General features: G+C 44.2%; 11 protein-coding genes, 3 long non-coding RNA genes and 1 pseudogene across 45 annotated transcripts; 6 read left to right on the forward strand and 9 right to left on the reverse strand.

Annotated features, from left to right (window-relative positions):
- Nucleotides 1-2,086: 2,086 nt before the first annotated feature.
- LOC148641114 (complement receptor type 1) lies at nt 2,087-6,739 on the reverse strand. The gene is made up of 5 exons (XM_088619249.1): nt 5,321-6,739; nt 4,968-5,114; nt 4,340-4,507; nt 3,713-3,913; nt 2,087-2,862 (listed from the first exon to the last, which is right to left on the reverse strand). Exons 1-5 carry the CDS (start codon nt 5,418-5,420, stop codon nt 2,849-2,851), a joined length of 630 nt encoding a protein of 209 aa, XP_088475375.1. The 5' UTR covers nt 5,421-6,739; the 3' UTR covers nt 2,087-2,848.
- A 150-nt stretch (nt 6,740-6,889) lies between these two features.
- hinfp (histone H4 transcription factor) lies at nt 6,890-16,777 on the reverse strand. 4 transcript variants are annotated; one of them, XM_088619248.1, is made up of 10 exons: nt 16,705-16,777; nt 14,927-15,095; nt 14,155-14,381; nt 13,375-13,489; nt 13,111-13,263; nt 12,601-12,678; nt 11,703-11,823; nt 10,985-11,123; nt 10,560-10,684; nt 6,890-10,043 (listed from the first exon to the last, which is right to left on the reverse strand). In XM_088619248.1, exons 2-10 carry the CDS (start codon nt 15,081-15,083, stop codon nt 9,554-9,556), a joined length of 1,605 nt encoding a protein of 534 aa, XP_088475374.1. In that variant the 5' UTR covers nt 15,084-15,095; nt 16,705-16,777; the 3' UTR covers nt 6,890-9,553. The 4 variants fall into 4 exon arrangements, with proteins under 4 accessions (XP_088475374.1, XP_088475372.1, XP_088475371.1 ...); XM_088619246.1 differs by lacking the exon at nt 16,705-16,777 and adding an exon at nt 16,397-16,683 and having other exon boundaries at nt 13,375-13,486; XM_088619245.1 differs by lacking the exon at nt 16,705-16,777 and adding an exon at nt 16,397-16,682.
- A 2,979-nt stretch (nt 16,778-19,756) lies between these two features.
- Nucleotides 19,757-28,305, reverse strand: dpagt1 (dolichyl-phosphate (UDP-N-acetylglucosamine) N-acetylglucosaminephosphotransferase 1 (GlcNAc-1-P transferase)). The gene is made up of 9 exons (XM_088619567.1): nt 27,294-28,305; nt 26,523-26,643; nt 25,692-25,905; nt 24,913-25,059; nt 23,948-24,032; nt 23,066-23,254; nt 22,858-22,945; nt 21,263-21,418; nt 19,757-20,547 (listed from the first exon to the last, which is right to left on the reverse strand). The coding sequence occupies exons 1-9, from the start codon at nt 27,446-27,448 to the stop codon at nt 20,482-20,484; spliced, it is 1,221 nt and encodes a 406-aa protein (XP_088475693.1). The 5' UTR covers nt 27,449-28,305; the 3' UTR covers nt 19,757-20,481.
- Nucleotides 25,605-25,680, reverse strand: LOC148641117 (U6 spliceosomal RNA; annotated as a pseudogene).
- Nucleotides 28,306-29,488: 1,183 nt separating the features above from the next.
- Nucleotides 29,489-54,622, forward strand: c2cd2l (c2cd2 like). 2 transcript variants are annotated; one of them, XM_088619564.1, is made up of 14 exons: nt 29,489-31,374; nt 40,988-41,083; nt 41,565-41,684; nt 42,358-42,468; nt 42,849-42,962; nt 43,520-43,637; nt 44,039-44,156; nt 45,484-45,554; nt 46,011-46,132; nt 46,489-46,660; nt 47,723-47,821; nt 48,777-48,910; nt 49,198-49,444; nt 49,632-54,622. In XM_088619564.1, exons 1-14 carry the CDS (start codon nt 31,000-31,002, stop codon nt 50,009-50,011), a joined length of 2,277 nt encoding a protein of 758 aa, XP_088475690.1. In that variant the 5' UTR covers nt 29,489-30,999; the 3' UTR covers nt 50,012-54,622. The 2 variants fall into 2 exon arrangements, with proteins under 2 accessions (XP_088475690.1, XP_088475691.1); XM_088619565.1 differs by having other exon boundaries at nt 29,500-31,374; nt 49,592-49,967.
- Nucleotides 54,623-57,979: 3,357 nt separating this feature from the next.
- Nucleotides 57,980-59,889, forward strand: h2ax (H2A.X variant histone). Its single transcript, XM_088619571.1, has one exon. It carries the CDS (start codon nt 58,073-58,075, stop codon nt 58,499-58,501), a length of 429 nt encoding a protein of 142 aa, XP_088475697.1. The 5' UTR covers nt 57,980-58,072; the 3' UTR covers nt 58,502-59,889.
- A 256-nt stretch (nt 59,890-60,145) lies between these two features.
- Nucleotides 60,146-75,770, reverse strand: hmbsa (hydroxymethylbilane synthase a). 3 transcript variants are annotated; one of them, XM_088619570.1, is made up of 14 exons: nt 75,566-75,770; nt 73,696-73,749; nt 71,771-71,843; nt 69,850-69,899; nt 69,024-69,079; nt 68,256-68,333; nt 67,643-67,720; nt 66,777-66,852; nt 66,326-66,439; nt 65,152-65,190; nt 64,423-64,542; nt 63,611-63,664; nt 63,185-63,271; nt 60,146-62,085 (listed from the first exon to the last, which is right to left on the reverse strand). In XM_088619570.1, exons 1-14 carry the CDS (start codon nt 75,587-75,589, stop codon nt 61,912-61,914), a joined length of 1,077 nt encoding a protein of 358 aa, XP_088475696.1. In that variant the 5' UTR covers nt 75,590-75,770; the 3' UTR covers nt 60,146-61,911. The 3 variants fall into 3 exon arrangements, with proteins under 3 accessions (XP_088475696.1, XP_088475695.1, XP_088475694.1); XM_088619569.1 differs by lacking the exon at nt 75,566-75,770 and adding an exon at nt 74,065-74,224 and having other exon boundaries at nt 60,146-62,082; XM_088619568.1 differs by lacking the exon at nt 75,566-75,770 and adding an exon at nt 74,065-74,224.
- LOC148641121 (uncharacterized) lies at nt 75,699-77,258 on the forward strand. The gene is made up of 2 exons (XR_015930243.1): nt 75,699-75,829; nt 76,622-77,258. It is a non-coding gene; the product is annotated as an uncharacterized LOC148641121 (long non-coding RNA).
- LOC148641122 (uncharacterized) lies at nt 77,259-80,915 on the reverse strand. Its single transcript, XR_015930242.1, has 2 exons — nt 80,517-80,915; nt 77,259-78,844 (listed from the first exon to the last, which is right to left on the reverse strand). It is a non-coding gene; the product is annotated as an uncharacterized LOC148641122 (long non-coding RNA).
- LOC148641123 (coatomer subunit delta) lies at nt 79,643-93,458 on the forward strand. The gene is made up of 10 exons (XM_088619566.1): nt 79,643-79,808; nt 83,353-83,616; nt 85,229-85,408; nt 86,097-86,299; nt 87,069-87,233; nt 87,616-87,781; nt 88,044-88,191; nt 89,823-89,931; nt 90,364-90,568; nt 91,101-93,458. Exons 1-10 carry the CDS (start codon nt 79,806-79,808, stop codon nt 91,188-91,190), a joined length of 1,533 nt encoding a protein of 510 aa, XP_088475692.1. The 5' UTR covers nt 79,643-79,805; the 3' UTR covers nt 91,191-93,458.
- A 1,884-nt stretch (nt 93,459-95,342) lies between these two features.
- Nucleotides 95,343-200,665, forward strand: LOC148641124 (pleckstrin homology-like domain family B member 1). 24 transcript variants are annotated; one of them, XM_088619184.1, is made up of 28 exons: nt 95,343-95,645; nt 126,628-126,729; nt 132,080-132,203; nt 134,461-134,631; nt 154,283-154,408; nt 161,114-162,693; nt 174,891-175,121; nt 176,102-176,248; nt 176,637-176,774; nt 181,589-181,717; nt 185,161-185,316; nt 185,660-185,770; nt 186,055-186,144; nt 186,775-186,900; nt 188,920-189,033; nt 189,602-189,760; nt 190,669-190,827; nt 192,103-192,219; nt 192,642-192,744; nt 193,208-193,258; nt 194,159-194,447; nt 194,838-194,928; nt 195,550-195,696; nt 196,617-196,836; nt 197,071-197,156; nt 197,531-197,560; nt 199,446-199,571; nt 200,347-200,665. In XM_088619184.1, the coding sequence occupies exons 2-28, from the start codon at nt 126,670-126,672 to the stop codon at nt 200,485-200,487; spliced, it is 5,022 nt and encodes a 1,673-aa protein (XP_088475310.1). In that variant the 5' UTR covers nt 95,343-95,645; nt 126,628-126,669; the 3' UTR covers nt 200,488-200,665. The 24 variants fall into 24 exon arrangements, with proteins under 24 accessions (XP_088475310.1, XP_088475309.1, XP_088475301.1 ...); XM_088619183.1 differs by lacking the exon at nt 95,343-95,645 and adding an exon at nt 106,645-107,742; XM_088619175.1 differs by lacking the exon at nt 95,343-95,645 and adding an exon at nt 112,354-113,315.
- Nucleotides 200,666-205,142: 4,477 nt separating this feature from the next.
- a2m1 (alpha-2-macroglobulin 1) lies at nt 205,143-238,249 on the reverse strand. 2 transcript variants are annotated; one of them, XM_088619200.1, is made up of 37 exons: nt 238,187-238,249; nt 237,424-237,569; nt 235,091-235,274; nt 232,634-232,790; nt 231,186-231,238; nt 230,730-230,750; nt 229,895-230,063; nt 229,553-229,637; nt 228,848-228,968; nt 228,187-228,301; nt 227,051-227,160; nt 225,651-225,818; nt 225,080-225,313; nt 224,921-224,984; nt 223,962-224,107; nt 222,609-222,758; nt 222,289-222,465; nt 221,875-221,986; nt 219,571-219,718; nt 218,506-218,731; nt 216,892-217,018; nt 216,286-216,407; nt 215,698-215,749; nt 214,783-214,866; nt 214,313-214,489; nt 213,851-213,932; nt 212,271-212,427; nt 211,469-211,543; nt 210,937-211,099; nt 210,359-210,552; nt 209,693-209,908; nt 209,093-209,214; nt 208,600-208,690; nt 207,472-207,540; nt 206,891-206,996; nt 206,412-206,453; nt 205,143-205,487 (listed from the first exon to the last, which is right to left on the reverse strand). In XM_088619200.1, exons 1-37 carry the CDS (start codon nt 238,232-238,234, stop codon nt 205,465-205,467), a joined length of 4,536 nt encoding a protein of 1,511 aa, XP_088475326.1. In that variant the 5' UTR covers nt 238,235-238,249; the 3' UTR covers nt 205,143-205,464. The 2 variants fall into 2 exon arrangements, with proteins under 2 accessions (XP_088475326.1, XP_088475327.1); XM_088619201.1 differs by having other exon boundaries at nt 219,571-219,724; nt 238,187-238,238.
- Nucleotides 238,250-244,188: 5,939 nt separating this feature from the next.
- On the reverse strand, nt 244,189-253,865 carry LOC148641126 (uncharacterized). The gene is made up of 5 exons (XR_015930011.1): nt 253,464-253,865; nt 249,905-249,984; nt 246,562-246,622; nt 245,452-245,558; nt 244,189-244,497 (listed from the first exon to the last, which is right to left on the reverse strand). It is a non-coding gene; the product is annotated as an uncharacterized LOC148641126 (long non-coding RNA).
- A 1,003-nt stretch (nt 253,866-254,868) lies between these two features.
- Nucleotides 254,869-261,012, forward strand: atf5a (activating transcription factor 5a). Its single transcript, XM_088619202.1, has 4 exons — nt 254,869-255,224; nt 256,973-257,212; nt 257,532-258,750; nt 259,037-261,012. Exons 2-4 carry the CDS (start codon nt 257,068-257,070, stop codon nt 259,221-259,223), a joined length of 1,551 nt encoding a protein of 516 aa, XP_088475328.1. The 5' UTR covers nt 254,869-255,224; nt 256,973-257,067; the 3' UTR covers nt 259,224-261,012.
- Nucleotides 261,013-263,915: 2,903 nt separating this feature from the next.
- Nucleotides 263,916-280,377, reverse strand: stk36 (serine/threonine kinase 36 (fused homolog, Drosophila)). 2 transcript variants are annotated; one of them, XM_088619335.1, is made up of 21 exons: nt 280,254-280,377; nt 279,723-279,830; nt 278,665-278,805; nt 278,414-278,491; nt 277,373-277,503; nt 276,222-276,471; nt 275,567-275,660; nt 274,236-274,399; nt 273,088-273,248; nt 272,246-272,369; nt 271,039-271,167; nt 270,772-270,951; nt 270,380-270,468; nt 269,351-269,414; nt 268,184-268,294; nt 267,807-267,881; nt 267,146-267,263; nt 266,801-266,930; nt 266,335-266,530; nt 264,694-265,764; nt 263,916-264,227 (listed from the first exon to the last, which is right to left on the reverse strand). In XM_088619335.1, the coding sequence occupies exons 2-21, from the start codon at nt 279,804-279,806 to the stop codon at nt 264,114-264,116; spliced, it is 3,504 nt and encodes a 1,167-aa protein (XP_088475461.1). In that variant the 5' UTR covers nt 279,807-279,830; nt 280,254-280,377; the 3' UTR covers nt 263,916-264,113. The 2 variants fall into 2 exon arrangements, with proteins under 2 accessions (XP_088475461.1, XP_088475460.1); XM_088619334.1 differs by having other exon boundaries at nt 270,380-270,471.
- Nucleotides 280,378-284,998: the final 4,621 nt, after the last annotated feature.

The following is a 284,998-nucleotide window of genomic DNA, read 5'->3' on the forward strand; positions in this document are numbered from 1 at the left end:
TTCAGGAGGAAGAGAATCGTAATTTCCAGTCTAAAACCTTTAGCTACCAGACATCTGCAGCAGTGATAAGTTATTCATAAACCATCATACGGCATGAATTCAAAACTTCTTACACAGTTAAAAGTCACAAGCCTAAACTCTTTTTGTGTACTGTTTTGAAATTAAACAAACATGCATCTTACTGCCTAACCCATCATGCCGTAACTGTGAGATGAAAACAGTTCTCTAGCATTCAGTCCAGAAACGAGGAGGCAAAAACTAGAGGAAATACTGGGCTATTTTGGTTTTTCTCAGAATTGCATTAATCTCTGCTACATCTGCTCCTTGCAGTGTGAATGAACCCGGGCCTTCCTTCATTCCCAATCCCACAGACATTCCAGGGTAATCTCATCTGATCAGGACAGGATGTGATGGGTTAAGGGGAATAATCACAGCCCCAGATTTCCCTGCATGGCATAAAACAAAGTGAAAAGCTTTCAAGGGTAACTACCTTGACGTAGATCGTCAAAGGTTTATCACCGTGTCTGCCGAAAGCTCTGTAGAAAAGCAGAGACACTACTCTGAGTAACAGACATTCCTTGCTTAGCTGATCCCTGCAGATTTGAACCTCTGTACATCACATGACCGTGTGGTTTGGTTATATTCTCTAAATTTAGCTTTCAGTACACTGTGGAAGACTCTACCTGCAGAGTGTGAACGGATTGCAGGCCAACACATCCAGTCACACCTACTGGGAGCTGCTGAAGGCTCCGAACAAGCCTCTCACTGTGGGTAAGAGAATCAACTCCCCAAGTACTCAGGCTTCATGCATCCTTACCAACACGCGCACAAACAGTGGAATATCTGGAACATCCAGGAGAGTCTCCACTTTGAACAGCACCATACACATCCTACATGCACATCAGAGAACCAGCTCCAACAACCTTTTTTTATTTCATCAGCTCCTACAAATGAGCTTTTAATCAACATAGTTTCACCCAGTACTGTGACTTTATCAGTATTATACAAACAAACCATCTGTACACTTTTAATGCTAGCTTAAAACATTTTAAAAGATAGAATGTCATTTAACACTTGCTTTTCATCTGTTTAGAGGTTTAGGTGGGTAGACGCCTATTTTATATGTGTAATGAATGCTAAAGGATTTGTTCCTATACTGCTATCTCTGGTTTGGTCTGCGGGGATAGGCTGCTATGTTGTACAAAATAATGACCACATTATTCTGAGGTTCACCTCGTACTAACTCCCGGAAAACCCAGAGGGATGCAATACCAGAACTGGCCACAAGAAGCTTTCTCTCATCCTTCTGATGGCTGCTGCACGTGTAGGATTCTCATGACAGTGCCTGTCACGACTTAGAAAACACCCTTGAAATAAATCGTTTAAATGCATTGCAAAGTTTGGACTTTATTCTTCTTCTAAACATCTGACAGAAAACATTCACAGCCAGGCAAATTTAAAAAGAGGATCCGTAACAGGGAGACAACTGTGACAAAACACTAAGCACACTATTTAAGCAGATGCAGACCCATCTACCTGGTAGTATGGTTTTGGATAATGGAGGGTCTGATGTAAAAGGAAGTTGATATTGATACCAAGTGAGTGGAAGTATTGTGAAAAAAGTAGAAAAAGGGAGTGCTCACTACAGTATAATATAGGAGGGCTGCCTACTGTATATATAACCAAGACATTAAGAGGTAATTGAGAAGGGTTCGAATACAGAAAAGGCTTCTTTATGGTCAGTAATAACATCTAACCACATGCCATCAAAGAAAGCATTTGGCAGGATAGCAAAACAATCTACAGCTGCACTTTTGTTAAGGAATCAAGACCACATTTGAACACGAAACACAGCAATATTTTTCAACCCCGCTACTCCAGTCCATCCCAGGAGACTGATGCAGAAAACACACACATTTTAGTTCTTCCATGGAGGTACAAATAATGTCTTCTATCCCCTATTAAACATGCAGATATCCGGAGCTTGGAGAAGAAAAAAAAAAGCAGCGTCCCACACTGTCCCATGTCTTTACGACATCCCCTGAAGCCCCCAGTAACGGAACGGGATGAGTCAGTCGTAGGTGGGGCGAAGGACATCGGACCGACTTAGCCAACCCCCCACCACTCGCTGAGAAATACCGAGTAATAATGCGATTAGGACCTGAGCTCCTCACACTGCTCGTCTGGAGCAGACGGAGGCAACAGGTGGGCTGAAAGCAGATCCCTAATCCGGTCGAGATCGGACAGACAAGGCTCCGCTCTCTTCCCTCCCTGGCGCGCCAAACCTTCTGCTTCCCAGTCACTTTGAGGCTTCCAGGAGACATGCTTTCATGTTGCGTTCCACTTCCGAGGAGTGCTGTGCAAAGACGAAACCCCTCCCCGCTATTCTGTCAGACGAGGTCTTTACATTCCAGCAGCAAACCTGCAAACGTGGTTTGGAAAGATGCCGCAGTCCTGCGTGAGTCCAGAGCTGTTGACAATCCAGGGGGGTGTTCAGCAAGGTCCAGGACACGTGTCAAGAGTTTTTTTTGTTTTGCTCCCGCGTCTCCCCCCTGCAGTGCCACAGTGTGATCTCAACTCTATCTCTGCGCGTGGCTCCGGCCTCTCCTCACTCAAGCAGAGACGAGCGGGCCTGCAAGCTGGTCCTGGCTGCTAAAAAACCACCCCAAAAAACCCTTTGCTCTTAAAGAGGGGCAACGTGAACCTGAGCCGATGGAGGAAACTGGTGTCTAGCGAGGAAGCCCTGGTCGATCCAACTGTCCGCTGTCGTGCTTGATGAGGGTGAAGGTTCTCTGCAATTCCGTCATTAAAAGACACTTGTCCTGGAGGGAGGAGTGAGGCTCTTGTCTTAACCAGACAAAGCTAGGGGAGAGAAAGACAGTGTTGATTTTTGCAAAAAACAAAGGGGGGGTGGAGGAGACAGCTTCTGCCTGATGGTAGTTCATTAAAGCCATTGATGTAAGACGGAAGCTTGACATGAGCCCATGTGAATTCAAACTACTGTACAACAGATAAACTCCAGGTACCTACAACAAAGGTCTCCTTTCTTATATACCCGCCATACAGACAAAATGAGGCAGCTTTGTGGTTAAGACCAGGAGCAAATCAGATTTTTCTGATCAAACATCGCTATGTGGGAAAAGATTAATGTGGTATACCGAGGTGAAAGGCAGCATGAAATGACAGGTAAACCATGGAAAAACACAGGAAGGTAACCAGACGGACCCTGGAAGGCCATGGAGAGCAAACCAATCGGATCATAAAATTAATACCACTTAATGCCATGACGTGCAAGTTTACACAGTTGTTTTCCAACCATAACGTCTTTCTCCAAGCAAGGGGCGCGAGGCAGAATACACCCTAGATGGGTTAGCAGTCTATCACAGGACACACACACACTCACACCAAGGCCAGTTTTCCCAGAAGCCAATTAGCCCACCAGTATGTCTCTCGGTTGTGGGAGTAAACTGGAGCACCCACAGGAAACCCACAGAAACGCGGGGAGAACATGCAAACTCCACACAGACAGCACCCCGGGTCCAGGACTGAACCCAGGTCCGCAGCACTGGGAGGCAGCCATGCCCACGACCGCGCCCCCTCCCAGTTCTATGGGTCAAGGGTAATGGCTTCGGCTGCCTCAGATGTCTGTGCAACGCGGGAGCCGGGGCGCGAGCCGTCTGGGTCCGGGGCAGGCGGGGTCCGGCTGGCTCACCGCAGGGCGTGAAGCAGTCGCACTCGCAGTAGTCGCAGCGCACGAACCAGCGCTTCCAGCCCGACTGCTTGGTGACGCAGTTGTCGATCTTGACGCAGCCGTGGTGGAGCGGGCCGAGGTGCGTCTTGGCCGAGCAGGTGGAGGAGCAGCTGCCGTCGATGTCCTTCTCGTTGATCTCCAGCCGCCCCCGGAGACAGACCCCTGCGGGGAGAGGGAGCAGAATGGCCACAGTACCAAAAGGGGGGCGGGGGGGGGGGGGAGAGCGAGAGGATGGGGTAACAGGCTTGTGGGTGTCTGAAAGAAAGGCCAGGGCACAGGGACACCTTGAAAGTACATATCCTGCTGTGTTGGGCCATGTCTGTTTAATAACAATGTTTTAATAAAAGTCAAACCCCGACTTTCCCATATTGAAAAACGTTTTTCTAGCTGCAAACGTTAGAATGTAGGTTTATGAACGTGACCTACTGGTAGAGCTGCTGGTGAGTTATCTCTGTGTGGAAAAGAAAAAACAAACAGTTAGGCTAGACAAGCATGAATTTTGAAGCTCAGGAGGTAGAAACAGTGCGGTCACCATGGCGACCGTGCGCTAGGCCTCTGTGAGCAGTGGGCCCAGTTGTTGCCACTCACGCATGCAAGCTGGCTTGGGGGTCCACTTCCCGTCCGACTGGCAGGCGCGGGCATGGTCTCCGACCAGCAGGAACCCGGGCCGGCAGGCGTACCTCACCACGGAGCCCACCCACCAGTCGTTCCCGAACACCAGCGCGTTGAAGTCGGCGTCGGGTTTCCCACAGTTCACTGGGGGGTGGGGAGCGCAAGTATAGCAGTCACAAGAACACAACAGCCTCTTCTCCGTTCTTCCTAATATATCGTTTCGATGAACTGCTTTATCATGGAACTACAAAACAAAAAAACCCTTTACAGGAGCCTCCTTGCAATAGATCACAGCAAAAGTACAAGTCTGATTTAAAGTACAGTGAACTGGTCAAGAGGTTTTTAGAAAACGACTCAATTGTCAGCCTCCTGTGAAAAGTCATAAATAACACACACACACACACACACACACACACACACACACACACACACACACACGATGAATTCCTCTATTTACCTCACTGAACCTTAAAGCACTACTAAGCACTGGGACCTTGGCAAGAACACATACAGTTGCAACTCTACTGCAGGAGTGAATTCTACATGACAGGTGAAGCACTGCAGGGTTGGGGTGAGGATGAGGGTCAGTGCGTCACTCTTTTACCTCGGCACAGGGACTTGGACCCCAGCCAGCAGCAGCTGCCGTCCCCGCAGCGGTCTCTCTTCAGCTCCTTGTGCTTCCCCCGGCAGCCCCCCAGGCACAGGGGGGCTGTGCCCGACCAGTAGGTGTCGGGCTCCAACAGCGCCAGGCCTGCAGATCGCAGAGCAGGGCGTCAACATGGACGGCGGAGCTCACCAGTCCGTACAGGGCAGCCAGCAGGGCGCCTTTCCAGAATAGAGATGAATCACAATAGTTTTGCACTAAAACGGATCACCGAAATGAGAAAACCTCCGGGTTTTCAGCTCTAAAAATCACATACTTTTTTTAATCCCAAAAACAAGAGGCTCCTGCCTTACCACTGCTCCCTTCCTCCTCCTCCTCTGCCTCCTGCTCTGGCACCTGCACGAACACCCCCGGCAAGGACCCCAGTAGCAGCAGGAGTGGCCCCATCCTCATGGCGAATATCCGTCGGGCTGCGGTTTCAGTTCATCGTTGGCTGCCAATCTAACAGCAGAGCCTTCTTTAATCGTTCCCCTCTCCCTTACTTGACTCATTAACTTCCGTTCTCACCTTGAGCCACAAGATCACAAAGAGCAGGCACCACTTGTGATTCACCATTGACTTGCCAACCAATCTTCTCTGAACTAGGTCCCCTCTGTGGATGTATCCACCCAAACATAAACAGGCAAAGGAAATGATGACTGAAACTGAGACTTTACCTCTCTCCCAGCTCCTTCATATTAATCGGAAGATCGTCATTTGGTGCTAGCAAGCAACCTTGAGCTAAACATATGCCAAGGAAGCTGGCATTTCTTATGATCCTTCACTTTCCAACTGCAGAGACACGAATATACTGACAAATAAACACAGGCTTTGTTTCCATCTCCCTTTAAGTGTGTCCCAATCCCAAGCTCGTGCAGAGGCTCTCCCGTTTAAACCACCGAGTTCCCACCCGACACAAGTCCCTGGTTAACAGACAGCAAGTCATGTGCTTGGTGCCCTAAGCCCCTGAGTAATCCTTTAAACGCGGATAAACAGCAGAAATCGCCTGGGGAGAGGGTAGAAGAGGAAGGCAGGGAAAATCAACTGGATGAAACCAGACCAATTCCAAGCTGTAAAACCTGGTTTCGTTAGATATCATGTCACACAAGCAAACGAACGACTCAGACCCAGCCTTTCCTGTGTGCTTAAACAGTGCGGAGCCCAGACAAACCACAGCTGATCCTCACTGTGCCCACAAATGGAAAGATTAAGCACATTCAGCCCTTTGCCTCATTGGGCTCATGGTAGAATTTGAAAAGACAGTGTTTTTTCCGCTGAGACGCGATTTCTTTTCCCAGGATAATGTGGGTTTGTTGACCAGGTGGGTCCACTAAGCAGATTAGCTTATGTTGGTATTAAAGGGTCCTGCTGTCCTGGTTGGGGGTGAATACCAGAGGAGAGTACAAAATGCAGGCTATAAACTTTGACATGTTAACAAAACCGGTCCATTCCAGGATATTTGCTCAATATTTGTTCTAAAACACTTACACTGCACTTGTATGGGAGCGCATCTGCTTCATATTTTAACCCGCTTAATTTAATCTAATCAGGGATTTTAATTCCTTCTCAGTCACGCAGGTTGTGGTGAACTATGAAGTCGATTATTCCTCAGCCTAAACACTACAGTAAATATAATGAGCTCCACCCAAAGTGTTGGGCCTTAAAAAGACGAGAAGGGAGAGCTTTCCTTTACAGCATGAACCTAGTTTCCTAAAAATCAGAATGAACCGAGTTCAAGTTAAAATGACCTTGTTGATTTTGCTTTTCTTAGGATTTAACTGACAACAAATACCCTGAGAACTCATTAAAGATCACGCTGCATATATATAAAAACCAGAAAAATAAAATACAGGCACGAGGAAGGAAAACAAAAAACCCAGGGATACACCGACCAATTTTATATATAGCAATACTGCGTTGCAAAACAACATTTTACATTGCAAAGAAAAGAAAACAGAAGCTCCTGGCCCAGGTGTCATGTGTAGCTCAACCACTGCTCACTTGCGGGGCTCTCCGAGGATCAGAGCTGCTGTTTTTACAGGTCCGCTTCTCCTGCTGGCTGCAGCTCCTCGCCCCTAGACTTACAAACACCCGCCTAGAGCGCACTGCGACGCCCGTTTGGTGCAGCTGCAAAGAGAATTTGTGCTACAACAACGGCACGTCCATCACAGCCAAATGGAAGACACTATACCCTCAGAGCGAGACCTCCCCCGCCACATGTCCTCAATGCATCTGTGTGCTTAGACAGTGGAGACATTTCTCTTGCCTACTGTATTAGGGCAAACAGGACAAACGAGCACTAACAATAGTGTTCTTGCAGTACTTTGACAATTCAGTGCTGTTAGGATAAAAATAATACTGGACGACTGTCTAGGCCACTGGAAAGAATCAGTAAGCTGTGCATGAAAACTAATAGGAATTGCATTTTTGGTTTACAAATTTGCACCTTCATGTCCGAGGGACTGACTATGTTAATAAGTCAAGACATGGGTATAAGACCATTAAAACTAAAGGAATCATTGCCCACCCATAATCCACTCTAAACCTCTTGGGGAAGCACACTGAAGCATTTTAGCAATCCTTGACCCAGACAGAAGAAATCTCCATCTTTTCAGCAACCTGACTACCACTGCATACTGAATTCAGCCAGTGACCTGGCTTTACTAAAGTACTCATGAGAGGGTACAGTGCTGCAGCACAATAATACCCTCTAGTGGTTCGCAGGATGTCATGCAGTCTGGAATGCAAGCCATAGTGCAGATCATTGGGCTTTCCATTAGTGCAAAACTCAATTAGAAATTTCATAGGAAATTTACAAGAGACTGTCAGAAAGACAACAATTAATACGTATTCAGGTTAATAAGATGTATTTTTGAATTAAAAACCAAGGGTAATATAACCTATACAAATTTCATCTTAAGCTTTTCACATTTCTAAACTCATGTGGCATAAAATATATTTTTTTTCCGAAACACTAATGGCATGCAAAAATAAATCAGTAAGGAAACTTCATGAAAATGCAGCTGTTTCACCCACCACTAATCAGGATTCACAGGGATGCAGAGTACGAAGGACACAGCTGCCTTAGTGTGTAGCCGATGTTAAACTGCCATGCAGACTTCAAGTTCAATGACAATGTGCAGGTTTAAGTCAAAAGAGACGTAAAAAAAATATATCATTCTCCTTCCCTGAAGAAGCACAGGCAGTACAGTAGAAAGCACATTAAAAAAAAATTGTTTACATAAACACAGCAACTTCCAAAGTCCAAAACTCCTTCTATTCAACAGGAACATCATTCTACACCAGTGTATGGCCAGCGGTATAATGGCAGTTGTCATTGTTCTATATTTACTGGGCTGATGCCAACTTACATTTGTCGTCATTTATACAGCTGGGTATGTTCCTGGAGCAATCTGGGTGAAGGATCTCGCTCAAGGATACAACAGCAGTGTCTTACCTGGGATTTGAACCCACCACCTTGAGTCCTAACTGTTCAACACTGCAACACCACTTCCCTAACTACTTCCACTAACAGTAACTCATTCAATGGATTTAATGGATAGTTGCTTAATACTCCAAATCGCTTTTATCAAAAAAAGTTCTTTGGGGCTTCCCGAGGGGCTGGTCCCAGGTCAGGTTGGGCTCTACGATCGCGGGGTTACGACCTGGGACGTGTCACTAGGTGGTGCCTACCGGGATCAGCCGAGTGTCAAAGCCAGGGTGGGATTACTCAGCTTTTGGTGACACTGCCCCCTGTGGCCACCTGGGAGCTTGCAGGCATGCAGAGCCATCAGTCAAGTGATGATTCCCCAGTAGGGGGCTGTACTGAGCAGCCTGCGAGGTGTTAAGACAAGTGACTTGCATGAGGCTGGGAGGGGTCTGCCTACACTTTCCCCCCCGTGTGCGGTCACAGGGTCCTCAGCTGTGAGACATGAGCAGGGCTGCTTTGGTCCCAGTGACAGACTGTCTGGAGACCAAGACTAACTCTACCAGCCAACACTGGGGCTGATTAAGTCAGAGTACCAACAAGTGGTCCCGAGCAATATGGTACCGATATGGACACACATCCTGCTCACCCTTGTGTGTCAGGATGTTCACATTCAAGACCTTAATTTAAAAAAAAAAAACAAACAGCTTTATATAACCGAAAAACAAAATCAAAATTAACATCCAGTCCAAGTAAAAAGTAAAAAAAATAAAATAAAAAGCTCATAACTCATACAACTTACAAGAAAACCCAGAACAAGCATGCAGCTTCACTTTAAAACAATGCACTTCTGCATCGTCCTGTATATTCCTTGCCTGAAAATGTGCCCCCAGCATCACTGAAAGGCGAATCTCTTCCTGGAAAGCCTACAAACGAAAGCGAATAAACCGGCCAGAGACATGGCCTGTGCATCACGGCGGACAAGCGAGATGCCTCCTGTTCTCCCCCCCCCCGTCCCCGTCTTGTCCGAGTCCGGTGGGAGCGCCACGGCGCAGCGCGTGACGGCTCTTCTCCGTGCCGGAGGTTTGACGCGAAGCCTGTTCCCATCCACCCGGGCCCGCTACACCACCTCCATGCCCAGATGCTGCGCCGTGTCCTGCAGCTGCAGCATCACGCTGCCCCCGTCCTCCTCGCCCTGTCGCCCCGCCCCCTCCGCCTCGGGGGCCTGCGAGGGGCTGCGGCTGCTGCTGGTCAGCACGTAATAGACCGTTTCACTCTCGCCCATCTCGTTGGTCCTGTTCTCCACCCGGATGACGGTACTCAACGCCTCCCCCTGTGCCCCTCCGTCATCTGGTCTTCCTCCTGCTCCGTTCTCCAGCACCATCCCTCTCGCACCTGCCACCTTCACCCCCGCCGCTTCCCCGCCCTCAGATCCCTTGTTGGACCCATCCGGGGCGCCGGCATCCCCCGGCTCCGGCCCCAGCTCCAGGCAGTCCGCGCGCGCGCCCTCCCCCGCCGCCAGCCTCTCCTTCATCAGCTGCTCGGTCAGCTCCACGCTCTCGTAGCGGATCAGCTGCAGGCGCATGAAGCCGTCCTCGTGCTCCTTGTACCTGAGACAAGAGGAGGGGCGGAACGCTTAAACCTGAACGTTTGTTTTTTTTTTTTACTCAAATCTCACGATCTGGCCCACCTAGATTCGAAAAACGCCTCCTTGTTTGTTATTTTTTTGCTGCTGTGTATTCAACGAGCTCACTGTCCTCCAGAGCTGCTTTCAAAAGAATCTGGAAGAACAATTATTTCTTTCAGCTCGAACGGACGATAGTGTACGGGTGCTTTTGCATCTATATGCCTGCACTGGTGCTTGAGCCCTGATGCACTTGACATTTGTGTCTGTAACAAGAATGTGCACACAACCTTGTGCACCCAGGACTTTTTCCCAAGTTCCTCAGAGGAAATGGAACTCAAATTTGCGTGTCTTAGTACAGGCAGCTAATATCCTGGACTGCACCTTTTTATTACTTTTTGCTGAACGGAGGCATCTCTCACCCTCGCATGTACACCCGTGTCTGCTTTGCACGTCTCTTGCATTTCGGCGGTGTGCAGGCGGCTCCCGCCTGCGACCGTACCTGAATCTGGGATGCCCCGATGGCCATTTGAACTGGTGTTTCTTCCGGAGGTGGGAGGTGAGGTTGTTCCCCCTGGTGAAGCACTTCTCGCACACGTGGCACTTGTACCGCGGCGTCAGATCTCCCTGCGGGGACAGGAGTTCAGACGCAGCCTGCAAACCTGCCCGGGCTTCCGACATGACGGTGTTTGTGAAATATGACAGGACTGAGCCTTGCCCATTCATCCCCTAACCCACAACCCCCCGAACAGATTCACGTCCAGGGCCAACAGCAGCAACCAGTAAATCCAATACTTGATTGCAACTTTCTAGCAGGTGGTGTGAAGAAAGATACAGGAGCAGGAAGCCACTAAAAGCGAAACGGTCCAGGGTCACGCGTTCGAGTGGAGAGGACGGGTTCGGGTTCGGGTTTTCATTCGTTCTCACCTCATGCACTCTCCGGTAGTGCGACTTGATGGAGTGCAGAGAGCGCGTGGCGAAGCTGCAGTCCAGGAACTCGCAGCGGTAGGCCGGGTCGCTACTGTGGGTGTCCAGGTGCCTCCGCAGGTCGATCAGGTTCTTACAGCTGCAGGGCACAAACGCAGGGCATGGGGTTCAGGGCGTAAGACTGCACTGCTGCGGAGCAGCTGAAGCCATTTCAGGTTAGGGTTTGGCTTATCTCCCGTCACGCCCGACAGCGAAAAACTGAAGCGGATGAAACCGCTTTGCGAAGAGAGGCTGTCTTCATAGGAACGACACCAATACACAAACTGTAGGTAACATTTACCTTAAGCAAAACACGCAACATTCTACATATTGCAGAAACACACAGCAACGCTATTAACAGACTACCAGGGCTAGCACCTGCAGGAAACAAACAAAAACCCACATGTATATACCTCAAACACAAAACATAAGCCCACACACCCTGTGCTGTTAAGACAGCAAACTTGAATATGGAAAGCAATTTGCAGAGCACCCAGGAAACACCATGGTGAAGTAATGCTGACAGAAAGATTTCTTACATTCAAAACTCAAGATGGTCTCAAGACTTCTTTCTAAGAATGATAGCAACAATTCAGTTCCTCCAAACAGATGCTTTTAACTGACCGAAGCCTGAATTGTCCACCCCGGGTTGCCCAGAGAGGGGGACAGCTCCCCCTACCTGTACTCGCAGTACTCGCAGCTGTAGGGCTTCTCGTTGCTGTGCCTGAACTTGATGTGGTTTCTGAGGGAAGAGGGGGACGGGCAGGTCATCTCACACAAGGGACACTTGTAATGGTTCACTGGCAGGACGAGAAGGGACAATCAGACCATGGACATTATGCTGTAACAGAAGTTCAAGTAGGTGGCTGCGTCAGCATGCGTAGGCTGCAAAGGAACAACTAAAGGTTTATTCCAGGCTGAAAAGAAAAGAATCACAACGTTTCAGCTGTGGAGCCTTCTTCAGGTGTTCCATTATTCTGTAGTGTCAGGCATGTTTGCATGACTCATGAAAAACAAAAACTGTAAAAACAAGGAATAAGCAGCGATCACGACTGATCAGGGAGCTTTTCACTTTTCACTTGGGGGCGAGTTAGTGGAGCGTCTCTTTGTGACCAATTCATTCTTCCAGGGGTTGGAATCGTGAAGGGTAACAATTTCGTTAACAATTCTCTTAACATGTGCTTTTTGTACAAGGCAAAGCTTAATGCATGAAAGTGCACTGTCCCCTTAATTGAACACCCTAAATGACCACAAAGGCGCAGACAAGTGTTCTTACACCAGAGATATTATGCACTGGTCTAGCAGATTTTCTCCCACTTCAAACATGATAATAATTTAAGAGATAACTTGGTGTAATTAAGGCTTGACTGGACCAGACATTTCCATTCCATATGGATCTTTTGGCTCTTGCCCAAAGGTAAAAAACATATTCTGAGAAAACAGAGCCTAACTGTTGAGTGACTAACAGACCAATACCCTGCTTGGCGTTGCTCTGTGCGAGAATGGAACAGCGTGTTCAGGTACAAGACCAGGGCCAAAAACAAACAAAAGCTGGCAAATACGACACAGATACACACCGTGGTTCCTCATGTGGTCCCGAAGGAGCCTCTCTGTGGCAAAGCGCTTGGAGCAGTGAGAGCACTGAAACCGCTGGCCTGGAGACCACAGAGAAAGCAAGGAGCGTAATAAGGTGATGAATGGAGAATTGGGGAAGGAGAAAGACACAGGAAAAAAAGGGGATAAACAGTGAGAAAAAGTGCAAGGATCTTCAGCAATCAAGACAAAGAACACCAGAGTTCTCCTACAGAACTCTGAATACGGACATCGATTGCCCAAAAGCAACAAATATTTATATACATGATACAAGAAACATGTCAACTGAATATAATCAGGAATAAGGTTCAAATTTGATCATTTAAAACAAGATGAGCTGTGTCTCAGAATTAACCTTTTATTTTACAATTTACTGAAAGATCGACTGCATTGGGTTCAGACAATCCACATCAGACAACTGCCAACCCCACCCCCCCACATTGCTTGTTCGACACTACCCGTCTCCCCCCCGCGGTCCCTTCCCCTTCGCTCACCCTCGATGGTGGTCTGCCGGCGGATGTGGTCGAAGAACTTGGTGTTGTTGGCGAACATGCCCCCGCAGGTCGGGCAGGCCACCACCTTCTCCTGGGTGTGGCTGCGCAGGTGCTCTCGCAGTTTGAACCGGCCCTTGAAGGTCGCCTCGCACTCTGGGAGGACAGACAGACCACCATCAGGCGCGCAGGCCGGCAAAGAGAGAAAAGCAGAGAAACTGAGCGCCAGCGAACGCACAGGAAAGCCTCAGGGAATCGCACCCTCACCTTTCCACCCACAGCGCAGCACAGGCTCCTCCTTGCTGGTGGACTTGAGCTCCATACACAGGCCGTGCATTTCCACATGGCGGTAGAACCATTCAGGGTTCTCAAAGGAGGCCTGCTAGAGAAAAGTAAAAACAGTTCGTATGATTCACGCTGTGGGCAGCCTCACTTAACTCTGTACGGCAGGGTCTCAAAATCTGCGAGGGTTCAGTGCAGAGAACATTAGCAAACAGCCACGTTCACATATAACAGTTACCAAGTCCACTCCTATACTGCCAAATTATGTACTACAAGATATAGTTTGTAAGGTTAAAAGACATAAGTTACCCTTCCTTATACAGTACTGGCTTTAAGTTAAAGTTAACTCTGATGAACTAAAGCAAACAACAGTAATCACAAAATTATAGTAATCCACTAACATAAGCAACATGAATCCCTCCTCTGCATTCAGTGGATGCCTGCGCTTTCTCTCTCTACCCGTGTCAAGAAAAGGGCAATAAAACTATCAGTGAGCTTGTCATCTCCAGCCTGTCATTCCCCGCGCTGCATACAAGACCTCGTCGGCCAGACCGAATCGTGAGCTAGCGAATTTGCAAATGTTAAATTTGCAGGTGCCGAGACCCTACCATACGATCCCTCTTCTCTCATGCTGCAGGCCAAGTCCCACCATCCCACAATCTGCTAGGCTGCACACACTGTACTCCTCCCCCCTCCCACAGCCCCTTAGTCCCTGCTCCCCCAATCCCTCGGGACAGAGGGATACATCCCACCTCCCCTCCTCACCTCACAGTGCTCCCACTGGCACAGGAATTTATCCAGGATCTCGGGGACGATGTTGCGGTTCTGCAGGTCCAGGGTGCAGGTGCCCAGGTCGGGCTGGCTCTTCAGGATGCTCTGGCCCCACTGCTTCAGCTTGGTGTGGTAGCAGTGGAAATAGATGTGCCTCACCAGCTCCGTGGGGTTTTCCAGCGAGCAGAATCCACAGTCCCGCCACAGACAGCTGCGCTCCTCTGGAACAGGAACACCAGCAAACACGCCCCGCGTGGGACTGTGAAACTCTCTACCGAGCATTGAAACCCCAGCTCCACTGGAACTGTTTTCCTTTCACCTGCACACTCCGGCGAGAGATCAGCCTTATTTTAGTGAATTCTATACCCAGATCTCATCAATTTAGATTTCATAAAACATTCACTATTTTAACTCTGCATTACAAGCCTTTTATTCAGACATCAAGTTCGCAACAGACAAAACTGTAAAAATACAGTTAACCGGTTAAACGCAAATGTTAAAACCTATGGAAGCTTTTTAGCACCACAAGAGAAAAATATACTAGTTTAAACGCAAAATTGTTTCTCATTTTAAAGCAATGTTATCTCATTTAAATGCATTTTTTTTCCCTGTGGCACAAACAAGCTTCTGTAAAAAATCTTCTTTAAATCTAGATGCTGCTATGAGATTTACAATCTTCTCCACTGATTACAATGCCTTTACAGATCACCCAGTAAAAGAAGCACCTGGTATGAGACACTCCCCCTTCCCAATCCCAAAATCTCACCCAGCATCTCGCTCTCCTCGGCCTCCAGCTGCAGAGATTCCAGATGTTCCCCCACATGCTGACAGAATTCCTCCATCCTGGTGAAAGTGGCCTGGCACGGTCCCCACTCACAGCCCAACTGCACCTCTTCCTTCCTCGCACGCTTTCCAGGAGCCATCACATCTGGGCCCTGGGAAGAGCAGAACCACCAGCCCATCAGAACCGAGCTCTGCCGGCAGAGGGTCGCACGCAGCTCGTAATCGTGGTGCCCATATACGTTCACTAAAACATTAGAAACTTTCCACGACGATGTCAGATTAAGTTAATTGCACATTACTTTGCAGTTTTAATAATAATAATAATAATTGCTTACACTTATATAGCGCTTTTCTGGACACTCCACTCAAAGCGCTTTACAGGTAATGGGGACTCCCTTCCACCACCACCAATGTGCAGCATCCACCTGGATGATGCGACGGCAGCCATAGTGCGCCAGAACGCTCACCACACATCAGCTATCAGTGGGGAGGAGAGCAGAGTAATGTAGCCAATTCATAGAGGGGGATTATTAGGAGGCCATGATGGGGTAAAGGCCAGGGGGGAAATTTGGCCAGGACACCGGGGTTACACCCCTACTCTTTTCGAGAAGCGCCCTGGGATTTTTAATGACCACAGAGAGTCAGGACCTCGGTTTTACGTCTCATCCGAAGGACGGCGCCTGTTTACAGTATAGTGTCCCCGTCACTATACTGGGGCATTAGGACCCACATGGACCGCAGGGTGAGCGCCCCCTGCTGGCCCCACTAACACCTCTTCCAGCAGCAACCTTAGTTTTTCCCAGGAGGTCTCCCATCCAGGTACTGACCAGGCTCACACCTGCTTAGCTTCAGTGGGTTGCCAGTTGTGAGTTGCAGGGTGATATGGCTGCTGGTTTAAGGTGTTTATATGCTATACTTCAGCACTTTAAACATTAGTCGTCCGGATTAAGCGCATATATTTTTTAAAATATATATATACACAGTATTTCTTTTCTAATAGACGAAAAGAACAAGTCTTTTAATAACTTCAACAAACCCTCACTTAAAATAGATATCGACGGGAAAGTATATTTCCTTGCTGTATTCATTTGTATTGGAATGTCACACAATTCACGAGTTCTTGGGATTAGGGGTGAAAATGATTAAAATCCCACATTACACAGTTGGTTCCACACCAGAGACCGCCTGATTTTGTCAAATGCAGCACGATTTCTTAATAAGGAAGTGACGAGCCGTACTGTATTGATGTTTTACGGAAAAATAAACAATAATATTTCTACATTCTACATACCATTTTAGGCATGCTTTCCTTAAATTTCCATGCTTAATGCAAATGCATCCAAACCCTGATACACGCGATTCTAAGCTACTGTACAACATCGCATTATGGGCAGAAGTATCAAATATTGTCAGCTGCAGAAAACCTGATTTGAAAATCCGGTTCCTTCCTTACGGCATGAATGACTAATTTCAACACGGCGATATGCACGTTTGCATTCAACAATCGAGAAACCCTTCCCTTAATGTTAATAAACATTATTTTATACAACAGAAGGAACTTTAACTTATAAACCGTGTCAGACCCTCGCCAGAGTTATAAGTAACTCAATATTATCGTGAGGGCATTTAGATACAACGGAAAGCACTTTTGACCACTATACAATCTCTCAGACAAACGTTTACGTGATATAAAATAACATAATTGAAAGGGAAAGCCAAACTAAATATCAGATGCTAAAAAACAACATTTCCAGTTCCTACCTCCACATCACTTCAAGTGTCCACCCCCTTCTCCCGCACAATTCAACATTGACCGACTCCCACTTTCAGCTGTAACCAATCGTGTTTGAAAGCTTATCGTAACTGGCAAACGCCCTGTCCAATGGGAAGGTGTATTTAACTGCTGATGTAGCTAATTGGATAAACCGGATACATGCTCAGGACCAATAGAAGTCTTAGGAAGGAAAACAGTACGTCTGCTAGATTTCCCCCCCGAGAAACTAGGGTCAATGAATGTGATTGAATTAGGTTCCCAACAGCTTTATTATTATTATTATTATTATTATTATTATTATTATTATTATTATTATTATTATTATTATTATTCGAATTAACATCATAAGTGAAGAACATATTCAAGAAAATGGGGGTTGTACTGTGTGTGTTGTCCCACACATGAAGTCATGAATTGGGCGAGAAATATCGGGATTGATTAAATCTTTTCACGAAAAAACTAATACGCGCTAGCAAGTGGTTAACTTGTGCAATGCACTGCCTTTCCAAGCGTATCGAGCACGGGTTTCAGGAGAATCTTTAAAATGGAAACCCTCACGGGCAACATATGCCTGCTTTTTAGGCTGCCAAGAGAAACTGGAAAGTGCATCAACAGTGAAAAGCAATAGAATGACAGCTAACTTGGTCATTTAAAACGTTACAATATGGACACGTGTTAAAAAAATCTTCAAACTGATAAGATAATTGTATTGACAAAATTGAAAATATGCACTGATGTTACTTAAGTAGTGTCAGATATGTTGAAAAGCCAGTTTCACACTGTACTATATTCTGCTCCTTTGCCTGGGTTCTACCAGGTTTCACGGGTTATCTTAGTGAGTAAAAACCTACAAACGGTGCTAATACAGATCATTTCTTAGTTTCAGCTGATTTGAAGAAGGCCATTAAGATTCCAGGGTGGAATGAAAAGCAGAAGACACGTTTCCCCTCCAGGACAAGGAATGCATTTCAGCACTGTAGGGGTCTGGTTTTTAGTGTGCCTGAACTACATGCAGTACAGTTAATGCTCCATGTGACCACTTTATTCTAGGTTGGTGATCTGTTGGTAGTCAGGGAAATGCATATATTACTCAGGAAGACTTTTTAACTGCAAAAGTGATATTCTGGCATTCGAGAAGTGGCTGGATACGATTTTCAGATCCCTTTGCTGCAAACAATCAGGTCTGCACGGTGGATCTTTTGCTTGTAAGCTTTCCTGCGATACAGCTGCCAGAGCCAACCAATTCATAATGCCTGTGAAGTCTGGCTTTCTGGAATGGTTTTACACCTTGGGACCTTAAACTACTTGTGAGCTGGGAGGTGCCGAAAGCCTGCAGTTCCCTTATCCTGTAAAACCTGGAGGCTCCTGGATTGCCAGTTAGATAATTGTTCTGGTTGTACTTATAATGATCTAATGAAACAAACTGGATCAACAGAACACTTTTCACAGGTCTGCAGCTGTTGATAACTGCTTGATTCAGGTCCTTGATGATGATGATGACGATGATAATAATTGCTTACACTTATATAGTGCTTTTTCTGGACACTCCACTCAAAGCACTTTATAGGTAATGGGGACTCCCTTTCTCCACCACCAGTGTGCAGCATCCACCTGCATGATGTGACTGCAGCCATAGTGCGCCAGTACGCTCACCACACACCAGCTCTCAGTGGGGAGGAGAGCAGAGTGATGAAGCCAGTTCATATATGGGGATTATTAGGAGGCCATGATTGCTAAAGGCCAGAAGGAAATTTGGCCAGGACACCGGAGTAAGACCCCTAATCTTTTTGTGAAACACCCTGGATTTTTAATGAGCACAGAGTCAGGACCTCGGTCTTGCGCCTTATCCGAAGGACAGCGCCCTTTTCTTTTGACATCCAGGGTTGAAAACCTATGGAACATGCACTGCTCAGATCTTATATCAGTGTGTCAGAAGTACACCCCATATTAAGATTTTAGATCAATGTTATCTACTTCCATGGTTCACTACCATGCACTTTTAAGGATAATTATGTATAAACTCAACACAACATTTAACTAATACTTTTATTGATCCGTTTCTTGATTCTTACTTACAGTCATTCAATGGGGTCAAATGGACTGCATATTCATATTCAGTGTTGTTTGCGACTCAGGACGGCGCAATGCTCAGTAAGATGTTGGAGACTCATGATTGTACATGCTTAGACAGAAGCCTGTATTCCAAGGATGTCCAACACCTGGTCCTGGATGGTCACTATGCTTAGGTTTTCTGGATCTCTTTAAAGAAGCAGCACCTACAGTATAAAGCTGAAAGAAGCTGTTAAATTGGGCCGCCTTACTAAGAAACTAGCTGATTGAGCACTTTAAGACCTGAGCTGGAGTGAACACCAGCAGATGCTGAACCTCCGGGATCAGGATAGAACAGACCTGCAACAGTCACTGGGCTGGTGAAGCTGCAGTCAATTCTACACGTAGAAGTGACCCAGATCCTCAAGGGTTAACTGGAAGGGATACTTACAGTAGCACAGAAACCATACAGTACATCATGGGGGCGAAGCATTTCATTAATTTCTTCATGAGCTAAATATTCAAGGTGGAAAAGGTCAAAAACACAAACCACTTTAAGGTGATTTGATGATGCCTTCGTTATTTCTAACATCTGTAATGTTTTTTGTTTACATACCACAGCATTGTCGATTTGTGGCAGAGCAGGAGAAGGCCAGTGCAGCTATAGGTTTTAATTCCAGCAGCTCTCACCCATGTACAGCCCCTGATTATTGACTTAAGTGGACTAATGCCAAGGACTCTCCCAGTTCCACAGGTCATGCCTAAGTGTGTTAGAGAGCCAGCGGCCACACAGACCCTCCAGGAGCTGCACTGGTCTAACAGAAGAGATGAATGCCCCAGGTCTGACCACTTTTCTGTATATCTTAAAAAGATACAAACTGGAATCCAGCTGTAAAAACTTTAAGATCTGGGCTGGCAATGCATTGACATTAGCAAAGGACACAGAAGATGAAGACAACATACTCAAAGCACATAAAGGGGATGAATTCATAAGGGGATGAATGTGCAGAGCACATTAGAAAAATATTTTAATCCAAAATTAGTATGATACATTTTCTAAACTCATAATTTTATGGCATGTCGAGTTTGAAAATCTGTGAATACATGCTGCATGGTTCCCATAACTAACATTTACTGTTTTTATCCCTAGCCGTGGCCACCCATCTGGATACGAGATGGAAAAGGGCTGTTAGTAGGCCACGCTGTCATGTTTTCACTCAGGCGTGTGACTGACTCAGTCACTCATTCCTGGACTGCTGGGGGCTCATCTCGGACGACAGCAGTCAACAGAGACAGACCTGGGACGAAGATGGCACAGACCCAAGTGTAGGGTGGGGGGTCTAGATTAAGCCAGACAAAAACAAAACCCTTCAGGACTCACTTTTATTCCAGCGGTTTGATAGGCAGGTTTCTGACTTCCTTCTTTAAGCTGCAGGCGCCAAAGTCCAAATCATCTCATGACATCGAAGTTCAGCTATGAGCAAATTGACTTGTGAGGACAGAGAGTGGCTAAGAACATTGCAACGACGTCAGAAACGTACACCACACTAACACCCGATCAGGAACAAAGATACAAGGAGTAAATTAAAAAAAAAACATCAACAACATTCAGGATTTTCACAGTAGTAGACAGTTAAGTTTTTCAAACAAAAAAAAAAGACAAACATGGATTTTTCTCTTCGCAACCCTTTCCCAGGGGTCCCTCTGTGTGGCGTCTAGACGTCGTAGAAGAGGCGCACCAGGTGGTACCGGATCCCGAAGGCCACGGCGCTCCCCAACACCTGCATGGGTCAGAGGTCATCCAGAGGTCAGGGGTCAGAATGACCAATTGGGGGAATCACGCTTCCTCATTAAGACTGGGCTAACACACTTAAGAAGCGAATATGGGGGCAATTAGTATTTAAACCGGGGTGATGAACTCGGATCGTTAGGGGCTGCAGGTTTTAATTGGAATCTCTTAATCAGCAGCTGGTTAAAGCTGGGAGCAACAGTTATTGTGAAAAATTAAGCACTCAGATCAAGTAATTTAAATGTGGATTCTAATTTAAACGGTGAGGAGGCCTACAAACAGGTGTTACAGATGATAAGATTTAGCCGTTTTACTTTTAACTTCACCGTTAGGTAGCCCTGGGAAAAACATACCAGCTGAGGCAGCTGCTTACTTATTTCAATCCACAGTTTTTTCCTATCATCACCTCAATGCCATCTCAGGTGTGCTGGCTCAATCACTGTATTAATTATACAGCTTGCAGGCTTCCGTCAGAGAACACCTAATGACATAAATGCCCAGAGTTTGAAAGGGATTGTAATCAGGCTACCCAAAATGTCCGTAAATGTATATACCGTAGAAAAAAAATATGGAGTTAATATTAAGGAGTGAGGAAGATGCATTTAACTTACAAGTAGGAAGACAGCTGAATGAAAGGAAGGTTAAATAGGACACAATCAGAGAGATGAACCTTGAATGAGTGACACTGTCCCCAGCCCCTAGGTCACCTGTATGAGCAGCATGATGACAGTGAGCGTCCTCTCATGCAGGGGGCCCAGCACCTTGATCACCAGGTTGATGAGAGTCATGTTGTTACACTCAATGAACTCGTCCTCCCCATCCTCACCTCTGTGCACCTCCACCAGCCACACCGCCTCCGCTCCCTGCAGGACAGAAAGGGGAAACTGCTGGAGACCAGGAAACAAGGTACACGCTACAGAAGGTCTGGAGAACTGCTAGCCCTTGGGGGGCCCTCGTGAAATGATGGGCCCTCAGTCCCCAGGGCTAACGAGTGTCTGCACACGATCTCCCTGCTTCTTGAACACTTTTGCGGCACTTCCCCAAAATACCCTTATTAAAATCCATCGTTTTCAATTTTATGCTGTCCTCATTAAGAAACCGCTCCTTTGCTTCCGACTAGAAAAGCTCTTAATTGGCAATGAATTTATGGTGAAGAGACGCAGTTGGGTATGCTTGTGTGTGGTTCATAATGAGCGGTTTTTCCTCCTGCCGAAGTGGAATCAGTTACGTTTCAGCTGCCACCCCTGAAACCTAACTCAAGAAATGGCAGAAATAGGGTTGATGCACGTTATACACCAATTACACACTATACCTTGTCAAAACCTTTCAAGAGCTGAAAGATACTTTCAAAGCACACATAAACCACAAAAAAATATATACTTAAGCCCATTTGCCTGCAATAAGAACACAGCTGGAGGAGAAACTATAAGAGACAATGTCCTCCCAGCAATAGGACTGAGAACCACTGGGCTAGAGCCGGGAAACAAAGACGACATCCAAGGTCAAGACGCTGAAGCTTTAAAAAAAATTATACCCTCCCCAAGGATATTCAGTCAGAACACGTTTAATTATATAAGTGGTACTGTACATCTGCAATATCTATGTTAAATCCAATACCCTGAAAAAAGTACAAGGCTGTAGCTATTGTACACATGTATGGCTTAGTTAAGCCCTTTAGAAAAATCAGTAAACAGAGTACTTTCATCCCAATTAATTACATAACTTCATGTAACTATATAAAATATCCAAGGGAGTAACAGAGCACATACTGTCCTACTCTGTCACAATATGGCTGCAGATCACAGTGTTTCAAATTAATAATAATAATAATAATAATAATAATAATTAATAATTGCTTACACTTATATAGCGCTTTTCTGGACACTCCACTCAAAGCGCTTTACAGGCAATGGGGACTCCCCTCCACCACTACCAGTGTGCAGCCCCACCTGGATGATGTGACGGCAGCCATAGTGCGCCAGTACACTCACCACACATCAGCTATCAGTGGGGAGGAGAACAGAGTGATGAAGCCAATTCATAGATGGGGATTATTAGGAGGCCACGAGTGATAAGTGCAAATGGGAAATTTGGCCAGGACGCTGAGGTTACACCCCTACTCTTTTCGAGAAACACCCTGGGATTTTTAATGAACACAGAGAGTCAGGGTCTAAAATTGTTCATTCTTCCACAGTACACATCCTAGATGCAGCTGCTGAAGAGAACTAAGATCTCAAACTCACAAGACATTAACAGAGATACGTTTCAGATAGATTTTGATCAATACGCATGAGAGACATACCTTCAGAATCAGTTCTCCTAGCCTGGACAGGTCCTTGCTTTTAAACTTGGAATAGCTCATTTCTAGCTTCCCAGTGACAGGATTCAGCCTTGACGTGACAGGAAGTGAAAAGGATAAAGTACAAGAGATGAGGTGTGAGCTTCTGTGAACTGTTTCGCTGTCATCTTCCTTACGTTTAACAACGCCCACTTGTGGCGTGCTGCTTTACCTGGGCAGGCGGTGTCGAGGACAGGGCACCACGTGGAAGAGCTGGGGCAGGGAGTACAGGAAGTTGAGAACCTGGGGGATGAAGAACAGCAGCATGGTCTTGCTGAAGTGGCCCAGGATCCCCACCACAGCAAAGGTCATCCCCGCAAAGTAACAGAAGGTATCTCCCACGAAGGCAGAGGATGGGTACCTGGAGCAAACCATGCAGAGGAAAGGGGGGGGGAGGAAACAATATTCAAGTAAATTTATTTCTAAGCAGTGCTCTTTAAGCCTGAGCACCCCAGCCCGCTACTAAAGAAAAAGTGTCGACTTCGACTTAAAAGAACTCATGCTGCCTGTCTATTGTTCTCTAATGTCTAGCGGAATGGAATTCTAGAATTCCAGCTCTGGCTGCACACAAGCCTTTTTTATGGTTCACCCAGAAAGCCTGAATGCAAGAATTTAGACCAGGAGTAATATCTCTAGTTGCATTTTCAGCAAGCAGATAACTCCTGATTTTAAGAGAGGGAAGACCAGAACAATGGTAATTGTAAAAGTTGTGAATTTTAATTTGCATGTACCGGCATATCTAGGTATCAAGCTGAGAGGTAGAGACAAATAAACAGCATAGTCACAGTGTGCTTCATACAAGAATCTTATCAACCTCAATTTATGGTAGTTGTCCCGACTTTGTGATTCATTTTAAAGTGTTCATTCAATAGCTTTTTTAATTAAATGTTTGGAAAAACCTCATCTGTTTCTCAACTTGCTAGGTTTTGCCTTTAAATGTGCTTTCACGGCCTTCTCGTTTCACTCTTGGTCTTGTGCGGTTCTGTTTGGAGAAAAAAACTGTTCCGCTTGGGTTTCACATTCCAGTGCTTAAGGTGAATAAGCAGGGCCTCACCAGTTGTGGTACAAGAGAGCCAGCGTGGTGAAGAAGAAAGGGATCATGAAGTAAAGGGAGAAAACATGGTCGTCTTTGTAGTCCCCTGTAAGAGACAGCGGCAAACGGTTGATTCATTACAGGTCAGATCAAGAAGGTGCATGTGGGAGATGAATAGATAAGCAAGCCTTTAATTCTTTTACATTTCCCAGTGGTACAGACTGACACAAACAACCAGATTTTCTGTTTGGATCTCTGTGATAACATTGATCACAAATACATGGCCCTTCACCTGAACTATATAATAGCATAGAAGCAACTCTGTAGAAACAGCAGATGACTTTCAAATAGATTTAGATAACGTTCACAAATGGGCAAACACCTGGCAGATGACTTTCAATGTATACAAGTGCAGGGTACTGCATGCAGTTGGCAAACACAAACACTATCAATACGAAATGGGAAATGCTGAGCTAGAAGAGGCTGCTTTTGAAGAAGACTTAGGAGATTATGTGGTGACATTATTTGCATCTTCTATACAATGTGGGGAAGCAGTTCAAGACAAAGCAAAGACAAACAAAATGCTAGTGTATACAGTTGTATGCAGAAGTCTGGGCACCTCTGGACAAATTAAATGTTTTGTTGATTTTCTAAATGAAAACAGTTAACACTTAAACAAACTTAAACTTGACATATGTCTGCAACTTTTAATGCACAGTTACTATTTATTTGCTGAATTTAACAGATTGAAAAAAAATAGTAAATTCTTAGGACATTTTAACACCACAGGTGGTACTTTTCTATAAAGTGGCATATTATATCATAATATGACCTAATACATACTGCATAGTGGTCATCAAAACGGGGGAAAAAATGATGTGATCTATAATTGTAATGGCAATAAAAATTCAAGAGGGTGTACAGAATGAGCAAAAGTTCTTTGTCTGTGGCTTTAAGAGTCTCGGATGGCTCCTTCAGCCCCTCACCGTTCAGCTCCAGCAGGTTGAAGAGGATGATGGAGCCAGAGATGAACAGGGCTTGGCCAGACTCAATGCCATTGATCCCGGCCAGAATATTGATGGCGTTGGTACAGAACACGGCCAGCATGCCCATGTACACATAGTAGAGGATACCTGCAACAATCAGAAACCTTTAATTTAACCAGATGAGCCAACTGAGAATAAATGAGCATTTCCTATGACAATATAGAATGTTAGCCCCATTTATAAAGCAGCATATAGCATTTATATATTTACAATAGCAATCTGAATAAAGGGCCCTGCTATATGAACACTGAACAACACTGAACATCCCACCTGGGATTTGAATCCACAGCCTTCAAGTTACAGATCCAGACACCTAAGCACTACTCTATTGTGTCAGTCAAGATGGATCTGCATTTACAGTCACGAAGGCTTTGATTCTTCAGATTGAAGAATAAAGTGATGAATCAAGGCAACAGAAGCAATAATGAATGCATGTATCTACTCTCCATGTTATTTACACCAGTTCTTAAAAACAGGAACCTGAAGTCCGTGAGTGCGAAAGAGACATGTTCTTTTCTCAGTTGTACAGATGGTATTTGAATCACGTCCACAAAGCACAGAACAGGAGAATGAGGGCTTGGAGACGAGAGGGGTGCGGGCACCTCCTGGCTTGTCTTCCGAACTCACCCAGCTGTCATCCTTGCCCAGGGGCCATGCTGATCTGCTCTGTATTGCTCCAAGTTTAGTGGACATGTGCTGCCGAAGCAAGGCGAACTCACCCATGTCCAGGTGCAGGCCCAGCAGGCTGCGGAAGGGCTTGGGCACCACGATGACGGTGTTCCCAAAGTTGGTGAAGTAGACCATGAGCAGGGGCAGGGAGGCCATGGTGGGCAGGAGCAGCTTGTGGCGCCAGCGCAGGTTGAGCACGTCGTCGGCAAAGCCCAGGAAGATCATGCAGCAGATCGCCAGGAGCGCGCCGATCAGCTGCACAAACTGAGGGGAGAGAAAGCTCAGTCCAGTTCACTCGTGCTCCGGCCCAGCGTTCCTGCGGACCTGACATACCACTCACTCCAGTTTACTCGTGCTCCGGCCCAGCGTTCCTGCGGACCTGACGTACCACTCACTCCGGTTCACTCGTGCTCCGGCCCAGCGTTCCTGCGGACCTGACGTACCACTCACTCCAGTTCACTCCTGCTCTGGTCCAGTGTTCCTGCGGACCTGACGTACCACTCACTCCAGTTCACTCGTGCTCCGGCCCAGCGTTCCTGCGGACCTGACGTACCAAACGCCAGCACCAGCTCGAGCCTTAAACGTGTGAGCTCACTACCCTTGTTTTCACAATCAACCTGGGAAGACGTGAAAGAGTGCTGGAATTTACCCACGTGGGGCGCGTTCTTGACGATAAAGTGCCACCAAGCAAAATACAGTACGGAGGGCAAACCCAACGTACATTAAAATAACTAAACTCAAATGCACTTTTTTAAAAAACACCGGAACACTAGATACAATGTTTTTGTTTTGTGGATATGGACGTTTTTTCAAATTAAGACAAAATCTCCAGATTTAAATCGTGTCTTGTTGTGAAGAGTGCGGTCTGTGGCCCCTCTCACCTCATTATGGGGGAAGCGCTGACACTGCTCCTCCACAAAGCAGCTGAGGAAGGGCACGGGGATGAAGCAGAAGAGGATGATGAGGAACACCGTGCCACTGATCACTCCCTGAGACTCGGGGCTGGGGAAGACAAACCGCCAGGCGGCCATATTCTGATTTAACGGGAACATTTTTCGTGCTGAGAACCACAACGGCACTAGAGCAAATCATCAGACAGTGTCACTGGGCCGTCACCAAGTTTAAAAATCATAACATGAAGCTACCGAAGCTTGTGTCCCGAAGCCACATTTGCATAAACTCAATTCTTAGTCTTTTCATTTTTTAAGCCTTTAAACAAAGTTGAAGAGTTTGGGGGGAATTATGTTGTTAGGAAGGTTCCGGTACACAAAGCAGAAGGTAACAAATACCCCTGGCAGAGAAAGTCTCTGCTAAAAAGAAAAACATAATTCAGTGGATGTAAAAAGTCCAGACTCAAGTAGAAATGCAAGGAAATGCCAAGATAGATTAAATTTAAATCGTCAGAGTGCGGATTTCAGCCCCTCTAACAGTGATTAGCAACGTGACTCGTGGTTCTGGTGTAATTTGAAGTTGATTCCCCTGGAATCTCAAAGCATGTGCTTAAATGCATTACTTAGCATCTGCTACAGTAAAACGACAACATCTATTTCAGCTAACCGTGCTACTGGACCAGGGGCGATGTTACTGTAATACTTCTAATACTTGCATCAAAGACTGTTTTAGTTTAATGGGAGTAACAGCAACGCACTCACATCTCCTTCTTGGTGGTCTTGTTCAGGTCCACGCCGTACAGCCTGGCCGAGATGAAATGTTCCCTGAAAGCGGGGATCAGTTTTAAGGTAGCATAGAACCCCACAGCCGACATGCAGGTGTTAATGAGAAGAGGGAAGGTGGGTAGGGGTGACATTTTTGCAGAACACGTCGGCTGATCTTTATAAACACTGATATTAGGCTCCAGGTGAAACCGTCAAAAACAGAAAGCTAACGCAAAACGGAATTGTCTTTTTTTTCACTCCTAGGTGTCCTACGTCTGCTGTTAGCAAGGCTCATCTGAACTTGTACAAATGTTGTCCGTTATCTAGCGGTTGACATCGTGTTAGTCTGCATTACGTAGCCCTAGGGTCGTCCAACTTTGAACTAGTTTTAGCTACCACGTATCTTAATCTAGCCCACGTAGACAGTTTTCTGTCATTTATTCCTAAAGACTGAAGGTCATTTGACACCATTTATAAAGCCTTTTCTAAATGTACATGTTACAATTTACAACCATCCACTTATATTTCCATGTTGTGCATTTTTTCATTCAGTCCACTTTTTCTCCGGATACTTATTCCCACATTGACGAGAACTCCTGTCGTGACCCTCTTCCAAATTCATACGCAGCTCATCCAAAAATCATAAAAAGTGATGACCAGCGCTAGCATTAATGGCATGATCGAGTGTCATTCAGACAGACGGGAGAAATTATTCCACAGTAAATTGCAACTTGACAGCTAATACAAAGGTTCTCGATCTCCGCCCTTGTTCCTAGTCGAGCCCTGGGACCGCTTCCCTAGTTACACGTCTACTTCCGATAATATTTTTGCTTTCATTAAAAAGCTGTATGGTTGTTCCAAACTGTTATTTTAACGCATTATATATGGAAACGAGGCTATATTGCGGCCATGTTTGTTTGGACTCTCACATTCTGCTTAAAATCTTGTAATTCCCATGAAAACGTCGCATTGCCCTCGCCGGACACATTTGGTGGTTGCACCGTGAAGGAAGTCGTTGTGTTGTCCTGTCACTCTGCTGGCACCTGCTGTTCTACGGCGAGAAATACTGCAGTTTTTGAATTACGCGTTAGGAAGTGCGAAACAACTGCTTTCTGACCATTTTTGAAGTCTTAGTCGAGAAAGAAATTGTAATCTGTGGTCTTCTTTGTGATTTACATCAGAAGCTGCATTAAATTTGCATTTAGGACTGAGATATTGCCTTTACTTTTTTTTGTTAATTCTGCGAAAGACATTTCTAATGTGTAGCATCCCCCCATTTTCCATGTAGGGGAATTGTGCAGCAACACACCCTACTTTTTAACGATATCAGTAAAGAAAACAAATCGGCACACATCAAGTTTCATGTTATGCTTGAGTACAGTTTTCTCTGGCTTCTGTGCCTTTTGCCAGTCAGGAAGAGAGGAAATGAACGTCGTGGAAATCTACCGAGTCAGAGAGCAAATCTTGTTAAAGGAGAACCCATCTCTCTTGTCATTGATCCGTATACAGATAGCTAAATTAACCCCTTCCAAGTATAGTGTACCATTTATTGAACAGCCTGCACACATTGTTTTCTTAAGCCTCGGTACCTTGTTCATTATTTTAGAAGAGACCAATTTGAACTGCTGAAATTACCGACTTAATGAGAGGCAGATTTGCTTGTACAGTGTAGACTGTTAATCGCATTGACCTTGACTCGTTATAGACAGTTTTGAATATATTAACTACCAGGCCAATTATGCGCTATGTCTCTGGGGTTAACTGAAATGGGGGGTGAAATGAGATAATTCATTTCTCATAAAGTACTACACATTTTCATTATGTTTTTTTTAATAACCTGGACCAGCGGGCTCCATAACTCGTAGCTGTTGCTAAAAGACGCCCGAAAGGTGCTTCCAGAATTGAAAGTGCACTGAAAATGTTTAATGCCAAGACCTAAATTGCATTGAATTGCGGCTGTCCTTGAAAGCACTACTCCTCAAAGCGCATTGTCGTTACTGCACGATTGGTAAAGTTGCTCAAAAGCATTCATTACCCTTCTAGAAAATGAGTACCATTTGGTTTCTCAGTACTGTAATTATTTGGGCGGGTATCTTTTTTTTTTAACACCTACACGGTTTGCAAGTGTCCTACTAATGCCTACGCGAGTAGCTGCCACTATGGACGTGGTTGAAAAAGTGTGCCTGCCCCTTTAACTGTGTGCTGTGCGCTCTCTGTTGTGCTGCGATTTGACAGCTCTGCGTCCTGCGCATTCCCGATTATGGCCCTCTGACTACGAGAGGGCTCCAGTCGCTATTCCGGGAGCGCTGTTCACAGGGACTAGCAGCCTCTGAGGATACCAACCGTATCGTTTTCGGCTGAAGTGGAAACCGTAACTATACAAGAAAACAAGGAGTTAAGATTACAGCTTCCTCGCTGGGTGTTCGGCACTGTGGGCACAGACCGGAGACGAAGAGGAAGGGGGGAGAATTTAAAAAGGAAGATATATACAAAATAATGTATCTAAATTATTACTAGTGTCGTGCTTGCTCTACAGACGCTGGCATTACTGCGTATTAAACCTTGACAATGATTTTTTTTTGTTAAAAAAGGAAAACTGGTTGCATAGGTTGCCGTTTAGATGTAGCGTTCGTAAATAATCCTAACCCACTAGCTATTAATGATACTGTAACTACTGACGCGATTATATTTGATGGACATTTGTGGTTATTATTTGAACACGGCTACAACAACAAAAAAACATCCAGGGGTGACAATATCGATATAACCCACGTTGCAGCTAATACTATCAAATCAACTACGCAAATTCCGTGCATCAATGGAATATTACACAAGACCGAGGGAGCGGGTCTGAATGTGGATTCTGAAATAATGTGGGACGTTAACCGGAGCAATGTAAGGCGACATAAGCTGGGCGGACTGAAACACCTGCGCTGGTAAATTCTCATGACTAAAAGTGGTCAGTGGGGAAACTGGTTTTCACACACACAAAAAAAAAAAACACGAGCGAGACAACGAAACGAAGGGTAGACACAGAAGACGGATTTTTTTCATTCTTTCATTATTTTTTTGTGCACTTTGCATACCTCAGCCATGCATCTTTCTCGACGTCAAGAACATGACGCCAGGACCCCAGTTATCTAAACACACGCGAAACTCTCGACAGGAGAGGAAGACTTTATTTCACTCTTGGTCACAAATAACCAGGGCGACCCCAGAAAGCGCCCTGCAGCTGAAAGTGTGCCGGAGACCACCGAATATGCGAATATTAAACACAGAGACATTTAATGACATTGTTGCATTAACGTAAGCCTGTGAGAATATTTGTGTATTAACGCACGTTTATCTATCGTACATCATAAATGATATGAATATACATAATGTTTACATAATGTTTACCGTACTGTTCATACATTGAATGCTGTATATTATTTAACTCACGCTCAGCTATAGGTTCATTTCGGATGCCCTTTTCAAACATCGGATGTCTAATTCAAACATCCTTTGCCATTCCTATAATTTGTGACTGCGCCCCAGATGACTGACATATTTCATTGTATCATCATCCTAAGGACATAGAGAAGAACAGAAGGAAAAAGAAGCAGGCGTTCTCCTTTTTTTTGTTTTGGCTTTTGCTGAATTCGCACTCGGACTGCACGTCAAGCATCAGCTCCCAGTACTTGGATAAGGGTGGATATTAAGCATGGCACTAGTACGGCTTCAGGATGTCAGCTGGTTCCTTTTAGTTGCGCTCTTCTTCGCCTCCGTCCTGACTGTACTCTCGTGGCTGGTGCAGTATTCGAGGGGAGTATTGCGACGGCGGACCGGCCGCCTGGGCTACCAGCGCGGCGGCTCGGTCTCTGTGCCCGGGACCGCACCTCGCCAGATCCGCGCCGGGGGCGTGTGGGGCTCCCTACTGAAGCTGGGGTTCGGGCTGGACGGAGGAAGCGGGGTCAGCGGCGAAAGCGAGGCAGGGGTGACGGGCCTGTTGTCATCCCTGTTCGCCTTCAAGTCGTTTCGGGAGAACTGGCAGCGGACCTGGGTTCGAGCCCTCAACGAGCAAGCGTGTCGGAATGGGGTGAGTGTCGTGACATTCCCAAAGCGGGCGGGGGATCTTGGTGTGATGCCTGATGAAGACGCAATGTCCTTCAAATGGACATCATTATTGAATAGGTAGATATTTCGGACTGCCTGTCAAAATGAATGCATTTCTATTCATATGTCAGCTTCAAATGTTTTCTTTGGGAAAATGAATTAAATGTCCAGCATCGCTGGATTCCGCAAATTAAAGCCGCCCTTTACAGTGACAAGCGAAAACGTCTCACTTTTAAACTTCTATCATGCTCTAATATTGTTTTCAGTATGCTCTACCGTGAATCTTTGTGCTTAGACTTTGGGTGGTAGTTTGCAATATCATTTGTAAGTAAGGGCCAATGCCAATGTCTGTCGATAAGTGTTGATTTACAGCAGCTTACTTTTCGTCAGCACAAGAGATGCCCAGTGCTGTCTGTGTGGGCGCAGGGATATTGATGGGTGGTGGGAGTTTTAGGACATGATATGTGGGCATGTTGCTTATCTGTAAACTGTGCTCTTGTGCTCATCTGTTTTACAGATGAAGGAGATGACGACAATAAAGAGGGAAAATAGTCATTTTTAAAATGAACCACGGAGCTAACATTTTAATCTCCTCTTGTTAGTGCTTCTGAAATGTAATTACATATAAGTGGCACAGACTATTGTTAATTTACTGTAAATCAAAACCTGGACTGTTTTAGGCCATGCAAAGGTTCATTTTTGTATTGCAATACAAAATGCAATAAAGAGAAGACAAATGTTGAATAACACAAGCAGACAAACTTAGCTACACAAAGGGCAGACCCCCAGACCCACAGAAACATGACTTGGGCAAGAGCTGGAACCCATTTCTCATCTCTTCACAAACCAGTAAGAAGAGATATAGTGAGGCACACACAAGCCAGAACTGACAAATACACTAGCCATTGCAGCCTGTACCATGTTTCTACTCGGGGGGACAGGCATTTACAGAGTCACCTCAAAAATAGCGACACGAGCAATCAAAGCACTGGTTGTGCAAGGGATCACTTTCTAACGTCTTTGAGCCGCTTTCAAGATCAAGAAATGGACCAAAGTCAATGCAAACTTAGTCAGACATGCACAAGTAGCAGCCCCAGAAGTGACACCACCCTCCTGTGATATCTAGACAGTGTAATACTCAGCCACAGTAGGGGACTGGCCTTTTGGCATAGGGGAATTAACCACTGTCTAGAGAGCGGTGCTGTGCTAGGTCAGAGCCTGCGAGAGATCAGGGTAGGGGCAAGATCCCAGCAGGGGCAAGGGGAGCTGTACACAAGAGCGCCAATGGTGACCACAGTTACTGTCCCCACCAGAAAATACAGTCACCCCCCCGCTCCCCCCCCTTCTCCCTCTCCCCTGCACCCACTGGCTGTGGCAGAAGCATCTACTCTTCAGAGGTCCTTTTGTTTTGTTTTTCCTCCCCTGCACTTGATCTCTCCATATAAAAGGCGGGACGAGATGCCCCATGGACATGAAATAAAATCGGCAGGCTACCCTTTCCGCCACCCATGTGTGAGGCAATAGAACTCGCTGGGATCAGAGCAGACGTTTGTGCAGGAGGGCTCTCACACCACAGCAGGGCTCTGATGATGTGTCACACACCCTTGACCTGTGATAGTTTATTTGCCATTTATGAACATGTACCTATATTAACATTAACTATGGAATCTTCTTTTGGTGACTTGCTTTGAAGTTAGAAAACGTGACTTCATCTCCGAAAAGTCACTGAAATCCACAAAGCAAACCAGACTTTTCACAATGCTGAATCTACATGATCAAAATCATGAGTGTGTTTTTGACTTCTGTGGATTTTGTACACTTTCCAACCTATTCTACAAGATCCACTTTGCAGTGGTTATTATAGGTACTTCGGATATTTGGTGCTTCAGGCAGATGCAACGCAGCTTTAAATGGAATTCTACCAGGAGATCAGTCTAAAAAAATTCTCACTGGCCAAAGGTGTCAGATTGCCTTCATAAAAACAATGCGATTTATTTTTATAGAGGTTTTGAAATGACGTTTACTGCACAGGCAGGGTGAGATTAATCATCAATTAAATTCATGTCATTTCCAGGATTCCCAACTCTTTCCGGTTACAGCTATTCTATCCGAAAAGTCTTACAATCCAAGAAACATTTTTTGGTTCAGCACTATTTGATATCAGTTTTTTTTTTCAGTTTAATACTGATGTTAAATCTGATTAACCGATTAAATCAAATTTGAAGAGCAGCTGATAGAGAACAGGGGCTGGATATGACGGTTCTCATAGGCCACAGGGCTTGTGGCTTTTGATCGACCTCAAAGCTCCAAATGAAGTCAAAAGCGTTCAAATTAGAGGCTCACCTGGACAGATTTAACGTTTTCGTGAGGTGGTTTAGAGCTTGCTATTTTAAAAGCCAAACCAGACCTGTGCGTTTGTGTAAGACAGCCAGCGCTGTGGAAGAGTGCTGATTGTGTGCAGTGACTCGAACGATCCCACCTGACAGGCTGAGGGAGCTGGGGAGAGTCCACACAGGTTACAAACCTCTGGCCCCCTGGGAAGAGCTGTAACAGGGGAATATAAAACGTAACACCTAGTGAGAGGTGCAGTAATAAATGCCAGGTATTTACCTGCTGCTCGGGGAGGAATGCTGTTGGGCCAGAAGCTCAGTCAGCCCTGGCCTTGCCCGACATGTTCAGAACACAGAACAGTCACCATGAGTATGCTCATCAGCAGGGCCCAGGGCTGGCTTTTGTTTTGATACAAGCGGCTGTATTTTGAGAATTCAGCTTTGCGATAGAGGGAGACATTCCTGAAAACCTCTTCGCCGGGCTAATCACTGCCAGATTCAAATGCCATTGATCACTTAGGCATCAGGTTAGTCTTGTCTTTTAGGGAAGGTATTAATTCCAATGGTACTAAGAGTCCCTTTGTTTTGTTGTCCATGTCACGTGAGCCTGTCACTGGCTGCAGAACAGAGACTGGTCTGGCCTATCCCCCATAACCACAAGATCTCATTCACTCGCAGCACAGTGTGTGTAAATACCTTGGACCTGAAAACCAGACTTGCAAGTTTGTACGGAATGACACACTTGAGCTGAGGGCAATATCGGAGGTTTCGGCACATTCAAAAGTAATTCCAGTGACACCAGCCTGTCAAATAATGTCTCATCTTTTGACCAGTTTTGTTGCTTCTTGCTTACTAGACAGCTCTGCATCCACCAACAAAAAACTGAATACAGTTGATTAGCACTGTCGAAAGAATGCAGAGACAGCAGAAGTTCCTCTGTGTCTTATGTACTGTATAACAACCCGGATACCTGCTTCGTTTACTGTTTGGCGTTCCCACATTTTCACTCGTTTCGGAAGACTGGACTTGCCATAATCCTGTCACCTAAACAATGGAGATAGCCTAGTTTGGAGCATAGTTTTGTGAGCCTGTTTGAGAAACGATGAGGAAGGTCTGTTTAAAAAAAGGGGGGGATTTGTGCTTGAGCAATAAACATTTACACTTCAGTGTTTCAATTAAAATATTCTCAAATTGGAAGTATATTTCTATAGTCCTAAACAAATCGCAGGGTCATTTAAATACATTGTGTGCATACAGGCAATGCATTTAGAATTTGTTTGTTTTTTTTTGCTTTAGAGGTTTTTAAAGCAAGGCGCAAATCTAATACAGCCCAAGTAGTTCATTTTGTCTGGATCCACATTGTCGAATTTGAAGCAGCCCGGTTCTTGAGTTAATTCAGGCTCTGAATTCAAAGCTTTTACACCTTTTCACCCCTACATCACCACCCCTCCTTTCTGTGCAGTAACATACCCAGCTGATTCCCCTTCTCTCTCTCCCTCATTGCTCAGAGGCAGGCCTGAGCGCCTGTGATGACAGCTTCCTTGAACAGCCTCCCCTGCATTAGTGCAGCTCTCCCCTGCTCTCTCCCAAGCTCTTGACACTTTTAAACAGCGCTTGCTAGCCACTGAGATTCGCAAACACATTCACAGCCTGCAGGCCTTCACTGTACCCACTGTGCCGCTGAACACACTGCAGATCCACACTTCCGGGCTGAGCTAGGGGCACACTGCAGATCAGCACTCCTAACATTGAGATACTGAACATCGTGCAGCTGAGCTCTCTCACGCTTAGCTACTTATTGCACAGCAGCCCACTGCTGAATCCTCTGAACTACTGAACACACTGCAAATCAACACTCTTGCACAGAGCCTAAAAACACCTGCAACACTAACCATCGATCTGCCACAGTGTGGTTCAGTACTCTTAACACTGTAGACTCACACTCATTCATTGAGCTGCTCAACACCTTCTGCTATAGGCTATAGGCACATCTAATTACTACAACGCATTCTGTTTTCTTAAAGCCGTGATTTACCTACACATCTCTTCAAACACAATACTTCCTAGAGTCACCTTGGGATCACAGATGAGTAATCAAAATGGACTGCGAAGAAAGTGTTATGAAAACGTTTTTCCTACTTTGTCGTGTCATCTGGACTGAATTATGGTCTGTTCACCAATGGAGTCGCAAGATGGCTGACAAGGTTTGACCATCTGTCTGTTTCTTGGGAAGCTGTAGCATAGACACAATGAAAAGGTTGCTTAGTTAAGCCTGAGAACTGTGGGACAGAAAATGGCCACATTTTAAAACCTATTATACTGTATATGGCCAAGGAAATAATTCCACATGACTTCATCAGAAATACAAAGTTCCTTATTCTGGCTGTCTGTGCAGAAACTGCATTGTTCTACATCATATCATATAACAACACAGCAGGAGGTGGAAGACATACTGTATTTGTGGGTGGTATTTATCACTGACCCTCAAGACTGTGTTGATCAAGACCAAAAAAGTTAGCTGCATCAACACCGCTGTACAAAAGCACATTGTCTCTGAGCATTCAACTGCCCATTTAACAAGTTTTGTTTGGCCCAAGAGGCTAACAGGCACCTTACTGTTGTTACCTGGCTGCCCTGTTCATTCAACTGGCTGCACTTCAAATTACATGCTGAGGAGGGTAGTCAGGCAACTGAGCACTGCTGTGTGGTGTGGTATAGTGTTACAACTCAGAAGAAAGACATTATGAGCAATACCTATTATCTTGAGAACCAACAGGGGGGTAACATGACTTGAAATCAGGAGAAAAGTGCTGCTTCATTCAGTGTGTACCTTCACATGATCAGAAGTAGCGGAATGAATCTGAGGCCTGAGTCAAATTACTGGTGCAGAAGAGGTTTCTAGCTGTATGCCTGATGTATGTTGTTGTTTTCGTTGCAATAATAGAATAAACACAGATTCATTCAACATTTTTGAGTTGGGGTCTTCAAAGGATTCAGCTAAACTAAGCTCACAATATTACAATTAAAACAGTTTTGGGCGCAACAAAAAGAAAGCACTGCAATTGAAAGCAAAACTCCTTACACGCGTCTTGCATGGGGTGACTTTTGAATCCTAAATATTGAGCTGTAAAATAAAATGGCAAAAAGAGTCAAATCTTTGCCTAATGTGTAATATGTTTTGGGAGATGTCAGACCATCTTCCCTTCTTAATCAGCACTTACAGTGCCCTCCAGAATTATTGCGGCCCTTGGTAAAGATGAGCAAAAAAGGCTATGAAAAAATGATTATTTTGTTTTTTCTTTGAATAATTGTACCTCACTGAAAGGTTAGATTTTTCTCATATTTTCAGTGTAAGATCAAGCCGATAAACAACAAAGACATTTTTTCATAGCCTTTTTTGCTCATCTTTACCAAGGGTGCCCATAATTCTGGAGGGCACTGTACTGATTGAGATGTAAGTGCCGATGATGACTGGTGTAAATACAGTGATCCTGGTGAGCTTTTCCCCTTCGACCATCTTGATTGTTGGTAATATGGTAACCGTAGCAGGGGGGGGGGGGGGTTTCACTGTTTCGGAACAGTTTCGAACCTGCGCCACGCTGAAGAGCAGGAGCAGTGCAGCTGTTGACTCCCACGCTGTGACAGCGCACAGCTCCGCCTTCAAAGCCCGGCTGTGCAAAAAACCCCACAGAAGCGCTAAGGAGCTTTCTACCTCTGTAATCCTGGGATTTGGCAGACGGCCATGGCACAGCTGGCCAATGTGTGGTGTTACGGACAGGACGCCCTCTCAGGGCACACAGCACCACGCAAGCTGAGCTGCATCCCTATCACTACACACAAGCTCTCATAGACAAGCAGCCTATAGGTGACAGTTTAGACTCAGGCCAACATCTGTCTTTATTCAGTCCTTGCAGATCAGTCCTTTCAGATGATCCATTTCATACCAGGGAATTACCAATGGCTTTTCCTCCAGCAATTTTTTAGAGCAGTGATTAGGATACAGGGACGTAAAAGCCCTACAGCTATTTTGCACACATTTATCATGCTCGTATCATTGATTCAGCCTCGTTTCAAGAATAACAGCTGATTTAGCCTGCATTCTAGGCATCCAAACCAGACAGGGGGAAATCTTTTGCCAGACTTTTACTCCTTCGTTGCCTGTATGGATACTTGGCTTTAAAGTTGGGATTTTGGTCTTGTGTTGCATTTGCTGCACAGAGAGGCAGGATGGGAATGGGTCTGGAAGATGCATTTGTGCTTCTCAGTTTCCCCCTGCAGACACTCGTTTAGGGACACTGCTTTAACAGGGGGGTTCAGACCAATCCACTGCATCTTTGCCCAGTGTGCCCCACGGCATTATTGACATAAGGAGCACATGGGCATGTGTGAGTGCCGAATGAGACACGATGCTTTTGCTCCCTTGTGAAAAGAGGCTTGAAGAGCTGTGTCCTGCATGTGCCTGTTGTGCAGGATTAATAAAAAAGAGGTCCCGTTTTGTCCACAGTTTGGTCCCGTTTGACTTTCTACTTGCGTACACTTGCAAACAATATCCCAAGGTTGCGAATGTACTAGTCTCATTTCCTAATAATAACAGAGTCTAAAACACGTATGAGCGGGTGAAGCATTTTTATACGGGTGGTCCTGTGCCTCTCAACACACTTTTGCTGTGCTAGACTTAATGCAAACCTGATTTTTTTATACAAATCTCTTCATCTACGAACCCAGCTACGCCTCCTCAGCCAGTTAACATGAGGACCTAGGAGTGCAGGAACATTTCTAGAACAGAAAAAAGGGAAAAGGGGTTGAGAAATGCCATACAGGTACTTCAGTTGCCCACATCAGTGCCATAGCCACTATATTTAAAACAGATGACCAAATTTAGACTTTAGACAGGTGAACTGGATGGCTTTTGGACTGTACGCGTCTCATCTTAAAAGGCCTACTGTTACTGGAAATGTCATACTCTTGTTTTCCATGCACTACTGTACCATGCTGCTTCTAATAGGAATGTCATATTACATGCTTGTGGAGAAACACAGTGCACATTATTCATGGAAACACAGGACTGTAATTATGTGCTGGAAATGTCCAGAATTTTAAGACATTAAAGATTAAGAGCTCTGCAGGTGACTGTTCAATTGTACCTTTTGCCTGGGGGCTTCTAAAGGGTTTTGGAGCTGCAGGACAACTGCACTTTTTTAAAAAAACCAAGTGCTTCACCCTCTGAGTGTAGCAGGTCCTTGAGGAGACTAAGAAAAGTGAATTCATTTAGCATCAGAAAAACAGATCGAGCTGGGTGCTCATATCTCACTATTTTTGTGCAGGGGAACACCTTTTGTGCAGGAGAATCTCTGTTGCTATGCACGAGTCTGTGTGTTTGAAACGTTTCCCTAAGATAGGCTGTATTTTGAAGACATCAGCTGGTGTCACTTTGGGGTTTAGGACAAGGCACATATTTATTTTTGCCTTCCTGGCATCGACACATAAAAGTCAGCCTGTGCGATCAGAAACGCAGGCCTGCGCGCTCACTCCTGAAGAAAACACTGTGGTGCTGTGCTGGATGGGTCGAGCTCTGCCTTCAGGGGGTTGATATTTTTGGTGTGCCCCGAGGCCTCTTGCAGCAGGGCGGGGCTGTGGACAGCACGCTGCTCCTGAGCCCTGGGTGACCCCGAAATCCAAACACCCCCTCTTAGCCTCCTACTGCAAAATGATACTCTCTTTCCAGGTGGCTGTTTTCAATCCCTGCCGGTTGGCCACTCTTGCAAATGTGCGACTCTGTATGGAAATTGGCAACCCACGGACACTTCAAAGCTGAGCACACTTTGTGCAGCCTTCCCAGCTTCCCCTGCTGCGCTGACAGGATCAGCGCTTAAACCATTTTATTAAGCACCTCTGTGCTCTGACTCGGCCAGTGCGTTGTTCCCCACGTGGTTCTTAAGCATCTGCATTAAGGTGCCTGAAACACATTCCTTGAAGTCTGCAGAAGGCGTGTTCATTTTTCTTCCCACTGCCGTTCGTGAAAGGAGTGCTGCGATTTGCAAAGTGAAAATGCTCTGGGCTCATGCAAATATATCTGAAGGGCCTTGTTTGCATTTAGCTTAGTCAGAGCTTGGATTTACTGTGTATTGCAAGACAAGATGATGAAATCTTTTTCTCCTACAGTACCTACTGCAAAAGCAGCATGCATACATGTACTGTATATATGTGATAAACAGTGACGAAGATAAGGAAGGACCAGAATAATGAAATTAGCATAGATGATTCATTCACAGTTATTTAAACAAAGCAATGAGATCTGAAAGGAAAACACTACCTTTCATTAGTTTATCGTAAATGGAGGCATTGTAATACATCCTAATTTATTGTTGAGTCAAGGCCATAAATTGGTTTAAAATAGCACACGTGGATGTACCGGTAATTTGTGTGTATATATAGACAGACTCGCTGTATATTAAGGGATAACCTTTATTTTTCTTTTCTTTGGTCTATGAAAGAAAGTTCGGGAGTGAAGGAGGGGGATGGCGAGTGTAATTCGTGACAATGGGATTTGATAAGCCCTCCTGAGCCGGTTGTATTACCTGATTAAAGCTGCCGAATGAGCTCTTTGAACGGTGCGGCTAATCTGGTGGTTGAGGGACACTGAGAAGGCAGGAGAGACACCCTTGTGAACGGCAGGACATCCTGCTCCTGGTGTCCTGTCCCACCCCACAGCCCTGATGGCCCCACCGGGTTGTACAGCCACGTCAGCTAACCTCACTTCTGAAGTCCACCGTCCTATTTTATTCTGAATCCTTTTTGCGTGCTGCACGAAATCATGCCGGAAGAGGTAGGAAAAGGTGACTTCATGTTATACAGCCACTCGGTTTGGATCTTTCTGGGTCAGTACTTGTACAGGGTCGTGATTCGGCAGGGCTGGGGCTGTGGTAGGTTGCTGGGCAACATGTTTGTTTTGATGTGAAGCAAACTATAGATCTGAGACTGGGGAGGTGACTGCATCTAAACTGCATGGGCTAGGATCTCCTATGGTTCCTCTGCAGGTCCAGGCCTGTATTAATGCTTCTTTAAGTGGAATACCATCAGATTAATTGTTCATCTCCTTTTGTGCGCTCTGGTGTTTTGGTCAGTGCTGAGTTATACATCTATGCAGTCTAATGTCAATGGTCCTCACTTTGAATATGTTAGAGGAGATATCAGAACATCAGATAGGTCATTTGGAAACAATGTTTTACCTCATAATGATACGGGCCCTCCCTCTCCTCTCCTCAGAGCTCCATCCAGATCACCTTTGAGAACAGCCTCCAGCTCCCTTCCTCGGCCTCCATCAGTCATGTGACCTGCACGGACCAATCAGAGCAGAGCATGGTGAGCTCCCTGCCTTGCCCACCATGCCTGGGTGGTCACAGGAACATCAGAACAAAAGGAAGGTTACGAATAAGAGGAGGCCATTTGGCCCATCTTGCCTGATTGTTAGGTAGTTGACCTGAGGATTGATTCATCTCATCGACTCAATTTGAAGAAGCCAGGGTCTGAGTTTTAAGACCATAATTGGGTAGCTTTTTATGTACTACAACCCTTTGTGTAAAGACGTTTGGGTGTCTGTCGGTGCCTCCATTGACTTTTGAAGAGGCTTGTACCATGGTTAAAGTCTCAAAGTCTTTAAACAAGGCACTGAGCATCTAAAAACAAATTGTAGCCCAACTCTTAACTTGTGCCTTCCTCCTAAACGTGTCCCCAGAGCCAGAGAGCACTTTGAGCTCGGATTGGAAAGGTTACTGGACACCCCTTCTATAACCTGACACTTTTTCTGGTTTTCTCTCTCCGTCTCTGGTTTTCTCCCTCACAGGTGTTGCAGTGCCACTGCGCGGTGGACACAGTGGCCTTCCCAGTGACGGTCACCCAGCAGTCACCCGCTGCCGTCTCCTTGGATACTTATCAGGTCGCCATGGCGCCCATGGAAGCTCAGGTAAGAGGGATGTGCAGGGTTTGCATTTGTGGGTAAGAGTGCGTGTGTGAAAACGAGCCTGTGTGAAGTGCAGAGCAGATGGATTAAGGTGCTGCCCAGTTTCTGTGCTTCGTCTTTCGCAACACGATCGCTCAGTTGTCCTCTTCCCGTCTCTGTACGTCTAACTGGGAGACAATGTCCCGAAACCCTGGCATTTTTTTATCGAATGAAAGGAAATGAGATGACTTCCATTGCAGTAATCAAAATCTGTTGCAGAATCCGAATTCCATCACCCTGTTTTCCTTGAAAACAAGAATGAAATTGCCTGGGCTGGGCTAAAATATTGAGCTAAACTTCTTTCTCTTGAGAAAAGGTCATTCAAAGACGTGTCATACCCCACTAGAGACTCAAACCAGCACAAACGGTGCACTCAATCAGACACAAAATGGCAGCGCCGCTGGCTTTGTTTACATAAAAATAGTTTGCATCCTGGGTGCTGTGTAAGACTTGTGGACTACTCCCCCTGTGGATAGACCTCAGGCAGCTCCAGCACCTGGGTTCCTGGACTGACGTGAATTCAGCTGACAGCTTGAAGAAACAGGTTCAATTGGCCCGCACAAGGTTACACAATACCAGTGTAACCTGAACACCACATACTGAACTCTGTGTTTCTCTCCGTCTTCACCTATTTCAGTTGGTCATCTGCCTGGAGGAGGTGGAGGAAGAGGGCCTGCTGGTGTCCTGGACTTTCTCCCAGCAACCCCTGCTGTCCCTCACCGTCACCCCACGCAGGATCCAGAAAGACGTAAGAGCCAGGAACCCCAGAAGCCTGCAGTGCTGTGGAAACACCCCAGCGCTTGTCCACTCAGACCAGGGCTTATCTGCAAAAAAGCAAAAAAAACACAGTCTGATCGTTTTCCAAGCTTTTGTCTCCCTCGCGTTCTAAAAAGAAATTAAATTTCTGAGCAGAGGTACATGAGGAATTGATGGATTCAGACTACTTCAGACGCCTTTAGTGAACAGTGAATATGTTACAGCTTGCACACTGCTTTAGAATGAGAGGAAGTTTTTGAAATAGTTATATGGAGATCAAAAACACTGAACCTTGGGTTCACCAACCTTCTGGAAGGGACGGTGTATACATGATGTCTTACTGTTCGTGTCCGTGTGGTTTATGCTGCCCAGGTGAATGATGGGAGGGTGGATCTCGGCACTATTGGGGAGCTGGTGAGGGACACCATCGTCAGCACACAGCCAGCCATGATCATCAACCTTAGGGCCTGCATCTCCAGCCCTGCGGTGAGACACGTTTCCCAGCACGCTTTTCTAATCACTATGTCGTTACACAAAACTGCAGAAATGGTAAAGGAAAGGGGAATTGCAATGCTATTTGGGGGGGAGGGGGGTTTAGAAAAAATCAGCATTGATGAGTGCATTTCAAAGCACAACAAAAGTAAAATGTACACAGTAACTTGTAAAACCTCCGATTTACACTACAAAATAGACAATTTCCAGGTCTGAGCAGCGCCAAGTTCTACCATTCAGAATGAGGCAACAAAACTTTCAGTGACGTAAAGCGGCCCTATGACATTGCAAACAAGCAGACTTGTGAATTCATCTCTTGTAATCCAATAGAAACATTTTTCTGGACTTCGAGACGGTCTTGCCGACGAATCCTACTTGTTAACCGCGCGTGCAGACCACGTTGGCACATTCCTATGGTGAAAAATGCCTGCTGCACATTTAATTCCGCGCGCTGAGTTAATAACCGGCTGCAGTTCCCCTTTAAAATGTCTTTTCCCGTGGCGTGCAGGCGTTCGTGACCCGAACTCTTTTTCTCTCGCCCGAACCCCCAGGCGCCGGGCGAGCGGCTCGTCAGGCCCGTGCGCTCCCCCTCCCGCGCGGTCTCTGCGCGCAGGCTGCTGGTGCAGCAGCTCCGGGCGGCCGGCCTGAGCAGCGGGGCAGGACCAGGAGGTGAGACCGCACGCCCGCCGGGGCTCCAGCGCACAGCACTCGACTCCCACCCGTTTTGTTTAAATAAAACCGTCCAGTTGCAACAACCTCCCTGCAAGTCTCACATTGCGAAAACTTCATAACGAAACTAGGGACGATTGAGATCGCTGAGAAGCTAAAAATCCTACAAGTCTATCATTCAGATAGAATGCACGTGGGAGAAAATGCATGAGATTGATTATTTGTGTTGTAGAATTTGTGAGCCAATGTATTATTATTCTCAAGGAGCATTTGTTACGCCTACCGCAACACAATGTTGTAGTCCCGAGGTCTCCTGCTTCAACAAAACAGGCAATAAACCTTATTAAAACGTTCGGGAGCAGTGCGGTGCTCAGCGCAGTGTTTGACGGCTCCCCCAACAGGCCAGGGTGAGCTGTGCTGCGTTCTGGACCTGGATCCGCCCACACACCAGGGAAGGACCCACTTCCTGTCTTCCTCGGGACCGGACTGGGAGCTGGACTGGAACGAGGACATCACTCTGTAAGACACCAGTCACGTTAGAAGGTTCAGGGTGCCGTTGGCCCCACCTAACCTGTTTGTGTTGCTAGCATCAGCCTGGCCCACATGGCTGGGGAGCTTGTTCCAGACTCCCACATCCCTTTGCTATAAAGAAGTGCCCCCTGTTCTCAGCTGAAAGCCTGTCAGCCTAATTTCTTGTTCCGTCTTCTGGGTCAGTGGGTCCCCAAGCAGTCTATTGGGTTAACTCTGTGGCCCTTGAGGGGTTGGAGTACACCAGTGGTTCTCAACCTTTTTGGCCGAGTTACCCCCTGGGGAGTCGTCTCGATCCCCAGGAACCCCCTAAGATTATCGTAGGCATAGAACGCTACGAAAGGTTTTTTTTTACATGTACACTATGTATGTGCTCTATCATAGCGGAATGAAAAAACGAATCGCTACTCTTAAAATTTGAAACAAACAAAAAACAATGTGCATATTATTAAGACCCCAATATGAAAAAAAAATGAAAAAATAGACTTGCTGGGTGAATGTAATGAGAAACCCCCTCCCCGCTGCGATGTGAAATAAAAATAAAAAATAGTTACCCAGCAAAAAAAAAACAACAACCACCACGTCGCTCCAGCACCAGATCACACCTCAGAGCGTTTCTGCGGCTGCGTACAGATTTCAGCGGATAGAGGACACGCTCTGCAAATCGCGCTGACACCCCCTTTATCCTCATGACAACAGAAACGGGAATATCGTAAATATGCATAGATCATTTAGAATCTAAACGATTTCAGATGTAGCTGATAAATATCTTACTAAAACCTAAGCCCATGAAAAACCTGAAAAACCTGGATGCGACGCCCGAGGTACCCCTGGTGCATCTCGAGGTACCCCCAGGGTTGAGAACCACTGGAGTACATAACTTAGGCCCCTTGTGATCCTATCTGTTCAAAACTAAAAAAAAACCACCAAACATTTGTCCCCCAAAACAAGTGTTTCTCTTTCCAAGGAGGAGGAGTCTCAGGAGAGACGTTCGTACAGTAGTGCTCGGTGATGGTGAATTAGCAGAAGACCAGCAGTCTTGCTGAGCAGTCACTTTTGCACTCATTAGTGGAAATGCCTAATATCAGCATGTTTACAGTACTCACATTAGCAAATAAAGCATGGAATTGCTACAGGGTAACACTGTAACGTAGCCAAAGTGGAATCAGTCTTAGCATGTATGTGTTTTATGCAATGAGTGAGAGGGACAAAAAAGGGCTGTGCAGATTTGTAAACAGTGGTGACGCTGGAAAAGACCATAGCGTTTGAAACCGTTTGAGAGATTCCTGCAAAGCGATGTGCTGTTGTGTCTTTACAGGGATCTGGGCCTGAACACCAGGGAGCTGAGAGTGAGGCTACTGGAGAGGAACAGAACGAGCGGAGGAGAACGTATGGCTCTTTAAATGCAAAGTAACACCGCAAAATGCAAATTAAGCTCTAGTACTTTCCAGTGCTCAGTTTAAAACAATTATCCTTCGCTTACTACCCTTTTTCTCTGATGCCACCAAATCTATAAATCCTTAATCTACATGTAAATGAGAGATAGTGGTCAATCGGACCGTGCCTTGAGATTTTAGGTTTACTTATCTTCACTACCTGCATTTAAAACCGTAAGTATTCTTAAACGAATGTTTTTTTAAAAAAAAATACACGTGCACGGACTGTGACAGGTGCAACTGCGAGGATGTGGCGACCTCTTGTGGACAGATGTTTTAAGCAAATTGCTAAAGGAAGGATTCCGCCGTGAGCGACTCACCCCGTTCGCAATATTTGTATCGTGGAAGCAGTGCGATTACACTCAGCTATTCTGAGCCCGAAAGGGGACCCGTTTTCTCTTTCCTGCAGAGTTCCTGCCCGGCCAGGCCACTATCCCACTGGACATCGGTCAGAAGGCTCCCACTGGCCGACAGGTCCTTCTAATCAGTCCAGGCCCGGGACTGCCCTCGAGTGGCACCGTCTCTCTGGAGGTCTGGAACCTATAACATTCAATTCAAAATGCTTTATTTGTTCCCTTGGGGAGGTATACAACGCATAACAATCAAAAAACAACATTTCTGAGCAAAAAAAGTATATCCATACATGAAAACAGCAAACGGACCATAAAAGTTAGGTATTAAGGAAGGTATTAGAGTACATGCTCACTTGTAGAAGGATTTTAATTCAACGATCAGGGAGCTGGTCGCAGGAGAATCGTGTGATCTGGTCGCAGGCCGATCAGCCCAGATAGAACGGTTTTTGACTCGAGCTAGTGTCCGAGGCTGCCGATGTGTGGCACCACGCCCGGTGTCTGTCTGCTGACGGGAAAGGGGCGATTCTCCTGCAGCTGGTGTATCTGGAGCCCGGAGACCCCCACACCTGGCCGACGGCCACTCCCCTCCGCACCTCCCTCACCCCCACGAAGAAGGTGGAGATGGACCGCACCATCATGCCCGACGGCACCATCGTCACCACGGTTACCACTATCCAGTCACGACCCAAGCTGGACTGCAAGCTGGGTAAGGCCGCTGGTGGGATGGAGACCAGTCTCTCGGCACTGGTCACGGGGTCGTGGCAGCGATTCTCAGCCCTGGTCCTAGAACGGGGTGAGATCTTAATTAGGCTAACTGATCTCTAGGCGTCTGAAAGTCTTAAGATGTTGGTTCAGGTTAGTAATGGCCATCAACCCTGAACCAACTTCAGAGTTTCACACCTATGCTCATTAAGAGTGTTTCAGTAACTGGACATCTGGAGATCAGTCACTGTTCACAGCCATGGCGGTGTCTAGACACCATTAATTGGCCACCTGTTAAGAGCTATTTCAACAGAAATAAGGCATTTGGGAAGCAAGTGGAGGAGAGAATGGGTGGAGTTCTGTGTGTTACGCTTCTATGAACATTTTCTAAGCAAGAAGTTAGGAATATCTAATTAAGGAAATTAAACATAACTGATTAAGTCTCAGTGATTAAAGCCAAATTAAAAGCCAAGGGGAAATCTTCTCGGCCCAGAGCTGAAAATGTTGTGTAAAGCAGGGTTCGCACACTCATCTTCCAGAGGGTCCAGTGTCTTCTGATTTATTTTCACCCATGTTCTCAGTTATGTCGTTGAAAAAATCATTTAATTAGCTGTGTAATTGCAACACTTCTAAGCAGGCTGACTTATTCCCTTCATAAGGGGTACCGTTAACTACAGTATGTCTTGTGTAATAAACCATAAAAGACACGTCTAATTAAGACTATCGTGAGGTTAATTGTCGACGACTCACGTTGGGCCAAAAGCTAGAAAAGACGAGACCCTCCAGGATCAGAGTCAGAGAATTATCACAAAAGAAATGTCGTAAATACATGGCTTTGTTAATTGTGCGTCATCTATCAGGTCAAAGCTGCACAAATACATTTAAAAGATGGAAGCAGAGTTGTCTGCAGTTTCTTGAAGGGGAATTTAAACTTCCTGTTGATCTTTGCATTTGAGAAATAAGCTGGGTTTGATTTGCTTTGGGAAAGTGGCCTTCAGTGGAAGGCAGGTGGGACTGTCTCTGTCCTGGGTGGATCTCCTAACCCCCAGCATGCATTTCCCTCCAGACTCCCCCTCTTGCTCTCCCTCCAAGGTGGAAGTAACGGAGAAGAAACCCACCGTGCTTGCAGAGGAACTCCAGGAAGGGGTCTCCGCTACCACCAGCAGTAAGTCCCACGCATAGACAACGCTTCTTGTAGGGGAAAAAAAGCCCCTAAAGACACCACTAGCAATATGGGCCACACCAGCATTCAGACAAGTGATGCAGGCCGGGACAGAACAGAGCACCATCTGCCTCCAGCGCAGAGGGCTTACTGATTACATTCTCACAGGGGGCAAGGGGTGGGGTGGGGGCTGTGGTTAAATTTGAGTGCAATCGAGCAGGGGGAATTTGCACGGTTGAAGTGTGTAGAGCAATATAACGGGTTAAGTGTTATTTGGGGCACATACAAATGTGTGCTCTTAAAGGGGAACTGCAACGCTATTTTCATATTGAAGGGTTAGGAAGAATCAGCATAGATACGTGAATTTCAAACCACAATGAAAGTAAAAACATTCACAGTAACCTGTAAAACTTCCAAAACATGTCAGCGCCATATTCCGCCATTCAGAACGAGGCAACAAAACCTCCGGTGGCATGAAGCAGCCCTATTACATTGTAAACAAGCAGGCCTGTGAATACATCTCTTTTAATCCAATAGAAATCTTGCTCTTGACTTCGAGATGGTTTTGCCGATGAATGGAATTAACTTTTTAATTCTGTGTGCAGGTCACGTTGGAACATTTCTGCGGTGAAATGTCTGCTGCGCAACCCATACTTATTCTCTCGTTCGTCGCATTACAGTAGTCTTTACAGTGACTAGCGAGCAGGAAGGGCCGCTTCATGTCACAGTTCGTGGGAGCTCTCGCTCTTTACCCATGGCGAGACCAGCAGTTTGCGGCAACATGGTGATTCACTGTACTTTCACAAAGCTCACGGCTAATTCGAGATTTGTAAACAGGACGGGGATCAACCCTCTGTAGAGCTCTCCAGACAGTGCAACCGGGAGGCTCCCTTCCCCCTCGCAACAGCCGCCGGCCCTCGTCCGCTAAAGCTAAACTCGGTTTCCTTCCGTCGGGCAGCGGAGAGCCACCTCTCGAACGGGCTGGACCCCGTGGCCGAGACCGCCATCCGCCAGCTGACGGAATCGGCCAGCAAGGCGGCGAAGAAAACGCCCACCAAGAGGAGCACGCTCATCATCTCGGGGGTGTCGAAGGTCAGGCCATACGCCGCTGGGAGGGAAAACAATCTCGAGCAACGCTTTCGAAAACGGATTAGCCCAGCTGCCAGCACGCTCACCAGATTAATATAGCAGAGTATAGGCTTGTTTAAGAGCTCAAAGAATGTAACACTTCCTTTCAGCACTGTGAAGCATCTCATCGATCCTATCTGTAACAGTGTCAAACCTGAATGGTAGTGTGGCTTTCCATTGGTCAGTCCCGTTGTGCCGGCGAGCGCTTGAAGTTGTCACCGCCAACATGACGCCTCCCCTCTGCCTCCCAGGTTCCAATCATGGAGGATGAGGCAGCCCTGTCAATCAACTACGCTGCAGCGATGGACGCCGCCCTGCAGGGGGAGCCTGTCCCTGGGGCCGCCAACCACAGCGGGGCCTCCTCCCAGGGTGCCGTGCAGCAAGAGCCCGACGAGACCACTCGCTCGGACATCTCCGAGCGGCCCTCCGTGGACGACGTAGAATCCGAGACTGGCTCAACTGGAGCCCTGGAAACGCGTAGCCTGAAAGATCATAAAGGTACCCCTGTCCGATTTCTTATCCCTTTCTCTCCCTCCAGCACTGCCACTGAGTAGCCCATACCTCCTGCCACAGCTTGACATGTTTTTCTAACCCTCTCCAATTCGTCCTCTTCTCCCTCGTCTCTGCCGCCCGGTCCCGGTCCAGTGGGCTTCCTGCGCAGTGGTACCAAGCTCCTCTTCCGCAGGCGGCACCGGCAGAAGGACCCCAGCCTCAGCCAATCGCACGAGGACGTCTCCAATCTGGGCAACGGCTCGGCGGTGCGCAAGAAGTCGGGCAGCTTCTCTCGCCGCCTCATCAAGCGCTTCTCCTTCCGCACCAAATCCAAGAGCAAGACCAGTGCCAACGGTGGGATGGGCGGCGCAGAGGACTGAGCTGTTGGGGGGGCTGGGGAGGGGGGCGGGGGAAGGCAGACAAAGGCATGCAACGCAGTTTAATTCAGGAACCTGGGATAGATCCCTGGTGAACGCCTCTCGTACCAACAACCACTTAATCCTGGATTCCACGGAGCGCTGTGAGCCAATTCCTCTGGGAACGGGGCTTTTTAAATGTTCAATTCCAGACTGATGCCTACCTGGGATACCTGCAGGAGAATGGCACTGTTTGTGGCATTTTGACTTCCTCTACAGTAATAAGTCCTTATCCCCCACCCCCCCTCCCCCCACCAAACTAGCCTCACTGAATGCATCCAAAGTGTAAAGAGTTTTAAATACCCGGACGGCGAGTGGCCTGTACTGTTCATTTGTTAGAAGAAAGGGCCAGGTTTATTTTGATTGCACTATGAAAATGAGCAGAGAAAATACTCTATTTTTTAAAGGACTTTTTAAATCCTGCAGGGAAGGCATATTCTATCAATCTCACCACACGCTAATGGCCTCTTTATTTGATTAGAATTGTTCAGTTTTGACTACACTGCAATCAAACTGAAACTGCACATCACAACGAGTTCTTTACTTACAATTGCAATTCAGGTCTAACAGTGGCTAAAAAATTTATGAAGGAACTACATATTTAAAGGGTCAGTGCAATTGATGTACACAGGAGGTTACACTAGTCTGAGATAACTCAGGTATTCTTTAAACTACAGGTCCCATTGCTTGCAGTAGGAGAGGGGGAGACAGGTGTTGGGAAGGGTCACATCTTGGGGTGACAGATTTTGTATTTTTTTAAAAAAAGAAGAAATGATACTTCTCCACAGGTCTTCATTGACATGTAGGGTGCAGGAGAAAATACCCACTCTCTTTCACAGAGGGGTGTCTGATACTTTTTACAAAAATACACCACTGGAGGCATCCCAGTGCCTACACACACAGCCGCCACTCTACGAGCAGAGATCCAAGAGCCTTGTCCCAGATTCTGGGTCCAGTCTATCCGCATGCGAGGCTCGGAGTTCCTCCTTCTTTCTTGGGATCTCTGGTCATGGGTCTGGCTAAAAATGAAGCTAGGAACACAAGATAAAGCAAAGGGGGCAGAGTGGACAACTACGGGTTAGCAAGAAGGACTCATCTGTAACTGCAGTCGTGGAGATTTGGGACTCTTAAGCCTTCCTTTTTAGGAAGAAGGACGTGTGTAAAAATAGTGCCATTTACGGAGCACATTATTTTTGGGAAGTTTTGAAAGGAACCCTTGGATCCGCATCAAACACAGAACTGTTCTGACAGCAGTTGGGTCTCCTCTAGAGCTCTCTGCCTCCTTTCTCCTTTTTTTCCCCCAATTGGATTAAGATCAAATTCCTCAAATACCAGCCCCTGCCTTGTGAAACCTAAAAATGCCATGAAGAAGATGGGAGAAACGTGACCATCCATCATTCCCCACTCTATACAAGCGCCAGAAGTGAAAGATTGTAGGCCACTGAAGCTTGTCAGTATAAACCACATCTGAGAACACGGAAAAAGCTTCAGATGACCAAACAGTTACTGTATTAAGTGAGGAACACTCCACTACGCCGTGCTACGGTAAAAGGTAGTCTTATGGGGCATTTCAATAGCTACATTTCCATTTATCAGGGCCATCGGTAAGGAACACTAGCTACTAAAGCACATTCCAACATTCAGCATTTCTCAAAAATGAAACAAGGAAAAAATACAACTAGCGCTGAATGAACTCAGTTGAAAACAGACCAAGTGTCAGAGCTGCAGTCCATGTATATGTAGGGGCTGTGGCTCCCTTACTAAAGTACTAAAATCATTCAAACGAAAAGGAGAGGGAAGTATAATGAATTCCATGCAGTTCTAGAATATATGGAATTTATCACACAGTTGTGAGTGGGGACACACATCTATCATCCCTCCACTCCAAGCTCTTGGTTTCCGGCAAGCTGTGATAACTCACAACAAGACAATGCCTCAGATCTCGCAATCCTGCTTAGAGACTATTTTTCGTTAAAGTATAAACTGAAAACACTCAAATGTAACTACTGAGACGTGTAAACGTTTCGGATTACAATTCAAATTTTACAGAACTGGAAACCTACATTTACCATGACTTTGAAGCTTCTATACTGTAGAAACCAAGAGATTCGAGCCTGAAGCGTTCGTCCGTCCAGCCAAGCTTTATTGTAGGCATACAAGGAACTACAATAAGGACCATAATAGTTATAGTATCTATCGTAGTTCAAAGGGGATATGGCTCTACACAGCTTATATATACATTTCTCTACACACTCCCCCTCCTGTCTTTGAGGTAACTTTCTCACAACACTCCAGGACTCAGAAAGCACTTAAACCTTCCTTTCTCATCAGGAGTTTTGTGTAAAACTCAACATTTGGGCTTTAGTAAGGGGGGGGGGGTGCGGGGGGGTGGAGCATCTGTGCTTAAGCAAGCGTGACGATCAGAGTTTAGCATGTGAATTCAGGAGTTCAGGAGTTCACAGCTCCTACCACTATATGGGTACAGAGTAACATACAGATTCTGCTAGCAGACTCCATCACACTGTTCTCCTATGCCAGTGGGAGCATAAATCGTTGTCATTTTAAACTTCTCCTCAAAGGTGTTTCCTGAAAGAGGAAACAGAGAACCTTGCTGTAATTCTGCTGGGAGGTAGATTTACTGGATTTTTTTTTTAAAGAAGAAATGTTTAACTCCAATTCCGGAGAGGTGCAGAACAAGCAGGTTGCTTCCCAGAAGCAGTGAACATCAAAACAAAAAGACGCCGGTGCTGTAATGTTTACGATTGAGACAGACTGTGCAGGTGCACTGCAGGCACAGGCAGAGAAGAATCAATGAAGAGACAATACTGTTCAAGTACCTTCCTGTCAGCTGTGGCTTCTTAACGTTCATCACACACTGCAGAAACAGGGCCTTGCACTTGGGCTCCATTTACCACTGTCAAGACCTCAGACTGCTCTACTGTTGCATAACGGGCTCATTCTGAGCCTGTTACAAGGCAACGCAAACCCCTAGGAAACCAGACTGTGTAAAAGTCTCCTGCTGTAGCAGGCCAGTCTTTTGGCAGAGATGAATTCAAAACTCTTTGGCATGCTATACCTCAAGCCTGGGAGGTGTGAAATCTAAGATGAGCTAAATACCCCGCAGTAGTTTGGATTCTAGGACAGGTTGGAAACGATTCCAGAAAGCACTAGTTTATACCATGTCTCTCCGATTAGACTCTCTCGGAGTACCAAAAGTGCAAACCTGCTCCTGTTACAATTCAGTTTGCCTTTCATCGCTGTCCCCTGCTTCAGCTGAAAAACCCTGAAGGAACGCTGCTTCCTTTCAGCTGTGCTCCAAATCTCCAGTGCTAAGGGTTTACTCAATTCACCTCCTTGCTTGTTTAGACTTAACTAGTATGTTCTGCAAAGCTGGGGGTGTCAATAATACTCAAGAGTATGCTCTCCGACACAGAAAATGACACAGCTTTTTCTTGAATTGCTTGCCATTGTTTTATTTGGGCTTAAACAGCTTTTACTGTTGATCAATGTGAGGATGAATTTACACAGTTGAGAATGACATGCCCGCAATGAGCATTTTTGTCTTTCTATCTGACTGGTTACATTTCATTCAACATCTGTGTGAGGGACACTCTGATACTGATCCAGGGTTGATGCCAGGTACAAATCCCAGTTCCCCTTTTAAGAGCGGGGGACAAATTGACAAATACACCCCTAAAATAGGAAACTGAAATCAGTTAGACTCCAATTAAGAACTCAGCTAGAGTAAATTCCAGAAGGCAGTGTTTATCTGGTCCAGGGCTGGGTACAACTGCACTGTGTTGCAGTGACACACATCTCCAATCTTTTCCTTTCTTGCGACAGGGACCTTCATTAGCTAACCGAATTCCTAATGTGCTTAATTGGACAAGTTGAAGCCCTTCCTTGCTGTTGGAAATTTAACAAGCTTATAAAACCTACTGGACAGTGGCTGTGAGGGCTGGACTTGGTCACCTCTGCTGCGCAGCCTAAGCACTTGCTCAAACTCAGGCCAGGAATACAATTCTTGTTTATCTCCCCAATGGATGCCTGAGTTTATTACCCTACAACATCCCTGCCAAGTCCCTCACAATACACAGGCCTTGGAAATTAATAGAATGTGCACCCATCAGTAGCAAATGATATGCCCAGCACTAGACGACCACAGCTCTCTTGCTGCTATACACTGGGAACACACCATTCCATATATTACTGGGTTTGTAATTTGCAGTTGGAAGACAGGTTGAGGTTTGAGGTGTAGCCTGCTCACCCAGATAACATTACCCATTTTCAGGGTTTTAGGTTTCTGCAATCATGGTGGACAGAGCTGTGAGATCTGTGCTTTTGGTCTCCGATGGCATATAACCACTGTAAAAGTACAAACAGGTCCCCCCCCAGCTCTCCACTATCCCTTTTGAGCTACTCAGTTTCCTTCCCCCTGTGTCTCCTAACCTCAGTGTCCTGGTCAAGAATCCAGCAGGCTTGGCCTGTACTTGTGGCTGGTTCCCCTGTGCTGTGGTTCTCCCCTGCACTCTTCTGTCTCCAGTTCCTGTGTGCTGCTACGACAGTCCCTCACCTGCTGTTGAGAGCTGCTTTCCTGGATATTGTAGTAGTACTTCAGTTTAGGGAATCCTGTTTCTTTTACAATGCTGAATATAACAATGATACAAAAACAAAGCTTTTTTTTTTCTTTTTAAATGTTTGGAATCTGGTTTACATTACTGTAATGGATTTAATTTAACTTATAAATAAAGAATCAAACTGATATAAAGCATGCTTTTAATTGTGGGCTGGTATTTAGTGGGGTGGATGAAGTGTCCATTACTGCAACTAACAGCAGCGTCAAAACCTTCCAGCCTGACATAACTCTACAAATACCAGAAGCTGAACAGTACTGGGACAGGAGACCTCTAAGGAAAATCAGACTACTGCTGTTGCCGCAAGTGGTGTTGAGGACCAGCAGGTGGCGCTCTCAGAATTAAGAATTAATCTATTTTCTACCAAACAAGAACACTGTGCTTCTGGAGGGGTGGATCTTTAGGTGAGATGGTAACTAGAGGTTCTGACTACTTACTCATTAAAGATCCAATGGAATTATTGGGCGTTGTGGTGGCTAAGGACCTGCCACCTGCCGTTACACCCAAACACCATGAGGTCCGAGTGTGACAGTCTAGCTGCTGTCAAACGCCTCTTCTAGTGCTTGATGTCACCCTGGCTGCACGGTGCTACACTGCCCATGTCCTGGGTCCTCACTACCTGGCCTTCATGCAGACTCATCTCGAAGAGACAACGTTCCAGCAGGACAGTGTATGTTCTCCTGCTGCTCCTGGAAAACCAGCTGGTGTGCAGGATGAGAACGAGACAGTCCAAGCAATGAAGGCCCCACTCACCTGACTGAAGTCCCACTGAATGTATAGCTGTCAGTGACCAGGGAACAGGCTGTCCAGGTTCCGGGAGAGAGAAATCAGGCCAAATCCCACAAGAGAGCAACCTGGTGCAAGACAGGCACTGCAGATATGCAATAAAATGTCACTGCACCTGCTACACAGATTACCATTTTCCTGATAAAGACCTGCAGCAAAGTGAGAGTTAAGCGACGTTTCTTTTGATGCTCAGTATACTTAAAATTCTTAAGCTTTTTTTGTGCAATGTTGTAAATATAATCTAGTTTGTCCTCATAAGCAGTGCCAGAGCAGCCATTTCGGGTTTTCTCGAAAACCAAGATTTACCACGTCTACAGGTCTAATGAAAAACACCACGCCTCAATCTATACTGGATTCAGATTAGAAAGAAAAAACGTCAAACAAGTACGGCACAAAAAAGAACACTGACTCTCGAAATCACTAACTCTGGGTCTTCGCGAAACACGAAAAAGTTCTGTTTGAATTATTTGTGTGTGGGACTAGAAAAATCAATACGAACAATGTGGAACAAGTTTTAAAAAAATCATCATTAATTGGTTTCAGCAGTGTCAGGTCACGGATCCTGCGACTGAACCAGATATTCTGCAAAATAATACCAATAAAAGAGACATAAATATTCACCAAGGTTCGGCTAAATAAAAAGGTTTCAGCCCCTTTCCTTGCCAAGGCAAACTGAACCAGATTACAACGATTTCAGACTTAGAACTTTAAAATATTTTTAACATAAAGGGCATTCGCCCTTTTATTCCACAAACGTTAGTCAACCTAGTAAAGTATATTTAATGAAGTTTTTTATTATTTAAATTTTACTTAATATCATACCACCACCAAACACACGCCGAAAACTCAGTCACACCTGTAAAAATACTGTCAATGACTACAGGCCTCCCCCCACGTTCAAGTAAAGTTTTCTCTAAAATGCAACAGTTAACTCACGGTTAATTGAGTGCATTACGCATTGAGTGGCTTTTAGTACACCCCGAAGCACGAACATACATTGTATCGCACTTTTCAGGGAAAGGTTTAAATGTTTCAAAGCAATATAAGCTTCGTTATATTATTGTATTTTATAAAGTAAATCGCCCCCTTAAACGTTTTAGTTTAGACGTAAAGTTGTTTGCAGTTTTAAACAAAGCGAGTGCTTCACTCAATGTTTGAATGAGGTCCTTGCGGAGATTAAGAAAAGAGGATTCACTCAGCATCGGTAAGAGAAACTGAAATATTGAGCTAGGTGCTCATTGTTTGTGGAAGGGGTGTTAGTAGGGGCAGTAGGGGGCGCTCAGTCTGCAGTCTGTGGGGGTCCTTATGCCCCAGTATAGTGACGGGGACACCATACTGTAAAAAAGGACTGTTCTTTGGATCTGACGTAAAACCAAGGTCTTGACTCATTAAAAATCCCAGGGTGTTTCCCGAAATGATTAAGAGTGTTAACCCCGGTGCCTGGCCAAATTTTCCCCTGGTCTTTACAATCATGGCCTCCTAATAATCTCCATATATGAACTGGCTTCATCACTCTGTTCTCCTCCCCACTGATAGCTGGTGTGTGTTGAGCGTACTGGTGCACTATGGCTGCCGTCGCATCATCCAGGTGGGGCTGCACATTGGTGGAGGAGGAGGAGAGTCCCCATTACCTGTAAAGCGCTTTGAGTGGAGTGTCCAGAAAGCGTTATACAAGTGTAAGCAATAATAATAATAATAATAATAATAATAATAATAATAATAATAATAATAATAATAATAATAATAATAATTGCTTACACTTATATAGCGCTTTTCTTTTATTATTATTATATCATATATCTGTATGTATATACCCGTTTGTTGTATTTTAAAAAATAATAAAAACCTTAAAAAAGCATACGCGAGAATCTGTCTTGCCATGTTTCTGTGTCTGCAACGTTTCACTAAGAAAGGCTGTATTTTGATCCTGCATCACTGGGATTTAGAACAAGGCACATATGCATTTTATTTTTATCTTCGCCTCCTTGGCATCGACACGTCTGTCTGTGAGATCAGAACACGCGTGCACACTCACTCCTAAACAAAAACAAAAAGAAAATATTAAGAGAGCGTTTTAATGTTAAGTTTTTACTGCTTTAATTTTATCCTCCCCGAACTTTAGGGAACAATGGATAAAGCAGTTAAAACTGGTAATTCGTTTGCAACTTTGTTTGGCGATATTACTAGTTTTCAACGCTGGACACAGTAGTACTTAAAAATAAGAAAACGTTAAAGATTGTTTTATATCGCATAGTGCGTGTTTCCTTATGAAGCGTAATTAATAGGATTATTAAATTCAATATATAACACGAAACTCTGTTATTTTGTAAATACAACCTACAAATTCTCAATGCGAGCTATTTTATAGCACAATAAAACACGTATTCTCTGGCGCCACAATCTTTCTTTCTCGTTTGCATTTCAAGGGAACGGTCCTTATTCGCTGAAAGTGGCGCACTGAGGTTTGAAATTGATAGACGGCAGTTTAGCCCAATCACAGACGAGCTTCTTCAAAGCCATCCAATCCGTGACCTTTCTGGATCGTTCCTTGTCTGATTGTTACGCCTCTATGGACTTGTCACACCTAATGTCGATCAACCAATTGCCGCCCAGCAGGTACAGCCCCCTACGTCTTTGAACCAATCAGAGGCTCACCTTGAAACCTCAATCCAATCGAATTGAAGTGTGAATTCATGGGGGCGGCGGTTAACGCCAGGGATAAAATAGTCAGCATCGAAAGCATTTCGTTCAGTTTACGCTTAGATTTTCAGGTACGTTTGAGTTGTGAATCTCCAATTATGTCCGGCAGAGGCAAAACTGGCGGAAAAGCCCGCGCTAAGGCGAAGTCTCGCAGCTCCAGAGCTGGCTTGCAGTTCCCAGTCGGCCGTGTCCACCGGCTGCTCAGGAAAGGAAACTATGCCGAGCGGGTCGGCGCCGGAGCCCCGGTGTATCTGGCCGCGGTGCTGGAGTACCTGACCGCCGAGATCCTGGAGCTGGCCGGCAACGCCGCCCGGGACAACAAGAAGACCCGCATCATCCCCCGGCACCTGCAGCTGGCCGTCCGCAACGACGAGGAGCTGAACAAGCTGCTGGGCGGCGTGACCATCGCGCAGGGCGGCGTGCTGCCCAACATCCAGGCCGTGCTGCTGCCCAAGAAGACCGGGCAGGCCGCCCCCAGCACCGGTAAATCCGGCAAGAAGGCCTCCCAGCAGTCCCAGGAGTACTAGACTACCGACTGACCGATACCATCCACCCCTTCAACACAAAGGCCCTTTTAAGGGCCGCCCAGATGGTCGCAGAAAAGAGCTGAAATTCATTCTGATGGGGGGGGGGGGTTTGTTGTGTGTCTTGACTGTATTGGGGTTGAGCTCGAGTCCCGCGGAGCGCTGACTTTAAAAAGGCTGGCGCTGCCGTGGGCGTACACCACTCGTGCTAAACAGGTTTAAATCTGTCCCTTACAAATTATTAAGTAGGGCGGTCCTTTATATTAAAAGCTGCTATAAGCTGTTTTTTTTTTTTTACTTAAAGGTGGTTGTTTCCCTGCACGAAGTTTAGCAGTCGGTGTTGGGGGGGGGGTTAATGTCACTTCCGGTGAAGACTATATTCACCCACGTGTCTGCCTGGGCGCCAGATTTGAAAATGTGGCGATTAAGAAGCGGCGGGTTTTGTTTAATATCCGCCAATGCGGGTGGGGTGGTTGACGTATATTCCTTTTTTTTGTCCTCAAAAGTACTAGTAGTCCTAGGCCTTTGCTGCAGCAACCTTTTTTTCTGGGGCAGAGTACAGGTCTATAGTGCATAGCGGAATTTGGTAGGGGTTTCAGGCGACTGTTGGATTGGTGGTGGTATCATTGTCCGAAGTAAATCGTCCTTTTCATCACCAAAACAACCCCAGCGAACAATAGAGTGGGACCCTGTATCGTTAGCAGTGATCTGCCACAACGTTAAATGTTGCTCGCACTAAATTGCCAAAGAACAGCAAATTGCAAAGCAACCTGTAGGTGTTGGCAAACAGGCGATTTCAGAACGGGTGGCTTGTAAAAAAATGACTGATCGTGATCGGACTGTGGAGTCTTCTACATCCGTAGTGCGTAGCCGAAAATCTGTTTTTTATTCCTTCTATTTAGCATGTAGCGTCTTATTCGTGAAAACCGGCTATCAATACGTGTTTACTCATCGCGTTTATTCCATTTTGAAAAGTTAGCTATTAACATACAATGTTTAAATTGTCGCACGCGGTTTAAGTTAAATCGCTACGCCTAGGGAAACGCAACGGCCAATTCATTTCATTTTTATTATAACTTCCAAAACCAGACAATTCTAGCAAATGTTCTGAATATTTACTCTGTAAAAAGCAGTTGGTATGGTTTAGATCTCAAAATGGTCTAATCTTCACTCTAGATGGGTTAAAATTACCCCAACAGTGAGCATGACGTGTTGCCGCCACTACCCCCTGTCCTGGTTTTGGGGGTGAAGAGTGGGATATAACAGTTAAAACAATTTACCAACAGGTGCTTCCTCTCTGTGCTCATTTCAAAATGAGCACATGCTTTCCAAAGGCAGCTGCTTCAGATGTGGGGTTTTTCAAGGCACATCTGCAAACGGTTGCGATCTTTTTTTTAAAAAAAAAACACGCTTATTCTTTGCATTTGAAGTATCAATTCAGAATGCCATCTGAAATACAGTAACGCTTTCTGCTAATACAGACATCTTGTTGTGCATCTACTGTTACTACTCACTATGAGGCCACATGCACTGCTTTAGAAACAAGCCTGTGCCCTCTGAACTGGTGTGAAGTAGGGGGAGGTTACTGATCAAAAAGTTCCAGCTCAAGAAGAAGGTAAAAATGAGAAAAATACATCTTTCAAAAAGTTTGGACAAAACCTTTTTATTTTGTTTCCACAGATGAGTCAGTGCCAGATTATATTTAATACCAGTTACATTTCTAACAGTTGACATTGACACAGGTCTTTAAGGCTGTTTACCTTTAACTATGAATTCTGGGTATATGTAAAAGGCACATAGTATCTGGTGATGTTCAGGAAATCCTTCCTTAACTTTGCATATTGAAGAGTAGAGATCTATATTTTTAAAAATAAGTTTTTATACACATATATTAACAACCACCCATGTATAAAAAAACATACAAGTACAATGCAAGACATTTAACGAACTGAAAGCAGCTTGTAACAGCATTTCAAGAGCATTGTGGCTGAAAGTATAGAGACATAATACATGCTGTATTGTAACACAAATACTGTCTATTCCAGTAAATCCTGTTACATTTGTGATCATGTATTAAGTAAAAAAGCTTTTTACAGGCAAAGTATAATTTGCCTATTTTTCTGTCTCGGATGTATTCACCTACTGCTCAAGGCTCAGTAGAATTACAAGCCAAGAGCTCTTTAAATACAGCATGCTGAGATGTTAACGCTAAAGTATCACTTGCATTGTCTTGTGCTTAAGAAAAAAATCCAGTGTTGTAAACTTACAGAAAGTTTGAATCCCCCCCACATTAGTCAGCTAATCTTGAAATCTTTATCTGACAAATTTGACAATCCTGTCTGTTCTGCAACATTAACTAGTGTACCTCAAACATTCCAAGTCATCATTGCTAGCAAACACTGCTAGTGTACATAATCTGTCATGCTCCAATCGAGAGAATGGAAAACAGAACTATACGTCTTTGGGAAACATGTCGTATATATATATAGGGTTGCATACATTCTGTATATATCAACAACTTTATAACACTATTATCCAATTTCTTTTTGGATAGAGGGAAGTGATGGTATAAATGAAGAGACAGTTTGGTCAAAGTACATATGTGCAATTCACAAAGGCAAAACCTTAAAAAGAAAATGGGGGTTTGAGGTTCCCCTGTTTACGAAATCTTATTGAACATCAATTCCAACCGCCTGCCGATTTCACAGCACCTGATGCATCTTTTAAAATCCTAGGGAACAAAGGGAGGTTCGAAGGTATGATGATGAGATTAGAGTATCTATTAAAGCTGAGATTGAGTCACACTTGTTGGAGCAGCAGTGAGACTCGACTCAGTTAATGCTCACAGTGCAAAAGTGTTGCAATTTTAAAAAACATCTGAGTGTTGATTCTGTAGGGGATATGTCAGGGCTGGAGAGCCACCATACTCCCAACGACTTCTATCGCTGCCAGCACATGGCAAGTCACAGGAGGCAAAGCCAATTTGAGTAACGTCTGCCCAATCGGCCCGTTGTGCCCCCTGGTTCTTGGGCAACCCTGGCAAATGTTGGCTAGTGACACGGTCCCGGGCTCGAACCCGCAACATCTGGGCCTAACGGCATGACTGGTGCTCCAAGAAAGGGTCTGTACAGCTAAAGCCACTACAGAGCCCCTTGGGTAATAAAAACCAAACACCTGAGTTTATTCAGTTTTCCAGGACGCCAACAAACCACAGCGGCTTGTTTCAGGTGTTCACAGGGAGAAGTTGACGTGTGCTGCAAGTCGAGACAGGGAGGGTGTCACTGGGAGTATGGGGGGGGGGGGGATTGGTCAGAGTCACCTCTAGCATGAAGGATCTATTCTGATGAGCCTCCTGGTGGGGTGGAAACTTTCTGCTCGGCCCCTCGGGGGTGGGGTGATGCGGAGAGCAAGGGTTACTTGGCGTCATTGAGCTGCCTGGCCACAGTCAAGATCTCCTTGGCACCTTTGCTCAGCAGGAGCTTGGCCAAGTCCACCCCCAGCTTCTCTGCCGCTCCCTGTGCCAGGTGGGGCACGTTCCCCGCCGTGATGCCCACCCGCTGGGCGCCGTCGTCCACCCCGTCCTCCTCCTGCGCCAGGACCAGAGAGAAAGGCACCGTCAGGCCCGTTGCACTGCAGCAAACTGGAGTGACCGACCTGAGCCCAACAGGCACCCCTCACAGTGAAGGGCTGGGAATGTGTCTGTGCCTCAGCAAAGAAACACAACTGCTTTATAAAATCATAGATGCAGGAGCGGGAGGAACTATAAGGTTGGGTTTTTTTTGGAGAAGTTTGTCCTGGTTTCTTCACACATATTAGTGTATTCTATAGCATAGTATTCCATCATTCTATGATCTCTCCACACTTCTTCCTGTACCCACAATGACTACTCCTACATCACTACATACACGACAACTGAATGTAAGCTGAAATTGTACTTAAAACTGTACTAGTTGTACTATTTAATAATCGCCGTATTATTTTCGCACTGTTCGCCGTATTAAGTTAGCACTGATTTTGTCCTGTTTGTATACTTTTCTGTTTGTGTATTTGCAGTTTTTGACAATTTTGCACTGGCACCATACTGTTGTTTACACTGTTATTGTATTTCTGGATATTGTCTTGTCTGCTGTTCTATTTATATACCGTACCTGAGAGACTCATGAGAAACACTTTTCACTATACTACGCACCCGTGTAAGTATAATGACAAATAAAGTTGAATTGAACATCATGAATTAAAATCAGGTCTCTGAGTTTGAAAGAAAATAAACAGGTACTCTTTGACTAAGGAAACCCACATCTATAAAAAGCTCTAGTTGTCAGTAATTTTCCAGTTCCTTTCTATGTTTCTCAAGAAAAGGAAATTTGCAAAGATGCCCCACAGACAAAATCAGTAACAACAAGCTACTTTTCACTCACTTTCACTTATTGGCTCCAGTGTTCATCTCAGCAAAGCAAATGACATTTCACTTATTCATTTCAGTTTAAGGGCAATATTAAAATCCCATCTTTTGGCCTAGTGTCCCATGGGACAGAATTCCTACAGCGTGACCAGTCTTTGGACTTCAGTCCCACCAACGGCCCTAAGCTGCAGTTTGCTGCAGAACCAGGACTGGGCCGCCACTGTTCCGAGACGCGGCGAGAGACCAGCATGCCGAGCTCCGAGAGGAGCACGAGCGGGCCTCACCTGCTTGTCCGAGGCGACGCTGGTCTGCATGGTCTCCTTCAGGCTGTCCGAGCCGTCCAGACTGTACACAGCACCCGTCAGGTAGAGCTGAAACAGAACGTCCGACAAAAACAGAGCTGAGACCGCGGCCGGGACACGGAGTTCTGCTCCCCCCAACAAGCCACACTGTCTCACTCCCGCGCCCCAGCAATCAATTCAAACGTTGAAAAAAAGACGCCCTCTTTCTTCAAGTTCCATCCAAACTAAACAGGATTTTTTTTGCGTTTGTGTGAGCCACACTGCAAAGTGTGGAACGTGCCGGAATGATCTGCAGTTTGAATGAGTCGGGCTACAATTCTGTGCCGAAGCACGGCAAGGGTCAGATTTGGGCCCCTGGTTTTACTTCCGGAAGCACATGTTCCCTCCTGCCCGGTCAGTTTTCATTACCTGGGAGTCCTTGATCTCGGTGTGCACCGCCACTGGCACGCTACAGCCGCCCTCCTGGGAGACGGAGAAGGACACGGTGAGGGCGTCGAAAGAAAGCGTGTGAGCACCATATCGCTACACAGTAATAGACTCCAAATATTAAACATATAAGACTTTCTACATATGTATTTAAAAAGAAAATAATGTGTAATCGGAAGCATAGTGACGCAGTGGTTAGCACTGCGGCCTTGACGCGCTGGGACCCCAGATTCAGTTTTTGGGGTGCTGTCTGCGTGGAGTTTGTATGTTCTCCCTGTGGTCGCGTGGATTCCCCCCCCCCCACAGTCCAAAAACGTGCTGGTAGGTTAATGAGTTTCTGGGAAAGTGGTCTCTGGTGGGACTGTGTCTGTGTTTGTCCTGCGACGGACTGGTGTCCCATCCAGGGTGTACCCTGCCTTGCTCCCGTTGCTTGCTGGGATAGGCTCCAGCTCCCCCACGACCTGTAAAGCTGTTAGAAAATGAATGTATTAATGGATAAATACTGTATAGATTGTGTTTTTATGCCTACTGTCAGCATAAATGTGCTGCTGCCTCACAACTCTTGGTTCTCTCTCTGATCCTGGGGGTTTCCTTGCAACGGCATGCTGGCTATGCGAGGCGGGGTCTCTTAAGTGTCCCCATGTGCGCCGATGTGGTCTGGTGTCCCACAATAGGAAGGATTTCTGCCCAAAATCCAGGCCAGAGCAGGAGGTGAAAAGTGAAAAGGGCCCCGTTTCGGGATATACAGCCCGCCCTGCTGCGTGTGCCGTCCGGGTGTCGCGTGGAGAACTTACCAGGTACTTGAGGAAGGCTCTCTCGGCGATACAGCGCAGCACGGTGTCGGGGTCGTGCAGCACGGACACCATGTCCAGGATGTCTTTGTCACAGGCACGCACCTCCACTGCCAGAGCACCCTGAAAACAGGACACGGGGGTGGATGTTCTGAGCGGGCAAACACAACAACATTGCCTCCCCCCCCAGATATTTCCATGGTAACTGGGGCACTCAAAACAGCAGCTGAAATACTGGAACAAAGCACTGCCTGCGGACTGATGAACAGCAAAATTGTTTGACTATGGGAAGGATTAACCACACAAATTACAGGTTTGTTTTTTTTTTTACAAATTTTACTAAGCACAGAAAAATAAGGGGAACAACAGCTGAAACACATTAAAAGGAGCAACAATGACTGCCGGTTTGTGTTGTGTTACATTTGCCAACGTAACACAACAGCATGTTAAGACTGGGGGGGACAAGGTGATTCCATCACTCTGTGTACGCCATTCTTGATTTTATACTCAATAGCGCTGGAAGTTATTTAAAAATCTTCATCCGTGCAAAAACAATGCAGGAATTGCAGGACTAACACAGAAGGATACGACTCATTCTTTAATTGGGGGAAAAAAATAGATTCTCTTTTTACTTTTTAAATCCCAAAAGCTTGAAATGGCTAACTAACAAACTGGCATTTTACATTTTGGTGCCGGCCTTCATTTCATGAGAACAGAAACAAATGTACCAACCTGGCCAACGGCGTACATACAGTCTTCAGGACCCAGGACCTGCAGACGAGACAGAAACAGAGAGCCATTCGCTATTGTAGAAATCTGACTCCGGCCTGGGGTCATTACCCACGACCTGGCCGGGGTGATGTTTGAACAGACACCTGCTGCTGTACATGTTCATCTCAGAAACAGCTGATAACATCACCACCAAGAACCCCTGGGCCAGAAGGGAAAGGGTCATTTATAAACCTCTATTCATGGTTATAACATGGGTTGACCATGGCTGGATCCTTGACTATAAAACTCTCCATAATACTGTTGTAATTCGGGGCACAATGGGAAATACACCCAGTGTGTTTCTCCTTCAGTGATCTCCGGAAGTGGCCATTTTCATCACAAAACGTGACCCCTTGCATCTCTACACGATGTGCTTTCCCCCCTCCCCACTCCGAGTTTAGCATGCTTTCTTATAAAGGGAACAATCCCCCTAATGAAACAAAGTAATTGTTTAAGTAATTCCCTTCACATTTCCTTTGCTTTCAAGAAAGAGAAACAAGTGCTGTAGAGTCACACCGGTAGTTGACATCACACTGAGCGTGGTTCCATTCACCCCCCATCACGCCCCTTTAGGATCCCTTACACGCACTCTCCTCCGAGAGTGGTGATCACACTGGCCCCCTCATCGGGGTAGGAGGGTACATAAGTGCATATTCTGTTACTTCTGGGCCCTTTGCCTTCAGAGGCTCAGGTTCACCAAGTTGTCCTCAGTGCTAGGAACCTCCTGCTCCCAGACACCAACACGGTGCCTCCTGCTCCTACTCCATCAGGCCACCGTCTCGCACACAGCCAGCGCCCCGGACTCCCAGGTCCGCCTCCAGCCCCGACGTCCCCTCCCGACGCCGCCAGGTTGGGTCGCACAAACACACACTCCCTACATCACTGCACACCGTGCCGAGACCCAGCACCCTGTCCGTCTTCAACACACCCTCGCGACCTCTCTGGCGCCTCACTCTCACGCCCTTAGGTGGTGAGCTCCCAGCTGCCAGCGCACCCCACATTGTGCCCCTGTGTTAGATCTACACCTGCAAGGCTTTAAAACAGCAGAACGGCTGGGACCAGTACGGCAGACCAGCGCGAGAGCGGCTCCAGTTAGTGAACACGAACGGTACTGGTTCTGCGAGGAGCCTCTCACCTGGCCCACGCGGTTCTCCCAGCCCATCCTGCGGAGCCCGGCGGCCGCCAGGATGATCGCCGCAAAGTCCTCCTTCTCGTCCAGCTTCTTCAGGCGGGTGTTCAGGTTCCCTCGCTGGCGGGGCAGGGGTCAAGGAAGCACACAACCCCCCCCCCCCAAGCGGAGCTCGGAAGCCCACAAATGGAAAGAGAGGGAGCACCAGATCTTTCTGGCAAGAGGCAAAAGGCCTCTGTGGCCGGGTTAAAAAAAAAGAGAAAACGATAACCTTAACATGGTCTGAGGAAGTACTTTGAGATGGCCACGGTATAGATTCAAATGTAAGTAAGCAAGGCTTGCAGAGCGTGGGATTGTTTTGTATGTTGCGGTAGATGAGCTGTGTGTTTCACAGGACACAGGAAGCCTCGGTCTTTGGCTCAGGAGCCTTGAGGAGGGGGTGTTCTGGGAAGGATACGATATCTTTGAACTCCAGGTGAGGAAACCTCTTCTTCAGCTGGGCAGCTCGCCGCAATGAGCTGGTGCCGACGACGCTGTGCAGAAAGAGAGTGCATATGGACAATCTTTTTAACCTGGCTGCTCCGCGAGAACATCTGATGTCTAATGCAGTGATGCGGGGTGCCTTTAACCTTAACCTGCAGTGCCCTCTGGGGGTGAGTTTTTAGGAGGTCAAATCTTTGAAAGCACAAATTAAGCAGACACATAAGTGCAACTGTTTTGTCAAATCAAGCTTTGGTATTTTAAGGTACGCTTGAAAAGGAGTGTGTAATTTTTCATGTATTCTAAATTTGACCGCAAAACTAAAATAAAAGTATAATTCCATTTCTTTCATTCTATAGTTATGATATATCTTAGGTTTAAGGAACTGACCTACTGCAATGAGTTTTGATAAGGGGTGCAGAGAAACAGAGTGGTGCAGGCTGCAGTAAAGGTTAAGACCACTGGCGTAACGCGAAACATATCCTGCCACCTCCCCCTAAGAACATAAAGTTCACAAACGAAGAGGATGCTGTTTGTCCCGCCTAGCACATTTTGTAGCAAGTATTTAATAGTTTCAAGGGTCTCCAGTTGTTTTGTGAAAGAAGCCAGGTCATTGACTTCAGGAACATGGTTAGGCAGCTCGTTCCCACAACCCTTTCGTAAAGAAGGCTTTCGATTTTTAAATGCACTTCAACCAAGTTTTCACTTCTGCCCTCTAGTTCCCGTTTCACTGTTGAATCTGAAAAGGTCCCTGCCTTCATTCATGCGCTTTGCTGGTATTTCATTCCTGCTCTATGAATGAGAGGGTCTGAAGTTCGCCCTGATCTCCAGCCCGTTCCTTACCTCTTCTCTGGGAGAGTGCCCAGGGTTTTCCCAGCATTCTTCGGGTGAAGAACCACTGCATCATGGGGATTTTCACGCCTGAAAGCAGTTATCCATCAGGGTGAGGGTTCAATGGGACAGGGCGTGCCAGAAATAAAAATCACAAAATGGTCTACAGTGAAAGGAAGTGAAACTGTTACTTAACTTCTTTTACTTGAAAAGCCTCGCATTTAGAAGTTAACCTCTTCGTTTTACATAATGCAGCTCCTTATTTTCAGAGTAATAGAGCCTCAGATAAGGTATATTCGCTAGTACCTCTTCACTGTTACTGTGAGATGAGTGCGATTTGCCAAAAATATTCACATTTGTGTCTCATTTCATAAACTGGTCCAAAAAGAATTCTCACTTCAAATCACATTCAATGACTTTTTAAAAAAACAACTGACCGGGCACGATTCTTGATTTACAGCCCAGTTCAAGATCTCGCAGTTTGGGATACTGCCCAACTTCTAGTGAGAACCTAACTCCTCAAGTCTTCTGGGACAAAGATGCGGTTTTGCAAGGACGTTTATATCAGGCTCCATAATGCCCCACTCTTCTGTCTGAGGTCGTCCATGTCGATCTAGTTACTCACTTGAGCACAGCTCCGATGGTGAAGCCAGGAGGCAGAGAGGTGGGCAGGTCCTTAAGGGAGTGCACAACCAGGTCCACCCTGTGAGCAACACACATGGAGGAAGAGGCTTAACAGAATCAGAGAGTCACACAGCAGCCCAGACGAACCTTCTGCACTTTACTCTCCATGTTGTGCAAAAACACTTGTTGCAAAAAAGATCAGAAAGCACACAGGCACGCATTGAAGCCTTATTCTAAAATAACTGGCTGCCATTGTATAGTACTAAACATCCCAAAGGAACACACAAAAATCCCATTTCACCCACTGAAATGCACCTGCAACTGGGTGCCGACTGCCATACTGCCCCAGCAGTACACAGCCGATCAAGTGGGAAGTAATTACATCACCAAGTTGAATTAAGGAAGAAATTACAGGGCCCAGACAGCCAGGACCCCCAGATTTACACACTGCCACCAGATCTGTAAAAATCAAGCAGTTAAGACTTCTGTATAACTTATCTGAAGGACGCCACCTTCTCCAGTGCAGTGTCCCAGGTCACCATATTGGGCCAATGGGTTGGAACTTCTGGTTCAGGGGTGTGAAGAACCCCCTACTGGTCCAGCAGCATAATGGTTTTCTAAGATCTCCCATCCCTGAACTGACCGGTACTTGGTTAGGTTCCGAGATCTTGATAACACTGCTATCAGTCTTGGTAACGAGAGGATCATTTTGAAATTCAAGGTTTTAAATGGTCTTAAGCATACAGGCCCTGTACATAAGGAGCCTTACTCGTTCCTCTCCAAGGCGTTCTCCAGTTCCTTGGTGAAGAGGCTTTTCTCTCCAATCTGAAACACACAAACCAACAACTCCATATCAACGGGTCATAGTTAAACTGAAATCCTGACACTCGTATACAGAACGCCATTCCAGACTTTTATGAATTCCAAAAAGATCTGATGATCATTACCTCTTCAAAATCTATGAATGCTGGCTGAAGACCAAAACTAAGGTTACAATTTGATTTTTCCCCAATATCATACTGTTACACTATCTGAGATTCTGTAAACATTTTCCTGGTTAAATTGTACAGATAAAGGAAAGGCCCAGGGAGAGCTCCTGTCCAGTAGGTCACTATTAAATCAATCTTTTTCTAAAGATATGGAATGATCCCACTGAGGTCAGCTGTTACACCAAGTAATTTAAGAGATAATTTCAGGCTCAAATCAAGGTCCTCTTCAGCTCTCGAGGACCAGAGTTCTGTTAATTGAACAGATTACTGGTTTGATTCATCAATAGCTTACAGGCGTTGCCAATTTTTCCCAAAACAGACAAACAGTCCTTAAGAATTCGACTAAGTGGATTGAGGCTCTCCATGACCAGGGTTAGACAGCCCTGCAATAGAGGCAGCAAAACAGGACTTGTATTAATGTACTCACACTGACAGAGAACCATTTCCAAGCAGGTGTTCAAACAACAATCTTACATTTGTTATTAGGTACTGTAGCAATTATTACCCAAAGGGCTACTTCGTAACCAAGTCACGTGGCAGATATCCAGTATGAAATCGAAATTGCTTGTGTACTGTAGTGCTGGGGCAGTGACAAAAAAAGCTCACCTTTGACAAAGCCGTATCCAGGATTTTGTCCCCAGTCGTTGACATGGCAACTGGCACAGGAAAAAAAAACAAGGTGAACACAGCAACGATACACCAGGAAACCAAACCCTGAGACACCAGGACAGTCAGCAGATGGCCGATTTCCTGAGCGTTTAAAGATCAAGGCTTAACGTTTTAATGTCAAGGTACTGCCCCAAGAAAATGTACAAGCAGCAGATGGAAAGAGTTTTAAGTTTGAGCCCTGTCTGAGTAACAAGTGTCTGAAAATTAAATATGCTAAAGATGCTTTTGTGGCTCAAAAGTAAGGATATGTTACTCAGCTGTAAGTGCATTATATTGAGTCTGAATTGTACACTGCATTTGTAACTATATGTGGATAAAATGTCTAAATTGCACATTAATGAAAAGACTGTTCTTTCAGTCCTTCCTTTCTTTTTCTGTCTAAGGAATGATACCTCTTCCTCGCACTTGCAGTAACATAGGAACTGTGGGATGACGCAGGCAGTCACAGCGAAAGAAAAGATAGGAAACTGAACTGCGCCCGATTCTTCGCAGCACAATCAGCTTTCTTGTGAATCACACAGACTTCCCCTTATTAACTGGAAGTGAGACAGTTTGCTGGTGGAAATCCAGAACATCTGAGTCAGCTCTCTTTGCAGGGGGCTGACCAATCGGAGGCGCTGAAGATCACACTGACAGAAGGGAGATGTCTCTTGTGGTTGAAGTAACCAGTTGCATCATTTACTGCTGTTCCAGAACCAGATGCATACTCTTCCAGTTTGTGACAGTCAAGTGACCCTCATGTTGGAAAAAACACTCCCGCCCACAGCAAAATATGGCAGGAGCATTTGATCAGCTTGAGCTCTTTTTATGCCCAAGGTAAAGCTGATGAGCACGTACAAAAAGCTCACTTTTTCACTACACCTACTTTGGTCAATATGACAATAGTTAACTGAAAATAAAAGGCCTCAACTACCCGTCTGAACTTGCAGACCTCAATCCAATTGAACAGGTGCGATTCAAACCCAAGAATGCCTTCACAAACTGAACCGAGAGCAATTCTGCCTGGAAGAATAGAGCCGAGTAGCACACGTACATTGGTATTCTTAATCGCGCTGATCTCTCGGGACATACACAGCACAACAGACAACACCACACAATGCAAACAACAGGAGCACTAAATATGTTGTGGAACAATAAATGTAAATAAATATGTAGAAGTGAGACAAATAAAAACATGGCAGACCATGCAAGAAGTGCATAGGGCAGATGTGTGTATAGGCACTGTCGTTAGCTGTCGAGAATGTGTACTGCAGTGGGATAGAAGCTGTTCTTGAGTCTAACGGGTCCCTGCTTTAATAGTGCAGTACCACTTGCCAGAGCGCCAGGGCCAGTCCGTGGCCGGGAGTTTTGGGATCACGAATGATGGATTGGGCTGTTGCGCCAGCAGTTGGTGTGGATCTCACCGATTGGAGGTTAATCACATCCTATAATCGCCGGTCCCGTTGCCACAACCCTTTGTAGCAACTGAGAGCTGTTTTCAGACTAGTCAAATTAGTCCACATTTGACAGAATAGTCCAAAATCTCTCTTCAGAAGAGCCACAGTCTCGAAGTGCACTACAGGAGGGGTCTAAGACATGCAATCCCTGCTGGGGAGGATTTAGAAGATACTACAAGGGTGCCAATCAATGTGAACCTCATGTTCCCTGGGCTTTTTAGACTCTCTATGAAGCTTATAACTTTGCTCTGTGCCATAAAGATAACTGTATAACATGTGCAGATTTTTTTTATGCAAGGCATTATCCAATCTGTCAACCGTCTTGTTCGACGATCTTATTAGTTCCTATTTGGGGTTTAGAACACATCTGGGAGAGCCTGTACTGGGGATGCTGTCTCTCTCAGGGTGTGGCCTGCCCTCACCGATCTCGAGTTGCACCTCAGGGTAGAGTTCCTTCAGCTTCTCTGCCACACTGTCGGTCTGAATCCGAGCCAGCTGAAAAACAGCAGCACACACATAAACATGAGCCAAACAAAGAGGTCAGTGTCGCCCATTCACAGGATGTCCAGTCTAAATCCAGGCAGTGCAAACCCACTCCAGCATCCCAGATCGTGTGTTCTTCACCGAGTTAGTACCTGGGCGATAGCAAACACCCTGTTACAGTGAATAGGGTGGATGGATCTTTTTATGACTACAAATGTATTATTGAACAGAAACAAAACCATGCTTTAATCTGCTTATATAGAGCAAAACCATTTTTTGAGAACTATCTAAAAATGATACAAGGAACTAAATTCTGCAAAGGATAGCTTTTAAAATAATCTTCTGTTTTTCAAATTCCCTGCTCCGTCACATATGGCCATATCCTACTCCTTGCACGCAAACACTGAAAATATATTAACTGTAGACAATTAAAAGTTGTTGCTCAAGTTGCAAAAAAACTATTGCATTAACATCTGTCTTTTATCCAACTTTTTTCATCTCAAAGGATACCAAGCAGGGCTTTACACACACAGAAGACCGACTTTGTGCCAACTAAAATCCAGCCCTCACTACACAGCAGGCAGAGATGTGAGAAATTAATTGGGAAGCTAACACCCTTAATTAATTAAGATGGCCAGATTGTGTAAAATGAAGCCAGGACTCTGGGGTTACACCACTAGAACCCTTATGAACAAGGCCACAGGATCTTAATAACCAAGAAGATCTCTTTCTGAACATAACTGGACCACCAACCCAATGTTTTCTGAAGACATTCCCTTCCCTTGGCTACTGCCGAGATCAGGCTTGAAGTTGATAAAGCTGTAAAAAGCATTACTCCTGTGATATTCAAGCCCCTGATATACAGTTTTTATATAGCAGTAAAAAACTGATCCTGTACAAAGGAATGGTGTCAGATAACACCTCTATCTCACTCTCTGGAGTTTTAGTCAAACCATTTGTGCATTGAAGAGACTCCATGTTATCTGCAAAGACAGAGTGGCATGGCTTCATATCTGATTGCACAGCCCTGTCCCTCCCTCTCTCTGAAGAAAAAAGCGCTAAAATTTGACAGAAAAGTCCATTTTTGCTTGAATTCCACTGATCACTCCATTTCAACTGCTTTCCAATTCTAAAACTTTAGCCCGGGTTAAGGATTTTTGTAGGTAAAATAACACCTCCACCAGTGTTCCCCCAACTGAAAACAACTCAAACAACTCACTATCTTGGGAAGATACTAGTTCAGTGTGGGGCAATATTAAATAATCAGGAGCTCGTCGGGAAACAATATTGGGGTCACAAGGATATGAACTGAAGATTCCTGTTGCAGGAGTGTCCCCAATATAGTTCACTACAAATAAATTACAACCACAGCATGAGGAGAATATGCTCATCAACCTTGGTCTCTTCTGGTTTTTGTTACAGCTGTGCTTTTAAATAGCAAAGCCAACTGATCCATGGAACTGATCTTCTGACTTACCGATCATTGTAAACAACTTCCACCCTCAATCTTTGGATTTACAAAGACTTCTGCTGGTTGTTACAGGACAAATTGATCTAACAAATCCATCCATGTTGTTTATTTGTAATAAACGCTCTTCCATTTCTGGCTAAACAACTTTATAAGACGTTTATAAGACCAATGGTGATAATCACTCACAGGTGTATCTGACACTTCCTACCACTAAGGCTAAACAGTTCTCAACAGACGGGGAAAAATAAATATCTTAACTAGAGAACAATTTGCCTCAGGTGATTGCTGGTCACGAAAATCAGAAGACTGGTGATCTTCCAGGAAAAGAGAGAAAATGATACGTTTTTCAAAGAAACAAAAAAAGACGATAACATCTAAAGATCTATACTGTACCTGGCTCTTCCTGGTTCCCATCCGTATGACTTGGCTGGCTTTTCCGTTCCCATCCTGCAAAGGAAGGGAAAGACAAGATCCCTCTGAGGTGCTGAACTCAGATGGCGAACGCAGTGCCACTGACAGAACACAACCCTTCCCTCGCGATGAATTAAAACATGTGGGGGGGCACTGATAATTCAAACGCACTGGTAAAACAGAAGCATTTTCAACCTCAATCCACATTTAAGAAGCCTGCTAATATTTCCAACCCACTAAAGAGATGGAGCCCGTTTGCTGAAGCAATGAATAAGCAGCTCTTGCAGTAAGTATTCTGCCTCACATTCCTTAACATCGAGAGACCCTCTCATCGCAGCTTATTTTACTTACCCTTGTGGATTTAGGAACCCCGTTCTCCATTGTTCCCGAGAGCAAATCGCCGTTTTATTAACAGGAATGAAGGAACGACAATTTCCCCCGTCTCTAGCAGAGAGCAGTGCTGAAAAGAGGGGAGCTGACTGGAGAGAACAGTGTCTAGCCCTGTGTGCCTGTGGGTTCTTCACCGCCCACCCCTGGCTTCTGCTGATAAGACAGTACTGTCGATTCATGGCAGCCGTTGGAGAGGGTAGGGAGGAGCACCTGGACCTTCTACAGATCAGTACATTGTAGCAAAAGGACTTGGGGGGGGGGGGGGGGGGGGGGGGGGGATTCATAGAGAGGTGAATAACTTAAAAAATACAAGCCCATTACACACTACCCTTGTGTTTTCCAAACTGCCCTCACGTTCTCTCTACCAGATCAAGGTCTCTCCAGCACTGCGGTACAAGTGTTCAGCACCACAGCTGTGAAATGCTGCTCGGATGCACTACATTTGCATGGCACCTAAAATACTTTGCATATCCGCTCAGTGGTGATCTTGACTGTTCTGACAAGTGTTTAAGATTAACCCGAAGAAAATGCAGTAGAGATATGAGATCCCAGAGAGACATAACATTGCACAATATGGAGGTGAATTGGTTAATGAAAGCGAAACAGAGTTCTGCTTCATTCAATATGACGTTTTTTTTTACATTCCTGCTCTCTATGGCTTTGTTAATCTTCCCCTTAAGTTAATTGGACCAATTGAACATTTTTCAAAGATCTTCAGCTGTCGACGATTTAACGAGCCCTAAAAAACCTTCTGGATTCTAGTCTTTAGGTATAGGAGATGTGCTCCGTTCTAACCGTTGTGTCCTACGTGTTCTCTCTCTCTATGCCAGGAGCTGGTCTGACTGCTGTCAAGAATGGGTTTAAAAATGTCACGTATGCTTCCTTGGAACCACGTGTGTGTTCTCATGACTTCCAAGTAATCCTCTCAATCCGTATTAGGACGTGCCATTTACGTAAAAGACTTTAAGATTTACTTTCGGCACATATGGTTACGAGGTATACACATTTAATTTCAGCGCACCTTATTCACAGTTTTACATCAGTAAATGTGATGTAATGTAATGTAATGTGATGAAATTAATGTGATCGCATGATTTATTAGACGTTTTCGGTTTATTTCTTTCACCTACAGATATAAAGCCCAGTTATCAGCACCATTAACCAAATGGTGCATACTCCATACTTTACACTCATAACAATCATTCAACTGAGTCATCTCTAATTGAACTTTTACAGTGTTTCTGAACAGGTCCTCTGTCTTCTTAAGAATAACTTTTCCTCTTTTATTCCCCCCACTTTGAAAGTTCTTGTTCATTTCAGCCGCCTACCAACAAACAGGTCTCCTCGGTTTTAACCAATGGCAGCGCTCAGACACACAGATTGACATTTACAACAGCCAATCGCAGCTCTCCGAATTCAGCTCCAGGAACTTCAGGTTTCCGCGTGTCTACCGTAAACCCACCTGGGCGCCGGGCTCCCGTGACATCCCTGTCCCTTCGACACCGTCAGCGTGGGAGAGAGAGGAGATCGGCTGTGCCGTGAAGGTTGTCCTGCTCTGTACGCGCTGAACAGGAAACTGCAGCAATCCCGGCTACAACGCGCCAAGCTGTCAGAGAGGACAAGAGCGAAGCTCTAAATGAAAAATATTCCGTCCTCCTTCCCGTGTCCTCCAAAGAATGTCATTTCCGGGGGGGAAGGTCACGCATGCGTGTTGCGCCCATTGAAAGTGAGGACAAAATATTAGGAATAATTCCAATATTATAATAATAATAATAATAATTGCTTACAGTTATATAGCGCTTTTCTGGACACTCCACTCAAAGCGCTTAACAGGTAATGGGGACTCCCCTTCACCACCACCAATAATATACTGTCGTTTTTATAGCTTTTTCATAATTCAATTATAGAGACGGATTTTGTCATTATAATAGGTTAGCTATTTCGCTTGAGTTACTTCTAAAAGTAACACATTAAATATTACACATTGGTGGTGGTGGAGGGGATCCCCATTACCTGAAAAGCGCTATATAAGTGTAAGCAATTATTAATTATTATATTCCTTTAAATTTTTGTGTTGTTCCTCTAGAGTGAAGAATTTATTATCACCGGCTTTTGTGGGTTTTTAGGAAACACTACTGTATATTTTGGAAAAGCGGTTACTTCACGCGCCCGTGGGGCATTAAGATTATACGCAGCTAAGATGGTCGTTCTTCATGGTTCAGTCTTCAGTCACTTTATTTTAAATATACTCTTCTGCGAATAGCAGGTACTCCTGCAAACCGTGCCGTACAGTCTGCGATGTCTGTGCTAGGTGCTGTTTTCCGTCTTTAAAAAGGTTAGAGAAAATCTGACATTTGTCTACCACGAGACTGAGAGTATCGTTCCCTACCATCATGTTTAGTACAATATTTCACTTAAATGACGAAGCATTAGGATAACAATGTTGCAATTCCACTGCATCATTCAACTTTTAAGTTTTTGAATTTGTCAAACACCCTTTTTTTTATTTCTGCTACAGACCCAAAAGAGGACAAACGCATTGGGATATGCCTGGATTAACACGATTTGGAGTGTTATTGTATTGCACAATGTAACGTCCCAATTCAAGGCATTTTAAATCAGCTGTCAATCAGGTCAGCGAGCCCGCCTCCAGAATGACGGTGAGCAGACACGCCCCGCCCCTCTGCGCGTCAGGTGCGCTGCGGCCGGCAAGATGGCCGCGGGTCTGGTTTCCGTTTATCTGGAATTTTGCAAAATTGTTCGGTTTCAATTTTGTTTTGATATTACTATTTGAGTTATTTTCCGCGCAGGTAAAGCTAAAATATCAATTGTTTTATTTGACGTTATAATGCTGCTGTCTCCTCTCATTGTGCTCCCCCCCCACTGTAAAGCACTTTGAGAAGCCAATTTTAAAGGCGCTATATAAAAAGTGTACTATCATTTAAACCTGGAAAGGCATCTTAAAGTACAGCACATAGGATTCTGCTTTGAGACTAGGGGAAGAAAATCAACTGTGTTCGGTATTAGTCATAGATGACAAGTCATCTGAAATTGTTCAAGATATTAACTGCCAGTGTCTGTACATAAATGTACATTATCATTCAAATGAACTGGATATGACTAATAAATGTGTTTTATTAAATATTTAGACACACTTGCCTATCAATTGTCTTTATTTTATTTTTAAAACTAAAGTGGCGATTTAACATTATTTGTACACAGGCCTAAGGAGAATGATTTGTAGAAATTCGACATGCTGTTCATCTTTCTTCAGTTATGCAGCTCCAATCCCTCAGTGTTCTGCTGACCAGTCCCCAGTGTCAGCTCAGTTGCTGGGCGGGTCTTGTACTGGTGAGGTATTCATTGCAGTTCAATACTGACCAGCATTTCCATCTGCAATCTGGCTCTCAAGTGGTGTAACTCGTGTTTAATTATAAAACACTTAAAGTGCCCCACCCCACCCTTTTTCGTACAGATCGTTAGTAAGTGTTTTGCGTTTCTGTAATAAAAGGTGTTTGCTTGGTTTGGGAATTGTCTTTTATTTTTTTATGTATAATGAGAATTTATTTGGCTGGAGAATCTATACTAGGAACTCAGAACAGCCAGTTGCTATAGTTACAAAGTTGTCTTCTAATAAGGACTTCAGCCTTGAAAAGGAGAACCCAATTTATTTATGTTTTTCTTAGAAACTGGTTGAGCTACTTCCGTTTTAAATTCATACACATTTTCCTGGTATTAGACGATGTGGGATTCACGTCTACCCATATATTAAAACTAACCCGTCTGCTCCAAAGGAGGAAATAAAAAAAAAAAACCAGGCAAGGTATGAAGACTGACCACTGATCAAAGCAAGCTGGAGACAGAGTTTGGGAGCTACAGCGATATGGCCTGTCTACAATGCAGCCATTTTGTCAGTCACAAGCACTGATAGACCTATGTAGCTCACCAAAGGATGTGCTCACTGTCTGGATCACAAAACAGATAAGTAGAAACCGTTCGTTCTGGACCATGTCTGGCCACCTAGTAGTTTGGGGAAAATGCCCACAGAGAAGTTGTACCAGTTCCGAAGCGAAGGGGCCTCAACAGTTTGTAATGGCACTGGTCTGCATGGTGCTCTTCAGGCTATCCGAACTGTATACGGCGCCCATCCGGCGAAGCTGCAACAGAAACGCAGAGCAGCGTCATGGTCACAGCTTGGTGCAACCAGATACTCGGTTTATTCCTCAAGAACCTTGCAGTTAGCAACGCAGTGTGAGCTCATAATTATACTCACTATCTCGGTTGTTATTAAGTCTTTCACCGTTGGAAAGGTTAGATTTAGAGACGCAAACTATACGACTCGACGCATGTGCAACAGAAATAAAAATGTCAACAATTTAGTCTTTGTTCTACGGCATGAATAAAAGGGGCTTGTTGTTTACATTGACAAATTTAAAGCCCGCACCTCAAGTTCAGTCTTTAAATTTTAACATTCGTCAATCAGATCTGATCGCACCTTTATAGGTTTACGGCAGGCCTTTAAGGATATTAGCTCGGTTTTCGACTTGACGGTGCTTACTTTTCCCCCCTCGACTTCACCTACGTAACTATCATGCCTTTAAACCAACAGTTAAGAACAGATGCATCGGTGGCTCTCCAAAGGAAGGTGCTTGGAAGTTTCCGCTTGTCTGGCATTTTGTGGTCTTGGCAAGATGGTTTTTGACATCAGAAGAGAGGTCACCGGTGAAGACCCTCGCAATGGCTGGCAAAAAGAAAGACTGAAATCAATACAGACGTGCTCTTACTGCTGTTCGGGAGGTTTCACAAGACGGATGTGGCTTAAATGGGAATTTTAATCAGGGATGAATCATAAGATCTTAAATCAAACGTGATTCTGGCACATTTTGATTCACCGTGTGCCCGATTACAAACATCGGCACTGCCCTCTATCGGCAGGATTTTAAAAAGTCATTCAGAGTGGTGAAAGCAAGGTCACTCGCGCAGCATAAGAAGAGTAATTCATATAATTATACCCGATACACAAGTTGTCCAAAAGAAGAAAATATTCGACGTCCCTCCTTGCCAGCACAAGGGGTTCCTAACCATGGATCCAGTTATTCCTTGATCGGGAATACAGTGCCATTTACAAATCGGTCCTTCCAGCTCCTCGGATCATGTAAACTTTTTCCAAAGCATGCAGGGAACCAGCTTTAGTAACATAGAGGGGTTGCATTAAATGCTTTGATTCTAAGCCGTGTTTAAAAATCCGTCCATAATCATCGCATATGCGGACTTTGCGGAGATGTGCTTTAAAATTTCGTAGCAAGTAGTATTACTAGGTTAGGCTGGTGTTTAAGTTGTGGGTGTTGGCGGTTTCTTAAAGCTAGGGATTTCTGGAAAAAAAGGCTTGAACCCACCCCGCAGGGCTTACAAACGCTAACGGGAAAGATATGTTTAATTAGCAATTAAGCTACGCTACTGATGCTGATGTTGAATCTTCCACATGTTCGAATGCTACCTAACGCCGTGCACTTTGACCCCGTGACAAGCTGCTTCCGGTTGGAGACGTGGCTCTGTGCTGCCATATTGGAGCCGTAGGCTGGGAGACGCCAGTGGAAAGCAGCGGATCGACTCTTGAATAATTTGCAGAGAAAGCGTCTGGAAATTGGGAGGATCCCCTATCATTAGGAACGTAATATCTTTTGCAAGCACAAGGAGCGAAAATGGTAAGCCTTACAGTCTTCTAATCGGTTACCGAACAGTGCGTTTTAACCGAAAGATGATCGAGACCAGTCCTTGTTCCGGCTTGGTCAGTGGACGAGAGTCGGAAAGGAAATATAAAGTCTTGATTGAGACAAGGACCGTTAACGGTCCGATTCGCCAGCTGTTAAGAGGTCGTTTTATTTTTATAAAGAGTTGTCGGACTTCACGCAGACCGTATCCTCAGCGGACAGAGGTTTATAGCGATCAAACCGCTGCTGTCGTAGGCCCCGCTGGAAATAATGCACTTGGCAGTGAATACAGTAGCTGCTGGCTCGGGTAAAATACCCATTTTTCCTCCCATCCAAGTCATGGTATAAAAAGAGACCTTAACTAGGTGAATGGAATAACTCTCTGTCCTATAGCGTAAAACACGGCTCGAGTGACGTGGCTGGCACGTTTAGTGGAGATCGGTAAGAATTTCAGCTTGGGTGTCTCGTACAGCCATGCAATATGGTAAACACTAACAATCAATTATACTGTGCCTTTTCGTAGACCTCGCCATGATCAAGCTAGCCGATTGCTTTAGGAAAATGCAAGCTTGCAGCATTTTTATTTACTGACATACTGACATTACACTAAAGAACCGTCGTTACAAAATAACGAAACCTGTCAAACAAGTTACTTTAAAAATCTTAATACAGCATTATAAAAACAAGCAACGGGCCTCGTACCTACAGCGTTGGAGTAGCACCGACGTCCGAAGGCAATACGTACTTGAATGAACAACTTCATCAGCTCGGGTCTTGAAATAAATACTACTGCCCAGTTGGGGACTTGGACACCAGCACACGATCTCGTTGTATTCCAGAAAAGGAATCGCACAGATAGCTGTTGGTCTAAGACCAGGTGATTACGCGCAAGATCGCTTATCGGAGTGCTTCTTAAGCTGGTATTGATGGTGATAGTGTCGCCTTCTGATTTTTATAGCCGAGTATTTAATCGCAGGCTAAGTGTTTTCAGTTGGCTTTGAGGCGTTCTATAAAATGCTTTGGGTTCACAAAACTAATTAGTGTCGGCCGCGTACTAATTTTCGAGATTCACAACTCCCCTGATTCAGGTGTTAGCTGAATTTGTTTACAATTAAGTCACTGGAGGGGAGAGGCAGGAGACACTCTATGGAGTTTGACAATCACCCACAAGCCCTTTAGCCAAAATTAAGGGAGCCCAGGAAAAACTACTTAAAGTTCTGCATGTTGAAGTGGTAAAAAAAAACATGAAATGCAATGGTATGTCTGAAACCAAGGACGCTGATCAATTCAAGGCATCAATTAGCACCAGGAATTTAAGAGAGCGGGTGAAACAAAAACTAGCAAAGTCCGCAGGCTGATGTACTGCTTTTCTGTTCCATGTCATATTTTGGAAATCACAGTACAGATTGAAACGGTTTATAAAACCGGAACACCTGTTTTACTGACCAGGTCACAAGGCGGTGAAATCTACACTGCTGCGTGTATGAACTGCATCCATCACAGTCTACCTCGCAGGTCCTTTAGGTGTTTTTCAGTGACTCTGTCTGTTCCCCAATATAAAACAGTTTACATGTCTAGGTTATAGGTGTAGTCATGGTAGACTAGACCTCACAGATGTTTACGTTTACCAGAAAAGCCCAACTATTTGTTGGTCATTTATAGATCTAGCAGCGCTACAATCTGACTATATTTAAGGTCTTTTCAAAATATTATGATCTGTGTAGCAAACTTTCTCCCTGATTCTTTCTATGTGTGATGGTTAAAATCAGGTCTCAGGTCAAATGTCATAGGACTACTTTCTAATAATAATAACAATATGTTTTGGAGTCTTGAGGTTGCTATTTGTGTGTGTGTGTGTACTTTTTAAAGGGCAGGAAGTAGGAAGGAGCGGGCCTTTTCCACAAAAAATGCATCATCACTTTAAAGTATTACGTGCTAATCAGGATGCTGTTTGAGAAACAGCTCATCTGATTCAGTTGTTGGATTGGTGTAAAATTTCACCATCCTTCCCCATGTGTTTGCTCAGCTTCCAGTACAAAAAGGGGAAAGTACTCTGTTCATTTTCTCCGATGCAGGTTTATTCTACTTATCTAATTCTGCATTTTGCTCCTTGAACACCATGGTGAACACGTAACCGGAAAGTGACGTTGCCGTGCAGAAATGCTGTTTACCTTATGGATTTTGGGTTAAAAACAACAACAAATGCCTATAGGTTCTTTCTGTGCAAGTTAAGCCTGAGGACGATCGGCATGAAACCAGTGCTTGAAGGTGGCTGTCAGTTTGCCACGTGTCAGAAGACCATTGTGACCACTGTGCTGCCGTTGGCTTCAGTCTGACCCCCAGTGCTTAGAAGCATGAGAAAGTGTCCCATCTTCCTTCCTGGTTACAGCAGACAAGTATATTGGTAGCACCTGGGAACGTTTGGCAGTGTTCATCCTTTGTGCACTTTGGGCATGATTTAAATCGGATCATTTCAGGTGTCTTGGTGTATTCCTTTTAAATGTAAGGTCCCTTTGCTGCCTTCTTAAATTAGATTATTTCAGTCCTCCGAAATTGGTTTTCGAATTATTAAACCACGAAAGAGATGTACATGAAATGAAAGCTATTTATTTTTTTATTTGCTTTGTTCAACACAGGCCCCGGCCTTGTTGTATGAAAGCTGTGATTAGAATCCTCCGCGGTGCGGAGCTGGTTCTGTCTTTCCAAGATATGTTCTTTGAAAGGTCTGCTGCCTGCCTCTGTAAACAGCACCGTCGCCCTGCATTTCTTAACATTTTTCAGGATACAAAGTAAAAAAAAACAGTATTTAAAATTAAAATAAAGTCTTTGTCCGTTTCCATGGCGAATTTGGATTTTATTACTTCACAGCAGTATGGTAGCAAAAATACTCGTTTTCTGAAATGAACGGCCCGCGCTACGGTTTATTCTGGACCTTCGGAACGGGAGAAAAATTGAGGACGCAGAAAACGGGCCGAGAACCTTCAGAACCTTTTGCCAAGCGTCTGTGCGTGTATTCCTGAGTGCTCATCGGTCCCTTGGAAGACTCCTGCTTGGCAAGGCGGAGAGAAGCACACAGAGTAAACCAAAATGAGGGGAAGAAAGAAAAGAATCCGAAATCCTCTCCCTGCCATTCCAGGTTAACGCGGTGTTTTTGTGTTTGATAACGGAAGAGCAGCTTTCCATCTTTGTAGGAGTCACCCTTCTCGTCTTAGCCATCTAAATGGGGAAAACGTTTCATGAGTACACGATTTAATTACCTGTCTTGTCAGTATTTTTAATATGGCTTGTAAGTTTAGGGGGAGGAAAATCTATCCTAAAGTTTAATTGCACAAGAGTGCAAAAAAAACTTTCTCCCGTCCCCAGAGTGAACAAAACCCGTCGGGCTTGTGAGACTGAACTTGCGGGAGGTCCCCACGCGTGTCGGTTTTCTTCACCGCGCTACAAATCTCTTGTTCCACCCGTGGGCCAGAGAGGGCGCTAGCGTGGCTTCAGCACGGCTTGACAGCTGACACCCCCGTTTTCCCTTCTCTTCCCCGAGGTGCTGTTGGCAGCGGCAGTGTGCACCAAGGCGGGCAAGGCCATCGTGTCGCGCCAGTTTGTGGAAATGACCCGCACGCGCATCGAGGGCCTGCTGGCGGCCTTCCCCAAGCTCATGAACACGGGCAAGCAGCACACCTTCGTGGAGACGGAGAGCGTGCGCTACGTGTACCAGCCCCTGGAGAAGCTCTACATGGTGCTCATCACCACCAAGAACAGCAACATCCTGGAGGACCTGGAGACCCTGCGCCTCTTCTCCCGTGTGGTAAGACCCCCCCCCCCCCCCCTTCCTGCCTCACCAGGCGTCAGGCCTGACGCAGGAAGTCATCCCTGGTCACGATAAGACTGCCCGCTCTTAACTTTCCTACAGGTTTGTTTTAGTCGTTTGGGCCACCACCTAGAGTGGGACAAACCCAGCCAGGGGAAGTCCATTTCTACGTGGGTCAGAATGTTTTTTGCTGGGTAGCAGTAGTTGTAGCCAGTAACCTGCCTTTCCTTACCCTTAAATGGCGAAGTGGCATCATTGAGACAAGTTCCAGTCCTCTGGATAGTGCTAACCATCCTTTCAGCTTAAACAAATGTAAATTACCCCTTCTTTGGTTAATTAATGACCAGTTACATTCTGGGGCTTAAGAGGGTGTCCTGTTCTGATAGGCTACAGGAGCAGAACCAAAATTCATTGCATTGATCAAGTCAAACCAGCAGACTTCCGAATGAAGAACCACAAATCAGAGGACACTAAGAGGAAAATATGCTGAAGTCCATTTAAAACTGAGAACAGGAGGCACTTCTTACCCAAAGGGTTGTGGGGAGCCTGGAACAAAATGCACATCCATGAAAGATCCGTGCCAATGCCCTGGCTTCTTTCAGGAGACAAGTGATCATTAGATGAGCTAACTATTAAACCAGCTAAATGGGCTTAATAGTCTCCTCTTGTTCGTAACGTTTCTTATGTCCTAACACAAACCCACCTAATTCATAATATAAACACAACATATGGATTCCCAAATGTCTCTGAAAGCTGGCTGAGCTCCATTATTCAGACATCACTAGTTGAAGCCAGGGTTACTAAAAGTGTCACCCTGCTGTGGCTGGGATTTACAGACATCGCTAACTGAAGTGTGGGTTACTAACTGTGTAATTTGCTATAGCTGGGATTCCCAGACATCACTGAAGCCTGGGCTAGTAACCGTGTCACCTACTACACCCGGGATTCCCCCGGCTCTGGTGCACTGGGTAGGGCTGGGATTAGCCAGAGCTCTTGCATCTTTCTAGGAATCAGCTACTCCTGTGACTAGCTGGATCCCTCTTAGGCTTGCAGTGGCGTCAGTGAGACAAGTGTCAATCCTCCAGACAGCGCTAACTGTCCTTTTGGGTAACGTGGAGCGTGCAGCACCTCGGTTAACGAGTGTCTCTGCGGGAGGGTGTGTCCGGGGAGCATCTCTTTGTGTCTTTTTGTCCTCAGCGGGTGTGTGGGATTTTTTCCACCAGAGAACTGAGTCTTCAAACAATTGAAAATTGTTTTAAGGTAATAAAAATGAATTTGCGAGTACAAGTTAAAGGACATTTTAAGTCATCCAGGAGAGATAACTTTAGGGTTTTCTTCCTTAGGCCTGCATTGTAATAGCTTTAGATATTTACCTAAGATGTAGTCTTAACCTGAATTGCTCATTCTAAGGATGGCTTAATTGCTTTCAAGTCTTACATCGAAATGAGGTAAACAATTGTGATTCAGTAAGGACCAGTAACCGGCTTCAGACCAGTAACCTTGATCTGAGCTTGTACATCGTGATTGCAGAGATATCCCGATGCTTGTGCAGAGGTGACGTGAAAGCCGGGACGCAAATGCACTGTTCACGGCTCGCTCCTCCCTGCAGATTCCCGAGTACTGTCGCGTGCTGGAGGAGAGCGAGATCTCGGAGCACTGCTTCGACCTGATCTTCGCCTTCGATGAGATCGTGGCGCTGGGCTACCGCGAGAACGTCAACCTGGCGCAGATCCGCACCTTCACGGAGATGGATTCACACGAGGAGAAGGTGTTCCGCGCTGTGAGAGAGGTGAGGAGCCACGGTCTTCTGCTTTTGTGAACCCATCACAAGATCAATCAGTTACTCAGGTGTCCCTTACCTAATGAAATCGTGAGCTTTGTTTTGGAACTATTGTGGCTTTTTAAGCTACGCAGATGAAATGATTTCAGGAAGATCTACACCAACCTCTGGGGTGTAGACTGTTCTACAAACTAAAGCACACAGTAATCAGTAATCACCAATCAGTAAAACAAGCAAGCAGTCGAATTCAGATGCATTGATCTGCTGTTTTTTAATTGTTCTTTTTGCAAAGCAGGATGCCCCACTGCACATGTGTTTCATATTTGTTAATATAGGTGATGTTGGCATTCCAAAACAAGTTGCATATTTATGCACTTACGCAGCTGGGCATTTTAATAAAACCACCTGAGCGAAACCCCTTGCTGTAGGGTACAAAATGACAACCCAGTTTCTGAAACTGCATCCTGTCATTTGCAAGTCCAGAACACTGACCACTACTCCACATTGCTCTTTCTGTGGTATAATTCTAAAGTACAGGGATTGCGTAGGAGTTTCATGTGTATAGTACTGCAGTGAAGTTGTTTTAAGTGGCTCAAGCATAAGAATAAATACAAATGTTCTCGCGTTGGGAAGATGTGAGCCTGCAAAGGTTTGGTCCAGACTCCGGATCTCACGGTCTCCCACTCCCTTCCCTCAGACCCAGGAGCGCGAGGCCAAGGCCGAGATGCGCCGGAAGGCCAAGGAGCTGCAGCAGGCCCGCCGCGACGCCGAGCGCTCGGGGAAGAAAGCCCCCGGCTTCGGTGGCTTTGGCAGCTCAGGCATGTCGGGCAGCAGTCCCATCACCATCACCGACACGCTCATCGAACCCGAGAAGCCCAAGGCGACACCAGCACCCAGCAGGTACCCGCGATCACAGCCTGCCTGGCTGAAATGTAGACGCATTGCTTGAGTGATCATTCAGACAAGAACTGATAGTCATGACGCAGCTCTGCTCTAGAGATCATTCAGACAAGAACTGATAGTCATGACGCAGCTCTGCTCTAGAGATCATTCAGACAAGAACTGATAGTCATGACGCAGATCTGCTCTAGAGATCACTCAGACAAGAACTGATAGTCATGATGCAGCTCTGCTCTAGAGATCATTCAGACAAGAACTGATAGTCATGACGCAGATCTGCTCTAGAGATCACTCAGACAAGAACTGATAGTCATGACGCAGCTCTGCTCTAGAGATCATTCAGACAAGAACTGATAGTCATGACGCAGCTCTGCTCTAGAGATCATTCAGACAAGAACTGATAGTCATGACGCAGCTCTGCTCTAGAGATCATTCAGACAAGAACTGATAGTCATGACGCAGCATTGCTCCCGTGACCCATCAAACGGAACGGACGGTCGTGACGCAGGATTGCTCTAACACTCTTCAAACGGAACGGATAGCCTTGAGAGACCGAGAACCCCACATTTCCCTTCTTCTTTGGGAGGAGTACCAGGGTTTTTCTCCACAGCTGAGTTTTCTTTCTACCTGCAAAGCTCTGGGGCACACCTGTTGCCTGTACCTTGCTTGCCAGTGTTCAGTGGTAAAAATGGGATCAGTTTCACCTGTGGTTAGAATTGTGCTCTAACGTCTTACAATAACGTTTTCGTTGGATGTTTTGCTGTGGCAGGTCGAGCGGCCCCAGTAAGGCCCTGAAGCTGGGGGCGAGGGGGAAGGAGGTGGATAACTTTGTGGACAAGCTGAAATCGGAGGGCGAGAACATCATCCTACCCAGTTCGGGGAAGAGACCCTCAGAGGTGTCCAAAGTGCTGCCCCCTCCTGTCAACATGGAGAGGTAACGGGCAGCTCATGTGGCGGAAGCCACCTTTTCTTGGGTCGGTAGAGGGTGCACCAGTGAAAACATCAAGAGTGGAAGCACTTGCACGTTCTGATACATCAGTTTTTATGGTGTTTCTTTCTCAAGGAATTGTGCTCAGTCCTGCCTGTCCAAAGAAATGTTAAAGCTTCTAAACGTGCATGTGCTGTCATAGGGGCGGTTGGTTTTTCCCGTGCACGGATCCAAACGGGCTCAAAGCCAGTTCTCCAGGTGATCTGGATGCTTGCAAAAAAACAAGCCACAGCAGTCCAAGATAGAGACTTTCTAAGAATGGACGGCAGAAATGAGATCACCCTCCCCCACCCCTGACTGCACCTGTCTCTGACCCCTCTCCCTGCAGCGTGCACTTGCGGGTGGAGGAAAAGATCTCCTTGACCTGCGGGCGGGACGGGGGGCTGCAGAACATGGAGGTACTGGGGATGATCACCCTGCGTGTCTCGGAGGACAAGAGCGGGCGCATTCGCCTGCACGTCCACAACGACGACAAGAAGGGCCTGCAGCTGCAGGTGAGAGTCCGCCGAGCGGTTAGGGCCATTTCATTTTCCCCCCCAAGCGTCTTGCAGCTCGTATTTGCATGCATGGTAGTTGCATCAGAGCAGGTGTGAAGAAGCTCATGTTTATGTTCTTATTCAGATTGATCTGGACATCAGTTTAGTTCGACCAGATTTTTTTCCCTAATAAGAGGGGCAGATCCCCTTTGCTGTGTGAAGCAGTGCTCGTTCTTTTTTTCCTGCATCCCTCCCTGATTTCTATGACTGCTTTGCACAGACCCACCCCAACGTGGACAAGAAGCTGTTCACAGCGGAGTCTCTGATTGGCCTGAAAAACCCAGAGAAGTCCTTTCCCCTCAACAACGACGTTGGTGTGCTGAAGTGGAGGCTACAGACCACAGACGAGTCCTTCATACCTCTCACCAGTGAGTAGTGCCCTGGCGCTGGGGGCTTTCCAGATACTCCTGAAAGGAGCTTGTGAATCTCTCGGGATACTGGGCTGCTGTGCTATTGTTATCAGCTGGGTCCCACGCGAATCCTAACCTCCCAGGATCTGGGAATGAAAGCAGCATTTAGTGCCAGCCAGTGCAGCGCTTGTTGACCTTTTTCTTCCTACAGGACACTTCTGTAAATAGAAAATGTGTGCCCCACACCCACACAAATTACTGGCTTGAGCACATTGTTATTACTGTTCCAAACAACGCGTGAACGCAACACAAAACTAATGAAATTAAGCAATATTGGATTTTGTTTTTCCTTTTTTCTTTCCTAAATTCTGCGCCACACCTGTTAATGTCTCACTGTGCCGCGCTTGAGTGTATTTCAATAGAGCAGTTGCTTGACAAATCCCGAATTTCCGGTCGGCTACCGAAATGCAATCACTACACGCAGTCGATATGCCAGTTGACGGGGTTTAAAATGGGCAGTGATTCCAATTGTAACGGGCTCTTTTTGGCTGTGTTTCGCCTGAAAAGTCTCGAAAGATTCTGACAAGCTGCTGGTCGTGATCCAAGCTAAAATGTGCATCGGCTGGGAAGAAATATTCTGAAAACAAAGGGAACTTCGGGCACCGTATCCTTCAGAGTTTGTGGAAGACCTGAAATCATAGTAAAGGGGACATTTCAGCAGAGCCCAGTGGTCATGCTTGATTGAGTCCAGTGCCTAGTTCCTGAGATAATCCAGGCAGCCAGGCGTGCACTGACGCTGGGTGAGCAGCGAGGGGTTGCAGTGGTTTCAACTTGCTACAGGCTGGCAAAAAGGTGGATGAGCAGAAAACGAAAAAAACAAGCAAACCCTCATCGATGCAGCCATTGAAGGGGTGGTGTTTTTGCATTCATTGCACCTTGTGGTAGAATTCTGCTGCGTGCCTCCGTGATGAAAGACTTGAATTGTCTTTCAGATCGTCAGCCTCTTTGTCCAGTTCTAACCGGCTCTGATAATTTGGCTCAGCGCGGTTCCCCTTGGGGCACGGGGCCTGGTGGCTTAGAGTCCGCCGTTGGCAAGAGGAAGCGCTAATCGCTGTAATCGTCACTGAGCTCGCCGCTCAGCGGCACCAGGGGTTAAGCCACTGACCGTGAAGTGGAAATAATATTTACAGCATTCCCTGTCGTCGTCGTCCCCCCCCCGTCTCTCTCCTGCGAGCTAAGTGAAGCCGATTGAGATTGGAGTAGCGTTTCTCCAGTTCAGCAACCATTAGAAGTCTCAAAGGCACTTACTTACTCAAAGTGCTGTACTAAGGGAATGTAGCGCAGATGAGGGGAAAGTACAACAGTATAGCAACACAGAAGGTAGAGGCGAGCTAGGCTGAGACCCGTGCATGACAACATGGCTTCAGTTCTCCGATCTTCAGCTCTTTTGGTCTCTCCGGCTGTTTATTTTTCCTTAATGTACTTAACTTTACATTGCAAACTGTTTTCATCTGTGTTGGTGTAACCTATTGTTATCCAAGGTCAATTTTGTGGGGGGTCATCTCAGTTCTTGATGTGCTCTTTTGTGGTACGATGGCTGTGTGATTTGACTAGCAGACGTCACCTGCCCCTCCTCTGTCCCCCTGCAGTTAACTGCTGGCCTTCGGAGAGTGGGAGCGGCTGCGATGTGAACATTGAGTATGAGCTGCAGGAGGAGGGGCTGGAGCTCAACGATGTCGTCATCTCTATCCCAGTCCCGTGAGTATGCCCGGCCCCCACGTGACGCACACGCGTTCAGCATGAGCGTGAGGTGCCCACAGACTCAACACGTCCACCCTGTTTTCCCATCAGATGAGACCTGAGCCAGATCTAACGTGCAGCTTTCTTCTTTACCGTTCCACTCGCATCTTCTGCCTTCCCTCGTGCAGCCATCAGTAAATGCATGCCTGACACTTTTTGGAGGCTGTAGAGAGCAGAAGCTGCTGTGCATCTCTGCACCAGCCACACAGTGTGTAAGAAGCTCTTGAGTCACAGCGCTGGGTTTGCGTCATTTACTCATTCTTACTCAGATGTAGTTTTCCAGGATGTCCCTAAGCTAAGACGTTAGGAACAGCCCGCGCATTTTGACGTAGTGGCTTTTCAATCATGAGCCGACGCGTGAGTGTGGCCCCTGCCTCCCCCCCGCTGCAGCTCGGGAGTGGGCGCCCCCGTGATCGGCGACCTGGACGGCGAGTACCGGCACGACAGCCGCAGGAACGTGCTCGAGTGGTGCCTGCCCGTCATCGACGCCAAGAACAAGACGGGCAGCCTGGAGTTCAGCATCGCGGGCCAGCCCAACGACTTCTTCCCCGTGCACGTCTCCTTCGTCTCCAAGCGCAACTACTGCGACATACAGGTGAGCCTCCGCGCCCCCCCCCCCCCCCCCGCGTGCGCTGGCGAGAGTTGCCACGATTGGTCTGTTTGTGGTCACATGGTCGCAGTGTTCTGATTGGCTGTTGTGTGCGGCCAAGATTTCTCGAGCCTACCTCGAGGAAAAAAAGTGGTCTGAAAAAAGGGTAAAGACTGCAGTTAAACTTTAGAGAACTTAAGATTGAAGGGGAGTGTAGAATCAGTTTGGTGTAGGCAATAAGGTTTTGTAGTAAAGAAAAACTATTTTATTGGAAAAGTCGTGGAGAATTGTCGTGGAGTGACTGTGGGATCCCCGGTGTGAATATATACATGTGCTATGAGGTACACTCATCAATACCGATTCTTTCTAACCCTGAAATATAAAATTAGCGTAGTAGTTCCCCCTTTAAATAAGGTCCAGCAGGGGGAGCTTTGCTTATTGGAGGAAGAGGCGGGGCGAATGTTCCGTGCGGAGTTTGACTTTCCGGATTCCTGCTCTTTCCTTATTCTTTGCGCTTGGTTTCCTTCCTCCCCCCCAGATTTCCAAAGTCACCCTGGTGGACAGCGACAGCCCCGTGAGGTTCTCCTTGGAAACGTCGTTCGTCGTCGACAAGTACGAGATACTGTAAGCGCGCGGGCGCCTCGCGATCTCTGATGGCCGCCGTCAACCGCGAGAAGACGAGAGAAGAAGAAAAGAAAAGGAGAAACCGATAGTAGCCTGTCCGCTGTGTACCAGATTGAATACAACACATCAACGGGACGCAATCCTGCTAAGCCCTTACCGCCATGGCGTGCAGTATTTGGTGTATTTATACCTTTATATGTAAAAAAAAGAAACAGAAATGCTATATATATAAATAAAACCGAACAGGACGCAGTTGTGCTGCATCAGCAAAGGAGAATCGTAATACACAAAGCAAGGTAACAGGAGGGCTGTGGGGGAGAGGAGGGACGAGTGGTGTTTAAAGGGGGCTGGGGGGGGGGGGGCTAGGGGTTGTGCTTCAGGTGTGATCCAAAAATTGAATACCTAAATAAAAAGAACGTCCTGATAACCTGAGGAGCATGACGTTTCCCCGGACGTCCAAAGACAGGCGTGGAAAGATCCCAGGCTCGTGGACAGCCTTTGTAACGAGGGTGTGTGTGTGGGGGGGGTCAGATGAGCCGATTTCCTGCGACTGCAGTCAGAGGAAGAGTACGGAGTGTGGCTTGAGCAGCTATGTTGCTTTCTGGGCAAAAAAAAAGAAAAAACACTAAACGAGTTGCTAGATGATTGCCTCACGTCCAGCTTTAACCTGCACCTCTTGCGCAGCCTCTTCGGATTGACTGGGAGTCGTGTGAACCCGGCTTGTTATGTATCCCAGTGTGGGAACAGCCCAAAGGAGCTGGACGTTCGGCTAAATCTTATCAGGGGAGAATGCGAGTACAGCTGGGCACCTTGACATGTTATTAAAATATCAGCAGAGCTGCGGGGGGGGTAAAAATCGAAACCTTGACCTTATTATTGCTGCACTCCCTTCAGTCCATGTAAGATCCCAGCTGCACTGTGATTGGAAATATTAAGTAACAGCTTCAAATTCAGACAAAAGGGCGTGTTCTATATATATGGCATTTTGGCTGAATGTGGCCTCCAGTACATATCGTTTGAAAATTAAGATTTTCAGTACATTTTAAAATCCAATTAATTCGTGCATAGGCAGTGATTTTCCGCAGCTTTGCTTTGCTTCTGATACAAGATTGCAAGATAAAAACAGATAAACTACATTGTCCCTGTGGGGCAGTAGCATCTAAGCGGGTAGTACTGTATATCAGCCAGATTGCGATTGATCAGACTGTTAGGTGGTGCTTGGTAAGCTCCTGCTCCTGTTTTTTTGATGTGGCCAATCTTCCTTGGGCTCGTTTGTCCTTTTGCCACTGTTCCAATTCCACTTAAAATGTGGCTTTTGTGAAATAGCACTGGAAGCCTGGGTTTCTCTGTTGTTTGGCCTTCTAAAGAAATTCCAGAAGATCAGGCTGGTGCAGAATATTACCAAGCTCCTGGATGTTGAAACCTCTCAACATGATTCAATATCCAGCAGTAGTCTATTGTCGGGATCAAGTGATAAGGACTTCCTTTTAAGCACCTTTGGCCTAAACAGTTCCGGCGAGTGGTCAGATGGTGTCGTTTTTGCTGTTCTGGCGGGAAACCAGGAAAACGTCATGCAGGTTCTTCAGTCTTGTGGTCCGTGGAGTGACTCCTGCGCAAAGTGGTTCAGGGATCAGGATGGACCTACATCTGAGCTGCCTTTATCTTCCAGACCTAACAGAACCTTCTGATGTTGAGGTTTATTGGGTAGAAAAACAAGGGACGCTCAAAATTCATCAGGCTTTGGGAAATGTAGGATGAAGTACGGATGCCTGCCGTGTGGTTGGATTTCTGAGACGTCTCGGTTGTGATTTAGGATCTGTATATATTAGTGTAGGATATCGTGTACAAAAACTGGAGGCTCCCCTGAGGTTGAGGGGAACCGGTACCCCCCCCCAACACTATCCCATTTCCTCCCCACAGCCCACGTCATGTCAAACAAATGTTGCTACTCTATGGTCCTGACTCCAGTGACGTTACTTGTTACGTACTGACTTCTTTTAGCCCTGATTGTCAATCTAGTTGGAAGACAAAAGAAAGGAATATTTGTTTTGTTTTTGTTTGTATTCTTTGAATTTTCGGGGAGGGGAGGGAGGGCTGGGGGGGGTTTCTGAGTGAGGTTAGGGGAGGTGGAAGGTTAAAGCTGAAACCGTTTTGTAACCCTGTAAAAAATAAAAAAAACTAGAAGAGGGAATTGCAAATAACATTCCAGTGTAAAAAATAAATAAAAAGGCAAAAAAATCTTTAATCAATTAAAGTGTATTATAAAATGTGACTTAACCGTGTGCAGTTTGTTCCGGTAGTCTGCTCGGGAGGCTTTATTTGGAGGATAAAATGATCAATGTATATGATCCTGAGACTGGGGAAGAAGGTTCATGCAAAATGTTTATTATGGCCATTTTGTACTGCCTGTTTGATCGTGTATCTCATGCTCTTAATCCCACTTTCAACTTGGCTGAGGCTGGAAGGTGTGTTAATTCCCCATCCTTCCTAGAGAGGGCTCCTGGGATCGTCGCACTGTTGCGTGGAGACGGAGGAATAATGATACGGAAGGCGGAAAACCGGGAGAAGAGAATTGAAATTCAGTTCTGGGTTTTTATTAGAACAGCAGGCCTACCTCTGCCCCTGCCTTCACTGCTGCATGATGCGTCTCAGGTTAGAGGAAAGGGACCTGGAAGAGCTCAAAGCCACTTTCCCACACTGCGTTTACTTGCACTCCTGTATGGCAGTTGTCTACTTCAAGACGCACTTCTGTCAGAGGAACTGAAAAAATGAAAGCTTTGAAGGCTGGAGGAAAGGGTCTTTTTTTTTACATCACAATGTTCTGAACTCTTCACGCTTAAGAAACTTCAGGATTGTGAAGCGTAAGGACATTTTCTAACTTTAGACTGGGCGGGCGTGCATCTTTAAAAAACAAAACAAAACATTTCCATTGCTGGAAAGTGAAACCGCCTGAAAATGTGTTTGAGAACGTCCTCAGCCACCACGACTGGTGAGAGGTTTTAAATAAGAATAAACATTTGCAAGCAAGCTTTTCCACACTCCGGTATGTTTAATCACCGCTATTTTAATCAGAGATTCTCATCGAGCTGTTTCGTGAAAGAAATTAGGTTGGTTATCAAGAAATGACAAGGTGGCTGGGTAGCCCTGGTCCAGACCCCCATAACCCTCTGTCCCCAGTGTTCGTTGCACTTGTACTTAATTTCCACTCCTGTCTTTATTTCTGCCTTTTTCTTCCTGCAGAGTTCCATTTCAGCCAACAACCCTGCTCTCTTTTGAGTTCTGGGAATTGAATATGGGTACAGAGTTGATCCCATCTACACAACCCTTTGAAGGCTTTAAGAGCTGAAAGCAATTAACCCACCTTAATTGGGTTTTGACTAAGTGCCCCAACAAACTCAGTATAAAAGCCAACGAGTGGCTCCCTATGCTAAGGTTTGGGAACTGCTGCTACAGGAGATGACCAGAGCATGTGGTTTCCTTAAACACTGACCTCGAAGGTTATCTGAAAGAAGAAATTAACACATACCCCTAAACCAGCCAGTAATTCTCTCAATGGTTCCCCTGCTGGGAAGGTTTTTTAGTAACACTTTTTTTTTAAGTAACCCCGAAAGCATGTGCCAAATGAAGACAAATGTCCACCAGTAACTGAGCAAATAATAGGTTCATTCCGAGGTCCGAAATAGGAGAGACTGTCTTGGCAGAACAGTGGGAAACTGGGATCGCATTCCTTGCAGAAGTGTGAGTTAGGAAAGGCAGAGCAAGACAGAGATGTGTTTGTCTGCTTGGACATCTGTCTCCCCCCCCTCACTTTGCCAACATTGTCAATAAGAGGGGAAGAGAAACAGGGTCAGGGGTCAGGGGTCAGGTCAGAGTTCGCTGTATTTGGGTATGAGGCAGGCAGGAAGGGGATTCTTGGGCCGGACCTCAGCGCTGCTTGTGTTGGCAAACGAGGCAGAGGTACATCCTGCTAAAACACAGTCAGTGGCCTGTGTGTGAGTATAACAAAGAGTTCCTTCTTCTGATCCTGTCCACAGAGCAAGTGACGCTCAGGAAACGTGCCATTTCATTGTGGAGGGGCTTTTTTCCTCTTGCCTCTGAGACAAGGGGGCGGACGAGCACAATTCCACTAAGAGCCCCACTGGCCGCCCTCAGATACAGTTGCTATCTGGATTATTAGTTCCTTCCAGAAAAGGGGATTTTTCTTTTCTGGTACAGAGCTGTTTTTGTTGACCGGACTGGGCTCTTCACGCCTGAATGATAAAAGCAGAGTGACAGTGGCAGACAGACACTCTTGTACCGCTGAGCCCTGATTGGATGAGCCAGCCAGTGCTGGAATAGTGCCTGCTCACCGAACGTCCCAAACTGCTGCCCTTGCGCTTAGGATCAAGCCGGAGAGGGGAAACAGAGGAAGACGGGCCTTCAGGAGAGAAAACGGACTGTTTATTCCAGGAAACCACAGGTAAGACGTTCAACCGATCAGACTGGCAGTGTTCTTCCTGAAGACGTTTCAGCGATGAAAAGGCTGGCTTGTACCGTTTCAGACGCTGCTGGCTGAACACTACCCCTGTAATCACCCACCATGTCGTACAGGCAATGTAACCTGAGCAAATTTGTGTAAGTGAACTGGATTCACACCTTCACAGCAGGAAAACTCCCCGAGCCAGGCGTAAACATGGGATTACTGCTGCTGCTGTGAGGGTCATCTATGGGTTTTGTGTTGATTTTAAATTTTTGACCGCTTTCGAAAACCTTCAAATGTAGTGTGTGCTTTTCCAGAAATATAATCCTTCAGTTCTCGTTAAATATTCCTGTTCTGTTGATGACAGGCTACTGCTTTCACAGTCTGCCTACGATACGACACATCCACTGACAGTGGCACTATTTAGGCCACGGCACAGCAGGACTAATCTGTTTTTGCTACACGAGACACATTTCAGCCCTGATTGAACTCAGAAGATATTTTCTTTTTATTTGTAAGAGCATTTTTTATTCCGTACCCAGGATGCTGGGTGGGAGATGCCTTACTGGTGTCTGGGAGTGAGTTGGTGTGTGTATAAGAGAGGGTAGATGACTTCCTTGGCGACCTCTTTTAAACTTTAATTGCAGTGGAGTGGAAGGGCGGGGAGGCGGGGTGGGAGTGGGGAGTGTCTGTCTCTAATTGCAGATATAGACAAAAAGACTCTGCTGTGACACGGAGGCAGAAGGGAGAGGGGGCACGGGGACAGTGGGTGTGGATGAATCCTCATTCAGGCTCCCTACTCCAGTAGCTCCTGATTTGGGGTTGGAATATGGATGACAGGGGGGAGGAGTGTCCCTACTGTCTGGTGCCCTTTCCCTCAGGGGTGTGTCTAATGAGTGCATGGGTAACTCCTGAGGCTTTGTGAGGTGCCTCTGTAAGTGAGACAGTCCACTGAACACAGACAACAGCTACAACAGAGCCTTCCTGCTCCTGTATCATTTCTGGACTATGGTCATTCCTTTCAGTCAGGCCTCCAGGTCTAGATTTAAAGACGGTGGTCCTGAATGACACTCCTTCTTTACAATTTTACAGATAATTAAAAGATTCTTCGGGCAGCACTTTCAAAATCAGCGCTAGGCTGTTTTTTTTTGCCAAGTCTCCTTTTTTCATCTGATAATTTTTACTGTCTTTCCAAGACAACGTTTTGTTTTGTTTTTTTTCCGGCTGTTGAGTAACAGACCCCTTTGGGTCCTGCCTCCAGGGCCCCCGGCGTGTGGAAAAGGAAAGATTTCACCTCACCAGTGGGGTGAAGATGATGACTAAGAAAGTGAGATTTAAGGTATGTCCTCCAAGGCACAGCTGTGCTGTAGTTTTCACCACTAGATCAATTGTTTTATCCGATTCTAAGAATATGTTTTTCAAATGCCATTGTTTCGTGGCTCCGAGTTTTTTCTTTGCTACTGAAAGAACCCCACAAAATATATTCAGGTGCAGGACAGATGTTGAAGAAATATCTCCTCTCCAGGATGTGCGGTTTTCAAAGGGAGATTAACCTAGTGGCTGTTTTACTGCTATCATCTCGTTTGGCTTGTTATTATACCCATTAGGCAAATATTTTGATTCTTGTTTCTCACAATGCAAATGAAAAAGCAATCCAATTTTTTTTTTCTTAAGGAATTGTGACAGAACAATCATGCTGGTCTGTGGTTCATTCCACACGTACAGTGCTTTTAAAAGGAATGATAACCCCCCTCTTTGAAGCAAAAACATTTCAGTCCTGTAGAAGCATTCAGATCCAGCAATTTCTTTTTTTTTTTCAATGTGTGACAAAGACGTCTTTAACTGAAAGGTCTCACTGAGTGCTCTGTTTAGATGGCCCAGGTTAAAATTGGCAACTTAAGCTTTGCTTTTCTAAATGTATGGCTCACGTTTGAATGGTCTTATTGTAAGCTATAAAATAACCTTGAACTCTGACTTCCCCCTTGCATAGTCTTGACTCTTTAGTGCAAATGTGTTGGTTTTTCTTAATAAATCACATTATGCTTGGAATTCAGAAAGCTTTTACAAGAAACAGCCATTATGGATTATCAATCCGGGGAGCAGTGGGGAAGGGGAGTTATTGAATTATCCCATCTAAGTGTACAAATGATTAGTACATTTAGAGAACTTGTGATTTAAAGCCTTGAATCAGACCAGCACTCTCTCTACTGCTCAGAAGAGCTGTGCTGTTTCCACATGCTCATTCTGTGAAAGTTCTAAGTCACAGGTTCCCAATTCTGGTGCTGGTGACCCACATACACCTGCTGGTTTTCCTTCCAGCCTGCCTTCATTAGATCTTCAAAGTCTTACTTGATCTAAGAAGCTGCTTCAATTGAATATTTGCATTTTGCTTCTAGTCACGAGTTTGGGATTGTATTTCACTTGCAAAACACAATGGTTAAAAGCTGCAACATGTTTAAGAGCTAGGAACAGACAATCCAAATGAATCTTAATAATATTATTATTATTATACAGTCACTGAAGGGTTTGATTGTGTCACTGAGGGCTCAACTGGAACAAAACCCCACAGTTGTGTGAGTCAACAGGACTTGATTGGGAAACACTGATGTAAATCTTGGTGCTCCTCGCCAATGGTGTGCAACTTTCAGTTACAGGAGTTTACAGCTACAGGAGTTACTGTCTTGGAGGGCAGGCTGGTGTTTCACTGTATATGATCAGTGGGCCAGGAGGGGAGGTGTGACTGTGCTATGAAACGATCAGCCATTTGCTTGAGCAAATCAGTAAAAACCAAGAACCTCAGACAGAACGGATTTAAATCTCTTACTGCAGAGCAATGTGTTCCATCTCAAGATTGTTTGCGAGCGGAGGGCTTTTTAATTTTTTTACAAACTGTACCGATAAACTGGAGAAGCAAATATGCACGAGCCCAGCCATTTCACGTTGGATATGCCACAGCAGCCCTGATACTGGCTGTGCCAGCCATCATTTCCGCTTAGAATTATTTTTCATTAATATTATTCTCAGTTTCAAACCGATTTTGCATTTAAAACACTTTGAGTTGTGCAACAGGATTCTATTTTTCTAATCAGCATAACGTAATGTCACAGTCCTTGTCTGTATGAGCAGCCATCTGGGACTGATGCGAGTTTCACCTTAGTCTGGAGTGAAGGAGTAGGTTTAGCTAAAAAACTGTTTAGCAACCAATTCTCAATGACCTTTTCTAACTTTCTGAACAAACTGCCAACATTGCAGCTCCACAAGGGAAAACAGAGACAGAAAACAAACATCTTCAAAGAGAATGTCACTTTTACAACAACCTGCCTTTTTTTTAACCAAGACCTGCTAAATGAGAACATGGGGAAATATCCCCCCCCCCCTTGTATAATCCCTATCCAGCCAGCGAGCAGAGCCTGCCCTGACCTCTCAGGTCAACGCTGTTCTGTGGTTCAGCAGGAAATTGGACATTCGAAGAGTTCCTGTGGAATGTCTTTCCATGACCCAGCAAACAAAGCGCTCCCTGTGATGTATGAGACTCCAGGACCTAACAGACACTTTGCAGTGCTTATTGCTTTCCTCTAGAGCTACAGTAGATCTGCACACATGCACTGTGCTACAGGTTGACTCAGTTCCTTTATCCCTGACTCAGTTCCTGCTGATTCCTGGCTGCAGGAAGCCCAGGGTCACAGGCAGTGACACTTTGTGGGAAATAGAGCTTGGCTCTTCCCCCTGTTCCCAAATTGTCACTCTGGAGCAATAGTGAGGAGTGGGAATTAGGGTTCTGGATCCAAGTGAGACACTGCTGTGGTAACCTGCAGCAAGATGCTTCACCTGAACTGTTCAGGTCCAATACTGAGCTGTGTAAATGGTGGCAATTTTAAGTCACTTTAAATAAAATCATCAGTCAAATAAAATAGTTAGACGGTGAAGAAGCTTTTATTGGTTAAGTTTCTGTTATGGCACATTTTGGGATTTCTTGACACTCCCGTCAAAGTTCTTTACACTCCACCACCAGTGTGTAGCCCCCACCTGGAGTGTCCAGAAAAGCCCTATATACTGTTAGTGTAAGCCTTCTGTGTTGTGATATTTTTTTCCTTCAGGGATGATGTCATAGTTATTTCATCATAATTCAGCAGAGGGCAGTAGAGCATTATTCCATTAGAACTTCCCTCAAAATATCCATCTTAGACTGAGAGCGCCCTTATACCTACTGAGGCTGATGCACAGGTGGAAAGCAAATGGATCTGAATGAAATCCATCCAAACTGTGTTTAAAAAATGATGAATAACGTAGATCAGGTGCTTTAAATTATGTTTAAAGGTACTTAGCCTGAAATGTATTAAAAAGAAGTAAAGGTGAATTCCATTCTGAAAATAGAAAAGAAGAATCAATGTCTTGTCCTTCTTCAGGTGGTGTTTTTATAAATGAAGTATTAATTGGGACATTAATCTCCTAGTAACCGAAGTAACCAAAGCATTTTAGATAGATCAGGGGTCTCCAACCCTGGTAATGGAGAGCCCCATTGAAGTTATTCTTGTAGGTTGCTCTAAACTGCCTGTTTTTTAAAGGTTAGGAATGCTTATTTAAGCAATTGTTCAATTAAGCAAGTGATGTTTCAATGAAATGAACACTAGTCCTTGAGGGCTGAATAATATTCTGATTTGTGATCAAACTACTTCTAGAATTACACAATTGAATCACCCGTTCAATTGATCATCAGTGAACTGTTTCAGGCCTTTAGAAATGGATGGTTTTTGGTGGCTCTACAGGACCAGAGACCCCTGATATACAATAGCCCAGGTCATGAGACGTACAGCACACAGTTTGTAAATAAAGTATTCACACATCAACTTCTAAACTAAATGCTCCCAAAAAAGAGTGTTTAATGATTCTAAAAGGATTCATAATCAGAAATTAAACACTGTGATCTGAGTAATACTGAGTTAACAATCAAAGTAAACAATTTTCACTACATTCTAATGAAATACAAGAAATACTAACATCAGGCCTGATAATAAAGACGCGTTGTTTGTCTGTTGCTGGCTTTTGAGTGCTGAAATGCTATTACTACACTTCCAAAATAAGATCTGAACGCATAGCTTGTTCTCTGTTTCACACTCTGGCCCAGAACAGCTGGCGGAAAACAGCCAGTAGGGTCTGACAGACCTGCAGTGTTTGCCTGGGACTTTTTGCCAGCGTGACAGTGCAGTGATCACAGTGAGCTCTTATTTTGCTGACAGCAATGGTTCACAGCACTTCACAGCCAAAAAGGGCATGGTCCTAACACAAGCAGTTTAATACTGGCACCTATTTCGTATATCAATGTTTTCCACTATACTGTATGACACACATTGTTATAGTGTAGCTATAGCACTAATGCATGACATTAAGAACAAAAGACTAAAAGATGAGGAGAATACAGAAGAGTACAAAGGAAAGGAGATTTTTTTACTAATTGTGCTCATTTAGTTATAACTAACTTAGATCTGAGGGGCCTATGAGTCTTGAAGATTCTAAGGATTCAGCTGCAATAATATGGTTTAGAAGCTTGCTCCAGACCTTTTGTGTAAAAAAAGTGCCTATTGTTCTAAGGTTCCATATGTACTTCCATTTTCCAGTTGTGCCCAAACGGTTTTGTTTCACTGCCGATATTGATGATTTGTTAGAGCTCAGGACCTTGAATACTCATATCAAGTCCCCTTCTGATCTCTCCTGTTCAGTACTAAGTGAGAATCATGTCCTTTGACCTGTCTGAGTAGGGCATTCCCCATAGAATAGGAATTTTCTCCAATAAACAGCATGGTGGCCAGAATTCTACACAGCAACCAGGATGACACCAGCACAGTCAGTATCAAACAACTGGACACTTCCAGCACACCACTTTTGCTTTTTACATTTGAATGGTCAGTCTTTGTCTCCTAGATCCCTTCCAGGATCCTAGATCTAACAGTGACATCTTCATACATTCAACTGATCTTCACTTGGTTATAAGCACTCAACTCACTATAGTTTCTCATTTTAACTCTTCAGTAATGCGTAACTGAAGTCAACAGGCCCTGTAGAACTCCGCTAAGGTTTGTCACACCACCCATTTGCAATATTCCCTCAGTTGTCAGTTTTACTCAGAAACACTGGCACAGTGGAGTTGGCCTCTCCTTTAACACCCAGTTTTCCATCTTCATCATAGTAACCACAATTCTTGGGGCTTTGAACTCAAGCCAACACCACTGCTCCATATTCATGTTAATAAACCCCACAGTTTTTCCATCTTGCTCCTCACCAAATCACTTGATTTTTAACTATCTCTACTAGCTGATCCTATTTGGCCAGGGAAAACGGTCCTACAGGATACAGAAAGTTAACTTCAGACTGGCTGCCCCTTTGTCAGGGGTGTTTCTCCCCATTTATAACCTATGACTGCTTGTCTATCTGTTGTTCCTAAAGCCAAGAAGTACTTGGGGAGTTCCTACACCTCCTTTCATACTAGACTCCAGACACAAACTGGTGTCTTTTGTCCTGGCTGCTCTTATAAGTCTCACAATTAGCCCAGAGGGGTGATCAGTCACACACAGACCCAATCTCACTAGCTGCTTTCCTCATGTGGAATGTCACTCACTCTGAGTGCAAATTGCTAATTAAGAGCAGCTGTGAGTCATTCAACAGGCTCTTCCAATGAACAGTCAGACATCCTAGCAGTATCCTAAGTCAGGTCTAACAAGCACATTGTGGAAATCATGACATGTTTTCCTTAGATTTCAAGTCCCCACTTTGCTCTACATAAAACAGAATTCTGTAGGCTTTTTTCAATTGCTTCTGCACATTGTCTCAAAGATAATCAGTTACCACCAGGTGATAACCAGCAGGTGTGGGAGTCTTTCTTTTCCAAGATGGACAGCTGGATCTTGCATCTTAGTGGTCAGGGGTTCTGTTTGCCACATCAGTGTGGTGGAAAAGCAATGCAGCACTTCACTAACATTTGTGGGCCAGATGGCCATCATTCTGGTATTTTTAAGGGGATAAACAGAAGGAAATAAAAAACAACAAAACCCCAAAATGTTCTTAATTACAGACCAAATGTAAAAGCCCTTTTAGTCCAAACCCACAACCCCACTGTGTCAGGTAATGTTTTGCTTGTAAAAATGTCCTTGAACACAACTGGAGTTAAAAGAAAAAGAAGTGTCAGTTTGAAAACCGTAGTGAGGAGCAGTTTGATCTCATTCCCAACTAGAGATTTCTAAGTTGTAACTGGCTGCAAATGGCCTGAAATGCCATTTATTGGTATGAACTGGTTTAAACTGCTCACCAGTTCAATCCTACTGGTCATAAACCAATTTAATAGTAGAATGTAAACTGACTCTTGAAAAGTGGTGCTGTGATAAACTGGTCTGTACTGGGTTGTGAACCATTCTGAACTGGAAGGAGCTGGTCACCAGTAGCTACAAGCTGAATCTTGTCCACTTAGGTTCCTTCTGTTTGTAAGTGGATTTTAAGTTCTCTTCCCCTTCTCCCTCCCTGCCTGCCTGCCTCCCTGTCTTCTGCTGATTTTCCAAGAGTGTCGTCCTCTGCTTCCTGAAAACTGTCATCCTTTCCAAAAGCCGATCGGTCGCCATAGCAACCCCCTACACACAACACAGCCAGAGCTGGCGTTCCGCGCGGCGGGCCGAGAGCCAGGCCTCAGAGCTGAATACAGGGGTCGCCCAGTCTGTGCGCTGGGGTAGGCTCACCCCAGCCTCACACACTCCGTCCCTGACCTCGCACAGCTCCGACGGCCACGGCGCCAAAGCTGCCAAACTTCACTCTGGCTTCACTTCTGTTGTCATTGCTCGTGTTTGTTTGTTTTCCTCTTCTTCTCTCCCCCCTTTGGAAGGAGATCAAACAAGCTGCGATCCGTTAAGCACAAAGCGAATCGTTTCGCTCTTTGGAGTCGGGGTGACGGTTTGACTTTTTACTCTGCGTTTCAGAAATATTGCATTTCTCGGGGCGACAGCACCAACATCTGCAGGAATATAAGGATCTATTTTCCAGCAGATGGAGAGAAATGGATCTGTACTAATCGGCTTCAAGAGTCCAACCGCACATCACACAGGGCTCTCAGGTTCTAATGAATTTTTTCGTTCAATTAATTTGCCCAGCTTAGAATCTGTACCAAAAGCCCACAACAGCTGGGGGGGGGGGGAATGTGTTTCCCATTACACATGAAAGCCAAGCCGTTGTTGCCTTTTGCTGGCAGAAAGCATTTTCTTTATTTAAACAACGCCAGACAATGTAAAGTAGTATTAGCAACATTTACTGACAGTCATTGGAAACAAGAGACTGTGCAGGCTGGCTACCAGGAGCCGCTGGTTGGGTTTAATGGTTGTTTTAGTCAGGAAAGGCAGCAGCTACTACTCAGGTCTATCAGATTACTCTCGCCCTCAAGGCTTACCTGACTGTCAGGCTTGTCAGGTCCAATTTTGTTCGAGTCAGAGCTTAGGACTGGGCCAAAATGGAAAGACAAATGCTCCCTCTCTCTTTTTTTCAATTCACTCTTTCCAGTCGGTTTCTCTGTGCACCAGGATGGGTTTTTCATTTCTCTCCGTCGGTCTGGTTACCCCTTCCCACTCTTGGCTCGTGTGGTTTGGATATCAGAGTGTGGCGCTGAAATGTCTGGAGGGAATGGTAATTGCACTTAATAGACACTGGAAGCAGAGAGGCACGTTGACCACACCGGCTCTCCACGAACTCGCATCCTCTGCCTGCTTTGTAAGCAAATATTTCGGTGCGGCTTCTAATTTGACGTTTAATAGAGCTCATGCGTGTCTCTACATGTTGGCTGCTAATTCAGAAGAATTTACTTTCCCTTTTTGAGTTGCAATGAGGAAAAATCTCCATCTAAGATAGAGGAGACACTCTGCAGGAGTGTATGCGTGTTTTAACACTGAATGCCCAGAGACCTGCTTTAAGAACGTTTTCTGTTTTAAAGTTTCCATGTGAAAAGGGCCTTTCAGCCCAATTTAGAGGCCTACTTGCTTGTAGTTCATTGAAGCCAGAATCTTATTCAACTGTCTCTCCCAATTTAGCTTTTTTGCACTGGTTCTGCGATTGCTGTCCATCTTTACGGACTCCCGGCTATGTCATTGATCTCCCTGTCCATCTACACATTGTTTGTACTCGATGGGCAACGGCTTCCATTCAGGTCCCAAGGCTTGGCTCTGAACCTGCAATTATTGTTCTGCTGTTCGAGGCCTGTGGAAGTGTCTCTCAGCCCATATTAGATCTTGCAGGTCAGTCAGCACTGTTGCATCCTGCGTCAAGACTCACTTTTCTGAAGTAGGTTTTCATTCAGCTTTTGTGTTGTTTTACCGTGCAGCTCCTTACTCTATTGTGTCATTCAAAGGAGCTAAATGACACAATCATTTTGTCATTAAAGAGGCTTGAGCAGCTTGGCTGGGGGGCTTTGGAGCACTGCCAGCATTCATTCCTCCTCATGACCTCATGTCTACACACCTTGAGTGTCTCCTTATACTCCCACATCTTGCGTGGTCTGCGTCTGCTTTCCAAAGCTATTTGATTTCCCAGCAGGATCCCAGCTATCTTCCTTCATTCCCCTTCCAGTGGCCTGTCTACAGGTTGGGATGTACCCAGCTTGATCAATTGGTACATCCTATGCTCTCTGCAGGTTCTCCCCTGTCCTGTTTTCTCACATCATTCTCTTGCTACTCTTCACACTCTCCTAGTCTTTTCATTAACTCTCTTCACTACATATGGTAGTACCCTCACTGCATGGCAGCCAGCTTCCTCTCGTCTCATCTTCTTAGTCTTCTTACTAATGGCCAGTTCTCAACCCTTCACTCTCTCCCATTTCCTCATTCTCTCCAGCTGACACTGTTTGGCCAGAGATGCTTTTCTATAGTAAACCAAGCATCCCTGACATGGAGGCAACCGTTTCTGTTGTTTCTTTTCTTCACTACCTGCCCAGGTGTTGATACCATGCGACTTGCCAGTCTAGTACTCGTGTCCGAGATTAAGACAGCCTTTGCTGTATCGTCTTAAGGTCTTCCTGCTTCTGGGTCCTACAGGCCTGTTTACCCAATTCAGAGATCCAGCAAGAACGCCTACCTGCAAAGCGCTTACTCTCTTTCCTTTCCAGCTGAAACCTAGATGCAGACTAAATCCTTTTCTTCTCAACCAGTTTTCTAGGCCTTTAATTACCCTTAGGGATTCCACACAGAGCCTATCCTGTGATCTCTTTTCCCTCACACAGCATTCCAATCACACTAAGGGCTCAAGACTTACTTTGGCCAGATGCGTCTGATTCTCCATCTTTTCTAAATATACCGGTGGCCTTCTTGGCTAAAGGCCACACCACTGGGCCTGGGTTGGAGCAAATATGGTGTCTTCCTCCTGGAGCCTCTTTCTCACTACACCAGCTGCTGCCCAGACCCACAAGACTCGTTGAGAGAAGAAGTTCTCTCCTTTTCAAGTCTTTAAATTCCAATTCCTTCTTTTGTTGTCGCTTATGCTGACGAAATTTCTTGGGCCACCCTTCAAGGTTTTGATACCTCGAAGCATTCGAAGCCCTTCAAACACAATTCCTCTTCTGTCTGGGAAAATAATGTGGTCGGTGGTGCCAGCACTGTTGATGTCAAATTTACTCTGTGCCTCTCGTGGCGAACAAAGAAGATAGGAGAGAATAACTTTCCAGACGCCGAAAAAAGTTTGCCTTTTTGTGCTTTCCCAGGAGGAGACTATGACATTTCCACCCAGCTGGATCACTTGGTACATCCTACGCTCTCCCCACCAGAGCTGCAGTGGGATGGAAATGAATGTTCCTTAGACAGGGGGCGGGGTTTTTTATGAAGAACTGTCAGAGTGTTCTGCCAAACTGGACCAAACCTCTGGCAGCTTGAACCAATTATAACAGCTCAGACTGCACATCCAAAAACAACAGCAGCCGGCAGTTTCTGTGTTTTTTTTAAAGAAAAAAAATACACCTCCGTTTTTGCTACGTCAGACTTGAAATTATTTTTGTTTGTTTGTTTGTTTTGTTTTTCGGCTCAGCCACGAAATGTCACTGGGTCTCAATTTATTTCGATTTCTGTGTCCTTCTCCTGCCTAGGCTGGGGCTTTGGGTTCCTAAGAGGTACAGACGCGGATTGAAATAGAGAGTGGCCATTTCACCTGCCGACTAAGAGCACAAGGTGGAGAGAGAGAGACAGAGAGACACATGTGGAGAGAGACACTCCAAAGCGGGCCTGCGTTTGGATTTTGTCTGCATCGAATAACAGGAGGACTGGATAAGGATAGTAAACGCTACAGCTCGGAAGAATCATCGATTGCAAAACCAGAGAGACCCTGTAAAACATACACACGAGAAAAACAGCTTTTGGGATCGTACTGAAGGAAAGAGACAGAAATAGACAAGAAAAACAGAGGCGAAAACTGTCAAATAAAGGCTCTTCTGAGTGACTCTGTGGGACAGTTCTGATATCTGGTCGGCAGTGGCGCCGTTCCAAGTGTCTTTGTGTGACACGTTGTGAATGAAGAAAAGAGTCCTTTTTAAAAAAAGGTCTGCGCTCTTAGCCAAGGGGAGCTGCTGATATTTCAGACATTTAAGAGGACTCTTTTCCCCTGTCCAAACCCACTGGCGTGCTGGCTCAGAATGAGCTCGTGTTTCTGCGGGGTGGAGGAACAAGCGAGGGTTTCTTCAGCTTGAAATAAAGGCGGCCTTGTGTACGGTGAGGAGGGGCAGTCTGACAGAGGGAGGGATTGAGGTCTTTGGGACCCTCCGCCTCACAGGGCGAGAACGAGAGGCCCCAGGGCTCCAGCGACCCGGGTCTGTCGCTGTGTCTCCTCGGCTGGCTCCAGGGGTCTTCTTCTCAGTGCTGTGCGAGAACCCGTGCAACTCACAAGCGTTGGCAAGACCACAGGGTACACGACACTGGGAGCTCATCGGGCAGGATTGCATGACTTTCTGCTTTGTCTCTTATTAATTAAAGAGTGGGAACAGTGAGTGCACCCTTGAAGCCCGTGGATAGTCTGGGATTACTCGTTTTCTGTGTGCTGTTTCACCTCTCCCAGTCTAACCTGCAGTTGAAGAGGGCTGTACTAGTGACATCAGGTAACATGTGATTGTGATTTTTTTAGATTTGTTCATTTTGATGTTAACTCTTCATCTCGTTCTTTTCCCTTTCTTTTTCACCAAAAGATGTTCTTTTGTTAAAGATTTCCCCTCTGTTGTGGAGCTCTTGTGCACCTCCTGTGTGCTTCTGTTACACAAACTGCAGCCTAGCGTGGCAGCCAGCTCTCACCATGTGCCAGAAATTGTTAGTACCCTAACAATTACTAATTAACAATTAGTTAGTGTGGGGTGAGGTTAGAGTATGAGAATTGAAAAATGTGTTGCTTTTATTGAAGAACATAAATGAAACAGTGTGAACCAGAAGAAACCTATGTGTTTCTGTGAGGTTGCAAATAGCTTATTTGAACTTGAACTTGAACTTGAACTTTATTGCCTTATGTAACCTGTACTGGTACAATGGAATTCTTACAGAAAGTCTCTCGATTGTAAAACAAGTGTTAAAAGTGCAAACAGTGCATCAAGACAATATACAAACAAACAGTAGACAATGTGCAAGTAAACATGTAGACAGTTTGAATGTAAACAATACAGACGTGTAAACAATAACTGGAGATGTGCAATAGATAAGAAATCATAAAGAGGTAGATGGTGATGGTGTAGGTATGGTCCGAGGGGGATGGCTAAATGTGTTCCCCAATCTCACTGCTTGTGGATAGAAGCTATTGAAGAATCTAGTGGTAAGTGTCCGTATGCTCTTATATCTCTTGCCTGTATATTTTGTCTGTATGCAAAGACATGAAGCAGATTTTCAGAAAAATCCTTCTCTTTCATTTTAAATTTTAAAACTTTTCTAAATTTTGCCCTTTTTCTGTCCTAAGGTCTTATACCGATCCCTATTTCCTGATTTAGACTGAGCTCCTATGCTTCTTTCTCTTTCTGACTTTCATCCTTACGTGAAACACTTACATCCCTTCAAAAAACAGGAGGACAGACTGCCAATGGGTGCCCTCTGAACCTGCTGTGGGCATGACCTTCTTGTCTTACCCTATCAGCAGGTAAGAATGAGGGAGTCTCTTCATGCAGACAGAGTTCAGGACGGCCTGTGGAGAGGACAGAGTGGGTTGCTCTTGTGTAATGGTTAAATACAGTGATCTGCAGATGCAGTATTTAACCTCCCCCTTGTCTCAGGGAAAACACAACAGCTAGTGTAGCCTCCTCCTTGGATGCCAACCAAAACTATCAACCTGGTGACTCTGGGATCTCCCACTTGAGGCCACACCTGGTACTCCACTCACATTGATTGTCCATTTCTGCACCACGCCTGGGGTGGGATCCAGGCTATCTGGACAAAATGCAAACCCTTGTCACATTTACTTAGACTCTGCATAATGCACGAGGTAGACCAACCGAATGACAATGCTCCTTTAAAACCCTGGTCACCTGCCTGCAACTTGTAGCCTGCTGTCAGATTTGTACAAAAGGCAGATCACTGAGCCAGACAAAGGACTAGAAATCTTGAAGAGGGTTAAGAGAACATCCCTCGGGCTGTGACTGGCTGCACTGGTTTCTGGTTGGTGCAGAAGAATACATCTTTTGGATGCAGACAGAGCCCTGGTAGCCTGTCACTGCAGGACAGAGCAGGCTATCAGGAGGGAGAGAGACTGAGATTGGCAATCAGCACTTGAGTTAATGTCACTCTGCACCACGATGCAGCTCTTTGTCAGGAGAGTGATGTTGGCAAAACCAGAATGTTTCATGTCTTCCCTTGTACAATACAAAGGATCCTGTTTTCCTTAATGACCAGACACAGACAATGCATAGATTATTTCCCAGCTGCTGCAAGCACCCCTTGATTTAGTTTTCGGACTAAAAGTGCGCCAAGTTCCGAACAATTCAAGAGCCAGCCTTGCATGGCCTTTTTTAATTGAGCTGTTTACGTCTCTGAAATTCATTTAAATGTTGGACTCTGCAGCTATTTTTCTTAAATTTCTTTGAACACCTCACATTTTAGACTGTCCATTTGTAAATCAGCTTGGTTGAGTGCTACGTCCACCACGACAGCCCAGGAGGGCGAGGGAGCCTGTAGGAAATGAAGTGTGGTCAGTGTCTACAGGAGACTGGGCATCAGCTGGTGAAGAGACCGGTTCTCATTGATAACAGGCTCTGGGGTCTCTGACAATACCAGGGGAACTCTTGGGCTACTTTTTGCTTTCCAGGGAGCAATGGAGGCTCTCCATCATTTTCTTCATTTCTTCTTCCCCCTTACTCATTTCAAAGCTCTCTTTCTTTTGGAGGAACCTTGCACAGTCTTGGCGTGGTGTCAGATGAGTGTACATTGGGGTGTGTAGCCCCTCAGTGTGGAGCCCGATTCCCCAACTGACTCAACCACCCTTATCCCCTCTGACTCTCAGCCCATTGTGCCGGTCTTCATAGAGAGTCCCTGTAACGATCAGTTAATGAATGAACTGGCAAATCAGACATACTGTACTGTATGCACCTTATTGGGCTTAAACCGAGCTCCAAATTACATTTCAGGGCCCTCAAGAACACCCTAATGTCTGCCTACATGAGATAAAGTGTCCATCATGATTGCTTTCGGTCATTAAAATTTGTTGTCCACTACAGCAAAAGGAAGTAAATGTGTACAGTTACACCCTTGGCATCTGTTCGGCGCTTCTTATTATACATGAGAATACTGTTCTTGGACCCGATGACTGTTCCCTTTCAAACACAGTTACACGTTTGAGTGGAAGAAGCTGTCAGCTGTAGCCTAGTGTTAAGTGTGGCCTATGTCGTAACTATGACAGTGCAGTGTTAATTATAACCAGATTTGTTTCGTGAGTTAATGTATTGTTTCCCTGACACCAGTGTGGAACGAAGATGTTCCCACACAGCTGCAGGGTCCTGTCTATAAAAAGTGCTGGGAAATCAGGGCAGAAAGTAGAGAGGCAACAGACGCAACATCTGGACAGAGAACAGTATGTGTCTGTTTGCACAACACCGGATGAGATTATTTATTCGAATTCCCTTTTACTTTATTTCCACATCCCTATTGCTTTTAACTTCCAGACAGAGAGGAAAAAAAAACAATGTCCAGATTCTGAATTCCAAACTGGACAGCATACTGCAGTCTTACTATAGGACTTTCTGTCCTTGTTTTGTGAAATCTTTTGTCTACTTACTCATAAAGCCCTTGAAAGTCAATTTCCCCTGTCTAATTTTTGGAGTTGACAGACTGTGAACAAGATGGTGGTTTTCTCTCTCAATATCAGAGCTCGTTAGGAGGTGCGATTATTGTTCCTGTACGCGGGGGGGCCTGTCTCTTCCAGATGTGTTGCTATGAGAGCCGACGGTTGGGGGCTGGAAGCTGGAGTGACATCACTTTCTGACATGGGCCTCACGTGGGAATGAGAAAAACTGTCACCTGCTCAAACCCGCAACGCAGCTGGCAAATCACTTCACTGACTGCACGAGCAGAAGCCTAGAACAGAGAAACTATGCTTGTATCCGTAATAACATGGGCTTCAAAGGCTTTCTGTTCAAGAAGCTGGATCGCGTCTAATAACAATACCCAAGGGTCAGAGCTGGGCAAGTTAAGGGAGACCAACAAGGGGAGTCAGGGAGGGAGAGGGAGAATGATGTGGTAGGGAGTGGGTGAAAAATGGAATGAGTCCAATTTGCAAATGATACAAAAATGTGGGGAGAGGAAAACTGAAAAAATAGCAAGTGAACTGCCGAGAGACCTAGACGAATTCAAGGCGTGGGCAGACCAATTACACATTTAACAACAGCAATAAGAGCTCCACACTGGGTGGTAAACTCAGAGCAGCGACAGTCACACACACACACACACACGCACACAAGAAATCTGGATGTTTATAGAGCTTCTTCTACGTGCTCATCAAGATAATAACAGAGAACAACATAACAGCCAGCAGAATGCTTGGGTACTGTATATTGCAAAAATGTGGAATTTGAAACCAGAGCTGATTTGTCTTATAAGCTTTATAACATGTTAGTAAGGGCTCAGTTAGACTTCTGTGATCAGCTTTGGTCACCTCATGACCAAAAGGATTGTAGCCTTACAATGATGTCCGACAAAAACAATTCCTTGGAAATATACATGTATACAGACAGGTTAAGGGAGCTGAAAGCCTTCAGCTTAGAACAAAGGACATTGAGAGAATATCAAACATATAAGATCCTAAGGGGCAGAAATGATGCAGAGTCAACCCAGGGAGCTATTTTGTGCTCTCTGGAATCAAACAAGGACAAGAGAGCACAACTGGAGACTGAAGGGGAATCGATTTAGATGGAGAATAGGAAACTCCTCTTGCATAAAGAGTTGTGGGGAACAGACGGGCTGAGGATGCCCAGTGGGGATGCTTAAGAAGTTCTAGTTTCGCTTAGCTGCTATAATCCCAGACGAGCAAGATGTGCTTCTCATCTGTGTCCTTTTTCCTTGTGCTCTAAAAGCTGTGAGGCAGGGCAGGAGGGAGGGAGGAAGGAGGCTGTTTGGAAGAGATTCCGCCAGGCAAAAAGGATTTCCATCAGTGTTTCCTCCCATTTACCCCCACCTCCGACTTCCCTCGCCACCCCCACCTTAACCGTTCCAACCTCCTCCCAGTCACGGGCTGAACCAGAATGAGCACACCTCACTCTCTCCAGTCTGTCCCGAGCACAGCCCTCGGTCAGAACCCAGCCTGTTTGCGCAAGAACTCTGGGCCAGCTTTCAGGACTGATTAACCCCACTGGGGCAGAGGGCTGATCGCGGCGCCTTAAATTCGAGCTGGGTGCTGAGAAAACACTTGTGCAGCATTTTGAGAGAGAAAGCTGACCTGCAGGGGGCCTTGTGTTCCCAAGTGGTGGACTGCAATAAAAGACCTTTATTTGTTTCCACGCGTAATTCCAGGATTTAGTAAGTAAATGAATTTGTAAATCTTGTTTCCAGTGACAAGTAGGGCAGTGCTCCGACTCCGGCTCACTGCCTAGCTCCCTCCTGCTGTACTGCTCGCTGTCTGGATCTGAAAACTTGGCTCTCCTATTCCTCACTTCCTCTCTGAATGGGATCATGAAAGCAGTCTGGAGCTTAGTACACTGCCCGCATTAAGGATGGCTGAAGATTAAGATTGGTACAGTGGCCTTTTTTCAGGGTTTCAGTTGTCACGGACTGGCACTAACCAAAGTTTGGCCTTGATATTGTACAGCCTGGCAAGAATCCCTGGCATCACCTGGTTTGGATGTAAACACAGTAACCCGGGTGACTGCTCCTGTGGCACCACTTTGTCCTTTAATGCTGTACGGAACTGGCTGGTGTTTAACAATCTTGGGCTCAGGCTGAACATCTCTTTGACAGAAGGGGAAGGTATCCTTTGTTGCTTTTTTGGTTTGCTCTGAAAACAAAAAAAGAGCAGGAGTTTGGGACATCTGGACGGTGTGGCCTGAACCAGTTAGAAGAGAAAAAATCACAGCCTTCTTGTTCTCCATGGCTGTTCTATGCTCACATGGAAGGGCAGAAAACTGAAATGGACCAGTCCTATCACTCGGTCACCCCCAGCGTGAGAGTGCTGCTGGCTTCGATGCTGAAAACCAAAATCCAGATCATGCGAGAGGTAAAGATGATAGAGAGAAAGGCTCTGTGTGCGACTGTCTTACTGTCTGTGTTGATTGTTTACGATCAGCAAATTAGGAAAGTAAGGGGAAAAAAACAAGTCAGAAACCACAGAAACCAAGGATGGTTGGCTCTAATGATGAAAGACTAATTTTCTTGTGTTTTCTTTATACAGTTTTACCATTTTAGTATTTGAAGTTGAGTAAGAGTCTGCTTGTCTGCACTGCTGCTTTCTGTTGGGTGTTTTGTTTTGATAGATTTTAGATAAAGCCTTTAAGAGCTTTCTTTCAAAAAGTCTGAATTCAGCTCCCAGCTTCACAGAGCAGACGTGAACCTGTCTGCATAGGGAACAGTACTTGTATCTCTTTTCTTGAAACGTACTGCATGCTTTGAACCTGAATGTCTTGAGTTTAAGGTGAGGACACATTTCAGGGAGTAAATAAGATATGTGAGAGGTGACTAAGGTCAGATAGTGTGTTTTGAGCTTAGAGAGGAAAATACGTCATCGAGAGCTGTATTAGACGTGTATGTACCATCTCACAAAGCTTCAAGTCAAACACCTCAGCTGTGCCTAGAGAATGTAACTAGATTTCTGGATTCTTCTTTTCTGGAACCAAAAATGCTGGCATTTTTTAGAAAAAAAGCTGTATAACTCCATCTTGACTACAACTCACCACAGAGTAGAGCCCCAGTAGTCCTGAAAGCCTAGGGTTGGGGTTAGTGTGTAAGGGCTGATCTCACTGATGCAAATACAAAATAAGTGTGCATTTTCACTGTTAAATCAAGGAACGTTTCATCATATTTGGCAGCCAAGGTCACTGTTACAAACACAGTGCACATCTTCCCAAGGGTCATTCTTTTGTTGTTTTAAGATGTAAGACAGAAACTGCACACTTCACAGGTCTGTCCCCCATCTTCTCCCCTCTCTCTGAATGGCATTGCTCCCCCATGTGGAGGTGAGTTGAATGCAGGACCAGTTTTCCACCCTAGAGGGTCTGCCGAGCAGTTGAAAAAAAGCCATTTGTGCTCCTGTGGCTGGAAGTCTTGTTGGGGTGTTTTTTTTTACCATGGAAACAAACAGCCAAAGTTGATGGAACATTTTAGCCAGCAGAAAATGTACTGGAAAGTCTTAATCACAGTGGGGGGGGGGGGGGTTCTTCCTCTTTTGCCAGGCAGACAATTAACGCCTGTGACGAAAAAGGAAAAATTAGGGCAAGAGAAGAAATGATTCACTCTCCCACTGGGACAGTTATTGCTATATCTTGCAGAGAACAGAGAGCTTGTGATTTTAGAGATGGACCCTAAAAGTGACACACGAGTTTTGGAGATGCCAGAGATACGGTGGAGAGATGTTGTCAGGGTGTCTTAAAAGGGGGGCACCTTCGTATTTAAATGTGGGAAACTAACCAGGAGAGTCGAGACTGGGCAGGGCCTGTTAGTGAAGTAGAAACCAGAGACTGATAGAAAGACTCACAGCTCAGCTCAGACCAGCTGAGAAAGATATAGACAGCCAGTTTAGCAGAATAGTTCTTTTCTTAAATGGCGGTACTGATCATTTTGCAACAGAGGCAGCTCAAGTTAAAAGTGCACAACATCTGTGTGGATGATTATCCCTAAACTTGATTTTTTTCAGTTAAAAACACTGTTATAAAAAAAGAACACATCAGGAGCATGACCTTGCCATGCTGTAATGCTGATTTGCACAATTTCAGTGAGTGTGATACTGTTACACAGCTCTCCGTCAGTGTTCCAGTGTGCTTGCGGTTGTTTCCCTCTATGTAGGCTGGCAGGGTCTTTTGGCTTCGTTTCCTGGACCGGAGGCAGAGATCTCGGAAGTGCTTCCAGCAGGGAGGAGCACTGGAGATCTTCCCCACACTCCAGGGACCTGCCCTTGGCTGGGCCTCATCCCACAGGAAACAGCCCTGCTCTTGAGCCCACATATAGAAGTGAAAGTCACTTCTGTCCCACCCCTTGGTTACTGTCCTCGTTTCTCTCTTCCCTCTGTGTCCTGCTTGCGGGTTACAGCTGCACAGTCGCTTGTGTTCAACTTTTCAGGCCGACAGTGAATACTGACATGCTCGTTTCCTCATGATAGTCGCATACTGTACATAAATACATAATGAAATGTCCAGGCTTTTCACACATAACACTAATAACAAATAGTAACTTCTTTGTCAAATGATCATAAATGGAGATACGGCCCAGGGACTGTAATAGTGCACATCATTGTGGAATTATTGAAAGTTACAGAGAACCTGCAGTCTGGTCTGAACAACCAAAACACATTTCACTTCTTGGCGCAGAAAATACAGTCCTTTATTGCAGACTCTATTGTTTGTGCCTCCTGATCAGCCCTATATATAGCTCCCATTGTCCAAAATGACCAAAGAGTACCATGTTGTACCACAGGCTGTTATAAATAGCACAGCATGCCACGTCAAATCCAGATTTCAGATAGGAAAAGCCCTTTTGTTTCGCTACAATGCCAACTCTGAGCAGGAAGTCACCCACCGGAATTCCCTGAGTTACTAATAGTCCACACCTCAGAAATTACAGCACCTCTACCTCTGAAAACACATCTGTTCGTGCCTCAAAAGCTAAAACAGTTTCTTCTCATTTCGAAACACTAAAAGAATAGCTCAGTTCACATGCGTGATAGATAGGAATCACCTTCTACATCTTGTGCAGTGAAACACTCCAGTCCCACAATCAGCACTACAGTGTTGCAATCTTCTTTCTTCAGTAATGTCATCAGAATTGAATTAAACTTTATTCCCCCAGGGGAATCTGTCTTGCACATCGAGAGCTCATAAAAATGAAACACATAATACAATAAAACAAAATGACCTTTAACATCATTCAATTGGAGCTCTTTACAATAAAACAAAATGACATTTAACATCATTCAATTGGAGCTCTTCCAGTACAATAAAATTTAAGAAACATGCAATTCGCTTGTAAAGTGTGTGCAACAACAGAAAATATTATTATTATTATAATTAATAATAACAACAATAATTTATTAGCATGCGCATGCTAATAACCTACGCATGCTGACGCAGCTACCCACCTGAACAATAATTTATGTTCTGTTAGTCTTTATAGAGGAAACCTGATACTTCCTCAGATCATAAGATTTTAGGTGCAAGATTAATAAAATGTCACTCCGTTTGACATGATATTGAGTTCAAGGATGCGCCAGTACTCTTACCAGCAAACCTGATCACTTTGCTCAATTTGTTTTTTGGTCTGCAAAGAGAAGGCACCTCCCCAGCTCTGAATACAAAAGGTTAGAATGCTCTGAATATAAAATAACAATGCTATGGTCGTGTGTGATTTTGTTAGACAGTACTCCCCCTTTTCTTAAGGCTGCATCTGTCCTGTAATAAAAGTTTTTTTATTAAAGCTTTATAATGTCAAACGAATGAGGTAGCCTGTCATTCAGCTGTTTGACTCCTTATCTTTGCCCATCTTGCTCTTTCTTGCTTTTGTGTCCTATCTGCAGGGACTGGAGCTTCCCACATCTCCCAGTAATTAGTTTAATTATAATACTCAGTGACTGGAAGCACTGTAATCAGCAGGTGATGGAGTAGAGGAATCCAGGTGGCAGGGTGTCACTGCCGAGGGACTGGAATCAGATTTAAGGATTATACTCAATTCCCTTATTCCCTCCACAACCTTTTTACGTGTTCCGACGACAAACAACGTTTTTCAATATAACATTGAGGTTTCTGGCATCCTGGCTTGGCTGTGGCTGCGGGTTTATTTTTAGAGTTCCTGTCGCTCATTATAATAGGAGCAGGACATTTAAAGGACGAACACTTCTGGATTCTGGAACTCCCTGCGTTTAAGAGAAGTTCCTCAATACACTAGCACTGTCTGGCTGAAATCCACAACAGGCTGAACAGTTCCAGTCCAGGTGGGTTCCCTGGTCTTCTGCTTTTTGCTCATGCTGAGCTCTTGATGACCCAATTGAGTTAACCCTATACCTATTTGGTCAGCTGCAGGTCTTTGTCAGTTAGGGATTGAGACACAGCTAATTTTATTGGCCTATTAACAGAACAGGCACAAGGAATTCACACTGATCTTCAAACAACCATTTCGAGTAGATTCTTCACAAACACTTCATTTACCATGACATGACAAAATCTATCCCCAAACTGACTAGCTTTTGTCTTCAATGGGTCATCAAATTGAAGAGACGCCAACAGACTTGAGTGGGGATGTGTTCAGTATTCACTGAGGCAGAAATGATAGGCAGTACATCACCGCCAATGAGCTTTGCTACTGCCTTCACTTGTTGACATTGATCACTTTGTGCTACACATTCAGTCCATGGTGAGAAGCGCACTGGAAATGGATCATGACAAAGTTTGCTTGCATTCACTGTGTTCTTCAAGATGACAACAGTGGTTGTCATGAACTGACTAAACGAAGACACACAGGAGTGCTGGAGATGCTCGTGCTGAGAAATTCAGTAACAGTCATTTAAAACCTAGCCCCTTGATAGCTTGTTTAAAAGGAAGGACAGGACTGGGTAAAATAACTCCCACCACACCATTCCCAAGTGCCTGGGAGAGCCTAGAGAAGGTTGAGGATATAGTGGTGTGTTTGGCTTGCAAGTTGGAGAAGAGGATTTTATTAAGGAGCAGGGGGGAATTTCGCCAAACAAAGTGTTGAACACATTCCCTTTTTGTTTGGATTCACCCAGTTGCTGCTGTGGATTATGTTTGCTCTCTGCCGTCTTTCAATTCAGTAGCTCTTCTCAGTCTTCCTTTTGAGGTCCAGGTCAGGTGTCTGTGTGGCTTTTATCACTGCCCTCAAAACTCTGTGCTGTTGCTAGTTTGCTACAGGAAGTGTTCCATTATAAACACATATTTTCACAAGGCAAAAATACATCCAAGAATCAGATACTTTGTGAATGTTTGTTGAGTATTTATTTGCAACTTAATTTGTTTGCTTTCTTTCCATTCGCAAGCCCACCCACAAAAAACAACAACTTACCAAGGTTTCTAAAACATTCTTGTGTACATATACAGTACTTGACATCTCACATTCAATTCTCATGCATGTACAATAGACACAAATAATATCATATCTCACCATTCATATTACAATCAAAACTACAGATCAAAACAAACAAAAAAAACCACATATACTTATAAGATATACAAGGGAGCTTGTTAACTTTCAGAGAAATTCTTCACCTACAATCTCAACAAAAAGGTAATCTTGTCCATCACATACATTTCTTTTATTACTGACAACCACTGCACTCAGGTTGGAGGGCTCTTTTTAAGCCAATTTAGTGTAATTGTCTTTTTTGCAGCTGCTAGTAGTTTATTGAGTTTATTAGTCAGAATAGTTTTGACTATGTTAAGGGGCAGCCCCCTGGCTGTAGGAAGAGGAGGCTCAATCCCCTATTCAGAGAGAGGAGCAGTTGAAATGGGATGGGGGACAGGAGAGATGTGTGAGTCAAAGAGAGAAAAAGAGATGTGCTTGTTCTCCTTCCCGAACTTCCACCTTGAAGCCTCGAGATCCTCCTTTAATAACTGAGACCTAACACAAATGTTCAGATTTGCTGTCTGAAATAAATGAAACCCAAATGTGAAGGAAACAGCTCTTTTCAGACGAACCCCCACTTAATCGCCTCTCGTGTGATAAAAACTTTTGGATCATAAATCCTGAATCTGCCACGACAATAGCTTAAATGTTTCGGGGTCATGCAGCTGGAAATGTCTATCAGCACATCAGTTACAGGACTCAACAGGATCACAATAGGAGGTGGCATGTTGCTGTTGGGAGACATTTTGCCACAGGATAATTGTCACAAGATTACGAAGGTAACTCCTGTGGTAAAATGTCTTAAAATTCTGCTTGTGCATGGTATTCTTGTGGTAGAAACATCAGGCGTTCCCTAACAGTTGGCATCTTTTTCTGTCACTGACATTTGACCCAGAACTAATGATGCAGTGCGGCAGCATTTCTAGAGCAGGAAAGCTGTTTCGTAGGGTATACTTGATGTGATAATCATATGTTGAGGAGGAATGTGAAGTATTTATCTGTGTCCTCTTCATTTCCTGCTCGGAGGTTGTGCCATCGGCGGTTCAGAGCTGCTGTGCGGAGGGAGCTCTACTGGAACTAATCTGTTTCTTGCATAGAGCCAGCTAGTGCCTTTAAAAAATAATCAGTGCATTTTCTTCATCACAGGATGAGAAGCAAGAACTTTATTGAGAAACATTTTAAAGATAAGCGGCACTAAGGCAGAGATGTACAGCATTAACCACAAAATGACAAGTTAAACCGCAGTCTTAACAAAATAAATGCAAACGGTGAAGTCCAGGATTTTACATGAATTGCCTTTTTATAGCTGTGTCCCAATTCCTTTGATTTAACCATAGATGAGTACAGGAAAAAGGTTTTCAAAGTAAAATGGGGAGTAAAATTTGAACATGTAGAGATGGAAGTGCACATTGAATCCCCATTTTCGATGAAGTCCTTAAGGAATATTTTTTGGTATGGTGTTAAGCCCTTACTTTACTCTGGAAACTTCACTGACGTTTAAAAAAATAGCCTTTTCCCCTTCATCTCTCTCAGGTGACCTCTAGTGGAATACGTAGCACAGAGGAGAGATGGGCAAATTACACATAAGATAAGATCACTTAATTTGCCATTTACAATTTCTTGTATGAGGAATTTGTCTTTTCGCATACCCCAGCTTGCTCTCCACGAGACACACAGGCGGGGAGAGAAGCTTGGGGTCACAGCGCAGGGTCAGCCATTTATATGGCGCCCCTGGAGCAGTTGGGGTTAAGGGCCCTATACAGCACTGTGCTGTGCATTTGTTAACTGCACAACCCCTCACGTTGGCTGTCTGCTTTCCTTCCTTGTTGCTCCTCCTCCCCTTCGAAGGGCAAATTCTGTCTTCTAACGAAACGTCAGAGCCAAACTCTGATTAAAAGCAAAACCTCTGCGCCTGTCCAGTGCCGGGTGATTTATACTTCATTACAAAGGAGAATTGCTTGGTTTACAAGAGTTCTAAAAGTAATAACGACACTGACAATGACAGGGGAGTGGGTGAGAGTGTTGGAGGGGGTCATGAGAATTAAACGTTACCCTTGGGATCAGAAGAAGGCAATTAGATCTGGTGCCACAACACAGACGACTCCATTGGAGGAATAGTGGGGAGGGGACGGGGGTTGATCAAATTATCTGAACTGGAAGAAGCAGACTAGCTGGAGAACCATAAGATGAAAGACACTCATCTACGTGTATCTGTTCTCTTTTCTGGCACCTTCTACTTGTCCATCACTCCTTCATGTGCCGTGTGAGGCAGTGGGATCTCACAGCGGTGCAAAAAGGCAGCTATCTGAGGTTCATTCCACACTTTTCACCAGCACTCTGACCAAGCACCGCAGCAGAGAACTCCTGTATGGACTGGCAATGCCTTTTAGGATGAGCTGATCCAGTATGTTCTCCTGAAAATGATGACGTTCTTCAGGAATTCGGTTCTTTTGCATTTGTTTGTGTCGGACTATGTAGATTAACATTTTGCAGATGCAGAATATGATGGTTCATGGGTCAGGGAGTTTGAAACGAAATGTGGAACCCTCAGTTAGGATTAAAGAAAATCTAACCTAATTCTCATTTTGTACTAAACTTCCCTAAGGTAACCAAAAACACTTTGTTCAATGATGGTTGTTTCCAAGGCTTCAGATTATCAGGTGCCGATTAGAGGACATCTAAGTGTCTGGAGTTGTTTTTGCAGGCAGACACTGGGTAACCAGTTGTTCTGCCTGGAGCTCAGCATTGCAGGAGGAAATAGTACACATCACAGCTATAAGAGCATTCAGATGTTGCCAAGAGAGAGAAGTAATTTTTTCCACCCAGTTTGCATGCATTTACATGGCTCTAGACTGTCTTAATTCCCCCCCAGAACCACCACAGATAAATTGCAGGGCATGAAAAATAACTGAGACATAAGTGTTGAAATACTCCCCCTCTCATGAGTTGTGCTGACACTGGGAAGGTGTGAAGTGGACTGGGAAGAAGCAGGGGCATAGCCTTGTAGGTGTATTTCATAGTTAAAGCACAGAAAAGAATAATGAGAAGAGAGCAAAAGCTAGGTGCAAAATGTAAGGCTCTTGAATTCAGTGTACAATCTCTATAACCTCTTGGTGAACACAGAGCGAGAGGTTGGTAGGAGAAAAGGTGACACTGTAAGAAAATTACAAAATGAGCTCACCAGAGTTCAAAGTCTATGTGCTACCATCCCCTTATGGTTGAAAAAAACATCAGACAACACACCAGCCTGTTATTTATCTTCTGTTCAAAGCATGCCATGCCCCAACCTGTATTTCTTTTAATGCTTTAACGTAACCAAAATAAGGAGACATTTAGCGCTGACGAAAAGTACAAGGGCCGCTAAATATTATATTCATCCAGCGTTTTGTCATTTTCTGCCAAGGAAAAGCTCTCGAGCCCTTGCCAAATATCTCAGCCGTCATAACCTGGGAAGAGATGCCCGAGAGACCAGTGCACTCATCACACTCTCCGTGATTGAAACCCGGCAATGCGTGTAGATGATTTGCCTTGTTTTCTGTGCCGGGCAGCTGGAAGGAGTTGTCCTCTCAGTGGGATCCCCCTGTCTTTCTCGCGGAGGTGCCCACCCTTTTCTCTCCACTCTTCCATCCCGTCTAGACTGTCTTAATCTCCCCCACAGAACCACAAGCGAGAACAAAGTTCCCCTTTTGCCCAACAGGAACAATGCTCTCTTTATTCCAAGCAAGCGGCATGCTTCTCTCTGCATTGTTTCCCTGTAATCTGTGCGTTCTGCATTTGCATGTGGGAGCAGGATTCATGCCTTTCATATTTTCCTTCTTTCCTTCCTCACACTCGGAGTGCGAGACTGGCCCTGCGAGACTCCCTGCCCAAGCTTCTAATGTTTTCATTTTCCCTGTGTCCCTTTTCAGTGATGACAAAATTGTGCAATGCCACTAGCGATGCCTTCTGTACAATATATTGAGCAATTTCGGTCGCTGTGTTACAAAAGAGATATCTCCGCTCTGTGGACATCTGGAAGAAACTACACAGCCATGTTGTGTCATAGCTCATTGCTTTTTGAAATAAATGGCTGATCAATTAGCTATTAGCAATCAAACGAAGGCCTGAATGCTTTCTTGTTTTATAGATTTCTTGTGTCTATTAGTGTATAATGGTAGTGAACAGACATATTCTCTGTTATTAGGTCTCTAAATAAAGCAAGGAGGCCATGTTGAGATAACAGATTAACCTTAATAACCTTAATATCTGCACCTGAACTTGTGAAAACAGCTGAATATCTAGAACTGGAACTGGCAAGAATGCACGTTTAATTTGAGAAGTAAACAGTCAATTTATGTTTGTTTACAAACAGGATCCTTTACATTATTAATTAGTTCAAGCACCTCATATTCAGTTTGACATTGCAGTCTGTAAAGCTACATTTTGGACAGGTTGCGAGCTCTGTTTTATAACCACTGTGAAATACAAGGTGCAGTTCACGATTTCAAATCTATTGTGTGTTGCACTGGGTTGAAGATTCAGTTTAAGCTGAATCGCAGCACTTAGCCTCCAGTCTAAACAGCAATATCTCAGTGCATCTGGATACCAGCAAATGGATAAAATCCATAACTGTAATCCTTTTTTTGGGGGAAAAAAAAAGATTCAAGTTTTCTCTTTCTTTCCTTCCTCTTTTCAGACTCTCCCAGCTGCATCCCCCACCACTACCCCTACCCCTACCCCTCTTTTCCCTCCCTCCATCTCTCCCCTGCTCTCTGGCTGTGTTATCAGGGGCATAGCTTCAGGGCAGGAATGTGAGGATTAGCTGATTTGAGCAAGACGAGGCAGGTCCCCCAGCTGCAGTGCAGCAGGTATCCAGATCTGAACCGCCAGAGAGCGGAGGAGTCTCTTCTCAGAGCTGTGGCTATGCACTGCATGTGGATATTGGCTTATGGGACAGTGAGCTACTGTATTTGTCATCTGCGTCACCTCTGGCTTGGTCACCACTGAGAAGTAAACTATGGAGGCGTCGTCAATGCAGGACAAGAGCAGACAGGTAATTTTGAGCGACAATCTCTAGGCTCTCCACATGTTTGAACTTTTTGAGTCATTTGGGACAAGAGTCTGAAAATACAGTTTGCAAAAAAAAAATTGGGTTTTGGAAAGATAGAGGTTTTGACTTTCAGACTAAAGCTATAGGATTCTTGTGAACTTGAAATGAACAAACCATTTACTCTGAATGCAATTCAGTGTCTTTGCAGCCTGTGTTACTATTCCCATAAAAGAACAGAATATGGCTCTCCACCACTGTCAAAAACACTCAGTGTTTGATGGAGCAGAAACATCTTCCTCTAAAAACTCATGTTGTGGGGCCCTGGTTCCAGCATGCAATGGTCTATTTGTGTATAAAACAGATACAAAAAAGTATAGATGGCTACTTCAGGGCCCCTGTCTAGGCAGAGCTAGTGAGTGCTTATTATGACATTGTATAGTGAGCAATTGAACAAAGAAAAGAAATGAGGGAAATGGGCTTTGAACTAGCCTGGCTTTTGGACTTGAAAAGTTAACTAATTGAGACCCAAAGTTCCACAATCGGTTTTAAAAATGTAACTTTGTAAAGCAGGCTCTTAACTGTATAGTTCTAGCTGTATAGACAATTCCTGACATGAAAAACATGACTGGAAAATGCTATGCAATCCAAATTCAGTACTTTGTCTACATATTTAAAATAGTCTGTTTTTCTTCTTTTTTATTTGGGCTACTAATTATCAATCAGCTCAGCTCACTACTACTACCAATGAAAGAAGGCAAATTGTTTTCAGCACAAGACTATATATTGTGACAATAGGATGCAGTTCACCTTAGCAATGCTTGTTGCCTGGTGTATGAGAGACAAAGCACTCCAGTGATACTAATATTGGAGTTATCAAAGTGTTTATTTCTTAGTAGTAGGTTCCAGGAACCCACATCCTTCAGTACTTGGGGAAAAAAGTAAAACCAACAACTTTTCCCAGGTTTCAAAACACAAGCCTATCACAGAGGTTAAGTGGCTAATCTTCTCCTCCTTTCAAAAGTCCTAATCTTTTCCATCTTTCCTATTTGGTAACTAGACTCTACTAAACCAGCCTCCACCTAGCAGCTTGATCTCCAAAAGACACTCAATGAGCCTTTGCACACCCTTTTATATCATTGACGAGGCTAACGAGATGCTGCCTTGAGTTAACTGAGCACAGGTGTTGTCAATAAAGGCCTGTGCTCAGTTAACTCAAGGCAGCATCTCGTTAGCCTCGTCAATGTAATCAAGTGTGGCCAATTGGGATGTAGTTTCCCACCCTTATGCGTTTCTTGAACTACAAAATGTAAATGGGGGAATGTTATAGACAGTAAAGAGTGTGCCATAGCCCGGATCCATAATAACACCTTTCATTACTTCAGCCTGTATTTTGTTTTACAAATAATATTTTGCTTCAAGTTTTAAATGCAGTGCGAAAGCCCTGATGCACAATAAAGTACAACACGACAGAATACTAAGCAGAAATCCAGAGAATTTTGTTTTTAAAAATCCAATTATTGTATCCATGTTTTTTTTTTCAAAATATTTTGAAATTCTGGGGGGGAAAACATCAAGCAACAGACAACAAGCACAACAAAATGAGTCATTTTACTTAGGAATTCACTCCAGTTAAACTGTTTTACTGCTTCTGTTTATATCTTTCACTGAGCACACTGTTATTATAGATCTCACCTGTGTACAGTACAAATATAGTATAGGGAGTGTCTAAAGCTAGTGATTTGCTTTGATCCACCTAAGCTGTTATCAAAACCACTGAATTAGAGAAAAGGAATTGGAATTTGAAATGTGAAAGGAGGCTCTGATGAAAGGCCAAGACAGGGGTCAGGTAAAGCACACGCATGATGTTTTGTGTAGCTGAGTCAGTGACTATCTTGGCTGTAAGTGAGAAGGTTGTGCCACTGGGTTGGGGGTCCTGGCTGTCATCCACTGAACAAGCTTACAGACTTGAGCACTGTCTGCCAGCTGTGTGCACACAGGGGCTGAGTCAGGGAGTGAGTCACGTGGAGAAATGCCAGCAGTGCAGATGGACGGGATCTTAGTAGCGAAAGGAGACACTCTAATGAGGAAAAATCTAGAGGGGAGAGGATGCTCTGTTCTCAAATAATTCGAAGAGTTTTGCTGAGCAGAGGTAATTCAGAATCTAAGTTGACAATCGGTGCGATGAAACATTTCCTTTCTCCTGTGGGCCTTCTGTGACTATACCTCTACAAGGCTTGAACTAATCCCCAGGAATTGTCTGCAACTCCAGCACACAAACACCAGTTTGTGCTATTTTGGTGAAAACGGGAAAAGTCCCATTGCCTCTTGCGAGATTGTCAAGGGGAAGAAGAGAGCCACCTGCAGAGAAACAAGCCATCCTGTTCTTAAACTGATCCAGCTCTGTAAACACAGACAGTACATGCCCCAATCTGTTTATTCCTGCTCTAACAGCTGCTATAAACTTCCTGAAACCCTGAAAGTGGATGACTTCCTCTGGGTGTTCTGTGACTAAATATTTGGGTACAAACTAGTAGATGTGTTATTAGTTTCATATTTCTGCATTTGTACCCCTTTTACCATGGTATCTGTTTCTCAAAAACATCAGCTGCTTTTCAGGTATTCAACCACTAGAATCAAAGAAAGAAAGACATCCTCTCAGAAGCTGAACATTGATAAACATTTGGAGTAACCTCCCAGTCAGGAAGATACAAAAGCAAGCAAGTAAAAAAATACTGAAGACAACTAAATAAAATACAACTGGTAACACTGCAAATCATTTGGATCCTCACTAAAGTGATGAGAGCCATTAATGTGAAATGATTCCCCAAAAGTGAGCAATTTAGTGCTGACTTTAAAACTTAGCGGCTAGTTTCTTATACTATCAACAGTATTGTGTCATAGTTTTTACAAATCTCTTGCTTCATGTTTTAAATGCTGTGTGAAAACTGTGGTACACAATAAGGTACAGCATGACAAAATACTAAACAGTAATCCCTACAATCTTCTTTTTTAAAAAGCCAATTATAATTGTATCCGTGCTTTTTAAAAAAAAATATTTGGGAAAACATCAAGCAAAAAACAACAATTATTAGACCTGTTAGACATTATTATCTATTAGACCCGAGGAAGTCCTCTTTATTCTCAGATGGACAGCTTGTATTTACCAGCTGACAAAAAGGCGACTGGACTGCTGGACTACAGTTGTGTTTGTCTCTCACAGGAGTCTTACGAACCGGATGGAGTGATACACAACGCCATCGCCATGGACAACCTAAACCGAAACCAACCCAAACGCACGCGACAGACCCATCAAGTTTTACAGGTAGGCCTCAAGTGGCAGTCAGCGAGTTAACAGGGTTGCACAAGTCTTACACAGACTTTTAAAACCCCTCAGTGGAGGAAATACCCAGCCCTGCCAAACCTATTTTGATTCTGCAGAAGACGTGATTCAATTTCCTTTTAATACATCTTGAACTAGTGCCTCCTCGGGGGTAAATGTAAGTTTATGTAAGGTTTGGAGTATGAGGGAATTTAAAACAGATATATCAGCTTTGTTCTCGGAGGGCTGGCAGATCCTCCAGGGTTCATTCTGCCTCAGTTCAAAATTACTTAATCAAGACGGCCGAGTTGATTATTGATTTAACTGGTTGAGATTACCACCTTTCCAGGTCTTGGGTCACTGAGGAGTTTCTGTGAAGCCTTGCAGGATAAGGGGTGAATATCTTTGATACAATCGGGGGGGTCGGCTCTGGGTTTTTGAGAGCCCTAGGCAAAATTTTGGAAAACGGCCCTTCCGGATCACAATTTCCACATGCGCTGCTATTATTACCACCCGAAACGTATTTGACTATTTAGAACTAATTAAATAAAGACGTTATATAACTAGAACCATTTTTATTAACCAGCTTTCAAGAACACGTGATAAATAACTTACAAACACGGACAAGAATTTTACAACGACGACAGGTATTTTGAACAGCAGAAGTGAAAACCTGAAACGTGAATCTGTTAGCTTCTATTAAAACACTTCAAGTAGTCTACGTGTCTGGGAAATGTGGCTCATCTACCGTTCGCTAGTTACGTGGATCTGACAGACTCAAAACCAAATTAAATCTACATGCATGATTACAACGACTTAATTAGTGTACCTCTGTCTCGAGGTCACTTATCCTGCTCTTTTCTGTGCTTCCTTTTCACAGCGCCCTATGGATATGTCCTTTTGGAGGCCATAGCGCATTTGCCAGTAGCAACTACAGGATTTTAATTCTAATCCGTTACAGCACGTACATGGTTTGCGACACAAGTAAAAGGTCATTTGTAATGTTTCATTACATGTTATAGGGAATGAAAGACCAGGTACCAACGCTGATTTACTACTTTAAACAAACAGCATTCGGTGTAGCAGCTGCTGAAGCCTCTCTGATACCGTCATCTTAAGGCGAAGACAAGATGCAGTTTGTTTTACTGTGCAACCGACACTGAAACGAACTACTACACTGACAGTCACAACTAATACTATTTCATAGTTATTATACTGGAACTATTTAGGGAGGGAGGTTTTGGCCTACAAGTGAAATTGCCTATCAAAAAGCTATGTTGTGTTGCAAACATATTTTGGTGGCCTTGGGGCCCGAGGCCATCGCCCAGTTCGCCTCAGCCCAGGGCCCGCCCTGTACAACAGGGAGCAATCCTGCTCAGCTCCTCAGATACATCATACATCAGGATACATGGCTGTATCCTTCTCTTCCTTTTGGGTCTTTTTTTATAATAGATTAGAATATATATTGTATTATAATCTATATATGAAAGACATATTGTACTGGGCAGCACATTGACATTATCAGGATAGACTGGAGCCTCACTTCTCCCCTCTAAGGATGAACTGGTGTTAAAAAAGGGCTGGAGAGTCCCAAGTGATGTTTTGGTTGTTTACTAACTGAAATGCCATCGGGCACACATTTGATCCTAAGACTCTTTGTGTCCTAGTTTATCTCTCCTCTACCCTCTTCTTTCTTTTTCTCTGTTCTTTCTTCTTTCTTTGCCCCCTCACCACTCCTTATTGGTACATTTTCAAAGGCCAGATTGACCGATTGGCCAGAATGACACAAATGTATCGCACTATGACAAAGACAAGAAAACAGCTGGAGCTCAGAGGTAATAAAGTAACCAGGCTGTACTTGTGACCAGTGGCAGTTCTGAAGTCATAAAAGGTGTCACTCTGACTTGACATGGACTCTAAGCTCAATGGTTTTGAATGTCAAAGGGAAAAGCGCACATTGAGGCACAAAATACAGCAAAATGATAAACATAGGGTGAAATAATGAAGGTTAACACCAGTATTAAAGCTTATTGAATGCACAATGCAAATGTCACAAGATGCAGGGCAGCGATAAGAAAGAGTAAGATAGAAAACACACACACGCACACAATGGCATTTGAGTCTAAATGGATTTGTGGGAGAGCTTACAAGGTTCAATCAAACAGGACTTTTTAAATGGCATGCTTCTGAAAGTGCAGCACAATTGCAGCTGTTTGTCTGCCATAAATGTATTGCAAAGTGCCAACAACAGATATCCTGGACCAGGAAGGAGATGATCTCTCCGGCGGCTTTGTTGTCTGTAGGTGTCAGTGTGACAGAGCGGGCTCTGTAACCATTGCCTGTGATTCCACTGTAAGCTCTGTGCTCCAACAACGCTCTACAGCACAATGTACCTGGATCTGCAGGAGAGATGATGGAGGACCAGCCCCCAAAACCCTAATGTGCTAAGTAGCACATGACTCAGGAAAAAGAGAAATGCTGGGAAATGAAGCACAACTTTGGCAAAGAACAGAAAGTTTAAAGATGTAGACTTCTATATCCATTTCCAACACACTCCACATAGAAGGCACCCCAGTCCTGAATTAAACCCAGAACACAAGATTTGAGAGGCAGCAATGCTAAATTCCATGCTACTGTTTCACCATTAGATTATTGTATTGCTTCCTAAACCCAATAAGAAGTTGAATTCATGTGGGCAGAAACAAAAACCACATTCATAAATCTCTCAGTGTAGCATTGGTTGGTATCTTGGTTTTAGTGATCTGGCAGTGTGCATAGAACCATATTACAGGATTTCCAAAAGGTGGTTTCAATACAACTTTGATACAGACTGATACCACTTCTTGAATTCTAGTCTTTTCATGCAGGATAGAATATCAGTTGTGTCTAACTGGAAACAAAATGCAGCAAGGCGTGACAGCCAGGAGATGGAATCAATCAACAAAGAGCTGGAGGCAGACTGTTTCCACTTTGTAAGAAAGATCAAGGGCATCATCTTGGGAAACAGAGGCCTTTTTTTAGTAATATTCAGAATGGAGAATTCTGTCATCACCAAAACCTCATATCAATTCTCAACTTCGGATTGTTATCTCAAGGTCAATACAAATGGCGTTATCATTAATCTACAGTAAATCCTGTTATCTGTTCCTGGGTTAAACTGATTTGCCTAATTGAATCCAGATAATCCTATTTCAGGAGTCATGGACAGTCTCCCGAAAAGGAGTGTGGCTTAATGACCTGGCTAGACTTCAGAGAGCTATGGGTAGTTTTTGTGAGTCCGCTGAGGAAGCCAGCAGATGCTGGAGCTGAGGATCCAGGTGTACTGATGGTGTGGCATACACATCCGAGCTGCTGAGGGGTGAGGGAATGTGGACTTGCACTCAGAGTTGAAGGTCTAGTGGAGAACAAGGCTTCTTGGCAGAAACTAAGATAGCCGATGTGACCTTCAGGTATCCCAGACCTCCCCTGCATGACATAATTCAGGACCATCGAAGGAAGGTGGTATACTCTCTCAGCCCTTATGGTCTATGCCTGGTTAACACCCTGTGGCCGCTATGGATCCAGTGGTCACTGTGGTGTTGTGATGCTTGAGGAAAGAACCGATAAACTAGAAGGTCATAGTGAAAGAACCCTACAAGATGAGAGACTGGGATGCAGTTTGCATTTTGAACTTACTGCCACTGATAAAGAAAGCTGCTCTTTCCATTGTTTGTTTTTACACACTGTACAAAATCAGAGGTAGGAAATACTGGAGAGCAGAGGGGAATTTGTGACTTTACTAGGCTTCTAGAGTGAACTGCTTGTTTGGTGTTGGCTCCAACAGCAGTCTTCCACTCTTTACAGAAACACAGGCATGAGACATTCCCATATTCAGTTCAGATTTAAGCTTCCCAGTGAATTCAGTTGCCATGACGACTCTTCCCAGCTTCCTCTTATTATCTGCAGGAGGGAAGTCAGATTTGGCTCAGCTGCTCTACTGTCCTTTTAGTGTTAGGAAATACTGTACATAAACATCCTAAACACCAGGGCACTGTCAGGGATCTGGCAGGTAGTTTTCCGAGGATCCTGTGCATAGCTGTGTATTCTATGAGATGCAGAGGGAAACAATCCAAAATCGCAATCCAGAAGCAAGGTTGATAGGAGAAGCTAGAGATCAGTTAACCAGAAAAGCCGAGACAAACCGAGAAGACAATCCAAAGGGCCAAATCCAAGAGACCAGATCAAAAGGGAAAAGTTAAGTCCAAAAACCGGGAAATCCAACAAGACAGAAACTCGCACTAAAAAACTCTAAAGGAGGCTTTTCAATAGTGAGCCAGGTTTGGTGCGTGAGGGAACTTTAAATAGTGAAGGAAGAAGGACGTGGTGTGATAATTGGTTCAGGAGTGAGAATCTGTGGAATCTGGCGCCTGTGAGAATGTGATGGGTTCAGTTAGGAATGGGAGCGTGAAACAGTGGGTTTGGGAATATAATGGCATTTGCGAGGGGGAGTGCGGGGCGTGACAGACACAGGTGGAATGTTTTCCCACAGCTCTATGTTCTCTGGCCGGAGAATGCCACCAGCCGAAGTGCCCGGGCAGTAAGGAGGATGTTACAAGCACAGCTGGCACCAATCAACTCTCATTATTCAATCTCCTCGTCCCTCACTATTTAAACCCTCCGTTGACTCCCAGTCCTCGCTCGGTGTTAGGAATCTATCCGCCATCTGAGCTCGCATCATCCTCGAACCTCTGGCTACCGACACACAGACCTTTCTAGCTTTGGACCTTTTGACCACTCTTTCCTCTCGCCCCCTTTTTTGGAGTTGTTTACCTCGCTGCCTTCTCTAACCGGACTCCGACTTCTAGCCTGGGACTACTGACCACTCTGCTGCCTCGCTTCCCTCGGACTCATAAGCCATCGGACTCTCTCAGTGACCTGCACGGGGTTCAGAACTACTCACCGTAACAGAAGAGGCTGGTACATGGGGGTAATGGGGCATATGAGGGGCTCGGTTCTGGAGCAACAAGGAGGAAATGGCAATGAGCACCCTGTGGAGATGAGTGGCCCCTGCCCAAACAAGACCCTGGTGAACGATGGGCTGACCAGAAAGTGAAATTCATCTAGTATAAGAGTCTATCTTGTGTTTTTTTCTAACTCTTTTCTAGGACAGGCAATATTCTCAATTTTACCTCCAAGGGAAGCACAGTAGAAGTCAAAACATAGAAGTCTGTCCGCTAATATTTTTATTTCCCATAAAGTAACTTTCCTGATGCTCATGATAGGTGCACAAGTCCACTGGCCAACTCGCCAACAAACAGGGGAGACTTAAACCATGGTGGGTTTTTCAGGTGTGTGTGTGTCCTCTCCCTCACAGAGCACCCCTCTGGACCTCATTGAGACCGGGAAGGGGCTGAAAGTTCAGGCAGAGCGCCCCCATCTGGTCAGCCTGGGAAGTGGGCGCCTTAGTACTGCCATCACATTGCTGCCACTGCCGGAAGGTAAGACCACTGCCGAAACATTCACCAGCGTAATAAAAGGCGAAAGCACTGAAACTGGGACAGCGTCAGCTTGCAGGCTGGATTTCAAGGTGTTTTGAAGACTAATTGGGAGATTTCGCCTCTTGAAAAAGAGCTGAAGTCGAAACACTAGTTCAGAGCGGCAGCAATAATAATAATAATAAACTTTATTATATATATATAGAAGGTGGCTTCTCAAAGCGCTTTACAGAATGACAACAACGATAAATAAAAAGAATGCACAAGATAAAACACAATTACAATATACAGAGGAGACTGTGGATGGTGGTACTAAGTAAAGGCTTTTCTAAAGAAGAAGGTTTTGAGTCTGGATTTGAAGGAGTTTAGAGAAGGTGACTCTCTGATATCCTTGGGCAGAGAGTTCCAGAATGTGAAATTAAAGTTACACCCCCCAAAACTCTGAAAGGATAACGGCTGTGCGGTGGAGTGATTTAAAACGAGTCAAATAAGTTCACGTCAAACCACATCTCCTCATCCAGAGTACGACAGATAGAGGGCCGTCTCGTAGTTAATAATACTGAAAACGGTGCGTCAGGCAGGGCCAGCTGCATACAAAGTGGCACTTAACTCGGAGCAGAAGCCATTACATCAGCCTGCTGCTCCGCACACTACCCCCACTCTGAGGGCTGTCGGCGCTGGCTCAGAGTGCCGCAGCAAGGACAGGATTCTCAAACCGAGGCTTCTGCCCTGGCCTGATGAGAACAGCACACGCCCACAAGCACGCACACACAGACCGCCTCGATTGGGGAGCGTTTATGACCTCTGGGTGGTGAATTAAAGGGTGACGACCTGACCCTCTTTTTTGTCACCCTCTCTTTGTAGTTTGTATGTGTTTGGTGGGGGTGGGAGTTTAAGTGTCAAATATGTAGCTCATCTCAAAACCTCCAACCCACCTTAACTGCCAGGGCATCGTTCCTCACTGGGCCCCGGCTCAGTTCCCAGTCCTCTTCGGTTTGTCAGACTGGCAGAGGAATCTGGGAGGAATTTTGCTTTTGATGTTTTGTTAAGACCTGCAATGAGGCGGGGGGAGTGTCTGTTAACATCCCGGCGTGACATTCCAAGTGCTTTCTCCCTTATCTCGGATTTCAATGGAAATGAGGGCAAGGATTTTGAAGGGGTTTGGGGGTGGGGAGAGTGTGTGACAGGCTTTTACTGAAAGTTACTGAAAGCACGACTTTAGTTCTGTGATCTGTTGCTCTGAGATTAAATCAGTTTTGTTATTTCCCTTGCTAAACCCACTTACGTGACCCACAATATTAGACACCTGTTTCCTCTTAGTCTCTTAGTTTCTCTTTGTTTCCACTATGCCTCCTCAGTAATCCCTCCTAGACTCAACAGAAAATGATTCAACTTTGGAAGAAATGTACAAATCAAGCAATTCAACTAATGTTCTATTATTGAAATACTCCCACAGAACTCAAATGAAATAATAACGTATGTATAAGCCACATTTCTGTTTAAAAATCTCTTGCAGGAGTTTCATAATTGGAGGGGTGATATTAACTGTCAATATACAGCTTCATTTTAGATCATTTGCATAAAATGAAAGACAGAAAGTAACAGACCACCTGATAACAAAGCATTACAAGATTCTTTAACAATGACAGACACTACAGGTACAGTAGCATAGCTATAGTTTCTTGACGTGTTACATGTGATAGATAAACCTTTTCCTGCTCTAAAAGAGAGGACTATTATTTTCTTAGCCACCCCTTGAGGGAATGTGTTGAATTGGGAGGTGCATTAAACATCAGTACTACAATCTGTAATAGATTAGGAATAATTGTGAACATGAACCACAAGTATGTAAGTATTGGAGTAACCTTACTGATGGCATTATGGCAGAATTTTGGAATATGAGGCTCATGCCCTCCACTGTGAACTTGCACCACTCCCAGTGGGGGGTACCTCTGTTCCCCATAGGGTAACAGAAATAGACTTAGGAAATTGTTCATCGCCTCTGCAATCTCACTATTAAGTAATGCTTAAGTAACTATTAAGCATTCTAACATGTCCTGAAACATCTTTGCCCCTACATTTGTGATCATGAGGTTTGTTTGTTTGTTTGTTTGTTTGTTTGTTTGTTTGTTTGTTTGTTTCAATCATTCAATTAATCAACCAACCAATTCATTTATTCTTTCTGGTGCCTTCACAGCAGTAATAGCTGTCAAATGTTCCCCTGGGGGATAAGAAAGCACTAATTGATTTGATATTCCAGGCAGAACCACGGTTGGGCATTCGGCAAAGGACATCAATATCCAGGGCCCAGGGATCGTGGCACAGCATTGCTACCTCGAGAATAATGGAGGAGTTATCATCCTGCACCCCTGTGGAAACCCCTGCTCCATCGACGGCCTCCCAGTCACTAGGCCTGTCCGCCTCACACAAGGTACTGTGTGCCTTTCCAGCTATAGCTGCTCCTGTACTACTCCTTGACTGATTTTCTGGCCCTCACGCAGAGAAATGCTGCGTGTCGCCCATATGGGCTTCATTTTCTGATCCATTTGCTTTGTAACAAGACAGCCGTTGGCTGAGACTTCCCTTGGACTGTGTCTACGGTAGCCCTATCACAGAGACAACAAACAAGTAGGGAAAACAAGCTTCTGCACTCACAATGAAAGGCCCAGCCAATCAAGTTTCTTTCTTGTGGAGGTCAAGGTTCAAATGTAGGTCGGTGTCAGAGTGGGATTAGAAACGTGCCGGTCTCGTTTTAGTTAATCCTCAGCATGAGACCACAAGCCGAAGCAGTTTTTCTCAGTACATCATCTTCCTAACATGCTACCCAAGGGATAAAAAGAAACAGATGTTTTCAAAGGAGTCTGAAAAGGTAATGCTGTTGTCAGCTGGGTTTTGAAAAAGCCATCTCCACTATAATCTGTCCCATGCACCCTACAGGGTGTTGAAGGAGTCACGTGTCTGAAGTCACAAGGGGAGTGTTTCTGTCCAGCAGCCACTGTCTCAGGAATGTGGGTCATTGTCTATGAATAGTCAGCCCAGACAGAGGGTGCCATGCCAGTCCTGGCAGTGAGCTCCGCTCTGCCACTCTGTTCCAGCCATCCTGCACACCCTGGTATTACTGTGACTGAGCTGCCTGAGAGAGGAGTAGTACAGGAACTGTAGACATAACATTAAGGGCTTCCTTGTCTCCTTCCTCGGATTTCATTTATGCTTGTACCTAAAAGTTAGCCTTCAAAGAAAATAATATACAAACTGTGAACCGACCCTGAAGAAATTGCTGATCTGAATCTATTTCACACACTGTAAATACTGATTTCTCCTTAAGAACATGGACAAAACGCGGGTGCTGCAGGTGTCTTTAGGAATTCAGCCATAGTGTCTGCGGTCAGTAGCCACCCTATGGGTGCTAATACTATTGTTTCTCATTCTGACTTCTTCTGAAACATGGTCTTCGAGATCATTGCCTGCATTGATTAGTCATGAGATGATCGAGACGTAGTGTTTCTCTTTGCACTATCTATAAAAGGCAGGCTGAATGGTGGACACATGACTACTTTTAATTTGCAGTGTTTTATTTTTCACTTGAATTTGATGTCCTCTCTTGGCTGGACTAGGAGAACTTGTCTCATTAGGAGATCAGAGCTACAGCTGGCCATGTGGAGCTTACACTGCTCTTAAACATTGCAGGAAGCATATTTCATCCACAATATTAAGAGATGTGAAACAAGAAGAAGCTCCTAATGTTGAGCAAAATACATAAGAAATGGAAAAAGAAAATTTAAGAAACGGAGTGTGCAATGCTACTGTACGTTGATAATGTTGAATTTGCTAAGATTGAGTGTGCCCCTTTTCCAGAACTGTTAAAGGTCATTTCAAATACATCCAAAGCACAGTAAAAGTTCAAGAAAACTGGGGAAAATAGCGATGAATATGAGGACACCAGTTTTCACTGGTCCAAGTACTGTTCATAGCAACCTATCGATCTCCAAGGATGTTCTCAACCTCTCTGTTCGGAGATCTCCAAGAAATTGATGTGCAGCCACGTCCGCTGCTAATTTTGAACAACTGATTGTGATTGTGTTACTCTTTTTTAAAACAATATGCTGGCACTGTGCAGGAACAAACCTGGGTTTTCGAACCACGGATGCATCTGCAATCAGACCTCTACATTATACTGTCCCTGTAGCTGGAAGCATGCAGAATATCATTCTGAAGCTGTACAGGAAAGACATACTTGCTCAGCTGGGGGACCCTTACAGGCAAGGTTTGGAGATGCTCAGCTGAAGGTTAAGGACTGCAGCTAGGATGCAGGATCGATAGTAACTACTGCATGCCAAGTTCAGCATTGTACTGTATACCATCGAGTGCATTACCTTTAAATCAATGAGCTTCTTTGGCTGTGACCATGGGTTCTGTGACCAAAACTATTGATGTTGCATTATCAATGCTTCTTTTACCCAGCTAGACTCCACCCTGAAGCTATGTAGTGACACACTGGTGCTTTATTACGAGTGTTTCCTGGATACTGGGAGGCACGCCTCACAGAGCCCCAGGCTTGGAGTTTCACAGACTTGGGCTTGGCTGCCCGGATTCCATCAGAAATCTGAGAATGTTCACTGCTATTTTTAATCACTTTCAGTCTGCACTCCCCTCACTGTAAATATCGCCTCTACTTTCCTGGCCCCTCTAATGTTAATGGTTTGTGGAGCTGGACTCTCGAGTGCGAAGTGATGCTTCTAGATGGACGTGCAGTAGCAGCTGGCTTGATGTGCTTTTAAAAACCTTCGCTGTTCTCATCTCTGGCGTCACTTTATACCATCAATGCATCTAGTGAAATGCTCTTGCTGTTAGCTGAGATGGATCGTTATCACCAACTGTTACATGACAAATACAGGAGTCAGTTAAACAGACCTCTCCTTGGACAGCTCAACATGAATTCTGGATTCTAGGCCTCTGCCTCTCTGAAGCCACTCTTCAACCAGAGTGCTTCTCCTTGTCCTCTTTCTCTCTTAGCCCCACACTTAACTCCTATCAGAAAAGTGGTCTTGTTTCCAAAAATGACAATATTCCTAACTTTCACGCTGCTCTAATCTGGACAGGAACCATATGGGGAACAAGAAAGCTCCTTCGGAGCTCTTCCGATGGCTAATCAGTAAAACACCAAGGCACAGGCCACATTTATTAAAATGCACAACCTTGTCAACATCGTAGAATTCGATCCAGCGATGTCTTGCCTCAGTTGCAAACTGTTCCCACAAGGCGAATGCACTGTAACTCCCATTGCATATAGACTGAGAGATCAGTTTGATGGGACATTGTCCAAATTGCTCCAGACAGCTAATCAATGTTATTCTCTGGAGAGGGCAAGGAGAGACCAACTACCAGTCCCAGTATAACTCAAGAGATTGATTTGCAAGCTACCACAGAGTCTGTTTCCATGGTGAATCTTTGCTGGGGTCAGAGGTAGAGAGCAAAACGATGTAAAGAGAAACAGATCTCCTTTAACAAAACCTTCAGTGTGCATGTCACTTCTTCTTTAACTGTGACAGGTTGTCTGTCAATTTATATCAAAGAACCTATACTGTCCTATTTGCTTGGCCTTACTGGGCTCTAAGTGAAATTCACTTAGTGGAAATAATCATAATCTCCTTTAGATCTAAAGGGGTGTCCGAAGTCAAGACAGTTGGTCTGCCCTGGCAAGAACCCTGAATGTACTGGTGTGAGATCTCACAGAATGGAAGGCAGGCTTGGACAAAGATTGGCACAAACCTGCTTCTGTGCGGAAATTATCCTCTGTACCCAGAATCTGGGAAAGAGAAGTCAACATTTCTTGTGTGTTGCATTTTAATTTTAGTGGCAAACCCTTTAAGTGCACTGATACTTGTTTAACTTAAGGATTTAAATTGTGAAACAATATCATAAGCTGTTTAACTTATTTGTAGCTTGGTGGTATCCTGTTTTTCTGCACATTGTTGTGTATATAGAACTGCTCACATGTCACCGTTTTCCTGTATTCAGCAGATCATGCTGAAACTAGCTTTAAATTCCCTGGGTGTTTGCTGCGATACGTGAAAGAAATCCGGTCTTCAAAATGTTATTAAATGCAGTTTGTGGCCTGTTTTTGTATTATCTTTATTTTAAAGACCCAGCACAGAATCTGACCACAGGTTACTGAGGACTCATTGTAGTGTCCCTCTGCCTGCTTGACCCCCCATCTGCAACCAAAAATGAGCTTCCATGGCAACCAGGAATGCTGTCTGAACTTCTAGGAGGGTGTTCCATTTCCCTGTGGCTTCTTCCTATTGGCTCATGGTTTATGAGGGAGCTGTAGCTGTGATTGGTTCAGTGACGCAGTGGAGAAAATTAACTCTTCTGGGTTTGTGCTGGCGTGTTGTTGACTCCACGTGTTCAATAATTATTACTCACATTCTGTAGGTTCTTGTCTTGGAGTAAACATCGGCCTTTTTTTTTTTCAAACCGCCACAGCCGTCCAAAATAATGTTTAGAAATCTTAAACGCTGGCTCAAAGACTTGCAAACAGCAGCTCTCAAACGGGTTGTGTGAATGAAATTGCGGTGTTGCTGGCCCTCAAAACCCAGTCCCATTAAGCAACCATCAACCGCTGTCGTGCAAGATTATGATGAGCCTGATGTTTCCGTTATTCTTTCACACTCAAAACCTGTAGTGAACACCAAGTGAAAGCAGTCAGCGCCTCGGACAGATGTACAGTACTTCACCATCAAGAATGCGCAATTCTGTGTATGGTTAAGTCAGTCACCTATGCAAGAGGTGATAGGTGTTTTAAGTGAAATTTTAACTTTGTGCAATGAGTCATGAACGAATAAATCATAAGGTGTAGGGTATTGGGTACTGTGTAATATGGTCTAAAACATTGCTTCAGTATCATTAACGACGGAGGAATATAGGTCAGCGCTCAATGAAATAAGCAATGAAAAAGAAACGCACACGCAGTTCTGTTACCGTTACGCTATCGCTATCATTGGTGGTGGTGGAGGGGAGTCCCCATTACCTGTAAAGCGCTTTGAGTGGAGTGTCCAGAAAAAGCGCTATATAAGTGTAAGCAATTATTATTATTATTATTATTATTATCGTTCTGCGAAACTGCTTAAATCCTGCAGGTCTCGCAGGGCAGATTACAGATACAGAGGCTCTAGGAGGATGCCAAGGCAGGCGGAGAGACTGGCGGCTGTCTTGTAACAGTATCCAGTTCCCACCTCTCTCTCCTGCTTCCCGCACCCGGATTGCTCGCTGGATCTGTGAGTCAGGAGGTAGCGGCCGCCCAGCCCCATCCAATCCCCGGCTCCCAGTTTCTATCTCTTGGTGAGAAATCAGTCGGAGCAGGAGAGTGTGCACTGTACAGCTGTTCGGGATTTAGTTATAGAATACGCAGTAGGCTGGGGGCGCCGGTAAAAAGCGATGACTTTCCCTTTTTCTTGTTTTGATGCAGACGTTTGTTAGCGGTGTTAATAATAATAAATAATAATAATTATGGCACGTGAGACCTAATAAAAAGCCAGCCCTTACTTTATTTGGATTTTAGACTCACCTTTTCCCCCCCACAAATGTATACATCTGAGCATTTTTTTTAAATATCTCTTCTCAAACAGAGTTTGCGGAACAGATCTTGGATTCGCGTTAACAAAGGAGCGCTGCACCCGGGATTATACTAGCGGCAAGGGTCTGCTGCGATAACGTGGAATATCCCCATTGCTGACCAACTCCGACGTTGTTTTCCGCGAGTTGGTTGCTTGAGGTCTTTTCTGTCCGGGTACATGTGTCCTTTTCTTGCAAACGCAGATGGTCCGAAAGCTGGACATGGCTGAAGACTGACTGAATTACCCCCACAAAGGCACTGCCAGCGCATTCGCAGCCCGCAGTAGCGGCCTGTGGAGCAGTTATCGATTACTAACTAATAAGAATATACATGTGGGTGCTTATACAAAGAGGTTGTACAACGCTGCGTTGACAAAGGTGGATTCGAGGCACACAGCTCACTGGATCTGATTAAAGTAAGTGAATGGAACAGCATGGTTCTCTGTGTAAAATAGCGATTCATGGGTGAACGTTTCAAATCACACAAGATTCTACGTATCATTCTGCATTACGAAGCTTCAACTTTTTTTTTTGCTTGCTGGTAACAGTTGGAAATATAATGTGCTGTAGATAGCCTTTAGTGGGAGCCTATTTCTGTGAAAGTTAAAATCACGGTGTTACAACACGTGTATCATTTAAAACTGTATTGCTTTGTTGTTGTTATATAAACCTGTTTGTGTGGCTGATAAAAACTAGGCTACGTTTTAAGACATCAAGTCGAGCTTTGAACCGCCTGAAGTCAAATTCGAATTAGTAAAACTATCTGGCTTGGCGTGAATCATGAAATACCATAAATGTTTTAGGTAGGTTTTAGGATAAGGGTGTGAACATCAGATTACTTATGATACAGCGGTTTTATTATTCTCTAGTAAGGACCACAAAGCGAACAGTTGTCATAACGTGGCTTCCAAAATAGTTTACTATGTTGCAAGCAGGACGTAATAAGCAACACGAATTTAATTGACAAAACTGACTTAATTTCTTTACTGTAACTACCTGTTCAAATGTTATTATATTAACCATATTTTCACTGGTTTCTGTTATGACGTGTTATACAAAGACGACACGTTTTTTTTTATTATCATAGCCCCAAACTATCATTACACTTTGTAGAAAAAATATCGTTTAACACTGTTAAAATATCGTTTAACAATGTAAAGATTACATCGATTTAACGGATTTCAAGTCAGTGGTCGCATTGAGAATAAAGCGGCACATTCTATACCTTACCTGAAACATTACCTGCATGTTTATTTCACTGAACGGATCAATGAGTATTCAGTATATGGCCTTCTGGGTTTCAGCTCTGTCTGATTTCAAGAACTGTCCCTCTGCGCGCTTACTGTAACATCTCTTGCTCCAGCCACGGGTACAATTCTTCCGATATATCTGCACTGTACAGAAAGGGACTCAGGACTCCCTGACTGCCTGATATCTTCTGGTATTTGCTCCACTAAATCTGCCATCTGCATAGTTTGACTAGTTATTTAATAAACTAGTTATTTAATTAGCTGTATAAGTCTAGTACTTCTAACTTGTCCCCAGGGTGTTTTGTAGGTACAGTAAATAAGCAAGTGTTTTGCATAATGAACTATAGTAGGAGAAGACATTGGACCTCTATTTGACATCTCAGCTATACAGGAATGAGAACCAATCCAATACATATGGATCTCTTACTGTCTCAGAACCCTGGGGCACAGGACTGCCAGGACAGTTGGGTGAGTTGCCATTTTGACAGTGTCATAGGCTGGCTGGCAGTATAAGATTACACTGCTATTCCTGTCCAGTGTGAGCCTGGAGCTTGTCCTTTAGGTTAACCCTTTGCTCTCGTTCTTGGTTTCTCTTTTTTCCTCAAGGATCAGACAGTGAAGACCTTATTACCAACAGAAAAATAAGGTGTCGTTTGGTGTGCATTTTACTCCATGCACCTTCAGGCTTCTGGTTAAATAAAAGTGTCTTGTAGCTGGTGTGTTTTTGCTCTCCTGCTTGCAGAATACATAACTGACCTGTTCTTGTTTGACATGGGCCTGCTGTCCATACAGCCACATCTGAATTTAGAGACTTGGCAATATGTGCTCCAGTCATGTGCACAAGCAGCAGACACAGGTTGTGTGAAGCTATTTGTTAAAGAAACCCTGTTTAAAGCTACAGTTTTCAGTTGGAAAAACAACTTGAGAAACATCTCTTTAATTCATCATATGGTCTGGATTTGAACAATAACTTAGTGTAAGTAATCAAAGATTCCGGGTTCCGTTTTCTCTTGGGTGAAAAGTTTAAATGTGTCTGTTTCCCACAATGTACTGAAGTTCTACACCATACGTGACTAACAAAGAGGAATGCCCTTAACTTAGAATTATTGCAAAGCTCAGTTGTGATACTGTATCTCTCAGTTGGTGCAATTTTGAGAAGAAGTTTATATGAGGAAAACACTGAATGAAGTTTAACAGAGACTGAAACAGTAGAGCATTTGGAATCAAACAGGAGTGTAATACTCAATATGTAAAAGTCCCATTGAGAGCTGTCTTTTCTGTTTGTTCATACAGGATCTAGATACACTTCATTTACAAGGAGAGTTTCTGCTTTTGACTTTGGTGGTTGAAATCTTGTGCATCTCCTGCCTTTAAAAATATGAATTTGCTTAGCATAATGCCTGCTGTGTTTCTCCTTAGTCACCTCTTTGATTGGCAGAAGCTTGGAGGTTGCAATATTTCGGACCAGATGAGCAGGCTTTCTGTCATCTTTAATATCGGATGTTCCAGATAGCAGACGAGCAGGATATTGCTAAAAGAAGCAGAAACAGGCAAAATCTGATGTGACGATGAGACAGGCACCATTATTGAGCCCTATCACTGCAAACTTAATTTCCTCTGCCATATGAAAACTAGACAGATAAAGCATTTCACCTTCGAGAGCTGTAAAAGCTTGGGGGGCAAAGCCATATCATAACTGTTGAAACTCAAATTTAAATTCAACATTGAAAAGTGTTTTATTTTTTAGTCTTTCACAGTATTTCATCATTTTATTGTACCTGTCAGCTGGAATACTTTTGTATCTTGTAATGACAGGTAATGCAGGTTATGACTTGGTTTAAGTATCAAATGTAAATTGGACAGGTGTTTTAAAGTGTGCCTTGGTTCTTTGTACAACAAGTTCAGAATTGAAAGTCTGCCTGTGTTTCTCTTGGTTTTCTGCAGTATTGTGCCTCCTAGTTCAGGGACAAGTGATTTACTGGTGAGCTCTAGTGTCTGGCCTGTTTCCCTCTAGTAAAACTGGCAGTGCCTTGGCAACTGGTGGAAAGGTGGAAGAATCCCTTTGTTTTAGGGGTTGGCTGCTTTAAAGAGAGTTAACGGTCTCAGTGTTACCAGGAAAAACTTACAGCAACATGTCCGCCTGCCTTCTGTGGGAAAGTACAAGGAGCTAGAGCCAGTACAAGGGTATGTTGTATCAAAACAATCCTAGTTTCACCCTTTTTTTATTATCTCAAGGTTTAAATTTGTTTTCTGTTTTAGTGTGGACTGATAATCCCAAACATAGATCCACATAGTTAGGGGGAGAGAGAGGGGAGTACACAGGCACAATTCAGTACTGAATTGGACTAAGGCATTACTTTCTCCTCGTTTCACCCAACACCAGAGACTGTGGTAGCTCAGCTGGAACCCACTGGTGGTTTTGGCAAATAGCACAAGGCTGGGAGCTTAAAGCAGTGCTTTGCTTACTCATCTAAATATGCTCCCTGCCTCTCCTGAGATTCCTAGCCAGCTCATCAGTAGGGGTGTCTGGTCTGCTGCAGTGAGCCCCCCTCCCCAAAGCTGAGGACCAGAGAGAAGTCTCAATAGGCTGGAGACCCTCAGGTTGGCAGGGCTGGCAGGGCTGGTGCGAATGAGCTCTGAGGTGAGGTGGCACATATCCTCAGTGCTGGCAGGCAAGAGAGACAGAGACACGAGACAGAAAGAGAGAGGTGAAGGAGCGTTTGGACAGTGTCGTTGTTTCAGTCTAGCAGTCACCATGTGTGGTTAAGCTGTCCGGGATAGAATAGTTTAGAGACCTACGCTACTGGTGCTTCATGACACGTGTTGTTAGTCTTGACCACATCAGGAATGCGGTTTATATCCTGTGCTATACACATTGGTGAAATTTGAACTTACCACTAGGTTCTGCCATTGAGGGAGATACTGTGGTATTTGTTTTCTGGCCTCATATAACCGCTTCTTTCATTAGACAATGGGGTGCAGGTTTGGAATTTCCCTTTAAAACTCCAGAGCCAAGGAGATAAAGGGAGATTCGGAATTTAGGGGTCATGTGCTTTGTTCCCTCTCCCACTCCTATCAGCTACAGTGACAATGACAAGCATGCATATTCATGAGGTGGCTCCTTCTGTGTTTCCATGGGGGATGGGGAGAGAGTGAGGAAGGGGGTGGGTGTGCTTTCTCTCTGAGGTGGTGAAATTGGGCATTTATTCCTTTGCTGCGAAGAAAATTAAACACCCCCAGTCCCTTTGTGTCCTGTAAGGAAGAAGTTAATGGAAATAAACATCATTTACCGTTAGGCTGCCAGAACTGCTGGGTGTGTACAGCAATTCTTTCTCCATATGGAAAAATATTCCATGTGCCTCCGTCATTTTCCATATCCCATCCCATTTAGGTGAAGCTGTGATGACATTGATTGATGCCACAGTATTATTTTCCAAAGCCAGGTATTCCAGCCAGAAAGATACGCTACCACCCCGTTTACATCTGCTCTTTTCTCCCTTTCTCTTGATTTCCAAGGATTTGAAGCTCTCTTTCATCCTGTCGCGATTTTTGTAGTTATCTGGATTGGAATTAATCCAGGGAATCTGAGCCTTTTCTCCTCTTGTATTCAGGTACCTCAGGACATTTAATGTCTACGCTGCCTCTGATAAAATAAAAGATACAGTAACCTGAAGTCACCTCTTGATATCCAGAGTGATTCAGTCTTGCTGGACTAGTGACATCATTGTATCAAAATAAACTGATTTTCATTTTCAGTTTGTTTCACCTTAGAGCATTGTATTAAGCCGGTATATCTCATGGTTTGGAATGTACATGTACTTAAAAAAACATGGGATGTTTAGCTGTTCTCTTTCATGGTCATTATATTGTTTGATTTACATTATTTTGTATATGCACCCAAAGTGTGAAAAGACTTGAGATAAGAACATTCCAAAACAAATCTACGCGTTTTTTTAAATTTCTGGTATCTTTCTGTAGGCGGGTTTCAGCAACAAAACACTAGCATGACTACGAAAACACAAATGTTTTATTTATGCTGGAAAAAAAGAATACGTTTTTCCAATCTCGTATGTGATGGCCGCTTTAGACCACTTCAGGTTTTTGCTTAAACCAAATCATGTTGCTCAGCCAGTTCAAAGTCAAGGGGCGCCTTCCAGTTTCTCCTTCCAAATATCTGTTTCCCGGAAAAATATCATTCCTTCTTAGGATCTTTGTATTCCTAACATTCTCCTTGACTCTTGCTCGTTGGTCTAAAACACAAACTCTGGTATCCCCATACTTAACCTGCACATGAGGCAGGTGCTATCCTCCAGCTGTGTCAGATCACCTAATATCCTCTTCTTCTCTAGAGTCCCAGGGGTCTCTGGGAGTTGTAGTTTTATGGCCTTCAAGCTGGCTCGCCATTATTTCTATTTCCTCTACCTTTAAATTGGAGATATGCTTGTGTTCTATCATCCAGCTCCTTTGGGAAATTACTGCCACGGATTTGAAAACTGGCACAAGCCACTAGCTGTCTTTGACAACTGTGATTCTGTTCTTCATCAATGATAAAACCCAAAGATTGCCACAGCTGGATCCTGATGTAAAAGAAAATTCCTTTGCTGCTGAATAACTCAAATCGTAGACAATCTGCTCTGCCTGTCTCTGCATGAAGTATCAGTTAAGACAGCACATCTGTTTCAATACTCCAAGAGTGCAAACCAAGTATTATGCCTCTACATGTAGATGATCTATACAGTATGTGTGCTGGCATAATTTCTCCAAATGTAAGTGCTAGGATTACGAGAAGGACAAAAATGCAGTTTCGCAAAGCTGAGCATCTGCACCTAGATTTCTAGTTTAGCCTGTGGAGATTGAGAGAGTGTTTAGTAGTGAAGGCAAAGAGAAGTACAGTAGTTAGTTCCTGTGAGGCCGCATTCTGTAGTGATGATTGTGATCACCAATGAGAGAGGTCCGTAGAATGATAATTGTGTTGCATTAAGAGGTGCTCCCTTAGGTGGGTTAGTGCTCTTTGTCCCTGCTAGAACAATGCCCGATTATTTGCAGGTAGAAGGTAACTACAGATCTTGTCTTTAAATAAGCAATTTTCTACCTTCTTGTGATGAGTGAGAGTGTTTTAAAATGTGCAGTGTTTTATGGATTTCCAGAATACTGACATTTATATGCTTTCCTTAAGGTAAACTTGGCATGTTTTCAAAGCAGGCTTTAAAAACTGTCAGGGCAGTGTTTACTTCTTCTTATTCAGACCCAAAGGTCTATATTTGTACTTATATCTCCTTTAAGGGTTACTCATGTTGTGAGTTGCAAAGCAAACATCTGACACACAATTTGGAAGTCTTAGCTCAGCAAAGTCACAGTGGAGAAACTCTTCTGTTGAGTTATTACAGAAAAAATGTGAACAAAAAAATGAATCTCTAGGATTTCTTTCTTACTAGAAAGAAATCATAATGGCTACTTAACAGATATACTTTAATGTTTTTTTGTTGATTAGTTTTTTTGTTAATTAATGCTGCTAGTGTGTGAATTCTGGTATGCCTCATTGGCTTAAAATGTAAAGGTCTGTAGGTGTACCTTGGTCTCATTAATCAATTCCTTGGTTGATTCAGAGCTCTTGGTTGCTCTGAATTTCCTTATCTCATTACACTCTCTCTTTTAAGTGTAAAATGGCAATGTCTTTCTTTTCTTAACTCTTTTATCCTTTTCAATTACGGCTGTCCTTTTAGGGTAATTGTTGGCTTGTGGAGTTTAATTTTCAGATTGCACTGGTTCCATCTTACAGGTTATATTTTAATCTTTATGGCTTCTTCTGAGTGGTGTGGTGTTGATTAAACTGGGCGTTTCTCCAGGAGAAGAAGAAACTAACTCCAATGAATAATAGGGCTTCAGTAATAAGCTACAAAAATTGCAAGCCTTTTCCTGGTAATAGATAAAAGCCATGCCAAAAATATGGACATTTATTTTATTGTTTAGGATTGTTTCTCTAAGCACACGTTTGTTTCCATACTTTATAATTATTGTTATGGGTTAGGATTATATTACTAGTCTGATTTATTTATGCAGAATCAGCAGTTATTTCTGCAATGATCTATTACTATAAAGTCTAACCCTAAATTATAATCTCCCCACGAAATCAGGACAGCAGAAATTAACATATACACATCCTTATCAAAACAATATGTCGTGTGGAACAATCTTTCAGGCTTTGGACCTGTCACTGGAAAGTTGTGTTTCTGTTTTAGAGTAAGATACTTCACTCAGATTTGTCCAATAAAGTGCTCAGTTGTATAAATCTGTACTTGCTAAATTGTCAATATGAATGTTAATAATCTGTTTTTTTTAAATATCTGTGTTATCAACCCTTTGAATGACACACCCTGTAATACAAACAGCAGAATGTGCATGCCTGGCAGAGGACTGATGCAGCAGTCACTGAAAACAGGACAGGACTCACTGGTGCCCAGGTCGTGCTGGTGCTAATGTCAGGTAACTAGTTGGTCTTGAACCCGGCCGGTGTCCCCCCACCACATGCCTGCCATCCTCTTTTGGAAATCCGATGGTGGTTAGGTATTAGCACAGCCTGTGTTTGTGCAAGTGGAAAGCTGTGTCAGAGCTCAATGACTGAAAAGGAACAAGTAAAGCTAATTCTATGGCGATGGCTGTGCTGGGAAAAATGATAGTGGAAGCCATCCCTTCCCTCTCTCTTAAAACACTTCCTGCAGTTGACTGTCTGAACCCCTCAGCCTTTTTATCTTCTGAGATATGAAAGTGGTCAGCGTTCTCCTGAGACAGGGTGGGCATCTAAAGCCTGTGTCTAAGGCGGGGTGGGTGTGGGGCATAACAACATTCCACAGGCCTGTAAGTTGCCAGCAGCAAAGCTACCCTGAGATTAGAGTCAGTGGCACAATCACGGCTCCGCTCCACAGCTGCAGCCTCAGCTTGTGTGTTATCTACAGGATTTGCAGGAAGGGAAATGATTACTCTGCACAGGGGAGGAGGGGTGTGGTGACTTGTATGTCTAAACCTTTGTGAAGGGACGTCCTGGCTGCCCTTAGCGCCATCTTTAATTTGGGCTCTTTCAAAGGGACAGGAACTGAAACTACTGGCATTGCTACCATCTAGAAGAGCTATTAAGTCATTAAGTTCCCTCTGTTGACGTGAGGTGTGACGTTCATCATGCTCACAGCGATAACGGGAATATTCCTTTTGACACCTACAGGAGAACGATCGGTTTTGAGTACAGCAAGTTGTAATGAGGACGAGCTGTAGTTCGATGCCTGCAGGTGTAGCAGGTGTCTCCCACTGCGAGAGACCCTCGGGCTGGTTTATTGCAAGCTATTGCTTGTGTCAGATTTTCACAACCCTAGCACAACCCTAGATTTCATTATTTATACTTGTGGCCTGTTGCATTTCCCAACCTTTTCAGCGATGATGCATTAGTATAGTGTGCTTTGCCATTTCTCTGGGACACCTGTGAGCGCGCAGCAGTGCTTGCCATGCTGTGCTCTTTAAATCCGTGGGCCTTCCAGCACTTAAGCCCCAGGACATCCATCATGCACAGAAACTCCCCTAAATCAATGTGTCCTGATTGGCTGCCGTTGAGGATTGCGTCACCTGGGTGGGTGAGGAAAGGAGACCTGTGAACATCGACAAATCACTCATCCGTGAGCCAGGGTTCCAGTGAAACAGATTTGATCTTCCCTTGGCAGGTCATTTCCGCTCCGCTAAGAAGATTCTCTTTGTGCCAAGATTTTATGCTGGACTGCAGAACTCATCCCCTGGCCCCTTGAGTTTCACAGATCTCTGTCTCTGGTTTCATGTTCTCCTGATACCATCTCACTGAACCCCTCCCTGCTTCTTAGTCCCTGACCTCTCAGCTGCTTTAACTCTCTGCCTCTCTCAGCCCTTTTGCTCTTATCACTACAAATAAACAAAGATACCTGATATTCAGCCTTATTTCCCTAATGTCTGATAAAGCTTAAGGTCGCAGAGCTCTTCTCTGACTGTTTTGCACAGCCAGTGAGTAAATGTTGGTTAACCATTGGCTTTCCTAGATTAAAACTCAAGGTGCAGAGCTGGGCACCTGAAAAAGATCAACTCTTTTAGTTTTGAAAGTAATTAAAGTCTACAGGGAAATGCTGAAGCTTTGCAATAATTACTATATAAGAAGCTATTCATATATTCCATAAGTTATGGTGTCTTCTACTTGCTCTGTACACACACCCTGGATTGGAATTGAATTTCTTATAATTACCATATAAAAATAGGTTTGCTTGGCTGGGAAAATAATTACACTTTAAAAAGTGCGCTTGACCTTAGCTAAAAGACTGAGAAGCAATTTTTGTGAAGTTGATATTAGTGTTGTGTAAATTGTTGCCGTGTTAGAAGATGCATCCCCAAAGCATTGGGAGATCTATTTTCCAACTCTACATCCATGCCAATATCAATAAAACCATATCATCCACTTCAAGGTTATTAGCAACAGAACCTACTCGATGTTCAAAGCGATGCTGGCCCAGACAGAAAAGACTGTAGTGCTGAGAAACAGTTTGTGAACCCCTTAGGTGGGTCTGTTTCTCATGAAGTTTTAGACCTGAAATGCAATTGGTTGGCCATGAACATTTTAACGGATGAAGATAACCTTATTAAACACGTACCATAAGATAATTTTGGATTATTTAAGCACAAATTATCCAACAGTAGATATCCTTGCATGAGTAAGTTTGGGAAACTTTTGATACAGTAACAGTGGCACCTTCCTGAGTAGAAATGACTTCAACTGGACATCTCCTCTTGTTTATCAGACTCTCATTGGCCCAGTTTTGGCCCGTTCTTTCTTCAGTGTTTGCCTGGCCTCAGCCCTGAGGGTAGCGCACGGATCTTGTCCTTTATTGTGTGGCCGGGGTCCATCTCCAATCGCCGGAGGCCCAAACCATTAGAAAGCACCTGAGCTCCACTGCCATCGCAATCCGCAAATCATGCCGAAGAAAGTGGAAAGGGAAGTTTGTAGCTTAACACACTACAACGGCTGTTGAAATTAAAGATTGGAGAAATAAATGTTTCAGGAGCCAACAGGACATCCACTGATGTCAGAGTGCAGACAGCGGAAAAATTCAGCTTTGATTCATCTCTTTATCCCCTTCCTTGGAATTTTAACGGAGTGCAAGCTGGCAGCTATAAAACCTGGCTTTTAGCTTTGATCATCTCCTTGGGCTTCCGACTTCCCAGTTCCTGCTGTCTTCAGTGTTTCAACACTGAAAACAGCATTTCAGCTCCGGGGTAATGATCTTCTTCGTCCTCGATTTTCCATATAGGTTTCCAGCGATTGTGTGATTGCTAGATGGCAATGATATTTATACTAAACAACACTGGTGCCACCAATCAAGCAAAGATGTTGAGGGGATTGTTACTTCTCTTCTCGTTTTTTATTAAGAAGAATAACCTGCTCACAAATACAGTCTCTTACTCTCTAGTTACAAGCACATATGCCTGTATCCCTCTGCCTTGATCCCTTCAAAACCCTTAGTTCAGACTGCATTAGTCTGTCCTGCCCTCACCTGTCCCAGTCAGTACAGTCAGCTCTGCACATTGAACCACAGCACCACGTGAGAGAGGCGTTCACCAGGTTCGTGTGCGTCTTTTTCTCCTTTAACCCTTATCTGCTGTCAATCCCTCTCTGGAAGAAGCAGCATGTTCCCTACGGATGTATGTAATGGCCAGGGAATCGTGCCGGACTGACCATTCAGATAGAACTACCTGCTAGGTCTGGGCTCTGCTAAACACAGAGATTATTTACAAAGGTGAGTAATATATATATATTTCCCTCCTGCAGTCTGTAGCAACCCTAAACTGCTGCACCCAGCATGGTTTCTGTTTGTTCTGGGTACTTGAGCTAGTCTTGCAAAAAAAAATCATTAATGCTTTAACTCCTCAACCTTTTTAAATCGCACAACTGCATTTGAGCTGTAAAAAACAACGTGAGTCAGAGCTCAAACACTTAAGACAGACTGATCCTGCATAATCCTGCAAGGTCCACAAAGCAAACTAGATCAAAGCCACCTTCAGATAACTTGGTGTTTGTTGTAGAGAAACTCACAGTTAGATACAAGATACCTAATGAAGTATATTTCCATTCGAACATCTTGGCGCTGCCAGCTTCTACAATTTATTTTACAATTATTTCTTTAGGTCGCATCCTTATTTGGGTTTGAAGAAAGAACATCAAAACAGTAACAAAATAAACAAGAACATTGTAAAAAGTCCCAAGGTTCTACATTTTCGAAGATGGTTATTCGAACACGTTTTATTCTATTGGGTAACATGGTACAATAAAGCAACTCCAGCTACCATACGATTTTAATGAGAGAAATGAAGCATGAGAAAGTGCAATTAAGTCAAGTTTCAGGTCAAACAAACTACAGATAAAGAACTTAATAAGAAAGCTTTAAATTCCAGCCTTTTATTGGAAGTTTTCAACACCAGAAGGTGAACGTTTCAAACAATGTTATTATCCAAGAAAAAAAAAGAATGACTGTGGACCAGCAAGTATGTTGGTAGGACAAATTGTGCAACTCTGTTAAGCAAGGCTGGAAGCTAATGGAAAACGCACAGGAAACAGATGTGTCTTCAGTGTGATAATGAACAAGGAGAAGGTAGAGGCCTGTGCAGTGTCCCTCAGATGCAATCTTTTTCAGACACTGTCATTACAAGGCCAAGTGCTCATTAAGCCCTGTACTGAGTTCAAACCCACTTTGCTCCCTCACAGACAGGGCACTTTAACCCTGCGGCCTTCCTAGTGTTTTTGTTCCACACCGCTGCCGCCATTTCATGTTTGTTAATTTAATGGTCATTTTTCAACCTTTTGAAAATTGCAGATTACAGCACATTGCTGTAGTGTGCAACTGTGGTCTCAGGAGATTTTTTATAAGATAAGACCACTTTATTGGCCATAGACAATTTCTTGCATTAGGAATTTGTCTTTTTGCATACCCCAGCTTGCTCTCCATGAGATACACAGACAGGGAGAGAAGCTTGGGGTCAGAGCACAGGGCCAGCCATTTATATGGCACCCCTGGAGCAGTTGGGGTTAAGGGCCTTGCTCAGGGGCCCAACGGAGTAGGATTCCTCTGCCGGCTGTGGGATAAAAACCGGCAACCTTCCAGTCACAGGCGCAGATCCTCAGCCACAGAGCCACCACACTGCCCGAATTATAACTGATCTAAGAAGAAGACTTCAGCTAGAAGAAAGCAGATATCAAGGGGACTCTTTTGCTGAATCGGTACTTTCTTGAGTCAGTGAATTGGAGCTAATTATTTAGTAGTTTGGCACTGCTGTGTATTCTAAATAAGCACCATTTCTGTCAAAACACAATTTGTCCAGTGTGTCTTAACTGATTCCTTTTTAAATATACTGAGAGGGGAATTTAAAAATGCATGCTGTTGGTTATGTTTTTAATGCAACCAGTATAATAGTATGTGTTTTAAGTGTCAGGGTAGCGCACGGATCTTGTCCTTTATTGTGTGGCCGGGGTCCGTCTCCAATCGCCGGAGGCCCAAACCATTAGAAAGCACCTAGAAGAAGAAAGCAGATATCAAGGGGACTCTTTTGCTGAATCGGTACTTTCTTGAGTCAGTGAATTGGAGCTAATTATTTAGTAGTTTGGCACTGCTGTGTATTCTAAATAAGCACCATTTCTGTCAATACACAATTTGTCCAGTGTGTCTTAACTGATTCCTTTTTAAATATACTGAGAGGGGAATTTAAAAATGCATGCTGTTGGTTATGTTTTTAATGCAACCAGTATAATAGTCTGTGTTTTAAGTGTCTGGGGGCTTGCTTAGAGATTTGTAGAGTTGATCAGTTCGGAGTATAAACGCGAGGTGAAAATAAATGCGGTTGAAGATATTTCCGATGGGTGCTGGGTGTTACCCTCCACTTGGGTAAAACATTCAGCTAAAAAAGCTCTGTTATCACATCATTACAGCACTACTTGTCATATCCAGCCTTTCTGTCTGAGGTTTTGCGTAGCAATGAAGAAAGGCTTTGTGTAGATGATATTCTCTCACTGTTGTACATTCAACCTCCTGTTAGGGATCCGGGGAAAAAAAAAACAGGTTTTACTTTTTTGACTTTACTGCAAGGAAAAAAATGTTTCCATATAGCCTTTGTGAGAAGATAAATAGTATATCATGACTCTATCTGCAAGGCATTGCAGAAAGTACAGAAGGAAAGTGGAGATTGAAGTAAAACTGGATTTTCGATTGATCTGGTGTCCTTCTTCACTTAAGAGAGTAAATGAACTCCTGAGGCCTCACAGACAAGAGGAGAAAAGAAAATCTGTCTTGCACTGAAAATAAACACAGATGTTTGGCAACAAGTTGCACAACCATTCTTAGGATGAAAGGAAGGGTGTGTTGCCACTGCCTAAAGCTACTTTTTTTTCCGCCTCAGAAAACCAAGCTGTTATTTAGTGAGCTGACAACGTGCTGAACGATTCTCCTGCCCGTTCATGTCTCTCTCTGCGCCCCTTAGATGTTTGCGTTTTCTGGTCCCATTGAAAAACATGAAAAAACGTGTTTATTTTGGCTCATGAGGAAACGAAACGGCATGCCTCCCTCCTCATTGTGATGATGTGCCCTCACAAGACCTCACCAACAAGCCATGCAAACAAACAGGCGTTTCTTAGAAGAAAGCTCCCCCTTCTCTTAGTTGTGTTCATTTATCGTTTGGGATTATATTGGGAGTCTACAGGGATCTGGAGAATTAGGGCAGGCAGGTGTTTCCTTTGAAGTTTTTGGATTGAATTCTGATGGGTTGCATTTTGTTGGCCTGTTAAAAAAGGAAGAACATAACTAATTCCTTCTCACTTTACACCAGCACACGTGTCAGTCAGGTTTTTACAAGTCACCCAGCTTGTTAATTGGTGCCTTTCAGATGTACAGGATTAGTAAAACAAAACTGACTGGGATGTTGTTTTGGACATCGGTGTATACTTTGCTAAAGTTTTGCTCAAATGGTTGCAATCTGCTAATTGTTCCTGAAATCTCAATTCAGCGGCTTCTTTGTCAGCAAAGTTGCTTTTATTTATTTGACATTTGGCAATGATGTTGAAAAGTTTACAATAAATATTACTCCCCTCCATAACCCCTCAGCTAGTGGTGAGAACTGTTAAAGGAATGGGGCTTGTGCTCAGAGACCTGTCTGTGCTCCTTTTCCCTGCAGGGTGTATGCTGTGTTTTGGCCAGTCGGCCTTTTTCCGATTCAACCACCCAGAAGAGGCCTTCAGAATGAAGAGTATGATGCCAGGAAGTGGACAGGGCCCCGCTGGACCCTGCAGAGCCAACACAGGTAACCGTGGCCATGGCGACCAAGAATGGTAGCGTAAAATCCAGGGTTCGGTTTAGGGTTTTAGGCATTCGTGTGTAGGAAAACGGAGCTTCCACTGGCCGACTATCAAACTTTGTTGAGAAAAAAAAAAACAGACCCAAAAGAAGAAGAAAAAAACAGATTAACGGACACAGCGCGAGCCTTCGTTCTCACCTCAACCGTTCACACCACACGTTTGGGTCAGAGATTAAACCAGACAACCCACGCTAAACAAATCACCACATACAAAATGCTGAATATGTTAACCCAAATATGTCTCACAGTAATTTTGTTTTTGTGCCAGTTCTCAAAAGTAAAAGACACTGAGAATATGCTCTCCATCAGTAATCACAAAAGTGAATCAAGCAAAGCCATTGAAACCATGACAGTTGCAAGTGTAGTGAACAGCATCCTGCACAAACATTACAGGCTATAAAAATCCACAACCCTCAACAAACTCCAAAACTCTCTGCCACTAGAATCAAAGGTAGGGGTTCTAGGACAGACTCAGGCCTTACTCACAGGGAAGAAACCCAGAGTATTTGGTTGTGTTTCTGTTCAGCACTCAAGCATAGATACACTTGGTAGATACAGTACAAGCATAGATGAAACTTGGGTCGTGCAAGTTTATTCTACACTAAAAAAAGAAGAAAGGTGTCATTTCAATTTGCAAGTGGTAGTGAAAAGGAGGGCTCATTACTGTGGCAGAAGAACAGGATATTTTAAGCAATATGCATTAAGTCTTATTTCTTTAACACCATTTATTAATACTCTAAAAGCAGCAAAGCAAATCCTGCTCATTATACTGTATGGCATATTCTTTCAAAGGCACTTTATTTACTGCTATTGTCCAAAGAATGATGCATATTTTAGTTGTATTAGTGACAGAGCTATAATGGGATTCATTATACAGATGTACAGACTTGTTTTAGTCCAAAAATAGCCCTGTTTGTTTCTGGGTTTTATTAGAGAGCCCCAGAGGAAGGCATTGCATCATCGGAGGGGTTTCAAATGACAGGAGGCCATTTAGCCCATTAGCCTGATTGGTTAGCTAGTAGCTAATTGAAGCAGGGATCTCTACCAGTTAGTTCTTGAAAGAACCCAGGGTACGAGCTTCAACAGCATGGCTGGGTAGCTTGTGGCAGACCCCAACAACCATTTGTGTGAAAAAGTGCCCCTGTTCTTGGTTTTAAATGGAGTTTCACACATAGTCCACTTGTGCCCTGTGGATCATGGGCCACTGTTCTGCAATATGTCCACCACCGGGTTAACGTGGGAAATGCTTATGACGATTGTGAGTACTTGATCATTTCCCATTTCCCAAAGCCGTGTTCTCTGCTGTCTTCAATAAGGCTCAGTTGCTTTAGACTTGTCGGTATAGGATATTCCTTTAAGCTCAGAAATATAACTGGTTGTTCTTTGACGAATTGATTCAGAGTAGTAATATCTATTGTACCTTTTTGACCAAAAGAGTATACAATATTCTAAACGAGCTCTTACAATTGCATTGGCATATCTTAACATAACTTTTGGTTAAAATTTAAGTTAAGCTTTTAACTATGAATCCTAATATTTTGTTGGCTATTCTTATTATCTTATTATTACTTTCCCACATTGTCTAGATTAGAAGATGTCATTCTTATGTCAAATTAAGCCCTTTATAAGACCTTTGAGGAACTCGCCTTTATACAGCACTTTAATTTGAAAAGTCAGCTATGAGAATTACTTTATTTACTGAAATACTGAAAGAATTTCTGTTGTTTTTGTTCACAGAAAGGCACAGTTAAAAGAACATCATTGGGGAGCACTGTGATAGGAAAGATGTAGTACTGCAGTGAGTGGGTATTTGTGAGACTGATCCAATAAAATCAGTAAAGGTGCCTGTTTTCTGTGTGGGCTATGCAGACTTAGACAATATGCAAAATTAAATGCAGAACAGTGACTTAACAACAGTAACAGGTTAGGTAGGGAGATGTTATATACACTTGCATTTCCTTATGCACATAAGTTGACCTTGCTGTTTCAGCCTTGAAATGAATGTATATGTACTGCTTATACTGCTCAATTCAAAACTCTCGCCTTCCCCTATAACTCATTCCATGAGTCCGACACCAATAAAGCACAGAACACAGCCCTGGCCTAAAACCATCTCTCTGCTTATAAATGGAAATGAAAGGCAAACACCCCGATGACGTCATTGACTGACATGGTAATTAAAGGGTATCCTGGCGTCTACCGCTGTTGCTGGTAATTATAAGGCAGTGTGTTTCCACGTGGCAGGGAGAGAGAGAGAGAGGACAGCTGTTCATTAAAATGCAGGGATTAGGTGTAGGAGACAAAGATGGGAGAGAAAGAAGATAGTATTCAGTAGGAGAGCGCATGACAGAGAGGTGTGTATAAGAGAGGTAAGTGCACATGAATGGAGGACAGGGAGAGAAGTATAGTTGTGCACATTCTTTTCAAACCAGTTCGATTTTGGACAGGACCATGGAAATATGAGATCTGTGCATCTCATTCACCATGCTTTCCTCTTCTTGTTTTCTTGTGACTTTCACAAAAATTGGCCTTGTGTGCGCTGCCATAGCTGACCTCATATTAAGAGTGCTTTTGTAATTTTTTATCTAGAGGTCACGCAAATCATATCAACCCAAACACATCAAAGCTTTCTGTTTCCTGCCATATTTTCACCTTTGCTATCTGCATGTAACGCACTTGTCTACGGTTCCATCATTTCGCACGAGCCCAAAATGCACGTTTGTTGGTGATGATACCGTGTTTTTCAAGACTGCAGGCCATGCAGTTATTTTCTCTCTGAAATTAAGTTGTCTCACCCATTCATCCCTTCTCTGTAGCTCAATGAAAACAAAATGGAAGTGTACCATTAGTCTTAGTTCTGCATCATCATTGTTAGGTGTAATCAGGATATGTTCCAAGATGTGGTGTTCTCATCTCTCTCAATCCCCTTTCCCAAAAGGGTAACTGTGCTGTGGTCCAGACAATGGCTTAAGACCCCTATATCACAACACTGCATTCAAGTGGGACAGACTAAGTTGCAAAAGTTGTGTTTATGCTCTTGTCTCCTTTTATTACTAGTACGCAATCCCTCCATTGCCCTACAGGGGTCAGTATCACTATCCTTTCTGCCCTATTGCACTGTTCCACGCATGGACGTCTTTCTTGGAGTTTGCTCCAATACCTCCCTTTCATCTCCAATGACCACACCACTCCTTGAATAATATCTGCACTGAATTGAGATTTGTCCTCCTCATTTGCCACTGCCCCTGGTCACAAGAACCTCCAAGAAACACTTTGAACAGGGCAGTACCTAAACACACTGCAGGACCGGGGACTGGGAATTTTTTTACCAAAACATTCTCGCTGATAAAAGTGTCAGCTGAGGAATGACTTCAAGAAAAAGTACAGTACGGTCACATATCAGCCTTATCGCTTATAGCTTCTCTCTCATTTCTATTCCACAAAGGACATTTTTTTCCATCTTATCGGAGTTGGTTCAGATGACGAGCGTATTATCACAGTTTCTATTTGTACCCTGACCCCCGAAAGATATTCTCTCCTCTCCTTTTCACCCCTGTCCCTGGACACCTTCGACTCCCTTGCCCTTTCTTTCTTGAAATTCCCCCCGCTGCTCGATTTTCTCTCGTCGCCTGCGCGGGGGGGGGGTGGGGTGGTCTGCTACCTTCAGCCTCCTCTTTCTCCTCTTAATACTCTCCAGCCCTTTTCCGTGGCAGAAATCTGAAATTCAAACGATCGACGAACCGCGAAAGCATGGATGCATTTTCAAGAAAATGCAGAACAAAACAATTCCTGGGTCTACAGTTTGCTTAGCCCCTGCCTTTTCTTTTTTGCCTTGTGTCCTTTCTTTTGTGCCTTGTTGGTGAGTGACTCTTTCTCGTGTGACAGTGGCAGCATGATTTAGGTCCTTTTCCAGATTTCCTGGTCTGATATATACAGTGGTGTAGAAATGCCTTTTGTGCATTTAAGTGAATCTACCTGATTTTCAGATTCTTTGAATTTCAGGCTTTTCTGTTCTTTGCGGTGATCTGTTTTGTGCATTTTTAGTCTTTTCCTCGTGCCAGAGATGTGGTTGTGGAAGTTTGTGTTTGGTGTATGGCTGAATATGGTGCCCGTGGAAGGCCCAGTACAATGTTTTCTTAAGACTACCTCTCCCTGGCACTGCCTGCTGCCAGCGCTGAGTTAGCTGTGTGCTCAGGTTTCTTTAAAGCTTACAGATGGCAGGAATTCTTCGGAGAAAGAAGACGACTCCTGTTCTAAGAACTAGGGAAGAAGCCTGGTGATCAGGCCCACGCAATGGGCTGTAATCCAAACCAGCCTCTTCCTCCACAGCTTGGCAAATCTCACTGCGGACCCAACAGGCATCTCGAAACCTCCCCCACAGTCCCTTCCCCGCTGTACAGGGGCTCGGTTTTGTAGTGGTGTTTCCAGGCCTGCACGTTCACACGTTTAAGGGTGAAGGTTGAAAACTACAAGCACCTGGTGTGCCAAGACGTATGGAGCTCTCTCAGTGTGTGTGCTTCCAAAAAAATTATCACAGACTCGACTGTGGAGAAAGGGACATTGTCTCTTTAAAAAAGGGGGAAACAGAAATGCCACGCTAGTGCCCGCCCCTAGAAAGATCGCACTCCTTCACATCAGCACCGTGGACAGGGGAGGGAGGGGGAAGGGAGTCAGCGAGTAGCCGTGGATTGGCACGCTGTGCTCGGACGGAGAGTCGCGCTGTGCGTCGCGCAGAGGGGACTGGAGAGGGGAGCGACGCGCTCTGGAGCTGGGTATGCCGACGTCGAGCTTTGCCCTGCGAGATGGCGATGTGCTTCTGACAGCAGGTTCATTGTAGGCGTTTATTCTTCTGTAATAACAGAATATTCTGTCCAGGGGAAGAGACATGCCTATTAACAGGCTTCAAACTGGTCTAGAATTTTAACGTTGAAAGAATAGGAGCAGTGTTAATACAGGTACCATTTTTTTAAACCTCATATATTTTATATATAGTTATATTTTGCCTTCGGGGAAAAAAACATGAATAAGCTTTTTCCACTAGTTAAGAATGAGCAGTGATAACAACGTAGATAACATTTTCCTGTTGGCTGTACATCTTCCAAGAAATAAAACATTGCGTCTTCTTTCCAACAACGAATTAAAGAAGAGAGAGTAGCGGTTATATAAAAAGGTTACGTTCACTAATCTGAACACCAAGTGGATATTATGCGTTCCCATTAGACCGATTTTTGTAACGACACAATTTCCCGAATTCACATTTTAAGAAACAGTTGTAGTTCGTTTCATTGGAGTGATTTTCTGTTTTGAGTACAATTTACAAGAGTCTTAAAGACTAGAAATGAAAGATACTGCAAGATCATATGGAATACACGAGATCAAAATAGAGGTGTAGCTTTCATACAGTATATGTATAATATAGGCATTTATTTAAGCTCATGTATGTATATATTGTTTGTCTACTTTACTTGTAGACGTGGATTATACAAAGCAAATCTCGGTTTTAGTTTTAATTTAAAAACCGACCTTTTCGTTTTAAAGCACCTGCAGTCTTTGTCTGTGGTGGTATAAATGTTAACAGAAATTAAGTCTGCTTTGGTTTTGCCCTCCTGAAACTGCCATCAGCGTGGAAAGAGGTGCACAAACATCATTATTGAATTATCTTTAATAGGGCTGTGATATCCGTTAGTGTGAGTCATGCCAACAGTAATTGGGTTAAATTGCTCTATTTGTCAGACATTTATCTGTTAAAAGCATGCCCTTTTACGTATCTTTCCCAGTTCTGTTTGTGCTTATGTGTACACTCCTGTGTGTCCTGTAGGAAATTATGTCTGAGTAATTGTAGTTAGGACTGCAGTTCAAATTTAGGACCTTATTTAGCAGCAGCCCCGGATCTGTACAGGATTAACCTGTAGCTGTCAATGGAAATAATACACCACAGCATGGTTTTTTAAACTGGGGGTGTCAGAGATTATGGGCGCTAATTATAGCCAAGAATACAAGCAGGCAGTGACCCTAAACTGGTATGGGCAATGAGTCGTGCTGTTCAGTAAAACAAAAATGGGCATGGAAGTTTTTTTCCCCCCAATTAACTTAATTTCTAGAATTTATATTGTAATTTGCAGTGTAATCCCTATTCACAGTGCCACAAGATGAGATATCACAGACTGCCTGACACTGGAGCCTTCATGCGGATATCAAATTAGCCACAATTATTATAGCCTTATTCTTTTCCTGTAGTTTCAGGAAACTTTCATTTATAGCTCTTCTAAAACTGTTTAAATGCTGTTATTACATTATATATAATAAATGTTTTATATCGTAGTAGTCTTTATATAATAGTAGTCTAAATTATTAGCCCTGTGTTTTAAGGAGCAATATCTTCTGCAAGACATCTGCTGGAAATCGAATTCTTGCTGTGCAGAGTCATGCGAGAAAAAACAAAACATTCTGAAATCTAAAGTAGCAACTTCGCCTTGACCAATTCTATGTTTGTGGATCAGTGAAAAGATGCATGAAGCACAAATGTGTTTCCACTACTCTGTGACCTTTTAAAATGACACTGAAACTAAGCCTATGGATCTGAGAGAATGGAGAGGTAGTTCTTGGCCGTTTGGATGTACAAATGAGGGTTGTTCTTCTTTTGTCTTACAGAACCAGAACGTCTTGTCAATGGGAACCACCAATCAGGACCACCAGAGCCGCATGCTAGCCCCTGTGAGAGATCGCGTCCCGAACACAGCGCTTTGGTCAGCTCCATTGAGAAGGATCTCCAGGATATCATGGACTCCTTAGTCATGGATGACCCACAGCCTTCCTCTTTCTCCGAGCACAAGAGGTCCTCCAGCTCCATCAACCCCATCCCACAATCCCCTCTGTCACCCATGGTGAATGGTGGGGGTAGGTACCTCCTGTCTCCTCCATTGAGCCCGGGGGCAATGTCAGTGGGCTCAAGCTACGAGAATGCCTCCCCACCCTTTTCACCTCTGTCGTCACCTTCTGCCGCCAGCAGCGGCAGCTACACCAGCCCTTCTCCCGTTAGCAGCCAGGACCAAGGTCCATCTCTGCCTCCTGTGCCAGTCCGATCCTCCAGCTACAACCACACTGTCCAGCCGCCCATACCTCAGCCCCGGAGCTCACTGCCGAATTACGCTGGCGTGGATCCGCGCAGCAGCGGGGCACAGAGGGTGGCCGAAAGCCCCAGGCTCCAAAGACGTGCTCTTCTGGAGGCACCTCCAAGCCCCACCCTGACTCGCAGGGGGTTGAGCCAGGACAGCCCAGGGGGAAGAGGTCCAGAAAGCCCCAGATTAACTCACGGGCTGCCTTCAGTTTCGATTTCCACCATTTCTGCGGATTTCAATTCCACTGCCAGGAATGTGGTCCCGGGCAGCCCCAGACTGACCTCCAAATTTCACAACTCTTCTCCTTCTGCAGCCCCACCTAGTCCCAGGACAAAGATGGGGGTCATGTTCCAAGATCGTCCCTCCAGCCCCTTCAGAGACCAGGGCACCATCGACCGCTCTCTAACCTCCAGTCCCTCCAGACAGCTTTCTCAAACTCCTAGGTCCTTTCAGCCACCCCTGGATCCCATTGTTCACATAATTCAGGACGGACCACATCTACGGCAGCACTCCCAGAGTCTCCAGCCCCCAGAGAGCCCACGGCTGGGCCGCAGGAATGTAGACGTGAACTCGGGCGCTCTCAGCAGCATGCGCGACTTGCCTCCCCTCAGCCCCTCGCTGTCACGCAGGGGGATCCCTACCCTCCCTGGAGTCTCCCCACTCCCAGCATCCTCTCCTTCTCTACGGGTGCCGGACAGCCCCTCGGGGAAGCTCTTGCGGGACGTCCCAGAGAGCCCCAGACTACGCCGCAAGGCAGCCTCCCCCCCAGAGGAAGGGTTTGGGTCTCGGGGGGTCAGAGCGCGGAGTCCTTCCCCCACCACCGCGTTCCAGCAAACCGGCGCACCAGCGGACGGCGGAGGGCGGAAGGCTAGCTATGGCAACGCCCTTTCTCCCGCCTTCAGCCTCGGCTCCCTGCCGGGCTCCTCGCCGCTGCCGAGTCCCCGTGGCCACAGGAAGATGTCGGGGGGTGCGGGCGACCTGCGGCCTCCCCACCCAGGTCTGCGTGAGCGCAAGAACAGCATCACGGAGATCAGCGACAACGAGGACGAGCTGCTGGAGTACCACCGCCGCCAGCGAGAGGAGAGGCTCCGTGAGCAGGAAATGGAGAGACTGGTGAGTGCAACCACACCTCCTGTGAGCTAGAGGGCGCTCACTCCCTCAGCTTTTACTGTTTACATACCCGAATCTTAGTCCACAAACTGAAATGAATGTTGGTTCAGCAATGTCTTTTTCTTTGTGGTCAGTAGTGCTAGTGTATGTCCATGAAACCAAGTGACTGTAATTTCAGGTCTAGAATATCAAGATTTTCAGGGATAGATTCAATCTGTGCTGTCCTATTGGGTAATATTCATATAAAGAAGGAAGCAAAAGGATTTATAGTATGTGAAATTATACTTTGCTTTATTCCTCACCATGGATGAAGGATGAATGAGTTTATGATGACCATAGTGTCCCCTCTGGGTAAGTGAAAGTCTTCTAGTTTAGGGGACTTGAGGGTGAAGTCCTTGCATTTCTAATTGTGGTAAACAAAGCCAGACTGTCAGCATTGTAGCCGTGAAAATATATTTCTCTTACAGAACAGTTCAACTCTGAATTTCCATGGTGATCCTTTGTTTTGTGTCACTGTTAAAAAGGAAGGGAGAGGGCAGAGTGCATCACAGTTCAGCTGTCAGGCAAACAGAATGTCTGAGTCTCTTTCCGTTAAATTAAACCCGTCTTTTGTTTGTACGCACCTTGCAAACGCGCCTCCTCAGTAGTTACACACAGAGGGGTACAGCCGCTCTTTTGAACATATTTGTGATAGCAGCGGTAAATTGAATTTGTTGTCTTAAATGAGCAGATTGCGGTTTAATTCATTTTGATGTGTCTGAGAAGCCTATGAGTTCTCAAACTGTTTGCTCTGTGCCAGCAGAGGTTTCTGAAACAGCCGTTTTCTAAGGCAACAAAACAACAAATGTCTGTCTCTCTGTTGGCTGGTGCAATTCAGCCTCCCTCCTGCAGGGCGACCTATACATGCGACTGAGGAGTGAAATGGTTCTTGCTGTGTTGGTCTATTCTATGTGTAGTTATAGAAGCCCCACCATGACTTTGTATTCAATCTGAGTTAACAAGCAGGACATCTATGACAGACGGACTAGTACAGATCTCTAGGGGTTTGGAGGTGTTGCCAGCTGAAGTCTTTGGGCTATATTTACCAGTTGTGTGTCACTTTCAAAGCACTCTTCCGGCTATTAATTACCCCAGCAGCTGTGTGGCCTGAAAAAATCACTACACTTTGGCTATTTTTAACCACATCAGCCTGCAGCTCTGTTTCCTGAGCCTTCAGGTCGAGATTGAGTGCAGACTGCATAATCTTAGCCCCAACCCTGTAACCGGAGAATCTACTACCACACACTCCTGGGACACACCTTACTTCATGGCAGATCAGGTGGAACAAGGGAGAAATGTCTTCAATTGATTGAAGGGGAAATTAAAGAACATAATTTTGTGCAGTGCACAAAGAATTTGGGCAGACAACCATGGCAGCAGTCCAACTCTTACAGTGAGAGATCATTAATGGCAGAGTAGTCACAACCTTGGTTTAATGTCTCGTTCAAAAGACGGCACCTCCTACACCACTTTGTCCTGTCATTTGTTTTGTTTCCATGCCCGTCGGTTGGCTTTTGTGTTGTTTTTCTTCCTAGGGCTCTGGCGTAGACATGGCGTGCCTGAAAATAAGAAAACGATGGGCCAAATGTTCCAACTCTGCCATTTCTTCAAATGTAGTTGTGACATTGCAGCTTAAGAAAACCAGCAGGTGGCAAATGCCAGCTTCTGCTGGAGCTTACTTAGATCAATGAAAACTACAACTTGGACAGACCTGCGTTTTTTATCAAGGCTCATAAACAGGCGTGTTGTCTGAGACACGGCCTTGGCAGACACACTTGGCATATGACATCAGTCCCTAGATGGTACAGTGCAGCAGACAGTAGGGGTTCTGTGAGCCTCAGAGAGGCCAGTGTTTTGCTAGAAATGACCTCATTGCAGTCCTGAGAGTTCTAACAATGACATCACCATTCCATTACACCTTAATGCGCAAATGTAGCAATGGACTGAAACTGAGCAAGCTCCCCGCCTGTCTGAAACACTGACAGAGCACGATTCTCCCCCTCAAAGCCCCAGTACCCACTTTCTTATTTACCTTTTTAAGTACTTCAGAAGGAAGGTTCCCTTCTCTCCTACTGTCAGCTCAGAAGAATTGATCAAATCATCCCATTTCATCCCATTTCAGAAACCTCTTACTGTTACGCCAGCTGCATCAAACCAGAAAGTATTCATTTTACAAAAAGAAGGATGAATTGTGTTAACTATTGTGTTAACTAAAACAGCTTATGAGCTTGTCACTAGAAACTATCATTCTTCAGCAGTCAGAACAAGTGCCAGAACCCTAAGTATTCCTGTATGGAATGTTAGAATCACAATTGGCACTGTTACACAAGTCTCTAGTTACATAAGAGTCATTCGGTCTATCTAGCCTTTATGCATAAGCCTAGGTGCTCCTATATGCAAAGGGTTATGGGAGTATGGAACAAGCTACTCAGCCATGTTCCTAAACCTGATACCTCGTTTCTTTCAAGAAACCGGTGGATGAGATCCTTGGATTATTTAGCTACTATCTACCATCTACTATCTTTTACCATCTGTTCTTATGTGTGTGTGTGTTGTAAGCCAGTGTATCACAGTGGCCGAAGGAGGGAGTCGGACAGAGTTTGGAGATCAGAAATTGACAGGTTTAGCACCGCCCAAGTGAGATATTTGAGTGCAAAACTCAAACCTGCTCATTTTCACACCTGAGCCCTCTTCCACTTCCTTCTCTCTCTTTCTCTTTCCCTTCTTGTGCTCTACTGCTTCTCCCTTTGCAGACAAAATCTTTCTGCAGCCACCTCTTCAGCCCCGCGGAGCCTCCTATCAAGCGCATTCATTCCTGATCTAGATTTAGAGCTCACGTTTACCAAGCTCCAGCAAACACTGCCCACCAGAGCAGGCGTTAAAAGATCTCGAATAGGCACAGGCACAAATATAGCGGGAGCGATATGGTTGATTACCAGTGTGCTGTGCAAATACAGTGTAGCTAGGCAGGCTGCCTGCAGTGTTGAATGGCCACACACAGGATACCACGCCTTGGAAAAAGCGCAAATGTATTACTGCTGAGCAGCCATGGAAGGAAAAGGGAAAAACATAGGAAACTTTTAATTCACCGAAATATGATACTGGAGTCTTTGTAAGTCAGGAAAGATGACAATAAGATGGCTTGTTCCTGTACTTTTCATAGCATGACTTCCAATTTTCCCCATGTTCCAGTGTACTTCAGTTGAGTTTTGCAGAAGTCTTCAGAGCTCCTGAAGGGCTGGTAGAAGGTGTTGAACCCCTGCAATTCCAAGGCAGTAATGATCTGATTTGGGTCTTTAAGACCTGAGCTGGAACGAAAGTCCACAGACATGGACCAGGGATGGACGCCAGCGTTGTTTCTTTGAGTCCGTTTCCTTTTACTTTTCTTTATCAAAAACTTGTTCCTAAAGGATCAGTTACGATAACCCTCAGGCTGTTTTTGCTCCTTAGAGGTGGCACCGAAGGATAGTGAATCCATTGAAAAGCCACCTGAAGTCTTGTGGATGGGGCAAAGCCAGGAACTGCCCAACTCCAGCTCTCAAAGGGGCAGAATCCAGCAGGTTTTCCCAGGCTCTCTTTAAATCATCAATGGCAGCAGCCCTGTGGAAAATGATGAACTGCTCCATCTTAGCTAACGAGCAGCTCAATAAGGTGATTAAGAGGAGAGGTGGAATGTAAACCTGAAGTTGTTGTCACCCTACGGGACTGGACGTGTGCACCCCTGGTGTATAGGAACACCCCGAGAGCTGGCGATGGAAGTGTGTGTCTCTCTCTCACACTCATGCTGCTGTGTCAAGGGAGCAGTTAACAGGGCGGGTGTTGAGTGCTTGTGCCAGATTACACTCAGAGCCACATACTTTGATCCCCAGGGAGAGAGAGAGACTTTTCATGGGATTTTGAATTTTACCACAGATAATCCCGTTAGGAAGCAATTTCTACCCCTTCACACAATTCAGGGAGTTCCTAGCAGTTCACGTGGTGTAAAAAGTGTTCACCTAAGAATGATATAGTTAATGCTTTCATTTTTGTCACAGTGTTCATACTTTGGATACGTTATTATTTAACCTACCTGAAGTCCGATATGTTGCTACAGTAGTATGCTATGTTAACAGGTGACATAACTAAGATCTAAGCAAAAATCTACAGGTATATTTGAAGGTGTAAGCATTGTGGACATGCATTCATTATACACTTTTTTGAGCATTGTGACAGACTTCTTCTGCTCTCCAGCACACCTCTAGGATTGTGCTGTGTAGCTTTGCTTTGGTGATCTCTACTATGAGAGTAAGTTAGGCTAATTCCCACAGGAGGGCGCCTTTTACCAAATTTCTCCTTCCTCTCCCTTAAGCAACACCTTTCAACCAGCGCTCTGTAGTGGTCATCTTTCAACAGCCAGGATGTTTTTACTTCTAGGACAAAAATGCAGATGGCTTAATATGTAATTTTTTGGAAATGCCCTAAGCGTAGTTTCCTGTATACTACGGTTCGTCTTCTTATTGCATACCAGACGCTCATGCAAACAGCTTTTCATGGACTGCTCAGCATGCTTAATTCATAATTGTAGTTTTTAGCGAACATTCAGGAGGGATGACGTCCATCAAGTTCTCCTTCAGACTTCTGCTGAAGTTCTCCATGAGTTCAGGTCCCGAAAAGCTAGAAATACCATAGTAAGCCTCTCACTTACAGTACGTGCATATGTCTTTCTGCATCCGACCTCCTCCCCCATCTCCACCTTTTCAGCTGCCCCTTTCTTTCTCTGCATGGGGGTCCCAACGTCCTTCAGCCACTTACAGGTGCTTCGAGTGCCACCCCTCTCAGTAAACATGCCCGAATGCATTCTCCTACTGGGTGTCCTTATTCCTTGTGAAAGGAATGTGTCTTTCCTGCTCTTTGGTTTCATCTACCCCTTTACCAGCAAATTCCTAAGGCAGGTGTCCTGTCACTGAGGGATACAGAACGTTTTTTGCCCCAGAGAAGACAGGATCACTCAGTTTATCTGATTAAATAATGGATTATTATTGGCTGTTGCTAGTATTTTTTTGCACTGATGTTTTTTTTGTTGCTGTTATATCTGCCTTTATTATGAGCATAATCAGATGTTATGAGACCATCAGGTATAATAAGACCATCAGGCATCATAAGGCTCATAGATTAATGAATCTGTGGAGAGACCATTTGGAAGGGGCTTGTCTATCTGTCAGCAGCTTTAGTGTTTTGGCGCTTGCAAGCTGTATTTTGACAGTCCTGTTATTCACTAGGCCCTGCCTGTGAGGCTCTGTTGAGTTCTGAATCGGTCTCATTTTGAAGCTGTCTGTATTAAAGCGCTGTGTTCAGTGTGGAATCCAGGACATGGGGAAATAGGATTGAGGAAGTTTTTTGTCCTGGCTGAGATCTGATGAAAAAGACTGTAATCAGAAGCAGTATCATCACAGTATAGTACAGCACACCTCCAGATAATAATACTTGTTAGTGTAGACTCAACGTGCTTACTGTGCTGTTCATAAGCCCACGGAGAAGCAGTGACCCAGTGTCAATACAGTATATCTTAGATACAGATAGCTTTAGCTACATTACAGACCCAGTATAACATGATAAGCATGGATTTTGTTCTCTGCTTGCATAACCTGTGTTGTAAAACAAAAGAATTACAGTACAAGTTTGGATTACAGTACAAAAGAAGATTGATGTTTATTGGGCAGTCTGTCTAGGCAGTGTGTGCTTCTGACACCTTGCTTTGAAGAACTGAACAGCTGTTCCTTTTCTGCTTAGCCACGCCCCCTGCCTTTGTCCCACCCCGCCCATTTCCCTGGGGTCCATTCCGTTGTCAAGGAGACGGTCAGCTACTGGACGTTTTAGGGACCTCCTGGTCTGGGAGAGGTCTGTTCTAAACCAGAGGCCTGACACAGTGTGTGGGAGCAGCTGTGTATTTAAGAAAACAACCTCCAGTGAGTGGGAGAGAGAGAATTTGCTCTCTTATGAATGCGTGTGAGACAGACTAGGAATGGATCACAGCAGGAGAAACAGTCGGACTGGGCCAGCGCCTTTAAGATCCGATAACCCCGGGGACCAGGCCGTGATGTACCTACTGTCTTTGGTCCAGCAGGACCCGGAATTATTATGGAATGCTGCATCTCTCATGAAGGTAACAGGGAGAATCTAATATTAACCCTACATATGGGAAGACTGGCATCTTGCTAAGCTACAGTATGTTGTGTGCAAGAGATTAGTCTTTCAGTTTTATTCCTTGTCATGATCACTTGGCATTCAGTCACTTTTAAACATGAGGGATGTTTATATTGCTGATGCTTGTTTATATTTTTCACAACAGCTGCATCACATACTGTATCTTGAACCTGCTATGTCATTTTCAGTCTTGACATGCTGAGCATGTATAACTTGCACAAGAGTCATACAAGTGCTCTTAGTCTTCATTCGTTTCTAATATACAAACTGGCAAGTGAATGCGGCTTTTTGAGCTGTTGGGTTAAGGTGGGATGAAGTAATGAAGTTTTTCACTGCTTACCTAAACCCTTGTGTCTTTGCTTTCTAATTAAGGGCCAATTACAGAAGAATTGTCTTTATCCGAAGGCGCTGTTTTGTGTAGAATTTGTATGTACAGTATGTTGCTGATGAAACTCCCTAAAAGTTCAAAGGAATTTAATATTTTTAACTTTGAGGAGTTACAGTAATTACGACCAATACCAGATGTTCTGGGACAAATCCCAGAACATACAACCTTTACTTGAAAGCAATTGATTATCAATTATTTGCCTAACAGAGTGGTTGTACCAATATTCTGTAAGGGGAGCTAATAGGAAAGTGTAGTATTGATTCTCAGTTGGTTATTTCACTGGATGCAGAGCAGGGACCCGATCAAAGCCCCAGCCTGGAGCCTGGGAAAGGCTCTACTGACTAATCATGTCTCCTTTCTAACATCAGTATGCTGTTCTCTGGGAGATATTTATAGTGGGTCAGTCTGTTTTCTTTTGGCCCTTAACTAAAGTCCCTGCTCAGTGAAGCGAGTTCCAAGAAAGATAATTAAGTCTTTTTGCTCTGTTTGGAATCCAGAGAATAAATAAGCAAGAAGCTCTTCCTGTTTGTGTTCCCAGATTGAACGCCAGTCTACTGTATACTGAAAACATGTTCCTAAGAAGACAGCAACATGCTTTTGCACAAATATTCCCCGAAGAGGTTTTAACTGGAATGCTTTTTTAGTTTACATCGAGATGGATGTAAATGAATGGTCGTGACTTTTCCGTTGGATTTATAGCATTCAATTTGTCTTGTTTATAGAAGAAGATTTCTCACATCCTTACCATGCTGATTTTACAGTTTTTCAGTTGCAATGTTGTCAAGCCTCATAACAGAAAAGTGGTTTCCTTCTTAAAATCAAATTATTAATCTTAAAAATCAGAGTATTGGTACTTTTTCTGAAGTCCCATGGTCTTGGCTGGGAAAGAGCACTAGTAAAATAAAAGAAACCACAGTTTTTTTTCCAGTTTTGGTTAAAGGGTTGATCTTTTGGATTCAATTTTCTAACTGTATTACTGCTGCAATTAGTCTAAGGTCTCTGCAGGCAATGCCTTTTGTATTCATTTTATATTAAACTACGGCTTTGTGAATGGATACACACAGTCACACATGACTGATCTGTACGTGAAGCTATGCACCACTTGCTCGCTTCACTCAGAAAGACAAAAACCACCTTCAAATGTTGTAAACCTTAGCTCTAAAATCCTTAGTGAGCCTTCAAGACGCCTGGCACAGCTTTTTTATCAAATCAGATCCTGAGGAAGGCCTGTGCTATAACTGAAGACCCATCTCATATTCTTCTTTTGAACTTTTGCCTTCAGGACTATGTTTTCACTGCAAGACAAATAAAAGAAATGTAGCCCCGTGTACAAAGGTGCACACACTTTTAATACTGTACGAAATATCGCTGTTACTTCCTTAATTGTTTCTATGGTCCATTTGCCGTTTATGTATATTTTCCTTAGTGATGTTGTTTGATTTGGAATGTGTTGTTGTTGTTGCACTTGCTGCTTAAAACCCCCCTCACCTTGGGGATGAAGAACAGTATTTTGAATTGAAATCGGAAAGCTTATGAATGAGGAAATAAATATTTCAACCCCCCCGGGGGCCTAGAGAAACTATGCTCATAAAAGTGAAAGAATGCTGGCAGCTGTAAAAAGAAACACTGGCGGTTAGGTGGATAATAATTTGTGGAGATAAAGGCGCACTAACTTTATTCCCTTTGTGGTTTTGCTCCTCCTCCTTCTCGCCCGCAGGTTGAGCAGACAGGTTAGTAAGGAGAAGCAGGGAGAAGGGTGGGACACATAGGAACCGCAGTGTTGACTCATGTACTGCGTGTCTGCGTGCTGGGCTGGGGTGAATCTGGCATTCTCTTAAATGAGTTACTGGTGCCCAGACGTCTTCCGGAGGTCTCCTTGTTTAGCATATGTGAACATTTATGCAGAATGCGCGTGAGTATGGTGGGATTTTGTAGTTCTGCTGATCAGCAGAGGCAGGAATGGAGAAATCTTGTTCGGTTTTTGGTGGAACTGTTTCCTGAGGGTTAGGCAGCCTGGAGCTGACGATAAGGGGTGTCGAAACTGTTGCTTTGAATTTAGCGCTTTTTTGAGTGCGGTTTGCTGTCCGCTCTTCTGCAGAAGGCAGTTACGGCCTCGATTCAGATGCGAGGGAGTAGATGGACTGGGGAAAACTCTATCGGTGGATTATCGGTCCTCTGTTTGATCAGAGACGCCTGTAGAAGAACAGCTTTGTGTCGGCACAGAATGCACTCGTAACAAAGTGCAGGATAGCGGTGTGGGCTTGTTTAGGCTACCTGAGTTGAAACTCAGTGTGCTGTTTTCTTTAAAGAGTCATGCTAGAAACATTTACTCAGACATAACATTTTAGTGACAAAGGCATGTTCTGTCATGTGGTAGTCGGCAGGATCAGTAGCTTTATGGTAACACTGCTGGGCTATAGTCAGCCCAGTAGCTCAGTGCACTCGGCAGTCCTTAATTAAAGTGCAGAATGGCAGCGTGTTCACTAGCTCAGTGTTAAGAGTGCCTACAATACTAGGGACTACACTATGGAAAACTATAGATTTAAGCCACATAGGCACTATAGGATTGACTTAAAGCACTGTCATGTTTTGATTGCAACCATAGAAAACCTAATGGTGGAATATTTCCGGTGAAGATCAAAAGGCTGGAATTAGAAATGAGAAATTTGATCTTCCTCCAGGCCTTTGCTCCTTGGTTTGTTTGCCTGTTTATTTCTCTTCTCTGCCTCTCTCAGTGGTTCCTCTGCCCCTGTTCCCTGCGGAGAGCTTCCCAGTGAGCTCATCACTGCTCCTGCAATCTTGAAACACGAGGACAGGAGGCCTTGCTCTTAAAGTGGTCTCCTTTCTGTGAGGAGCAGAGAGCTCTGGGGGTTACCACCCGTCTGACTAGGTGTGCCTGTCGCTGCCTTCTAAAATCGAAATAAAAAAAAGTTCTAAAATCAAATTTCATTGTCTCAGAAGGTATTCACTCCCTTTTTGGGGGGAGAAACATACCTACAAGAATTTTCAAAATTGTAATCCTCTATAACTACCCTCAAAACATGGAAGATCCTCGGAGCTCTTACTCTACAGAGATTTGTGTCCAGCTTGTTTTTCTTCCAGTGCTCTCATGATCATATGTCACATTTTGGAAGAAATTCTGAGAGAAACCCAATAGCAATCACCTCTCTCCTTTACAAATGCAAATAGACCTGGGTATAAAGACTGCTTTCAGAGCTATTATTTTTACTATCTCTGTTTAGAAGTAATGAAAGAATAAGTGAGGAGTTGACTGCAATGGAGACCCAAGTCTTGTGCGTCCCCTCATCCAAGGCTGAGAATCAAGCCACTGAATTTCTTTAGCCTGGAGCTCCCTGTGCCTTGTTAGATCCTGCTTCAGAATGGGATGGAAAAAAGCAAAATTAGATGCCTGAATGAAGCACTTTGTTTCAAAATCAGATTTCAGTAGAAAATTGTGTTTACGGTACTGGGGGATAGATCTTTGTGTTCAGTCACTCGGTGTTCAACAAGTGGGCAGATGTGTGTCTGGGTTGTTAGCTATCAAAATGAATTAATTGTACTAATTGGGTACAGTGTCTAATCCCAACACATAGCACACTCATGTCTGATAATGACTGCTACTGTACTTCCCAATTCAAAGACTCCTGGTATGATACAGCAATGTTCTGACTGGCTTAAATTTTACTTTGTTCTTTGTTCAGTACAAGTACAAATAAAATATGATGTTAAGGCAAATAAGTTGTAGGTTCAGTCCTCGAGATAAATTCGAATTTACAGATTACCTTGTAGGTGATTCTTAACTCTAAAAGCTTAACCATGCCGATATATGACCCTGTGCTCTACTCTTTCCTGTTGTGAGTTTCCCTGTTGTGTCTGAGTTCACCTGGTGTGTCTCTCTCCAACCTTCTTCATGATGGCCATTAGTCACACAACACAGAGACGCATAATTACAGGGAGGGTAGACTGCTGCTGGAAATTCCAGCCCACTGAAGAGACCGGAGGCTGAGGTCACTGAGTAAACGCAGAGACCCAGCCTTCTAGAGCACTGATAAGGCTGAGCTCCAGAGGAACAGAAAAACTGAGAGCTGCCAACTGGAGCAATAGCTTGCTTTCTGCTTCTTGTTAGCGATGTCTCGTACGCAGAAAAAATATTTTCCATTAGCGGAAAAGCAGCACAGCCAGCTATAGTAGAATCAGATATAGACTCCAGTTCTCGCAATGCATCAATCCATTTTTCTGTTACTTTTTAAGTTTTATTGTGAAAATACCAATCTAAAAACCATGTTACATTTTCCATCCTAATTTTCTGAACAGGTATGTTAGCATGCTTCCTATATATCAGATTCTTTACGAAATATTCATGTTTCACACGTTCTACATTAACTTAAATGAACTTAAGTATAAACAGCATAAGATCTAAGGTCCAAAATCCTTTAAAGACTTGCAAAATAATCTCTAATTTAAATCCCGATAATCCCGTTTTATTCATTAGAAACATTAAAAAGAATGGCATCCAGTTCTAACTGGCAGTGGGCTCCCCAAGGGATCCTGTGAATTTTTGGATGGTGCCACAAAGTCTACAGATAAAGGAGGAGCCAGCAACAGTTGGCATGCTGGGTTGAAGGGTCAGTGGGAGGTCAGAGGTCATTGTCCCCTTGTTGCACTGGCATGGCGGGGAGCTCAGAGTGGGCAGCTGCTGTAGTTGAGCACAGCTGTGTCTGTGAGAGGACGGGAGCAGCACAGGGCCGACGTCAGCTGGGAGACAACAACCTGTCTGCTATAAATAACCGCCCCTGCTTTCAGTGTTGTTTTAGAGACGTTTAAGGAGCGAGCTTAATCGTTTATTTGAAACCAAGCAGAGGATAACGATATATATTTTCTTATCTGTTCACGGGGGAATAAACCCATTGGGCATTGCTTCTTCGGTCTTTACTCACAGTCACAGATCGAATGCACCTTCCTTGTGTTTTTAAGCAAAAGATAGCTCATGTCTGCCTCAGGCTACAAGCTGAATTGACTGGTTACTAATTAGGCCCCTGACTGACTAGCAAGCATCTGTGGATCTGGGGGCCGTCCTGCCTTGTAATCCTGGGAAGGTCATGCAATGGAAGAGGCTGTGGATGTCAGGAATGAGGTGATGCCGCAGAGCAGTGAGAGGAGGATCTCAGTACTTCGGATTTCATCGTGCAGCTTGCTGGGTGTGAAAGAGACAGAATATTTTAGGGTTCTTGTGTAGCCCTCAGCTCATTGCTTGGTCAACAGCCCATCCTTCTTTTCAAGCACGGAAGTGAGCCGTGATAAAGGCTGGATCCCACACTGATTAACGCGGTTCTGGACAGGACAAAACGCGATAGATGGGGCGTAGCTTCCTCTGACTAGACCCCACGGCCGTTTCTTGGTGGGAAAACTGAACAACGCTGGCCGCATTTGCTGTAGAGGTGACGCTCTTTGTGTCCTGAGAGGGTTAAAAACAGCTTCAGCTCTGCGGCAGATCAGCACCCTCGGGAGTTAGCCTAGGGACTCGGTGGCTCCTCCGAAACGCTCTGTTGCCGGTCTGGTAACGGTCTGGCCCCGGTTGTGCGTTGTGCAGGAACGGCAGCGCCTGGAGACGATCCTCAATCTGTGCGCGGAGTACAACAAGGCAGACCTGGCGCCCGGGGCCGAGGCGGGCAGGATGGGCTTCCCTGGGGAGGCAGGGGGCAGGAGGCCGTCGGTGGAGGTGGGGGTCTCGCCGGCGCACCGCGGGCCGCCGCGACAGAGGGAGAGCGACGAGGAGAACCTGAAGGAGGAGTGCAGCAGCACAGAGAGCACGCACCAGGAGGTCAGTGGCCACTTTCCCCTCAGCCTCACCCCCCCTGCATCAATTGACCACATTCTTCCACCACTCGTTTCCTTCTCCACCTCATTCGAGGTCCAAAAACCAGTTGCGTTTCGGAAAAAATGGGCACTGGTTCAATATTACCGGTCACGAGCCCCAAAATAAAATCCGAGCTGTTCCGTTTCACTGACTACATTCTGGGTCAGTGTGTGACTTAGGAGACAAATACTTTAGCTCTGAGCCTCCGATGTGAGAGGAACTCCAGAAATGCGCCGTGACAGCTCCCCCTCCCTTTGCTATTAGCACTTTGCTGTCCCATGGAGCTGCAGTCTCTGCTCCTATGGCTGTGGTCAGCGAGAACGAAGGCAGCAAAGGCTCACAGTTAACAACTAATAATAATAATTGCTTACACTTATATAGCGCTTTTCTGGACACTCCACTCAAAGCGCTTTACAGGTAATGGGGACTCCCCTCCACCACCGCCACCTGTGTGCAGCCCCCACCTGGATGATGCGACGGCAGCCATAGTGCGCCAGAACGCTCACCACACATCAGCTATCAGTGGGGAGGAGAACAGAGTGATGAAGCCAGTTCAGAGATGGGGATTATTAGGAGGCCATGATAGGTAAAGGCCAATGGGAAATTTGGCCAGGACGCCAGGGTTACACCCCTACTCTTTTCGAGAAACGCCCTGGAATTTTTAATGACCACAGAGAGTCAGGACCTCGGTTTTGTGTCAAACATGTCACACTGAAGTAGCTGAGCTACACTTCACTTTGTCTAAGTGTGACCCTTGCAATGGTCTAGGCTGTTTAGATGAAAACATGGGAGTGTGAATATCACGGCATTTTGTAATGGTACCACAGCACATTTTCCTGGGGAACCTTAAGTGTTTGGTTAAGTGTTGTGTCCCCAGATCCAGGGTGGGGACCCTCCCGCGCTGTGCCCAGCCCCTTCTCACTCTCCCTTGCCTCCAACCGCAGCATGAAGACGCCCCAGGGAGTGGCGGCGCCAGCCGACAGGAAGTGGGTTACTTGGAGGAGGAGAGGCTGCGGGTTCTGGCCCGAGTGGACGAGCTAAAGGCCCGCGTCACCGAACTAGAGCAACAGCTGCAGGAGTCCAAGCAGGAGGTGGGAGGGTTGAGAGATGATGATAATAATAAATAACTAACCTCTCTGTTGTACAATAGTTCTGATGTAGAGAAATAGCGTTATAAAATAATGAAGTAGTTATAAAGTAAATACATGTGATTTGAAACAAGTTCGGCGGTCAACTGCTCAAGTCCTCATGGGATTGGGGTTTGGCTAGTTTTCGGTTCTCCCTCAAACTGTTTTTAATAACCGCTTGCCGACTGGACGAGCGGACGTTGTCCGTTGCTTTTTACGATCCATCGGTAACCCATGGGACTACGGGCTCTGCCGGCGTGGCGTGGGGTTTCGGGGCAGCTAGCGGGCAGTCTGGAAATGAGGAGCAGGGCCGGAGCGCGGGAATCCCGCTTGAACGTGTGTGTGTCCGCAGGCGGAGATGGAGCGAGCTCTCCTGCAGGGAGAGAGGCAGGCGGAGCTGGAGCAGCTGGAGGCCGAGCAGGAGATCATCGGGCAGCTGGGGCGCAAGCTGAGCGAGCTGGAGTGTGCCATTCAGAGGGAGAAAGATAAGGTACCAATTGTACAGGGGTGGCGACATTATAGCTCATAACACCACCAACACCTCAACATATTCAGAGCGTGCGCGTCTCCAAAAGGCTCGCAGGTATGCCTCCTCCCTGGTACTCGGGAGTCCCGGATCCCCCTATCGTAGCTCAAGACATCTCTCCAGGCAGACCTACAGGATCTTCCCCAATCCCTGACGCGTGAAGGTAGCTGTTTGGAGGGGTGTCCTGAAAACAAGCCCGAATGATGACGGAGAATCAAATGTTTCTTTCTGGGACATCACTGGTGTCGGGAGTTAAAGCGTTACATTTATTTAGGGGGAGATCTCGGCATGAGATAATTGGACTATGTTCAATTGGAAGGGAGTCCCCAGTGGTGTAAGTGGTCGCAGTAAACGTACTGTACACAGCTGCGGTCATAATCGGTGCTACAGTAGGCAGTGTTGAGAATGCATTAGCACTTCTATTTAAAGCCAGGCAAGTGTCATATTATATTATTAAGTCTCATATCCACTTAACAGTTAAGGGATAGGTTTATCCAACTTTTTTCACCTATTAAAAGCATCTCACTTTGGACTGTTGAACTGAAAGCTTTAAAGCTGGTGTTCTATTTTAGGATTTGCTGTCCCTTTCAGTGACATGCATGGTGCCCTGCTTTAAGAGGGTTGATGAAATTTGCTTTTTCTATTTCCTCTATTGGTTCTTCACCAACTCAGAAATGCAGTGTGACTTGGTGGGGATGTTTAATAGGTGCAGATCTGATTACTGGGGTACAATCCTAGCAATGCATGAATGGGTTTTCCGTAGCTGGGCCAAGCAGGTTTTTTTTTATGGAGGAGGATTTTTGGGGGGTTGGAGTGGCTGGATGAAAGAGAAAGAGGCCTCTAGCTGTGTTCTCGGTTGGCTGGGAGGCCCCTGCATCACACAGGTATTCCCACCTGTTCCCTACAAAACCACGCACTTCCCTGGCGTTCGCAGTTCCCCGTCACGCACAGGTTTGCTGGGACTGTGCTTTTCCTTCCTGCGTTTGTGGTTCCTAGCTGGCAGCGTTTGCGGTGTGCGAGGGTAGGAGTAAGCGCAAGAGCCTACTCTGGGAGCTGGGTGGTGGAATGCCAGCTGTAAAGCAGATGTCCGACTTTAATACAGTCAGAACCAGCAGCCTGGCTGCATTAAAAGCCAACGTTTAGCCGGGGATGAGCCTCAATGGACTGAACAGTCTCTTCTGGTTTCTGGCACTGTTCTTAAGGCATGGCATTAACAGGGCAGCTGTGTGGCTCTTGCAGAAAAACACTGTGGTGATTTTTTCAGCGATTCCACTTTTTTGTCCCCGCTATACAGTATACGCGTTTATAAGCATTGGGTAGATATCAAAGCCAACGAAAGCGTCTCAAGGAGCAGCCAAAAGCTATGGATCTGGAAGTTGACGGAACAGTGGGGGGGGTGGTTCCCACTGTATCAAGCTCTTATTTCGTTTTCGCTCGGTGATATCACAGCTACTGCCTCGGCTTGGTATGCACTCAGTTCCTCCCACCCTGAGGTCCGTGCAGCTCCCCCAGGTTGTCTGTTCTCGCCTATGAAGCAGTGCAGTCCGTTTAAAAGGTCGTTTCCGTGGCAATTTAATGCCTCCTTTATTATCTTCGTAATTCGGTTTACGCGTCTCCAGATGATCTTCATGCCCTTATTGTAGTGGAGCAGATTTATGTCAAACTCTGACACTGGTACTAGAACAAGGTCTGGTCATGCTGCTCCATTGTGGTTAGTTTTATGGGCCTCTTAATTTCACAGTCTAATGAGAGAGCTGTGACTCTGAACTATAGCCCACTGTATATCAAGAGGGGTGCATATAGTATAGTATATAATATATACAGAACATAATATGTAAATTTGACATATCACTGTATATAGCCATGTACACACTATAGTTCATTTCATCAGTATGTATCATATATAGAAGTACTTTCATATCTATATATTTAGCTACTTTCGTATCTATATTTTTAATATATGCGATATAAATACCATATACTGAAACATTATCAAAATATATTTCTACCTGTTTTTTTTTCCTTTTTTAAGGTGAGTTTTACGATAGCTTCGAACACGGATGCGGCTGTCTTAGTGGTAAAGGGGATTTTGCAGGGGTGTCGCGGTGGGGGGGGTTGTGGGTAGATCCCATGAGAAGATTGGGGACCCATGAGAACCGTTACAAACGAGAGGAAGTGATGCGGCCCTTTCCAGCCTCCTTTATTTTTTTTTTCGGCCCTTTTTTTCGGTTTTTCTCCTCGTCTTACAGGCGAGCTGGTCAGGGCTCCTCTGCAGCTTGGCTCCACTCACCCTCTGTACTAACCCCTTAATCTGCTCTCACCACCTCACCCTGCGCTGGCTGTGGGACTCTCTCTCTCCCCCCCCACGTTTCCTCTTTCATTTTCTTTTTATTTGTGTTTCAGGAGGTAGGGACAACACTCGGCAGCTTAAAATGGGCTTTAGTGCCGTTCCGCTGGGTAGGCCGAAACGGTTAAAGGCATTCCCTGGCTTTAACTTGCTCGGCCGGGGGGGGTTTGGCGCCCTGGCCATGAGGTCATGAATCCCCGAGCAACCAAGGGTGGTGCTGAAGGGGTCCCGAATGGACCCACACCGAGAAGAGGTTACTGGGTACCTGCATTGAAAGCTGCAACACAGGAGGTTAGACCAGTTGACGGGATGTGGCAGCTGTCTTCTCTCCCGCCTTTCCTTCCTGACCTCTGACCTTGGTCCACAGTGAGGTTGGTTCTCCGAGGAGAGGGAGGGACAAAGGGAGCACTGCCGAAAGGTATTTTGGGAAACCAAAATAAAAGCTGCTGACGGACCTGAGCAAGGCTTGAAAGGCTGTCTGGTTTCCTGCAAGGTGTGTTCTGGCAGCGATGCAACTCAAAGGAGGTTTCTGGCCTCTCTCGGCTCCCTCGTTTGGGCCTTTAGGAGGTTACACTTTTTCTTGGATGGTGGTGGTTTTCTGTGGGCTATGTTGCGATCTGGGGTCTGGCAGCAGTTTCTCCTGGGGACAAGCCCCCTCTAATTAACCGTTTATCTGCCTGTCCCTCTAACTGGGCTTCCCTCAGGGGACCTGTCTTCATGAGGCATGTTTGACCGCCCAGTGTCGAAAGAGGCTTATCGCTGTATTAACAAAAACCAGGAGGTGTCCTTGCTGAAACCTCGTTTTGCGGCAAGGTTTCTCAGGATGAATGCTACAGGGTGAATTTGCTGAACTTTTTCTCTGAGCGCTGGAGGACAGGCAGTTATCTGGAGCTCTCCTGAGACAAAACAGTTTGGCTCCTCTCTGGAGGTTGACTACAAATGGGTTTGCCTTGAAGCCAGGGACACAGAAAGAGCTGTAGCCCCTGTGTAATGGCCAGAAATTTCAGCGGAGAAATATCCAGCACTGCGGAGGGAAGGGGAATTCCTTGGAAGAACTGGGAAGCGTGTGTATGAGAGAGAGAGACAAGTGAGCCTGTGGCTTCTGCCTCAGCTGGCGTGTCAATAACTTCTAACCGGTGCCAAAACCCCACAAAGAAACATGCACAATGATAACAATAACTTCTCATAGAAATGATTTTTATGTTTGTGTTTCACTTTGCCATTTGTTTGTTAGCACAGAGGTGTAGCCAGAGCGTGGTGCAATTCAAGGCTTCTGGGGTCACTCCCAGTCCCTTTCCACCCTCCCCACCAAAACCCCATTGATCCTCACGCTCCCCTGATAAGTCAGTCTTAGCTGAAGGCATCTTTAATCCATATAATTGCCTTCAGGACCAACAGCTTTCTCTTTGTGTGGCCCAGAACATACATTTAAAGGGTGCCTGTAAATTGTGGTGCTTCAACGAAATGTCCAATTATAAAGGATATGTGTTTTCACAGTTCTGACCTTCTAGCCAATATCATTTATGGCTTGCCAGTCACTTTAGTGGCAGATCAATAAGCTCTTAGTAGAAATGCATGCTCTGGCATATCAATTTTAATCAGAGCGTAAGTTAATGGTCTTGATACCTTTATTGCTGTTTAAACAAAGCTCCTTGCAGGCACTATCTTAACTCTGATAAAGATGCCTGCAGGCAGTATCTAAAGCCTTAGGTTGCTAGTTGTTTTCAAGTATTTATACAGGATCCAGGCTGAAAACTCGTTATTTATTACTATAGATCATGACCACTCTGGCAGGGAAGATAAAAAAGAAACACGATAACAACTTGGATTAACAGTTTACAATTCAGAGCAACATGTTTGCACCTTTAAAAAGGGCACATTATGTGCCATCCTCCTGAAAGCCAAAAGGTGAAGCAGAGAAGCACAAGTCCTGCTCTGTTGAGGGATACTTCTCAATATTACGTACATTTAAACTGGTAAAAAGACTTCCCCCACGCATTACTGACGAACCTGACAAGCTTTTTGCTTGGCCTGCAAGAGGCTGGAATAGCGGTTGTATCACCAGGCACTGTGGCTACATTCACACACTTTTGTGGTGTGAATGGCAGCTTAGCCAGAGCACAGACTAACAGCATGTGCCGTTGTTGTGCTGTGTTTCCAAAGCGATTTGGTTTGAGAAGTCTGTTCGGCCTGTAGAGGCTCCTGGTCTGGGTAGGGCGCTAAATAAAATTCGGAAAATATTTTTTTCTGTAATGAAGGCCGCAAACGAACCCTCCCCCACCCCCAACCCCCATTTCTCTGGCTTATCCACTGTTGAGACGTCTAACCTTGAGAGCTTTTGCATGGCGTGGTTTTGAGCAGTGTGTTTTTCTCTCTCTCTCCCCCTTCTCTCTCTCTCTCTGCTTCCCCGGATTGCTTGTGTTTTTTTTAGGAAAGGGCAAATGTTGAAGCAGAGCGCGAGGCCCTGGAGAGGCTCCAGGATGGTTACAATGAGCTGAAGAACCAGCTTCATAACTGCCCCGAGTCTGTGAGGGAGCAGATACAGGAGCAGCTCAAAAGGGTCAGTCCTTCCCAGACAGCAGCAGCCACGTGCCTTCCTACCTGCCCCAACCCTCCTCTCTCACCCCGTCTTCAAAAAGAAGCCCCAGTCGCTATCCTGCTTAGCGCCGCTGGAAAAACAAAGCCATTCCACCAAAGGCATCTTTTGCTGCTGTTTTTTTGTAACGCCTGTTGCTTTTGGAAAAAAGGTGTGAATGCTAGCACAGGGTTTAAACCACAGATTTGTGTACCCTAAGACAGAACTGTTATTCCAAACAGCACCAAGTCCATCAAGCTCCGGCCTACACCATTCCCTTAGGAGAGTCAAAGTGAAAGTGGAGTTCAGAACTGTTCCTCCATATTGATTTAGGATGCGTTTAAGCCTTTTCGTCAAGCATTTCTTCTTTCTTTGTAACACTGCCCAATCTTGAGTCGGAAACTAAAGTTTGCAAGCTGCTTTCCTGTTAGATGGGAGAGCTAAGAAAAGCCAGAGGGGAACTGACTCTCAGTCTTGGTTTTAGGGAGCGCGCCGACTTTGAGAGATTCTCCTGTTTATGAGTAAGCCTTCCCTTGTTTAAGGAGTTTGGGCAAGAAAGGTGCAAGATGTTCCTTCCCCCGATAAGAAAGCCCATCTTATCGCCAATTGGAACACAGTGCTGTTGAGAGACAGGAGTACTGTAGGAGTTCCAACCAGAGTGACAACATGATCCCCGTCTTTTCCCAGCCCAAGTCTGTCCCCACCCCTTCCGGCTCTCTCCAGCCCCCCTCTATAACCCTGTGTTTCCACTGCACCAACAGTGCCGGGGTCGAAGGTCATTTGGGCTGGCCAAGGGTAAGGTGGTGCATTGTGGGTCAAGAGCGTCAAGGTTTGGGGTTTCTCAGTGCATGACTGTAGCATCCCGGTGTGATGTTGCCTTTGTGGGTGGTCAGTTTGTTTTTTCACTGTATTTCCTCTTCCACCTTATTATTACACTACATAACAATAACCACTTACTAATCTATTAATTATCTCATCATTTGGTTAAAGGGCTTAAACTACAGAGTATTTCCTTGCTTATGTTTCTGGTCTCAACTTCTTCTGACTTCCTCAGAATGGTCTTTTTTGTGTTCTTTGTCTTTTCACTTACTACTTGGTATAGTTCTGGGTATTTAAAGTGCAACATTTTGAAAAAAAAAACTTGCTACTTTTCCACTTACGATGACATTTTATTTCATTTGTACATAATTTATGGAGGATTTGTTGCTGCAGTGCAATTTCCTGCAAATCTGGAAAGAATTATCACTGTGGAGCTGTGGTATTTGCATGACACTATTATAACCTGTGCTCTGTGGAAATAAAGCTTATCGTGGGAAGCCCTTACATGCAGTAACATGGTCAGAGACCTTCTCCCTATTCCTTTAACCTTGTTTTTTAGGGTTCATTTCTTTAATTTGGGTAACAACTTGAGGTTTCTTTCCTCTTACTATGTCAAGGGAACCCACTTTCCTTTTGCTAAAATCTGTTGTCATAACAGATGACTACTTAATCCAGAGTTGATGTCTCACTTCTCGCTATGATGATTAGAATTATAATCATGATTAAACCACACAGCACTACTTCCATTGTTTTTATACTGAAACCCTGCCAGTCAGGAATCTGAAGTTATAAAGAGTAGACACCCCCCCCCCCCCCGCAGAGCTGCAGCTCATTAGTTATGTGAGCCCAGCGACCTCTTGCTGTGCTTCCTCGTGTGAATGCTGACATTCCAGCAATGACCACACACCTGCGTTTGAGACGACACGTACTGTTTCAAACCAGCGTCTCTAATGTTATGCTTGGGCGGCCTCTAGTGGCCATTCGTAGTTATAACACCTCGGGAGCTACTGAATTCTCTCCTCCATGGCAACACGCTGCTCCGGTTACATTAGCCCTGATGTGCAAAAGCACGTGTTCCCCCCCCCCCCGTATGGTATTTCCCTTTATGCAATATATTTCTTTATTGTATTTGTGTAGAGGGGGAGCTGGCGCAGAATAGCAGCCTGCCGTCCACGTTTCATAGAGAGACTGAGCACTACGAGATTCTCATGTCGTAGGTAATTTCAGGTTAGAAATTAAGTGAGTTCATTCATTGACCCTCCCCGGAGCACTGTCACAACTGACCCCAGCCATTAAAAAACGCTTCTCCTTCTTTCTCTTTCTGGAGAGGAAGTATTGACACGGAAAGCCAGATGTGAGGATCTGTGTGCTACCTGCTTTCAAGTTTTTTTTCTTTCACTCTCAATAAAAATAACTTTACTTTTTTCTGTATCTCCCTCCACTACCCCCAACACCTCAGTTCAAATGACTGGAGGGGGTTTTTCAGCATGCTAACACAGTCCTTTTCCACTTTCAGATCCAGCTCCACTCAGTTACACAACTGAACCCCCAGAATAATCTAAACTGAGCGTTTTCAGGGGTGACAAGGTAGCATTGCTGCCTCGCAGTGCTCCAGCCCCAGGTTCAAATCCTGGGGTGCTGTCTGTGTGGAGTTTGTATGTTCTCCTTATCTTTGCATCAATTTCCTCTGGTTTTCTTCTGTAGTCCAGAGAAATACTGGTAGGTGAATTGGCTTCTGGGAGATAATTAGCACTGGTGTAAGTATGTGTGTGTTTGTGTATGACCTGCAATGGTCTGGTGTCCCATCCAGGGTGTGTCCCGCCTTGTGCCCATTGCTTGCTGGGATAGGCTCCGGCTCTCGAGAAGGCACTTAGAAAACAAGACGTTACTGCTGGAGGGACAGCTCTCAGACCAGTGGTCCCCTTCGAACAAACCGCATTTCTTTAGAAACACAAGATTTGTCCACGTGCGATTTGGAAATAAAAACTTGCAGATGCTCTGTATCTACAGTGATGTATTAGTGCAGTTAGAGCTTCAGTGAAGTAATTCAGTCTCAGTTGGAATGAAGACTGCAGCAGGTCTGTGGGCCTTTAGGACCCACATTGAAAATCCCTGCGTCAGGATGTTTCAGTAAGGGGGGTATCGGGGGCCTGTAGAGCATGCTGGCCTGTTCTGTGTAGCGTCTTTACGATCACATTATCCTAAGCTGCCGGACCTGAATGCTAGAGAATTCATGCAATGGTCTCTTAGTGAGTCGAATAATGCTGTATGAATTGTCTTTTCTTTACAAGCATTTAAGTATTTTTACTTTTGTATATTTATTTTATTTTGAATAAATAGTCAAGCTATGCATCGAAGTAGGTGGGTGGACCTACTTGCTGTACATTGCAGTCTGAATGCAGCAGGTAACCAGCCTATTCAGTGGTGTTTTTGTAAAATGGATGTAGAAATCCTTTAAAACGCACAGATGTAAAAACGCATGTAAAAACGAGACAATTCCGAAGGTTAGGTGCCGTCCACTGATGTAAAAAGGCTACAAACACACAGTTGCTGGGGTTACACAGTAGGCCTCATGGTTGTTGTCACTTCCTCCGCTGGGCTTAATGCAGGAGGCCGAGACCCTGGAGTCAGAGACCAAGCGCTTTGAGGACCTGGAGTTCCAGCAACTGGAGAAAGAGAGCAGCCTGGAGGAGGAGAGGGAGACCATCAGCCAGCAGCTCTTACAGGACAGAGCAGAATACCAGAGCAGCCTGGCCAAGAGGAAGGTAGGCCCAGTGTCAGGGTGACAGGAGATTCCAGTGCAAGTGCTGGAGTCCTCCTCTTCTGAATGTGCCGCGGCAGTAATTTAAATAGTGTTTCAACACGGACAGAAACGGAGAAAAAACCCCACTGACATCCAGGAAATCTGCAGTGATATCAATGATAAACAATGGTTTAAACCAGATTCCAATTTTGGCTCAGAATGAGCTTTTCATTTTCTTTTAATGCCTAACCCATGACACATAGATGAGAGCAATTCCACACCCCCCACTCCCGTCACCCTTTGGAGTGAAGACGCGTGTGTGTTGTTCTTGGGTTTTTAAATGCACTTCCCCACTTGATCCCCAGGAGAAGGTGGCTGCGCTGGAGAATCAGGCCAATCAGTTGGGACTGCAGGCAGCCCAGGAGTGTGACAGGCTGGCCAAGGACAGGAACCTGGCCCTACAGCTGTTGCACAAGGTATGGGCCCAGTATCTCTCTCAGTTGTTCTGGTCCACACCCTTCCATTCGGTCTAGTCTCTTTCACGGTCTGGACATGATCCACTTACTGTGTAGAAGGAAACAGTCCTTAAATTTTATCCTTGCACAGTATTTTGAATTTGTTTCAAAGACATTGTTGTGGTTTGAGGCACTGCCATTGTGTCTTTGGAAAACTATGTGTGCGCATTGCCCTCTGAAATCCTAATCCCCAGTCACGACTGCAGGTAGAATTCACTGCTGTGACTGCTGCTGTGTGCTTACAGGAGAAAGAGAGGCTGTCGGCCCTGGAGAAGAGATATTACAGCCTGACAGGAGGCCGGAACTTTCCAAAGACCTCTAGTACGATGAAAGAGGTGAGATGCCGTCTTCTCTACAGTTGGTGGTATCAGGGAAAATACAAAAGAAAAAATTTGCCCTTTCAAGTCTCCATTTCATTATAATTTTAAACAAGTTTTGGAGATGGTAGGAGACGAGTTTGCGGTTTTCCCCACACAGAGAGAAACATGGGGATGTTCAATTTCCAGGAGCACAGTACAATTCTACCAGAATCTCACTGGCTAGCACATTTTATTTGTTTCTTAGATGTTTTCAAAAAAGACCATTTAAAGACCATATCTATTTTTAAAATTGGAAGAAAATTGAGATTTACATTTAGAACTAGTTCTATTACATTTCTATGCGCACACCTGTGTATGGTTTCATCTTAAGCTGCATACTAGTCTGGTTTTTAGTGTCGTTAACTAGTTGTTAGTCTTCCTGTACCCCAGCATAATTTGTCTTCTACATTTTAGGGATCAATTGATTTGTTCAAATCTACACTGCTCACATATACCTAATACCCCTCTGGTTTGTCGTATTGACCTCTTTGCTGAAGCTTTACTGAATAACAGGCCAAGAAAGAAAGTTAATAAGAGCAGATTCCTGCTCCCCACAAGTAAGACCAGTGGCCTATCCCCACTTCCTGCCTTTTAAACTCCGAACAGGAAGTACTTCATATCAGCGAGCCTGACCTGCTAGAGGACGTCCAGTCCCAGCTTTCCCTACAGCAACCTGCTGCTTCCTATTTACCTAATTCTGCCTCCCAAGTCTGCCCCAGCAGACTGCAAGAGGTAACCAGACTAACCGTCACTGCATGCAGCCTGAGGTCAAGCACAAAGCAGCATGCAGGAAGGTCTAGTGTGACTGCTAATGAAACAGCTGCATTTCCACTTATTGCTGATGACAGCAGCACTCCATTGGAATGATGCAGAAGTTGGGTAGAACTGAGATCTGAGAATGGTTAATGGGTGGCTCTGTCTCATTTCTCCCCTCTTGCAGAAAAGTCCCGTCAGGAAACGGGACAGATGCCATTTTTTAATTGGATGATACATTTGGTAACTCTTGAAAAGTGATATCCCCTGTGCTTCTCAATGATTTTCATTTTGGTTAAATACAGCACAGTGTTTGGCAACCTCCCATTTAACACCCTTTATTTATATGGTATGACATGCCGTTATTTAGGACAGATCTGTCCTTTGGTCCAAAATGTATTATTATCCTAAAAACTGGAAGTTCAAAGTCCTGAAATTAGCCGTGAGGAGAATGTTTTCATGGGCTCTTAGGATATTCTTCCCAACATGGAATCAATGTACTTTGTCATTGTTGTCTTAATCATTTTAAATAGGACTTCTTGGAGATCATATTATTGAAATCTTGGGCAAATGTTTTAACCTGCACAAGGTGTTTCTGTGTGCATGACACTTGCTCACTTGTTATGCACTGACAGCTGAATGGCATGCCTGTTGGATCGTGAGTTTTGTAATTGTTTTGTAAATTTGTGTTTTAAAAAGAGTAGATTTCTGCTTGACAAGTGCAGAACAGTCTGTGCACGATTCTTGACTGAACACTGTTTGGGTTAACCAAGTGACATCCCCAATGTTCTGTCCAACAGAGGATCCTTAAGAATGACACTGGGGTCTTGATATTTGTGAGGGTTTGGTTCAGAGAATCAATAGCCCTGAATAGCCATATAAGCAAGTCCTCCTCTATACCACCACATTACGTACGACAGCATATAGTATGTACAGACATAAGTAAACCTCCATTATATGATAATTAAAGTACTAATGCATTGGCTTTAAGTTAATGAAAATAATATTAATCAACTTAAACAACAGTAACAACAAATTTATAGGAATCAGCTAAAATAAACATGAATCCCTCCACTGTGTCCCGTGGATGCCTGCACTTTCTCGCTCTGCTTATGTAAAGAAAAGAGCAGTAAAACTGTCAGTGTGCCTATAGAGTCGTCACCAGTATTGCTGACACAGAACCTGGAGTGTTTTTTACAGTATGAAAACAAGATTATGTTGAGATCCAGGGAGAAACTCACTAGCTATATTCATTTTACAATCCTAGTCTGTTGCGCGGCTAACTTGAAAGATGCACTTAACAACTTTGGGCTCGGTTTCATCCTGCTCTGCTCTTTTTCCACACAAGACCCTGTCAGCCAGACCACATCGCAATTGGGCGAATTTGCAAATGTGGATCCCCAAAGCTGTATGTAGTCGTCTAGACCGGCTTACTGGGGTCACAATCGAGAACCTGTCTCCCGAATCCTATTGCACTGAACTGCACGCTTAGTTAATGCAGCTCTTGCGTCTCGTCTGTCCTTCCTCATGGTGGACCACTGTCTAGCCTTATTCTGTCCAGTGGCCTTCCCTTCCCACACAGTGTGACCCGAGTGACTGCAGATGATCTGAAGCAGATCAGCACCGAGCAGGACTGAGGCTGAAGAGAAAATGTGGTGTTAGCTTTCACTGCAGGAGAGACCTTACCATTATAGGACAAGACAGCATTTATAAACATGACGCCAAGCATTGTGCAACATGTACTTGGGTACCGTGAGCTCTGACTAACATAAAAACATTCTGCCTGATGGGTTGCATGCGGTTACGATCTTATGAGTGCAATGGAGTTTTGTCTGTTATCCAGTACTGAGGGGCTGGGGTTTCTGTGCGCTGTCGTCTCACCCTGGGGGGGCGCCCGGCTTGTGTGTGTGTGTGCATGCGTGTGTGCGCATTGGTGCTGGACACGGAGTGTGAACTGATGGCCTCTCGTCCTCTGCACGGCCCCGGTCTGGCTCTCAGGAGTACGTGAAGCTTTCTGACGTGTATAAGATGTATGGGAATGGCTACCGCGATGCCCAGATCACCGCCGCGCAGGACTGGCTGTCTCATGCTGTGCCCTCAGCTGCTCGTGAGGTATCTCCTCACCCTCTTCCTCCTCTCCCCCTCGCTGTCGCTGCACTAATCCATACCTGCTTGCTGAGGTCACAGACTTAGTCATTATTTTTGCGTAGTTACTCCTGTGTTGTAATGTCTGCCCTTGCAGAGGCACTCACTTCTGCAAATGCAGAACTGAGTTTTTTCAACATTTCCAGTTTGTCTTTACTTATATGTATGCCAAAACTGATTGTTTCGGTATGTCTGAAGATCTGGCTTGTACTGAAAGTTTAACCCAATTTTATGAAGCTTATATGCTGAAGCTGAGGCTAAATATTGACGCTTAATCATCTTTCACTTTCTGCGCTTCACTGCTTCAGCTACAACAACAAGTAGCGTTTATCAGCGGCATTTATCAGCTGATGATTGACAAGAGTTTCTAAATATTTTATTTTTAAAAATAACAAAGTGTATAGATTGTATAGCCAGCTTTCTTTGCAGACTCAAAATTTCCTCCTGTTAACATGATTTTATCTTTCTCTCTCTCTCTCCTGCTTTCCTTGCCTTTGCCTTCTGCCCACCTGCCCCCCAATGTGCTCATGGGAAGGAGTACGTTACGGTCAGCCAGTTAAAAGAGATCTTTGGGATGCCGAAGGTTGAGCCCTCCCCTACCTCTCCTGTTGCGCCATTCCAGTCCGTAGTCGCTGACCCCGCCTTGTCCTCTCGCGGCCCCTCCCAGGGCCCCGCCCACTCAGTCTCGGCCGAGGTGTGTCCCCGCCCCTTGACCCACCTGTTTCCTAGGAGACCAACATTGTGTTCTTATCTGCATCCGGCTTGTTGCTTTCTCACAGTCCAGGGGAACTCGCAAAGCTTTACCCATCACAGTGCAATTACAGCGTGAGAACAGTGTTACACTTATTCCACAGTGGCTATTAGCGCTTCTAAGGTGTTTAGTCCTCCATTTTCACCCCATCTTGCTTTGCAACATATGAGCTGGGAATGGATGCCTGGTCTAAATTAAAAAAAAAAATTCCATTAGCAGTTATATTAAATTTTTAAAAAGAGGCCTTTTGAATTCCCCCCTCCCCGACCTTCGCAAAGGATCAGTTCATCTGAAATCTCTCGCACAGCAGCCATGCTCAAGTGATTTTTGATGGGGAGGGGGGGGAGGTTACCTTACAAACACACTACTCTGTCGAAGTTCATGTTTGTCCTTCTTGGTGCTCTCTGTGCAGCTTACCTTTGTGGTGTTCCTCTAGGACTGAGTGGCTTTGAGCTGGTTCAGCTGAGGAAAGTTGACGAGTGGGGGGAATTCAGCCACATTCTGTGCTTTGAGAAAAAAAGCAGGTCTGACTAGCAAGCAAATTATCGAGAGAGGCATTTCAGAACTGGAAAAACCATTTAAGAACACTTTAAGAATTGCGTTTTGCTTATGTATTTGCTCTTAGCGCAAGTGAAGAGCTTGCTCTATCTCCCCTCCAGAACCAATTTGTCATTTAGCAAGTGGTTATTTTTGGGTTTTATTTCTTCATTAACATCCTTTTTCCCTCCCCCTCTCCCTCCCCACCTCCTCTCTTCTCTCTTCTCATCTGTACTGTCCGTTCTCACCCCTCTCTTTGTCTCCTCTCCCGCCCACTTGTTGTTTTGGCCACGTCGTGTCTCTCGTTGCGCTAGTACCAGCCCGATGGGAGCAGGCCTCTTAAGCCTGCTCTGGATTTAGAGCAGTGGTACCAAGAGATCATGGCTGCTGGCGGGGACAACGGTCCCTCAGCAAACCAGCTCTGCCCTCCTCCTCTCCCAGCTAAATCTTTCTCAGCTCGCAGGCCAGTGCAGGTAAACTAGTGGGGGCTCCGTCTCTCTCTTATTTAATCTCTCTCTCTTGCTCCTAATCTTTGGCTTATTCTCTCCATCTCTTCCAAAAAGGAGTGTGTTTTGGTCTCTTGCTGGGGGTTTGTTTGCCTACTAACGGGCAGAGCCCTGCTTTTCTCGCTAGCTTTTCTCTGTGCGGTTTTGAAACAGACCCGCGCGTCTGCAGCTCCATGACTTTTCGTTCGTCATGTCCATCTCAGGTTTCCTGTTATTCATCGCGGGTTCTCGCCAGCATTTTCTCAGCGTCTCTCGTCATCGTGTAGCTACGGAAAACAAAATAAGATGCTAGTGTCCTGTACCGTACTGCATCTATGTTTGCTGGACTTTGAAGTCCACGTTTTTTTTTGGTGATCCAGATGTGTTTAGCCTGTTGTAAGTGTGCACTTCAAAGTTAGTATTGGTTTGTAGAAGACTTAGTCTCTGCCAAAACTGGCCATCTGGTCCTGAGCTAACTAGGGCAACTGAAGTAATAGTCTCACTCTCACACCCCAGGTCAAAAACGTGAATGATGAAGGATGGTTTAGGTATATTTTAAATTGAACAATTGGGCAGTTAATGCTTAATAATGTGAATAAAAGCAAGATAGAAAAAAAAGTCCACATCATTTCAGAAACATTTGAGCTCATGATGTACTGTAGGAAACACTGTGTGTCCCCCTGCGCTACACAACCTCATTATTAAATTGTTTGTAGGGATGTCTGAGGAGATGAGGAGTAAAGAGTGCTCGACATTTCAAGGGAAACGATGGCTGTTTGACTCTGTAGACTTTTGTTTTATTCTATGTGGGATCCTAAGATCTAACCCTAACCCTCTGCAATAAGATTGATCTCTAAACTCAAACACAGCGGATGTAATTGCTGTCCAGGTAAACTGATTTATAGATGTAATCGAAATAATTTCATTAACCCTGGAATTGAAATGGAAATGCCATTTTATTGTATGGTTTTTATTGATTGTTTACAAATAGTTCAATTAAGCATCTGTACATTTGGTATCCCATGAAAATGTTTTTTTCCCTGTTTCTGGTATAATCATTCGTTTCTGAGACAAGTGAAGCTGGTGTTTCAGTTTAAAGTACAATAAAACCCCCGTCTCTGTACAGCAGGGAATTGAGAACCCATGGGATCTGAGATCCATAGGGTTAAGAACTACCAGATTGAAAATCCAGACTTGCATGCATCCCAAAAGTTGCTCAGTTCAGCTCGATGATGGCTTCTGACTTGTGTGCTGTGCTGGCAGGTTTATCGCTCCAAACTGGACAGTGAGAACAGCCAGGTGGTGCCACGCTCCGTGACCGGGACTGGATCCTCAACACAGTACAGTGCAGCCACACTGGGCCGCAACACACCAGCCAAGGTAACCCCTGATCATGCCACAAGACTCCCATGAGCAAGCTTAGTCTGAGAGCAGCACTGTCACAACACTGTCTGAACCCATCTGAGTTTTCTAAAAGTGCTAGCTTAAAATAAAAGGCAAAATATTGGAGGTAATTACTTAAGCAGCTGTGGTCAAATATTTGAAGCCAGAATACTCATCTGCAACATATACATGTAACGTGCACATTTTCTTAAGGTCAGTGTTTTTCAGCAGCAAAATATTTTCCTGTTTGACCTACACTTATGTGCATGCATTATCTTAGCAGTTATTCTTTTCAAATGAGGGATGTCGAATGACTTTGTAGTATAACTTGCTGACATTCTGAGCACATTTAAAAGTGGGGAGAGCCGACGGACTTCTGGTAACATCTTCTCTCCTGTTTTATTCTTGATTCTGAACAGAGCCCCCTGCTGGTCCCCAACAGTACAGGCAGTCTGCCCAGGAACCTGGCTGCAACCTTGCAGGACATTGAGACTAAGAGGCAGCTGGCATTGCAGCAGAAAGGTAGCCCCTTGGAACTCAGTGCTACAGCTATCGAGACAAAGCCCTGGACCTGTTGCTTTCTGATGAGCCCCACTTCAGACACAGGCGATCTCAGTTCATGGCTTAACCCACCCTGTCTTGCTCACATGATGGTTGTGCATCAGGTTGACACGATTAATCAGGGTTTGGAAATCACAAAAAGCCTCTAAAACAATTTGCAGTGGGATGTCCCTTCTATTCTGTTTGCTTTTTTTGTGGGACTATTTGAAAGCACTTTAGTGTCAGAACAAGGTTCTATTTCTTTAAAACCCTGTGAAACACCCTAAGATGAGGGTCTGCTCTGTAGCGTCCTTGGTTTTGGAATTGACTTGTACTCATGGAGGCCCAAAACATTCTCACTTCCTCACTTCTTTCGTTCCAACTGCTGTCGTTCTGTCTCTCTCTCACTGTGCTTATCACCTTTCCTCTCTTCACCGCCTCACAGAGCCCCTGCCCACCACAGCAGAGTCTCCCCAAAGCAACGACACCCCCGCAGGTAGACCCAGAGCCTGGGAGCGGGCTTTTTGTTTTTTTGGGCTGGCCTGCGTGCTTTCAAAACATCGACAGCGTTAACATGGAAACTTGTAAAAACAACTGTCTGCCTTCCTCCTGTTGGAATTCTCCACTTGCCTTCCATTTTCCTGCTGACAAACCGAACCTTCGCTCTTACAAAAAACAAGCAGGTCACTGGAGGGTGATGGGAAATTTGTACGATATTCTGTCAAGCGGTTCTCTTTTTGTTTGGGCTTCCCTTATTTAGACCTAACGGGATTCTGGGGGCTTTGGCTAGGGTTGAAGGGCACACCCTGTTATTCTGCTCTGGGTACTCACTGAACGAGACAGCTCATACACATCTGTGACTGTTCCTTGCGTGCATGTTGGTGTGATAATATAGTAGACTGGCTGATTTCATATGGAGCATTTAGAGATCACGTTAGAGTTCATTTCTGCAGCATGTGTGTGCGTTAGCTTTCATATTAGTGATTTTGAAGGTGCTCACTCTAATGTTGTATGCCTTACTTGATCTCTTCACTTGTAAAGAAAAGCACAGTTTATGGGCTAGTGGGCCTGGCTTTCAGGAATGCCTTAACATCAGGCCTTTTGACTCAGGGCATGGGTTTTTGTATTCACTGACTCCGCGTGTTAACTGCACTTATGAAACTTTGCCATGGCGAATTGGTTGGCGTTTGTGCGGTTTTCCCTTGCTTCCATTATTCAGCTGGAATCGTGCCTCCAAGCCTCTTTGTGCCTCACCGTGTTTTTGCTGTGATTTCACTCTGCTTTGCTACAGTTTAGCTTGGAATACCATGGCAACATTTCATAAGAGCGGCGCCGCAGACTCCAGATGTTTGTGTGTTAGTGCTAACATTCCCCGGACTGGTCTCATCCGCCCCAGGTCAGCAGGTGATTGAGGAACAGCGGAGGCGCCTGGCGGAGCTGAAGCAGAAGGCTGCAGTGGAGGCGCAGTGCCAGTGGGAGGCGCTGCACGGCTCACAGACCCAGCTCAATGCCCCCTTCGCCTCTGGCGGTGGGCCGCCGCTGGTTCACCATTCCATCCTGCACCACCACCCCCCGCCGGCCGGCGAGCGGCCGTACGACACGCTGAGCCTGGAGAGTTCGGACAGCATGGACACCAGCATCTCAACCGGGAACAATTCAGCCTGCTCGCCTGACAACATGTCCAGGTCCGTTCCGGGTTGGTCATCCTCCTACTAGGTGGTTCAACGGCTAAAGTAAGGTGCTTTCTGGTCCGAGATCCAGTAGCTCGGCACTGACAAGTATTTTAACCATCTTGTGCTACTTTGAATTATTATGCATCCATTGTGACATTTTAGGCGCTGTCTGTATAGCGCCTGTTGTTCATGGATCGCTGCATGAAGTCATTTTCTCTACGTCTGCATTGTTGTGAGCTGAGCTGCGCTGCGTCTGATGGTTTTGGATGCACAGTGCAGTGATGGTTGAGTTCGTTATACTAGTGCTGCTGGCGACTGTGTCCGTTTTTACTGGGGAGGGCGGCGAGAGGAGGAGATCGCCTCTCATCCCTGTTCTCCCCCCCCCCCCATTCTGCCCTGCAGTGCCAGCGGAATGGATGCCTTGAAGATCGAAGAAATGGAGAAGATGCTGAAGGAAGCGCAGCTGGAGAAAGCCAGGCTCATCGAGAGTCGAGTAAGCCGTCGCCGCAAGTTTTAGGTCCTTAAACTTATGTAGCGCTTATCTGGACACCCCACTCAGAGCGCTATACAATTAATGAGGACTCCCCTCCATCACCACGAATGTGTAACCCCCAACTGGATGATGTGACAGCAGCCAAAGAACGCTCAACACACACCAGCTCCCAGTGGGGAGGAGAGCAGAGTGAAGCCAGTTCATAGACGGGGATTATTAGGAGGCCATGATTGATAAGGGCCAATGGGAAATTTGGCCAGGACACTGGGGTTACACTCCTACTCTTCTCGAGAAATGCCCTGGGATTCTTAATGACCACAGAGAGTCAGGACCTCGGCTTCACATCTCATACGAAGGACGGCGCCTTTTTACAGTAGCGTCCTCGTCACTGTACTGGGGCATTAGGACCCACACAGACCGAGGGGTGAGCGCCCCCTGCTGGCCCCACTAACACCTCTTCCAGCAGCCATCTTAGCTTTCCCAGGAGGTCTGAGCTTCAGCAGGCGGCAGGGTGATGTAGTTGCTGGTTGATGACCGTCCGCTTTGTGGAGTGGCTCAGGAGGTTCCGCCAGAGGGACAAGAGTGACAGTGAGCGCCTCCCCTCTCCCCCGACCCCCCCAGGAACGCGAGACCCAGGCCCGTAAGCAGATGCTGGAGGAGGAGCGCCGGCGGCGGGAGGAGGCCGAGAAGCGGCTGCAGGACGAGACGGTGCACAGACAGCAGCTGGTGGAGAAGGAGGTGAAGATGAGAGAGAAGCACTTCTCGCAGGTCAGTGGGCCGCAGACAGGGGGCGCTGCAGTCGCAGCACCCTTTCTGGAAGGCCAAAAATAACCTCGGTGAGGCCATATTGAGGAGATCGGTTTTCCATCACCTTCCTGAAAGTTTACACCGGTGTCTTCCCCATAACTTGCTTGGCAAAATGATTCATGTCCTTCTAATTTTAAAGTTTTCCATGGACAAAATGAAATGTTGCTCTTCCATCTTGTAAAGCTAGGAGTTAATTTCAAAATGACATTTTTAAGTTTTGCTGATGCGCAACTGCAGGATCTCTTTTAGTTGCGTTGCCTCAGATAGTACAAAGTCAAAAAATACAGAATCTATCAAACTGAGATCCCCTGATATTTATAGCACTCTTTGCGATGGAGGGAAAAACAGACATCAAGTCATTGTGACGATTAAGAGATTTCTGAACAAAAAACTGTAGATTTAGATCTGTGCTGGAACCGTGCTCATTGATCTTGGGTTTACATCACATTGCGGTTTTGTTCAGCTATCAGAAATCCAGATCATCCTGTCTGTACAATCACCTCAAAGAAGTCACAGGTTCTATGTAGAAGCTACGCTACAGCAACAACTTTCTGCAGCAATCCTTTAGGGAATTGTTTTGCAAAGCCAAATTGGATTTCCACCTGTTTTGCTTCTTTCCCTGCTTTTCATTGATATTTGCTTTTGTTACCTTTTATTGACCTAGAACAGAAATGGGTAAAAGAAAGAACAAATCAACATGAAACACAAGACAGCCTATCAGACATCTTAATTCTCCTTGAAAAAGTTACAAAACATGCTGATGAATGGCCACATATAAACAGGTCTTGATACAAAGCAGACGGCAGTCTTCCCAAGTCCGTTGTCCACGTCATGAGGGTTTTTGCTGGTCGGTGCTTCTCTGAGCCCGCTTCTCTCCGCAGGCCCGGCCCATGACTCGCTATCTGCCCATCCGCAAGGAGGAGTTTGACCTGCGCTCGCACATCGAGTCCTCGGGCCACAACGTGGAGACCTGTTATCACGTCATTCTCACCGAGAAGATGTGCAAAGGCTACCTGGTCAAAATGGGAGGCAAGATCAAGTCCTGGAAGAAGCGCTGGTTCGTCTTCGACCGCCTCAAGAGGACTTTCTCCTACTACGTAGGTAAGGGCACAACGAAACCTTAAGGTGGGGGGTGACTGCGATGCTTCACACCTAAAATCCACACTGTGTCGTGATAAATTCATAATATTCAACTCCGTATATTCCTCTTTGAGCGTCAATGTTTTTCCCCCCCTAATGGCAGTCTTTCAATCTTAATTGACTTTGCCAAGTGGTTGATGAAGATTTCTTTTAAAGCTTTGAAGCGAGAGTGAATCCACCTCCTTCTCCCCCCAGACAAACATGAGACGAAGCTGAAGGGGGTCATCTATTTCCAGGCCATTGAGGAAGTTTACTACGATCACCTGCGCAGTGCATCAAAGGTAAGATGGCCGCGTGGCTTTTATTTTGACAGACCTTGAAAGCAAAAGTTAGAACTCGGGCTCAGAGGAGTTCAACACCGTCAGCCGTAACATATTTTCATTGGATTCACTTTCAGTGTCAGGTGTAACCTGTAAAATGCCTCAAAGCTGTTTGAAAATATATTATAACCCATTCCATATTTTTATATTTTAAACACAACATATTCAGTTTCTCAGTTTTAACTGTTATTATAATCACTGTTTGATAAAACACTTTTGTTTTGCATTTTGCTTTGTTCATTTCTGTTGATGTGGGGGGTCTCTCTCATTGCTGTGATTTCTTTCTATTTTTCTTTATCTCCTCATTCAATCCTTTTGACCGCCTGGCCTCCAAGAAAGGATTTTTCAACCTGAATTTGGCCAATGTATGTATCGCTCTGTGTGAATGGATGCTGTAGGGCCAGCCAGCCTTCGGCAATTTTTTATTAAGCATTTTCTCCAGTGCAGCGCTCTGTACTTTGAAGCGATTTTAAAGTTGGCTATTACACAGGAAGAATGAAACCAAACCCAGACAGCAGCACAACATCTGCTGTCGGGCTTTTTTCTTCTTCATCTGGCGGTGGGATGTCACTGTTGTTTTCTTAATGACCATCATGGACAGGGGCTGCACTGGTGCTGCTTAGAAACTGTGGTCTTGTGCAGAGTAGATAACCATGTCCTTGTCCAGTGTGTCTTACCTGTTATATTTACTGCTGTTAAAAGCAGATATCCCTTGACTGAAAGAGGGAGGTACCTTGAGGCGAATAGACATTGCAAGTGGGTTTTTTCGTTACTTAAACCAGACAATCATACAAGTAGTTCAGGCTCCCGACTCCTAACTGGAAGCTTGTGGGTGTAAATCCCAGGTAGAAACTGCTGTTCAGATACCCAACTGAGTAAATGGATCAAATGTAGGAGCCAAATCAGATCACTTAATCGGAGCGTGGGCTTCAAAATCTGTTGGGTTTGATCCCTGGTGGTCACGAAGCAGGGACCTGGGAGCCCTGGTTCCCCTCTCCTCCACACTCAGGATTAAGCTTGGGTTGCATAGATACAAACTATACTCTTAAGATACCCGTACGAGAAAAAAAGGACATGAGCTGTGGTTCAGCTGATCTCGGCGCTGCAGTGACCTAGTGGCTTGCTCAGATAAGGCCAAAGCAGGAAGAAGGGAGAGGATATGCCCCAGAGGTGAGACCTCTTATGCTTTGGAATAAGAATCCAGAGTCTGGTTCAGATAAAGGAACAACCCACTGGTATTGGATAGCGTTCCCCTGAAAGACAACTGTGAGGGGAGAGCGTCCTAGTGGATTTCCCCTTGAAAATAGACCTTGTGTTTCCTCTGTTGTTTCCAAGCTCTCCGCTGGCTTTTTAAGCACAGCACGACACGGCATTCCTCCTCCTGAAACCCTTGTTTTTATTGCAACGTGATTTCCGTCACTGGGGGAAGTTTTTTGGCTCTTTCAGGCCTGTTCCTGTCAAGCGTTTTGAAAACATGTGCGAGGCCATCCAAACCATACTCTACCCACGGGGCCGTCTCAAGGGGGGGGTGGGGGGGTGGGGTAGTGGTGGCGGCAGGGAGCAGCGATCGGGTGATGAAATAGCTCCCTTACGGGCCTGCGCAACGACGAATCGCCGTGGTTGCCAGCGCTATCGGTACCTTCAGGCGTCTCGATGCGAGCACCCTTGTCGTCGAGATCTCGCCACCCGAGTCCGTTCCGCCTTCGCTCCCGGGTTTTTACGACCAACCTTTCCAAGGACCCATTAAGTGCCACCTTTGCATCCTCCCTCTTCTGCTTCCTTGTTCTTTTCTCGCCCCCACTGGAGTCTTTTCGAAATGTGGCCCTGTCCCTTGCTCGTGCTCGCCACCGGCTCAGGCTGGTTTAGCTCCGCCGCCATCACTTTTAGCTTGTAGCATATGGAGTGCGGGACACGCCGCCTTCAGTTTTGAATAAAGCACCTGCTTTCCCACCCACTTTAGATTTCACCTTGAGTTAAAATCAGTTTTGGGCATCGCTTTATTAAAATATGTAAACATGTATGTATATTTTTATGCGTGTGTGAAGCTGGACTGGAATTTGGGGGTGGGGGGGTTGGTCTGGCCGGTACTTGGAATCCCCCCAAAGCGTGGGGCCACCCCCTTCACTGCCCCCTTGAGACGGCCCCGTCTACCATACCGTAGTCTCCTGCCTGCGACTCAGCATTCACGACATTCAGACCCCGAGAGAGACACTGCTGCTCTGTGATTCTCTAACCTGTTTCCCTTGGCAGATCGCCGAGCTGCTCCCACCTCCGTTTCGGAGAGAGGTGTGTCTGAATTGGCCCCGTTTTCAGTGCCTGACGAGCGCGATGCTCGAGAGTGCTCGTTCGGGAGCGCTGAGCGAGGGACTCTTGGAGGTGGCGAGGCCTTTCCAGTTTGTGTTTTCCATGCTTTCCAAAGAGGATACTGCTTGGGCTTGTTGTGGAATTCTGTCATTTGTGGCTCTACATTTTTCTTTTCGGTCCCGACTGCAGGTTTTTGAGGCGACCCCCCCCAGTCCTAGCACAACTGCTAGTTCGATTACCCATCAGTTGTGTGAGGTTTTACGTTGCTAATCAAATCTGCATCATTTGACGTAATACTTTGGAGAGATTTGTGTTCACATCCCTCTGAGGGGCTTAAAATGCAAGAGCATGGTTTTTTTGGTGGGGGAGAGTTGTGTGTTTTATTGTGTTTTTACAAGTGAGCTCGTGGTTGCCTTGGGTCTGGAAGTTGCTGTGGTTCAGACTGAACAGAAATGGCTCTGAAGGCCGCACTGCCTGAATGCGAAGAGTGATTGATCGGTTGGCACGCAGAGTGTGCACAGAGCCCCGTTTTTCATTTCCCAGGGCTTGCTGGGCTAAATAACTAAACATGTTGGGCAGTGGGAGTCTTACTCTAGCCTGTCAGTGGTCTCTGTATTGCATTCACAGAGCATTTCTAAAACTGCATGACCTAGAACAACGAGAATGTGACCTTTTAGTTTAGATGCTTTGAACATCTTTATCTTCAAAAGACAAGGACGCATTTGGAAATCTATCCCTGGTGAGGCATTGTGAATGTGGTGCATCTTTGGTTGCAGCTGGGTTACAGTTGTATGCTCTGTCATTTGCCTTATTCATGTTCTTTCCTATGATGTGCTCTCAATTTCAGAGCCCGAACCCCTCGCTCACATTCTGCGTCAAGACCCACGACAGACTCTACTACATGGTCGCTCCGTCTCCAGAGGCCATGAGAATCTGGATGGACGTCATAGTAACGGGAGCGGAGGGCTACACGCAGTTCATGAACTGAAAAGGAGAGCAGGGAAAACCAGAACTAACCGGTGTGAACCAATCTGAACTCATTCGAGCCCAATAATGGTTTCTGTTTCAGCAGGGAGATGCGTGATTGAGACCGCTGATTCAAAGCCTGGCTCCCAGCCTCAAAATAACTTGACCTTCTTGTCAATATATCCTTTTTAATTTTTTTTTTTAACAAATATCTTTTCACACAATGAAATATTTTAGACACTTTTTTTGTACAACCCCACCTTCCCTTGGTCTTTTTCTACCTACTTGCCAGAACTGACAGGGAGAAGGAGTTACATAAGCTGGAGAAACGCTCAAAAACTCAACTTTAGGCCTCGCAGCTCAAAGCTAGGCCTCAAGTGTTATTGCCAACAAGAGAGCTTCTGTTTGATTACGGAACAGTCTCTCACAAAACAAGGACCTACTCTGAGGAACCATGGTGTCATTTTTGTATGTCAAAGTTTGTTTCTGAATCATTGAAACTTCTGTTTTTTTCTTACACTACAAATATGGGAAATAGCCAAATGGGATGGTGTTCAGCTAGGTAATAGTCATATGGAACTGAAACAAAAGAAAGTGACCCATTGCCAAATTTAAACTTGTGCATTTTAAACTACCTTACAAACATTTCAATCTCTTTTTTGTATAAAAGCCAACTGTTTTTACGGATTACGAGGAGGGGAGAAAAAACGACCTTCCCGTGTGTTTGAAAACAGGATAAAAACCATCCACCAAAGCAGACACAAGCTCAGGAACGCGTCGCATAATTTTTTCTCGCGTGTCCGTGGAGAAGGACTCCCAGTTTGCTCATCGGAGATCACTGTGTCAGTCCGTGAACGCCGCCAAGGTAAAAATACTCGGTGCATAAGCGCGCATGCACACACATCCCAAAAAGGTCAGTGCGCCGAGCTGTGATCGCAAGACAGGGACTTTATTCCCAAACTGGAAAAGGCAGCCTTCCCTTCACTGCCAACCAGGAAAGCAGCAGAGGAGTGGATCAAGATGGGGATTTAAAATAAAAAGGAACCAAACTGGACCCTTTGTCAGGGCAGAGAGAATTCTGCTGACCTCTTGGACATCTGTGCCTTGATATTCATGACTCCAGGGATTAAGGACTCTTTAACACTTGTGGAAAGCTTGCTGGAATTACTACACGTGTATTAAAATCCTTTCTTTTAAATCTGTTTTGTTTTTTAAATAGTATTGTTAGTCTGCCGACGACTTTGAACAGAGAACGTCATGGGCTTGGCTGAAGACGTCCTGACTGCTATCAGTGCGGCAATTTGAATGTGGCTGAACAGAGCCATGCTTCTACGGCATGTGGGGTTCACCATTTACAGAACTGGGGCCACAAATCACAGGCCGAGAGGCTCTTTTAAGGGCAGCTATTCCAACCACAACTCGCCCCAAAACACTACAAGAAATGCACCAGCATTCTTTATTCTGTACAGCACTTTTACATCAAAATGCTGAATTTTAGCTTTTTTTATGTCCTGAGAGCCCGAGCATCCTCTGTTCAAACAATATGGGGGAACTATGACTGCTTTTTCTTTAATGTAAAAGCCAATGAGTATTTTAGTTGACATTTTAGTTAAAGATGGGTCTCCACCGCCCTGGCAGATCTGCAACCAACTCAAGTTAAAATGAGTCCTGTCAGCATAAAGACTGGTTATACGCAATCATTTAAATGCATTACACCTCTGCCTCCTGTTTCCTAAACATGCTAAGAAACTGAAAATATATTTCATAGCATTTGGGGATTTTGATTTCAGTTATTGCAAACTCAATTGTTAGCCAACTTTGCTAACACTGTATCCTAGGAGTTGCAGTTCTCAAGCTTTGAAAACACATCTTAGGTTCATAAATGCAGGACAGAGTATGTATATGTACAGTATACACACAGTACATATGTATATATATAATATATATGCACACACCTGCTGTTAAAGAAGGCCTTGTTAAGCATTGTGGGATGGTCTGATCTGTATTTAATCTCTCTTATTTAAGATGTAAATGCCCATGATGCATTGCCAGAAGTATTTATTTGGATTATTTTGGTATCGTTTTGGTGTTGTAGCTTTGTACCACACTTGCAGGGTTTCCAATGGCAGAGTTTACTGCTCCTCACTTTCCAGCCAGTGCAGCTGCAGTGCCCAAGCTTGTACTGCAGGGGGAGACACTGTCTCACTCCCCTCCCCCCCCCCAACACCGCTCCTCACATCCGCCACATCCTGGGCCACATCACATTGATGGTACCTACTCTGCTACATGCAGTGCTGTCATGTATGGATAACATGGAGTTTAATCAGGTCTATTAAAAAAATTACAAAAGGCTTGTTTGTTCTCTTTGTGAACTTCATTTACAACTCATCCGACCACAGATTGTCTCTTTATTGCATTATTCTCCCAATTGAAGGTTTTCTTCCCTCCTGCCCAGCCCTTGTGTGAAGGATTAGTCATTAAAGCACAACCCAGCAAAGAATGTGCAAAGTTAGTGTTCAGAAACTAGGAAAGAGCACGGTAAGGAAAATCTCTAGACCTGGAGAAAATGAATCCTTTTACCCTGCTGTAAAACAAAACACCTTGAAAAAAGGTTTTTTTTCCTAGAGCACAACCTTTCTTGTAATCCCGCAGGCCCTTGGGTCTGTCAAACTGCCATATCATCTGAATATTTATTCCACCTGAACTTTTAATTTTCAATTAATCTGCTTGTATCCTAAACTGTTCCTACACTCAGTCCTTCAGGGACATTCCCACCAGCTCACAGATTTTTAGCTAGCGTATCCTTAACCCAGGCAGCATACTGGTGCAGTGCCAAGTAGTTTTGTTGTTTACTAAGTGGTACATTTTCCCCCTGATTACCTGATCTGACTGATTCTAGAAAATAGTACTAGAGGCTTATTGAGCACTGTGTGACACTTTGGAGGTGTACTGGTTACAACAGCTGAGAGTTTGCAACCAGAAACAAACAACTTCTTTCTTTGGAGACTTAATTTTACTTTGACGAACTCGTCAAAGGAAAAAAACGACACCTATTTTGGTTCTCCAAAATAACATTGTCTTTCAAAACCAAAAGCTACTTTTCCTTCTCTCTTTCATTTACCAGAAAACTCTAGCACAAACAGCTCCCTCCTTCCTTCCACACTGCCTTATGAACCCTGAAAAAAATAGGTCTTCCATTGACAACAGCTGTGCTTAATTAACTGAGAACAATTCTAATTAACTGGCTTTTTTTTCTTCAACACAAAATGAGGAAAAGCTACAGGGTGTAGAGACTATAGGGAGGCAAGGTGGCTCAGGGGTTAGCATTACTGCGTCTCAGCCAGTGGGCCCTGGTTTCAATTGCAGACCTGGGGTGCTTTCTGCGTGTAGCTTGCACTGTATGTCCTCCCTGTAGTTGTAAGGGTTCCTCTAGTTGCTCCAGTTTCCTCCCTCACTTCAAAAACATACTGTAGGTTAATTGGCTTCTGGGAAAATCGGACCTCTGTGTGAGTGTGTGCATGTCTGTGTGTGTCCTGCGATGCACTGTAGTTCCATGCAGTGTGTACCCTGCCTTGTGCCCATGGCCTGCCAGGATACTGTAGTCCCATAGTATACTCCCCCTTCTTCTGTCACAATTGTAATCACATTCACAATTATGGCGTTACATTCGTATTTATGATGTCACTCAAGTCTATACAGTTAATCTTCAACTCTTCAATAATCTGGTGATTTGAATTCATCTGAAATTTAATGCCCAGTTTTCAATCTTCAGTTTACTAATCCCCATTCCCCTTCCGCAGAAAAGCACTGGAACTCAGTTTAACTCTTTTAACTTCAGTTCTCCCATCTTCACATTAATAAGCCCCAGAATCACCCTTCCATGGCCATGTGTCATGTGACCACTGCCACATCCCAGGGGTTGCATTGACTGTGCTAACGACTCAAATAAGAGCAGCTGGGGCTCATTCCACAGGTTCTTTGAATGAGCAGTCAGCCATGCTGACAAACTGTTTTCACCTGGATGCTCACAAGTAAAAAGTGAGGGTCTTCCAATGTCAGATTTTCTAAGATATGGTGGGCCATTTAATTTGGTTTAATTTTAAACCAATTTAAATTTGATTTTAGTTAATTTTCTTGTTTCATGTTGCCTATATAACTCTTCATATGTCAGAGCATATCCTCCACAACGAAACCTGATTCAAGTATTCAACATCCTCAAGGGCACTGACAGTGAACCTAGCGGTCTTCAAAATGAAGAGTTAAATAAGACCCAGAGAACACAAGAGGAAACCATGTGGAAGTGTAGAAGTTAAAACAGGAAGCATTTATTTACCCAAAGGGTTGTGGGAGTATGGAACAAGCTGCTCAGTAACACTACTAAAATAACATGGCTGAAAAAAAATATCACTGAAACTATCAGCGATATTATTTTTCTTAGCATCAAGAAATGGCTGGGCTAGATTCTTGGATTAATTAACTACTAACTTCCAAATGTGCTAGAACCTAATAACCCCCTCTTTTGTGTAACTTTCCTAAGAAGCAAAGGCAATGTAATATAGAGTGATATTATGGTAAAAAAGTGATATTATGGTCAATATTAAATCAGCTTAAAGGTGAAATTTAAAATCACAGACACAGACCTGACTGAACACTTAATGGAACAACTCAAACGCACAGTTTTTAAGGTTTTAAGGTTTTATTATAACTTTGTTTTCATCTGTTACAGTCCAATATTGGCAACACTGACAAAGCACAAGTTAGAAGGAGCTTTCTGAAAACAGCAATGTGTTAAGATCTTCGTAAGTGTTAAAAACAGCAGTTTTATCTCAAGGCATTTTACAGGGCTGTGTCAGACGTGCAGAAGGTGGTTTAAGTTCCATCCAACAACATTTTCACTGCAGCTACGAGTGCATTAAGTTGGACTTATTTTCCAAACCAGGGGAGGAAGAACATTAAAAAAAGCTTTTTCCTCTAGGAAGATGAAGTCGGGTCTTGTTTTTCACACCTGGTTCAGTGTGTCATCTAAATGAAGAAGAAAAACATCACAGTTAGATGTACATATTCTTTGATGCTTTTCCATTTAAAAATACTTGTCTATTATCATGTTCAAAACCTGACATTTGGCACATGCTTTTTCCTTATGTAAGGTTCAGTTGGAATTTCACATTCTCTGCTTAAAAGGAAAAAGCCCTTTTGCTTTCCCCTTGTACTCCAAAATTAAGTTGCTCAGGTACTAAAGGTCTTATTTGACTGTGGCAGCACAGTTTATAAACATCTTCCAGGAGTGATTTACAGGGCAAGATCTTATATGATTTTCTTAGGTACTTGGGGTGAAAGGACAGAAAATAACTAGGTTGGATACTAGCACAGAAACCCTCAAACAATACTGACATCCATCGATATGGCTGGACTGAAAACAGGGTGAAGAATTGGAACCACTCAGTCCTGTCCACTTTGCTGCATCTCCTGTGATCTCTCTCCCAGTATCGTTAGGTTAGTGCACACTGCTCATTGGCCTTCCATCCTTACTGTACTCTATGATTCCTTACCTACAGTACGTTCACAGCCTGAGGGACATTGGTTTTGCTGTGCTCTACACTTGAACTTTGATTGATTTTTTTTTAACTGTTCTCAAATGATTTTGTTGTGTATTTACTTTAGGTATTACTCCATGTTTTGTAAATCTCTTTGGACAGGGGAGGTTTGAGGCCAGAAACCTCTTAGTATTAGTCAATACTCTAAATAAACCATGTTGTCCCCAAAGGATGGCACAAGGTCAGGCATGTTTACATGGCTGAAACAATATTTTCAGATTTTTTCATAGTAAGCGACATGCCGCTTGTGCCTGAATGCTTCTAATACAAACCTCCTTTGTACTGAAGAAATTATACATTTTCTAGGTAGAGCATGAAGTTTAGGAAAAGTCTTGCTGGACAGCGACCTTACCTTCAGCACAAGGGGAGGTGTACTGACTGACTGCTTCATCCCCTGCAAATACAAAAATATATTTATAGTTATTTAGCATAGTTCCTCAGGAAGGGTGTTTCCCACCAGAGAAGAATCATTACAGTAAAAATCTAGGGCTTAAAATATTACCATTATACTAACAAGACTGTTAAAAAGAACCTCCTTCATGCTTGCCTTCACAGATTGTTGAATGAATCATTTTTCATAGTGTAGAGATTTAGCATATTAAATACATTTGTCTCCTGTTTGAAATATGTGAATCTAATGTGATTTGACAAATTAATAATTTAATCATTCTCATCTTCCAGAGAGCAAGAAAGACATTTAGGGACGAGATGTCTTAGTCCTGAATAACAGCAGACAAATATTTTCTTTAAAATTTGAAAAGGTTCACTCCAGAGACAGGGCTTAAGAAAATGTCTCTTGATCAGTGGGTAAGGTGTGTCTTTTCTACTTACTTGTCTGGTAATAGTCGTATATTTTCACGATAGCTGGTTGCAGATTCCTCACTGGGATGTCTTCAGATATAAGGAAACTGTATCTCACAGGTATCATGCTTTCCAACTGCAGGGGAGATAAACACTGCTCAAGAACTGCATGTGAGACACTTATTCCACTCATCCACCATGCTGTTTAATGGGTGTAGTGAGCACAGGTGAGGACATGAGGTCATCATTTTCCCTGACTAAAACTCTGAGTCTTTTTTCAGAAATCAGCATTGCCAGATGTATCAGAAATGTCACATTTGTTATTATTGCCCTTTGTTTTCTAACCCTTTTGGCTGTTTTCCACTGCTGTCGGTGCAGTAAATGCCATTATAAACGAAAGAACAATTGTGAACAATTGTTCAACATATCTATGAACAAAAAAGAGTAAGAACATCTGCTCCTCACTGTTTTAAAAACACGTCTACTGTACATGTAGATTGGCACTGCCATTAATGTCAGTTGTTGAAGTTACAGTTGGGAATTTGTCCGTTTTTTTTTACATGTTCGGTCTGAAGTCATGAAGACATGTGAATACTGCTGTTTTAGCTTACATTGTCAAGATAGATGATGACATTTCCTTCATCGGTGTCCACCCGTTTCACAAGTACTGCTCCTTTCAGCTGCATTGCACAAAATATACAGTATATTAGAAATAGACACAACATGGTCATCAGCGAGAACTTCAAGAGGGGTTAGACTGCACTCAACAGCCTCAGTAATTCTCAATTCATCAATGATACATATGGGATTGTAATCAAGCATGTAGATGTTTCTTAAAATGAAACTGGATGTTGGGATATACGAGGAAGATGGTTACGGTCTTTTTAACAAGATCAAGTCATGCTGTTATTGTATTAAAGGCAGATGCTTGATGAAAGAAAATATAGCCAACTAGTTCAGATGCTTATATTAATTAATGAATAAATTACTTGACTAAATAGTTTATTTCTTTGATTGGACTCCACTGACATATTTCACTACAACAAAGGATCTCAAAGCCATTTGTTTGCAGGACTGACATATAGCTACAATTTCCAATGGCAGAAAAGAGGGTTTCAATGGACAGAAAATATTCTGAAATAGGCCCCAAGGAGAAGCAGCTGCAAGCCTCTTGACTCAGGACAGGAAGGTTGCAGGTTTGAATTCCAACTGCATCCCATCTCTAAGCTCTTGAGTCAAATTGCTAATCCCTTCAGTCAAATTGCTGAAGTAAAATTCCCAGCTGTATAAATGGATACAAATATACATCAATTAGGATAAAAGGATCAAATAAGAGAATTACTTAATTATTTAATTCCCTCCATCTATACATTTTTGAACTGCTTTATCCAATACAGGGTAGTGGGGGAAGCAGAGCCTGTCCCAGCAAGCAATGGGCACAAGGCAGGGTACACCCTGATCGGGACACCAGGCCATCACAGGACACACACAGACACACACTGACACCAGGGCCCAATTTCCCAGAAGCCAATGAACCTACCAGGATATCATTGGACTATGGTAGGAAATCAGAGCACCCTCTGGAAACCCATGTGAACACAGGGGGAACATCTAAACTCCACAGAGGTAGAACCACAGGGAGTGAACCCAGTGTCCCAGTACTGCAAGGCAGTATCCTCAATTATTTAATTAAATAAATAATCTGGGTTGCAGAGCGACACACCGCAGAGCATACTCACGGATGGTATGCTGCTTTCAACCAGAATGAAGCCCGACAGCAGCTTCACGTTTATGATGACCATGTTGGTTTCCTTGCGTTTTCCATTGTACCTGAACACAGAGGGGAAGACAAAGACATGAGAAGGGGCAGACAAGGACGTCCGCACTCTCAGCACCCATCTGAGTATCAGCAAACACAGCAATACATCAAGTGCTTCTCTTCAGAAACACTAATGACTGTCTCTGGAAAGCCAATGTCCCCAGTTGATGACACAGATACTAGAGCATGTGATTTTGCCCTGTTCTCATTCTTTACTATATGGCACTGCCCCCTACCTCCTCCACCAGCAGCACTGCACACCTTCAAATCTTCTCTCTCTTAAAAGATAACCTTTTGGCAGATTTCTGCTATTTTTGTTATTCAGTTTAGGTAATGACTTTGACTGTGCCTAAGCATGATAAGTCATCTCCTGAATTCAGGTCTGCATAGCCCAGGACAGGGAATCAACCCACCTGACTTCAACAGTCACAGTCAGGACCTTCTTTCCAGAGCCACTGCAGTTCCCCTTTGCCTCGGCTGAGATGGTAAACGCTGAGAAGTCAGGAGGGGGAGGTATGTTGTACTTCTGGGCTATCTGTGATTCAAAAGAGAGGAAGAGAGAAACTGTCAAGAGACAGGAGCCTAAAAATACACCAGAGGAGCACAGAGCATCCCAGCTGCTGCCCAGAATTCCTCATCGCTGTCTGATCGGTGCACGTCAGCATGGACCATCATCTCTGCTTCTATTACAGTACAGGCTATGTAACCGTTATCTGCTGTAACTCCAAAATGTTCTCATTCGGAAACATTAGGGATAGGTCATTTTCAATTCAATCAACGCTACAGCTCTTCCCCAGCCTGATTTTGGTCAACAGGCTTTCCCTTCCTGAAACTCCCCTAAAGCTGTCAGACATTTGCTTTTCATTTGGGTGCGGGTTGGGTGTGTTCAGGCATGACGACACAAACCAGGTTAGCAAGTCGCTTGGCTTCATTTCAAGAGGTCATGGCTGAACACATGCAGGCCCAACGCCCCACAGTGAGCGGGGGACTGGACCCAGGAGAAACACGCTCACCTGCACGAAAATGCAGCTCTTGCCCTGGGCCTCCAAGGTGTACTCCCCCTTGACTTCCTTCAGCATCTCCTCCTGGTAGAGCAGCCGTGTGTCCTGGTTCACGGTGAAGTCTCGTCGGTAGTCCCCTGCCGAGCGCACCGTCAGAGTGGTCGAACCCTCTGGACTGAACGTGGCGGCACCATACAGTGCGAGTGCCTGGAGAGCCACCACTGTGTCCTGTAGAGGGAAGAATTGGTGTGGGATGTCAGATGTGAGCGACTTACCTTCCTGCAACATTTCCTTCAGCGGTCAATTAGGATCTGGAACCTACAGGATTAGCCTTCGCTCCTAGGTAATCTCATCCCCAACAAGGAGAAAAGTTAAGTATGATAAAAGTGGATGCTGCAAATGTAAAATCCTGTGAGAGGTTTCGTCTTACTTGGGACATTTCTCTTAGAACTACGTTTCGAGCTTCGCCTACTTAGAAAACATGTGATTACAGTTGGAAACAGCAGCATTTGGATCTCCACACAGGGCAAAACTGGTAGGAAATGGGAGTGAAATAGTCTGTTACATCTTGGGAACGACCCAGTCCGCACAGAACAGTACTGGGAGGGAAACTGTGATGAACAGTGGAGAGGAGAGAGGAGAGAGGGAAGATGACTGAGAAGGTAGTGGAAGAAGTACCTGTGTGGAGGAGAAGCCACCATAGGGATTCTGCTGCTTCACCAGCCAGCGAACGATGCTGGAGGAGTAGCCCAGTCCGAAGGAGGGGAGCTCAGGTCCGGAGAGTAGGGCCAGCAGCACGTAGGAGGTCATCTCTACGTCCAGAGAGCTTGTTTCCCCATCGTCCCCAGAGCGTGACCAGTGACGACTGCCCCCTGCAACACAGTGGGAGTCAGACACACCCGTCCCATGATGCATGAGGTCAGAAAATACATAATGTCCAAGAATTCTGGTACTATTTCTGGATTTTTGTCTTCAAATGTTCTAGTACTTTATGCGACAAAATGACAAGAGTTTAGACCACTTCTTCAGTTAAGTGGTTAGCTGAAATATTTTATTTCAATTTTAAATTCAATTTTTTGTAGAAGGCCTGTCCAGAGGTCTAGTCTATTTGTGTAACCTGAACTCACCTATACTATCTAAATTTCCTGAAAATCCTGTTCGTCAAAGCTCCAAGAATAACCTCTTGGACTCGTTTACCAGTGAGAGGAATAACATTATTTAAGAAGCAGCGTGGAGAAGAGGGGGGTGGGCAGTACCTGTGGTCTTGGCCAATGCATCCAGCTCAGAGAGAAGTCTGCCCCTCATTGCCTCATCTCCAGCCAGAGTGAAGGTGTAGGACAGCAGAGCCATGGTGTATGTGTTGTTGAGGTTGTCTATGACTGGTCTCAAGCAAGACAGGCTGTTCTCGATGATGGGATCCTATGACAGAGAAAAGTACATTCCACTCAAGAACAGCGCTCATGTAATATACAGACTGTTACAATCATGAATGGTAAGGAGCGAGAGAATAAATTCTGTGCTATATTTAGAAGTTAATAAATCAGATATATATATATATGAACAGATTAGAATTATCCCAGTATAGACTGATTGCTAGATACAACTGTTGATTTAAACAGCAATGGGATTATATTCATGTTCATAAAATGTAACGGATATGTCTGGCAATATTTCCACGTAAGAGAGGGGTAGAAATGACACAAGTGCAATAGCAGGGGTGTTCAACGATGCGGTGTTTGCAGTAGAAAAAGAAAGTTTAGAACGGGGCGTGTATTGGAGAATACTCACTGTTACGTTCTTCTCCAGCTCCAGCAGGCCAGCAACAATGTACGCAGTCAACGATACCTCATCACTGACTCCCCCCTGGAGTTGACAAACAAGAAAAGCTTCCATGTCATTCTCTCCATACAGAATTTCTGTCAAGCCCCCATTGGACCCATGCATCACTGAGCAGGACTACCCCAGCTGTAAAGACCATAATATGATATCAATGATCTTACCAGGTTTCTGAATACAATTACTCCTACCCAACACTTAATTGAACCAGTAAGTTGCTGAATTAGACCTATTTAATTTCTTTCAAGTCTGGAAGAGTTGGGGATAGCTCAATTAAGAGTTCAGCAGAAGTAGCAACAGCTCAGCAGGGGTGAGCAGAAGACACATGAGTAGTTTAAGATCCTCTCATCTGTACTCAGCACATCAGGGATGGTGTGGTGGCTCTGTGGCTAAGGAATCTGCATGGCTGGAAGGTTGCCTGTTCGTATCCCACTGCCGGCAGAGGAATCCTACTCCGTTGGGCCCCTGAGTAAGGCCCATAACCCCAGCTTCTCCATGGGTGCCGTATACATGGCTAACCCTGCACTCTGACCCCAAGCTTCTCTCCCTGTCTGTGTGTCTCATGGAGAGCAAGTTGGGGTATGCAAAAAGACAAATTCCTAATACAAGCAATTGTATATGGCCAATAAAGTGATCTTATTTCATAGCAGGCTCAGATGATTCGTACTTTGAATTTTTTGTGCTCATGCTGTTTTCATTCTCGATTTCCTGTTCTCTAGCTGTGCACATCCTCTGTGCTCCCTCCACCACTAACCTTCATTTCATTGTGGAAGAGCTTGCCCACAGACTCAAAACAGCCATCATTCCTCTGGAGTTGGTTAAGCCATCTCTTGGCCTCAGAGGTGTGTTGGGGGTCAATGAAGATGTAGGGTTGCGCACTGCCGAAAGACTTCAGCACAAACGCTGTCAGCCTGAGGAGAAAGAGGGTGGAGAAATCTTACAGCTACTCACCATTTGAGTGATTGTAGATTTACGTGGGAACTAGCTTTGGGTGTTCAAAACCAAGTCCCTTCAAGATCAGTGCAAGAGTAGAATAGAAGTGGAAGTTATACATTTCAGACAGAAAAACAGGTGGCAGGAGTTTTGTCGGTTTCTGGAACCAACTACAAATTAAATATTTACATGGGGGTAGCCGTGTGAAGTCGTGTTTGGGATTCTGGACTTGTAACTTGAAGGTCGGGGACTTAAATCCCAGGGGAGGCAGTGTAGGTGAGACTTACTTCTCCCAGAGTGCTCCAGTAATATACCCAGCTGTATAAATGGGTGAAAATCTAGGTTCTTGGGGTAAAAGTGTCAGCCAAATTAATCATTAAGTTGCAGTTGACTCTGTGGCATCCTTTAAGATGTGTAAGAGAATAATTTATATAATCATGCTAGAATATTCAATAAACTACCAGTATAAACAAGCACAACAGGCCAAATGGCCTCCTTAATAACCCTAATAAAGTTAAGGTAAATGCTTGGTAAAGGTTGGTGGTTAGTTGTTAAAAGCAGGATATTTAAGTCTCTGGTTGCATTTCTATTTCACATTTGTTAAACTGAAGCCATTAAAAAAGCTATTTTACTGTGTTTAGTCTCAATACATTAAGAACATTCTAGAGAGACTTGGCCTTGGTCTCAGGGGTGAGCACCAGGTTAGTCACCAGGTTTAGACCACTGGCCAAGTTTCAAGAAAACATAACGGCTCAAAAAGAATTTTTCCGCTTTAAAATTGGCACCACCACAGGCGATTCTGAAAATAATTACGAAAGACTGTTTTGCTTGACATTAAAGTACTCTGACAGAAGCCTCAAAATGAGCTGTAGATAAAGATGGTAGAAACAGTGGCAGGTGTAAAGCACACAGTTTGTGTGCAGCAAAGCCACGGCTATTTTGCATTACACTTGTGGAGGGTTTATCCTGTGTCAAAATAAGTCAATTCAATAAATGAGTTGTGTTGTTTTTGTCCAATCATTTCTCATTTGCTCCAATGAGGTTGGTGCCTGCATGTTTCTGCCTTGTGGACTGTGGATCTGTCACATGTCCAGACGCCCCAGTCGAGAGGGTGACTCAAGGGAACAGGCTGGTGGTCATAAACCTGTTTTGGGAATAAAAACAACTGGTGCAGAACAGGTGATGCAGAGTATCCTGAAGAGAAGAATACTGAAACGTCCTGGTGAAAGCACGAAGAGAACTGGAGAAACATGAAGCACCCATACGCTCCAAAATAATGCAAAGCAAATTAATGAAATGGAAACAATAAAGCTGTAGGATAAGGGACCACTGAGAATGAAGTGCAAGAGAGCTCAGTGAGCACACAGAGGGCTAATTTGAGCTGTGGACATCTAGACTGACCAGGTGTTGCCTGACTCGTCACTTTTCCCAAAGGCACTGTAGGAGCCGTCGTCGTGTTTGTAGTTCAGTTCTCTCTGGTATCCTGTAGGGCAGTGAAAGGACAGTGAGCTCAATGGGAGATGAAACACCCCTGTCTACCCAGTTAGAAATTCCATTGCATCTTGAAATTTTGCATGTCTCATGAACATGAAATATCCATGTGACTCAGAGCTACAAGACGTTTTTCTTAATACTTCCCACAAATTTGAAAATTGCCGTGCTTTCTTAAATCAGGAATTCACTTTTATTTCTGTTGCTTCCAATAGCAAAACAACTGAAAAAAGTATTAATCAATAATGCTATTCCTCTGATAAACAGTCAAAAGACTTTGCCAGATAGCACGGGTCAAGAAACACTCCAAATTAAGAAAGACAATTCAGCCAGTTCCCCCCTCACAAGCTACAGAGAGCCCTGTGCACTCACCACTCTGCAGGAAGCCCGTGGCCCTGTTCTTGATCTCCTGTGTGAGCTGACGCGTGCTCTCCAGGTACTTGAGGATGTAGATGTTGGGGGAGAAGAGAATCATGTTCTGCTCCCCACAGCCGAACGGCATAGCAAGCAGCTTGTCTAGGTTCTTCATTGCGCGACCCAGGATGTCTCCTACAGGGGGCCAGCAGAGTCTTCAGTCAGTGCTATTTTTATCAGTGATATTTTTTCAAAACATATTTGACTTTATGTTTTCACTCCATATGAATCCAGTTCTTATATAATGAGGTTCTCGTTCTATAAGGAGGGACTGTACACTCTGCACTGTCCTACTGTCTCCTACACCTTCAGCCACCCTCCTTCTCTCTCAGCCCTCTCGCAATTACTTTTGGCGATATTCCTCCTACCACCCATCTTTCTGTACTGAGCCCCTGTGTCACCCGTTATCTCCAAGACACGGCTCTCACCGAGAACAGAGATGGAGGCCTTGGCTGACCCCTCCACAATCACTTCCGGGAGTGTCAGAGAAATCTGTTCCTTCACAGGGCCATCTGGGAAAGATAAAAGAGCCACAGCTCAGAACCAGGTCACCTATGGAACAAAAGCCCCCGTGCACCTCAAAGGGTCCCATATTGTTTTTCTTTTGACATGTTTTTCTTTTTTTCTGTTTCCTAGGAAACGGCTTCCACGCTGATTCATTAATGAACTCACCTTGCACGAGTATATCACACAGTATATCTGTCACGCCCTCTTCAGCTAGAGGGCGCTCCTTCTCTGTCCAGTTCCTAGTTTCCCTGTGCTTTTCTTGTCCTTCTGGAGTGTCTTTGTGTGGGGCTACATTTTTCCGGGTCGCCCTTTCCTCCTCGCTCAGGATTGAGGGTTCGGATGTCTTGAGACCCGCCTAGCACCAGGAAGTTTCCTCCGTGGCCTGAGGGCATAGGTTTCTACCGACATCATCTGACCTCCTGAGCCCGGGCTAACCCCCGTTTTGCCGCTACGCATAGGGACTTTTTTGCTCTCCTGGCCATTCCACGGCATGCCCTTTCCGACATCCGTGACAATATCCCCTTTTAATCTTCAAAACACACTTTGAAGGGAAGAGCATTCCAGCTGCCAGTTCATGCAATACGTTCTGCTTATGTGTTCAATAAAACATGAAGTCCAATTCTAAACTTAGCACTGTTTGGGATCATGTTATTTTTGCTGTAGCTCCTGCCAGGACAGTACAGCATACCATAATAATCTGTAATCTGGGTTCATACTATCCTGTAACAGGTGTAGACACCGAGCCAACAATGGAGCAAAGCAGCTGTCCCAGTCATGTCTGCTAAAACGTTTGAGCGGTGTTAACAATGATAAGAAAGAGGAAAAGACAGGATCACCTGCAGGGCACATCAGTCTGTTGTGGCTTTTCGTTTGCTCTGTTCCTTCAGCCTACGGATGAGAGAGAAATCGGCACCATTACCCCAGTAGAGGCGTTTCACAACCTTTCACAACCACCCGAAATGAAGTTATAGCAATGCAAGGAAACTAAAAGCATAAAACATGAAAAACCAGAAAAAAAAACTGAGAATAATTAGGCTCCTCGTGAGGTTGCAGGTCTCGCAAATGTGATTATCAAAAGTTAAGTTTCAAATCTGCTGAATCTGTCTGCCCTTTTAGCTACAAAGAAAATACAATGTATAAGTAATTCTTTTTTTTTGTATTTGTTCTTGAACAAAGATGCCTACCAAAAAAAGTAATGACATATTTTGTGGGATTTTAGAGTGGTTTTAAGCTAGCTTGGTTCTATTGTCCACTCTAAGACAGGTGCACAGAAACCCTTGATTATTTAAGTGACCTTCAGCAGTGTGCTGAAGTTTGGACTGCAGTCTGGTCCCTCAGGAGAAAGCCACGAACATGCAAGGAATGCAGATTTTGGGCTGTTAAAAGAAAGTGAGGGGGGCAGTGTCTGTGAACAGGATCCCCACCTCCACCAGTAGTGTCCGCACAATGATGTCCATGCGTCCTTTCTCTGGCACAGTGGCCACCTCGTTTCCACACAGGTCCTCCGTCTTCAGGGCCTCTGCGGTCACTGACACATTCACCTCGCCTGGGAGCAGGGGCAGAGACACCACTTCAGATCCGCGGACAACAGCCCTGGGCCTGCTTACAAAGTCTGAGCTACTTTGATGATCAGTCCAAACGAAATACTTTCATCTACAACTCTACAAACTCTACAAAGGCGGTCAGTTTTAATGGAACAGGGGTATATGTGTTTAATGGTGAATTTGGTTGTACTTAAAAAACATGGGTATCAGTCTGTATCCACTACATCCATTCTTCCCTCTGTGTAGTTTTATTTTTCAGTGTTGTTATTTCTGAATACAGAGCTTTGTCAAAGTGTACCGAGACATGCTCCAGAACAGGTGTGCTGGTATTGTCATTGCCCCCACTGTATTATAACGCAAGAAAAAATATCAGGAAGCTCAGACGAACCACCTATTGAATATTTTCTGCAGTCTGAAGCAGAAACTGCTACAGTATTGTGCCTTCTGCCAGCAGGTGCAGCTGTGTCTCTTGTCAGCGATTCTCACCCAGGGTAGTGGCTGTGAGGATCCAGGTAAAGGTCTTGCTCTCCTCAGCACACAGGCACTGAGTGTACTGACAGCCATCACAGGGCTGGGATTTGAAATCAGAAGACTCTGCCAGACTGGCCTTCACCTGAGGGGGACACAGAAGACACCTGTGGTGACCACAGCAAGATACCCATCTGCAGGCAACATAGTTTAAAGGCCCTTGACAAAAGATGGTTTCACCTTAGATCTTCATCTTTCCTATTTTGCAACTGTCTTTCTATTTCCACAACATACTCTGAACCTGGACCTTCTGGGACTATAGTCCTCTCTCCTAAAACAATATGGAAAGCTTTTAACTTGGATGTCTCCCTCTCAAGCATAGTCATGTCAGTTCAGAAAAGCACATAGGGAGATTAAGCAAGGATAGTTTAGTTTGCTAAAAAACTGACCCCAAATCCTCTCTAATACTTTTCTTCTGTCATTTGCGGCCTCATGAGAGCAGTCAAAGAGTTTAAGTTTTGAAGGATATTTGCTCCACCATGCTTGTTTAGTTGTTTCTGAGAAGATCCCACCACGTCTACTTCAATCAAAGTGTCTTGGTAGTTTGATCCAACCGTTCATGAGGTTTTGTCTAAAGACGTGTTTCTTGATTATTCCAGTGTCTATTTTTGATTGTTGATTTTATTGTTGAAATACTCAGGAAATATGCCAAAAGGGATGATGGAAAGTTCCATAGGTTTCCTTCAACCAACAGACAAACACTCACTACCTCTTTCTTGTAAGAACAATGGAAAAGGCCAAGAAAATGTAAGGTTATTCTGTCACTAGCGTTTAATTAAAGACAAGGCAAGGGAAGTTAAATGAATACAATCTAGAAGCCTTCCATCATCTAGAAGTCCTGTCTAAGCTTCTACTGTGTTTTGGTCACCACATTGCAGATGATACTCTGCTACTCTGTAATCAGTTTACAGAAAGTCAACTAAGTTAAAGGAATACCATACACAAACAGGTCAAAGCAGTACAGGTTTTGAGTCTTTAGTCTTGAAGAGGGCAGACTCAATGTTAAGTATGTGAAATCCCGAAAGGTATTGACAAGATCAAACCAGAGATCTGTTGCAAGACCTAATACCATATCTACAGGAAGTACTTTATAAGTTGGGAACAAGAGGCACATTTCTACACAGATGATTCTGGGAGTCTGGAACATGCCTCCTAAACGTGTTGAAGAAGATGCCTTGGCTTCTAACAGGAAATGACTGCTTTAGATCCTCAAATCAATTAGCTACTGGCAAACACACTAAAGGACCAGAATGACCTCCTCCCACTTGGAAGCTTTCTTTTCTTACATTCTTAAAAATGTAAAGAACAGAAGCCATGTCTGGAATCTAGGAGATACCTACTGTATACGTGATGGGCCATGTAGGTCCTAAACCGATAGGCCTTACAGGATGGGTAACTGCAGCTCTGTAGTCTTGATGAAGATAATCAATAATGCAATGTGTGCAAGAAAAATATTCCTGGAAAAAACTCATTTTTCCTTTGGATTTCTGCAGTTCACAGGTCTAAATGCGGTGAAGCAGGGCAAATGTATCAACAAAAGCAGACGTCCACACAGGGGTCTCACAGCCTCACCATGATGCACTTGGAGAGGTAGTTGAAGACGGTGGCCTTGAGCTGGAACACCTCGCTCCTGATGACGGAATACGGCAAGGTGACTTCCACGAAGAAAGGCTGGAAGGCTGTGAGCTGGGTGGAGGGAGCCAGGCCGAATCCGACGGGAGACGTGCAGAACGCTCCCGCCTCCCACTTGGTGATAGTGTCGGGCACAGTCTCCCCCATCTTCACTGACCCAGACTCCCTGAGGAAGACAGGAGAGGGCAGAGAGAAAGGAGAGTGAATATAATCCCAAGATCAACAGGTGTTTCAGGGAAATAGAAAGGAAAACAAGCAAAATTCCAAAGTGGTGTGTTTGTGTCCATTCTCGTGTGCCCAGGTGTGTGTTTAGGTGTGTACTGATTGCCTGTGTAATGTATTGGGTGAGTCTGAGGAATCGTTCTGCAATTGCATACGTCGTAAGGTTTAAACCTGGTAAGAAACAATGACAGGAAACGACAAGAAAGAGACATTAGCATTACACTTGAACTAAAAACGTAGCTACACGTGTTATGGGTGGAAAATTGTACAGGAGGTTTTATTGGACATCTTATAGTAGACTTTGAAAGTCTTGCAAATCACCATGGACCACGATGTTCATCTTTGCCTAAGAAGGCTTATGTGTTCATATTGTAACAGTGTGGGATTTCTGGCTGCCTTGTGGAGAGCTGACGTGTAGTCACTGAGAGGTGTTCTCTTTAGCCCGCAAGAATGAATGAAGTGGCGAGAATCTACGCGAGGGGACGAGAATTCTCTAAGAAAATGAAATGGATGTCCTTTCAGCTTTTTTCTGAGGCGAACACAAGGAGATTGCGTGAGGATGAAATACAGGGTTTCTAATGAAGACCTAGGTGCGGGTATACATTGTCATGCAGGACTAATTAGAATGGGGACAGTAGAGGGTCGTCTAGTGTTGCACAAGGAGAAATCCACTTTTTATATTCACAATATTAACATACTGATTTATTTTGTCCTTATATACAAAGGTTGATTTGTATTTATTTGCTAACAGCACTGCCTCCATTTGCTCATGATAAAGCCTACCCCACTGGGACAAGCTGCCAGATCCAGGTCTCTGGGAAGTATGTTCGGATGGTCTTCTTCGGTGGCTCGGGACTCATTCCAGACTGCACAGCAAAATCCATCACAGGCACTGGATCCGAGTCCTGTTCCTCTGCGAAACCTTTACGAACTAAAACTGTACCCAATCAGTTACTGTATATTCAAAGGGGAATGCAGTCTGCCTCAGCTGGATAGAGATAATGCGTCCTCCATGAGCTCAAACTACTTGCGGACAGATAACGGTAAATTAGACAACAATTTATTGTTATTAAAATACATTCGATTATTTATAGCTAATTTTTCTATGATTATTTTACTAAAAGACACAATAACAGGCTGTTGTTTGCAATTACTGGAGAATCTACCTAAAGATTTGCACAGTAGTCCATTTTACCCTGTTCGACGTGCCAGTAAGATGCAGCGTGAATATTTTAAATTCCAGACTATGAGCACACACTTCAGTACCAGGGCATTTCTACAGAACATGCTGTATGTACAGAGCCTTGCTAAGGTATTCAGACCCTTACAGCGGTTTTGCATTTTGTTGCTTGCAGTCATTAAACTTTGACAGCAGCAGTTAATATACAGCAGTTATACACATCACTGCAAAAAGTAAAAAATGGAAAAGTCGTGATTGCACAAGTATTCAAGTCTTAAGGAATACAAAATCCCTTAACAATTAGTTGAGGGGCCTTTTCAAGCATGTGTGCAATAAAATGTACAATAAACATCCCTGTCAGGTCCCTCAGCAGGGCTTCACCAGGACAATTTGAACGGGTGGGCATTTGGTTTTAACTGGGGGGCGGGGTTTGAGTGCCAGTTTGAGACACGTGACTCTACAGATGATGCTACGTTTTTTCATTCGTCATGACAGAAAAAGAAAACTTGATTGAAATGTTAGATTAGTTACATACTGTAAATATTTTTCAATATTTCTAAAAAAAAGAAATGCTAGGCTGCCCCCTAATGCCCCCCCTTAGGGACGGCTGTGTCCCTCAGTCAGGTAGTGAATTTCAAGCCAGGATTCAACCATGAAGACCAAGAAGCTTTAAAAAAGAGATGAAGTTATAGAAAGGCACAAATCAGGAAAAAGGTATTGCATAGAAAAATTTCAGAAACACTGAATAAACCTTTGCACACGGTGGTCATTAAGAAGAGCAGTGAATATTATACCATGCAGACATGCAGCCTAGATCTGGCTGTCCCTCTTAACTGAGTGCAGGCAAGGAGGAAAGTTGTTAGGGATGTAACTGACACTAATGGAGACTTTGAAACAACTATAGAGTTCAACAGCCCAGTGGAAATCCCAACAAAATTTTTGATCTGATACTGTAGACCTCTGGTAAAACAGTTTGTGGTGAGACATGACGAAACGTAACTATTTGGTCTAAATGCAAAACGTTCCATCTGTTGCAAACCTAACATGGTGCATCACTCAGTCAACACCAGCCCTGCTGTCCCGTATGGTGGTGGCAGCATTATGTTATGGTTCTGCTTCTCATCAGCAGAATGATAGCAATTTATCATGACTGAGAGGAACATAAATAGAGCAAAAGTATTGGCAAAGAGGCACTGAGGAAAAGGTAAAACTGGGACAAAATGTCACCTTTCAGCAGGCCAGTAACCTAAAGCTACACCAGGGGGGTTTAAGAATAAGAAAATGAATGTCCTTGAATGACAGTCCCATTGAGAATCTGTGGAAACACCTGCAAGCCTGCTTTGACAGAGCTTTGCTTGCTGATTTCGTGCTCATTATTATTATTTTTCCTATTGTATTTTCCAAGCGGCACTAGCTTACGTTGAACAACAGGAGCAGGCAACTACTACTGATGTCATGTTACCAAGACACTGGTGAGACCTTGCTGCAAGGAAGAGGAGCACATCTGGGAAACCGATTTTAAATAATAACTAACAATAGTTCTATACTCTGTTATTTTAGTATTACTCAACCGGATTTCATACTAATACAGCGCTTCCATTAATCTGTGACTTGTCCGGTCAGTTTCCTCATTATCCGACATTTTTGGTTATCCGACATACTATTGGTGCCCTTTAGGTCGGATAATCGTGACTCTACTGTATTTCATTTTTTTTGCTAACATATACAGTAGCTTATAGGCAGAAGTTTTCACTTCATGTTTTCAGTAAAATATTAAGTTAAAAAATGTGAATGCATCATTCTGTAATTTCACAAATTGGGACACCATAAGCAGGGTCTGAATACTTTTACAAGGTACTGTATATCATTTTATGCTGCGTATGGAGGGAAAGAAAGAGAAAACGTACCAGCGTTATCTTGAAATGGGCCTGCAGCACCAACCATGTAGTCGTACATAGGGAAATGGCAATCCACTGGTTTCTTGATATCAGAGTTGGTCATAATCTTCAAACCCACATCCTGCAGGCAAAGAGAAAAACAGAAAGGTGTTGTTCAGTCAGGGTGGAGAAGAAAAGCAATAAAAGGACAACGATTTGGTCAAACTACGAGAGGGACGATCATGCAAATCCAATAACTGATAACAATACCAAGCACTGCCTGGCCCAGGGGGCTTAAAGGCACAAGGTAAACTATAAAGAAAATGAATGATCAGAGGAATTGAGTGTACAAAAAGACCAAGAGCTGGTCAGTGTGCAACAGATGACTATTCATAAAGCTAACACGTTTGTAAACAGGAGCTGTGTGGCAGTGAGAATACTTACCTGGAAGATATGGTACACATCATATTTACGTTCATAAGGAAAGTAGAAAAAACGTTGCCTCTTCATTCCGAATGGGCCTGGTGGTCCAATTGGATTAGGAATGCAGACATCTTCCTCTTTATCCAATGCGTCATATGGATACTCAGACAGCTTTTGAATTGGTAGATACCGGTACACCTAGGAGAAAGAAGTATATCACACTGATTTAAGAGCAGACCACAAAGACATAGGAAGAAACACACAACGTTTTTCACAACAGCTTAAAAATTAAATAAATACCTTTAGCTTCAGGGGAGAGAGAGAGAAAGAAGTGGACTCACGTTTTGAGCGTTCAGTTCCTTCTCAGGGCTCATGAGCAGGACACTCTGATCGATGGCCCTCAGAGCACATAGAGACCCAGGCTGAGCTTGAAGGCTAAGGGTTGTGTCACCCCCTGGGAGCTCCTCAGAGGAGGAAAACTTCAGGGACACCTGTAATTAGCACAGGGCCACAGTCATGCAACCTAGTTCACACAGTCCTCACCTCTAAACACAGTCATCTCTTTTCACAAAAAGTAAAGCTCAGCATTTGCAAAATTGGACGCTTGATTACTTTTAGTACCTGTGTGTGTCACCTTCACAATTCTGCGATTGTCTCAGGAACTGTCCCTCAAAGCACTCTGCTCTGAGTACATGAAAACCCTAGGGTGTTAAAACTGTTTTCTTGGAGGGGAAAATAAGCTCATGGAGTAAATCCTGCCAGCACAGCTGTAACATGGGATTGCAGTTAGACTGTATTGTGATAAATTACTTAATACTGATAATAAAAAATACTTGCACTACTGCAAGTAAAATTATTAATGGACAAGCTGGCATTTTCCTCTTCCTGGGTCATTTTTAGGACTTTTCGATTTTATACAGTATTCCCTCCTTTATGCATTTTAGAATAAGTAATATGTACATTCTGTAAGTTCTAAGATGAATTTGTTCGAGGATATGTCTGTCACCTTCAGGATGTTCACACAGTCCTCACCTGTAAACACTTCAATTGTAAAAGGTATCGCAAAAAAATCTCTCAAAATGTTTTAGAAAAAATAATGTCACCTAATAATGTCTGTTACTTTTAAGAAGTCACAGACAAGGTCATTTTTAGCTAAAGTACATAGGGGTTTTTATTTGTGTTTACAAGTAACCATGGACCTTATGTGGACTCATTATGAAGGTACTGTATGTGCTATAACTGCTAATAGCTGCTACTGTATGATTATTCATAATTCAACTAAAGATACTCTGCAACTTCACCAAAGTTATGCCTATTGAGCACACCTGAAATATCACTTCCAGCTGGCTTGTGGCAGCTGTGTGTTTAAACTGTCTCCTTGGAACAATTGACAAGAGGGATCCTGTGCTCATCTACATACTGTATATCAAATTCCAAACTTCATTCCTGCTGTTCAAGCGCATTCAGAATCCCAGAACCGAGTGGCACCGTATTATTTCATCAAATGACTGATCAGCTACGACCGCTTTAGATTCATGCGGGCACTGGGACTACATGAAGTGTCACACCGTTCAATCAAAATAAAATGCTTCATGTGCAAACAAAGATGATATGATCTTGTTAATAGTAACCCGTAAGGCCCGAGGCACTGTGGGGTTTTTAATGTTCAATTTGAGAAAATCCCACAGCTTTACCTTGTTCTTGAAGCACAGCTGGACCTCAAAGTCAAAGCTGTCTGCCACAGCCTCCCCGTTAGGCAGCACTGTGTAGACGACGACCTGGGCAACAGGGGCCAACTCTATGGTCTTCTCTAGGATTAACGATAACTCTCCCTTGTTCACTAGAAGAGGAAAAACAGAAACGATCTGAGTTCAAGGCTGAGCGTAGCAGGAAAAAAAACCATGAAAAAATAACTAGGCCAAAGGGGATGGTTAAGGTTTTGTTTCAAACATGATAGCACATCTAGGTCAGACAAAATGGCACCTCCTGTCGGAACAATATATTACCCAGAAATCTGTGTGGAAATGACCTACTGCCCTCAATGCCTGGACCAATCGGAAGGAGAAAAGTGGGTAGGTGACATTTAAAAACCAGGAAGTTCCAGATGAACATGAATGAATGTCCACTGGCCAGTAAGCAGAGGCTTTGAGATTCCTTACATTGGAGGGAGAACAAAGCAAAAACAACTGACCAGTGCAAGTTTAGAAGATATATGTTTTTCTCGGTAAGGACCCATTAATATTTTGTGAGTTTGAGAAAGAGTTTCTGGGGAGGGGGGTTTTGTTTTGAAGCTGGCAAGCAGATTGATAACCTGACTATCTAGAGAGGACAGACGAAGTTGTTTAGTTTCGAGTTCAAGAACTGATAGGGCTTTGCTTCTGTTGAGGGTTTTGTTTTGTTTATTCCTCCATACTGTATGAATAAAAAAAGAAGATTTTGTTTCTTTACAGTTGTGTCTAAAACTCTTACCTAGCCCTGCCTTTTAAAAACATACTTGCTAGGCTGTCTTGACCCTGGGTGTATTACAATGCCCAGTCCGGACACAATCCATTAGAATTACAAATAAAATACAACATCAGCGCTTGCCAGCAGACATACTAAAGTCAAGACATTGAAACAAGACATTTGTGACATTCTATTTTAAAGGGATCACCTTCTCCTGTTTTCACTTGGATTTCCAGACGCCCATTTCGCACAATGCTGCCTTTGGCCACCACCTACAAGACAGAGGATCATGATAACTGGCACAAACTGCCTGATGAAAATGAGCCATTGTTGCTTGAGAGTGTCCAACCTGGAAATAAACACTCACCAGGTAATAGAAATCAAGGTAGGCCTGCCCCGTCTGCAGCTCCTCCCCTTGAATGATATATTCAACCCCGATTGGTTCATCCTTGTCACATGGTAGCGGCCCATTGGCTGGTTGTATCTTCAGAAAGCTCTTGCTTTTGGAATAAAATGGTAGCAACGATTGAAAGGCTGACCGATATAAAGGTCTGCGCACGTCCATCTCAAACTCGAAATCCTGTGAGCCACGGTACTCGGCCTGCATGGAGACATAGGGAAGCTGTCACAATTAATTGTTAATGGAAGAATATTCTTTTACCATGATATGTAATTAAAGATTTTCGCCCCATATCAAGGATGATCGGCACATTCGAATAATAGTTCTTACAGCAGGAATACAAAATCCCATCTTCCAGGGCAACGTGTTCATTGTACAAGCAAAAACCTGTCTTTACTGTTACGGGGAAATAGAACAGAAAAACCTCATTTGCACCAGTAGGAAGAGAGAGCGAGTAGGATACAAAAACAGTGAGACAGAGACAGAGAAAGGCATCTAGAAAAGAAAGTGAAATGTCCTCAGTTTGGCGGATACTGACCGAGAGACTAGCGGAGTCTGACTTCAAAGAGGAAGTGTCCAGTGAGAAGCTGACCAAACCATTGCTGTCTGTGGTGAAATTCTGGCTTTGTCTTATCTCACCCTGTGCCAGGACGAGTTCAACTGGCTCACCGGCAGCCGGTGAAGAGTCTGGCTTTGTCACCTTAATCTGCGGATGGCAGAAAAGCAACAAACATCACGTGAAAAGCCGATAGCCACCAAGTAAACCGCTTCGAACGACAGTATATTGTAATCTAAGGTCACGTTCCTCTGGTTCTTAAGTTTGGATATCTGCATTGTTGTTTCAGACTATTTTTAATAGCACTGCACGGCAGCTCTTTGGTGTCTGTCTCTGTATTTTCTCTTTCTTCATCTCTTCTTTGCAGTCTCGTTTCACATTGGGCATCATGCAAGAGGAAGATGTTGTGTGATAATCTTCTTACTGTAAATAGGGCTTGTCAAATAAAAAACAATCCTCTACACATTCCTGCCCTTCAAAGGCCATCTATTCATGAAAACAATTTTATTAAATAAATCTAGCTGGCAAGCTTTTCCACATACTGTAAGATATATCACAAGAAGAAATATCACACATCTCAGATGGCCGGGACGCCACAAGGCCATGAAATTTCGTGCAGCCAGTTTAAGTGCATATTCTGCTTTCCAAGGTGAGAGTATAGATACAACCAGTACACGCAACTTAATCTCAACAGCACAACCAGGCAGACACCTCTTGGTAGAAAACAGCTTTTTAAGATTGTCTGAATAAGACAACTGAGAGAGAAGTCTCAAAATAAAAACAACAAAAGCCAACCAAACCGATATTCTGCGCAAAGAAACAGAAATACCATTCCTTTACTGTCAGTACTGGTAATATACTACAGTACCAGTAATATACACAGAAAAGTATTAAACTTGATGGAAACTGGTATATACTAACGATTAATTACATTTATTGAATTACTTTCAGATTAGTTGCATATAAATGTGTAATGTCGGAATGTTCATAGTTTGTTATGCCCTTATAATGTGTCTTTTAACACTTACAAAAGTATTAGCTGATTTATTAGCTATAGACAACTGATTCGATTTTCTCGATTCGTGCATTGCTCAATATATAAAACATTTAAGAATTATATGCCAATGTAATCCTATGTAATAAGATATGTGGGGGGGGATATACATTGCAAAAAATAACAATTGCAATGACTTCTATGTTGAAATCTTAACCTTATTTTTGAGATATTCATTGTGTTGTAGCGAATTCTCATGGTTTGTGGAGACACCCTGGGAGCACGAGGACGCTTCGAGAGCATGGACTGCTACAACGTTTTCCAAAATATCACTTCCTTTATTGTTAAGCACTTCGTGTATAAATCGAGATGTTTGTTGTGCCTTCACCTTTCCAGTAAGGGGGATGCCCGTCTTGAAACCCTTTGGTAAATCTTCAAACTGGATCCTGATGATATCGGAGGAAAATTCAGTTGTGCTGCTGCCCCGCAGAATCACACCTGATGGGGTAGCAGACAGACAGGACAGAACACAGTTATACCATGAGTTTCAATGGGTCTTTTCACCACCTGTTCTGGCCATTGTGACAGAGGGCACTGCTCTCCCCTCACCGACCAATTGATCTTTCTTTAATTTGAACTAGTTATACAGTATATCACCCAGAAAACAGTTTGGGAGAGTGTTCAAGTGTCCTAAAAGAAATAAAGACCCAACCAAATAAATAGAGACTGCTCGACCTGGAGAGTGGCTCAAAAGGTAAAGGAACTTGCCTGAGCACAGGCTGAGCTCTATGATCACAGGTTCATGCCTTATTGCCACCAACAGCAGGATGAGATTAGTCGGCCAGGGCTCTCTCGACATTGCTCAACACAGCGACCCCCGAAACCGTGGGGTGCTTGCAGGAGTAACCAGGTGATGAGGTGGGGACACAGGAGATAAATATCTCTGGAAACCCTCCCAGGTTTTTTTTTCTCGTTTTTTAAGAAAATAAGCTTTTAAAAATAAAAAGAGATCCCATGGGAGTTCCTCCTGCATGCGCTGGTGATAAGCAGCGATCAACTGTGAAGCTGCCTGTACGGGGAGAGACCTGCTAGATGTCACAACAGCCAGGCAAAACAGGGACCCCATCAGGAAGTTACTCACTGCGTTCATGGGAGTTGTAGTTCTTAAGCCAACACTACATCTGTAAGCAATCATAGCCAGTGTTTTATACCCAGCTCCCCTTAAGACAGGGTTACATGGGCATATCTAGAGCTATCGGTAAGGGACATGTCTGTCCTTCAATTGGCGCTAAGTCTTTGGTATGGGGCTATAATACTTGTGATGTATTAAGAAGCAAGCAGCTCAAAGGCAGGTGGGTGGGAGGAGTCTGTCTACACTTCCTCATTCTCCCCCGTGTGCGGTCACAGGGTTTGTAGCTGTGAGCCAGGATGTGAAAAGCACACTATTTAACAATATGGTTTTTCCATATCAGCGGAGTATAACAAAAATAATTGGAGATTCTAAATTAGAGAAACCAGGAATACCTGTCCCATCCTCTTCCAGATAACTTTCCAAGTTAAACACATCCTCGTATCCCGTTCTGTTCAGTGCGTAATTTGTCAGGTCAACCGTGCCGGTGGCACACCCAGTCCTGTCAGTCTAAGTGACAAAGCAAGATCATCTTAGATGATTATTTCCATATTCTTTTAACAATGAAGATATATCACAAGGATTTTTCTTTCTCTGCCTGTTCAGGTATTAATGTAGTAAAGGTAAATCTTTATCAAATACATTTCTCTCCATTTCATTAACTGTTGCTTAGATTTATTAAATATGAAAAATATGACCTCATAGAGGCATCTCACTCCTCTAGTCCACCTTGTAAAGAGGTTTAGGCAACCATTATAACATTATAAAAACAATTTATTACCATGTTATTAACAGTACTCCTTATCTTAAAACTAGGGTTAGCAGTACCATTTAATTTTTTAACAATTTATAACTATGTACAGAAAATGGTCAGAAATATGATTTACAGACATGATTGGTTATCATTACAGTAATCTCACTTGTACACATTATTACTAGAAGAAATTGTGCTATATTTAGAAACTGCATTTGCAACCTGTAGTCCACCATTACACTACTATTTATTGCTCCCATTCAGGGTATGCTAAGTTGTGCTCAATAATCAACAGTACTTACCCTAAGGGAGTACTTTGTGCAGATGTCTTGCCTGTCTGATGAGCGATACCAGTAATAATTATAGCCTTTTCTACAGAAAGTCGCTGTGACTTCCCCTAAGACTGGCTTTCCATACGTGTACCTGAAAAGACAAAACAGTTTCTTCAGTGAGCAGAAAATCATTATGGGAATGGGACATACAAGCCTGCAGTGGTGAAATACAGCCCAGTGAACAAGTGTGGGCCCTGCTTTGATCATCCAGCACAGGCAAAGGCTTATGGCAGCCTGGTTTGCATCCCTGTTCCAAAGATTCTCCCCTGCAGAAGGGGCTCTGCTTCACCACACAGACCCTCTTTTTATATATAACACACAATTTCTCTGTTTTCTCCTCTTCTCTAGCTGTATCCCCCCTCCAAGGCCACTCTCTGCCTGTGGGCTGTGACGGTTCTGTCTAGCAAAGGAAACATGAGGGTAAGTGAAACGTACAGCCTGCAGGTTCAATGTGCAAAGACCCCTTCATCTCTGCTTCAGGTCCGCGCACTCTCCAGCTTAGAGCTCATTATCTTATGTAGAACTGTCTATCCTCTGTCTCAGACTCTAACCCTGGGAGAGCTACAACTGAGAGAAGGCATTTTGTGAAGCACTTTCCTGGGAAAACCCAACAATAACACAGAAAAGTGAAAAAAAAGGAAAATGACCCAGCTCTGCTTGCATAACTTCACTTACTTTCCGCAGACCTTGAATGTTGCTTCTTTGTCCATGATGGTAATAACTTTGGGGAGATGGACTTTCACTTCATACTTGGGTAGGACTAAATGGGACACAGAACAGATTACTTAGAACTCTTACCCGTCTGCCTCGCCACTGAAGACAAATTAGTACCTATTGAAGAGTATACATTCGACAAGAAACTACATTTCAACTACAAGAGCTTGAGAGCATGTAAGAGCTATTATGTTTTAGCAGACCAGCCTAAAAACACATCAATGGAAGCCTTAGAAATATTTCTGTTGAATGTGGGGCTACAAGCAACAAACACAAGAAAGGCCATAATGTAAATTTTCTCACCGTATTCTTTGATTTCAAAGGAGTGGGTGGTTTCTTTGCCTGTCTGGCTCCAAGCTGTTATGACGTACGACCCTTGCAGTGCTTCCGGGCTCATGGGATTGGAAAGGTCCACGATCCCACTGGTAGATGTCCTGTTGAGCCACTGGGCGATGCGGTTCGAGGAAGGATCCTGGGAATTTGGAGGATCAGAATTGCTCCATGAAGAGGAACACACATTGCTCCAAAATGTCTCCAGAACCATAAATTGAGTATCAACAGATCCCTGTAGTTTCAAATTCCGTTTTGCTAGTTTATTCTTATAGATTAAAAAATGAAAGCGATTTAGTCAAAATCCATATTTTTGTGAATGTCCAATGGGTACCAACAAATTCGCATTGACCCTAATATCCATTTACGATGGTTGTGTTTTCCATTATCCAGCTGACTTGTCCCATTTTAAGTGTGTCTTGAAAGTGTGAGGTAACAGTGTGTCACGCCCAGTACACCTAGAGGGCACTCTGCTTCTCTCCTGTTCCTAGTTCCCTGTGATTATTCATGTCTTTCTGGTGTGTCTTGTTGTGTAGCCTATTTACTTCCTGCTTCTGCTCTGCTAATCGCTCAGCATTGAGGTTCAGATGTCCTGAGACCCACCTAGCACCAGGTCACTCCTGTCCATGGCCTAAGGGCATAAGTTTCCATATGGCATTTCCTGAACAGCTGAGCCCGGGCTAACCCCCATCTCGCCGCTACGCATAGGGTCTATTTTCGCCCTCCTGCCATTCCACGGTCCGTCCTTTCTGACATCCATGACAAGTGGATGTAACAGTACCATCATGAAGGCTGCAGGCCAGCTTACCTGAAGTTCCACTGTGGGGTACTAGGAGAAAAAAAGGGAGAAAGTATGTTAACCAACCATCTTTTCTTGGTGTCAAAGCTTCTTCTCTGTGTCTCCCACTAGCAGCTATCTGTGCTGTACTCCTGTACTCCACAGGCCTTGAGCTGCTGTTTGCCTTGTCCATCACACCAGATAAGACCTCACTGTCATTGGACTCTGACTGCCCCTGTGTGTTGAACTTGGTCCCTCTTTCTTTTTTCTTCTCTTTTTCTTTTTCATTTTAGGGGATTTAAACGTGCAAGATGCTCAAATGTAGGGTCTAGTGGAATGTTAGCTCTCTTTGTCTTGTTAGTTATTTAATTCATGTTCATTTATTCTAAGTCTGTTCTACGGATCCTACTGTATATACTATATTTTCTTTCCTCCTGGCCTAAGTAGAAAACGTATGAATGAAAAGCTGAAACAGCTGTCTCTTACCATTGTCTCGAGAGGCACGAAAGCTGAATCCAGTGAGACAATACGGAACTTAACTGAAAAGGTGAACAGAGACAATTTGCTGAGTTACTCCCTACAGCAGATTTTAACACTTATGCACTAACTGTCAAAATAATGTACGGTATTTACAAGAATTACAGCTTTCTTTCCTCTTCAACTTCCTTGTACTTATTTACACTTCAAAATACATATATTTAAATATATGACCAATATTATACTGTGTCTTTATTATGTCATTTTTACTGAAGGTACATGAGCTCCAAGTACAACAGCATTCTGTGAAAAATCTACATTTATAGTATAATTAGGGATTCAGTCAAAAGATTGGTCATAGGATATAATGCGCAATTATACTGTATATCCTGAAAAGTGTAATTACACTGCAATTGCTGGTGTAATACTTGCATAATGCAATTACATTACTGATTATTATATTTTGAATGTACTATAAATACATGTACAGTACTGCAAAGTGGAAATACCACACAATTATAAGGTAATTGCAGTGTTAATACCCTGTATTTAAGGTACCTGTGCATCCTATGTTGACAGATGCAACACCGTTAGATAAAATAAAGCAGAAAAGCCCAAAGATCAATTAAAAAAAATAGCTACATTAAAACTTGCTGCTATATATTCTTGTCAAGTTTGAAGCACTCAGATCCTGAATAAGAAGATTGGGTTTAAGTCTTAAAAAGCAGATTAGGTTGACCATTTTCAGTTTATACCACAGCTATATATTTATGGTGAACACTTTGGAATGGCATTACCTGAAACAAGCCATTCATTCAAGACACCCAAAAATATCAATGACTTTAAACAGTTTTATAGAGAGGAATGAGCCAAAATACTCCCAAACAGATGTGCAGAACTGATCAGCTGCTCTAGGAAACGTTTGCTTGAGCTCATTGCTGCTAAAGAAGGTTTCACCAGTTACTAAATCTAACTGATTTAGTAACTTAGATGTTTAAAAATGTGTTTAAACAATGTGTTTAATATAGACAATCGTTTGTGTGCTATTTGTTTAATTCGATTGTGTTTATCTATTATCATGACTTAAATGAACAGCAATTCATGCAGGAATACAGAGGATTCCAAAGAGTTCACAAAATGTCTTCTTCTCACAGCCATAGGGCATAGTGACATCAGAGGATGCTTTAAACCTGTAGCTGTGTTTTTTATACTGTACATCAGCCTAGGGAACAAAAACGAGAAATGACAGAGAGGTGAGAAACTCCAGTCCTTCAGCTCTTTAGGATGAACACATTTGCAGATATCAAAGTCTTTCAGAAACAAAGGTCATAGAAATGCTGTAGGCTGCAAAGCTGAAAAGATGTTTTGCCGGATAGCAATTCCGATGGGAGAAGAGGGAAAGGATGTGATGAGGAAAAGGGGCCTCAGGTAGGACTTCCTACATTCGGGAACCTTACTTGTTTGTCCTGGTTTGTAGACGGGCTTGTCAGTCTGGATGAAGGTAAGAGTCTCGCTGGGCTGGATGAGGATTTTCGTCTCTTTGTCCATTTCCACTGTTTCTCCTCTAACGGTCACACGGACTTGGACTACAGTGTTGGTGTTCACTGTGGGAACCTGCGAGGAGTGGGACAGACAGTGAGAAGGAAGGGCAGGGAGAGATGCAACTGGACAGGTGGCGATTTTAAGCCCTTGACAGACACCACCCTCGACAGGGTAAGAATAAAAGATAAACGAATAAGAAAAAATGAAAAGGTTTCCCCCACAACATATCCAAGGCCGGATTTTCCCAGTTCAAAACCTTTTTGCTTACACAATACACTGTAATAAAAAAAAGTCTGGCAACAACCCTGATACAGGAATAACTCTGCTCTTTCAGAAAAAGCTTTTTTTTTTTAAATCCGGACTAAAAAGTGAAAAGGGGGTTTCATTTATTGACTCCTTCGGGGGAAAAAAAAGGCAACACTCTTTCAATCCCCCTGCTCTTATGAAACAGCTGTTTTCAGTCAAGCCTCAAAGACAGGCAATGCCCTCTCTTCGGTAAACAGGACATTTCGCAAACATGATGTTTATGCAGTTCTGCAAATAGAGCAAGCTGTTATCCCTGCCCACACACTAATACAGAGTATTCCTCTTTCTCCTCAGGATCGCCGATTCCCTCAAACAGGCTCTTTGTGACAAAACCACATGTTCAAATTTGTTATTCTGAGGGTGACTTGTCACTGCTAACGATTACTAATACACAGGAGCATACAGAGTGCTGGAACTAGTGTAATAGTGTACAGAGTGCTGGAACTAGTGTAATAGTGTACAGAGTGCTGGAACTAGTGCAGCAAACATTACATAACGTTGGTATCTACTCCATATAAACACTGGGGCAATTCTTGTTCTGCTTCCTGCACACAGGAGCAGTAGAGCATAATATCATTTTTTCAACTTTTTTGTCGTTTATGTAGCATTGATTTTCTTATGCTGTGTCCCAGACTGTTTCTTTTACAGGCATGCCGTTCATTTACTTTTTTACATTCAGGTCTCACATTAAAGTGTTGATACTTCTAGCCGAGAACATTACTACAGAGGAGTAATTTCAACAAGCATCTGCCGGCTTTGAAAAGGGTTTCTGTTTGACAGGGCTGGGTTTGGCAAAGAGAGTTCCTTCTGAAGCATACAAACACGAATGGAGTGGCTGGAGCCCTGTCCAATCTGGGCTGTCCTGACTTGTCTTCCGAGAACTGGCTCAATAGACTGGGACCGAGTCACAGCCTGGGGCTGCAGGAAAGTCTTTAACAAGGCTGGGCCAACTGTAATGGGGCCGTGGGCTTATGTAATACAGCTTATGTAACTGCCTTCAGAGCACGCTGCCTCTACCATTCGGTCATTTTCATTGTAGCCGACAATCATGACCAAATCATCCATTTTCTAACCGTTGCTTTCAATTCAGGGGTAGAGGGAAGCCAGACTCTAACCCAGGAAAGAAGAGCAGATTCAGTATATCTGCAGCAAGATAGCTGAGACGAGAACCATTCTTATTGCTTTTTTGCTACTACTCATTCTAGCACACAAGCATGGTTTTTTTTTCTCATATTTTATTTTATTTTTTATTTTTGCAAAGACATTTCATTACTAAATATCAGGCTTGGCATTATTTGCAATAACACAGCTGGTGATACCCACAAGCAAATGAAAGGACCTATTGTAATTGTTCTACATGTTCTAGATAGATAGATACTTTATTGATCCCGTGAGGGAAATTGCAGAACTATCTAACATGGGCATGTTCTCTCCCGGGAACATGAATCAAGCTGGGGCATTGCATGGTCAGTTGGGGGCGTCTCTGTACTTGTTTAAAGTGAGCGGTTGCTTTCCTACCTCTCCATTTGCTCACCAATTTCAGCTTTTTCACACCTGGAGTTCAACCCCTTCATTTCCCCGTTTTGATACTTGTTTCTCCTACAAAACCCCCGATTCTCACAAGCTGCTCTTCTACCCTACCCCAGCCCTTTGCGTCACATTCCGGCCTCCTTTCTCTTGCGCAGCTGAAATGTTGGGCTTTTTTTCCTCCTTTCTCCTTTTCAGTCGGGACTGAACCTTGTCCAGCCATGAAGAGTATGGAGAGCTCCGTCACGTCCCTGGGTTCTCAAAAGAAGTTTCATCCTCAGGGGGAAAGCAGCGAGCTTGACTGGGAGGAGCGGAGGACTGCCTGACACTGCAGTTCAGATCCCGGGTCTGATTCATAAACTAAACTAGGAAAATTCAATGGGGAAGAAGGTAACTAAATTTGACAAGCGCTGTCCCCAGCTGTGTGGCTCCATCCCTGTTACACCCAAAGAACGGCGAGCCAGTTCTGCAGGCTGCCGAGCTTTTCCTGAAAAAGGACTGGTGAAATCGAAGAAAGGCAACATGGCCTGCAGTGTTACCTGGAAGGGAATGCAGCGGTAGAACTCCTTCTCCTTCACTTGCTCCTCCAGCAAAGAGAGATTTCTGGTCTCCGTCACCAGGGTGATGGTGAACGAAAGCGTTTCATTGGGGTGGAAGAACTGAGCACACAGGGTCTCGGTGGAGCCCCCGGTCGTCTTGGATGTCACCGTCACCAGGTAGATGCTGCAGAGAGACAGGGGAGAAGACGGGAGCAGTCATCCCGAGGAGCAGTACTCATCCAGGCTTCAGGGAAGGGGGAGGATGATTTGTCGGACAATGAAGAAGATCGCACACTCTGATAACCCAGAAACACCTGAAAGGGAGGTGACAGCCTTCCAGAGACTTCAACTAAAGAGGGAAAATTCTATGAACTGCTTCCAACTCACTACAGCAGATGTCGTTTCTGCAAACATGAGAAAAACTCCTAAAATATGTTGGCTTCTGAAATAGAGAATGCATTCCTCCCATTCTCCCATGACAATCTGTTTTTTTTGCACCTTCCAAAAGATTTGCATGCAAGGTTAGTGTATCTAAATTGCACCTCTATGCATTGTGAAAAACTTGCACCCCAGCCAGGGAGCAGCTCAGCCTCATGTACCCTACCAGGGTAGACAGCTTCCCGGGATGAGGGAGGCATGGATGGAAAGGCGATGTGATGGGATGTATTCTGAACCTTTTGGTGTCAGCTGTGTGCTGCAGCTCCCGAGTTGTTTGTGACCAGCATATTCCCTAACTGCTGCCTGCAAAAGATTCCCAGCTTTTGTAAAGCAAAATATTTTGCTCAGAGGGTGTAATTTTCCGTCTTGGAAAGTCACCACGACTAAGAATTTTAGGGGAGAACCAGGAGTTCAAGCAGCAGAAATTTCTTCTAACATGAAGGAGTTTCAAAAGGCAAATAGCATGAGTGATGATCCAAAGACTCCTTCTGACTTGTGCGGAATGCTGTGAGGACTACAGGGCGTCACGCCCAGACATATAAATTATCACAAACAATGTGGGAGCAGAGTGGCCCTGTGGTTCAGAGTCAGAAATCTCTGAGCCGTGAAACAGACCCACCCGTTAGATTAAACCTGTTAGATTAACAGGAGCTGGTCAACAAGTCCCTGACAATTTGGCAGTCGCAGTTTGGGAGAGATGAGATCATCTGACATCATTGTTATCCACCTCTCCCTGCTCCTTCAAGGCCCCATTTCAAACAGAACTCTGATTGCATGAAAATCTTTAGTTTCCAGCAGACTGTGTTTTTAATGTATGTGACGTAGCTCATATTTAAATACCTTTAAGGTATGATTTCTGTCATAAGACCTTAAACATGTAGACATGACCACTAAACAGTCTTGATCCCAAAATACCATATGAGGTTTTTTCTTACAGTGCTCATTTACAGCTTATGGCGTACATTTCATTGGTTAAGAGTCCATAGACATCTATAATTTACCTGCTTTTGCTCCTGAGTTCTACATTAATGTACTTATTTATCAGTTGCTGTGCTGTCAACAAACCTTTCATATAGGAGAGATGGAACAGACCATAACTTTTTTTTTCTAAAATGTGTGAGCTTTCTACACCAAAGGTAAACTATTGGACATAGCAAATTTCTATATACATGAAGGTCGCCCCAAAAGTAATACTCCAATTTATTTGGAGAAAAGTGATCAATTAGCTACTGAAAGCTAGCAACTTGGGCTAATTTGCTCCCTCTCCTTTGCAAACTTTCTTAATTACCAGATTTATTGGCCAAGTTAAATTTTATAGCACTGGAAATTTCCTTCTTTTCCTGAGAAAATCATTATTTTTGAAAGATGGTGGGCATGACCTTCTGGGCAAAACTGATAACATTGTGAAATACAGTAAGAAGCCAAGAATTTTACATCTACAGTTTTATATATTTAATAACACGTAGTGCTTGTTTTCATTTTAAGGTGAGAATAGTAAGTAAATACCTTCAAGAAGTATCTGCATTTATTTTGTCTGTTCAAAAGTAAGGTTTTTACAGCTGTGTTAGCTACATATAAAATCTAAAATAAAATTAAAAATGCTTATCACTGAAACAGTAGTTATCCATATTAAAACCCAATCTAGTCATTTTACATTCATAATAAAAACAATTAAACTAGAAATCTCTGTTTAGAAACTAGAGCGTTAAAGCTTTTTTGGGCTGAAGTAAAACAGGTCTGCTCGCTCTTGTTTTGCTGAACGCAACTTGGAACAACAACAACATTCCAGCAGTACTGAGAGAACTTGGACACTTCAGTCTGGTTGACTGCCAGAATCATTTAGGGAACATCTTAGCACCGCTTCAGCAAAAGGAACGACGGGTTTCGTCACTTACGGTCCAGGAGCCGGGTCAGCTACGGCAGTCTGCAGAAGCAGAGGCGCGAGGAGCAACAACCTCCACATCACGAGCTCCAGCGAGGGTCTTCGGTAGAGAGTGGAGATGCAGGATGGAGGAGCAGCCCAGGTTATGTGACTCGTCTCCTGCAAGGCACTGCTATTTACACACCAGTGCTGTCCCTCCCTCTGGACCTCCTCCGTGCGCCACAGAAACACCCCCTCCCCTACTCTCCGGCCCTCCTCCTCGGCCGGTGGAAAGGACTGGCTCACAGCACGCTGGGCAGCTCTTTCAGGAGGCCGGCGACTTAAAAATGAGGTTCATTACGCGATCAGACGTTCGGAGTTCCCTTTCTAACAGGGGGGGGACAAAAAGGGACTGAAACAAAAGTTCCTTTATGCTGAACCTTTGCCACTGAGACTTTTTCCAAAAGTTTGAGGAAGTGCGCTCGCACGTCTAAGCAGGTAGCCTAGTCCAGACCTGCCAAATGACAAAAATCGAGACGGTCTGCAGTGAAATTCTGAACAAAGACGGGAAAGTCAATGAGGGAAATCAATACCCGGAGGAAAATGAATAGTGATTATTCATTTGTCTTCCGAGAGTCCCAGTCTCGTCTTTCCTGTTTTGTTTAAGGCTTGAAAAGCAATACATTTGTAGGCCCACTTTTCAGTTTGTTGAGTGTCTTCATTATGTTCTATAGTGTCAAAATTACACCTTTCCTACAAAGCCTTAGCCATTCCAATTTTATCAGACACCTTCTTACCTCACTTTCCTGAAACAGCGATGATCTCTGAAAAGGTGCCGCCGACATGACACTGTTGTGCAGACAAGGTATTACTGTGGAGGTTTGCATATAATCAAACAGCAGACAAATAACAGTACAGGTCCAGCCTGGTAGCATGAAAGCTCTGTTCTCAGGAAGGTGCATACAGTATATGCAGGTGAAACTGAACTCTCATGACAACGACACTCTGTTCTGTTCACGAACGAATAAAAAAATTCCTTGAAAAAAGTGCATTTTTTTCCACCTACTAGCGTTAATGATGTAAAGACTCACACTTTTGAAACATTAAACGGACTGTATTTTCAGTCATAACAGCTGATGAACCTGACCCATCGAGTGTGCTTTCAACCAGATTTTCAAGTGAACTTGAAAAATAAATCAATTCCATCTGCCACAACCCTTGGGACACACTGCCAGTTTGTTACGTGAGGCACCGCTGCCCACATTGTCCGTCTGGGCTGCCTTGGAACCTCTGGGAAGCCCTGTGCCCATATCCCACCTCAGGTGCTCGTGATCACTCCACGATCAATTAAACTTTCTTCACCAGATTTTCTAAACAGGGCAGTAAAGTTAATGTTGTCAGCAAAACAAACTCTCGTTTGTAACATACATAATGATTGTTGTCACACCTTTATGAATTTATAGATATTTTGTTCCATTTTTTGTTCTTGCAGGAACTGGCAAATTATGTAATGTTAAAGCCAGACATTGGGCTGACTGTAGCTACTATATTATAGGCTTGGTTTATTTCTCTTTTCTTTTCCTCACTTGTTTTCAAAGTTTCCCAAGAACTCTTGTCACTTAAAAGTGACAAGAAAGCCCAGATAATTTGATCCTATTATGTGGCCAGTTGTTTAAAACCTGACAAGTCCAGTGTTCAGATGGTTCGGTGCCCTCGAGCCCAGGAGTCAGTGTGGAGCCTGCACTATCTCTGTATCTGCCTGCACCTGATAAACCAGTCTTTCACAAGCTAATCAAATTGAAGGGTCAGTAGACAACCTTTGAACTCTCTGTGCAATGAACATTTCAGCAACTTTGATTTGACGAAAGCCTACCTATCACTCAGAGGAGCCACGCTGATCTGCTCACACCTAGCCAAAACAAAGCGATCTGAGTTGATTCTAGAGAGTCAGAAATGACCAGACAGCTTTGCTTTCATCATAGAGATTATACTCCCACATGTCACTGAACACTTGTAACACTTATGTTTGCATTATTTTACTTCCTACGTAAAAGATTAAGTAAATTGCTATTTCTTAATAAGAGTAAGAGTTCTAATGCCTCTCAGTTTATTGGTTTTCCTGTTGTTCCTTGACTTTTGCTGAAATCACAGTCAATGAGTATATTACACTTTTCTGTGTGTGGGTGAGTACAAACAGAACTCAGGGTCTTGTCCAGTGCAGGAGAGACTGTTTTTAGATTAAATATTTTAATGGTCCTCATGAGTCAAACCACATACACCCAGCAGCTAATCATTTACTATAGAACCCCAAATTTAAAGAAAACCCATGTCCTTGTGAAAGCAGCCAGAGGCTTCTATAGCCAAGTTGAAGCAGTTTCAAAAACACATGATGGTTCTCATGTAAAAGCTCAAAATCCTAGATGGGACAGAAAGAGTTTTACCAGAGTAGATTATGTACAGTTAAAGAAAAAAACAAACATATACTTATGCTTATATGGCCACCATAAAAAAGGAAACTAAATCTCAACCATTTTCTGAGCTTAAGAAGCTGCTTTGGCAAATACCATCAGGCTTTATGACTGACAAGCAGGAGGACAAGGTTCTGGTGTGGGCAGATTTGAGCAAGTTAAACATGTGAGGCACTAAGCAGACAGTGTAAATGGCAGTACTATAATCCCTGTGAGAAAAGTCATGACCAATCATTTTAACATTCACTCCCAAACTGGTCAGAGCTCTCTGGGCTTGACAAGAAGCCTGATGCTGTATTTATTCCAACAGAGATTCAATCTACTCCTGTTCCTGAGCGCCTGAAATGTCAGCTCAAGCAGCAGAGGTGGGATTTAGCACAGGAAGTTTAAAAATCCCGAGTCCAACCACTTACAGGAATGAAACAGAAAAACAGGACGTTCTTTTTCCACTAATTGCATCACCACTGGGCAACTGTGTCATTTTTGAGAGAATGTAATACACAGGAGCCTACTGAAAGAAAATAACATCACCAATGGCAGGACAGTGTTCATTTGAGTCTTTTCTGTTTTTCTTCTTTTTATATACAGTGCATATTATCGACACACGGGAAGGAAGCAGGATAAGATCAATTCTAGTTTATTTATATTCTTGACATACTGTATATAAGGAACGAGTAATAGGTTTATTTTATGCTGAAAAAAAAGAAGAAAGAAAACACAACGTTTCGGCCGTGGAGCCTTCTTCACACCTGAAGAAGGCTCCATGGCCGAAACCTTGTGTTTTCTTTCTTCTTTTTTTCAGCATGGAATAAACCTATTACTTGTTTCTTTGCAGCCTACGCATGCTGACGCAGCTAACCACCTGAAATACTGTATATAAGTACGTTGCTGCCAAAAACATGAGACAACAGTTTTCTATAACAGACATCTTTTGATTCGAATATCATTAACCAAAAGGGCCTGGCTCAAATGTGTAATAGACGTTTTCATTAAATGTTAGTAGCATCTTTGTAACGACCATTAGATGTAAATACCCTCAAATGTAATTTTTCAAAGCTGCGTGAAAGAGAGGAAACTCAAGATCTGAAATGACCTGATCTGGAATACAATAAATTGCTGCAGCTCACAAATGCTGGACAGCAAGTTGCAATCTCCCTTTTTCTCCGTGTAAGAAGAGGCCTGGGGAAAATGCCATTGGCCTGTATCGTACAACATCAGAGAGTGTTGGTGGCATTTGATCAAATCTTCTTCTGACCAGACAGGTTTCACACAATGGTAAAAGTAGTCTGAGCATGTGAATTAATCCATTATTCTTACAGCAATCCGCCTTTTCTCCCCAGGGAGAATATCACCATTCTCTTCCTCAAGGAGAACCTGGTGAACAGGATTGTTCCAAGGTGTTTGTAAGCCCTGGGCAAAGCTTGTAACATATGAATGCTTCAGAAATGAGTTCCAAAGAGCGGGTAGTGTCCCATTTTACGTCTAGGTGAGATTGCGGATCACCACTGGCAGCAGAAAGCACAGATATCCCAGAACTGAGGCTACAATTGCCAGTCGATGTCTCGGTTTGGCTGGCGTTTGGTTTACTGCTGCTGGAAAAACAAACAAAAAAAAACAGTAACTAAAACTCAATACACACTGAAAAGCGGTTCAAGAATACTACCCTTAGTAACTTGTACTTTCACAGACAGCTTTGAGATTTTTCAAAACCCACTATGTACACACTGAGCAGCATGGGTACCGAGAGACATGTGCAACACTAAAACCAGAGCATCAGTTCTTTACTATTCTTCACACACAGGCCAGAGCAAAAGTCATTTAACACTGACATCTCTCGGTAACAACACCAACCAGCACATAATCCTCTACACTACTGCTCTTATGAAACTACTACATCATCATTGGCTGTACTATGCCTGAGAAAACAGCAGATGGCAGCATCAGTTGGAGAATGGAGTTCATCTGCTGTCCCCTTGTGCAGTGATCTCCAGTGTTTTGCTTTCTGGGCCTAATGTGCACGTCAATTCATGTGCATGTGAATTCCATAAGTGAAGCAGCAGATGTAGAAAACAATACTGAGTCACAGAGTTTGAAAGAGCTTTTAGCTGACTGCACTTTGCATACATCTCTGTGCTTTTTCTTCAAGGGTCGGCTAGACACTTTGAGAGTGGACAAGCTTCTCACCTCTAAACTGAAACAAATTTACACGACAGGTAAGCATTGTTACCTGCTGAATGCACGTTGCTTCTCAAAAATCACTGAGTGGGGTCAATTACAATAACTATATAATAATTGCTTACACTTATATAGCGCTTTTCTGGACACTCCACTCAAAGTGCTTTACAGGTAATGGGGACTCCCCTCCACCACCACCAATGTGCAGCCCCACCTGGATGATGGGATGGCAGCCATAGTGCGCCAGAACGCTCACCACACATCAGCTCTCAGTGGGGAGGAGTACTAAATACTAAAACTACATAACTATAATTACATATAACTGAACAAGCTCATCACAAGAGCTAGTTCTGTCATTGGGTCTGATAGGGACCCCTTGGAGGTAGTGGCTGAGAGGAGAATGGTGTCCAAATGAATGGCCATCATGGACAACGTCTCTAAATGACATGCTTGTGAGAATGAAGAGCACGTTCAGCACCTGGCTGATCCAACCATGGTGCGACAGGGAGCGCTACAGGAGGTCATTCTCGCCTTCTGCCATAGGACTCTACAACTCATCCACTGTGTGTCTGGGCAGGGGCAACACTGACTTGCTTTTGGACTAAACATGATTTCTCTGTTTACAGCTGGTTTTCCTGTTTACAATGGATTTTTGTGCAATATATGCTGGGGATTTGTGCAATATATTTATAATGTGCAATACATCTTTTTGTGTACTGTACTTTCTGGTTTGTTTTTATCTTCTGTACTGTGAGCAATTCTGTATACTCCATTTTCTTTTTACTTTTTACTGCACTTCTCACTGACTGTACTTACTGTGCCAGGCTGCTGTTGCACTATAATTTCCCTCATGGGATTAATCAAGTATCTATCTACATTACTTATTCAGTCACCCTAGGTGACTCTTTGTGAGTCTCCCAATTGGTAATGGGAAATTCTGGACAGTTTATTCTTTTTTTTTCTCTTAAAAAGCCAAGCAAGGTCCATCCTGTCTTAAAATTCCTATTAGATCAGGCTCCAGCCAGCAGCTCTGAGAATACTGTCAAGCTGCATTTCTTTCATTCTCACACAAATTCTGAAAAGCCTGTTCTGGCACATCTCCTCCCAGCTTCATGCACAGAATTCCAATCTGAATCCCGGCCCCATCCAGTTTTGAGCAGCACGACAACACAGTAACAGTTGGAAAATGTTCCTGGGTTTCCCTTATCACCACCAGAAAAAGGCTAAGGCCAGTACCTTTGTCTGAGACATTGCACACAGCCACAGAAGAGATGGTCTGCTGGGCTCGTTGGTTGTGGACGATACAGGAGGGATTCTTGCTAAACGTGTGGTTGATGACCAGCTGGCTGCGAAGGGTGTAGAGACCCCAGGTCTCCTTTGTCTGATTGGTCTGGTTTCTGCTGTGGACGGCCAATCCATCCTCCAGGTCCCACAGCAGTCTCCCCTCAGGATAGCCATTCTCTGAGACACAGCTCAGAATCCATTCTTCCATCTTCTCATCTTTCTGTGAGCTGGGGGACTGCTGACAGGAGACTTGTGGCTTTGAGAACAAAGCTAGAATAAAACACAATGGGGCACATTTACTGCTCTAAATTCCCATGGCATTGTTTCAATTGATTCTATACTTCACCATATTTTAACCACTATCTCCCTTAACCCTCTTTTCCCTGCTTTAACAGTGGTTTGGTAAGTCCAATCTTATTTTAGGAACCAGTAAATAAATGAATACTTCCCTGAAAAAGAAATTAGCACCTCGGTATTTAATGTTAGAAAATAATCTCCAAACCATCATCCTAGATTTAACACTAATTTTTGCAAATTGGTAGGCAAGGCCACATGACTGGCACTTCAGCAACAGGCAACTCTCAAAGTACATACAAACATACTTCTGGAGAGGGGGCATGATTCACAAAAAGCAAGGCTGAAGCCAGGTTTTTTCTTTGGATCTTTCTTTGGATCTTTGGTGGGTGTTGGGATCTTCCACTGAAACGTATTTGGATCAACAAGTTACAGCCATGGAGATCTGAAAGATATGTTTTTCTCCCTTTTGAATCCTTTCTTCCATTCATACATTCTTAATGCACATACCAATACAACACAAATGTGAAATATAAGCTTACCAGCCACTTCGAGCTTTAAGGTTGAATTGTGCTTTTCAGGGTTCATAAACACGAAACATTCATACACCCCTTCATCCGAGATGCTTATGTTTTTCAGGAAGAGCGTAGCATTGCCATCACTCAGTCCAGTTTGATTTATGAAGATCCTGTCTCTGTACTCCTCTGTTTGATGGTCTGGCATGCGTTTTCCAGCATGGAAGACAAAGAGACTCTTATCTGATAGCTGAGTCCTGCCCTTCTTGGTCCAAGTGGCTGTCAAATCATTCTGGGATCGTTGAGCAAAAAGACAAGGGAGACTGGCAGTTTGCCCAAGCAATACCACCTTGACAGCCTGGCTGGTGGTCACTGATACACACACAAAGGACAAACAAAACATAAAACAGTTTCAGTTGCTGTCTGGGATGCAATGAGCTATAGATAATTATAAAGCCAAAGTTTAAAATCAGTGAACCAGATATGGGGGTGTTGAAAGGGCAGTATTTTCAGATAAGATGGAGACTCTTGTCTGAGCTACATTCCTCCAAAAAGCTGTGGTGAATGACCTGCAGTCCTTAGTCACCTGATCAATTTGTATAAGACAACAGGCCAGGTGACTGGCCACAGATTTCTGGGGAATGAAGTTCAGACAAGAGTCTTCATTCCATCTGAACCTACTGACCTCTCACAGGGGAACTGGAAGCAAAGCCCTGTGTTTATGTAATGTTCTGTATGTGTACAGCTTGTGTGTAAAGAAAAGAGCAGTGCTGAGATTTGGGATTTAGTATTACTCAGACCCAATACCTTCACACCCTCGTGGGGCAAGTGCATTTGCTTTTTGAACTAATGTGTCACAAGCACTTTTAGAAGCTGTTTATTGCCCAGTCTTTTGTTAAAAGCTTGTATATTTCAATCCATTTCTGTTTTTTGAGGACGCTAAGACAATGCAATTTATGCTAATTAGCATACAATTGTTTTCAAATTAAGCCACCCTTAACTTAAAATAGCTAACTGGTACATATATAATAATTCTGATTACTTACACGTAGACATTATTAGTGTATCACTTTTGATACTTTAAGTTACATATTAAAACAACTGCTTGATGCATTTTACAGAATTTTTAAAGAATAAAGAAATATGTATAACCCCACATATACTGTTTAAATTGTGAAAATATTTAAGGACAGATAAGAATTAATGTGCTACAAAAATTACCTGGTACCCGATAAAGGGGTTTCTTGTGATTGATCTCAAATGCTGATATACCAATACAGGGGAATAAAGAACATGTGATAAATAAATAAAAAATGTGATAGTTACCTGATGCAAAACAACTCAAAAGGAGAATATTTATCACCTCTAGGCTGATGAAAAATCTCATTGCCGGTTCAGATTACCATTGCCATTGTACAGTAGCATGAAAGGACCTGGAAAAATAAGAATTAACTACAACCATGCTACAAATGAAACAACTAAATTACAAGCTGGTAAAAATTTGCAATTCCTATTTCTCACTTCTAATTCTTCTTATTCAGAGTTCAAAATCAATTGACAGAAACTAAATTCCACAAACTTTCAAGCTTCACACTTCAGAGCAAACTGAAATCGCAAATCACTTGCACACACGAACTTGAGTTCAGAACCGCAGCCTAATGACTTCTATAACCTTGTGTCAGGACATTTCCTGCATTTCAGAGAAATAATGCCATTGGGTTAATTCAGGGAATTTCCACTCATTAACGGTAGGAAGGTTAGAGATGAGGGAGGAGTTAATAGTGGCATGTACAGTAGCTGATTTGATTGCCAGTAAGGTATAAGTCAGGACTCTCTTCAAGATGCTTCTTGAAGGGTCTGAGTGAATCTCCCTGTGTCACACAGTTAAGCAGAGCATTACAAAGGTCCCTCTTTAAGTCAAGAAAATTAAGGCATATTTATTTAAAACCTATTCATATCCACACTTGAAATATATCTGCACCCTCTACTGCCTTTATTGTGTATGAGACAATCACTCAGCTTGACACATCTTACATCTTGAACATATATGAATCATATCCTGCTCATATCAACCTCCGCTCAGGGTAAAGTGAAATCAGATTTGTCTAACCTTTCTGTGCACGCCTTACTTTCTAGGAACTATCTTGGTAATTTTAATTGAACTTTGCCTAGAGAGTCAGTATTCCCAGCCTGTTTACCTGATTATATCATTCTGTTCTACTTAACAGATTAGCTGGAAACCTGGTGAATTAGTGAGCAAAGTATGAATCTGTCTTGTTTCCAGACCATTTCATAGCAGGATGTTAACAGAAGCTGTAGAAACACTGTCAGGGGCATTGAAATATTATCACTTATTAAATCATATCAATGCAATACAATACGGAACACCAATTCTGACCATCTCCAGTGCTGAAGAGATAGAAGACAGACCCCCACCTCTCAGTCAGGGCTCTTCGGGGCTGAAAATGTCTCTAGAAGGTCTTTTTTGTAAACTTATCTTCATTGGAAACATAAAAAAAGATATGTTATCTACAAGCCGTTAAAAGACTTCCTCCAACAGTCACTCAAGACAGACGCAGTACTGGCAGGGCTAGGAAGTTGTTAACAAAGTGTACATCCATAGAATAACTGAATCACTGTAATAACAGGACCATGTAATTACAGAAGAATAAGTCTGAATTACATTATTGTATTCAAAGCACTGCTGTTCCTGTTTATAGCAATGACCTAGATTCTGATATAATTAGTACACCGGTCAGATGAGCAGACAATAATAAAACATGATATTCAGAAAGACCGAGATAAAGTTCAAGGCTGGGAAAACACCTGCCAGGTGACAGTACAGAATATTACATGCCGCGAGTACAAAAAGGGAAAAACCGAGTTTGAAGAGGCTGCTTATGAAACAGATATAGGTGTTTAGAATACGCTGCATAAAAAAGGCACACAAAATGTTCCGATAAAGCATAGGATTTAATTGAAGGACATCATGTTAAAAACGAGCAATGCACAAGCAAGAGGGCAGTTGGAATATTGTGTACAGTGGTGAAAGACATTACAAAACAAAATGTACTGCTGCTCTGGAACCCATCCAGAGAAAAATAAGCAGTTGCATTGCCCATCTTAAAAGAATATTCTGCTCTCTGCCAGTAACCCTATTGTCTGGGTGGTCTTAATTTGTCTGGCTTGTTTAACTATTAACGGCTTAATTAAACAGTAACTACCAAAAAGGGCTGTGTGAACTGAATGCTGTACACTCACTGCAATTGTTTGGTTTTCACAATAAGAAACACGAATGTCACCGCCCAGGCTGAGGTTTTCTTCTCTATGAAAACCTACCTAATCTACCGTGGGCTGGGACAGCTCATTTCTACCAGTGTTGGGCTTTGTAGATTATTTTCCGAGAAAAATAAAAGAAACAAACACTGTTCAAACGATCGGGGATCAGGCTCAGGCAGGGGCCAGCAGTATTCTCAGACAGCTCTGCCCTGGCAAATGGGTCTTGCAGGAAATATTTGTTCACCTACTTCACCGGTTTTTTCGGCCGGCACTTTTAGGACAAAAATGAACATTCCTCTGAAGCGTTCATGATAAAATCCTCTGTGTAATTTAGGATGCATAGCACCTGCCAGAAGAAATCATGCAATGCTGTTGTGTTACAGTACATACCAATTGGAAGTTTTACAACCATAGGATTCTCATCCACCAACAGAAGACCTTGAAATTGCAGCCCAGAAGACTAGCAACGAACACAAACCTATTCAGAACCCCAGTGCCCATCAGTACCCAAGCCTTTTGTCTAATGCATAATTCTAAATGTTCCGTGCAGCACTTACTTTGCCCTTGACTGCAATGGGAAACAGACAAGTTGGAAATCCACAGGCTGAAGTTTTATCCGAGACAGACGGAGGTTATTTGCAAGGGAATGAAAATCGCTCCGGACTCCCATAGAGGCTATAACTACATTTTCAGGGAGAGTCGCAGCTTGATTTCAATTTTGGAAGAGGCCTTAAGTGAAAGCATTCTATTCTCAGACAAAATGTAATTGTTTTTTATCATAGGAATTTCACCCAGTATCCTACAAATAATCTTTTGTTTCCATTAAAGCTTTTTATGCTTGCCTCAAGGCAATGGCTATAAAAGGTCACATTATAATTCTTTAAAACTTCAACCCAAATTACCCTAAACAGTTCAATGGTACACAAAACACAATATATACAGTTTCCATTTGCTTGTTGATCTGGAATATGGCTTCATTGGTTTCTATCAGCCTTTTCACAAAGGAATTTGATTAAACTGCTCCTTGAAAGTGAATCAATAGTGGGCAAATGTGCACCAACAACACTGTGGTTTTGTCCAAATTTCTCGCGTGGGAAATTGTAGGCAAACTGTCTTTTATTTTGTTGAAAGGGGTGTTTTCCCAAAAGGACAATAAAAAACCCAGTCTGAAGACAATACTGTACAGCAGTTCATACTTTCAATCCAGAAAGCATTTGCAGTTTATACTCTTCTCTGTTATGAAATAACAGCCTTGATGCTACAAAGATTTTTAATTACACATTAACGCTGTGTTGATAAAATATATAGATACGAGTACTTCCTGCTCCTATCTGGCAGACATTCGACATAGCTTAACCTTCAGTTTTTGTTAATAAAACAATCAGTGCTTTGAAACACAGTGGTCTCCATGCATATGAGGTTCCATACCAATGCCACTTCTTAAGAGTTTTAGTATTTTCTTAGGTGACAAAAGAGTCTTTTCACACTCTTCGATGGTATGGTGCATTCACAGTCCACAAGAGCCAAACCCTACAACACACCCAGACACACACATGAGGTCCACTTTGGAGCCACCTGTAAACCACGACAGTATGTGTCCGGGGTGGTCGTGCTGCAGTACATGTAGCACCAACTCTAATGACAAAAGGAAAGTGGAAGAGAGAGCCATTGACCATTTTCACTCACATGAGTCCTAGTATTTAATTGATCCAGTAACCTCATTATAGATTTACATGGAGAATCCCAGATCAAATCTCTATGACACAGTTTTCTGCACATGTCGCAACACCCCGAGCAGCGTAGATCTACCACAGATTCACTAATAGTTAATAATTCATAATTCACTAATAGTTCCTCTCAAGGTGCACAAGGTGGACGCACTAAGTTAACAGGATGAGGATTGCTAAAAAGTTTCATTACTGTCACTAGTGATGTGAAAAGAAAACCTAGCTTTGCAAATCTCTCTGCAGACAACAAATAACCGGGATCCTGTTAAATACACACAATGTCCTTTTCTGTGTCATTTTGACCCGTAGTCAGCAAAGTACAGTATATGTTTATCTGACATGCAAATATATGTATTATGCCTTCACAGCTGGTTGCTAGCACTTTAGCAAACAAAAAGCACATTAAAATTTTGAATTCTGAACACAATGTAGCAATAAAATTGATCCAGAATGTGGCATACTACTACTATCTTACTTAAAGTAACTTTGAACATATTCAGAAACTGAAAACTGTATTTAACACGTATGCAGCCACTACAAAATATATGCAAGGTGTAATCTTTCATGAAGGTAGGTCACCTTTCTCTTAACTTAAAACAGGTTTGCATTCATTGCAGGTCCTCTGACATCAAAAGTGCCTTGATGCGTAAAGAAACTTCCAAAACTCCTTTAACATCATCAGCATCATCACTGAAGAAGGATCTTGTGTCAGCAATTAACACCGGAGATGTTTTCTCTCAGAATAAAGCTCAGCCAAAAGACTCAGTCCGTACCTGTTTCCTGTCCAGAGCTGTAGGTTTCCAAATGGACTTGTTTTCTGCGCAGACTGCCACGCTCCTTACACTGCTTCGCTCTGCTCACAGAGGAAGAGAAACAGCTCTTAAAGAGAAACACCAGACTTTAGAGTGACTCCAATAATAGAGGACAAGAGCATTATAGTTCATTCCTCACAAGCTGAGCAAAACAGATTTTCGAAGATGTCAATCATTTTTATAATTAGATTTTGCCTATTTATTGGATTGGCTTCTACATATTTGCATGTTCCAGAGTTTAATATCTGAATACCAGGACTGGTAGAGCAGAATAAAAGGATTCTGACGTCATGTATCTTAATTGAAATATATCAGTTCAACTATTTCCTTCTTCTGTAGACCGTAGGGCACAGAAATATCAAACCTTGATATGCATCCTTTATGTACAATAGAATTCTTCTGTCTTTAAAGGGCTGTAAAAGAGGTTTCTTAGGTGAAACCTTTAAAAACTGGTTTGACTGGCTCTTGTATTTTAAGGCAGATAACTGAAACCATGGCATTAAACCCTAAGCTTTGTACGCTGAGTTTTTTACATCATTTCTACATCACTAAACAGAAATGAAATTAATAATAAATTCATGGAGGTTCTCTTCAAGGAATATGCGCACCACAATGTTTACTTTTTTCTTTTGCAATTAATTATTGCTGATGTGACCATTGCACTTTACGTATTGAAAGAGCCTTTCAGCAACAACAATGTACTTTTCTGATACAGAGCAGATCTCTGTGACCTTTGACATAGGCATTTGACTCCCATCATGAGAAAACACATTCATGTGATAAAAGATGAGAAATACACCTCCCTTCTATACCTGTGCAGGCAAGACAGGTGTGTGGTTGTGCAGTGGACAATGACAGGGCACTCATACATGGGACTGTCACAACTCAGACGCTGCACATCCTTTTAACCAACAGATGACGCTTGCCAATAATATATCAATTGATTAATTAATCGTATCTCCGTATTCCACTTCATTTCAATAAATCCATTTCACTGATTTTTTCTAATAATAATAATAATTCTTTACACTTTTTCTGGACACTCCACCCAAAGTGCTCTACAGGTAATGGGGACTCCCCTCCACCACCACAAGTGTGCAACCCCACCTGGATGATGCTCCACTACACTCACCACACACCAACTCTCACTGGGGAGGAGAGCAGAGTGAGGAAGCCTGTTCACAGATGGGGATTATTAGGAGGCCAGGATTGGTAAGGGCCAATGGGAAATTTGGCCAGGACACCGGGGTTACATCCCTCCTCTTTTTGAGAAACGCCCCGGGATTTTTAATGACCTCAGAGACTCAGGACTTCAGTTTTAGATCTCTTCCAAAAGATGGGGTCTATTAACAGGATAGCATTTCCTTCACTATACTGGGGCATTAGGAACCACACAGACTGCAGGGTGAGCGCCCCCTACTGGTCCTACTTACACCTCTTCCAGCAGCAGACCCAGGAGGTCTCCCATCCAGGTATTGACCAGGCTCAACCCTGCTGAGCTTCAGTGGGCTGCCAGTTGCGAGCTGGTGGGTGAAAACCAGGAATACTAATACTAGACTATATGGTAGCACATAAATACTTTAAATACTTTATTCGAAACTGGAAATCTAGACCTCCTCTGTTAGTTTTCACAACGTTACATGATTATGATTATTGATTATTAAGACAATGGCTCATTTGACCGGCATTTGAGCTTACATTGATCAAGCATGCTACTTATAACAAAAAGAAGGTTTAAATCTACTGAAATGTTTTGACCAGAAGAAACACTACCACCTGTTTCTCACAGGACTGTACACCTGGTTAGCAACTGCACTTATCTCTTTACTTCATGGTGCTATAGTAAAGAAAACAATCGCTTTGATACTTCTAATAAGAATACTTCACACAATGTTAGGGCACACAATTTGATAAAACATAGTCAATGAACATGTAATTGAAGGGAATTGTCACCATTCACCGGACACAAAAAACACCACATAGATTGAAGCTGAAGTAAAAACAGTGTCTCCTTCAGCAACTAATGCATTATTGTCCTGTACTGCCTCTTTATGTAATATCTGTCAAAAACACAGGCTGAGTGACAGCTTGTCAATGGTCACAGCACACCACTTGGTCTTCCGTACTGTATTACTGTATATTCAATGCACAAAAGACAAGACTTTCCATTTCGGGGTATTATCAGTTCTGTTACAAACGCTTTTATAGAAAACTTTAATTATTATCCATCCATCGTCAGAAGGACACTTATTCACTTAGTGACTTAAGGATCCCAGCCACCTGAAGTCTGTAGCAGGCCAAACACGCACATATACACACCCTGTAGCTTCACAAAGGAACTTTGACAGCTTGTCTTTGAGAAGCAGTAGGAAGCCAGAACACGGTGAGACCATGCAAACTCCACACGGAAGGTGGCACCATCCAACACTGAACTTGGGACTCCGGAGCTGTGAGGCGACAGCACTAACCGCTGGGTTATTTTGCATCTCCAGCTATTAGAATTTCCCAATGAAAAGGCCAAACCGAAGGGTTGAGGCAGTGAAGATATAGCAAATATGTCGGGGTTCTGCCTTCTTCTTGCAATGTTATTCTCAGACTACAGCACGTCTCAGTGGACCAATTACAATGGAGCTTTTTCCTCAGAGACACGGTGAACTTCAGCGAGCACTTCTTCTGCACTACTGCAGTGATCATGAATCTTGCATCAGATCACACTCTTATGCAACTCAATCATCACTCTGCAGAGAACATTTGTAGGTGACCTGTTGTGCCCTACTAAATACACTGATATCACGGTGTTTGCAAGAACTGCAATACTGCAAACCACACTAAGAGGAAACTTTGTTTGAACCCCTAGTTACAGTTCTGCAAACAGGTGGGGTTAACAAGCTCCTTTTCGCACACACTCAAGCATGCAAACCCAATCTCTTCGATTTGTCTGCCAAGGGGAATCAAGGAGCAAGCATGATTATTTCTTATCATACCTCTGTGTGGTTTACAGTTTCCATTCCATTATGTTTCTATTTTAAATAATCTACAGGTATTAGGAAATTTTCAAACTTCACAGCCCAGACTCTAAAGGGATGGTGTGTGGGGTGTATTAAAACTGTAGAGAATTTAACACTTAAACCCTTTTTAATGTTTCTGAACTGTACATGTTTTGAAAAGAGTAAGAAGAGAACCTAACACCATGCACATTTTCCAGAACAACAACTCAGTCGGCAACTCTTTGTCAACACCTAAATAAAATAATAAAATCTATTTTACCTGCAGCTCGAAACACGAGGCACAAAGAATATCAAGGCACAAAGGGTGAGGCTTTGGCAATCACATAGCAACAGCAAACTGAAAAAAAAATGTTTAAAACAGGGGGCAGTGTTCGCTATTACTATAGCAACAGGAAGAAGTTGCTACTTCAATCAGCTTTGGGTTTTGAGGAAGAAAAAAAAAAACTTTGCATAGCAACTCCAGTTAAAGCAGGGTGTTAATCGGTTTCTAATACTACTCCGAGACGTTGTACCTGAAATGAACTTGATGGCTCGTCTGCGATTGGAACTGATCAAATAAAACCTGCAACCTGCAACTGCAAAGACATAGAAGTGAGAACTATATATTGAATAGCCGCATCATGGGTGGACTCTGAGTTTTCCTCCTCAGAGTTCAGCAGTAATAGTGGCTGACATAGTAGCCCATTGAAGAAAATACAAGTTTACATTGTACATACATTGTAAATCTGTGCATTTTAGCCTGTTGTATATGCGACTTGACAAGCCTTGTGATATAAAGGATGAACACATAATGTGAGTTTGTGGAAAACACCCTACATATCTCTCTGCTTTAGTTGTCTATTGTGAAAATAAGCTTCAATGTTACTGCTGCAGATGACTGGCCATTGACAGTGTCTGTCTTGGAATAAATTTCACAGACCCACCCTGATGCAGCAGAAACACCTTAAACAATGAGTATTAAACATGAAAAAAAACAGCTTCAAATAAAACCTCAACTTCTTGCAAGATTAGGCAAGACAAGGCATATGGAATAAAAGATATTTGGCTTCTGTAAATGAAATGTTTAAAATGTTTATACAATAAATAAAAATTCATGAACAAAATAGTTTTTTCCTGTAAATTAAATAACTAAATGCATGAACACAACAAAAGGGTGATGTTTTCCAGACATCTTTAAACCTTTTCTTTGGTGTCTCACACAGTTTGAAAGAACTTTAAATTCCATTAAGATCGTTTTGAATAGTGCATATAGTTAAGAGCGGGAGATGTGTGCAGTGGGTGACCTTGCTATGTTGAATCCTTTTCTTTTTTTATAAATGATACATTCTATTTGCAAAAATCCAGCCTTTACAACTTCTTAAAATCACGCTGTTAGCCAAACATCGAAATGCAGATTTTTCGTAGACCACGTGGCTTCTCACGCCGTAGTTTGTGTATTTACAACGCACACGTGACAGAAAAAAAAGTTATTTTTCCCTCCGTCCGTTTCTCCCCCTTGAGAAGCGAAGCCTTTCGCTAGCTACCCAATTAAACGCCTACGACCCAGCCAATAGAGCTGCGACAGGCTTACTACAGCCAGCGAATCTGCTAGCAGCCCAGCAAGCTGATGCAACAAGCTTGCAATAGGAGTCAATATTCTGCCGGGTGAAAGACTGTGTCCTTCCTCGTCTTCGAGAATTTAACTAGTCCCCCCACGCCCTGGTGCTGAGAACACGCGTGCTTTTAAATGCATTTTATCGCAAAACCGTGCATGACCACTCCCCCCACAGTCTCCGTGTTCTGCACTAATGTACTGCGGACAGTAACTTTCTTTCATACACTTCCATAGAACAGCAGCCACCCTAGGCAGGCGGGGTGGGTTTTAATCCAAAGCATGCAAGAGAATCGATCTTGTCCACTTTCCAGTGTAGGACTGCTAAAAGTCCGTTAGCACTGGATGCCAATTCCCCAGCCGATGGCATTGCTCCTGCTATTAGCCCGCTATAGGCGACTATGTCGCCGAATCATTTTTAAGTGACAGCGACTGCGGAGGGATCCGAGCATCCCCGGGTGACGCGGTTGGTTGCTGGGTGTGGGTGAGGAACTACTTTACGTTCCGGCAACTTTCATTCTTAACTCATCTGACAGCGAAGCAGCAGAGCACTTTGCAAACTGTCCCGGATTATCCCAGGGAACAATGGCTTTTTAAACTTAGTGTCGCCACCCCGAGAAAACCGTGCTTTGCATCTGCAACGCACCCTCTACAAACAAACACGAAATTCTGCAAGAATGGAGTGAGTATAACCCGGGACGGATTTCTTTTTGTACACATGCTGCGTGAGGGATAGATTACCGCCACTGAACCTTTCTCTGGTGATGTTATGTAGCGCACAGCTGAAAGATTAATTGCGATTCGAGCTGTGGCGCTGTACATCTGAATCTTTATTTGGGGGACGTTAAGTGGCAGTACAATATTCAGTGTTTGAAAAGTGTGTTGGAAAAGTTGAAAAACTTTTGATAGATTTGACACCATTCATTGAAAGGTTGTATTTGAAATAAAGCTTATTATTTTTTTTGCAATCGTAGCACGTGTAGTTTTTTGATTAAGTCTGTGAATTAATTTGAATTTGCCAAGCGTTGCAGATATGAACAAAGTAGCAGTGTATTGCACTTTGTAACTATAGCCGGGAGGTAGCTTGGTTTCATCAAAATAATGACTGATGGTGACATTGGAGCACATGCTGATGATCGTCTTAATCCACATTAGAAGTCTTTACGTGCGGTTAATTTAATAGCCCTGCTGTTAAAAATACCTGATTCTGACAAGTGCATAATGTGGAGTAAGTGAAAAGGAATCGACCCATTTGTAACCTGGTGGTCCGCCGTGTGACAGTGTGACAGTAAGCAGTAATACTGTACTTCGCAACTATGAGGCTCAGCAACAGATGTTCCCGGTTATAGAATTACGCTGCGGTTCAGTATCGCATCATGCAGCAGTTAGGAATGCACCGTGTCTCGTCACAAAGAAGGGAGGAAAATCTATCTGATGGTTTCTGTGAGGAGGGGATTGTCATTCTCGGCGGCCGTGACGAACTACATTACGTCGCACTCGCTCAACTTTGCTGTACTGTTCTAGCAAAATGCACGCCTTTTTTCCCCTGTTGTATTATTTCTGTCGCTATTAGCGTTATTCCTAGTTTAACTGTCCTTCCTTGTGTTACTGTGAATACAGTAAAATGGTATGTGTCTATTACTTTGTTCTGTAATTAACCCGAACGCACGTAGTTTTCCACTCGAGCGCTTTGCCAATGGGACAAGGAATCCAGTCGGGAAACTGCTGTGGCAAAACTGGAGCGTGGTGATCTAGTGGTTTACCCCTTTAACTCGTGACTTGCTTGTAAGGCACGGCCGTGTAATTCAGCATGCCTTACAGTCTAACGGATGTTCAGGAGTCACGCCACTGGTGCCGGCTAATGTCTCAACAGCTTCACACTGGATCCCACCTGACTTGACAGACTTGAAAGTCCAGGTGGAGATGACTGGGCTGTAACAAGCCAGAGGTGTGGGCATGTGGGAGGGTGGCGCTTAGGGCATAGACATGATTTCTGAATGTTCACGGTTTCCAGAGGAACTACCCTTATAGCTTTGGATTGAATTCACTCTCTTGCCCCGATTGCCGAGTGACCCAACACCCCCCCACAAAAAAAAGGCTCAGAGAGCTGGGTTTAGGAGAGAGGGGCTATGCAGCTCAAGATATGTCCGGTCATTGGTCTGGTGAAGACCATATTTTGAGAGTTTTGAGAGGATGGCTTTCAAAGGCACTATATCAGATTCCTTCCTAGGGGCAGTTTTTTGGAGGAGAAAGCTAAGCAGCTCCTTCAAGAAGCCACATAGAATGTGTAAGCAAACCCCGCAAAATGGATGTTGTTGTTGCTGATGTAATAGACACAGCTCTCACTTGCTCAGGTAGATAACATGGCAGGGCTGTCTCATAAAGCTCTCCTGGATTCTCTTTTTGTCCGTCTGTCTCTCTCTCTCCCAGGTCTCACAATGCTCCCTCAGCTCTGTCCTCCGTGGCTCATCTGCGCAGCTCTGGTACATCGCATCCGTTCGGAGTCCTGAATCGAAATCCAAGGAATGATGGCGACGTCGGCTGCTCACTGGAAAGTGAGCCCCCTCGCCTGCCCGGCAGACCACCTTGCTCTGCCTCTCCCACAGGCTAACGCCAGCCAATCCCAGGGAAGGAGGGGGGAGGAGTCAGCCGAGAGCCAGCACTTAATTGGTGAGTTCCGGTGAGGCGATTTTTGTTGGTTCCCTCCACCCCCACCCCCCCATTACAGGTGTCAACGCTCCAGCATGAGGAGACGATCCCAATCGGACCTGTGAGAAAGGCGAATTGATGGACCCTGTGCTGTGAGACGGCAGTTTTTGTGTGTTCCGAACGCGCAAGGTACCGAAGGTCTACGCTCGTTTATCTAATTGATTCTTTATATTGCTTGTCTGCTTGTCAAAAAATGGAAAATGGAAAAAACCGAAGACGCAGAAGACTAGGAAACCTTCGCCTAGCTGTCGATGTGATCTTCTTTTCCTGTGTTTTGCAGGTGATGGTCTGACCGACTGGATGACGGAAAAAGTGGATTTCTCCTCTTACCTCCCTCCCTCTCACTCCTCCCCCTCCCCCAACCCCTCCCTTCCCCCCTCCCCCTCCCACCAACATGATGTCCAGGTGCCCTCCGACCTGGAGGTCATGACCTCCCTGCTGCAGGAAGAGCTGGCGCAGCTGGAGGATTACTTCCTGTCAGAGACGGAACCGGAGAAAATGGAGAAAGCCGACAAAGTGCCTCTCCCAGCGGGGCCCCAGTCTTACTACCAGTTGCCCTATACCGCTTACAGCTCCGGTCAGCCGGAGTCCAGCCCACTTCTCGTTACTCTGGCAACTGGGGAGCTTGACCTTCTGAGCTTCTGCGGCGGCCCCATTGGCCGACCCAAAACACCTAGACCCGCCCCTTACAGCTGCGGCCACCCAGGTGGCAGTGGCGGTCGTAAGAGAGCCTCAGACAGTGGAAGGGTAGACGACAGATTGGATAATAGCATCTGGAACGGCAAAGGAAATAACTCAGGAACTCCGGGGGTGGCTCTTAGCTACTGCTTCATAGTGGACGACGTGGACAACAGGGTGGCCGGGGAGGAGTACAGTCATGACAGCACAGCGGGAGCTAGGAAAGACAGCACGTTGCTGAAAGAGGAAGAGAATTACTGTTTTGCGGAAGATGTCACTAGTGGGGTTAAGGTCGTTGGGGCGTATTGTCTCGGAGGCGCGCTGGAGAACGCCCACAAGAAAGGGGGGCAGCTGTTTTACGGGTCGAAGGAGGGCGGCGGCAGGAACGATGGCACTGAGGCAGAAAAACTGGGTGGCGGTAGAGGCAGCGACCTGCTAGAAATAGTCGGCAGGGAGGCGGGCGGCGAGCCCTGTTTCGCGGAGGTCGCGGCGACGGGAGAGCCCTACGGCAGCTTCCTGGAGGCGGCTGCCCAGTCCGCGAGAGACGGGGAATTGGGGGCTGGAGGCCAGCACGAGGGGTTTGCCTTCGCTGGCTTCCTGGGAGAGCAGGCGTTAGGGGGAGAGGGGGAAGAGGAAGGGGGATTGGTGGGGGCGGGGCCAGTGTCTCCCCCCCCCAGAGCAGGGTGGGTCTCAGCGGGAGTCAGAGGGGCACAGGAAGAGGACCCCGATGTCAAGTCAGAGCCAGAAACTGCCACCGGTGAACCCAGGAATGGAGAACGCAAGCAGAAGAAAAGGGATCAGAACAAGACTGCCGCTCACAGGTAGGTCTCCTTTGGAACATCTTGGTTGTGCCTTCTGTGGTCTCAACTACCAAGACGGCTGAGGATTTCGGCCTTGAAACGGTCTGAATTAGTCACGCCTGCACCTTACAGCTGACCGATCCTGTGTGAAGCCATTTTTGACATTAACAAGATGACAACCGTGACCATGCCTGACCGGACTTACGTGGCTTCTTCTCTGAGAGCCGGCGACCCCCCGCCAAGCCGGAGGTCACGGGGTGTCGGGTCCGGTTAGGAACGCTCACGTGTCTCGGGTTTTCCGCGCCAGGTACCGCCAGCGCAAGAGAGCGGAGCTGGACAGCCTGGAGGAGGAGCTGAGGGGGCTGGAAGGCAGGAACCGAGAGCTGCGGGACAAGGCTGAGTCTGTGGAGAGAGAGATCCAGTACGTCAAAGACCTGCTCATCGAAGTCTACAAGGCACGCAGCCAGCGCCTCAAGCAAGACACCAGCGCCTGACACCCCGGAACAAGGGGCACCCAGCTTTAAACACCAAGAAAACCAAGGACCTAGAGTGTCAAGGGGGGGCAGGAGACTGTAGGTGATTCTTCCCTTTTTTTGTTGTTGCGTTATTGATTTCAGTCTGCCGGCTCCAAAACACAATTTGACGGTCCTTCTTGTGTCACCTCTGATGCCATCCAATAATATTTATTGGTAAAGAGAAAAAGAAAAACTGATTACATCCATTAGCACTGTGAAACTGACCATCTCTGGCGTCTTGGAACTTGTTATAAGGTCTTGAAACGCATTGCTTTTTCTTATAATTATTAAACCGTACAGTTTGTGTTTTGGTGTCGCTTTGAAATATTTACATTTGTCTTTTGTTGCTATACCCTTGCGTTATATTGGATGGGACACATAAGTCTAATTTTTGAAAACATTTTGCTTTTATTTCTGAAGACTGATTTAAAACGTTGTATTTCATTCTTTATTAATTCATGAATCAGAATACATTTCATTAACATTGAAGCTAAGAAAATGTGTTCATGTCAAAGGAGGGAGAGACTTCTTTGATGTTTTTTAACTTGCAGTTACCATAGTTAAAGAAGACCATGTTTGCAAAGTGGTGCAACAATGAATAAAAAAAAAATACTATTTACAAAACCTCATACAATAAATTTCTAAATATGCACTTCATAGCAATTGCAGGCTTATCGTATATAAGTTAATCACTCTTCTTTGGCTAAAGTAGCCAAAGTTAGATAGAATTTATAGGTTACAAGAATTACAGGTTGCATCCCAGGACAACTTCAAAAGTCACATAGATTTCTGTATTCTGCATGGCACCCCTGACTGCCAACAGTAGTGAACGTTTAAGCGCCTCGGGGCAACCTTGTTGTGAAAGGTGCTATATAAACATAAATTGAATTGAACGTTTTGGAGTTTTGTGAATGGACGCGACACTGATAAGTGTGTACAGATCTACACCAGCTCTTGTACAAAAAGTCTGCTTAAAGACTTCCCCCTCTCCCCCAATACCCAAATCTGAATCTGCTCTTCACACAGGGATTCCTTTTCAAAGAAACTTGATGTCACTGCTGCACAAAAGGCGTGCTTATCTGCTGACTGCTGCTTTTACATACTGCTCCTTATACCCTTTTCCCCCTGCTGTGGAAGCAAATTAGAATACTCTTCGAATTGTGTCTTTTTAATATTGCAAGGAAAGAGCTGTTGATCTTCTTTGGCTGTTTTTATTCCTGACTAGTGCTTTTGTGAAGTGTAGCTCTGCTTGACGAGATGCAGCATCCTGGGTTTGTTTTTCCCCATCATTTTATTAGCACTACTATTGTTAATACCTTTAGGCAGCATGGCTATAAGCTTGCTATGGCATTCTGTAGTGGCTCTTGTAATGCTGGGAAGAGCCTTTTAATAGCTTTTTTCTTTTTCTTGCACTCGATGCATGAAGTGCTCATTTATTTCTTAGTAATCATGGAGGGGAGACCAGGAAGCTGCATCGTTTAATTTACGCGTTGACACATCTCGGCGATGTACAATCAGCTAGTTACATAGCATTCGTGTATCCAGTTTTGTCTCATCTTGTTCTGTGTTTCGAGAGGTCCGTATTGGGCCAAATATCTGAGCTTAATATATAATGTATCCAAGGTTGTCATGTTGATATAGCAGGGAATTACGAGGTGCTATCAGTACACTGATTTTGTATCGGCAAGTGTTGTAACTTAGTCATCTCTCTGCTTTGTTTGAACTTGTTAATCCTGTCATCTAAATAAAGTGATTTGTATCTCTGTTACTGAACGCGTTTTCAGTCTTCACTTTAAGAGCCTGAGCATCCCACTGATATTGATGTTTGACATTACTGGGAAGTGGAGCACACAGAGAGAAAGGTTGTATCTTTCTGGTTTACAAACAATATTGATATTCAAGCAGACATGTTTTTCAACTGTGGTATACACAATGTTGCATTGCTGTTTAAATTAACTCTAGTGTTTTTAAAACAATGCACTTATATCGCTGACTACAGTTTCAGCAACACAAAGAGTCGTGTTGCTGGAGGACTGGAGCTTGGTGAGGTGCTTCTGCGCTACCAAAAAAAACACCGCTCAGCTCTGGTGGGTGGCAGAGAAAAACTCTCCCAAGGTGAGGCCCTGTGGGAGAAGTGCTTCTGGGAGCAAACACAGTGCGACTATGTAAGCTGTCAAAGCCTAACACCCAACATACAATACTGAACAAGAAGGACACAGAGGTAAAAGTGTTCTGCACACATTTGCATTCCTACCACTCCAGAGAAAGACAGATTGCAGACACACGCTAACATAAACTGCATTGGAAAACTATCTGGTGGCTTCCTATAACACACCACAGGTTTAGCATAAAGAGTGTAACCTGAGATTAGTCCTTGATGTAACTTTTTTAAAAATTTGGTACGCAAAATCATTTCCTGCCCTGTTTCTAAAATTCGTTAAGAAAGTGAGTCACGCAACTTTGGCTTTTGGTATCTCTTTCGTCAAAGTCATTATTTTAATCTGCTTTATGAGTTGATTGTGAACGTGTTTTCAACAGACTGTAAAATGTGAACCAAAGGAGTTATCAGTCCCCCCCTTCCCTTCCAAATTAGTGTTGCTTTGTCAACGTGTGTGTTGAGGGAGATTGGAGCAGAGAGACAGCAGCACTAAACTCCAGAGGTCTGGGCTATTCCTCACCGTAACGGTTTCACCTAACTACAGTGACTTCGGAGACAGAGACTAGAACACTCTTCCTTTGAATGCAAATGTGTCAGCGGTTAATTCGTGTTTCAGTAGGGAAACACTTGGTTCCTGCAGCAAGAAAAATGTGCAGTTATTCGCAGATTTTAGATGCTCATCTTGGTTTAGGTTGAGACCACATAGCGGTCAGGAAGTCGCGTTATTTTGATTGGTAGGGCAGATAAGCAAAAACGAAGCTGTTGAGCACAACCTTGACAACAAAACCCTGTGTGCATCTGTTTTTTTTTTAAATTTCAGATCAGTGAAAAGGGTTCTCCAGTGTCTGGAGTTGTTTTGTAAAGCTAAAGCAAGCACATTTGTGCCCCTCCTGGATAAAGCTGCAGGTGTTATTTGATGAAGAGGATGTGTTTATGTTGAAGGATATGTAATATAAGCAAGTGTGCTGATCACGGGGTTGCAGGGTAGTGCAGTGGTGTTATGTGACAGAAGCACATTTTAAAAGAAAAGGCTTTTCACACTATCTTGCTAAGTGGTTCTATATTTTTAACCACCCATAAAAATATATTAATCACATATATTATACAATTTACATTATCTATAAACAGTTATGATATAGTAACATATCCATAAGACATAACAGATAAGGTTATATTTAATATTTATATGATATATAAATCACATCAATTATTTTTACATGAGTTTATATAACTTAAAATACTGTATGAGTTTTGTGTCACAAAAGATCCTGAGAACCTTTCTAGAATTAAGGCATTTTTGCTTTTATTTGCTCTTAACTACTTTTCACAAAGTGCCTGATATAAAGGCCAAGCTTAAACCTTTATCCACAGCTGTAGTAAAAGCACTGTTTTTCTGCCAGTTTCTGTTTACATGATATAGGTGCATTTAGACCAGCGTCAAATTAGAAGGCCTGACCCACCTGATAGTCACAAATCCCGGGCCCGAGACTGGATTTCCTTGGCATGTAACTTCTGTTGGGCGGAAATCTATCTATGGAAAACACGTGAAGATGTCATAAGCTATATATATAGACATCAAGGGAGAGGTCTGCTGGATCTGAGGGAAGGAGACCATGTTTAACCCAAGCATTCACAACTCTGTGCCATCTGCAGGCTGTGGCGTCTGCAGGTTTCTGTTCTGCCTAAACAGTCAGCTGGCTAATAGATCAAATTATTGTTTAAACTAGACCGACTGCCCCCCCCCCCACTTTAGGCTCTGGTTAAATTGGTTTAACTATATTTGCACGTCTGCTGCTTGTTGCAAATGAAAGAACTTTTAATAATGACAAACCAATAAATGCTGAGAATGAAGCACTAGATTACATGAACTTCACAATTTGTGGAGCAACATTGCGAAGGGAAAATGGAAGTCGTACCTTTGTGACAGAGGAATATGGTATAACTTCACTGATAATCTCTTAATCAGCAGTCACAGCACCCACAGTGTCCAGTTGCCTCCCTGTCCTCAGACTCATTTCCAGCTCATTTTCTGGATTCCCTGCTGCATATCAAGTCTGGGCCAGTTCTATAGCACAAACCAGTACCACATTCTCCTTAGAGAAGATCGGGTACATAATACAGGAGATACAGTGGCTCTGAGCTTCACACTAGGTTTCCCCATGTCACATGCAATAGTACCTTTCCCCTGCACAGCAGTGGCTTGTGAAGAGTACTGAAAAATAAACAAGTGGTGCACAATAGAAACACAGTATGTATAAAACAGCCAGCTGACCTCATGCAAAGCTCTGAGCTTGTCCTGTTCTCAGAGCTCTTTGAAGCTCAGACTTACAGATCTTGCACGTCCTGATGGATTCTCCTGCAAGTTCTTTTCTGAGCTGTGTCTAGCAATATTATATTACAAATATAAAGTACAGTATTCTCATATAATTTGTAGTCAAATTAGTGTCTTTATATTCCTCCCCATCAAACATAAAGGTGAATCCAGTAAAATGCAGGACGAGACTGAAACTATATTAGGGTAAAAAAAAATCTTTATTCCAAATAAAGTCGTAACAAAGATTACAAAATATGTCAAATCTTTCTAATATACATCCAATAAATAATAATTTATAAGCATTTGGAACAAGAGAATTCTGTTGTCCTCAAGTTTCTTGTGCTTGAACTACCGAAAGCTGAGCAGATACATTTTTTTACGGACTTTCCTTACACATTCAAGCGCTGACTGAGGGGCAGAGCTTAGTAATGAGCCAATGGCAGTGGTGCTGGTGGGGTGCATGCTGGGAAACACGCCGCAGTTTCTCACCAGCGTCCAGGGAAACTAGAGCCTGCAACAGATGGATAGAGAGAGAATAAGACTTAAAAGAACAATTATTATTCTGTAACAGTAGCAGGCAGCCTAGGATGCATGCAGGGTCACCTTTTTGGTCCTCAAAGGCTACAGCACTCCCAACAAAACAATTAAAAACTAATTTTACACCCACAAGTCCCCTTTAATTCATGCATTTCATAACGGTAAACTGTTCAGAACATAACTCCAACGACAGTAATACTGGTAGTTTATTTTGTAAATCTCCTGGTAGCCACCACTTATGAGACTTGTAGACACTGGCCTTCGAATAATAGCAAGAATAGGTCAGCACAGAATTATGTGGTTGGCTTTTTTCTGAATAACTGACGTTATGGGTGACTGTTAACGACACGATAATGTCAAACTGAGCAAACGCTTATGCCTGCTGGTCAGTCTGGCTCCTGCGGCACACTGATCGGAGAGCGTGTTGTCAGAGCCCTCACCTGACGCAGGGCGTCGTGCTGGCTGAAGGCGCGGAGGGCGGTGAGGGCCGCCAGCTGCACGGCGGGCTGGGAGTCCGTGCAGGCAATCCGGAGGAGCAGGCGGGGCCCGTCGCCCTGCAGCAGGGCAGCCCTGCCCCCCTCGATCGCAGCGAGGTTTCCCAACGCCGCGCAGCAGTGCCGGCGAACAACGGGGTCTGGCTCGGACGAGAGCAGCAGCAGCGCTTTGACCCCCCCCCGGGCAAGCTCCGCCCAGGCGCCAGTCCCGGCCGTGCCGTCCTTGGAAGGAAAACCTCTGGCTGGTTTGCCACCGCCCGGTCCTTTAGCTGTCTTACTCACATCCCCCTTCCTTCTCCCTGCTTCACGCTCTGTCCTTGTGAACAAGTGCCGGCCTTCTTTCATCGGGCCGGTGCCCATGCCGGGCTTAGCTCCATGCAGCCTGGGCTTCTCATTCTCCATGTGTGACTCGGCCTGGCCGACGAGCCCCACCCAATTCCCTACGGCCCTGCAAGCGGATCGCCGGACTTGTATGGAGGGGTCCTGGAGCTTCTCAATCAGGCCCTGGAAGAGCAGGGGTAACAGCTGACCAGATGGGGCGCGGGCATCCAGCGGGCTGATATTTCCCAGAAGGCTGCAGGTGGCGGCTCTCACCCGGTCGTCCGGGTGGTCCATAGCTGTTCTGAGGAGGGAGGGCCTGACATACAACACGGGTAGAGGAGGGTGGAGGGAGCAGCGGGCAGCCTGGGAGATGAGGGACAGCAACTCCACGGCTGATCCTGACAGGCCTTCTGATTGGAGGAAAAAGGCCAGCAGGGAGCTGGCGGTCCGGTGCGCTGATTGGCCGGTGCCTCTGACATCACCCTCTCCGGCCCCGCCCCCCTCGCTGCCAGCGGGTTCAACCCCGGGAGGCGGGCCGGCGCCGTTGCGCTCTGCTTCCGCGGAGGGGAAGAAAAAGCCCCAGGCCTCGGCCGCCGCTATAAACCGCGGGAGGGATTGCTGGGGGTCGCTGAGCAGGAGGCGGCACAGCAAGGAGAGCGGGAGCTCCAGGAGAGTGAGGGGGAGCGCCAGAGAGAGCTGGGGAGACACACGAACACACGGTGCGGTCAATGACACACCTGCTCAAGGACCAGCGTTTGGAACCACTGGAGGCTCCGGGGGTTCAGCAGACAACTGTCCTTTGGTCGACCACGTCGGCATCACCAACAGTCCAGCGAGTCCACATGTAGTACCTCTAGAACTCGGATAACACCACACACCACAACGACCTCTGATATGGCGATTGCGGATTCTGATCGTCTTGCTGGCTGCCGCAAAGGGTACTCAGATGTAGGAGTAAAAGAAAACAACACAGCCACATCCAGAAGGCTTTGGCCACAAGAACGAGACTATAACTGCCACCTGTCTGTTCCAAATCAAAAACTCCCTACTGGAGTGCAACGGAAAAGGAAAATCGGATCTATAATATTTACTTTGTTCCATTTTCTACTTATTGTAAGTAGACCGATGCATTTTTTTAAAGATATCTGCCTAGCCTTGAACTCAAACCCCCTCATTTTGTTTCACTGCATTGAGATACATTTCTTCCCCCATTCGCACTCTTGGTGTCCCAGGCGCGAGCCGGGAACTCAAACCCGTGCGTCTGACCTGGAGCAGGCGAGGGACGATGTCGCAGCGCTGATAGGACTGCAGGATTTCCTCCACAGCCTGGTCAGGGATGTCAAGAGCGAAGGGGAAACACAGCAGGTGACAGGTCATCACCGACACGCTGTTTGCACCAGACGTGGAGTAGCTCGGACCAGAGGCGCCGTTCTCCTCTCCCCACCTCTCCTTGATTAAAGCACTGTGGGGAAATGCAGTTCGGATCCTCAGCACAAGGCAATCACTTACATGAACTTGTAGAACAGGAAATCTCATAAACAAGCAATTTTATACTTGGGGTAATGAACATATAAACAGAAACGCAATGATAGACAGTTTTTTTAATTTGATATATGGCAAGCTTTATGTCATGTTAAGGCATGGAAGAAAAACTTAAAATAAATTATCCAGAAATGGGGGGGGAAAAAAAGTATTAAGGAAGCTGTAAGGAGATACGACAGGATATACTGACCAATCAGCAGTAAGGAGGTGGGCAAGGGTGGTTAGCACACCGTCTGTGTTGCTATTGGCTAACAGGGGAACACATTTGTACGGCTCCCTGGTGAAGACAAACTGAGCGAGGGACAGAAAGACCTGCAGACCTGTGGTAAAGAGAGAGAGAGTGTTCTAATTAAGAAAGAAAATCAGTTCTAACCATAAGACTGATTATTGGTGACCTATTAACATAAAAACTTTTTAATATAAAATTGAAATGTTATGCTTTTAGCATTTCCCCCAAAGCTTGACGGTCAGATCGTGCTGAAGGATATTTTTATAGATAACATCTGCACAGTCAATCGCAGTGTTGGTACTTTACCGGTGAGTGAGAAACAATTCAGGTGAGGGGTAGTCTCCTCTAGTGCAAGATTAACTCTTAACCACAGGTGGCGCCACAGAGCAGAATCCAGAAACTGAGAGACTGAGGAACTTCCATCCTGCAGTGAGAAAGAGAGCACTGATAACTTGAACCAGTCCTTTCCAAAATCATCACAGGGCATTCTTGCCTTTAATCAAGAAACTATACAGATGGACCAGTTATTATTTCATACATTTTCAAGCTGGCTGCTGTTTATCCAGAAATGTAATGAACTCTTACCTTGAGTGAAATAAGGTATAATTCTATTATATTACAAAAATGGGATAGTGTAACACTAGCATTGTGATATTACGATTACTGTTTGTGTATAGTTGCACAGGTATCTGTTCATATGTCAAATATATATGTAATAAACGTGTAGTAACATGTAGTTATATATGAAATAACCACAGTCAACAGGCTGCAACAAGACTAGTTGTAAAGTGTTCTGGGTACACAACAAAGTTAACGCACTATATACAGAGAACACTGATGCGTAACACAATAGTGTGATTTTACTTGAACAGATATATTCAGATATCTGCAAAGATGACAAAAGGTACCATACCTTACCATAGCTCCTCGAAGGGCATATAAAGAGCAGACTGAGTGAGAGACTCACCTCAGAGACAGTCCGGTACAACAGGGTGAGGAGCCCATCATACAGACCCCAGCCAGGAAGCGCAGGCACACTCAGCTGAGAGGAAGAGAGCAAAAGACCATTACCGATACACATGAGGAATAAATCAAGAAACAAAATACCAAGACGAATTACCATGCGAGACAATATGTGTTACTGGAGCAGAGATCTACAAGTGACAGAGCCCGTACAGATGAATACGTACTCTCTTGAGTACACGCCCCCTTTAAATGGAATGAGATGGCACTCTTTAAGCTCAGCACAGACAGCTAAAGCTGTTAATATATTAATATTAATTAAAAGTAATTTAATTCTATTTGAGTACTGTGGATTTGAAAGATCCACCTCTGTACACATACCTCTACTGGAGACGATAACGTTTTCTCCATTGCGGCCATGAACTGGTCAGTTTTCAGCTCCACAGGAACACCGTGATGGGACAGCAGAGTGAGCAGGGAGGCAGCGAGGGACTGTGAAAGAGGCAGGCAGTGTGAGCAAATCATCTTGCCAACTAAATTCCCAGTCCAACTGGTCCATCACATAATCAAGAAAACAGACCAACACAGCACTCAGCTAGAAACCTTTTAGGAACACCTAAGGAACAGATTCAATAAAGTTCAAACCCTAATTCAATTATTGAAGTAATGTCACGTATTGAATGACTCCAGGAGCTCAGGACGTGAGGATATGATGATTCTGTAGAACTGGAGATTGCAATTGAGTGCAAGATACTATGAGCGTGTGAATACCATGTGTAAGTCACATTAAGAATATATTGTGCTATATCGTTTTATCCAAATGAAAGTATGTTAGTTTAAAAGTAAATAATGCCCATCGTGGGTTAAACATCATCATCATAGCTGGGTCTGTTCTGTCTTAATCCATTTCAGAAAAATTCAGATTGGTCAGAAAACGTTTGGTGCAGAACTTCCAGTTTCTGCTTTGGCATGAGAGATGTTTATCCCAATTAACTGTAAGAAAGAGAGAAGCTGAAACAACAAGAGTGTGGGATTTGCACCAGTAGGAACTATAGCACATGGAAAAGTATCGTGGTTTAACTATGAAACTTGAATAGTTTGACCACATCTTTCCTTTTGATAGATTACTTACCCTCCCTTCAACCATAATTTCATAGTGGTAAATGGTATATCACTCCGGTAAATTATGCTGTGGGTAGCATCTTATCCCCACTGTACTTTATTTTGCTTTTGCATTTATTAATCCTTTCTTGCACTGTTGTGTATTTGCCTATTGTATAGTGAGAGGCATTAACAACACAACAAATGTGTACTTAACTGGAACCAAAAGGATTAGCTGCATCTTGAATGTCTCTCAGTACAACTGGAGTAGCTGACATTTTACTGTTTTCTATTCTCCACTTGTACGCAACGTCTTACATTGTCAAGAGTGTAAATTAGAACAGTTTCATGCACGTGAGGAAAAAGTCACAGAGCCAATTTTCCAAGGTTGTGCAATGACTGGGACACGATGAAGAGGAGTCTCGGCAGCAGGGCCAGTGGTCTTACCGTCAAAGGAGCAAGGCAAGCAGAATGCAGGACAGCAACCAAGAGCCCAGCAGCCTCCCCCATCCTGGGCGAGAAGGAATGAAGAACAGCAGTCTGAACACTCTCCATGCAGTGCTCAAGATAAGAAGAGATCAGATCACTTTATTGGCCATATACAACTTCTTGCATTAGGAATTCATCTTTTCGCATACTCCATGAGACACACAGACAGGGAGAGAAGCCTGGGGTCAGAGCGCAGGGTCAGCCATTTATACGGTGCCCCTGGAGAAGCTGGGGTTAAGGGCCTTGCTCAGGGGCCCAATGGTGTAGGATTCCTCTGCCGGCTGCAGGATTTGAACCGGCAACCTTCCAGCTACAGGCGCAGATCCTTAGCCACAGAGCCACTGCTCCGCTCAAGGCGTGTTTGTCACTGTTTAAACCGTAGTCCGGTAAGCAATGCAGCAGAAAGACAGACCACTCAGTGACACTCAAATATGCATTAGTGTATATATGAAAATAACCGAAATATTAAGAAATGTGTAATCAACCATGGGCAGCAGTTCCAACTGGATAACTGAATCTCTACTTATACTATTTGTACATGTTATAAGTTGAAAAATATCTGCATGGAAGTTTCAAGTCTTATGTAAATGTTACTGAAGATTTCATGCAACACAAGTCAATAAATACAATTTAAATCCGTACAAATACTAAACTATCACCGTGATAGTATTACAGTGTACAGTGCTAAAAAGAGCACAGGAGTTAAACTGCCTTGAGCTACATCAGAAGGTGCCCACGGAAGGGTATAGGGATGTTTGGCAATACCCTCATCTCTCTCTGCACCACATCTCTACTCCTCCTCTTCCTCCAGCCTTTCTCTCACCCCCTCTCTCTCGCCTCTTGTGCCTCTGTCTTTTCTTTTTGTTAGCTTCCTTTATGTTTGCTGCAAATTTCACAAGTTAAATGCACATCTAATGTATGTACTGTAGGTTGCCCAATAATACTACTACTAATAATAATCCAATTTATGTCAGTTTCTTACTGTACCTCTCTCCTTCTGTATCCCAGTTGAAGTGTTTCTCCCAGCACACACCCAATGCTGTCATCAGGTCTCCCAGCACTGCAGCACACCATGGCTGCTGTAACAGGGAAACAGTGGCTTTCATGAACATTAAACTAATGTGGATGGGCGTGCATAGGAAATACACCTGTCACTAACAGAGGAGGTCAAACACCTGCACTGCTTGAGGCGTTCCCAGAAAGGATGCCTGAGAATATGGATGATTCCCTTATAAAAAAATCCAGCCTCTGTTTCAGTGCAGTGAAGCATTTTGTCTTCAGCAATTTTACCTGGAACTTTGGTATATTCTGCTTTATGAAAGAGCACACGATTTCACCAAAGCCAAGCGATTAAGAAAAAGAGCACATACGACCCTCACCTGCTTCACCTGTTCATTCCCCAGCAGATCCGCAATAAGATCAAGCAGGAAGTGAGGCAGTTCAATTTCCTCAGCCACGGTGCTGCACAGCCCGGGATCAGAGTTAACGGTCAGCAGGTTCCACAGGACCCTCAGCGGCTGACGGATCCGACACGCCCCCTCCAGCATCCCGTCCAGTATCTGTGCAGAGCAGGGAGACCACTCAAGCTGTTGTCCTGTGACGCCGAAGGAAGCTTTTGACAGACAGGCAGACAGAAAGGGCATCACCTGGGCTCTGGAGCTCAGGAGCCTTTGCTTCAGACGGGGCACGAAGGATACTGGAGAAGGCAGGGGGGCCTGGCTTCCTGGCTGTGTGGTCTCCACCAATCGCTGCCACTCTTCGTCACTCTCCACTTCCTGTCCCAGAATGGTAGAAAAAGGCTAAGACAACACTACGCCATCTAAAAAGACAACCACGCGTTTTGACTTAGGGCAATCATCAAATTGCTCAGCCCAAAATCAAACAATCGCTGTTGTCAATAACCCTCAAAATCGTTGAGCCTGTCGTGGTCACCTGAAAAAAAGCAGACTGACGCCCCTGGTGAGTCAGATCTGAGCGCTCCCCCTATGGTGCAGATACAGGTGGGCTTCACAATGACGGTTTTATCAGCAAGAATCAGCCCCCTTGAGTCCAGCGCCACAACCTCTGTCACTGGCTTGGCAGCAAACAGGCCAGAGGGCAGGGTGAAGCCCTTTCATCATCACAAAGTATACAGCCCTTGTGTGCCGCAGAAGTGCCATCTTTTATAACAACTTACAACAGTCAGTTGCCAGTGTTCGAGAAGCTTCAATCCAAACCGCATGAGGATTTGCATGAATTAGTAAGTAAAAAAGTCACAAACTGAGAGGTAAAAAAAACAGAAAAACGCAAGAGTTCCAAGAAGAGTTCGGGACCCGGTGCCCTCTCAGGTAAGCGTGACACCACGTAGTTTGGGAAATTAGTGGATATACTGTATACACCCACGCGTATATCCACCCCAGCTAGATACAGCTATGTCACTGGCTTGGCTCAGGGGCAGCTGCTAGCTTCCAGAGAGCGTTAATAGCTTCGTATTCGACACTTTGTGGAAGGGGAGACTGTGTTGGAAAATAAATTACACCATGAAACTAATTCTGGGTCTTTCAAATAAATAAAAAAATACTAACCAGATTGTATAACAACACACTGGTGCCATGATTACACTTAAAACATTTCATTGACGATCAACTGCCTTCATTTTGAGTTGTGCCTCAGGACCGTTTGACTCCTTAAAATGGTAGAAATCGGCACGCCCAGTTTCAATTTCAAAATTCAAATCCTAAACAAAATACACAGAATCTACTAAATAGGTCACATCTAAACACCCCCCAGACACAGAAGGATGTCTGTAACAACTGCCAGTGAGTGGGCGTGCTGATTCTTAAAGAAAACATTGAAACGGTATTATAGACAGACCTCGTTTTCCAGCCTGACCGCCCCCAAGCTGCTCCGCAGTCCCTTCTCACGTCTAGTGACCTGCCTCGGACCCACTTCCACTGAAGGGAACTCCCGTGCGTAGTCCCTGCTGATCTGCCCCTGCCTGGGAGAGAGGGCGCACATGGCTCAGCACAGAGACAAGCCGGACCCGAGGGGGCACTTGTGGAACAGAAATCGCCAGTTCAGCAGCGCAGGCCCTATAGTACAGCACGTAAGTCACCTACACTCATCACTTTGCCTGTCCCAGCCTCCGAGCTGTGGTGGCGCAACGCTGTTTCTTATTTTGGTGTGGAAATATCGCACACCAGATTAACTCCCGAAAATAAATCTGTCAGATCTGCACAGCAAATGCAGGAAGCTATGAAGCGCTTGTGAAGCTGTTGATCCCTTGCCATACTGCTTCAGGGGACAGCAGATTTTTCAAGACTTTTACCTTGCGTCGTTGTTAATATCAATACCTGAGAAGTGAGTATACTGAAAGAATTATGGAGTGTTTTAGTCAAAATCTGGCTTAACCCATGTGGTTATGGGTCGAAACTCCTGGGCTGGGCCGCAGTGTGAGGTGACCAAGGACCAGCAGACGTGGAAAAGGGTATAATGTTCTAGGTGAGGAAATGGTGTCCGGACTGATTACGAATTACTAACGGCTGAGTCCGATTAAACTTGCCTGTTGTCATCCCTCCCGCGTGTCTGTTATAAACTCCATTTTCCTGAAAAGCCTCAGCCTGACTATCTCTCGTTACTTCTGTTCGCTTTTGATCTGTGGTAAGTGGTAAGTGTGGTAAGGTAATTTGTTAGGTAAGTGCCGTTGGGGAGGTTACCCTTGGGCGAGTGGCTGGGCCACACGCTCATCTGATGGGCAGGCAGCAGGAAGCGTGGGATTGCTGTTGGATGGTTTAGGACCCACCAGGGCTGGCTCCATGTGTGCCTTATCAAAATCACCTCCACCTGTGTTCTTCCCTTGAGCCCTGACTGTCAGGTCCTAGGAAAGGAATAAGAGTTAAGGGTAAGAGTTTTTCAATCTCAAATAAGAAACTGGCCAGTATTCTATATCACACCTACTCTATTTATCCACACATACCTGGGGAAAAGTGTCTGAGGGCACATTAAGTTAGCCCTAGGTGAGGTGCCCCTTTGAAGGTTTTGAGCCAATTTACTGCCGAAAACCACCTTGTAAACGTTGACTGAAAACGTTTTGGCCACCCTGACAAAACAGCGTATTCTCACTGCAATTCTTCTTTTCTCCATGATAAGTCAAACGCAAGGAATTTTAACCTTTCTCACATGGATTCCGGCCGACTTTAAAAAAACATTCACTGTGAATAAAAGGAAACTTTTCCAGTTTTAGGTTACATTTCCCCCACAAACATTTGACATGCTGGGTGCTGTCAAAGTCAAAAGATCTGCACCTCCAGCTTAACCCAGATACCGTGTTAGAAACCAGCAAATAGGAAAAAAATGGACTTGGGTCAGTTGTAAACTCCAGATTTCGGGTTTGCACAAGGCAAATGTCGCAAAAAATAAGTAAATACACCACAGTGTGACTGGCCCTTTACCCTTTTTCTCATTTCACCAGCTTTTAACAGTTTCCTAAATTAAAAAAGCAGATTTTTGGTTCAGGTTACAGTTTTTGCTGAAGATAATCTGAACCTGCCCTTTTAATTTAAATCAGTTTAAGTAGCACAAGAGTGGTGTGTGAATAACAAAGGCCCTACCAGTTTTAACAACCAATTCTTTTCTAATAACAGGACAAAATAATTTACCAAACATTTAATGCCATATTCAATATGGAAACGGATCTCATTCAATCTCTGGATATGCAAGGGAATGGAAAGAAATCCTAAAAAAATATGGAAATCGTCTCATTCGCTGGTGCAGAAAACAAACAGAAGGTATCTTCCCAGGGATAACTTGCTACCACAATAACAGCCCGGTTTCTCTTCAGCTCCACTGCTCTGCAGCTCTATACCTCCTTGTTTTTTTCTCGTTCCTGCTGCTCCCTGGCCTTGCGCAGTAACCTCTGTTCTCCACAATGGGGCGCTGCCTTCTCCTTAGCCTGCTGTAGCTTTAGAGCCTGCAGATCGGGGCTGAGGGACACGGTGAGAGGACTGTCTGTCTCTTCGTCTGAGAGGACTGATCGGCGATAAGGAGAGCACAAAGACAGGAAAACTTTTACTTTTGAAACCTATTCCCAGGAATCCACAAAGGCACAGAGGCATGCAAACACATGAATTTGTTTTGAGTTTTCTGTATTGACTTCAGAAGCCACAGACTACAAAAACACACAAATTCAACCCCAGGGACTTATTCAGGCAGTACAAACACAATATAAACAGAAAACACTCCTCCTGAAAATGCTACTTACTGTATGAGAAAAAGTGTTTATGCTGAGAGACCCCTTACCTCTATTGAACAATAGAAGGGAAACAGTGTTAGGATTTATAGTTCAGATGTAGGATTTAAACTAGGGGAGGTGAGGTTTAAAATTGCCTCAAGACCTCATTTACAATATTGTGTGCGATATTTTGTCACTAAATTCCAAACAAGATATTTCTACTTTGGACGCTTTCCAAAGAAGAGTGACCAGGCACACTCTTGGGCTCAAAGGCAAATCCTACATTGACAGGATGAAGGAACATTTTTAGTCTGCAACAGAGGTGACAACAAGGGGACCTCCTGCAAGTATTCAGAATCCACAAAGGCACTGACAGAGCCAACACAATGAACGTCGTCAGAATTACCAGTGAATAGCAAATATGTCATTTAGAACTTGGAACAGGAGCCGCTATTTTAAAACAAAGGACCGTGGGTCTGGGACAAGCTACCCAGCATTCTTTCAGAACAGGTGTCCTGGCTTTTTTAAAGAAATTTCAGGATGGGATTCTTGAATCAATTAATTACTACCAACCAAACAATGCCTCCTCATTTCTGTTCTCATGTCTCAAGATAACTTAATGAATGTGTCCTTTCATAAGCACAGACACACAGAGGCTTATATACAAAGATAAAACTTTGCACGCTCTCCTGTTTTGAAGTGTAGTTTAATTCAGCTGGGTCACTATCATGTATGAGACAATGAATATGCAAATAACAGACAACCAAAGTCCATCAGCTCCTGATGTTTTCAGTTGCACTCTGTATTAACCGTGTAAAATATTTTGAGCTGGACTCCTAAATCGAAATAAGTTCAAACTAAACCCATCTTATCTAAAGAGAGTTCAGAGCAATGAGCTAGCAGGATAATTCCATGGATTAAAAGAGGGAGGAAGAGAACCTACGGAGACAAGATCGGAAACTCACCTAAGATTCCCTCAGAGACAAAGGGGTGCTTTAACAGGTGAGGCCAAGACAGCCTTTTCTGGGGGTCCTTGGTCAACAGGCCCTTCAGGAAGCTCTGTGAACAAAGAACAAGCATCCTCTGTAACGCATGGCAAAGAGAGAAAAACAAAACAGCAAAGACGCTGAGAGCACACGGTCAATTACACATATGTGCAGCAGCAGTAGTTAATATTGCCTGTGACCAAGGATCAATACTGGACTTAATCATGAGAGGCAGTGTTGACGTTGCTGCTCTATATCTACACAAACAAAGAAGACTGACAGGAGATCATATCTAGGTCAGATACATTTGAAATTGACTCCAAATAGTGTCCTTCTTCAAAGAGGATTGGTTAACTTTAGTTCTTACTCATCTAACCGTTAGATATTCCCCACAGGTGGAACACAGTGTCAATGTGTTTGCTCCTACAGTAGACGCTCTGCGGGTGTTGGTGAGAAAGACTCCATGACTGCGACCTACCGTTCCAAGGTGATTAACTCGAAAAACGACAGGCACGGTCACCGCAGGATTGGTTAGATTTGAATTTTTCTTGCCCAATCAGGCGCCTCCCTTGCCGCTAAAGAAGGGCTGGGAGGGGGAAGTGAATGTCATTTCGCTCAAACAGCGTGACGCTACCGTGCAATCAGGGCTCATGCTCTCCGGCCACTTGACCGGATCCCGGACAATGAGCTGCACCAGCTGGAAGATGGAGTTGGTGTAGAACGGAGGGGCCCCAGTGTGGAGCTCGTACAGGATGCAGCCCAGGGACCAGAGATCAGCCGTGTGGTCGTAGGGCTTCTCCTCCACCAGCTCGGGCGACATGTACAGCGGGGTGCCTTTGATGGAGGTGAGGACCAGGGTGGAAACGCTCATCGCCCGAGCAAACCTGCCGTGACACAACTGGGGCATGAGGAGACGCGTCGGAATGCCACGTCCTGCGTTCAGATACGTGCGCCTGCGGTTTCCAACATCAGTTTGCTTCAGTATCAAAACTATCAAAAAACCGGCCTTTCCCCATAAGCTCTTTCACTGATCAGCTCTAACAGAGATTCACATATAACTACTGACATAACAACTTATTGGGTCCCCAAAAGCGCGGGTATTTTCAATTCATTTCCTGCTATCTGAATTCTGGAAGGTCATTTTAGGGAAGCTATAAACACAGACTCGAGCCTGTCGTTCCAGTAGATCTGGATGCTTGCCTTTCCTGAAAGGACTGAACAGAACTTGACACAGAATGCATCTGTTCAGGGTTGCTAAAACACTGGAGGAAAAAAAAAACTAAAGACTCACCTGCACTGAGTATTAGATGGACATGAGTCCCTCAGTGAAACTCTTTTTCATCACGTGCTTTTTCTCTTTTTCATTCTAAAGGGCTGTACAATCCATTTTTATTTTACTTTTTTGTCTCTTTCTTTATTATATTAATACTACATCTGCGCTGGAGGTGAAAAAGTTGCATTCACTGTACAATAAAAAAAACAGTTTCTGTAAAATGTGTAGAATGTTTTAAATTGTGATCTTCTGATTCCTCAAGACTACTTCCTTAAGCTTTCAACTTGAATGTCGCAAACTATGAAAAGTGGACCTTGCCTGGCTTAAAGCCAGCAGGGCGAACGTCAGTGACCTCGGAGCAACTGTGTGACAGCTCTGTAGGAGTTTCAGGTCATCTGAATGACTTTGCCAAAACCTAAACTGACAGCCTCATTACTGACTTCAGTTGCTCCAAGCGATGGCTGACATTTAATCAATGCCAAAGACTCCACTTCAGAGCCACACGTACATACCCAAAATCGCACAGCTTGACAACTCCGCCCTTGCCCAACAGGATGTTTTGTGGTTTCATGTCACGATGAAGAATCCTGTGAGAATGCAGGTAATAGAGAGCGGAGACCAGCTGACAGGCTATCTCGCGGACCTAGAATACATAGGGCATGAAACAGGAGGCCACTCCTTGCTCACTATCCTCCAAAAGAGCAAAAAAAAGAGTCAAATGCAGCTGATGATTTTCAGAGTTGATCTCAAAGGATTATTAACATCACATCACATCACTTTATTAACCCTATACAATTTCTTGCATTAGGAATTTGTCTTTTCGCATACCCCAGCTTGCTCTCCATGAGACACACAGACACACAGACAGGGAGAGAAGCTGGGGGTCAGAGCACAGGGTCTGCCATTGTACAGCGCCCCTGGAGCAGTTGCGGTTAAGGGCCTTGCTCAGGGGCCCAAAGGAGTACGATTCATCCATTATATGGGGAGACCAGAGCTCATTATCTCAAATGGAGATCAACAAAGGCAAATAAGACTTCGAGGGAAGTGCAGGTCATATATGACTTTTCTGTATCATGTCGATGCAGATAATCATGTAGTACTTGAGGTACTGTTTGTGGGATGTTTCCAACTTTTCTGGAGATGAAAGCCAGAAAAGGCTGTCTCATTTGGTAAACAAAGTGGGCCTGTAGCGTAGTGTCCCACCCAATCTCCTGGATTCCTTGGACACGGCTCTTCACAGCTCCCAAGAGTGGAGATAAATCCTCTTCCAGTTCTGACATATTTTCATCAGCACTGACGGCTAACGTACCCTGAAGACCCTGTCTTCCACTTTTTTCCCCCATGACTGGATTTTACGATAGAGTGTTTGGAGTCAGGCTAGTGCACCAGCTTCAAGTGCAGTTTGGAAGATCATTTCGTTTTCAAGCAGGTCTGACAGAAAAGGTTCCATCTGGTCCGCAATTTCACAAACTCTTTTTTTGCAATAACTATGGGAATAAAAAAAAGGTTCTTCTAGGGAGAGCAGGGGGCTGCAGAGGATAAAAATAACTCACCTGAGCCTCAGGTAAGCTCCCATCATCCTCCAGAATCTGAAACAGTTCTCCTTCTGCATATTCTGTCACCACAACGACCTGTTGGAGATCAGCATGCCCATTAGATTAAAAAAAGAAATGCAGTAACCGCTCAACGAAAAACGTCTATTCAAATTCACAGGTGGACACATTTCCATCTCGTGAAGGACGGTGACACAAAACAGCAGGGTTTGCCTCAGGGACAGGACTTGCGAGAGAAAACGCGCCCCTACCTCTCTGTCCGTCTCAAAGCTGTCCAGCAGCAGCACGACGTTAGGGTGCCTGAGCCCCCTCATGATTTCGATCTCCCTCCTCAGACTGCGCAGTTCTTTCTCGGAGCGGCCCACTTTGGGAATGAATTTGAGCGCCACCACCTGGACAAACAGAGTATTAGTGCTGGGCAGAAGCACAGTGAAGTCCGATCTTTATCTGTTCCGATAACCCGCATTCCAAGACGCGTGACTTTTACACAAAGGCACCGTCAGCACCTGGAACTTGTCTTTAGTCTTGTGGGGTCTTCCATGCAGGAGGTTACCCACACTCAGAGCTGGAATCCCTAGCTACAGGTCTTTCTCATGTCCATTCCCCTTGACTTCCCAACGCAAATATGCAAATTGATCCGAGTCTTTGCTTAACCAGATGCTCTATTTACCTATCTAACGGACAACTCAACAATTTGTGCTTTACAGAGATCCTGGCAGGCTGGGAAACTTGGGAAGTGAAACGTTGTCTGCATCTTACATACAGTACAAAAGAAATCAAAAGCATTGGGCCCTCTCTGAACATTTTCTCAAGGCTTCTGTGAAAAGAATCTTAACGGACTGGAAAGACTTCCCCATCACAGCTTCACTTAAAGAAAAGTTCACTCTTGCATTCACACACATTCATGTAATATACCTAATAGGCATCGAGGTATCTCGAGGTATACCACAGCAGTGCCAAAACAGACAAATGAGTGCAGGACTGCTCCTGCCCTCTAGAAATACTTAACATTTTGGTGTCCTAGTTTAGAAGAGAGCTAAACAGTGGGACAGTGATTAGCACTGCTGCCTTGACGTTTCTGGGGTGCTGTCTGTGTGGAGTTTGTATGTTCTCACTGTGTTCATATAGGTTTCCCCTAGGTGCTCCAGTTTCCTCCCACAGTCCTAAAACATACAGGGAGGTTAATTGGCTTCTGAGATGTTACCCTGTCTTTCCCCCCTGACCCTGAATTGGATGAAGCGGTTAGCTAATGATTGGGTGGATGGTTATTTTACTGCATAGGAGATGAGGCATGTTGTTTATATGGTACCTGACCACTGTACTTCTTTCGACCTTTGTAGACACGTCCAAAGGAACCTTCTCCAATCATCTCCAGTACATGGTACTTCTCCATGGCAGAAATGCGATCTCAATGGAGCTTTTACAGGAAATGGAAAACAATTAAAACAAGTCAGGGCGGCACACAAAAGGTTTGAATGCAGACGGACTATTAAAGCTAGGGCTGAAAAACGCTTTACTTTCGCTTCCGTCTGCCAGTCTTAACGAGATCCCGTGATTAAAGGAACTGTTAAATAGTATTAAGCAAGGACACAATAATAGAACATAATAATGAGGAATACCAAAATAAAAATGATTATAAAAGTTACATTTTCATGCAGTTGCATTTTATTACGCAGTTCACAAGAAATTAACACTCGGAGACATTCAATTAGTTTATCGCTCTGCAAGCAACGCATGATTCACATTCATTCACAGCGTTTTAAATAATGACAATAATGAAATAATTAAAACAGGAGTGTACATTATTAGTAGTCCGTACAAGGGGAAAAAAAAGACAAACCTGTTTCAGAATTCACAGTTGTTACAATACAGTTCAATACAACACCAGAATAGAAAGGGCGCTGATGATATTGCGCTCCGTTCAGAGCACTGCAAGAATACGAACCGCATAATTCACTATTTTGTCATAGGCTCTTCTCATTTTGCTTTTGAAAATAAATTAGCACTTATGAGTCTGGCACCTAATTTTTAAATCAACTACAATGTCTGAATTTTGTTGTTCTGACGACGTAATTGTAACAGGCGAGCCTCAGACAGCTAAAACAGTGTCCGGCCGCTGAAAATGCGTGAAGGACCCTTTGTCTTAACAACCAACATGCGTCTCGGCAACCGCGGTCCCTCAGTAAACACGACAGTCCACATGGCTGGGCAGGCGCCAGTATGGAGTCGTGAATTTGTTTTATACACTTTTATTTTTCAGATAGTGTTTCGTATGTTTTTTACAAGCAATAATGTGCCATATTAGAAACAATACTTTGAAAATACTGTAATATACCACAGTTAATTGTTCAGTGCTCGATAACGTTCGGCTTTTGTTACAGTACATGTACTGTATTAAGGCGTGAAAGAAACCTGAAAATACTGAAATGTAGATAATGTCGTTAGGCGATGAAAGTGGGTGTGTTGGGTTGGAGGCTAAGACATCCCTCAAATGTATTTCGGTGCCACGAGTTTTAACCTTATTTAATAGAATCTGAAAATAAATCTCCCTGGTTTTCAGTATAGAACCGTACTTACTGGAACTGTGTGTCATAAATAGCCTCACGATTTATCGATCATGTTGTACTAAAGGTGGAAAAAACGAAATACTGTAGTCAAAACAAAAACTAATAGACTAGCAGACTCCACCACCAGCACAGCTATTTCACCTGTGTTCTTAACATTGACATACTAACTATAACGTACTGGGGCTTGCCTAATTATTCTGTGTATTGGAAACAAAGAGCAATCAAAAAGGGCGGTTTGGCCATATCTTTAAAGGTACATTTGTTCACCTGGAACCTTGTTTAGGACGTTTTGCATTTCATTAGTAAGGCAGTGTCAGTGTCCATATTTTAAGATAAACCAATTTAGTGCAAAAATCACAATTAAGCATGAGATATTTTTACATTGCACTCCTCTGTGTTAATTTCATGTGGGCTGTGACTAAAACAATCTACCCAATTATTTTGTTAAAATGGCCAACCTGGGGTCATTTAATAAACAATAATGTAATACAAAAATTCCACAGTGTCTGGTGCAAACGAATAAACATTTTATTCTATTCAGTCTTAAAATTCTCTGTAATTTTTCAGGTATCCTAAAAGGAAAAAAAAAACACGGCTTCAAACTCTTTCTAACAGTTTTCAGAGTTCCCCCTCCAATAATACATTTCTTTTTAAAATGTTTTTTTGTTCACCCTATGTACATTGCAATCTGAAAAATCAAAGCATCGTTGTTTGAGTTGTGGCATACTAGATCATGAAAATATCATTTCTCCACCTCTTTAAAGTTTCGTGAAAAAAATCATAAATAATTAACTTCTCAACACTTGTGTTTAGATGACTATAAAGTTGCCCTGTACACTGTGTAAATTCCACTGAGTTTGAAGTGTTTTGTGGACCTTTTAAAACTAAGCCTATCAGTGACATAGATCTAGTGTAAAATGTTCAGTGTAAAGGCTGACAATAGAGTTTGAAGATGGAACGAGAAACCTGAGCAATCATTTTGAAATAATATTTTCTACATTATCATGCAGCTCCTTCTTTTCCATCAATCTTTCCCTTAACAGACTTTAAAGACAAGCAAACACAATTGTGCCTTTTTCTTTCTTCAAAAGTATAGAAGTACTGCCAATCACCTTTAAGTGTTCCAGGCTTTCCAAAGTACCTGATAATTGCTGATAATTGACATTAATTTTTACATGAGTCTCTTGTTTCTGCTCAGATCATTGCTTGACAATAATTGTAGAAAGAAGTACAGTACATGCAAATTTTATAGTTTTTCACAGTGTATTTGTCTGGCCTTGTTCAGTTCCTAGCAATACTGGTGAAGAATCTGTTTCAAAACCCGTTCTATTTTTAATTGGTTAATGTTATTCCTGTAACAGGAATTGTTAATTGTTAATTAATTGAGGACATTTAAGAATATACAGGATGAACATTAGAATGAAAAATAATACAGGACAATGGAGGTTATCTAAGTATCGTGTGAAATAATACCACTTTGTTATGTGTTGTTCCTTTACTACATATTGTACCTTGTGTGCTTCCAAATTAGTAATTCACTGTGGCCTATGATGTCTTCTAGATACAACAATTTTGAATTGCATTACAAACATAAGTTGCTGTTTGGGTGCAAATGTATAGATTTTTTAGTAAAAGGATTTGGATGGTTGATCTTGAAGGGAAATAAATAGCATTTACTAGTATTTGCAAGGCTCTGGCCTCACTATTCAAAGGAGATCATTAAAAAGTCTGTCTACAGACTGGGGCAGGTTCTGACAGACCACTGAATGACTCTGCTGGCAAAAATGAAAACATACAATTAGTGGTCGAAGCCCCTTGTGTTTTGATTTTGGGAAATTTTCAAATAAAGATAAGAAATCTTCAAGTAAAGACAAACATAAACAATACATGTCTCAGAGGGCTGTAAGTGCACCATGGGTATATCCATGATAGACCTCAGGCTACATATCCTCTTAAAGTAAAAGACACGCATTAGGATAACTGTTAATGGTTATTAGGAATCGAATTCAGATTAAAATGCTTTTCCACATTTGTTACAGTTAATTTTGCCTATAAATGACACTCTAAACCCCTTTTTAGAAAGAAGACCTTATGCAAATGTTAAATATGCAAACATACTGTTTTCACCTTAGTCTACCCACTGATAGGTGAGTCTGCTGTCTTGCTTTTACAACGTAGCCTAACACTTTCTAAATTCTTTATCGCTATGCAGGTAACATCTGAAACCTCTGAAATGAGTTTAGAGCTTGAACAAGAAACCTTTGCTCATCTGGCAAAAGACATACTGTATAATGAAGTCATTAATGTTTAGGGCTTTTCTTGATGTTTCTGCAGACTCTTGTGATACACAGCACAGCTGCAGGTTTGTTTTCAGTAATTTTATCAAAGAATAATAATGACCATGGGACATATTAAAAAAATATATTTTATTCAAAACATCAATGCTCAAATCAAAGACAGCTACAGTAGATGTAACAGTAGTACAATAACAGTAACAGTAGTACAATAAGGTGCAGTACGTTACAGTAAAAGGCGGCAGAAACTGAAGCAAAAAACAACATGAAATATGTTAATGGTGTTAGTATTCAGACCAATATTTACCGGAGGCACCTAAGCACCTTTGGCAGTAATTAGAACCACAAAACCTTTGATGGAAGAGTCTACCAACTGTGTGCACCAGCATATGTAATTTTGGCCCATTCTTTCATTCAACAGAGATTTGCTCAAGCTTCCTCAAGTTGCTTGGGGATCGCTGATGGATAGCAGTTTTCAATTCTTTTCCCTTCAGGAGCGTCATGTATAGCCCAGTATTTACAGTGCCCCTGACAGAGTGTAGGTGAGCCATCATCTTTTCATTGGTCAGGCAGGAGGCTCGGCACTACTGATAGAGGAAGCGATTGAAATTGAAGCAGGTAGGCAGCCCACTCCACACAAGCACGCCTCTTTTCCGTCCTCCAAGTCGATGAATTATTTTCTCATACTGGCCTGCTTCACAGCCAGGTTCAGGAAAGCAGCCAGTGTTTCCCTGGAAGGGAGTTATCAGTGAAAGGAGCTTTACCTGATCATTATCTCACAGCCCAAAGTCCATGGTTTTGAAGCGAAAAGTGTGGCTTTTCTGACCTGTTCACGTGTGGAAAACCTGCACCTCCATCTATAGTAGTGCGTTATATGAGTGATGACATCAAACATAAACAACCTTAAATAAATTAAAACTTGAAATGGCTATATATAATATATCATGATTTAAATTTTAACCATTATTTACAATAAAGGAAAATATTCCTTGAATGGAGAACACTTTAGTAACAAAAACAAATCAAAGTATCAGTGATTCCCAACTTCCCTCAAGAAACACGCAACCTTTATTTTTAATTTCAAACTGAAAAAAAGAAAGAGTTCTGACTTTCTATACCTCAAGGGGAAAAAAAGCTTTGTTGATATGAATTCGATGCAACATTTTGCTCCAGTAAATGATTGTTCTTTTTCCTCGTATAAGGACCACTTGTCAACACAGACACAGGAAGAATGTAAACAGGAAGTACATTTATGCCCTCAGTTACTCTTCTGACTTCTCACTCTCCATTTATCTTTTTATCAACACCTACCTTGCTCTATATTATAGCCAACAGTCCACCAATAAACCTGAAAATAATGTCACAGCACTACAAAATTAGTTGACACTCACAGACTTGACACTCTGTACCTGTAATTGAATGACAAGTGGCTTCTTAAGGTCAACAGACAATCTACCAACATTCCTATGTAGTCTCCTTTAAGCAGAGAACCGCTCACCGCATTGTAAACTGGACATGTGTACAACCCAGTAGTTAAACAAAGCTCTACAAAGAGAATATTTTCAGTTTTCTGGCCAGTATCATCTTACCTCTGGACTTTTTTTGTCACAACAAACACATTGTTCTTCAATTCCGGCTCTGGCTGTTAAAATCCTGTTGGGATCTTAATCTTTGCAATTGAAGAAAAAAAGGATATGTAAATCAGTTCAGAAGTGGGTTAAGTG

The sequence above is a fragment of the Lepisosteus platostomus genome, chromosome 25 (genome assembly GCF_059453375.1).
Source record: "Lepisosteus platostomus isolate fLepPlt1 chromosome 25, fLepPlt1.hap1, whole genome shotgun sequence".
NCBI classification, from domain to species: Eukaryota; Metazoa; Chordata; class Actinopteri; order Semionotiformes; family Lepisosteidae; genus Lepisosteus; species Lepisosteus platostomus.

Coding starts and splice junctions, on each gene's coding strand:
- LOC148641114 (XM_088619249.1), bottom strand. CDS start 5,420: ATGAGGATGGGGCCACTCCTGCTGCTACTGGGGTCCTTGCCGGGGGTG. Junction 5,115..5,320: donor GGAGGAGGAAGGGAGCAGTG/GTAAGGCAGGAG, acceptor TGCGATCTGCAG/GCCTGGCGCTGTTGGAGCCC. Junction 4,508..4,967: donor GTCCAAGTCCCTGTGCCGAG/GTAAAAGAGTGA, acceptor CCCACCCCCCAG/TGAACTGTGGGAAACCCGAC.
- hinfp (XM_088619245.1), bottom strand. CDS start 16,480: ATGTTTATTAACATTAAGGGAAGGGTTTCTCGATTGTTGAATGCAAAC. Junction 15,096..16,396: donor TGAAATTAGTCATTCATGCC/GTAAGGAAGGAA, acceptor TGCTCTTCCCAG/GGCCCAGATGTGATGGCTCC. Junction 11,824..12,600: donor GGACCACATGAGGAACCACG/GTGTGTATCTGT, acceptor TCGTCCTGCCAG/TGAACCATTACAAGTGTCCC.
- atf5a (XM_088619202.1), top strand. CDS start 257,068: ATGATGGCGACGTCGGCTGCTCACTGGAAAGTGAGCCCCCTCGCCTGC. Junction 257,213..257,531: donor CGAGAGCCAGCACTTAATTG/GTGAGTTCCGGT, acceptor TGTGTTTTGCAG/GTGATGGTCTGACCGACTGG. Junction 258,751..259,036: donor AACAAGACTGCCGCTCACAG/GTAGGTCTCCTT, acceptor TTTCCGCGCCAG/GTACCGCCAGCGCAAGAGAG.
- LOC148641123 (XM_088619566.1), top strand. Junction 83,617..85,228: donor TGCGCCTCTTCTCCCGTGTG/GTAAGACCCCCC, acceptor TCCTCCCTGCAG/ATTCCCGAGTACTGTCGCGT. Junction 87,782..88,043: donor AGAAGGGCCTGCAGCTGCAG/GTGAGAGTCCGC, acceptor TGCTTTGCACAG/ACCCACCCCAACGTGGACAA.
- h2ax (XM_088619571.1), top strand. CDS start 58,073: ATGTCCGGCAGAGGCAAAACTGGCGGAAAAGCCCGCGCTAAGGCGAAG.
- LOC148641124 (XM_088619175.1), top strand. CDS start 113,208: ATGGAAGGGCAGAAAACTGAAATGGACCAGTCCTATCACTCGGTCACC. Junction 194,929..195,549: donor CCAGGCTCATCGAGAGTCGA/GTAAGCCGTCGC, acceptor CGACCCCCCCAG/GAACGCGAGACCCAGGCCCG. Junction 197,561..199,445: donor TCAACCTGAATTTGGCCAAT/GTATGTATCGCT, acceptor TTCCCTTGGCAG/ATCGCCGAGCTGCTCCCACC.
- c2cd2l (XM_088619564.1), top strand. CDS start 31,000: ATGGCACTAGTACGGCTTCAGGATGTCAGCTGGTTCCTTTTAGTTGCG. Junction 46,661..47,722: donor CAAGCTGGACTGCAAGCTGG/GTAAGGCCGCTG, acceptor ATTTCCCTCCAG/ACTCCCCCTCTTGCTCTCCC. Junction 47,822..48,776: donor GGTCTCCGCTACCACCAGCA/GTAAGTCCCACG, acceptor TCCGTCGGGCAG/CGGAGAGCCACCTCTCGAAC.
- a2m1 (XM_088619201.1), bottom strand. CDS start 238,234: ATGTCGGCGGCACCTTTTCAGAGATCATCGCTGTTTCAGGAAAGTGAG. Junction 219,725..221,874: donor CCCATTTCAAGATAACGCTG/GTACGTTTTCTC, acceptor GATTGGGTACAG/TTTTAGTTCGTAAAGGTTTC. Junction 215,750..216,285: donor TGCGGACACTACTGGTGGAG/GTGGGGATCCTG, acceptor TCTCATCCGTAG/GCTGAAGGAACAGAGCAAAC.
- stk36 (XM_088619334.1), bottom strand. CDS start 279,806: ATGGAGAAGTACCATGTACTGGAGATGATTGGAGAAGGTTCCTTTGGA. Junction 278,806..279,722: donor GAAAGAAGTACAGTGGTCAG/GTACCATATAAA, acceptor CTGTTTGTCCAG/GTGGTGGCGCTCAAATTCAT. Junction 276,472..277,372: donor GTCAAGCTGTGCGATTTTGG/GTATGTACGTGT, acceptor GTGTCACGGCAG/GTTTGCTCGGGCGATGAGCG.
- hmbsa (XM_088619568.1), bottom strand. CDS start 74,094: ATGGAGAACGGGGTTCCTAAATCCACAAGG. Junction 69,900..71,770: donor TGAGGTGCAACTCGAGATCG/GTGAGGGCAGGC, acceptor TTCCTGTGCCAG/TTGCCATGTCAACGACTGGG. Junction 67,721..68,255: donor ACCATCGGAGCTGTGCTCAA/GTGAGTAACTAG, acceptor AACTGCTTTCAG/GCGTGAAAATCCCCATGATG.
- dpagt1 (XM_088619567.1), bottom strand. CDS start 27,448: ATGTCACCCCTACCCACCTTCCCTCTTCTCATTAACACCTGCATGTCG. Junction 25,906..26,522: donor AGCGCTTCCCCCATAATGAG/GTGAGAGGGGCC, acceptor CTCTCCCCTCAG/TTTGTGCAGCTGATCGGCGC. Junction 21,419..22,857: donor TAGGAGAACTGATTCTGAAG/GTATGTCTCTCA, acceptor TCTGTCCTGCAG/GGAGCGGAGGCGGTGTGGCT.